The sequence below is a fragment of the Hippopotamus amphibius genome, chromosome 16, assembly GCF_030028045.1.
Source record: "Hippopotamus amphibius kiboko isolate mHipAmp2 chromosome 16, mHipAmp2.hap2, whole genome shotgun sequence".
Lineage (NCBI taxonomy): Eukaryota > Metazoa > Chordata > Mammalia > Artiodactyla > Hippopotamidae > Hippopotamus > Hippopotamus amphibius.
This window is the reverse complement of record NC_080201.1, coordinates 20,954,595-21,242,952: the sequence shown is the minus strand read 5'-3', so window position 1 is coordinate 21,242,952 and position 288,358 is coordinate 20,954,595. Positions and strand designations below refer to the sequence as shown.

The 288,358-nt window shown below is 41.2% G+C and overlaps 1 protein-coding gene across 4 annotated transcripts; it reads right to left on the bottom strand.

The window, feature by feature from the left end:
• Positions 1-72,032: 72,032 nt before the first annotated feature.
• Positions 72,033-208,812, bottom strand: CDH11 (cadherin 11). 4 transcript variants are annotated; one of them, XM_057711323.1, is made up of 13 exons: positions 208,638-208,812; positions 153,197-153,324; positions 116,678-117,076; positions 111,868-112,162; positions 108,900-109,019; positions 106,468-106,635; positions 103,372-103,559; positions 96,808-97,061; positions 90,632-90,768; positions 89,672-89,805; positions 89,326-89,443; positions 75,728-75,979; positions 72,033-73,361 (listed from the first exon to the last, which is right to left on the bottom strand). In XM_057711323.1, exons 3-13 carry the CDS (start codon positions 116,903-116,905, stop codon positions 72,865-72,867), a joined length of 2,391 nt encoding a protein of 796 aa, XP_057567306.1. In that variant the 5' UTR covers positions 116,906-117,076; positions 153,197-153,324; positions 208,638-208,812; the 3' UTR covers positions 72,033-72,864. The 4 variants fall into 4 exon arrangements, with proteins under 4 accessions (XP_057567306.1, XP_057567307.1, XP_057567308.1 ...); XM_057711324.1 differs by lacking the exons at positions 153,197-153,324; positions 208,638-208,812 and adding an exon at positions 139,701-139,779; XM_057711325.1 differs by lacking the exons at positions 153,197-153,324; positions 208,638-208,812 and adding an exon at positions 115,916-115,992 and having other exon boundaries at positions 116,678-116,812.
• Positions 208,813-288,358: the final 79,546 nt, after the last annotated feature.

Sequence of the window (288,358 nt, the reverse complement as noted above, 5' to 3'; positions counted from 1 at the left end):
ACATTTAGGTATATTTAGTGGGGGCCAAGGAGAAAGATCTTAAAATGTCTTCAGTGACATAGGAAAGAAGAAATAAATTTATAGTATATCATTAAATGTTATTATTAATCCAATGTTTGTAAAATGTACTGAGCTATATATAATGTATTTATTTTAAACTATTTCACCTCAACTCCGTTTATCTGGTTTTCCTATGATGTGTTTTGTTTTTTTTTTTAATTGTATTTATTTTTGGCTGCATTGGGTTTTCATTGCTGCATGCAGGCTTTCTCTAGTTGTGGCGAGCTGGGGCTACTCTCTGTTAAGGTGCACAGGCTTCTTATTGCGATGGCTTGCAGTGGCTTCTCTTGCTGCAGAGTACAGGCTCTAGGCATGCAGGCTCAGTAGTTGCATCACACAGGCTCCAGAGTGTCAGGCTTCAGTAGTTTGGCACAGGCTCAGTAGTTGTGGCTTGAGGGCTCTAGAGCACTGGCTCAGTAGTTGTGGCGCACTGGCTCAGTTGCTCCACGGCATGTGGGATCTTCCTGGGCTAGGGCTTGAACCCATGTCCCCTGAATTGGCAGGCAGGTTCTCAACCACCACGCCACCAGGGAAGTCCTCCTATAATGTTTTAAGTTCTGAGATTTATTCTCTCAGAGTTGCGAAGAGCTTCTTGACTGGTGTATTACTGCTGTAAGTCAAAGTTCCAGGAGCACAGCCCAGCACTCAGCTTTTGCTTACCCACAAAGCTCAAGTTCTGATAGTCTATTCCTTTATATTTGAATGCTTCTGGACGAGTCATTTCACCAGTTTATGCCTCTGTTTTGTCATGGTGATGATAGGAAGTAATTCTAATGCATGTAATAATGAAATATTTAAATGAATTAAACTTTGTTGCCTAGTACCTGGCATTGAATTTGGTATTATTTTTATTAATAATAATTTTATGTAATAATGCTTTTCCTATTTAAAATCATTGGTGACTGTATTAATTGAGATTTTTGTTTGTAAGTAATGGAAACAGAAGTTGAGCTTAAACAAGAAAGGTAGTTATTAGCTCCAATAATTGGGGAAGGTTGCAGGTATATATCAGTTGAGTCACAGGTGATACAAAGATGCTGTCATGCTCATCATCACCTTCATCACCCTACCATCCTCTCATGTTATTTTCCTCTCCCTCCTTTTCTCTCTCTCCCCACACCCTCTCCTACCTCTCTCCCCTCCCAATTCCCTTCCTCCATTACTTTTCTCTCTGTGTCTTTGCTTCTATTTTCCTATCAGTTTTGATTCTCTCCTGTTTCGGGTATGGTTTCTTCCGAGAGATGGGAAAGTGGTTTTTGCTAGCAACAACCCATATCCTACAGTTTATAATACAGAAGGAAAAGAAACCCTTGTATCCCCATAGTGGTTCCTAATTTCATGGAAGAAGCTGCTTGAGTCCAGTGGTCACCATTTGTATCCAACTCTGTGGACAGGCAAATGGTGTAAGACAATGTGCTTGTGAGAAGAAGCAGGCAGGATAATCCCTGGATGGGGTGGTCAGGCACAGCGCTCACTCGAACAGGACAGACACAGCAACAGAAACCCCCTGAGAGCACCTACTAGATGTAGCTGCTATTACTACTATTCTCCCTATGACCAATAAGAACGTCTACCCCTAACCATCTTTAATGGCCTAGGAGCAGCAACTTGTCCACCTCTCCTACACAGATCAATTAATATGAGCCTCCCACCCCAAATCCCCAAATATCTAGGCTTCGAGGAACCCCACATTACATTCAGCCACCACAAAGTTAGGAGGAGCCTGGGACACACTTCGTACTAATGTTTGATTGTCACCATGACCCCTACAGAGCATCACTCCTTAAGACTAATAGAATATCACTTTCTCTTTTTCTTCCATTTCCCTCTGCCTTGGCCACCATTGGAATTTCAGAAGCTTAACTATTATGATTTTCAATCTACATTAAAAAATTAAATGCAAGTGTTATGGTGGGAAAGTTATTTTTAAAATGCATCAGTGGCTCCCACGCAGTGGGACCTTAATAAATGTTTAATAATGGCTATATTAGTTTATTTCCTATAACTGTTTCTACCATTAAAATGCACTTCTACCTTCTGGAGGAAAATGGCAAGTGAGAAGGGTTAAGATTTTGAAAGAATATGCCATTAGGGTGGTACAAAGGACATTTTATTTTTCTAGCCAGAACAAATATCTCAGGGATTTGTACTTTTTATTTTCTTATTTAATCACACGTATGTTGTGTATGTAGAGACTGCAGAATTCATCCAGTGGCATCCAGTACTATTTTATTCCCATCTCTCCTAGCGTTGTGATTTTGGGATAATCCGTGAGCAAATCGGTTCACCAAGCATTTTCAGAGTGCCCCCAAGGAGACAGGGATGTGAGCAACACAGAGAGGGGAGTGTTGAGAGTTCCTGAGAGTTGAGAAGGAAAGATGTTTGTTGAATATAAAACAGGTTATAAAATTTTCTGATGTGATTATTGTGTGTGTGTGTGTGTGTGTGTGTGTTGTGTGTGTGTATTGGTTTTATAAAGGCTCACCTTTATACAACATACAGAAACCATGTTTTTTGAGACACACTAGCAAGCATCCATTCAAATTAATTAATGCTCCATATTATAAACTTAATCACTTGGTAAGAGCAACAAATTCTTCTACAAGGTATTAGATAACCCATTAAGTTCCTCGTTCCAAAATATCTAGCACACCACTGCACTCTTGTACTAGCCTTCACAGACAAGTAGTTGGCCAGCTTCTCTTTTTCTTGTTCTTATTTTTTTAAGTAGCAACATAACTGACATTCTGAAAAACAGTAAGTGCCAGGAATTATAAATGCCCAAAGAAACAAGGAAACCTGAAGAAATCTTTCACAGCCTATCAAACGTTATTTACCACCACCTATTCTTTCAGTTTTTTTTTTTTTTACACTAAACATGCATGAGTGATGTACCCTTCTGTTTCATCTTATATTATTGCAATCCCTAGGGAAACACACTTCCCACTTTACCGGCAATTAAACTTTTTGAGATACTATGCAGAAGACTTGAAACCAGACCTAATCTTCCAATAGGGAAGATCCTGTATTTGAGATGTTTGATGTGTTTGAAGAACCCCAAGTAGTTCTTTATATCTGGTGACATAGATATATATGTAGATAGCTGAGGCAAGAATGACAGACAGCAGCTGGTGTCAGGGGTTTTCCACATCATTTCATAATGTTAGCTACAGGTAAACAATAGAGGATTCTAAGCATTAATGTGATCCAGTATGTGTCTTAGAAAAATCACTCTGGTGATTAGACAGTGGACAAGATGGATTAGATAAGATTGCTTAGAGGGTGAAAAGAATGAATGTAGGAAGCTCGGTATGAAGAAATTTTGCAAAAGCCCAGACTAGACAGTAGTGGAGAAGACAGGGGATTTGAAACGTATCAAGGAACAACAGAGCATGTGGCTAGGGAATTCAAGCATGCTACAAAAACAACTGGGTGGATAGAGAGGACCTACATCTCTTGTTTTCCCATCTCCTATCAGGAATTCTTAAAGGTGGTGTAATCCCTGAGAAAACATATTCATGTGGAAGTTAAGAGAAGCCTACTAAAACCACAGTGTACATGGGAAACCATGCCACCCTCATTCTTATTAATGGCAAAAGATGGGACCTGACCATAGGTTTAAAACACACACACACAAAAAAAAAAAAAAAAAAAGAAAGAAGGAAGGAAGGAAGGAAGATTCTGCTTTATTGGGCAAGAAATGTTTAATTATTGGCCCAAATGAACTACTGCTTTAGATCGGGGTGTGTGAAAGTTACCTATATATTACACTTGTAGTCAAAAAGCCAGAACTTAATTTTGAGCAAAAGTTATGATACTTCTAGCCAAAACTTTACGTGGTGTAACTGTTATAGTATTTACATGGGTATACATGTTTAATCTTTGCAACAATTTTTTGAGGTGGATAGTATTACTGCCATTATTATTAGGGATAAAACCAACTAATTTCACATAAAAAATCTTCCATCAAAAAAATGGTCATGAGAATATACAATGGAGAAAAGACAGCCTCTTCAATAAATGGAGCTGGGAAAACTGGACAGCTATATGTAAAGGAATGAAATTAGAATACTCCCTAACACCATACACAAAATTAAACTCAAAATGGATTAAAGACCTAAATATAATGCCAGAAACTATAAAACTCTTAGAGGAAAACATAGGCAGAACACTCTATGACATAAATGACAGCAGGATCCTTTTTGACCCACCACCTAGAGTAATGGAAATAAAAGCAAAAAGAAACAAATGGGACCTAATGAAACTTAAAAAGTTTTTGCACAGCAAAGGAAACCATAAATAAGACTGAAAGACAACCCTCAGAATGAGAGAAAATATTTGCCAATGAAGCAACTGACAAAGGATTAATCTCCAAAATATACAAGCAGCTCATGCAGCTCAATGTGAAAAATACAAACAACCCCTTCCAAAAATGGGCGGAAGACCTAAATAGACATTTCTCCAAAGAAGAGATACAGATGGCCAACAAATACATGAAATGATGCTCAACATCACTAATCATTAGAGAAATGCAAGTCAAAGCCACAATGAGGTATCACCTCACACCGATCAGAATGGCCATCATCAAAAAATCTAGGAACAATAAATGCTGGAGAGGCTGTGGAGAAAAGGGAACCCTCCTGCACTGTTGGTGGGAATCTAACTTGATACAACCACTATGGAAAACAGTACGGAGGTTCCTTAAGAAACTAAAAATAGAACTACCATATGACCCAGCTATCCCACTACTGGACATATACCTTGAGAAAACCATAATTCAAAAAGACACATGTGCCACAGTGTTCATTGCAGCACTATTTACAATAGCCAGGACATGGAAGCACCCTAATGCCCATCAATAGATGAATGGATAAAGAAGATGTGGCACATATATACAATGGAATATTACTCAGCCATAAAAAAGAATTAAATTGAGTTATTTGTAGTGAGGTGGATGGACCTAGAGTCTGTCATGCAGAGTGAAGTCATAAAGAGAGAAACAAATATCATATGCTAACTCATATATATGGAATCTAAAAAAAGGTACTGATGAACCCAGTGGCAGAGGAAGAATAAAGACACACATGTAGAGAACAGACTTGTGGGCATGGGCTGTGGAGGGGAAGCTAGGACAAAGTGAGAGAGTAGCATTAACATATATACACCACCAAATGTAAAGTAGATGGTTAGTGGGAAGCTGTTGCATAATACAAAGAGATCAACTAGATGATTGGTGGTGATCTAGAGGGGTGGGATATGGAGGATAGGAGGGAGGCTCAACAGGGAGGGGATATGGGGATATGTGTATAAATACAGCTGATTCACTTCGTTATACAGTGGAAACTGGCACAACAGTGTAAAGCAATTATACTCCAATAAAGACCCGAAAAAAAAATGGTTGTGAAGGGATAATTTGTCATTGTAAACTCACACTTAGGGTATGACTAAAAATGAGTTTGCTAACCTTAGGAGTTGTGAGGGTGAAGGGGAAACAAAGTGAGAAGTGGGTGTTAATTTTATTTCTACTTCAGACTTCCAGTTTGAAAACAGTGATTCAAGAATTTGGGACCTTGGGTTTCTGATACGAGAAATTAAGAAATTATGCAAAATACTCATTAACATCATTTTTTATTTTTACAGTCCTATCATTTTTTTCTTCTAAATAGCAAGATATTTATGGACTAGTTTCTTATTATTAATGTTTCTAATAATTGGTCAGTGATTCTTTAGATTATAAATACCATATAAAGAATTTGGAAGGACTATATATATATACATTCCTATATGATATATATAATATATATATGATACATATAGGACTGTGTGTGTGTGTATACATATATAATATACGTGATAATTGAAAGCTGGCTGTTTACAAAACCATACAAAAGAGCATACCAAAGTCAAGAGCCAAAAGGGTGAAAACTCTATAATTTAATGAAACTGTATTTGCTAACACAGGCTAGCCATTTGTGAAACTCCCCACGTCTATCCTAATTTCACACTGCCCTGATAATGTGTAGCCCTCTGTTCCACTGAACCAAAATTTAGCCTCAGTATCCTTCTCAGCACAAGGCTTTAGTAGCTATTACTAACAAAGTAGAGTTTTGCCACATAAGATGAAATTTCATTTCCATCTAAAATGTACAGTATCTATCCTGTTGAAAATGTAACAAACATGCTGCCATAAAGGTGTCTCACTTAGGTATATCTGAAAGTGTAAATGTTTCTGCAAACTTTTAAGGAGAACAGCTGTCCCACACCATGAAGAAGAGCTTAGAAAATGGAGTATTTTCTTCAGTTCTCTCTCCAGATGTAACTCTTAACAGTCTTGATCCCGGACACTGTTAAAAGATGAAACCCTGAGATAGCTCTCTGCTGAGAAAATCTCATTCAGAGGCTGATGATCTATTTATAGGCTGGAGGAATTAATAACAATGTTACCTAGGCAGTAGGTGTTAGATTAAAAAAAGGAAGCCAGCATTCACTTTTCTTAATGGGTCAACAGACAGACTTTAGGACCCACAACCTGGCACATCTGGGCCTGCTGCCTCTCACACAGGCCCCATGACACATTGGAAAGTCAGGAAAAGAAGCATCACACCTTTATTTGTCTCTGAGCTCAGAAGAGGTAGTGTGGGGCCTGAAAAGAGCCTGGAAATTAAAGCCAGGTAAATAAGGATTCATCAGTTAGTTACGATGTTTATTACTGCCTCGTGGGGACTATATACAGGTGCTCCCCAGACCAGCAAAAATAAATCAAATGAGCTGGTGTCCTAAGAGGGAAGCTAAGCATACCTCCTTGAAGGGATCATGGTGTCCTGAAGCTCCCTGGACACCACGACTTGATAGTAGCGGTTGATAGGAATAAATTATCCAGAGTCAGAACACGTCCATCCAAAAGGTGGGAGGAAGTGGTCTGCCATGGAGACCTAGTAAAGAAGAGTCACAGAAACACGTGCTGGCAACGTGTAAAGATGTCGTGTAAAGACATCTAGATAAAGAGGGGCCTTAACTGGCAACTGCTTTTTTAAGATAGGGGAGGCGGGGGGAACAGCAATTCTAGAATTCAGTGGCCTTCTTCAAATACATTCAGATAACATCTTTAAAGGAAATGGGGATGTCCCCAAAGCCCTAAACTATCCTTATTTTTTTAAGTCCAACGGGTATATTTCAAAGTAGGAACTTTGAAACTAAAATATCTAATCATGAATAAAAGGCTACAGCTCACCTCTTGAAGAATTGCCCTGACTGGGTTGTTCTAGCAGTAAGAACAAATTCTTTTCATCAGTACTCTTGTCTAAAAGCCAACATTAAATGCTGAGGGGGGCAGGAGCACTTTGAATCCCAGGAGAAACTTTTCTGACTTTAATTTTTAATTAAGTCGTTTCTTGCCAGCAATAAAATAATTTTGGGAAAGGTCATCCACAAAAAAAAAAAAAAAAAAAAAAGTCATGATTTTAAGTTCAGCCCAGAGAATGAGAATAGGAAATGTTTAAAATCTTCTCTAATCTCCCACTTTTAAAGAGTGATGCAATGTTTAGTTGAAGGCAGTCAACATTTATCAAGTGCCTACTGTGTCCCAAATTCTGTGCCAGGGGTTTGACTTGCTACCATCTCAAAACACCCTTGAGGTTTGATCCTAACTTTATCCTGCTTTTTCAGGTGAGGGAACTAAATTTGAGTGACATTAAGTAATGTGTCCCTGATTATAGTCCTGAAAATGGGAAGATCTAAGACTTAAACCTCAGGTTTAGGAATTCAATACCCACTTTCTCAGGCATAACCCTTCTCAGTGAAAGAATACACAAAAGAAACTTGAAAAAACACAACACAAACACTTCACAATACGTACAGCCAGAATCTGATAGAAATTCAATCCCCTAAACAATTTCCTATGAGATATAACAATCAGTCCTGCCTCTTTTCTTAAATAGGAAACTGCAACCCATTGGTTCAATAGTATTCTTTTACTAATACTTGATTTATCTTTTTCTCAGTAAATTTATTGTGTTTGAGCACGTATGCATGTGTGAGTGTATAATGTTTGCTTCTAAAGCAAGAGGGCCTGATATTCTTCTTAGATGCCCGTTCAAATAAGCCATGGGGGAAAAATTATGAAGCAATGAATTCATGCATTCATGCATACATTCTTTTAATGTCAATAGTAGTGTGATCAGTTAACAAGGTAACACAGGTAAAATCTTTGTTTTGATTTGAAATGGAATTACATCTCTATTCTTTCAAAATACAAAGAAACTTCTTATTACTGTGGATGCCATTTTTAGATTTCTAAGTACATGGCAACCAATCATCCATTTATAAGGGAAGTTATTTTTTCACTGGGGGAGAACATCATTGCACACTAGAAACTTATAAATGAAATTCCAAAAGAAATCAAAATACTTATGGAATGTAGGGAAGAGGACTACATAATTATGTGATTATGGTGGTTTGGAGCACTCAGTAACCTGGTAAATGCTTAATATGTTAATAAGATCATCACTGTTTATACTCCAACAAGGTGAATTGCTTTGTGTGAATTGCTCTTATAAGCCAATCAGGATCACAATTATCCTTAGGAAATAAAATATAAGAGCAATGCCTGAGATGCCTATAGTGCATTCATATTTTTAAGAGACCACTGTTTCTTTAGTCCTCACAAAAACCCCAGGAATAGTGATATTTTTTCCTCTCCAGAGAAGAAAACAGAGGACCAGAGACTTTCACTGACTGCGTAGTTTGACTCTGATAGTCAGTGGAAGAGCTTTGACTTATGACACACTCATCTTCTAAGTCTAGAGCCATAACTTCATACCACAACTGCCCACAAAGGGCTCCAGTCCTTTGATCAGTTGACCTCCTGCTGGACCACAGTGCTGTTTATCACTCCTTCATTTAGTGAGCAGACGCATACGTGCCTGCTCTGTGCCCAGGACAGTGCTGTGCACTGGGAATGCTGCACTGAGCGAGCACTGTCACAGCAGATGAATATTAAGCAACACAAAGCCTGATTACAGAAAGATGGTCAGGTGAGAAGCTGACCAAAGGTTCAGAGAAGGTATGTCTAAGTAACAAATAAGTACAATTTAGTGGGGAGCTGAAGAGTGACCAGGCACTAACCAGACAACGTGTATGTAGTGTGCATGGGTCAGCGTGTTGTAGGCCACAGAGGCAGCAGGAGCCAAGGCTCTGTGATATGAGCTGAGGGAGGAGAGGGAGGTGGGGGTCAGACTGTAACAGGTCCTCTAAGCCATTAGGATTCACCCTATCTCTAAACATCAGTGGGAGGTGACTAAAGGGTTGTAAGAGCTTGGGCAGAGAGAGGGTGATGTGACTGCATGGTGGACAGGCAGTTGCCAGATGAGCCTTCCGAGTCAGGATCCTCTGAAGGTAGCAAATGATATCTCCACCTTATTCTCTACGGAAATAAGCAATGCCAGATCAAAAAATCAAACTTTTTTTTTTTCTTTTTTTTAAACAAGGACCTAACCTCACGGTACAAAAAGGCTGGGGTAAGGCCACAATACTTTTGTTAGTACCCAAATATTCAGGATGTTAAAGATTGCATGCAATTTCAGGAGTGGAAATTATCTGAGAAAAGCTTAAGTCATAGCCCTTCCCCTTACTGGCAAGGAAACCAAGGGTCAGGAAGTGAGTTATCAGAATTCACAGAACAGGTGAGAGTCAGGAGGGGAGTTTTCTCTGGCTGCCTTAGCATTTTCCATTTCTAGGAAGATGTGAGCAAATTTCCAGCGGGATTAATCTCACCTCTTCATTCTGCACTGTATGCAACCAAGATGATATGGTACCATTAGATAACAAAGAGTAACAGCTCTCAGTTGACTGGCAAATATCCATTTCAGAAGCAGTGAGTAAATTAAATGCAGGAGTCACGTACACATTTATGTATTTTCCATATCAGAAAATGACCTTGTTAACTGTCATCTTCCCACTGAAGCATTTCCCTCAGCATAACATATATTGAATTTATGGATACAAGGTATAAATATAGTCACTAGCCATTCATTCAGCCAGCATCTATTAATCACTTGTGTGCAAAGCACCGTAATTCAATTAAATTCAATTCACTTTTATAAGTATTTGGAAGGCAGCAAAAGGAAAGAGCACCAGATGCAATTTTGAATCATGGTTTCAATACTTCCTGTGTGTAACGTTAGGTGAAACATACAACCTCTGCAAGTCTCAGTTTCCTCATCAGGAAAAGGAGGATAATAAATAATGACCTCATTGTGTACAGAAACAAGTAAATGAAGTCATAATGCAGCTAGTCCCTGGCACATGAGTGCTTAACACATGTTTCCTAAATGCACAAATGACAGGAACACTCTGATTTTTCACTTTTCTTTTGATGATTCTCTGTTTCTGCACAGACACTTTGGTATTTTTCTGCTTAGGGACCTGCTTAAAGCAGAATCCACCTATTCCTTGGGTGCAGCAAAATGAACTCATTACTATAAAATCACCTCAAGGATTATGAAGTGGAATTGGAAGGCTGGGCTCTGTTTTGCCAGGTGCTGAAACACCATCCCAAACAGGGAGGAAATACCACTCCTTTCTCAGACACTGAGAGATTCTTCTAGACCACCATAAAATGAAATTGACTAGAAGCCTGTTTTGAATTCCTTCCTGCCACTCTGTGGTTTGGCCCACAAATGAACTGCTAACTGGCTGCTCAGGGCCCTGGACTGTTCTGTGAACCCAGAACTCAGCTCAGCTGGGGAAGCAGCAATGTCTAATTACATTAGTCTTGAGTGCCAAGGACAGGATGGCAGAATTCATGAACTGCTGGGAGAACCATTTGTGTATCATATTTCTTTGACTATGTGGCTGTTTTCTCTGTGTGTCAGTTTCTGATTAGAGTTTGGTATGTGCCTAACAGTGCTCACCTTTGAAATGGGGGAGATGGCTCATATTTGAAAAATGTGTTTCCATTTGATCAAATAGGCAATCTCTTTATGTGTTTAAATATGAATTCTACAGATTGTGGTATACACACACACACACACACAAATATAAGTATGTACTTATACTGCACTTTTTAAAATATATAGGTGGATATAATTAAAAAGATGTGTGTTTCAGTATCAGTTGAATTTGGAATTGATGCTAAACTCAATCTCTTGGCAGCTCCATGACCTTGAGCAAGTTACTTTGCCTCTCTGGGCAGAGCCAGGATGAAGGTGGTGTCAAAGAGGCACCTAAGGTGTAGAATGTAAGTAGGCACACGTGACCCTGAGAGTCTGCTTAAAATTTGCACCCCAGGAGTCTTACTTGCCTCACCATCATGCTGGCCCTGCCTTGGAGCTTCAGAATCTTAAGAATCAAGACATTTAAAGCACCTACTGCACTACTCAGCACAGACAGCTAGTAAATGGTGGCCTTTAACCAGAAACAGTCACGTAAATGAGAGCGAGTGAGCCTGGTGCAGCCAGAACCACATCCATATGTTATACCAGGCTGTCTTCCACTCTAGGGCAGGGTGGGAGTCCGTGACCACCCAGGGGTCCACCAGAAAGCAGCTACTGATGACATGGCAGGGATGTTGAGAATCAGATTAAATAGCAACATTTGGGGTTTCTGGGGCAGTCCTGGTAACCCAGTCCACCCACACTCCTCAGGGAGCCACTGAACTAAAGCAAAGGAATACCAAAGTAGCATTTGGAATACTTTTCCTGCTCTTTAAGTTAATTTTAGGGAACAAATAAAATATAGAAAAATAAAACAAAACCAACATTCCGTAGCAGAGTCACTGTTCATTTCTGAGGTAGATTTTTCCTCTATTTTGCACACCCAAGAAGTTTGGGTTGCATTCCATATAACGATTTGTTTTTTGTTTCTCACTTAAGATTGCATCACAACTATGACTCCATGTCATTGAATGTTTTTACACTGTAATTGTTAATGCCTGAAAAGAAGGCCATTTCGTAGATGTAGCATGACCAATGAATTTTACGTTGTTGAGTTTTGAATTTAGATCTGAAACACATAATATTTTGATGAATATCTTGTCCTCATTTATCAGTCCACATGTTTGTTTATGCATTAATATTTGTCAATGGAATTATTCATCAAATGCCATGAACATTTTTAAGGATTCTGTTGCACATTGCCAAATGTCTTTCCAGGAAAGTTGTACCAATTTACATTACCCACAGCTGGTGCTACAATGTGTCACAAGAGGACATTTGCACTGTTCCATGCTTGGCAGTTGAGGGAACAGACTGGGTGTTAAGCTATTTAGCCAGGGACAAACCTTCTCCTGCCTGTGATGGCTCTTCTCCACTCAGCTACCAGCATGTTTTCTTAGCCTCTCAACTTATGTTCCATCCCCACGGCTATAATCCCTGTGGATCTGACTGCAAAGCAGAGCATTCTTCATAGCTTTGGTTCGCTGTTCTTCTGCAGAAGCTAACTACGGGGTCAAAGAGTGAGTAGGCTGTGCTGGGCACAAAACAAGCGGAAAGGTGCTGCAGAAAATTGACCTTATGTGCGAAGGTACAGCTGGATAAGACAATAAGAAGTTTCCAGGAATTAGTTACATATGTGACAAAACATTCTGCATATCAAAGAGTTTTGAGAGAAAAGGGACCTAAAGGTTGATCTGATTCCTTTATTTAAATTATTATTTACTAAGCACAAGGTATTCTACTTTTTAAATTCTTATTGAAGTCTTATAACATGGACATGTTATTATTCTCATATTAGATGAGAAAATAGGTTTGAAGAAGTTCAGAGAAGTTCAGTTCCCCCCCCCCACCCCCCACGCACACACCCAGAACAATCAGCTAGTGAACCACTAACCTTGGATTCAAACCAGCCTGACCCCTGTGAGCATCCTCCTTGTCTCCAAACGCACTTTGGCACCAGGCAAGCTAATTTGGATAGTTGGACATAGCAAGTAAATATTTTTAATCCTTCCAATCTCGACATTGTTTTCAAGTGGTTTAGTTGGTCCAACTCTCTCTGAAAATAATAACTGGTAACTCAGTGTTTTTGCTCTTCCAGGCATTTTTTGAAAACATTACTTCTAAGAAGTCATTTAAACCTCAAACATTCCCTCAAGGTAGGTACCGTTGTTATTCTCATCTTACAGTGAGGAGGCAGAGGCCCACAAAGGTTAAGAAATTGGTCTGTGGCTGTGCAGTGATTTCATGGGATAATTGAGTTTCTCACCCAGATCTTCATAATTATGTCCTGCTCCAGAGGTGTTCCTGGCAGCACCTTACACCCCATTGTGGAACCAGTGGTGGAATCCACAAGAGCCACCTAGACTGCATTGGTAGCATGAAAACAAGGTGAAACCCCATAGGCTGGTGGTTTTAGACCTGGGACTTATCAGAGTTTATCAAATAAGAGTAAGAGGGCAACCCAAACTTCTTGGGTGTGCTGCCTCTATGTCACTTGCATCTAAAATATATTCAAAATTACCAATCTCAGTGGTTTCCTGTGCTGGATTTCACAAGTCTGACCTTTAGACACATAACACTGTCTGCATGTTATGCCCTACACCTGGCCTCTATTAGAGTGAGCACATGCTCAACATTAATTGCCTGAATAACTCCAACCGAAGAATGGCAGATGAATTTAAGCAGCCAACCATCCAACAAAGAAATTTCCATTAATATTCACGGAACTTAAAGTGCGGTAGAGCAAAGATTCAAATTGATGGTTTTAATCTGGTGGTGAATACATCCCTACACTTCTTGGCAGGGTGCTGGGGCAGGTGGGGACAATTCTTTCATGCAACCAAAATATAGCAATTTCCTGTGCTCTGGTGTGGACACAGCCAGGTTCCATCTGCAACATGACCTTCCGATTCAGGTAAAAAGGTTTTAACTCCTTTAAAGACCTGGGTATATCCACATGCTGCTGCAACATTTGAATGGGAAAGTAAAAAAATGTGGTGCTTTTTCCAGATATTTTTTCCTGGTTGAGCATATAGATGTTTCAATATCTTCAAGTATTTGGTACCAAATAGCAAAAGAAAAATCCAGGTGATAGATTACATTTTTGCCTTTACATCTACACAATTTTGGGGGGGCATATGAAATGGTGTGCTGCAGGGATCTATTTCTGGTCTGAATGAATAAACTAACCCATGAGTGTTTTGCTATTTTTTTCCAGCAAAGTAGAAAATAGCCACACACCACACAATCTCAGGGCTTGATATTATATCTCACCTTGCCATGAAAAAGCTAGGTATATTATTTGGCAGAAAGACTAGAGGTTATTTGTAGGGTGGGGGAAGGGAAGGGACAGTGTTATTTCTTCATAATGTGTAGAAGGACTTTTGAAATATTTGAGAAAAGGAACAGAGCATTTGGTAAGAATAAGGCTGAGGAGTCATACAGATCATCCATTTACTAGCTATGTGACATTAAGAAAATTGTAAAACCTCTCTGATCTTTGATTTAAGTGTCAGAGAGAGCAAAATTCTCTCAATAGCTGTTAAGACCAATGAGATAGCATATGTAAAGTCCCTAGGTAGCTTATATTGGCAGCTCAGTTTGTGACACTATTCTAAGCTCCTTATATAAATTAATTCACTTTAGCCACAAAATAACCCTATGAGATAGGAACTATTATTTTATAGATGAGGAAACTGAGTCTCAGAGAGGTCAAGAGAGTTGGTTTGTAAATGACAGAACTGGAATTTGATCCCAGGCAACTTGACCTTGAAATCAATGTTTTTAATCATTATACAATACTGTTTCTAATATACCATAAATGCTTTATAGATGCCTGCCATCTCAGGATTATCTGTTGCAGAGTTGGCCAAGTTCTCTGAACAAGTTCCTCACAATCAGAATGCTCACAGGTGTAATCCCTAATAGTGGCCCAAGAGGTTTCAGACTTGTGTTCTAAACTCAAGCATGATTCACCTGAACATGAGGGAAAATACAGTATAGAAGTAGAGAACATGGGCTTTGGAGTCTGGCTGTATTTAGGTCTAAAGCCCATTTTGCCACCTAGTAGCTGAGTGGCCCATGCAGAGGCTTAGCTTGCTTATCTGCTTGCTATGAGGACTAATTAGTACCATAAAAATAACACCGTAATTCAGCAATTATTACTAATTGTGATGATGGGGTCACAGTAGTGGTTGTAGAGTAGTAGTGATAATTATAGTTGCAATGGTGATCATAGTAGTGGTAGAAAAGTAGGTATATTAGGTTGCAAGGGCCACAGTAACAAAGTGCCATAGACTGGGTGGCTTTAACCACAGAAATTAATTTCCTCACAATTCTGGAGACTGTAGATGTCTGAGAGCAATGTGTTGGCAGGGTTGGTTTCTTCTGAGACCTCTCTCTGTGCTTTGCAGGTGGCCTTCTCTTCATGTCTTCTTTGTGTGTGTGTGTGTCCTAACCTCTTCTTATAAGGACACCAGTCCTGTTGGATTAGGGCCCATCCATATGACCTCAGTTTATCTTAATTACCTCTTTAATGACCCTTTCTCCAAATACAGTCACATTCTGAGGTACTGGAGGTTAGAACTGCAATATAGAAATTCTAGGGGGCACAATTCAACCCATAATAGCAGGTCTCACACAAACCAATTTCCTGTGAGTCAAGAGTCCTTCAGAATGCTTAACACGATGGAATTTAGGACACTTAACCTAAATGATTTAAGTAATGGTTCCAGTAAGACATTGGACCTGTAGTACTCAACCAAGAGAGCACCACAGAGTGTGTGTTTTAGTGGTGATGAGGATGAGGGGTTACTGGTATTTGAACTGGTGGGGGTCAGGGATGCAATGCAAGAACAGTCCTGCACAATGAAAAATTATCATACGCTCTGTGTGACTTTTGAAAGTCCAGCAGGTAGTCAGGTAGATTAAAACCTCTTTATAATCATATATGCCTAGATTCAAGTCCATTTTACCTATAAACACGTGGCATTTACCTCATTGCTTTAAAATGCACTGAATTTTTCAGAAATGCAACTACTGCATAAATTGTGGAAGGTAGATTGTTTAAATCTTACCAAGTCGATTATACTTTACTTAAAACAAAAATATTACAAAGTGTTATTTACTTTTTGGAAAATCATATTAGTTACAGAAATATCCCCTACTGGTGTTTATACTGCCAGTATAATACATCTGTTTCAGTCTACATTTTCGGCTGTCCCATTCATGGTGATTTTATGTGTGGATGTAGGTATCTTACTACTTCATTATATCTTCTTATAATGTCATGTCAGACATTATAACTTAACTTATGGAAAATAGTTATTAATATTATCACAGTAATACTTGTGTGAATTAGTTATTACTTTATTATAATCTATTATCTTTCATTTCTCTTCTGTATCATGATTAGGGCATTGCACTGATTTTATAAAAATTATGTATGTAGATAATTTATATTATTTATGAATTTCCTTTCAGGATGATAGAGGGAATATTTTAAAATATGTGTTATAAAAAAAGGCATTGGATCAATAGGATTTAAAATAGCTATAGTCATGAGTGCTACCAAGATTAGAAAGTCTACAGTGGCTAACGGACCCTAGAATTGAATCCAAACCATCAAAGCCAGAGGGGGAATCTGAGTCTAAGAAAGACCGAGTGACTTGTCAAGGTCACAGAGCAAGAATCAGAATGTTTGTAATGTGGAAATGTTGACTCTGAGCAGGGCTTCCGAGCAGGGTTTCCCCATACTAGCGTTCCTAGTAACCCATGAGCACATGTAAAGAGCCTTCGGGTTTGGGAAGGAAAGCTGAGTTTAACGTGCAAAGTTTGAGCACCCTAATATGTTGCTTCTATTGGCGGTTTTGTTTGTTCATGGCCTGAAATTAATTTCTTAAGTTTACTCATTCAGCTTAGAGCTCTATGAAGGAAGAAGATAAAACACAGTAATTAGCTTATTGCCCTGCAATTATTGAAAGCCTATGATGGCAGTCCCCATAGGAATCTTCCCTTTGTGTAACACTCTTGGAAGAAAATGTTACTTTATACATAGCTTAATTTTGCTTATTTTATGGCAAGCCACATGATTTGGCCACCAAACTGTGAGTTGGAACAGGGAGCAGCACCCTTCCCTTAGCTTTCGATGAGTGAACTGAGTCTCTTAGCTTCACCACAATCACCATGGCTTAGAGAAATATCTCAGTAAATTTAAGCCATTGATTGACAAAGCAAATGCCATCAAAATATGCAAAGACCCTTCAATACATAGATGATGAAATTCAGATTCTTTAGAATGGCATTTGAGCCCTGTGCTTAGGATTTCCCCATTGATTCAGGCTCACCTCCCATCCCATCTCCTCCAAACCAGGTCCAATCCAGCCACACAAACTACAGGAGATTCATTACTCAGCATGGTTTCCCATCTAAACTGTTTCCAGTGTGGGGTTTCCTGGTCTGCTCAATATTAAATTTACCCTCAATATTACCCTCAATATTAAAGACCCAGCTCAAGTGAGAAGCATTCTTATTTCACCACCTTTCCCCTTCCTGTTCCAATGTCTCCCACCATATCACTTGCTACTTTAGAGTGTCATTATTGATGAACCTATTTCCATGGGTCCCACCCAATCAAATAGTTTTTCAAAGGAAAATACTTTTCATATTTATCTTGTATTCCCAGAGTCGAGAACAGAGTTTGGGATGTTGCAGCTTGGTCCTGTTCAGTGAATAGAATAACTGATGAGTACCCAGCACAAAGTGTTCGGCCTCTTTATATTTTAGAGTGAGGAGGGAGAAGTGATAAAGAACTGGGAGCAGTTAATCAGTTACTGGTAGAATCTTGTGAAAAAAAAAAAAAAGTGGCATTTCCTTAAAAGATATAGGCTGGTAAGTCAACCTTGGTTGGGGTAAAAGTTTTTAAGTCTTGGGCAGAAGCCTTGAGTGGAGAATTCTGGTGAGGCCATTGTTCCTTTAACAATGGCTATGATGCTAGACTGGCCCTCCCTCTTACTGCCAAAGGCACCAACACAGCCAGAAGCGCTAAGAGGAGATGAACCCTCTCATGCACAGCTGGCAAGAGAAGAAACTGGTGCAAACTTTCTAGGGAGGAATTTGTATGTCTGTGTGTAGAAAATTTTATTAATAAAGATATGAACATATTCTTTCTAGAATTACTGGTATTAGAAACTAATGAAGAAATTAAATGTTTAAAAGCAGGGATGAATTCTAGTAAATTATGTAATATGTACATGATGAAATATTGTGAACCATTGAACACTTATTCCAAATAATAATCATACCAACCACACAGCTAGACAACTTTTAAACATTAGCCATTTTCATCCTATTATCAAATTTAAGATACAATCTTTATCATCCCCAGTTAGGTAAAGCTGGAATTGAAACCAGATGTGCCAGATGAAAAAGCCCATATTTTTCCCACTTTACTGAATTGTTTTAATACTTTCAATGACTTGGAAAAATGTTCAGGCTACAGTGTTACATGATTATAGACACATTGCATTAAGGCCATGAAGGAAAAATAGAAAGAAAAAAAAAAGAAGGAAATAATAAATTTTGTGATTTGGTTATGCACACCTTTTCTTTTTCTTTTCTTTTTTTGTTCTTCCTAGTTCTTCTATAGTGAGCAGGAATTACTTATAAAATGCAAATATTAAAATAATATAGGACAAGGAAACATTCCAGTTTTATTGTAGATACCAAGTAAGATGGCATTCACTTGTCATTTTCAGGCAGATCCTAGTGTACCTAACTGAGCAAAACTAGGCAAGAAAGAAACTTTACTATTGCTTATTCCCAGCCGGTCCTGCTGCATTTATAACAGCATCACAGAACCAAATAAAGCAGTGTGGGTCTGAAGGGATGGTGTGGTCAAGGTGACAGATGATCCAATCTGGTTGAAGGTAGTAGCAACCAAGAAAAGCCTTTAGATTTGGTGATTAGAAGGATTTTGGCAGCATGTGCCAAAGTCGGTGGGATATCAGGTCCAGAGCCAGACCACAGGGTGTGAAATGAGACAGAGAAATGAAGAAAATGTCAGCAGGTATATGCCACTTTCAATCAATGGGAGAGTGATAGCATGTCAATTGAAGTGTGCCCAAGTTTATATGAAGGTTGCCGATTATGATTCAACAATCATTTTGAATTTCTCGACTGCAGATATCCATACACATTTGACAGAAGGTAGAAATTGGTGTCAGTTGTTTCAAAAGAAAGGTCTAAGACTGAGCCATTTTGGATTGCCATCTTAATCCTCTGCTAATTTCTGGAATAGAATGAATTTTTTAGCCTTTCAACGGCTTCATCTTGAAAATGGGGTTGTCAGTGCAATAGGAGACTTGGTATGGATTAACTACTGATTTGAATCCTTGTGAACTAAACAATCTTGCTCCATGTAGCTTTCTAAGAAAAGAATACTACAGGAAAAGAAATTGCCATTAGCTCAGCCTGCCCCGGGAGAATTTAATGAAGAGAAGGAACCTGGGGAGAAAACAGCACTTTTTAGATACAACCTGGATACCTCATTTCCACCCGCTTTCCCATCCTCACTTGTCTAAGCAGGATCCCTTTTTTCTCCTGAGCCCAGTAAGGTTTGCCAATCTGCCTTCCTTTCTTTAAGAGGCCGCCTCCAATTTAACATATTTATTGGCATCCTCAAGTGAGCCTTCAACAGAACTGAGCCATTTAAGGGTTTGCCCTCATCTTATTATAAATTAGTTTTGAATATCTCTCAGTATGCACAACATTCCTCAGCTACCCAAGTTAGAACTCCTTATTAGACTAGGAAGAATTTGCGTTTTAATTAGTTTTACCTCTGGTGTACGAAGCCCACTGAGATTACTACACTTAGTAAAATTTAATTAACTTGACAAAAGATCCTAATTGTTTTCATGCCACTGGTCCTTTGCAGGGCTAAAATTAATGCCCTCCAAATTAAGCGGCCACCACAAAGCTTCATTCTGACTGCCCTATATTGAAAAAAGAAATCCAAATTACAATTCACAGGAAGTTTTTCTTTGTCAGACACCAGGATTTGGGTGCATAGGCAGAGATTTACAGACCCCTCAGGAAGCGCTGTCTAGGGGCAGGGATGGGAAGCGGCAGGGATGAGCTCCCCGCCAACACACACACTCTCACTCTCAGCTTCATTCTTGTGGAAAGCTTTGTGGAAATGAGATGAGGAACATATTGATTTGTTCAACTCCTCAAGGACTCAAGCAGACATAATATATCATGTGAATTAATAATGAAGGTTTATAAGTTAAAAACGCTGAATGAATAAATATTCATTCATTCATTCATTTATCATTCATTTACTCCTTTAATGTGCATTTCCCAAGTACCTTTGGGGTCAGGTGCTCACAATGGAATATCTGATCTTTAAGAACCCTGAGCCTTTGCAATGTCATTCCCAGTGTATAGCTTTGCTTTTCATCTACTCACTCAGGCTAATATTCTGTAGCCTTCAAGACCAGCAGCGCTTTTTGCTCACTCCTTTGTGTTCCTAAAGCATTTTGTCCTCCTATTATAATAATGCTAACTGCATTGGAAGGATATATCCTGACATCCTGTGCTCCTGCTGCTGGCTTTTTTTTGTTTGTGGCAACGTAGATTTTAACCTGGTCACTCTTGGACCTTGTACAAGAAAACCTTTGTATTTTGGTCTTCTCTTCAGAAGTGACAATAGCCTCTTGCTGGTGGAAGTTCTGAAAGATTGAATGATAGCATAATATAAAAAGGAATGGACAAGGTTTGGCATAGAGTTGATGTCGGTGTTTTTTTGTGAGTGTCACCCCTAAGAATCAAGTCAGTTTCCTCAACCCTGATGGAAGGCAACCTGACTATGGGAGGAAAGAAGGAAGATAACCGACTGAAAGAATCAACACTGAGACATGTAGAAAGGGAGAGGGAGGAGAAGAGACCTGCAGAGGAAGAGAGGGAGATGACAAAATTCCTGAAGTCACTGGAGACATTTGGCTCCAACCTCAGACTTTCTCATTATGTGAGAAAGTAAATACTCCTCACCCCTCCTCTCCCACCCTCCTCCTTCCCAAACCCCTCTCCCCTCGCCCTAGGTTAGTTTGAGTCAGATTTCTTTTACTTGCTACTGAAAGACTTTTTCTCCATTCCTTTGTACCTTCAACCCCTTTATCATGCCTTCTTTCAAATTATTTTTTTCAACAAGAACACGACCAGCTCCAAAGATGGGGCTGCCACCAGTGCACAGTTTTATGGGAAGGTAGGTCAAGTGCTGAGCGCCCAGGAGGGTGCCGCCCTTCAAACTGCCTCCAGGCTGTGTATATCCAGAGCACACCAGATGGGGCATTGTTTCAGGGGCTTCCTCGGAGCTTGCTGAAGTCTGACGGCGTCAGCCTTAGAGAATCTCAGCCTGCTTCAGCACCAAGGCCTTTATAAATTTGAAGGACAGCCAGAAATAAATGAAGACTCTTCCAAACCACTGAGCTTCAAACCACACTTGGGACTTACAGCTCAGAAAGGGGCTTTTTCCTTCTGAAGGAGATAGACCTTCTTGGCAGTTTCCCCCTGCAATGTAAAATTGAACTTTGGACCGCATTCTAAATGAAATGAAGTAATATTTATTACTCAAATACCATATGTTTCTGAGGTCAACCGTTAGCACAATATTTATGAACTTTGACAAGCACACATTTTAGCACAGGGGGAGAAATGCATATGTGATTGATATCCATAGCCAATCATATCTCTCTATCCATTAGCCATAGCCATAGCCATAGCCAATCTATATCTCCCCTCCTGCCCTAAACTTCCCAGAGATCAGATCTATAACATTTATGTTATTATAAAAAGCAATAATAATAATTGTCCCCAACCCTTGTTTAGTCTATCCACAGCTACTCTCACTCAACCAAACTTTAATGAGCACTTACTACGTGCTGCTGAAAGGTTCCAGGAAACAAAGATAAGGGAGACAAGTCCCTCCTCTCAGTCTATACAGAACCTAGTCTGCCCACTGTTTCATAGACACAGTTTGCACTTAAGCTTTTTCTTCTCCCTTCAGTACCCTCTGCTTCCTGATGTGTTTGTCCACATTCTTCCCGAACTTTACAATCTATGAAGTCATCTCTGATATAGCCAATGTGGAAATTGTTTCTTTTTTGATTTTTCATAGTTTATTAACTGTCTCTGCCTCTGTACATATAATATATTTGGTCATTTAGTAGTTATTTATGTGCATGTCATCTCTGCAAATCAGTGATTCTATCATATAAGTATAGACATACATTTATACATACGTGTATATATGCACATAATACACATAAGTGTGTATGCCTATGTGTACACCCTAGGTAGCACCGACTATAGTTACTGTGCTTAGTAACTGAGTCTGACAGATCGTAGGTGGTTAAAGTAATAAAAGAATGTTCAGTGACCATACAAAATACTGACTCGGAGTCCCCATTGAGTGTAGAAGCCTTCCCACTAAGAAATGCTCTTTAGAGAAAGTGATTCTCTGAGACTGTTGTATTTTCTAACAAAAATGCTGAGGTGTGTTTGCACTGGACAGAATGAATTTTTTCCCTCTGACTCAAGCATCTGTTTGAGGGGTAACATTACAAGTTCCTGTAATGACCACTGAAAAGGATGGTATTGATCTCTGAAATTGGCAGGTGCATGTCCTACAGATGGTATTCATTTAAGAAAATTACAAGGATCAGTCGCTCAAAGGTCATCAAGAGAGATGACAGGTTGTAATTTCAATATATGGCCTGCCACAAGCTAATGAAAAGGGAAAGGGCCCATTTGTCACCTCTGGGTGATAAATCTTCTCTGTGCCTGTTTATTAAACATAAAGTCATGCAAGCTCTTGGCAGCTGTGGCCTGGGCATCCTAATCTGAGAAATGGGGTAAGGTTTATTTTATGTATCAAAAGTACTGTCCAAAGGGAAAGAAGTGAAAGCAGCATTTGTTAAAGGGATGAAGCACGTGACAAACTTGGCAAAACACACTTTCACAAATGCTATCAAATCTCATACTCACAAAAGCCTCATAGGGCAAACAATGTCATTTCTGCTTTTCAGATGGAAAAACTGAAGTCCCCAAGATGGCAGGGCTTAGCACAGTCTCAGCAGCGAATTTATTCTGAGGCCCAGAATCTTAGCACTCAGGCTTATGGAGTGAAAACTCCTTAGGAGAGCGATTGTCACACAGACTGAGTTCCAGAAAGGTCATCTTGACCCCCAGCTGGATCTACCACTTTCCTTCTGGCTGACATTTGTTCTCTCAGCCTCAGTTCCCTCATCTATGAAGTGGGAATAAGATGTGTGAGAAAGGTATTGAAACACTGGAGGATTCTTGAAGCTTCTGCACATCACACTTTCAAATGTCAGAGCATTTTACTTATATGGTCAGATAGGGGAATATTTTTACTGTAAAGATGAGGGTAACACCACACATCGGAGAGGGGTTTTTTTGTTTTGTTTTGTTTTGAATTGACAAATCTTTTTTTTTAAGCTCTTTATTGGAATATAATTGCTTTACACTCTTGTACCAGTTTTTGAGGTACACCAAAGTGAATCAGCTGTATTTATTTATACATATATCCCCATATCCCCTCCCTCCCGCGACTCCTTCCACCCTCCCTGTCCTGGCCCTCTAAGGCATCACCCATCATCGAGTTGATCTCCCTTTGTTATACGGCAACTTCCCGCTAGCTATCTATTCTACAGTTGGTAGTGTATATATGTCTGTGCTACTCTCTCACTTCATCCCAGCTTCCCCTTCACACCACCCCCAACCCTGTGTCCTCGAGTCCATTCTCTGCATCTGCATCTTTATTCTTGCCCTGTCACTGGGTTCATCAGTACCATTTTTTTAGATTCCATATGTATGAGTTAGCATACGGTATTTGCTTTTATCTTTCTGGCTTATTTCACTCTGTATGACAGACTCTAGGTCTATCCACCTCATTACACATAGCTCCATCTCATCCTTTTTTATAGCTGAGTAACATTCCATTGTATATATATGCCACATCTTCTGTATCCATTCATTTGTTGATGGGCATTTCGGTTGCTTCCATGTCCTGGCTATTGTAAAGAGTGCTGCAATAAACATTATGGTACAAGTTTCTTTTGGGATTATGGTTTTCTTTGGGTATATGCCCAGGAGTGGGATGACTGGATCATATGGTAGTTCTATTTGTAGTTTTTTAAGGAACCTCCAAATTGTTTTCCTTAGTGCCTGTACCAACTTACAGTCCCACCAACAGTGCAGGAGAGTTCCCTTTTCTCCACACCCGCTCCAGACTTTGTGATGATGGCCATTCTGATTGGTGTGAGGTGATACCTCATTGTGGCTTTGACTTGCATTTCTCTGATGATGAGTGATGTTGAGCATCTTTTCATGTGTTTGTTGGCCATCTGTATGTCTTCTTTGGAGAAATGTCTATTTAGGTCTTTTGCCCATTTGTGGATTGGGTTATTTGCTTTTTTGGTATTAAGCTTCATGAGCTGCTTGTATATTTTGGAGGTTAATCCTTTGTCCGTTGTTTCATAGGCAATTATTTTTTCCCATTCTGAGGGTTGCCTTTTAGTCTTGTTTATGGTTTCTTTTGCTGTGCAAAAGCTTTTAAGTTTCATGAGGTCCCATTCGTTTATTCTTGATTTTATTTCCCTGATTCTAGGAGGTGGGTCCAAAAGGATTTTGCTTTCATGTATGTCATAGAGTGTTCTGCCTATGTTTTCCTCTAGGAGTTTGATAGTGTCTGGCCTTACATGTAGGTCTTTAATCCATTTGGAGTTTATTTTTGTGTATGGTGTTAGGAAGTGTTCTAATTTCATTCTTTTACATGTTGCTGTCCAATTTTCCCAGCACCACTTATTGAAGAGGCTGTCTTTTTTCCATTGTGTACTCATGCCTCCTTTGTCAAAGATAAGGTGCCCATATGTGTTTGGGCTTACTTCTGAGTTCTCTATTCTATTCCATTGATCGTCCTTTCTATTTTTGTGCCAGTACCATACTGTCTTGATCACTATGGCCTTGTAGTATAGTTTGAAGTCAGGAAGCCTGATTCCACCAACTCCATTTTTCCTTCTCAAGATTGCTTTGGCTATTCGGGGTCTTTTGCGTTTCCATACAAATCGTAAGATTTCTTGCTCTAGTTCTGTGAAAAATGCCATTGGTAATTTGATCGGGATTGCATTGAATCTGTAAATTGCTTTGGGTAGTACAGACATTTTCACGATGTTGATTCTTCCAATCCAGGAACATGGTATGTCCCTCCATCTGTTTGTGTCGTCTTTGATTTCTTTCATCAATGTCTTAAAGTTTTCTGCATACACATCTTTTGCCTCCTTAGGCAGGTGTATTCCTAGGTATTTGATTCTTTTTGTTGCAATGGTGAATGGGAGAGTTTCCTTAATTTCTCTTTCTGCTCTTCCGTTGTTAGTGTATAGGAATGCAAGAGATTTCTGTGCATTAATTTTGTATCCTGCTACTTTACTAAACTCATCAATGAGTGCTAGCAGTTTTCTGGTAGAGTCTTTAGGGTTTTCTATATATAATATCATCTCATCTGCAAAGAGTGACAATTTTACTTCTTCTTTTCCAATGTGGATTCCTTTGATTTCTTTTTCTTCTCTGATTGCTGTGGCTAACACTTCCAAAACTATTTTGAATAATACTGGTGAGAGTGGACACCCTTGTCTTGTTCCTGTTCTTAGAGGGAATTCTTCCAGTTTTTCCCCATTGAGAACGATGTTGGCTTTTGGTTTTTCATATATGGCTTTTATTATGTTGAGGTAATTTCCTTCTATGCTCATTTTCTAGAGAGCTTTTATCATAAATGGATGTTGAACTTTGTCAAAAGCTTTTTCTGCATCTATTGAGATGATCATATGGTTTTTATCCTTCAAGTTGTTGATATGATATATCATGTTGATTGATTTGCATATATTGAAGAATCCTTGCATCCCAGGGATAAACCCCACTTGATCATGGTGTATGATTTTTTTAATGTGCTGTTGGATTCTGTTAGCTGGTATTTTGTTGAGGATTTTTGCATCTATATTCATCAGTGATATTGGTCTGTAGTTTTCTTTCTTTGTGACATCTTTGCCTGGTTTTGGTATCAGGGTGATGGTAGCCTCGTAGAATGAGTTTGGGAGTGTTCCGCCTTCTGCAATATTTTGGAAGAGTTTGAGAAGAATAGGTGTTAACTCTTCTCGAAATGTTTGATAGAATTCACCCGTGAATCCATCTGGTCCTGGGCTTTTGTGTGTTGGGAGATTTTTAATCACTGCCTCAATTTCCGTACTTGTGATTGGTCTGTTCATGGTTTCTATTTCTTCCTAGTTCAGTCTTGGAAGATTGTATTTTTCTAAGAATGTATCCATTTCTTCCAGGTTATCCAGTTGATTGGCATATAGTTGCTTGTAGTAGTCTCTCATGATGTTTTGTATTTCTGAGGTGTCCATTGTTACTTCTCCTTTTTCATTTCTAATTCTGTTGATTTGCATCTTCTCCCTTTTTTTCTTGATGAGTCTGGCTAATGGTTTATCCATTTTGTTAATCTTCTCAAAGAACCAGCTTTTAGTTTTATTTATTTTTCTTATGGTTTCTTTCCTTTCTTTTTCATTTATTTCTGCTCTGATCTTTATGATTTCTTTCCTTCTGCTCACTTTGGGGTTTCTTTGTTCTTCTTTCTCTAGTAGTTTGAGGTGTAAGGTTAGGTTGTTTATTTGATCATTTTCTTGTTTCTTAAGGTAGGACTGTACTGCTATAAACTTCCCTCTTAGAACTGCTTTTGCTGCATCCCATAGGTTTTGGGTTGTTGTGTTTTCATTGTCATTTGTTTCTAGATATTTTTTGATTTCCTCTTTGATTTCTTTAGTGATTCCTTGGTTGTTTAAGAATGAATTGTTTAGCCTCCATGTGTTTGTATTTTTTGCAGTTTTTTTCCTGTAATTGATATCTAGTCTCATGGCATTGTGGTCTGAGAAGATGCTTGATATGATTTCAATTTTCTTGAATTTTCTGAGGTTTGATTTGTGACCCAAGATGTGATCTATCCTGGAAGATGTTCCGTGTGCACTTGAGAAGAAAGTGTAGTCTGTCGTTTTTGGATGGAATGTCCTATAAATATCAATGAAGTCGAGATGGTCTAATGTGTCATTTAAAGCTTGTGTGTCTTTATTTATTTTCTGTTTGGATGATCTGTCCATTGATGTAAGTGGGGTGTTCAAGTCTCCCACTATAATTGTGTTACTGTCGATGTCCCCTTTTATAGCTGTTAGCATTTGCCTTATGTATTGAGGTGCTCCTATATTGGGGGCATAGATATTTACCATTGTGATATGTTCTTCTTGAATGGATCCCTTGATCATTATGTAGTGTCCTTCCTTGTCTCTTTTAATAGTCTTTACCTTAAAGTCTAATTTGTCTGATATGAGTATTGCTACTCCAGCTTTCTTTTGACTTCCATTTGCATGGAATATCTTTTTCCATCCCTTTCCTTTCAGTCTATATGTATCCCTTGGTCTGAAGTGGGTTTCTTGTAGGCAGCATATAGAAGGGTCTTGTTTTTGTATCCATTCAGCCAGTCTGTGTCTTCTGGTTGAAACATTTAATCCATTTACATTTAAAGTGATTATTGACATGTGTGTTCCAGTGACCATTTTCTGAATTGTTTTGGGTTTGTATTTGTAGGTGTTTTCCTTTTCTTGTGTTTCCTACTTCGAGAAGTTCCTTTAGCACTTGTTGTAAGGCTGGTTTGGTGGTGCTGAATTCTCTTCACTTTTGCTTGTCTGGAAAGCTTTTGATTTCTCTGTTGAATCTGAATGAGATTCTTGCTGGGTAGAGTATTCTTGGCTGTAGGTTTCTCTCTTTCAGGACTTTCAGTATATCCTGCCATTCCCTTCTGGCCAGCAGAGTTTCTGTAGAAAGGTCAGCTGTTATCCTGATGGGTTTTCCCTTATATGTTGTTTGTTGCTTTTCTCTTGCTGCTTTTAATATTTTTTCTTTGTGTTTAATTGTTGTTAGTTTGATTAATATGTGTCTTGGAGAATTTCTCCTTGGGTTTATTCTGTATGGGACTCTCTGTGCTTCTTGGACTTGGTTCATTATTTCCTTTCCCATGTTGGGGAAGTTTTCCACTAGAACCTCTTCAAATATTTTCTCAGACCCTTTCTTGTTTTCTTCTTCTTCTGGGATGCCTATAATTCGAATGTTGGTACGCTTAATGTTATCACTGAGGTCTCTGAGACTGTCTTCTATTCTTTTTATTCTTTTTTCTTTTTCCTGCTCTGTGGCAGTTATTTCCCCCATTCTATCTTCCAACTCACTTATTCGTTCTTCTGCCTCAGTCATTCTGCTGGTTATAGCATCTAGAGTATTTTTAATTTCGGTTATTTTGTTATCCATTGCTGTTTGTTTTTCTGAGTTCTTATGAACTGTTTCTTGTACTTTCTCTATTTTGTTATTGAGATTTTGTATCATTTTTACTATCATTACTCTAAATTCTTTTTCAGGCATTTTTCCTATTTCCTCCTCATTTATTTGGTCTTGTGGGTTTTTTTCCTGCTCCTTTGCCTGCATGGTGTTTCTTTGTTTCCTCATGGTTGTCCAAACTTTTGGGGTTGCTTGTCCTGGCGATAGAGGTGTTTATAGAAGACTGTCCAAGCCTCAGACTAATGTCCAAGTATTGGATTAAACGAATATTAAGTCCTGAACCAGCTCTCCGGTTCCCACGCTCCCGTTCCTGGACCCTCCATTCAGCCGCGGATCGATGTCTCGGTCCGGGAATGCTGAGCTGCGCTGCGGACCCTCCGTATGTTTCTCACTCCCTCCGCCGCTTCACCCTCTTTGAGCCGTTGTAGATGCCTCCCTACCGGCTATGTCGGGCTACCCGCAGTCCTTTCTGGTGTCCGAGGCCGTCTGCTGGTGTTCAGCTGGTTCTCTGTGGGAATTACTGCGTCCTTCCGTGCATTCCCAATGCATCTTGTAAATGCATCATCCAACTCTGCCTCTGTCTTCACATAGTGTTTTCCCCTCTATATGTTTATCCGTATTTTTTGTTTTTTAAGGAACCTCCGTACTGTTTTCCATAGTGGCTGTATCAATTTACATTCCCATCAACAGCGCCGAAAAGTTCCCTTTTCTTCGCACGAGAGAGGGTTTTTAAAAAATTTTATTTTGTTATTCACGTATCTAACTCATTTATGATCCAGTTCAGTAACTTTAACATCAGCACTGGGAATGTAACCCTTCCTCCATCTCATGGAGATAGCAGAATTCATTTTGGATTCTTGGTTTCCCCCAAAATCCATGCTTAGTGTCCCTTCCCTTCCACTCACTATGAAATATACAGGCAAATCCCAGATCTGATCCTTGAGAAGGTTAGAACAAGAAAGGGAGATAGTATAAATATATAGATACAGATATAGATATGAATATTAATCACATACACATTCCTCCCCTTGTGCAAAAATGTGTGCTTTTTAAAGTTCCTAAGAACACAGAGCTACATGCCTCCTGCATCAAAACCCTTAAGATTTAGGTAAAAAGAAACCAATCTCCCTCCCCAAGGGTGTGCTGATGGCAGCAGTAAATTGTCTGGGGCTTTAGAACATTAAAAAGATGGCAGATAAGAGATAAGACACTGGGAGATAAGACACTGGGAGATGCTTTGGAGGAGGGGGAGAAGAAGGAAGTAACACATTGGGCCCTTGCTTTGTGGCAGGCCCTGTGCCAAGCATGTGGTACACAGTACATGGTTGATGTGTCCAGACAACATGAGGCAGCTCTATGATTTTGCAAACGAGGCCACTGAAGCACAGAGAGAGTAAGATTTTCTCCAAGTGCATGACTGGAAAGATGGGAACCCAGGCTATCTGACATCACTGATGTGCATCTTGGGCTGCAGATTTCTTCTTGGGAAGGGGATGCCCTTGCACTCCAGAACTTGGCCCAAGCAGACTGCACTGGTTTTTAATTCCTTGGAGATTTGAGAAGTGACCAAAGACAATAACCAATTACACTCGAGTCTGCTGATAAGATGAGAGGTGGGCATGGGGCATAGGCTGAATTCCTTGGGTGTGCATTTCTGGGCAGAGAGCCTAGAAGGAGGTGAGGCTAAGGCCCCTTTGCTGCAATGTAGGAGGGGAAATGGGCTCTGCATCAGGCCTTGTACTGTAGCTCCCCGCTTCTGGGGCCAGTGCCACAGACATTGCCCTAGGAGAAAGGCAATGCCAAAAAAAGGCTTTCTCCTCTGGTCTCCTCTGTTGTTTCTGGATCCTCCACCACTTTTGATCCCTTTGGCCACACTGGGAAGTCCCACTCTAGTAACAACCTATGAAGGTTATTGCTCACCTTCCCTTCCCCGCCTTTGCCCTCTGTATTAGCCCTCTTGCATTTTTAAGATACTAAAATATTGTATGTCACAGCGTTTTCTTTAAATGATACATTTACGGCAGCAAAATTGGAACAGCCTTCGAAGCACATTCTTTGAGATGAACCCTGATGTGATGTATTACAACATTTAAAGCAGGAATTCCACACACAGAGAACTCATTGGGACCTGAAATAATTAGATACATATGAAAAAGAGCAGTAATGGGAAGGGCAGGCCCCTTTCTGACCTTTGCTTCCCACAGTCAATACTAATCTTGTTCTTTTTAAATGACACCCACAGCTCTTGCCTAATGAAAATTTTCCCACCAGGAGCTTCTGTCAGGAGAAGAATGCACCAGAATGCTGCATGTGTCCACATCTGAGTACACACAGGGGTGTATTAGCAAATCTGAAAGAGGGACAAGCCTTCATGATAGCACATGCTTCTTTTCCAAAGCTGATGGTAGCTATGCCATGTGAGATGAACACAATTTGTGTTTCTCTCAAGGGCAGTAAAAATCATGGCAAGTTGGCCTAAAGAATATGATTCTTTGGCTCTGATTTAATAATATGGGGGCAACTTCAGAGGCATATTTCTAAATTGCCCTTTTAATTTATTTTAATACATTAGTCAGACATGGGAAGGGAGTGGACATAATTACCACGCTTTTTGGGAGATCATACACTGTTCACCAGTTGACACTTCAAAATAAAGGTGGCCCTCCAGAGCAAATTATGGTTTCTTAATTTTGTGCTATTGCATTTTAAGTCACCTTTGAGATTTTGTAATAACCTATAATTGATTGTTTTAGTGAATTGCATCTTAATTGAAAAGTATAATGTCTAAAAGCTATTTTAATTAGCAGTTATACCGGCATTTAGCTGCTGCAGACCCAAAGAAAATAAAGAAATGAATGAATAAGTACATAAATGGTTTGCCAGCTCTGTTCTATTTCAGAACACAGAGCTGTGAACTGGGGCTCCAAGGGTAGTTACAGAAGGACTAAAATTGGCACTTCTTATGACTTAAATTTCAGTCCAGGAAAAAGAGGCTGATTTTTCACCCAAGCCATCATACCCTACTGAATTTCCTTCAGTCACTTACCCAACTGTTGTTTCAAAAATCAGGTCTTCTGGACAAGACGAATTTTAGATTTAGAATCATGGATATTCTTTACAAAGAATTAAAGGAGTATGCTTCACAAGGGATTTTTCCTGTATCATCTGGGAGTGGGGGTGGGGGTGGGGGTGGTGCCATGAAAACCTATAAAACTAATACTTCAACGTCTACTTTTAAAAAATCTGATTTCCTTCAATACAGCAATATTGAGTGGTCAGAAGTCACTCAACTCTACATTAAAGTATGTGTATTTACCACATGTAAACTATGCTGCAATTTAAAAAACACAAGCATTAGGAATACAAAAGCCCAATTAACCTAGATTCCTGGCCTGCTTGGCAAGTTTCATGTGGCATCTACGGATTAAGAGAGCCACTCATTGCTAGTGAGGAAACAAAGCTAAAGGTTTTGTGCCACTGCATGTTTACAAAGATGATTATTATATAGTACCTTCTCTATTTGTGGCATGCATTTTTTAATGAACCGAACAGAAATGTCTCACATTTTTGGAAAAAAATTGGGAAACCTTTGCAAAGCCAAGGGACATGAAATTGTGCAACTTTAAGCCTTGGGGGAACAAAAAAGAAAAAAATAGAAAAAAGAGAGAGGGGTGGGAGTATAAGCTGAACCAGTTTATAATATATTTAACCAGCTAATTACGCTGTTAGCCCACAATGGCAAATTTCTCTCCCAGTACCGCTTAGCTATTCCTCGTTCGTGGCACTAATTTTCTTCCAATTTGCCACTGTTTCATAAAGTTTTGTCAATCATAAGCATTTTTTTTAGAAGATTGAAATGGCAAGTTAATGGTTTACTCTAAAAGAGACAAACACCGGGAGAAAAACAGCTGCAGCATTTAAACATCGATGGAGAATGTCAGTGTAATGAAGGAGCAAGCATGCAATTAAAGGGAAGGAAGAGCTCGCGGAATGAAATTCTAATGTGGGGAGTTCTCTAATTTGTAAGTCTATTGAGAATTGTTTAAACATGTTCCCTTTGATCAGTAAGAATCCTGGTGGCCATTTGCATTCCCTCCGAATGTCCCCAAACTGGTATCTGCAAGCTTAGCAAAGTTGGAACACCAGTGAAGTCGAGGCAAACCCAGAACATCCATGTGTGTGCTGTTCCTGCAAAACTTTGAACTCAAGAGCAAAAATGGCGTGAATCTTAACAATGGTAAATTGAAAAGATACAAGAAAATTAAAAGTGTCTTAGAAGAAAAAATATATGTATCTTAGAAGAATTCTAGTCTAGAATTTCCACGTTTTCTTTTTATTTTTTTCTTTGAAATCTAGAGAAGGATGGAGTGGAATATGAAAGCTGAACGCCAATATTTGTCTCTGCATTAGGCAGCTTGGCATATCTGAAATAGATTTGGGGAGAAGGATGTGTCTGCCACAAAGCATTTGCCACAAAAGTCTTTCCTTGCACTTAACTCTTTTTGTTTATTCTGAATGCTTTCAGTTATCAAGTCTGTTACTGAATGCTTAAGTTATCAAATAAAAGACCTCCTCTGGTACATGCTGCATATTTTTCTTTTAAATGATTTATTTTTCCTTAACCCACACAACATTTTTAAACCTTTCTCATTCTTCCCATCATTTAATGGTGTGTGTGTGTGTGTGTGTGTGTGTGTGTGTGTGTGTGTGTTCTTACTAACAATTTTCTTCTTAAATTTGCTATATTCTGCTATGATCTCTTGCTGCACTTTTGGTCTACTATTTGAACCCGCCTGAGTTCCACTGTCATTAGCTGCCTTGGATAAAAACCTTGCCCTTGTTTTGCTCCTATCTTTTCACATCTCTTTGAAGGGACTTTTCCTGGTTTGTTAATCAGATAATAAATTTGCCCAAGTACTAGTTACAATAATGTCCATTCACCTCCTCTTTGGAAGTGGGTAAGGAAGAGACTTATCAGATAGCTAGGTAAAGGTTCAGTTGGGCAAGACCAAAACTGCTATAAATACTGAAACCTGATGACCGGGGGGCTCCAGGGACCCTCTCATCACAAGTGGGAAGCGAAGGGAGAATGTGGTATGCTTTGCCTCAGAGAGCTGGGACCTCCAGCTCTGTCCTCTGTGTTGGCATAGCAACAGCAAAGCTCGTTCTCTGTGATGGGGGGTACTTGGGAACTCGGGGCTATGGGTAATTCCTGATTTGTTTAGAAACTTCAAAACTAAAAGATTATCAGATGAGCAGAAATTTCCCACCAACTACAGAAGTGTGAATGAAAAAACTCTTATCTGCCATTTTACAGCTGGGAAAACTGAGGAGCGATGCATCTAAATGACTACGCTTCTACTACACATTACATTATATATGCATACATTCATATTAATACAAGCAAGCAAAACCTTTTCCTTCTGACAATACATCCTACGCCAGTCCCTGCGCAAAGTGCTGGGGTAAAGGGATAGAAAGGCATGACCATGGCCCTCAGGTTAGTGGAGGAAACAGTCATTAGAAACTAATTTAATGGGGGAATTGGTTTTGTTTTGGCCAGTGTGGGGAAGGTAGTTTATATTGATCTTCAAATTTACATGGTTAAATTGTTTTTTCATTTTGTGGAAAAACGCATGCTCATTCATAACCATGGCATCACACCACGCGTGCTGCTCCCTGCGCAGCCTGTATCACTGGACAGCTCAAAGCAGGCGGAGCGGTTTTCCAAAGTCAAAATAGACTTCCTCTGTGTTTTGAATGGCTGCATAGTACTTCATTGCATGAATGAACCGTTTCCCCTAGTTTTCAGTTCTTCTCTTTAAGTCATAATACAGTATTCCTGATGTGTGTGTGTGTGTGTGTTATTTACTGGCTGCACTGGATCTTCACTGCTGCGCTCCGGCTTTCTCTAGTTGCAGCTAGCAGGGGCTACTCTTCGTTGCGGTGCACGGGCTTCTCTTTGCCGTGGCTTCTCTTGTTGAGGAGCACAGGCTTCTAGGCGCACAGACTTCAGTAGCTGCGGCACATGGGCTCAGTAGTTGTGGCTCGAGGGCTCTACAGCATAGGGTTAGTAGTTGTGGCGCACTGGCTTGGTTGCTCCGAGGCATGTGGGATCCTCCTGGACCAGGGCTCGAACCTTTGTCCCCTGCATTGGCAGGCGGATTCTTAACCACTGCACCACCAGAGAAGTCCCATAATGTTCCTGTTTATATCAGACTTTAGATATGGTTCTTTGTGATTTTATTGTATGCTTTGGAAGCACGTCAGACAAAACGTTTGAGAGCATTTTGTAAGCAATGAACGCAATGCAAACTGTTATTTTCCTGTTTCTTTACTATATCAGGAATAGACTTGTATTTTGCTTCACATAAATGGTGATCAGATCCTGGTTCTACCAACCAAAAGGGGATTTTTGTCTCTTTTCTTTTTCTCTTTCTGAAACAGGAGCTCCTCATTTTTAAAATAGGGATACCTACCTCTCAGTGTTCTTCCAAGGATTAAGGATGTCAATTCAGTTTAAATGTTTGTAATGTAAGACTTCCAGTACCTGTTAGGGGTTTTCATTGCTGCCACTGCTCCACTCTGAGCTCTCCTTACCTCTATTACAATTTACTCATACTTGGACTCACTGCATCTAACCAGGCTCCCCGCACTGTAGATAGACTTGAAATGCTCATAAGTACCTTGTGTGCATGAATTCAACTAGTCTTCCAACAACCCATAGGTGGGTACCATGATTCCTGCCACCTTACAGGCAAGGAGGCTCAGAGAAATTAAGTAAATTATCTAAGATCATTCTGTCTATAGGTAGTTCTCTAGGGTGGTATACAAACTAGGAGAAGGAAAAATTATAGTTGACACTGAGGAGATAGGCAAAATCCATATAACATAAAGCACCTTGTGCATTGCAATATGGAACAAAGAGCTCACTCCACTACAACAGCAGATAATAGGATCCAAGTAGGAGAAATCATCTCTGAGGGGCCAGTATGTAACACAGGAGTGGTATGGGGTGCCTGAGACTCATGGCCATGTCACCACGTCTTGAACTGGGCTGACAACAGTGATAGTTTTACTTATTATTTATTAAAAATATTATATACAAGTCATTGTTAGAATTGGAGATAGAATCAAGATTGAATACAGGACTGATCAGGACTGCAAAGCTCACCACCTTTCTGAATTATCCCTACATGAATAGGACCACATTTGTGACTCGAAAACAGAAATGCCCAATGTGATCTCTTTGATTAGACACACCAGCAAGAGAAGAGAAGAAACCAAACTCCTGGTCATTCCTGTTACCCACATTTGAATTCACAGACGTTTTCCAAAAAGGAGAAAAAAAAATTTTCTCTTCCAAATGTATCCTTTGACTCAGAACTCTTTAAGAAAGACAAATGCTGATATAATCCAGTCATATGTATCTGAGTAGCTTGATATGTCGTAAAGGAAAGACTGTATATTATGATGGACAGCAGCATGTGGAGGAAAATTCCATTGCCACGTGATGACTTCTGCTTTGATAATACATTAAAACCCAATAAGAAATCTCTAAGGAGTGTGGTTTGATGGGTTGGAGTAGAGGGAAGCCCAGCATAAATACCCATTTATGTATGAGATCACACACCAAAGAGTTGTTTTCACTAAGACTGAAATGGCTGGCCAGGAGCCCATCTGACAGCAGGATGGCGTAGACCCTCCATAATGCATGTGTGTGAGTAGGGATGATATCTCAAGGGGACCCGCGTAATAATGATGCAGATGTAGTTTCCGAGAAGGGTGTTACTACCTTATCCTGGAGAAAGCCCAAGTTACAGAAACCCAGTTTTCCCACTTTGCCCACACTCACTATCATCAAAAAATGCCTTCATGTTTGATTGCGTTGAAAATGAGCTGGTTAGAGCTGGAGTAAAAATTTTATAAATTATTCTGGTTTCTTTTATGATGTATACAAGTTGGCAGAAAGCATTCCATTCATCTGAAATTGCTTCCTTAAAAGAATATTCTAAACCAAATCAAAAGGATCATCTTACCCCAGTGTGGAATGGGGGACCTTGCAGTCCTGTTATTCTTCACCCAGTACTACCTGTGCCTGACACTGGAGGTCATCTTTGCTGAGAAGATCCAAAAAGAGAAGTTAAAATTCAGTTATAAATTCATCCATTCAACAATTTGAGTACATCCTCTGTATAACAACTAGGCTAAGAACTGGGGATACAAAGATGATTGAGACCTTGTTTGTATTCTCAGGAAATGGAAAGACTCATACATCAACAGTTACAATGCAATGTGATTAGTTCTATAGCATGTGTGTTTGTGCACATAATCTGGTAAGAATGATAAAGTTTATCTTAAAATGCAAAGGATGAAAGGAGATGGGATTACTCACAGACCATGGAGTCACTGAGGCTTTGGCTAGAATGAACCAAACTTCAGTAGATGAAGACAAGGATACTCAATGGAAGTATTTTAGGGCAGATAAAAGGCAGGTATATGTCACAAAACAGCTAGCAATTTTGAGAACATTCTTTGCTTTAAAATATCATGCTTCCTGATAATAGAAAAAGCTTCACAAAAATAGCATCTGCTTCTCAAGTTGTTGTAAAGATACAAGGAAACTTGCATAAGACCCAAGCAGAGTGGCTAGTGTATAGTGTGTGACCACTATGACTTTCTTTACCTACTTACCCAGGATCCCTCAACCTATTAGGCTATCTGGCCACATGGTGAAACTAAGCCCATAAGAGGGGATCTTTATCCAGAGAGAGCTAAGTTCTTTAGTGTCTTCCAACCCCTCTGACATTCTAAGTTGTAGAAATCAAATTCTACCAACAATAATCCCTTTCAACTTTGCAGTTTAGACCTAATTATGTCACCAGCTCACCATGTCCACCACTGACAATTAGTGGGCTTCAAAAACTGCTCTTCCTAAATATGTGACCCCTTTCTACTTCTTCTCTATACAACAGTTCCATAAGTTCAGTTCCTATGAAATAGCTCACCTTTCTATCAAATTTATAAAATGAATAGACCCTTTAGTTGAAAAAAATCATCTGTGGTTTTTCTCCTTATGATAGTTATCTTAATAATAAATCAGTACTTACAGTCTGCTAAAAACTTTTAATTCTGGTTTGACCTCTATAGCTCTGCATCTGAATTAATGAATACCTCATTAATAAAATGGAATTAATAATACCTATTGCTTCCAAAAGTTCAACACTGATAAATATCGATGGATCATACAATAATTTCAATAGATCCTTGAGACCGGATCTATTGGTAGTTATCTAACAGACTTCAAAGCCTGTACTCAAGCATCGTGTGGCTCCAGATCCCAAAGCCTTCTCCAATAACTTGCCTATTCTCTGGTTGGCTCCTCCCATAGCATCCTGGCATGTGTAAGGTACTCATGACATCTGCACTTGTATCACATATTCAGGGGAATGATACAGTTTAACAGAGAGAGAGAAAAAGAGATAGACTAACAGAAAGAGACAGTGAGAAAAAGAGGTAGAGGGTAGGGGGACTTGGGGATTTGAAGATGTCCTCACTCTCTACCAGTATAGTGAGAATGCTGGTATTTCATTAGAAAAGTTCTTCTCACACTTAAGAACTCTCCAATCATAAAAAGTAGGCAACTTACCTCTCTACTCAGAACAATACAGCTACTTAAGTTTGCAGATAACTTTTCTAAACCACTTTAGAAACATGAAGAATTAGGTATCTGACCCCATAGACCTACTTTTGGACTTCTTTGAGGAATGGAAGCAAAAACAGTGTTCTACATTACAGAAAATCTGCATCCCCTAATGGGGCCCTTGGTCAAGATTCTATGAAGAAAACATCTGCCATCATTGTAAGAGATTTGAGCCTAAAATGTGGAATATTGATTCTAAAATATTATGGGGAGAAAGCTGAGACATGTCAAAAGGGCATAAGAAACTTCTAACATCTTAGATTTTGAAAGGTCCTTAAAAAATCACATGGCTTTACACCATAACCTTGAATCCTCTGTTATTGTTAAGACAGTTATCCAACATTTTCTGAAAACCTCCAGGTATAGGAAATCCCATTATCTGCCAAGACAGTGCATTTGATTTTTTTCTAACATTGTTACAAGTTCTTGCCCCTATTTAGGTGAATTTTGCCTCTCCAGTTTCAACCTCACCCAGAATGAGTATGGCCCTTCTTGATCATGACACACGTTCAGTAAGACAAAGTAGGCATCATCCTCCTTCCCACACTCCCCAGAGTATTCTCTGAAGTGAGATGGCTGTGTCTCAACTGTTTCTGGGAGAAGAGATTCATTGCAGAATGAATGGGAGAAGTGGTCAGGAAATGAACTGAAAAGAGTAGTTCTTCAACACATCTTAAAGGAAGAGAAAGAGATCCCAGGTCTTTTGCAATTGTTTGGATGGAGAAGCAGCTCAGGTTCCTAATATTATTTCTCAGTCCAGAACTGGTGTTACATTTGGGGTGGTTTCCGTTATAGGCATGTAATCATGAGAGGAAATGGGCATTATTCAGAGGAACCACCGTGCTGATACAGATAATGTTCCTCCAGCAAGCGCATGCACTTAAACTCCTTTCTTCCTGCACCTTTCTGGTCTTCCACACATAAATGTTTAATTCTCCATTTTGCCATCAATCAGCTCACTGCTCTGGGAAGGGTCTGTGGATAAAAGCCGCTGGGTGAGGTCTGCCTAGACCTCCAGATGCACTCAAGGCACCAAGAGCTTCTAAAGAGCTGATGTCAGTATGAGGCCCTTGATTAATGATACCCTGGGACATTCTGACTCCCCTGTAGGGATGGGAGAGATAAGAGCCTAGACAAGGCTGCCAGAAAGCCCCGCTTCAGAGGAGTGAGTTCAAGGTCAAAAACATCGGCAAGTCCACCGCAAAACCCAAGGCCAGAGTTTCCTCTGGGGCAGCGTGTTTGCCTGAAAAGGCCAGGAAGAGAGCAAAAGGTCATCCTATGGCACTCAGAGGCAAACAAGAGACAAGACAGATGGAGTTAAAGGGGAGAGCAGAGACGAGGAAAACTGCACAGATAAGCGAGGCAGAAGGAGGCTGGGGATTTGTTCCGGAATGCATGATTTCATTTATCAGAGGAAGGACTGTTTTGTGTCACCAGCCTTTGGGTCTGCTCACTTGGGGAGAAGGGGTCATCTGCTCAATGCAGGAACACCTCAAATTATAGGACTTTTTATTTTTTTATTTTTTGGGGGGTACACCAAGTTCAATCATCTGTTTTTATACACATATCCCCGTATTCCCTCCCTTCCTTGACTCCCTCCCCCTCGAGTCCCCCCCACCCTCCCCACCCCACCCCAATCAGAGCCCTTCTCTCCATGCTGCCTGAGCCTAGGGCTCTAAGTTTTCAAGAGCTGGAAACAGTATTCTCCCTGGTATGTGTCCTCACCAAAGAAGACCCCTCTGGTCTCTCACTTAAAGAGAACATCTCAGACCAGGAACAGTGCTATCACAGACAGACTCAAGGCAGGATCCACTCCCAGAAGAGGAGGAACAAGAATGTTGTCTCCTTGATCATCTCCTGAATATTCACCCCCTGCTGGCCCCACCCCACCCCAATCAGAGCCCTTCTCTCCGTGCTGCCTGAGCCTAGGGCTTTTTCCCTCTCAGCGTGGGTTATCACAGTGGGCCTCCGGTTGGCTCCATGGCATCTGTCCTAGTATCTTCAAGCGAGTCTCTACAATTAGTGATCCTCAGGGTACGTGGCGGGGGGAGGTGGGGAGAGAAGGTTAGCATCAGTGAGTAGTCTTTAAAAAGAACAGTTTAAAAATATATATGTGGGTACGTGTGTATGCACACATGCATGTGCACATGAACACATAGATGTGTATAAACACACGTGTGTGTAGATTATATTAGAGATGTGTGTTGATATAGATATATAGAGAATAGTATCTATCCATCTAGCTGCCTAACTATCCCTTGAATGCAGCCTGTGACTTTAGACCCTTTTTGCCGTAATTCTTAGACGTCTAGGGGGAAAAGAAAGGTAAAAAAAAAAAAGGTCCTAATCATAGGATTTCTTAAAGGTCCCTCCTTAGCTATCAGTTTCAACAACGTTTTGTCTGTTTGAGATTACGTATTGTCAGAGGGAGAAGAAGTTGGCCCTTAAGTTTATTGTCAGAGGACTGGAACTCAAAGCAATGTCCATTCATTCATTCATTCATCATTCAGTAATTATTTAAGTACAGATTAGGCACTGCATGAGAAGCTGAAGTTACAATGATCAAAACAATTTAGTATCTGCCCGAGAGGCTCAAAGCTTATTAGAAGAGACAGGCAAGTAGAGGGGCAGATTTCAATACAGTGGGATAATTTTGGTAGCAGAAAGGTACTCAATACTTATTATCCACCCCCCAAAAAACAGAACATACTATCTTGTATATGCCAAATAAGATATGGAAAGGCAAAGATTGATATTAGGATGTGGTTTTGCTCAAAGAAAACAGGCACTTAAAAAAATTATAGCAGCAGATAGTTTAAACCAAACAGCCAAATGTGTCTAGATCTTGCTTTTGAATAATTCTTTTATTTTCGGCTGAGTAGTCACCATCCCAGCTAAGCCTCCCTCAGTGCTAGACAATCTTGTGAAGGTAGCAAAGTTAGCTACAATTTTGAGTGTTCTCAACTCCCTGATCAAAGACCAAGAGACAATAAGAAAACTTCTCAAGAAGACACAGGGGGTGATATAAAAGCTTAAGGGAACAAGTATTTAATTTTTTAGTGTACCATTGATCCCCACTGCACGGGTAGGTGGTGAGGGCACTCTGATACATCCCGTGGGAGAAACGACACAGACCACAGCCAAGCCATCCTGTGATGCTGCTGCTTCTGGCTTGAGAAGAACCCCTGGCTCCTGCCCCCACAGGGTGAAAGTGTGGGTAGGAAGGCAGGTGGTATCTTCACACAAGAGGAAGATGCCAGTGAATTCCTCATGGCACTCTAAATCTGCTAGGATTTGGAGAGAAAAGATGGTGAAAAGCCAGATGAATCAGAATCATGATAAGAAGAAATAGCTGAAACAGAAGGCTTAGTTTCATGATCTATAAATGGTGACAATAATACACACCTCTTGCCAACCAGGTGCAAAGGTGAAAGGATGATGTTTATAAAGCCTAGCATCACCTACTGCGAAGAACTGAAGTTTAATAACTGGTAGCCCAGTGTTCTCTCTGTGAGGATGCTGTCTTAGTCTGTCTGTCTTAAATGGTCTTGATGACTTTCTCCCCTATTCACCCTCAATGAGTCCTGGAGGCCCAGACTCATTCCTTCTGACTCACCTTGTCTGACAGAAGCAGAAGACACCCCCGTTCTTCCCATCCCAGCCTCTCCTCCCCTAGAATTGGGAACCAGCTAAGAGAGGAGGAGCCCTGATCCCTGGGGAGTTCTAGGGGAAGCTGAGCCAACACCTACACAGCTACCAGACAGGAAGCACAGCAGACAAGCTTTCTCTTCCCAGGGGACTGCGGCTCACCAGCAAAAGGGATTCCAAGGCAGGAGATGCAGAGCCACGAATCAGATACTTGGCTGCCTTAGGCATCCTTACTGCCTTGCGGTATACTTAGATACTTGTCACTCCTTCCAAAGGTATAACTGAGAGCCTTCTGCTTTTGTTGTCATTACGAATACAGAGTCTGAAGATTCTGGTGGCAACACAGCAATGGAAATGAGAAATTAAGATTTTGAAAAGCAACATGGTTTGCTTGGGAGAAGCACAGACACGCTGAACATAAAAGAAAAAAACACATTGGCCAGTAAGCCTGTAGTCTCAGGTTCCCTGCAATCAAATACATGAAAATTTTAAAAATATAATTTGACTATCTGTTTGGCAAATATGAATGAATGAATGAACGGATAAGAGACATAATACTCAGTGCCAGTAAGAGTTTTGGAAACTGGAACCTTCGTGTATAGGAACAAAACCTAGTACCACCTTACTTGTTAATGACACATTTGACAAATGTTTAAATGTGCTCTGTGCCTATCATCCCTAGGAATTTATGCTAAATGAATCATTGGATAAATATCCTGAAGAAGAAAGAACTCTTTCTTCTTTACTCTCACATTCTGCTTCCAGGACATTTCGGACACGGCTGGTCACTAAATGTGTGGGGGGTGTCCCATACCAAATAACTCTCAGCAGGTGTCCTACAGTTTCCCTCAGATTGGACACCACCTGGAGCTAGCATCAGATCCCACAGTTCCAGGGCTCAGTCCCACAAGACTGCCCCCACTGGAGACGCCAGTCGCAAGTCCCGGTTGTCACCTGTGTTTCTGATCCACTGGCTATTAATCAGAGTTTCCCACAAACCCCTTCTCAGGTTTGATAATTTGCTAGCATAACTCACAGCACTCAGGAAAACAGTTTACTTACTAAATTATGGATTCATTATAAAAGGGTACAACTCAGGAACAGCCAGAGGAAGAGGTGAAAGGGCAAGGTATGTGGGAAGGGACACAGAGCTTCCATGCTCTCTCTGGATATGTCACCCTCCAAGCACCTCCACGTGTTCACCAACCTTAAAGCTCTCTGAACCCGTACATAAGGGACTTATATGAAGGCCTCATTGTGCATTGTATGTATGTTTAAGTACCATTGGCCATCCGTGACTGAATCAGTCTCCAGCCCCCTCCCCTCTCAGAAGGTCTGGACTGGACTAAAAGTTCCAAACCTTTAATCACCTGATTGGTTCCCCCGGCAACCAGCCCCCATCCTGTAGTTATCTAGGGGCTTTACAAAAATCACCTCGTTATATAAACTCGGGTATCCTTGAAAGGGGATTGTTATGTATAACAGTAAGCACCCATTTCACCTTTCTGGATCTGAAGTTATTTCAGGAATCCAGGACTAAAACCAAATAATAGAACAAAAGATGCCCTATCACTCTAATCACTTATTTACCTGCTACAAAATGACAGAGATTATGCTAAGGAATTTACATGCTTTATCTCATTTAAGCTTCACAACTTCTCTGAGGGCAGGTATGGTTAAATATTACTATTATAATTCACATGGAACTGTATACAAGCCAGGCAACTTCCTTATCCCTCTTCACGCAATTAAAAATTTTTTAACTAGAAAAATCTAGGGGAACTTCCTAGGTGGCTCAGTGGTTGGGAATCCGCCTGCCAATGCAGGGGACAAGGGTTCAGGCCCTGCTCTGGGAGGATCCCGCATGCCACGGAGCCACTAAGCCCATGCGCCACAACCATAAAGCCTGTGCTCTCGAGCCTGTGAGCCACAACTATTGAGCCCACGTGCCGCAACAATTGAAGCTCATGCACTTAGAGCCTGTGGTCTACAACAAGAGAAGCCACTACAATGAGGAGCCCACGCACCACAATGAAGAGTAGCCCCCGCTCGCAGCAACTAGAGAAAGCCTGTGTGGAGCAACGAAGACCCAATGCAGCCAATAAATAAATAAATTAATTAAAAAAAAAAATCTAGGGACCTCCCTGGTGGTCCAGTGGGTAAGACTCCACGCTCCCAATGCAGGGGGCCCAGGTTTGATCCCTGGTTGGAGAACTAGATCCCCTGTTCATGCCACAACTAAGAGTTTGCGTGCCTCAACTAAGAAGTCTGTATGCTGTAACTGAAGATCCTGTGTACCCCAACTAAGACCCAGTGCAGCCTAAATAAATAAATAAATAAAAATCTAGCAAACAAAAAATTAGAAACAATTCAAATGATATCTTAGGATTTTTTATTAATACGGGAAAAACAAAAAATACAGGATTTGATAGGAAAACATAGCATTAAAACTTCATACATAGTATAATCTTAACTGTAAAAAATTCATACAAACTCATGCATAAGGAGAGTGGGGAAGAAATCCAGCAAAAATGTGTAGTTGTTTCTTTGAGCTGTGAATTAAGGTGGTGTTGAGTTTTATGTTCATGTTCCTTTAAAACCTCAATGTGAACTTGAATTAATTTTATAATAAGAACAGTTTATAACCGTAAGTCATATACTCAGATAAAATATTAATTTTGAGTATAAACACAAGTATGTAAATAAATACATTAAATATATAAGTAAATACAGTAATAAATGTTTTCTCTTACTCAATTTTACTGAGGCCTGAGGTAGTCTGGTTTTGTCTCTATTCTTGTTAGGATAGAAACAAAAAAAAAGAAAAAAAAAGAAAAAAGAAAAGGAAAGAAACAGAAAACTATGTATTCCTGGAATGCTATAAGAGGGCTGATGTTAAAATGCTTTTCTGACATAAAGATCTTAATCTTGTCTCTGCATTATAATCACTTGGTGAACTTTAATGGTTACAGAAGCCTGGTCTTCTGCCCCAAGAAATTCTGGTGGAGTGTGGGACCCAGGAATCAGTATTTTTTTTTTAACTTTCCTAGTTGCTACTGGTGTGTAGCCATGGCTGAAAATCATTAGACTGTATCCTTTAAATTCCAAAGGCTCTTTCCAAAAACTGTGGCAAGCATTTTAGAATGTAGGTGTTGGAAATGCTTCCCCCCACTCCCCCATACACATATAGGTAGCTTACTTGAGTATATGTGTATGACCTAAGCTTACTTCTAAACTGGACACTCCTGTAAATTTTCTTCTGTCTTCACTTTCTTTTCAAGCTTCAGACAATGCTCCAAAGGATATCTTGAGATTTTAGAATTTTTTTGTCCTTTACACCATACTCTTTTTAATTTTATTTTATTGATATATAATTGATACATAACATTGTATAAGTTTAAGGTGTGCAGTGTGTTGATTTGATACATTTATGTACTGTAGTATGATTAGCACGTTAGCGAACACCTCCATCGTGTCGAATACTTATCATTGCATTTTATGGTGAGAACATTTAAGATCCAGTCTCTTAGCAACTTTGAAGTATATAATACAGTATTGTTGACCATAATCACAATGCTCTGCATTAGAGCTATAGAACTTATTCATCTTCTAATAGCACTTTTTATACCCTTTGGTCAACATCTCCCCAGTTCCCCCACCCCCAGCCCCTGGAAACCACCATTCTACTCTCTGTTTCTTCAAGGTTAGCTTTTTTAGATTCTGCATATAAGTTGTATCATGCAATATTTGTCCTTCTTTGTCTGACTTATCTCACTTAGCATAGTGTCCTCAAGGTCTATCCATGTCATAAATGGCAGGATTTCCGCCTTTCTCATGGTTGAATAATAGCCCATTGCATACATATGTGTGTGTATGTATATATGTGTATATGTGTGTGTGTGTATATATATATTTCGCATCTTCTTTGTTCATTTATCCATTGACAAACATTTAGGTGGTTTCCTTATCTTGGCTATTGTAAATAACGCTGTAATAAACATAGGGGTGAAAATATATTATTGATATCCTGTTTTATTATCTTTGGGATTACTGGATTACATGGTAATTCTACTTTTAATTTTACAGGGAACCTCCATACTGTTTTTCATAGTGTCTGAACTGATTTACATTCCTAGTAACAATGCACAAGGGTTCTCTTTTCTTCACATCTCGACAACACTACGTATTATCTCATATCTTCTTGATGATAGTCATTCTGACAGATATGAGGTTATAGCTCATTGGGGTTTTGACGTGCATTTCCCTGATGATTAGTGATGTTCCTGTTGGCCATTTGTATGTCTTCTTTGGGAAACTGTCTATTCAGTTTTCTCTGCCCATTTTTTAATCAGATTGTTTATTTTTTGTCATTGAGTTGTATGAGTTCTTTATATATTTTGGATATCAACCCTTTATCAGACAGATTGTTTGCCATTGAATAACTTCCCTAATATTAATTCTTTGGTTATTGCTTTCAAAGGGCTTGAATATTTTCATGACTCTGGATGTTTTGTATGTTAATGTCTAAAAGGTTTCTATCAATTTTCATTGTCCCCGCATAGCACAATAATTTGCTGTTCACCATGAAAGTAAAATGCCAAATTATTCCATTTTTCTGTTTTTGATTATACAGCAAATGAAAACATTCCATCTGTATCCTCATTTCTGATTACAGTTTGTTTTTTCTTACTTGATAATTTTTCTGTACTAATATATTTTATAATCTGAGATTGTTTTATTAACAGTATATGTAAATTTTACAGGTATTTTAGATATCATCACCTTTACTGATGATTTTAGCCTTTTTTTTTTTTCTAAATCTGAGGTTACAATTTTTGTTTTACTTTACTGCAGAGAACGTTTTCATTTTATGGAAGATAAAACTGTTGGATTTTTCCTTTAAGATTATATTACTTCAAATGTATAAGTATTTTCTCATAAAGTATTGATTTTATTTTCATTCTCTGTGCTTAGATTATATGTAAGTCCTTTATCCATTAGGATTTTATACTAATATATAGATGCAAAGGATTTATTGAAGTTTTCATTCCCTCAAGAATTAGCTAATTTTACAAACATCATTTATAAAATGGTCCTTTCCCTCCAGTTATACAATGCTATGTTGAAGTCGTATGGGTACCTACACATACAGGTTTTCCCTTCTGTCTCATTGATCCATTTGTCTGTTTTTGTATAAGCACCATGCTGTGTTATGCTTTGCTGCTGTATAATATAGTTTCATACCCCAAAGAGCTAGCATCTGCTAATTCATTAAGCCATTATTTGGCATATATTTGCCCAAACATATCTTAATAATTTTACTTTGTTGCGGGGCATTTCCTTCTGATGTTTTATTTAGGATTAGATTAAATATATGATATGCATTAACTTATGGACTGAAGACATGCTAAGCAAATGGCTTTTTTGAACACTTAGTGAAATTTCCTAATACTCACAGCTGCCCATTAGGAATCAAATAAAAAAAGGTGATTACCTTGTGTCTCTACTGAGGATGTAATTTTGATGCTGCTCCCTTGGGACTGAATTTCTTACCTCCCAGAGTTCTGGGTATGAGTGTTATGGAGAAAAATATCCTGAGATTTTCTTTTCTACTTTCTGACAGCAACATTAAACAAACAGGGCAATAGCAAATCAATGACTGGCATTGGGTTTAGATTTCACCTGCAAACAAAGCATGCAGAGCCACACTGAGCTTGGGTGCATAATCTTGCCTCATAACAAGAAAAGGGTCGAGGCAATTACTCAGTGCAGTCACGTCGGGGTGCCAGCCTTTTTCCTTGCTCAGTTCAAATATTATTGCTTTTCAATGTCAGCATATCACCATTGTAAGCATGTGTACTTATTAAAACTTCTTCTTCCTGAGACATTTCAGGTGGACACCTTGGAGCAGGGTATGTATTTAAAATGTTAGTCACATCTCCAGGAGCAGCAAAGCATGGGTTGGAGCTGAATTGTCTAGGAGAGAACCGAATTTAGTGAAGGTCCTGCCATAGGCGTGCAGTGTTTGGCCTGTTCAGTTCTCATGAGCTCTCTATGGGGGCGGGATGTTTCTAAATTCCCATGCTACAGGTGATAAAATTAAGTTTCAGACTCTGGGGATCGAAGTGAACCTTAAAGTATACCCAAGCCACTGCCCCGTCCATTCCTTGCTCACTGGCGTCTTTAATATTTCACTAACATTGCAGAAAAGTCTTGCTGAATACACATGTCTGGACACCAGGGATACCCGAGGATATGAGCTCATGCCTCTTTCTCCAAAGGGGGATCAGCCATTCTGGTCTGACCTTTTAAAAACAAACAAACAAACAAACAAAACAACACTCGATATCAGACTATATCCAGTTTCCTGACCCTTTCTGACTTTAGGCTCTATTTGTGTCTTCTAAAGTCAAGCAGAAAAATTCCTATCTCTCTGTTCAGATATGACTCAAAGGCATCTCAGGGACCAATCATTCCCACTGAGTGACAAACGCAGCATTTATAAGACAGAGAAACTGGTACCTGTTCTGATATCCTCACTGTTAGGAACTCAAAGTGCCCTGTCTCTTTTTCGAAAAACCACATCCTTCATTCTAGGAGTATCGAGGAAAACTGATTCCCCACAAGTGTCAAGGCTTTCACCAAAAAAACCCCTGGACTTCACCTTGAGCCCAGGTAAAGCTGTGTCCTCAATATCCATTTCTAAGATCTCTGCGTTCCAGGAACATATCACCTTTCCTCTTCCTAGAAAGTAGAGGGAAGCCAGAATTTTACATTATTATTCTTTGCTCCTTTGAAACCTCTCAGGTGATAGCTTTTCAATGTCTTGTTTGATCCACCCTGGAGTCGCTCAGAGAATGTATGGGTGACTTGTCCCTTGGCCGATCTTCCTGAAACCTCATTTCTCTTGGCTCTGCTTCAGAGAGGAGCTGGAGACCAAGCCATTCCAGGTTATGCCCTCTAACGAGGGCCTGGAATAACAGCATCAGGGTAGGGGATTTGATGTCAGGAATGATCAACATCCAATCAGTATGAAATTATTTTCTGACTCCAGCTGACCACTCAGTTTTCTTTGCAGCTGCAACTTCATTAAGTGGAGAAGTGAGTTTCCAACAAGAAAAGGTCAACATTTCCATTCGGGCATTCAAACATCTCCAAGATGGGTTTGAGGCTTTAGTGTTCTATTGATTCAGCCATCCCCATGCAGAGCACAGAACTTTGCCGGGAATAGATGGGCTGTGTCAATCAAAGCTCACCAGTGGGGCTGTTTATTTTCCCTTTGATTCACAGGGCTATCAAATATTGAAGTTGAAAGGGACCAAGGTAATTCTACTTTGGTATAAATGTGCAAATGGAACTTTACTTTCACAGCTGGTATATGACTGAAACTAAATTTCATGAAGAACACTTTGAAGTGACAAGGTTTTCTCCTGCATGCATTTGATCTATGTTTAGCAAATATCCACTAAATATAAAAAGTCTAAAGCAGGCATCTCCAGAGGAGACACTGAATCTGTCTAAAAGAAACTATCATAATTAAATGACATAGAAATATAAATCACTGTTGATCAGGGAAGAGGCAGTCTTTGATTTGGAATATAACAGAGATTGGTGGCATTTGTACACGCAGAGATGAAGGATGCTCTCCTGATGGAAGGAATAGTAGTAGTTTACCTAAATGATATTAACAATGATAGCAACTTCTCTAACGTTATATTTTTTGTGTATTTTTATGGCATTTAGTTGCATCCTATAATGCTTTTATTTATAAAAGCTATTTTTATATTACACATGTAAGTTTCTTCTCTCGACAGTGTAAGCTATACGATAGTTGTTTATCAATTTTTTTATGAACCCTGTATTTTGGGAGCTTTTTTCTTTTTTCCAGTTTTCTCCTTCTAATCTCCCTAAGGTGGGATTTGCACTCTTAGTGAATCACCTCCACTTCCTCCTCCAACACACACACTTAAACGATTCAGTTTTTCTGGTACCTTGGAAATTCTTTGTTCTCCAAGTTTGCCTTTCTTTCCATTCCTAGCTAACTCACTTTAATTTCAAACGTATTTAATTAGCAGCGAATGCATCAGATCAACACTAAAGAAAGTAATTCAATCACTTATAATCATATCCCCCCAGCCAAAGGCTATTTGTAAACCTTCTAATAAAGTGCCTGCCCTTTATTTTGTAAGTGTGTTCAGATCTCCGGCATCTTTGCATCTCCAGGACCTTGGCTAATTGATTTCATAGGTTTTTATGTTTTACTTTTTTTTTGGTAAAGAGAAAGATCAATCTCCCTCTTTAAGCTTTTTTATTCTTTTCTCCTTTGAACTTTTCTTGATAGATGTCCAGATTCTGACCTTCCTGAACCAGAATTTAGTACCTATGTTTAATATAAATTATATATGTCATCTCTTGAAAAATGTATGAATAACCATTGACTATATAGGGTAACTGAGAAATTACTAAGTCTGCATATGCGAAAGTTCTGTAGCAGGAGGAAGAGAAAAGCCTGAGCAGAGTAAGTCATCTTGTCCCTGTGGTGTTGTTATGTGACACAAGTTAGAATGGACACAGCTCCTTCTACCCTATGTGTTTGGAAACTGGCCATGCAGAATGCAATCACAAACTTAACTTGACTGGTCCCCAAGGTGATGCTTCAGGTGTGCTTAGGAGCAGGTCCTTTGGCCTCTTCTGTACCTCCTCGTTTAGCTGCCCTCAGCTCACTCTCTGGCAGTGACCCTGAAGAAGTCTCCATTTGCCTGGGAAAAGCTGTGCATTGATGGTTACTCTGTGCATGCCCCCACTCTGTGTTCCTCTACCTTCCTGTTCTCTGGTCTCAGGATAAGCCCCTTCCCTAGGATCCACATAGTTCTGCAGAGATGGCCAGCAAGGTGCATGAAGGTTATGCTGAAGACCTGATTACAGCAGAAAGAAGTACTGCCTATTCGTCCCCTCCTTGGGACACACTGAATGCCTCTACAGAAATGAGATTTCGTCACCCTGGTTCTTTCCTACTCAAGATGACTTCCTCCCAGGGTGATTGATAGCTGGAGTCCCCATTCCCTTTAAGAAACACTCTCCCCACCTCCGTCCTCAACATCCTCTATAGGAGACCCCCACGAGACCCTATCACAGTACACAGACACCAGCACATTTCTCAAGATATGAGTTACTCAATCTCTTATGTCTCCACATGTGGGATGATCTCAGCCTATACCAGTTCTCTTTAGTCTCTCCTCCCCAAAGTCTTCAGAAAATCTTGATGCCAGTAGATTCCTCATCATGACCAAAGAGGGAGCCAACCTTGCACGATAAACTGATTCGCTAACTTCATCCTGTCTCTCCATAGTTATCTGCAGCTCATCTCTCTCCTTGAGGCCACTCTTTTCACATTCCTGTGGACTTTGGACATAGAAATTAAATTCATGAATCATTGTCTGGGTACCTGTGATGAACTTGAACTTGGGTCAGCACTGTGATTAGAACTAATTTTAAGAAGAGAGGTCAGAGGAAAGGTTCTGAAGGAGTATCTGTGAAAGGAGGTGTAACCTATTTTGGCTCGAGTATGTGAGAGGATGTCATGGAGGTGATATCACAGAAGCTGGCTCTTGAATAAAGGTGATTATCCAAGAACAAGCGCCCACTTATTATTCAGGTATGTGCCAGGAATAGTCTCTATTTGTGCATCAGTCATATGATGACATTTCCTCTCATCTCTTGGGTGATACCCAGCAGCTCATTCCATTAATTCTTACCTAGAGACTCTGGCATACTCTCTCTGTGTCTTAATATTTATCTTTCTAAGAACTCCCATACACTGCATGGAAATGTAAATTGATGCGGAAGTCTTGCAAAGCAATTTGGCATTAATGGATCAAGAGTCTTAAAAATGTTCCTACAGGGTTATTATGAGCCAGCAATTCCACTTCCAGAAATCCATCCAAATGAAATAACCTAAGACACAGGGGAAAATAAACATGCCTAAATATATTTGCAGAAATATGTTTATCACACCATAGTTTCCCATTCTGTTGATATAATAAAAAACCTAAATAGGTAATGAAAGAAATTATTAAATGATAACACATCCGTATGATGGACTGTTATGCAGCCATTAAAATGGTGCTTATGGAAAATTGGTAACATAAAAAATACAGATGATATATTGTTAGGAGAAAGGTGCAGAAATGCGCATGCAATATGATCATGACCACATAAAACTTGCATCTGAAATAGGCTAGAAGCAAAAGATATAGAGTGGGGGAAAGGAAAAGGACTGAAATGTTGACAGCTGGATTCTGTGTGTATTGTTCTTAACTTTTCTTTCTACTCTACTGAATATTCTAAGTACTCTTGAATGGATAGGCATCTCTTTTTTTTTAATGTATAATACTTGCAGTCGATTTTCAAAAGGCACCTTTTCATCAAAAAGTTTCTCTTGTCCTTGCCAGGGCGATGTTTTGTGCACAAGCTCACAGCCCAGATGTCTCCATTTGCCTCCCTTCATTATCAGACTTGTGTGCTCATAAATTTCACATTTGAGGCTTCTCAGCCCACACACACAACATCAGACACAGAGGCCGACTCGCTCCCTCTCTGGTCAGGGTCATTTCCACCCAGCCCACCCACAGAGTACAGAGAGTCTGGCTACTTTAATATACAATCAACATACATATTTCTGTAACTTGTCTGGTCGTTCCTGACCCCTGCATTGTGCTAAAAAGAAAGTTCTAACTTGTTTGATACAAACTTTGGTCTTGATTCAGCTGTTTCTCCTATCTGCCTCTCTCCTTTGGCATGAGTTTGGTGTCCCACACGTGTCAATGTCAGCTCTTTTTGGATGGTCTCTGAACCTGGCACTGCAAGCCTCCTGTTATCTTAGCAAAGTTTTGCTGTAAGATTTCCATAAACACCTAGAATTCGTGTTTTTCAATGCCAGTGCATTCTTCCCACATTGGATGGACTCTTTCTCACATTTTGTGATGACATACTCATCGTTGCCCCAAATCTTCCACTGCCTATAGCTCTCATATACCCCTGATCATCCAACCTGAGATTTAGTCCAGGTAAGGAAGCAGGACTGCCTAGTAGCCTCCTTCAAAGTTTGGTCTGCTGCTGAAACATACATAATCTGATGCTGGTCACTTTCTTGTCACTTCCTCTCTACCTTTCCTTTTTCCAGAAGAACTATAGCATGGGCAATTTTGCTGTGTATAATTAATCAATAAACAGACAGTATTGAGTGCCTGCCACTTGAAAAGTATAGTGCCAGCTCCATGGGAAAGTTAGGGAAAGAAAAATGGGTATCCTTGCCCTCAGAGATTGAATAGTCTAGTGAGGGACATAAGATATGTTTGGTTAGCATCTAAACCTAAGACATAGCAAGTAAGCGATGCAGAGCAAGGAAGGAAGGAAGGGTACTAATATTTATTAAGCCTCTCTCATAAGCTAAGCACATACAAATCCGCTACAGAGAAATAAAGCCAAAGATTTGAAAGAAGTCAATAAATACTCAAAACTGTATTTATTTTCATAGAAAGAGCAGAAAGATAAATGAAAACTCAGTGTGTGAGGGAAGGGGTGAATTTGGAGCAGAATTTCAAAAACCCAAGCTTAAGAGAGAGACGTTTGTTTAGATAAAATTAAAGTAATGAAGTAAGCAAATAGAGATCTTGTGTAGAAAAACATTCACTCATTCTCTGATTTGGTATATTATACACTTGTTGTGGGAAGAAAATAATTCCAAGACTTCTAAAATGGTGGAGTAAGGAGGTTGGTGGACCCTTTCCCTAGCAAAAAGAAAAACAATTTTAACTGGTGGAAATTATAAAAAATAAAACAAAACAAAAACAGATTACTTAAGGTATCTGGAAATGGTCTCAAGGACATACTCACCTGAAGAAATACGTATTCAAGAAAATTTAGCAAATTTCAACATGGAAAGCAAGAGTCTGAGGCATCTGAGGCAGGACTTGCTCCTTTTCCCCCCTAGGCCCATGTTACAAAAACTCTACGCTGGGCACTCTACTCTGGACTGTAGAAAAGAGAGGCTCCTCCTTCCCCAGCTCACATGTGGGATTACTGGTCCACCTGGGAGGGGCAGGCTGCCTGTGGTTTTTATCCCCCACCCCTATGTCTCAGAGGCTCTATTCTCTATTTCAGTCAATAGGCTAAAAGGTGTGAGGCTCTTTTCCCTCCATCCATCCCTCACTCCTGGGGGGAAAGAATGCTTTCAGCCCCACCCCTCCATCAATTCCTCCCCACCACTTCTGCCACAGTTCATTCATAGAGAGGAGGTTCTGTGCTGGGAGGAGCAAATTGAGAAGACCATGGACTTCTGCTTCCACACAGTGCCAATAATGGAGCATTGGTATCACTCTTGGAAAAGTGGGTCCCGCCTCCTGTTCTGTGCAGTGCCCAGGGCAAAGGCAGGTCGTAAGGACAAGAGCTCCACACTCTGCTTCCTTACCTATGAATGCTATGGTCTGAATGTTTGTGCTTCCCCCAAATTCATATGTTACAATAGAGTCCTTGCCCTCAAAGATGATGACTTTAGTAAGTGGGGCCTTTGGGAGGTACTTAAGTCACGAGAGTATACAAGAGGCTCCAGAGAGATGCCTACCCCCTTCCACCATGTGAGAACACAGGGAGAACACAAGGTGCTGGCTATGAAGCAGGAAGATGGTCTTCATCCACCATGCTGGCACCCAGATCTTAGACTCTCAGCCTCCAGAACTGCGAGAAATAAATGTTGTTGTTGATAAGATACCCACTCTGTTTTGTTATAGCTGCCCGAAAGGACTAAGACAACAGGTATTGTGGAAAACAAAGGAGGTCTTGGTGGAGAACAGTTAAGAGGAAGCTGGTAGATCCATTGTAGAAACAAAATGGCAGAGCCAACAGAAGTTTAATAGAGAGAACCAAGGAAACAAAAGAATGTAGGCAGAACATTCTCTGACATAAATCGTAGCAAGGTTTTCTTAGGTAAGTCTCCCAAGGCAATAGAAAGAAAAGCAAAAATAAACAAATGGGACCTAATCAAGCTTACAAGCTTTTGCACAACAAAGGAAACCATAAACAACACAAGAAGACAACCTACACAATGAGAGAAAATATTTGCAAACTACGAGAACGACAAGGGATTAATTTCCAAAATATACAGACAACTCATACAGCTCAATTAAAAAAAAAAGAAGAAGAAACCCAAACAACCCAGTCAAAAAAGACGGGCAGAAGATCTAAATAGACATTTCTCCAAAGAAGACATACAGATGGCCAACAGGCATATGAAAAGATACTCAACAATGTGTATTATTAGAGAAATGCAAATCAAAACTGCAGTGAGGTACCACCTCACATCATAATGGGCATCATTAAAAAATCTATGAATGATAAATGCTGGAGAGGGTGTGAAGAAAAGGGAACCCTCCTACACTGTTGCTGGGAATGTATATTGGTACAGCCACTATGGAGAACCGTATGGAGGTTCCTTAAAAAGTTAAAAATAGAGTTACCATATGATCCAGCGATCCCACTCCTGGGAATACATCCAGAGAAAACTCTAATTCGAAAAGACACGTGCACCCCAGTGTTCATAGCAGCACTATTTACGATAGCCAAGACATGGAAGCAACCTAAGACAGAATCTATTTAGCTGGGATAATCACTTCAATAGTTTGTTTCATCATACAGGTTTCTGGACTTCAGAATTCAGCTGTGTCCTCTCCTCTGGAACTATTCAGTATTGATAAGGCTTTAAAAATCCTTCTCTGGTCACAAAGCAAAGTCCCCAGCCCTACCAGAAAATTTTATTTTCTTAAATTTAAGTAAAGTAGCAACTAACATGTGAGAACATAAGCACTGATTGGAAAACTCTCCTTTCGGCCCACACCAGGAATGAGCAGGACTGCTTGAGGCAAATCTGCTAGCCTGGCTTGGAACTGCACAAACAGATGATGGAAATATACAGCTTTATGAACAGATGCAGTAACCTTTCTGCACCCCCCACAAATGCCAGATGGGCCTAAAAGTGATGAATATGGACATATCAGGAAAATGTCCCTTCTCACACTCAAACTGAAGGAGCGCTCCCTAATCACCAGAGGTTTGGCAGCAACATCTTCAGCTGCCCAATTCCCCTATTCGAGCGTTTAAGCGAATTCCTCTCCAAGAAGTGTTGGCCTATCTGTTGCTTAGACTACGAAGCAGATGGAGTGTAGTTTACAGTTCAATCAGGAATCCAAATTAAAGTCATTGGCTTGTTCTTAATGGGATTAATGGGAGTTGATGAATACATCCTGGCAGCCTGAGAAGCTGCCTGGTTTGGGCATTAAGCCCACCCTATGTTAAGTACACATAGGTGTGCCAAGTGGCTAGGTCCCCACCTTCTGGGATTTCGGATCAGGACCAGGAAGCCTGCTGGGAGGATGGCACAGGATGAAGATGCTCTTGTTTATTAAGGCCCCAAAGTTTGTATCCTATACTTTTTTTTCTTCCATTTCTTTTATTGAGGTATAAGTTATATGCAGTAAAATTCACACTTAAGAGCAGAGTTCTGCTAGTCTTAACAAATATAGACAGTCACATAACTACCACTATAATTAAGATGCAGAAAATTCCCCCACCTCTCTTTGCGGTGGACTTCTCCCCCACCCCCAACTCTTGGCAAACACTGGTCTGCTTACTGCTGCTATAGTTTTGTCTTTGTAAAAAGGTCATATAATTGGAAGCGTGCAGTATGTAGCCTTTGAAGCTGGCTTCTTTCACCAAGCATAAATGCTTTTGAAATACATCTGTGTTGTTAACTGTATCAATAGTTCGTTCTTTTTATTGGATGTACCACAGTTTATCCATTCCCAGTTGTTTTTATTTCACTTGGTTAAATACCACAGAGTAGATATATACCTCACTTTATGAAAAATTGCTAAAAGGTTTTCCAAATCGGTTGTAATATTTTGCACACAACCATCAAGGTATGAGAATTCCAGTTGGTCTGCGTTACTCACCAACACTTGATATTTTTTGTTGTTGTTTTTGTCTGTTTGTTTTCTGTTACCAATTCTGAGAGGTGTCTAGTGGTGGTTTTCATCGTGGCTTCAATTTGCATTTCCTTAATGACTGATATGTTAAGCATCTTTTCATGTGTTTATTTGCCATTCATACATCTTCTTTCGTTTAAAATTTTAAAAAAGCTAGATTTTCTTCAAATGGGCCATATCAAAATATTCATTGCAGCATTGAGAAGTAGAGGTGTTTAGATCTACCCACACCCAACCCTAACGTTCCTGAGCTTGGTAAGAGTATTCAGAAATGGAAAAAATAAATAAATGAAGGACCCTCAGATTTTAGGTTTAAATCCCTGACAAAGTATATAAGCAATACCCATAATCAGTGATTCTATAGTGTCTCCTTAAATACCACTGGTAATGGGAGCTTATTATTTTCCAAAGACATAAATTCCATAGTCCTTCCTTACACTGAGAATAACTTTTTAAATTATTACTCCCACCCACTATCCTACCTGAAGGAAACCTAACCCCACCCCACAGGATAATCCCTGGGATTATTGTCAGTCTTAAACACGTCCAGACAGATCTATTGCCTAGACTACCAGGACTGTACCTTTGGCCTTTATCCTTGTGAAATGGTTTGAAGATCCTTTATTACTTAGATGTCAGTTTGTTAGTGCTTTTTGATGACTGGAGTTTTCACATCTAGAAATGATTCTATAGTTGGGATGTGACCCGGCAATAGACAAACATCTATTATCTCCCCCTTTATTCTGTTCAACAAATAAAGGACTGTACCTAGGAAATACAATGAGTATTAAGAGAAGACATTAATGCCTTACTGAAAGCTCTGAGCGAGTTGGCTAGGATAACGCCCGCAGTAAACTCTAGTCAGAGCTTCTGTCTGTTCAACTTGCCCAACTTGTCCTCCTTCCTCTTGTAGCCCTTTTCTCCAAGCAGTCTGTTCCATACAGTACAGTTGAGGCTGTCTCTCTTCCTACCCACTCCCCTTTAACAACATATCAGAAGCACTTGCCATGTCACCATGCTCCTTAGTCATTTTATAATCATCCCTTTTGATAGCTAGCTATTAATCCATTGAGAGACTCCGCCATCATTCCTTAGGTCCCATCACATTGCTGGACACTAGTTTGCTTCTGATACCACTGACCACTCTTGTGAATATACACATGCATGTATTTTTCCACATGTGGGTGATCCCCCTCTGTAGATTTTCAGAGGCAGAATGACTGCTCCTGTGACATTTTGGCTTATGATACAGATTGCCAAATTGATTTTCCAAAGTAGTATACTAATTCACACTTCTGCCATCAAAACACGAATGAGTTTGTTTCTCTGAATCCTTGCCAGGACAAGCATTATAATTTTAGTTGTTTTTATTTGTTTTTATCTTGGTTTCATTGAAATACAGCAGTTGAAATGCTACTTTAGTATATATTTGTTGGATTACTTGTCTGTGACGATATATACATGATTTTTCTGGGTTGCTGCTAGTCAGTGCAGTTACTCTTTTGTAGTTTGTTCATAATCTTTACTCCTCTATCTATGAGTACATTATTGACTTTTTGGAGCCATCCGGATGTTAAAGATAGGATCCCATTACCTGCCGTACTTCACGTACATATTTTCCTGTCTCTCTCTTTGCCATTGTAGTTCAGTTGTCTTTGTTCCAGCTGTTCCCATTGCTTGAAATACTCGTACCCCAGATGTCTGTGTGATTAGTTGCTCCTCCCACTTCAGGGCTGTTCTCAAATACTAGCTTCTCACTGAGGACTTCTCTGGCTAGACGGTATAAAATTTGAGTAACTTCTCGTCCACTTGACAATTCTGTTACACTTTCACTGGCTTTTTTTTTTTTATCCTTACCACATTTCACTACACAACTATATATAACTTTAACTTTAATTATAATTATAACTATATATATTGTATTATGTATTACTGATTTTGTGCTTACAATCTGTCCTCTCCCATCACCAGAATGAAATAGCAGAATACTTTTGCTAAATATTAATCAAACCTGATTCTCCTTATATTCTCTGCCCCACTCTATTCTATTAAAGAAAAAAGAAAAAAAGCTGCCGAAATTTTTTGAGCTTCTAGCCTCAAGGATATTTGCCCTGGAGAAAGCAGACATAGCCTGAAGTCAAATAGTTTTTCAAACTGTTTTATAAAAGATTAAACCCAATGAAGAAATAATAACAGTGAGAGGGGAGACGTTTAAGTTTCCACCTCCACTCTCAACTAAGACAAAAAGGTGTGATGTCCATGTTACTGGGCTGACCCACAAGACCCACAAGATGTCTTCTGAGATTACATGGAGGTAGAGATCAAAGAGCTTTCCTTCATTTTCCAGGAGGTTCCCGGATTCCAGTGCAACCCTGAATAGGAATTTGAGGGGTAATAAAGGCTGGGGTGGGATTCCTCCAGTTTGGCAGAATAAACATGCCCCTGGAGATTAAATAGACTTAAAAGCAAAAAGGACAGTGGTATTTTTTGCAGTACCAAGGTTGTGATCTGAGATACAAAATCTATACAATTTCCCTAGTTGGTCACAGCTCAACTCACCTAGAACAGAATGCATCAAACCAAAGCAACAGAATTTGGCACACCCAGTGGGATGTTTTGCCCACTGACAGCTGGCCTGAGAGGGGCTTTTTCATCCAAATGTGCCAGGCTTGACTGGGAACCTGAAGAAAATATTTTAATGGGATATAAAGTAAGATAGGCAGCCAATGGTGATTTCCAAGAAACTGTGTCTGGGACTTTCTCCTGGCAGGATCAAGGTCATGCCCTGGTCAATAGCAATGGCCACAGGAGTCTCGGACCTACTGTTGCTTGTTTTTCAAATCTCCATTTCCTTAATGGGGAGTCCTGTGTGTTGTGCGATGATTTACCTCAGACGGTTCTGTCACTGTCAGTCACACTCTGCAGCACACAGATCTCCATCTGCTGTATCTTTACTGCTCGTGGACAGGGGACTGCTTGCAGAGGGGTAACATTCACTTTGGTTCCGTGTACCTCGTACCTTCCAGAGTAGCTCAGAACTTTGTACGGTAGACCAGAAGCATCCATATCACCTAGGAACTTGTTAAAATGTATAATCTCAGGCTCCATTCCAGACCTCCTGAGTCAGTTTTCAACAAGATCCCAAGCTGGTTCACATGCACCTTCAATTGTGAGATGTGTTGGCCTAGACTAGTCACTGGAGAAGGCTTCTCAGCCCTCAGGATGCATTCATTAGAATCCCAGGGGTGAGGAACTGCCCCTGAGGCACTGGCCTTGGGTACAAAATGTAAAGGAGCTCTGAATTCAATTATCAAGATAAAATTTAATGGAAACTTTTTTTGAAAGTCAAAATTAATGCAAAAAATACATGATGAAGAAAATCTCAACTCTTTAAATAAAGGCAGAATTGGTATTACTAATTTTTCCTTTTTCTTCTGGCTCCAATATTGCTAGATAAGACACTGCTTAAAAAAATACAGATGTACCATCCTATTCTGAATCAATTAGTTCGGAATGAGAGCAAGACATTATTGTTGTGGAAGAAGAAAATTTCCCCTTCTAGGTTCTTCTGGCTGGTCAAAGAATTAAACTGACATGAGACAAACTAACAGGAGAAAATCAAACAAAATGTAATAACATGTATATGTGGGAGAGACCCAGGAAAACTGAGTAACCTGCCAAAATGGCTGAAACCCTCATCCTTAAACACTGTCTTTAGCTAAAGACAAAAGAGGATGTTGGGGCTAGTGGTTTGGTCCTTCAGTGGGGAAGAAGGCAGTTCATGTGGAGATGGAAAAGCAGATGTTTGGTAAACAAATGTTTGCTGGGCCCTGCAGAGACAGTGGGACACAGAGAGGAATTTTAACAAAGAGGCTCTGCTAGGTTCCTCTGGTCTACACACCTAGTTCATACTATAGTTATCTGTGGTGATGGCTCCCTCCCTTCTTTTAGATGGTTAGGGAGTAGGCCAAAGTTTCTTCCTGAGGCTTTTGGGCCTTAAAAATAATGAGTCTATATTGATTCTTATACCAAAGAGATATAGTTTGGGTTAGCAAATTTTGCTCCCCTACATTATCAAGAACAGCAACAACATCAGATAGCTTCAGCAGCTACCCACACGTGGACAATCTTGTTTGAGCTATATACCTTACTATTCCCCACCCCATCCCCAGCCCCAATTTATATGAGGTAAATTTCACACATCACTTTATATATATATATATATATATATAGGTATTGCAAAAAGAAAAACTCTAAAAGTCAAATCACACTAGTAATAACATAATGTCAAATTATCATCAAATATGAAATAATATTAAATATCCAGTCAGTGTCCTAGTGTCCAAATTTGAGTCTTTTTTTCTTTTTTTTCAGCTTTTTTTTTTTTTTTTTTTGCATTTTTTTCATTGTTAGCATAAGGATCCAAGTAAGTTGGAATAAGGATCCAAGATATTTTGTTTGGTTGCTATATTCCCTAAGTCTTATTTAATCTCGGGTTTCTCCTCTATCATTTTTTGTTACTATTGAATATTTAGTATTTGGAGAAATTAAGCCATTTGTCCTACCAATTTTCCTATCAAGTTATATGCTATGTCAGTACTTAATTACCACCTGAACATCCTCACTAGAACTTACTTCACATGAAGACAAGCACTTGGTCTATTTTGCTACTGTTGTTTTCCCTGGGCAGGGATGAGTGTCCAGCTTATAATAAACTGTTTAATAAATATTTGCTAATTTAATGAACATGTAAGTGGGGCTTCATCCATGTGATATAATATTATTTAAGTAATGTAATTTAAGTAAGGGTTTAAAAGACTTTTTTGATATCAAATACTGCTCTTATGTTAAGTGAAACAAAACATCAAAGTGTATAAACAATGTAAACCCAGTATTCTTTTTTTTTTTAAATTTTCAGCATTTCTGTATCCTGGAGAAGAGGGTTAAAATTACTTTTTAGAAATCAGTCTTAAAATTTAAGCTTGCAAAGAGGAGAGAAGTTGATATGTTAGAGTATTTCTTTAAGATTAATGAGTTTGAGTCTCAGGTCTTGTCCCTCTTCTTTCCCTCTTACAATAGGCTTTCTTCAGTTGTGGGAAAAGTCTCTATGGGCCACTGAAAACCTATTACACTATCAACATACTGTAAAATTATTGGTAGGATGACCATACAAATTATTATCCATAATGGGCCATTTTGGAGAATGAAAGAGGCACTCTTAAAAAAATTGCTCTAGAACCACAAACAAAAACTGGGGCTGTCTTGGGGAGAACTAGCATACCCACAAGAAATAGCCTGCTAGTACTTGTTTCTAATAAACAAACAAACAAAAAGTATGGCTATGTGATATTTGGATCTTTGGGACTTCAATTATCTTTCTGGAAAGTTTAAAAAAAAAATCCCACATAATGAGTGGTATCTAGAATATATTCTATTCCATTTGGAGTTTTATCCATAATGCTGAAGAATTGAAAGAGAAGGACTATGAATATTAAATGGGTCTAATTTCTAGAACAGAGCAGGCTGCCAATAAATTGCCCATTTGATATTTGAGGGTGGGAATCACGTGCATGTTGCATACATTATAGGTAAGAGCAGGTGTTTAACATTTAGCAGAATGACTAGCAACTACTTTACTTCCTTTTCTACCAACCAGTCCAGGTTTAACAATACCTCATAGTTTAAACAAAAATCTATCTCATTAACTAAGAAGCCACTTCATGGCAAACCTCTCCACATCCTTGTGGGTTATTAGAATGGGATTTTGAAGCTTTCTTTCATTTGAACATTGGGGACCTGAGCAGAGATAGCCAGAAGAGCTCTTTGTGCACTCACATAGGGCTGTATTCATTTCATCTAGTCTCTTCTTTAGCACTGGGGATGCCTAGCTTTTCGGTGCTCTTTTTGGATGCTGGAAAAGCTAGAGGGAAAACCCTCATAAGTAGTTAACAATTGCTGAGCAGTCACTGCTCTGAGTATCTGAAATGCCTGTATTCAAGGAGTGAATGCAGTCACACTATGTATTCTCTGATCCTCATTTGGTTGACAGCAGCATTGCTATGAATAATTAGAACTGAAAGAAGAAGTTGAGTGAAGTCTCACTTGATTAAAACTATACATTGAAAACCTAGGGTTGATGCTTATTGTTCCTCATTCATTAGTTCAACAATTATTTATTGAGCTCTTGTATGTGTCAGGCACTGTTCTAGATGCTGTGTGTACAGAGATGAACACAAAACCACTGTTTTCATGGAATTTTCATCACAGGCAGGAGACACAAACAATAAACAATACATAGGTGTCAATTATAATGTCAGGGAGTGCTAATTGCAGTGAATGAAAAAATGAGATAAGGAGCTTGGAAAGGGACTCAGAGAGAAGGGATGTTATTTTATATAAGTTGGTCAAGGGAGGCCTTTCAGAGAAGGTGACATTTATGTAGAGCAATGGTGGATAAAAGGAGAAAGTCAGTGTATCAGGGCAGGAAGAAACTGACTGAATGGCCAGTAACTCTGGATTTCAGGTTTCCTAGAACCAAAAGTAAGGTCACAGCAGGAGATCCGTATTTTCTTTCCAGATCCTCTTCTTGATCCTCGGATTCTTGAAGCTAGGTAACTTAACTTTTAGGACCTCGGTTCTTTCATCCAAATTGGCCTGGTTGGATATCATCAGTGTTGTCCCATCTCTCCAGATATCACCGAATTCAACATCACCCTTCTCCCCCCACCTTCTGCCCAGTAACTATTTAAATAATATACATGTATCTTTAAAGAGCTCATTTTTTTGTCTAAACAGATGTATTTTTAAAGGTTTCTTCATCCAGTTCCAATGGGGGGTTGAATTTCCCCACCAAGAAGTAATCACTGGACACAAACTGGGTATCCTACAAGTCTGTTCAATTTTGACACTATTCTGGAGATGATGTTGTTCCTACAAGACTATTGCCCCTCCTCCTGCCCTATTTCAGATGCCAATCACAAGTCCAAGTTGTCACCTGTACTTCCCACTGATTGGCTTTAGATCTGTAGTTCCAACAACCCCTTCCTTGGGTTTGATTAATTTGCTAGAGAAGTTCACGGAACTCAGAGAAACATTTTACTTACTAGATAACAGGTTTATTATAAAAGGATGTAACTCAGGAACAACCATATGGAAGAGGTGCATAGGGCAGGGGGAGGGGCATGGAGCTTCCATGCTCTCTAGGTACACCACTCTCCCCAGATCTCACGTGTTCACCAGTCTGGAAGCTCTCGGAACCCTCTGCTTTTGGGTTTATGGAGACTTCATTACATAGGTATGATTGATGAAATCATTGGCAGTGAAATCATTGGTGGTTGATTCAAACTCCAGCCTCCATCCCTTCCCTGCATGGTCAGCAACCAGACCCCATATCCTTAGGTGTGTTCAAAAGGTCACCTAATTAACATAACAAAAGATACCTCTATCTCTCTACACTTAGGGAATTCTAATGGTTTTAGGAGCTCTGTGCCAGAAATGGGAGGGAGACCAAATATATATTTCTTATTGTAAATCACGATGTCACAATTTTAAAAGAAAACATTGTATTATTGCTGTGAGTGAAAAACTCTCCACGGTATGGAAGGTAACTGCACAAATATATATGTGGAAAGAAAACCAGGTTATTAAATTCTAGCTTGACATTTGCCACTGAGGACTTTAGGCTTGAGGTTTTATCTCCTTTTCTAAAAAGGGATTTGCATTGTTTAGACAGCCCCAAACTAGGCCTTATCCCATCAGAACGAGCAATATGTTTTACCAACACCCCTAATGGGCCAACAATTGTTTACTGGACATCTACAGCACAGCAGGCTCTGGTCTAGGCTTGGAGATACATGGAGAAAAATATAAAGTCTTTGTTTCCCAAAGGGCTTGCAGTCTAGACCGTAAATAGATTTATTGAAAATAAAGCAACGAAAAGAGAAAAAAAGTGATATATGTATTCTTGTTAAAGAAAAAATTATTCATGACACCTATTAAAGACTGTAAGGCACACTTTCTTCAAGTTGGGCTACTATGTGAGGTCTTGCAGTAGGGGAGAGATCAAACTCAATTCCAATAGGACAAGTGGAGATTTGTATCCAAGGAGCAGGTGGGGTAGGGGGTGGTCAGTGGTTAGAACATTGCTAAGAGAAAACCTCAGCAGTAAGGGGGAATCTTGGTAGACCAACCCTACAGAATTCTTGCTGAAGGCAGGTCATAGTGATTAGGGTATGGAGGGTGGAAAATTTTCCCTAAACAGATTTAGCAAGATTCTTGCTCAAACTGGATTCTACAAAGACAAAGAAGTCTAAGTTTGGGCCTAATCCAGCAGCTGGGTCAGAGAAGCCTGCTTAAAGTTTAGTCAAAGGTGAGAGTCTTCGACGTTCTGCAAAGAATGACAGGAAGGCAATAGGGAATAGAAGGACACTTTAGATTGGGTGGTTTGGGAAAGATCCAGCTAGGGAGGAAGTGGATTCCAATCAGTGGGAGAATTGTGTATATATTATCAGTTTAGTAATTTAAAAGAGGACACTATTCTCTCTTTAGTATTGTTAGTGCCATATAAACTTTTTCTTCCAACCACCAGAGAGATGCAGAAATGCACATTCCAAACGTGGAAAACAGTGGACCAGGAGAATCAAGGTTCCTCATAGCCTAGACCTAAAAGTCACTATAGTTGACCCTTGGCATTGGTGGGTTCTACATTCGCAGATTCAACCAAAGGCAGATGGGAAAAATTTTTTTTTTTAAATTCCAGAAAGCTCCAAAAAGTAAAAGTTGAATTTGTTGCAGGCCAGCAACTATTTACATAGTATTTACATTGTATTTACAAGTATTTACATAACATTGACATTGTGTTGGGTATTATAAGTAATCCAGAGATAATGTAAAGTAGATGGGAGGATGTGCTTAGGTTATAAGCAAATACTGTGCCAGTTTATATAAGGGACTTGAGTATCTGCAGCAAAGTTGAGAGGCAAGTCTGGGAGAACCCCTGGGGCCACAGTCCTTATATAGCAAAATGCAGTATCCATCTCTTAGAAGCAGTTTAAAGCCTGCCCTGAGGCTTCTGGATCAAAGTCTTCAAAAGAGAAGCCAAATCTCCCTTGACTTTACTTTTGGATCTGAAGTTATCTCTTGCAGATGCTAGAAAGATCTGGTTTATGGTAAGAAACAGCCCAAATAACAGCAAAAACAACAATAAAATCATTCATTTGTACAGCAAGTTATACATTTAGTTATTTTCCTATTCTAGGTCAATCTTTCCTAGAATTCTTGGAGGAATGCCAGACAGAGATTACATATCCCCACTGTATAAAGAAAATGAGACCCACAGACATTAAGTGGACTTTCCAGGGCTAACAAGTCACACAGATTATCAGATGGCACTTCAGTGATCTGCTCAGTGCATCCGGGCCCAATTTGATCTGACTGTGTGTTGGGTGAATATCCAGTCATGTCAAATCTGAATCCAAAGCATTATAGTGGTACTATCAAAACATGGGGGTGGGGCAGTGAGGGAGGATACCGAGAGGAATTCTCACATATACATTTGCAGTAGTTTAAAACGTTATAATACCTAGACCACAAAATGAAGAATTTATTTTCCTTTACCCTTTCATTCCTATATTCCTGCCCCAGATATTTACTCAGCACCTATTCTGTGCTAGGAATCCAAAGAGAACAAACAAACAAACAAACAAACAAGAAAAGGTGATTGCCCCACTGATCTAGTTTGCTAGGTCACCATCATCAAACTGACCACCTCTTTATTAATTTATAAGAGAAAGTAGTTTGAAAATTATATTTTCAAGCACTACTGTTTCATTCACATCCCAGTTAGTGTTTGGAAAAAAATGAGGAAGAAAATTACCTTAGCATAAAATAATTTCCAATTTCCTGAGTGCTAAATAAAGTAAAAATTGTGGTTAAATTAAATTCATCAAGATTGTTATTTTAAAAAGGGTATTCTGATGAAATGATATGTCTTCAAATCTAAATATTTTCAGAGTTATGTCTATTAAAAAGGAGTCCCATTGTTTGAACAAATGAGCAAAAATATATAAAATATGAAATTCCCTGTATTAAATATGTCAAAGTTTGTGCAGTTCTTGAGAAGCTCAAATTATATGTATCACTTGATACAGTTTCTATCCAATTAGCTGCAATTCATAATCATGTGAATTTATTTACTGTCTTCTAATGGAACATTTAAAAGCTATTTTACCTGGTGCTTTGCCGATATTGTTATACGTTGTAGTCAGACAGGTGAATTCATTGATCAGATAATTAGCCTTATTAAAAAAAAAAATGTTCCTTTTGGTGGTAGGAGACTGTCGATCCGTTCTCTGCCTGTCCTAAACTATGGTGTGCCAAGCTATGTTCTATTGTTGGCTCAGGAGAGAAAGATGAGAGAGTGAATTGATTTTGAAGAGAAAAAGGGAGGCATAAGGAAATGAAATTCTTCCCTTACATTGTTCTGAGACCTGGGATTAGGAAAAGGTTATTGACACTAACAATATAATTGCTACCTTATTTTAAGGCTTTGCTCTGTTCCAGGAACTGTTAGTGGCTCTAGAAACATGAACTCATTTATTCTTTACCACCACTGGCCCTTTTATTTGCATTGCACATTTGTGGAAAATGAAGTTCAGAGAGGTCAAGGTACCTGGCTGAAGTCACACAGCTAATACGTGTTGGAGCCAGGCTTTACACGCGGTGGTGCATTGAGTGCCACACCCAACAAAGGGCAGTATATTGTTTTTACTCTTGAGCTGAAGATTTGAGGTTCTTGAGGTTTGAGCCTTAGACTAGTGTTGCCTCTGTGAGCCTGTGGGAGGTGACCATGTGCCGGCCATCAGCTGATTAAAGTGGCAGAGCACTGTAAAATCACACGCAAAAATGTATTAACACACCTTGAATGAAGAAAGAAGAAGGCCCTTTTAAGAAGAGAGTAGCCTCTAATCATAAAAATGATTAGCTGAGTTATTCTGCAAGATGAAAATTCAATTCTTATTCCCAGTCTACTGGGGCCCGACAAAGGCTCCAGACATTGACTTTTTCCCCCCACATAATTTGAGTGCAATGAAGAAGATAAAATATCAAACTTCTCTGTGAAACATATCATAAACAGCTATGACATGCCTAATCAGTTTCTTTTATATTTGGTTTTCAGCAGTCATATTGTAGAAAGACTGTAAACCCTAGCAGAAAAAATTCACAACCCTGCCTCATGCATCACTTTGGCCTTGGAAGGCAGGCTGGGCATTCAGAGGTGTGACTAGATCCTATGGTCCAGCTCTGTGGTGAATGGCAGCTCGAAAGAGTGTGCATCGCAAGTTCTTAGTGCCAAACCTGAGCCAAGTCACTGATTATGAGGAATGGTCACCACTGTTAGCTCTTTAAATTTAAAGGATAAAACCATTGACCAAGGCGGGAGAAACGGGACCTATTCCCAGCCAGCTTTGACAATCACCTCCTGTGTATGTGTTGGAGCGACACTTAGCATCTCTGGTCTAGTAAGGTAGGGACTGTAGCACCTACTTTGGCTTCTCATAGGAATGAGATGTGTGTCATGTATCTAGTACACGTTCTCCCACGTAGTACGGGCTCAAAAAAAGCCTCATTGATTGAAGAAAAGAATTAGTGCATTAATTAATATTCCCTTCTCATTTTTCAAAGGATTTGACATACAAGGATAAGGTTTATGCTCACTAATTATCCTTATTAATAAAACTAAAGTCAGCATTACTCTTCAACACCAGAGGGACTTACATTACCATCAAAATACTCCTTTAAAGTTGGGAGAGAGCAGTGAAACCCAATTAGAAATATAGTCACTCCTGACACTTAACCACCTGATGACGCTTATGCCACATGCCCAGCCCCACTTCTGTAGTGAGCTAAGTGGCAAATCCATATTTCTGATTACCCAATTCCATCTAGTTGCCACACAAGCACCTCCAATTTAAAAATCCAACCCAAACTTAATTCAACTTCTTCCTCCCCAAACCATTTCTCTGTTTGGATTCACAATCCCAGATACTAAGATCATAATCCACTCAATTTCTCAGGTAAGGAAGCTTAATGTCACCGGCATTCTCTAATCAGTCATCAAGTCCTGATCAGTTTGCCTTATCTGTGTACCATCATTCATTCCAGTACTGATTGATATGTTTCAGACAAAATGCAAAGATGACAAGACCCCTGCCCTCTTGGGGCTTACTTTCTTGGGATGGTCAGACCCACAGACATAGAAAAAGCCAACAAGCAAAATAAGTTTGTACAGAGTTGTAATGGATACAGAGGAAACCAATAGACGGTGAGCTACTTTAGATGGGAAAAGGGGCACATTTTGTCTGGATGAGGAAATAATAGATCGCCAGGGTGATTGGATCACAGTGCACTGACAGGAGAATGGAATAAGATGAAGTTGGAGAGATTTGCAGGATGCTGGTCATGTAAAGCAATGAAATAAGGGGCTTGCTATATATTTAAGACTTTGGGAAGCCAGTGAAGAGGTTTAAGTCATGGAGTCATATAGTCCATATGAGTTGGGTGTTCATATCCCTCTGGCTTCTTTGTGAAGAAGAAGTTGGGATCAGGAGATTGGCTGTTTTCATCCTCCAGGCCAGAGATGATGATGGGCTAGACCAGGCTGATGGCAGTGCAGAAGCAGTGATGCCTTGTCTCTTTTCCATCACCAATTCACTGAGTTATTTTAAGATACTTATAGTACCTTTTGAATTTTATAAAAACCCTCCTGACATGCCTCTAGGTTTATATGCTCATAATCTGTCCTCCACGCTGACTGCCAGATAGATTTGGCCACTCTTCTGCTCAGAGATCCCAACTCACCCCCCACCCCTATTGTCCAATAGAGACTCTCAAAAATAATGAAGGATGTTGCATAATTTCTCAGGAGCAATTTCAAAGACTATTGACCAGGTCCCACCCAATATATAGGGGTTTACTCTCTGGGCAACTTGATCCCACCCAATACACAGAGGTTTACTCTCTGGGCAACGTGAATGTGTATTTTTTAATAAGTTCTCCGAGTGATGTAGATAATCTGCTCTCTTATTCTCCCCATCATGCCAGAAACACTGGCCTCTAAAATGAAACTTAGCTAAACACAACATCTGTCCAGAATGGCCATGATGGGCCTGTCCTCCATTCAAGATCAACATCTCACCACGTGCTGTTATGTCTTTTATTTATTTTCTTCCCTCAAACCTGAAGGAGAGGAAATAGCCTGATGCATTGTCTGGGGAGGTTGGTGGGCACAGAGGTGAATAGGTGATTACAGGGCAGCAAGATGGATATTTGGGAACAGGGTTGGAAAGACTGAAAGATATCAAGGAAGCAAGATTCATTCTGCATCCTTAAGAAACTAGCACAGTGTCTACAAAGTAAGATTTTGATTAGCGAATGAAGGAGTGAATGAATGATGAATGAAATAATACCTACTATTGGAAGGACAAGAAGAACAAAGCAGAGTCCTTTCTTTAGCTGAATCTATGTCATAATGCAGCGATTACTTTATATTGAAATAAGGAAGAACCACTTAAACTAAGATTGCTTTTAAGGCAGTATGTTCCAAATGAAAAAGACTCCACTAGTCGGGAAAGACATTTTATTTCCAAGCTTCTAAGAGGGTTCTATAAACAATAGAGGCTTAAAGTAAAAAAAAAAGAGAAGATAAAAAAAAGAAAAAGAAAAACAAGTATTTTTAACTATTGAAAAGTAGACAGACTTTAAAAAAAAAAAAACATCAAAAATGTGAAAATATAATTGTCAAATCTAATCCAAATACATTCTTAGAAAAAAGGATCATCCACGGTGACAGGGTTACTCACAGCTGTATACTTGTTTAAGTGCTATTCATTTTCCTTCTGAGTTATTTCTTCACTTCAAATTCAATTGGATATCTGTGCAAATCTAGCAAAATATTCTTTGGATTACAAAAACTATATAAAAAATGAACAAAACCTGCAATTATGGAAGTATTGAGTGTGCAATCCTTCACTGAAATGAAAGATTCCAAAGTGACATTGTCCACAGAATTTATTCCATTGAAGTGTTCAGACAATTTGATTTAAATGCAAAGTAATAGGGAAGTGAGCACTTCATCAAAACATTTCTCTTTGTATGCATTTTGACTGAGTCATAAAAATAGTATGTAGCAGGATATCAAGAAATTGCCGGAAACAAATTCCCACCATAAAGTTTTAAAAAACAGAAGATAATCTAAAAATCATCTGCAATACAAGAGAAAGCATGTGCCCTGTGTCTAGGGGAAAGAGGAAAAGCACTTACAGCATAGTATGACCTGTGTGTTCTTTCCCCCGAGTATTGCTATGTTTTGACCTTTGGCCCTACGGAGCAGGTGAAGTATCCTTCACAGAAGTCCCAACCTCCATCCAGGCAGCAAGATGGGACTGCAGGAGACTGCAGGCATACTCACAGATCAGATGGCATTGACCCTCAGAATCCATTGTGGTCCCTGCCTTCATTCTGAGCTTATGGGCCCAAAGCATATTTTAAAACAAAGTGTTGGAAATGAATTGCTCTTTCTTTGATCAGATTTTATAATGCCACATTGTTTTGAGGAGTTAAAATTATAAAAGGAAAAATAAGTAGTTTCAACTGTCAGAGTCGTTATGAGAGCCTGGCAAGATCAAAGTAAGGAAAAACAGAATAACATTGGCCGTCTGATCTGATAACTACATATGGCAAACATATTTTTGACTCTTCACCTTCCTAACCCGCAAATGCTCGGTATGGGGCATAAAATCTACATCTTGAACTTTAGAGTTCTGACAGTTTCATTCCCTCATGGATTTGTTTCTCATAACCATCAAATTACTGATATACAAGATAAATGCATATTATATAACAAGTATTGCAAAATCGTAGACTGACCTAGATCGTTAGCATCCTTCTTTTATAGAAGATGTGTGTGAAGAGAAGCCGGGAGGCTAACACCGAGAATGTACAAAAAGCTTTACACAATGTTACAGAATCTTGCCTGAAAAAACATTTGTAAAACATATTTGATTTTAAATAAACAATAAAAGCAGCAGACTACAACAGATCATAAATAGGGTTATTAAAAGACCACAAATATCTTAAATTAGAATTATAAATGGGTCATTAGAAATACTTAATTTTTTTCAATGTTAAGAATCAAACCCAGGATTAAAAAAGAATCTTTTTTTATTTCAAAGGTTGCTTCTTATATTGAAGCTCATATTAAAGCAACAGTACAATGTTCATAAAATATAAGTGTGATGCTGTAACATTTCTTACATGTCAGAATACTGATATTTGTATGTATACTAAAATAAGAACTTTAAAATTGTACAAATAGATACATTAAAAATGACATAGAAATAGGGCGCCTCTCACTGAAACAAGACAGTTATATCTGGCACGTATTAGTTTAAGATGAAAGTAGAAGCAAAAAGATTTACAAGAATCAGCAGTAACAAGATTGATGCTCAAGAGACATAATTGTACATTGTATTGTACATACATTGTATGGGTTTAAGCTGGCTGAATATTATATATTTCAAGTTTAAAAATGCACTACATATAGAGTGTCCATAGTTTAAGGCGAAATTACAGCTCAGAACTGTTGTCCTTTCTAATTTTGTGGAAGCTTCTTTGACAAATTTAAAAAAAAAAAAAGAAGAAAAAAAGACTTAGATGTTCATAACACATAAACAATGTCCCTTCGTTGTGAGTTCACCGTGAGCCTTCCCCTTCTCTTAAATATTTTGTATGCCAAGTGGTTTTTCTCTAGCCAAGTTGATACACAACTTCAATATTTGCTTTTTTGCGAGAAAAGGTACTTCACAGTATTTACCACTTTGATGTCCTTGCAGTTTTATTAAATGGATCCTCTCCGTAAAACTTTGCTTGTTTTAAATGAGCCTTTCCTTGATTTAAAAAAATACCTGTTTACATATCTTCTAGATTCTTCAGAACGCCAGACACAGTTCTTAAGGCCAAATTTATATCGTTATTGTTAAGAGTCGTCATCAAAAGTGTCTTTGGAACCGTACAAGTCTGCTAGTTTCTTAAATCGAGGTCCCCAGTTCTGTAGGTAGTCATAGTCCAAGTCTGAATCTGTGGTGGCCGACTCTAAGGAGCTCAGGGACCCGGCCACCGAGCCCCTGCCTTCGTAACCATAGATTTGGATGGAGTCATAAGGAGGGGCGGTCGGGTCATTATCCGCCTCCTGTATTCTCGTGTTGATGAAGTCATCCACATCCACACTGTTGGGTGCTGGCCGGAGCCCAGGCCTAGGCATGTACTGATACTCGGGTTTTATGTCTTTGCGAGGGATAAATCCATTGATACCATCAGGGTTCTGGAGGGTGGCGATATCAAAGGCTTCCGTGTCTTCTTCCCCACCCCCCTCATCATCATAGGTAATGATGTTCTCACGGACATCTTCTTCCTCGAAGACAATGAGTGGTTCTTTCTTTTGCCTTCTCAGAGTCACAAACAATACTACGATAACTACAGGGAAATACAAAAAAGAAAGGAAGTATAGGTTAAGTCCAGTCTTCCTGGATTCTCTTTCCAGGGAAACTCTGCTTACCTTAAAGCCTGGTTGTACACATGCCTCAGAACTGGGACCAGTCTGTGAAATGAGAGCTCTACCTGGAATCCCCAAAGGTGTGCAAAGCTGCCCTCCACCTGGCTCTTCCTCTGCAAAATGCTGCCAGGAAAATATTATATCCAAACAAACTGGCAAGTTGGAACTATTTTGAGCTTTTTACAAATGAATCTGACACTATTTGGAAGTCATATTCCGAAGAATTAGGAAGATTCTAAATATGTGTGCCCGTCTGCAGCCTCTTAAAAGTGGGTTATGTCTGTTTCTTTTTGCAACGGAAGACAGCTGTCTCTCCAAAGTTTACAAATGAGGACATTCAGAGACTTGAGGTCCTAACTTTTCTATAGGAGGTGCTGAGCCCCTGCCCAGAGTTCTGAGGTGGGGTCTGCATTGACCCTACTCTACCTTTATAAGAAATCTTATCATAAGCATGGCTAAACTCTCTTCAGACCACTGCATAGATGAGGGGTAGTTTATAAAGACTCCCTCAAGAGACAAATAACAAATCTTCTCTATTTGAACACCGGGAAGTAGTGTCAGCTGAAACTCCAGATGAAACCACTGTAACGGCCTCTTCCCTGAAAGAGGGGATTCTACTCAGCTCAGGGCATCTAGGATGAGTGAGCAAAATTGCTTATAAGGAAAGCTCTGACACTGTATCATTTTCGATCAATCCCCCCACCTCCCCACAAGAGGCTTCTACAATGTTCCATTGGAACACTCTCCCGCACCCTCAGCAAGATTGAAGAAAATGTTTGTGGCTGAATCTGGCAAGTGACTTGAGTGCCCCTCTGGGGCCACCATCACTCTGAGATGCAGGGAAGGAGGGTTTGCGCCTGCCCAGATTCTGAATGGCTTCCAGTGCTCACCAGGCAGTGTCTTTCCCCTGTGCCTTGTTCTTAACACCTTCACCAGGACCACTCTTTCTCACTTTCTTTGCTTGGCTGACTATCTTTCATCACAAAAAATCCTTCCTGATATCACATTCTGATACCAGACGGGGCTGTTGGTATCCACTCTATGTCCCCACCTGGCCATCACCATGCCACCTGTCACACTATTCACACGTCTGCCTCCCCGACTAGGTTATGAACTTCTCAGAGCTTTTCTGTTTTCTGCTACCTCTTGTTGGACTATCCACCCAGCCCCTTCCCCCAGCTGGAAAACTCTTTCAGCATCCAATAAGTATGTTACATCCTCCAGGAAGATGTCTTTGACCTTCCCAGTCAAGGTCAGGCACCTTCTACTCTTGTGCCCCCACCACCTTTGGTTCATGTGCCTATCACCGTGCTCACCATGTGCCTCTGTAGTTTATCTGCCCATACCTTTTTCCTCAATAAACTATGAACTTTTTGATCACTGAGATCTTGTATGATTCTTCTCTTTATCCCCCAGGGCTGAACACAGGGCCTGGTACGGTACCCAGAAAACACTCATTAACTATTGGTTGAACTGAACTTGCCTGCTCTTCCCTATGTATCGGGGGCACATTAATTGATTCAGTGAAGAACCAACCATCATGGAACAAATATAAATTTGATGTAGACATACTCAGATTTAAATCCTAATTTTTTTGTCATGCACGAGTTCTGAGACTTTGGGACAACTGATCTAACCTTCCTGAGGCCCGGCAGTGGTAGATGTCACCTGCATCAGCACATTCCTGCTATTACAGAGAAAATGACAGATGGGACGAAGTGCAGAAGAGGGGCACCTAACTCAGCAGGCAAGTGCAGGAAAAGCTTCTCCGGGGTCTCCACGAGCTGAGGCATGCCCCCAGATGTTACATATGACATTTAGAGGAGGATCCCAGATCTAGCTTCAGCCAGGCCAATCTTCATCCAGTTCCTTGAGTCCTTCATAGTCTGTCTTTGATATCATGATTATTCTTTCAACCTCTAACTCTTCTCATTCTTCTTGTAAGGCAAACCATTGCTCATATACTAGGTCTCTGCCTAAATTCCTCTCCTGCAAAATCTTCTCTGTCGTTGGACCCCATCCCCTGCTGATGCGCCACATGTCCTCTGCTGTGCAGTGCTGTGATGTCCAGCAGTGTGCTCATCACAGCCTTCCCCCAACTCTGCTCTAATGCTTAAGTTGTCTGCTCCCCCAAACAAACCCTAAAATGCATGAGCAGGCCCCTCTTTCTTGTCTCGAACTGCACCCACTATATATAACACAATGCCCAGTAACTTGAGAAATGTGTTTCAAGGATACGCATCTGGTTGAAAGGCCCTTTCTTCAGGTGACCGGGGATATCCCTTACCCAGGAGAATGACGATGCAGGCGAGGATGGCGATCAGCGCCCCTGTGCTCAGGCCGGCGTTCAGGATGTAGGCCTCCGCGTTGCAGGACAGCAGCGCCCCGTTCACGTCACACCCGCAGACCTTGATGGTGAGGGTGTTGGTGCTGCTCATGGGCGGGATTCCACCATCACTGATCACGACGGGCAGCAGGTACAGGTCCTGCTTCTGCCGACTGAACCCTCCACGCCGGGCGTACACCCCTGCGGTGTTGTCTGTTGGAAGAGGGGGAACGTGGTGTACTCTCAGAGCACGACCACGGAATCACAGCCTTCGCAGTTTTTGCATTCGGTTTGGCTGATCTGAGTGTGTTCTTCTCAGCACCAAGGCTAACAACCAGAATCCTCCTCACTTGTTCTTTAACCTAGGCATCTAGAGAAGCCACAGTCATTTGGCATAACAAGGATCCCTGAGTTTTGTCCCATCTCGAAACAAAAACTCAGAAATTGGCTCTCTTTTATTTCGTTGATGTGAATGCCTTCCGTGGCTGGGTAACGACCCCATTTTCTGTTTGGGTGTTGCCCTTCTCCTCAAATACAAGAAAGTGTGGGTTTCAATCACACCCTCTGTGTTAGTATAGGATACAATTAAATATGTAGGCAAGTGTGAGAAAAAACACACAAACCGCTTCTTTTTCATGTTTGCATTTTCTCTACTTCATGACAAGCCTTTGGCCAGTTTTTGTTTGTTAGTTTTTTGAGAGATTTGTAATCCACCCTCAAATCTTGCCCAAGGTATGAATCCACTCATAATTCCTAAAGGAAAATATTGTCTTCAACAAGGAAATATTTTATAAACCCAGCAGCAGGTTTACAGTTTCTCTGAAATTCAAGCACCATCAGCCACCCAGTTACACATGCCACTTCTGCTGAAAACGATGAAGCTTTCCCTGTTGCCCAGATAACACAGCCCACGTCTACATGGTGGATCACTAGATAGTTCCCCGATCTAGATATTGCCTTGCCTCCCAGGCTCATGCCTGCACACCCCAGTTCAGCTTGCCATGCAGAGCTCACATCTGTTCCCCAACACAACACACCATTTGTATGCCTTGACTTTGACCCTTTCTTTGCTTTAATACCCCCCAAAAGCCTTTCCTTTGTTCATGACAAGTGAGCTTTTCAAGCCTCAGAACTGAATCCAAAAGTCACCTTCAGGGAGCCCTTTCTAGTCCTCTCCCCTCATCTCCTTTGTGACCCATCCCTCTATACATTCCTAGAGAAATCAGCCTCCCACACTTCTGTCATTATTTGTTGGCATAACTACTTGGGTCTCTCTTAGACTGTGAACTTCTAGAGAATAGGGGCTTTTATCTGATTCATCTCAGTCTCTCCAGTGCTGGACACCCAGCTGACATTCAATAAATATTTGTTGAACAAATGTCGTAACTGCGTTCTGGGAAAAGTTTCACCCAAGTTCCAGATGTTGGTTTTCATGTATTTCTCAATCGTTTGTAACCTATTCCCCCAAATGCTTCCTCATCATGTTTTCTGCATATCTTTACTAGCCAAAAAGATTTTTTCCAGGCCATATGCTCTGCGCTTGGAAAACACTGTTATAAAACAGTGCAAGTTTTGAATATACTCCATCAAATTACACACACACACACACACACACACACACACCCTCAGTATGGCATGCCTTTTTTTATGAGTTAGGAATCAGTAATTTATAGCAATAAGACTGTTATGACCAACATGGTGGCCCAATAGCCAGCATGCTTTGAAAGGATTGACAGTACCATGAATTAGCTCTTGTGGTAGCAGAAATTATCTTAGAATCTAAAAATTGAATTCATATACTTTAGCTTAAAGGAAATGTAATACATTCTCTATGAGATTTTATATATATACATATATATATATATAAATGGCAGATTCAGTCTTATTTAGGACTGAGCAGATATTCTGAGTATTGCAGAAGGTAAGGTGTGTGTACCTGCTGGCTTTAGGCAAGACCTATTCATGACAGATTCTCTGCCCTTTGCTGCCAGTCTCAGTCAAAACAGGGCAGAAGAGTTAGCCCTCATTTCTATACCTTCTGAAGTTTGTGTGATTAGCATATATTGTTCTTATCACTGAAGAAAAATTATATGTACTATTAAAAATCATGAAAAAATAAAAATAAGCTGGTCAAATAGAATGTTGACTGAACATTCAGTTTCCTAACTATTCTTTGATGTTCTAGTCTATAACATTGTTCTATGCTTAACAAATATAAAAAAATCACATATCTACATAATTACTTCAAATGTGATTTTTTCCTTCTCATAAATTTCCTTTCAATTCAAGTAAGACTTTCACAAATTAAATGTTAAGATATTTACCACATTTTAATGACCTGAAATGTCACAAATGCCATCATAAATAAAAATGAATATGAAAAATTTACAACGAAAAGCAAATTAATTGCTTGGTCAAATATACCTCTCTAATGCGAATGACATCCCCAAGAGGGCATTCACTTAGTTTATCTATTGAGTCCCACTCTGTTACCCATGGTGTAGCTTGGAGGGAATGTGACCTGAGTGTTTTTATTTTTTCAAATCCGTGGAAGCCATAATTTAAAATCTGTTTTTCAGCGTGCCATCCATGCAAGACTGTACCTCCAGATCATAGCAGGCTGGCTTATACATGAAGGTAATTGAAAATCAAACACTAATGGAAAACATGTATCTGAGCAGGACACCAGCCTGTGAATTCAAGATGTTTCATATTCTGAACAGCTGAGTCCTCTCAGACACACTGAAACTACCAAATGAAAGCTCATCAAAGTACCCAGCTGACTGAACCATTTACTGTCTCTGAGTGATTCATCAGTAGAGTCTCGAGAACTTTTAAAAAAATGTCTTCTAGTCAAACATGTTTCACATATGGATTTTAAGATTAGTTTGAGAGGTGGAAAATAAATGGACTGGAGGTCTCTTCCTGGGCATATACTAAATACATACTCTAGAATGAGTCACTTGTCCTGTCAGAGCCTCACTTGTTCATCTTTAAAATGAGGACACTGGTTTATGTCAAGCATGCCTCACGGGGTTGTTACTGGAACCAAATAATGTAATAAAAGCCCATGGTCGTCCTCTGGGCTGTGCTTCCAGAGGGCTCGGGAATCCTTCTATCAGAAAACTTAGCACCAGTATTGAGATTTTTCAGCGCTGGTGAACTGGTGAAAGGTAGATATGGTTAGACAGGAAATGTGTCTAGCCTAGTTTGGCACTTTTAGGCGGTTGCTGTGGCTTGAATGCATAAAATATTCGCCCTCTAGATCTAAGTGGCCCCAGCACCAATCGAAGGATGAGCTTTTATTGGGGGAGGGCCATATCAGAGGAGACACTGCCATGTCCTGCGATGGTCTCTCTTGCGGTCCACTCTGATCACTGATCTTTTGCTAACAAAAAGAGCCACTATGGGCAGGGACTCCGCGAAAAACAACTCTAGAAAAACAAATGGAAACAGAAACAAACTAACAATGATAATAAAACCCCTCTAGGAAATCAATTTTGCATCCTAAGTTTGGCTACAGGTTCTCTCCTCTAGACTATTTTAATTAGCCAGATACTCCCTATCTGCCTTTGAGAGGGTCCCCTCACTTTGAACATACATATTTCTGAGGTTTGTGGGTGACCCAAGAAAAAATAAGAGCTTCTGTGAGGACATAGTTTCAGGGATGTGTCATATTGGCTCCATGGTTAATAAGATGAGGCAGAAAACGACAAATTTTGTATCAATTTTTAAGTTTCCATCAAGAGGTTTCTCAGATCCTTCTCCTTTATAAAGCTTCCAAAGAGCAAATTTCTCAGTATTGGGGGTCAGACAGACCTGTTCTACATATTAATTGTCTGACTTTTAGACATGTTAGGTAAATGTCTTGAGTTGCTATATTCTCATCCAGGAAATTAATAATTTTTAGGGTTGAGTTTGATTCCATTCATAAAGGTACTTAGCACAGTGCCAGGCTGTTGGAGATGCTCAGTAAATATTAATTCTTTTTTGGAACTCTCCTCTTTGTGCAGTAGACTAATGAGGAAGAGAATATATATTGGCAAAGAGAGGAAAGTGAATTCTTGGAAATGTCATCGCAGCTTTGAATGCAATTGCCTACACAGAAGGGATCATCATCCAGAGGTAGGAAGATAGTTCACTGCTCTTCAATCCTGGATAATATATTTCCCATGGTAAGAAAATGTTTTGAAGCACCTCGGTGTTTCATCCTGACACCCAGCGTTCTCCTCCCTGGCCAGAAATACGGAAGCAGTACCTCTTTTTTCCCCCACTTAGGCAAAAATTTGCAAATGAGGCCATCGATTACTAGTATATATTATGTACAAATTTATGTCTATGTTCTGGACTCCTAATCATATACCGTTTATATCTGCACACTTTGTCATTACACTAACAAAGTGTAAAAGTTCCTGATAATGATGGTCTCCATGGTACCAGTTTGGAGATGCAAATGTAAGGGCTATGATGATGATGTCACCCAAGGGAGGGATATATACAACTGATATCAAAAGGGAAATTTATGATAGGGAGCAGCTTTTGATACATAGACTGCACTGGGTGCCAACCTTGTATTAGCCAAAAAAAACAATGGGAACAGGGCAAAATGGGCAGTATATGGGCATAGCCCCTGCATATTAACAACTTGAAAAGAGGAAACACTGCAGCAAAGGTTAGTACTTTCTGCTCTCACTGTGATGTCAGGAGAGAGGCTTGGCCTAACGTGACAGAATGTTGCCCCAGTAGCTTTTCCTAAAGAGCATCTTAAGATGCTCTTCCTTACCACTTATTTTCCTCTGTCCCTCTCTGCTCCAAAGCTAAAAATTCCCCCACTGATCAACTTGATCAGAGATACTTTAGCCTGTGAAGATAGGCGCTGTCTGCATCAGAGTGAAGGTCATCTGTTGAGACTGTTAAAGATCTGGAGAATCTAGGCCAAGCCTTGCTCTTATTTAATTCACTTCTGACCTAAGTCTACCTACTTTACCCTTTCTGCTCAAGCCTCAGAGACAAAGTAGATCTATCTACCACATTAAAAGCTTTCATGCACTCGAAGACGGTTATGTGGTCACTAACACAATAATCATTATTTGATTACTTTCCTCTGGGCCCTCTCTACTTTCCTTAGAAATGTGGCAATAGCTCTATCAGGACAATGAAACAAACAAAATATACATATAGTGTGTGTCTTAGTGGAGTTTCAAGCTTTAATAATTTCAGAAGTTCACATGCTATACAGTTACAAAAGACATCACTGAAAAGGCTAGTTACTTAGGTTTTTAAATACTCATTTAGATTTGTGATTTTTGAAAAATTAATTTTAATTTTTGATGCCTGTATGTGCCACCTTGAATCTGAGGGAGGGACTGGAATAACAGAAATTTCAAATAACATTTTTAAAGTTTGTAGCATTAATTTTCTGATATAACTAATGCTTAAAGGTGAGCTTAGTAGCTTGCATGTATATCTTTTCCTGTCTTTCTAAACACCATCTGAGCCACCTATCTACCTGTAGTCACCACTCATATTTCAAATTCACAGTCTAGGGTAACTGTTTGAATGTCTGTCCTTTCCACAGGACAGCAAGCTCCTTGAAGGCAAGAAACTTGCTCACTCATCTTTGTTCAGTCAGCAATATTTTGAGTATTAGAGGAATAAACAGTTGAAGGATGTTTCTTTCACTACCTCTCAGCATTATCTGGCTTTTCCACAGAGTAAGATTTTACTGTCTTATTAGCTTGCCATCAATTTCCAGACTCCATCTTCTCCTGCTTCGTACTTTTGAACCCAACTTGATCAACACTGCCTCTATCTATATTATGGATTTTGTCCCTGGTAAATATCTTCATTTCTTTGTCTGATTATTCTTTTCTTATTGTTTAGGGTGAGTCAGACTCAACTAAGTAACATTTATTGAGCTGCCAATATGTGTAAACCTTATTCCTTGTTACTTGTGCCTACCTTATCTCAAAGAATTTTTAAACTATGTGCAGAAAGTATAATTACCTTTATTTTATATGAAAAGAAATTAAGAAACAAAGAGGGAAGCAATTAATCACAATAACATGGAAAATACAAACAAAACTAGGATTCAAACTCTTCTAGGTTTCACTATATATTTTACGAGTGCACAGCAGACCCTAGAATCCTGATATTACTACATGCCAATTACATTGGTTCTTTTTTTTTTAACCAAATTTCCCCAACATGGTTAGTAAATTAGTTGGCCCCGATCACACCCTATAGCTAAATCCAGATAGACTCAGGTCCCGGATAAAAGAACTGCTCTTAGAAACCTAAGAATTTTATGTCAGAGAGACCTACAAAGAATTAAGGGCACTCATTCAACACCTCTCTTCCCATAGCATTTCCAGAAGCACACACACACCTTCAAAAACAAACCAATATGCAAGGGGCAAAAAGAAATCAATTATTTTCTCAATATTTTGGAATGAAGGAAATGCTACAATTAGGTAAATTCTGTGCGCTAACCTTAAAATCTTAATGCAGAAAATTGTTTGATCCAAGACTCTGATGGCTGTAAAGTCTCCCCTCCAAGTAAAGGAGCTACATACTACAAGTTGGGGGGGGGGGGAATCATGATTTTTAATTAACACCTTTGATACTGAGGGATCGGCAAAATATGAAATGCAACAAATAACACTGTGGAATAATTGCCTATGCGCGTGTGCTATGCGCGTGTGCTATGTGCGTGTGTGTGGGAGGCATCTAAGTGTGCACTGTTTGTTGGCATCAATAGACTTTTCATTGTTATAGCTTATCACATCCCTTAGCATCAACTCTCTCTCCACTTTTGTTAGAGGATAATTTTCTCCTTGGTGATAGGGAGGGAGAAAGGAATATATTTCTTGGTTTAAGACAAGGAAAACTACCAAGGAATTCAGCGGGATATAAACGTTTAGGGTCTTTCAGTGAGTTGAGAAATCCCAAGGGTAGTTAAGTCAGTGACCAGAGGGAATCTTGAGAGAATAATCTGTCTGATCCACTAAGAAGACCTCTTTCTCTTTCTGGTGGGTTGAGGAGGGGGTGGGTTTCCAGATAAATTGTGTTCTGTGTTGGACAAACTGCAGCAAGGAATTTCAGGCAGAAAAGAGAACATAATTATTTATACAGCGAAAATGACAGGGCATTAAAAGCCATCTGCCATTTTGATCTGCCAACAGAGCATCTTCCACATTGAAGCAATTAAGGGGGGAGAAAGTTCCACAGAAATCTGTTTGGCTATCTTTAAATTATAAAAGTGAAAAACCAGAAGCATATTTGGATGCTTTCTGCTGCTGCTCATCAAAAAAAGAACTGTCCTTAGTGTAGACCGAAAAGGCGGGGGGCGGGGGGAGGGGAGGGGGAGAGGAAAGATTGAAAGATGTTTGCCAATTGGTCTAATCAGGGTGAATGTGTTTTGGCTATCTTTCCTTACCCAGCCAAACCTGCTTTCCATACAAACTCTTTTTTGTTCTCTCTCTCTTTTTTTTTTTTAGCAGTTCAAACTTAACTCTGAATGTATCATGTATCAGAGCTCATTTGATCTACAACCTGGCCAACATTAGATAATATATTTGCAAAATAAATACATTTGAAAGTCATCTCTTCCTGGATCCAAACCGTAGATGTCCAATATAACTTTGTGGAAAAATAAATAATGAAAGGATGAATGGATGGGAGGGGTAGGTGATGTGGTATTGGCTCGTTCAGAACATTCCAACATCAAAAGATGGGTTGTCTTTTTTGAGCCTGAAGCTTATCTAATAACATAATCATTTTTCGACAGTAATAACTAATCCCTGAAATGTCTGAAGCACATTACATGTCTTTCTATCTTTTCTTTCACTTTAATTCATGCATTCGGCCAACCCACTTTTCCTAAGTTTGGGGATACTGCCCCCACAGAGCACATATTAATAATAGGAGACAGACAGGGACACATATGCTTAGAACACAGAGTGATAAGAAAAGTAGGAGAGGTTTGTGCAGTATCCCTGGAGCACAGAGGAGGTAGCATCCAAGACAGGCTGGGGGTGCCCAGCAAAGCTTCACCTAAGAGACCTCATTTATGGTGAGACTTGAAAGAGGAGGTATAACAGGTGGTGGAAGGTACGTTTTCCACAGAACAAAAACATGGGCATATGAGATCATGGCATATTTGGGAAACTAAAGGTGGTTTGAAGTTTCTGGAGCCTACATTTTAAGGCAGCAAGAGAAAGGAGATAATGGACACAAAGTTTATGGGAGGTAGATCATATCATGTCTTGCTCACTAGGCTATAAAGTTTCAGTTAAATCCACAGGAAATGGAGACCCATAGAAGAATTTGAAGAAGAAAGACAGTATCAGTAAGGGGTGGGTTAAGTGGGGGCAAGAGTAGAGTCAGCCTGTTTGGAGGCCACCGTGATAGTTACAGCTCCTCCGTAGGTAGGTCATGAATAGCCACTATCAAAGTTAGCTGTGCTTTCACAATATAAGTAGCTTTGCTGCGTGTGCATGTGCTTTCGGGCATTTCCTGACGTGCGGGACTATGTCTTAGTCACTGCTAGAGCCAACATTTAATCTTTAACCCTTGCTCTTTCTTCTATATTGTACCATTGTTTAGAATAAGAGGTTTGGAACTTTAAAATATGAGGTTCATTATCAGGATATGTCAATTTAATTTATCAAATCATTAGGTCAAGGGTCAAAGTCATACTATCTTCTTGTTAGAATCCAAAAATTGTGATTAAAAATTGAACATCCATTTTTTTAAAATAAAATGATAATGGAAAGGAAACTTCCTAAAACACACACACACCATAACACAAATCTTAATTTTAATCTAACAGCCAACATTATGCTTAATAATGAAACTCTAGAAGTAATATCCCCACTAAAGTAACCAGTAAAGCCATTATTATTGGTATTATTTAATATATAAAGCTCAAATCTATGCAATTTGTAAAAAAAAAAAAAAACCCAAATATTAAAAAAAAGAATGACGCAAATTGTCATTATTTAATTGTTATGTAGTTGTCTTCCTAGAAAACCTAAGAAAGTAAGCTTAGAAGTAATATCACTTTAGAACAATGTCCAATAATAAAGAAACTAAAATAGCTATAGTTTATACTAAAAATTGTCACTTATAAAATAAACATAATTTAAAAATATACTCATAACAGTATCCAAAATATAAAGTAGCTAGCCATAAACTTAATAAGAATTGCATAGAACAAAAATGAAGGAAACTATAAAACATTCCTGATGGTAATAAAAGGAGAACTGATTCAGTGGAAAGTCAGATCATGCTTCTGGATAGGAAGAATATTTTAAAATTCTTAGTTGTTAAATTAATTTGTAAATTTAAGGTAAACGCAATAAAATTCATGATGATACTTATCAGGCACTTGAAAAATAATTCTAAATTATATCTGGAGGAACAAAGAAACCAAAATTTAAAAAAGAGTAATAAAATGAAAATAATGTGGACAAAGCCCCTGTCAGATTTTAAAATACACATTATACGTGTGCAGCCATTAAAGAAAAATATGATACTATCATGAGAGAAAATAGAATAGGGAGAGGTGATAGTGCAAAGAGAATCTAACAGTATGTAATATAGGTGAAAATAAGGATGGCGTTACAGAGCAATTGGAAATGACCATTTCTTAAATGATATTTAGGAAATGGCCTACAAAGGGAGCCTGTGTATTTATTTAATGTGGATAAACAGTTGAAATGGGAAACATGATGTATAAGAAGATAAGCTAGGTGAATATTGACGTTAATTTTGCATGAAGAAAGTCTTGCTAAGAATAATATTAAACAGAAAAACTGATACAAAAAGAACAACATCTGCACTTTAGAACACAGCATAATCAAGACTGAAAGGACATTGAAACATTGGGGAAATCTATGCAATAGGTATGATAAGTCACAGGTTAACAGCATTAAAACATGAAGAGACTTTTATAAGTCAATTGCAAATTGGTGAATATAGAATTCAAAAAATGGGTAAAGGACATGAGTAGTCAATTTATAAAGCAAAAACAGAATCAATACTTACTTTAAAAATCCTAACTTTACTAGTCATGAAAGGAATTGAAAATTTTAAATGTGATATGTGATTATAATTCACTTATCAATTTGTGAATCATTTAAAAAGAACAATAGTATCTAGAGTTGGTCTGACTGTGAGGAAATGGGAGCTTAACTATTTTACAGATGCTATTATAAATTGGTATAATATTTCTGATAGGCAATTTGTCAATTAAGTATCAAAAGCTTCTGATACAGTAATTCCACTCTAGGAATCCATCCTAAATGAATAATTAGATATTTGGCAAAGGTGTGTGAAAACAATGTACTTACACAACAGTAGTCAACTGATATCACAAACCCTTATTATGAAGTTAGGAGGATATTTAGGGAAAAAAATGTTGACATAAATATACTGATGCTGAAAAATGCATATCATGTATTATTATGTAGGGAAAAAGCAGACATTATTTTATGGTTGCCTTTTTTAAAGATCAAAATATATGCCAAGAAAAAGTCTGGAAGGCTATAAAAATTAGCAGTGATTATTTCTGGATAGTATATTATCAAGTCATTTTATTATTTCTAATTTTATTTCTGCTTGTTTGTATTTTTTAATTTTTCTACAAGGAATATGCATTAATTATGCAGTAGAAGAAAATTATAAAATTCTTGGTAAATATATTTTACAACAATTACCATGGCTGTGATTAAAATTATACTTGAAGTATAGTTTCTCCTTTTCTATTCACACTTTCCCTGGAATACTAGATTGATGAATTGAATTTTAGATTTTTTTTTCTCCTGAAAATTGTTGTTATTTGATTATGGGCTAAACAAAGATTTTTTAAAAATAATTAATTAAAAAAGACACAAGTTCTATATTCATAATATATAAAGTGTTACTACACCAGACAGAACCCTTTAAACACTCAGACATTTTAGTTCAATTCACTAGAATGACCTTGGGCAAGTTCTCTGAATCTTCTGATGCTTCATTTTCTTTCCTCATCTAGCAAATGGGGATAAAAATATCCAAAATGCCTACTTCCTGGGGCTGTTTAGGAATTAAGTGGAACAATGGGCATTACAAGGTTTTATAATCCAGTGAAGAACCACATAAACGAGAGGGGCTATTCTCAGTTTTTTCTTTTTTTTTTTTTCTTTGCACTTTTCTTATTCATTACATGTTCCTTGTGTTCTTTAAAGATGCCATAAGTCTAATATTTTCAAAGTAAATGCATCTCAAAGCCTGGGTGGATCAGCTCTTCATCTCCTCAAACAGCACCACTCCTGATATTAATAGCCCAAGATGGACTCAAATGTTGAAGAGTTATCCAGTGTTCTAGTTTCCTGCTGCCTGCTGAGTTGCCTTTGAAGCTCGGGCTGTAGAATGGAGTAAGATAAAAATTAAATAAAAGGCTTGTGTGTATTAAAATGGCTTCCCCTCTTATATTTTTAAAGAGGCCGAATGCTTATGCCGAGTTTAGGCAAACGCAATCCTGATTATTTACGTGGTATAATGGAAGTAAACACTCAAGGAGAGAGAAATCTGATGCTTTTACTCAGCATGTTATAAACCATTATCTCATGTTTTCTATGGAAAACAGTCTCAGCCGGGAAATTTGGTAACTCAGTAGGCTATTAATAGGATGTGGAATGTGATTACTCTTTTTAGATTACTTCAATATGTAATTACTTTTAGGAGCTGGTAGAAAGAAACTGTATTAAATGATAATTATAGGACCGTATTTGCTTTAAGGTTTTGTAATAGCTTTAAACATGGGAGTTTTCATTAACTGTTTGCCATAGTTAATAAAGTCATTTTTCTTAAAAAGTAACAATTCCCTGCAAAAGTGGTAGCTCCACATAGGATTAGTTTCTTATAGGAAAGGGCAGAGGAAACAGACTGTGCAATAGGTTGGCTTCTCCATGGTAATATAATCTCCTTGAAAATATAGATGGCGTCCCCGAAGTATTGTGACAAAGTGAAATATTTATAAGTCCCTAGAGAACAATAGGTCTTAGTATATTTTCAGAGGGTTAACAGCAACTAAATATTATTGCACACATAAAAAGAAGACAAGGCAGGTGATGGAAGTGAAGCTGGCACAGTAAGAAAAGCCTTGAAACACTAGCTGTTTCAGGAGGTATCCAGCTATAAAACAGGGATATTGCCAGGAATACATCCAGGAGTTAGACCTCAAATGTAAATCGGGGATTATATGAACACACAGACATAGGGATCATAATGAAACGCCCAAATCAGTCCAAGAAATAATAATAAAGGATGTCAGACCATATCCCCCCAAATCCAAGGAGCATGGGAAATACTTCTCTGCTTTAATAATTTACCCAGTAGGACACAGTGGTTTAAGCTATAACCTCTAGCCTCTGAACGTCTGGGTTTAAGATCTAGGTTTTGCTCCCACATGACTGATTTACTTAATGGCCTGCCCCTCACTTTCCTCATCTTCAGAATGGGAATGATGATAATAATAATCTTTATCTATGATGCTGTTGAGAAAGTTAAATAGAGTATGGGAGAGAGCTTGGCATGGTGTTTAGAACATAGTCACTGGTATTTATAATCTTGATAACACTGATAATGGTGATGGGGAAAGTAGTATTACTTATTAGATTAATTTAAGATCCTATAAGCCTGATCTCAGTCATCAAGAAAGCAATATATCTATAAGCTCATGCATAGCTAGCATGTGTCTAATGAAAACGTGTTCAGAAGGACCATCTTTTATTCCTATGTCAAATCATGGCATTTGTCGTCCTGTTTTTACAGACTTGCATTGTCACAGGCTTATAGGAATAGGTGCAGACCAAAATAGTCTGGCCAGGAGTCAAGAAACTTATATTTTGATCTTGGCTCTGCTACACACTTTGTCAAGGGACTATACAACAAGAAGAGAAAACAACTGTTTCAAATAATTTGCAAGTTTAGAACCTCCTTGACTAATGAAATGAGGAGAAATCACATCAAATTTTGCCATGTGTACAGTGGAGAAACAATGCTTTGTTCATGCCCCTCAGGCAATAATTCTGCAACTACCTTTATGTGTCAAGCTCTGTACCCAACTATATTGCATTAAAATTATGCTGGGAAGGGAAGGCCAGCTGAAAGATTACATTGCCTTACAAAGTTGAACTAATCTCTTTTAATGCTTTACTTGATATCAGTATTCATAAAGCCATGCTTCCCCCTAAGGGTTTATCAACCTCTTAAGAAAAAAGATAAATGGAGTTGTTTGCATATTGACCCTGTAAGCTTCCCCAACTGGTTTTCCTACTGCTTCATGACTATCAAAGCCAAAAAAAAAAAAAAAGTAAAATAAAATTAGACTCACTTATTTCTATGCACCAAATGAGCCCACATCTCAACATAAAGGTGGCATTATTATTTCCTGTTTGTTCTTCAACACAAAGGCATTCTTAAGATTAGGGGAAATACTTGTGCTCTGCAACATAAAAGCCATGTATTTTCCATTGCTACTTCTCTGAATGTACAGGAATCTCGGTACAAACCTCTGTTGTCTCTGACTGTGAAATTTGGATTGTGAATGATTTCAGGGGGTAGACTGAAGATAAATCTTGGTCCATTGGCTGTGTCATCCTTGTCATCTGCACTAATTGTAACAATTGGCTGAAAGAGAAAGGTGGCCCATAAATAAATCATGCTGACATTGGCACATCACTTATTCAAAAATTCCTGGCTGGCCGAGAAGCCTGATTTTAATTAGAAAACGTAGCTCCAGAGCTAAACCAGGGCTCTGTAGCCTTCTCGGGCAATGGGAAGTATCTCCAGGTGATGCTCTCAAAAGCAAACTCTGGTTCCAAATGCTTGCTCATAGCCAGGGCAGGGCAGCGTTACCTGGTTAGAATGTGGCTTGGTCTGGTCACTCTCACAGATGAAGCCTTCGTAAGGGGCAGCAAACTTGGGAGCATTGTCATTGACATCAAGGACCCTAATGGCCACAGGGACTTTGGCTTCCTGATGCCGGTTATCTGAAAGGAGAGAATTCAGACAGTAAACATGTGCAGGGGAGGAATCTATACTGGTCCAAGGTTATTCTTGGGAAAGGGTGAGCTCCAGCCACTCATTCAGGCCCTGCAGGGAGAGACGCTGTTGGCACAAAAATCACCTAAACTCTAAGTATGGCAAGGCCAGTGTGAAGGGGATGGCCTAGAATAAAGGTCAACATTAGATCAGTACGAAATACACCACTTTTCCCTTTCTGCTGAGGTTTAATTCTAAATGCTTATAATAGAGCCTGGCCTCCCAGAGTGTAGTCCATAACAGCAGCTCTCATAGTGGGGTCCCCAGAGGAGCATCAAACAATTTGGGAATTTGTTGGAAATAAAAATCCTCAAACCCAACCCAAGACCTAGTTAGAGGCTCTGAGGTTGGGATCCAGATATCTTTGTTACAACAAGCCCTTCATGATAACCCACTGCATGATCAGGTTTGAGAACCTCTGGTCTACAGGTAAATAAGGACCCACAAATCTTGGCTCTAAGGAGTCTGCTGCTCTGGGTTTAAACAAAACTGAGGATAAAGTGGGGAATCTTTCAGTGCTGAGTTTCAAGCTGCTACGGGCTAGGCTATCAGCTCGTGTGCCCAGTTCTGCCAAAGAAAATGAAAACATCTCTATTTGCTTATGTCTTCCTAGATAGATGACCAAAAATGCATTTTAAAGATAGAAAAATATGTTTAAGACTAAAAAAAAATAATAGTTCTATATCAGCTGTCTGTTACTTTCCAGAATATATAGAGAGTCTGAAGGAATAATATTTGGTAAAATAGAATCAAAACCCTTAGGATACTACTTACGGATTTCTGCTGCAAAAACTGATATGTTGAGCCAGGCAGTTTCTTCTCTATCCAAAGGTTTCGTCGTTTTAATAAAACCATCCTCTGGATTAATAGTGAAAAACCTGTCCAGGTCAGTATGACGATCGATTGAATACCTAAGCAGAATGCAAATGAAGCAATTAGACTGAGACATTCCAAGCAGCTTAATACTTGAATATTTTCTCCATGCTATATTTAAAGCAACTTTTTCAATGAATTGCTTGAGCTAGGTTTCCTTTTTAATCAAATTTACTTTTCAAACTCCGTACATGAATCTTTTATAGAAATCATTTTGCCACATTGGAATTCTTTATTCAGGACAATGAATGAAAGAGCTGATTAGCATATTTGATTGAGAAACGGAATAACATGCTGCATATTTGATTGAGAAATGGAATAACATGCTGCATATTTCTTCATATTTACTACAATCACCCACCATCTGAATATTTATGAACCTGCACTTGGGAAGTGGGCTTGCCTTGATCCCAAGCTACTCAGAAAGTCACAGTGGATGGAACCTTTGCCAGATTTTTGCATATGAAATATTAAATAGTCTTAAGTTTACCTAAAGTTATCATCAAAGATCATTTACGGTCCTAAAAAATCAGTTTTCTCCTTACTTAAAGGAAAATGCTAACTATATTTTGAGTAAATTTATTCAATTCATTTGGTTTTAGGGGTTCCCAGGTAGCTTGGTTCTGAATTCCATTGTGAAATATACAAAGCAGGCTTGGCCATTCATTTGTAGAGCATTCTCCCCACACTTTAATAACTCCGGGCTGAGCCTAACAGCATCGTTGGAAGGTTTCAGCTACTCCTAGAAAATTTGCTTTTTTCTAACAAAAGACAAAATAATTTCCAGAATATTATGAGGCAAGATGAGGTAGAAGATGGGTCAAGAGGAATGGTCTTTATTGAGGTGCAGTAAGGTAAAATAACTTGCCCACAATAAAATTCTGGAGGCCTGGCTTTTTAATGTGTCAACAGTTGTCCCATGGCATCCATGGGGGATTGGATCCAGGACCCCTGAGGATACCAAAATCCATAGATGCTCAACTCTGTTGCATAAAATGGTGTAATATTTGCATGTAACCTACGCATATCCTCCTGTACACTTTAAGTCATCTCTAGGTTACTAAAACACTTAGTACAATGTAAATGCCATGTAAATAGTTGCTGGTGTGCCACAAATTCAAATTTTACTTTTCAGAACTTTCTGGACTTTTTTCCCCAAATATTTTGGACTTGCGGTTGGTTGAATCCATCAACACGGAGCCCATCAATGAAGACCCATAGACACAAAGGGCCAACTGTACATATGTCTGAAGGTATTCATCAAGGGCGGTAAAACCAAAGAATATTAGAGGTAGCAAAGACCATGAATATCAGAGTTTAACCTCTGCAGTTTACAAACTACGGGATTTGCCAATGGTCTATTATCTGGTTTCTGGGGGAGCCAATATTAGAACCCGGATCTTCCAATTCTAGATCATGTTTTTTTCCGAAAGGGGCAATGAGTATGGAGCAGCACTTCACAGTACAGAAAACATAAGCTCATCCATGATATGGAGGACTTCACAGCTCCCTATGGGAATGGAATGATGAGCCCCCTTCCCCCGTGAGGAAACAGAAGATAAACCATCACACACCTCATAAACGTCAGTAAAGACTCAGTGACTGAGCCCCCGGCAGAGCTCTACGTGCAAAGAAAGAAAAAATAATAGAGTATTTTGTCCCTGCCACCAGGGAGTTTACTATCTAGTTGACGTGACAAGACATGCTCACAGGAAGACAGATAATTAACAAAGCATTATTCTACAGAATTGAAGCACATGGATTTTGGTTTTGTAAAGTCCTAGGTACAAGTTCATGCTCCACTACATATATGCTGAGTGATACCGGAAAAGCCACTGAAGTTCTTTGAATCTCAGCTTACTTATCACTTAGACTAGAATATTAACAGTACCTAACTTGTAGGTTATCTGTGAGGATTACATGAAATAATAGATGCTGAAGACACATAGCCTAGTGCCTCACACGTAGTAAACAGAACAACAGATACAGCTGCTGTGGTTTTGTTGTCACTGTTGTCACTGCTGTTGCACACTGTGGATAGATCATGGAAGCTCTCAGTCTACAGAGTATGATTTTCATCCTATAGCCAGTGAAAAATCACGAAAGGCTTTTGATCAGAGAAACAAATAGACTAAATCGGACCATCAGGGTGATGAATACGATAGGGTGGGCAAGGTGGTCTGAGCTACTAAGAGTGGAGGAAGGAGCAGAGGAAACTTAAGGAGCTGATGTAGTTTTTAAGGGATGAGGTGATAAGAGAGTTAGGTATAGGAGAGACAGAGGAATGGAAGACTATGTCATAAAGACAGAACCAGGAGGACTCGGTTGATATTCGGAGATGTGTGGGAGGCTGGGAGAGTCCTAGGGAGTTTCCAGCCTGAGTGTCACAGAGAGGGAGACATTGAGAAATACAGAAACAAAGTGAACTTAGCAGGAAAGAGAGGTTGAAATTCCACAAGCGCTACGCTGCCACGCCAGAAGAGCAACGACTCAACTTTATTATAGGTTTTATAGAGTCACAAGAAGTACAGCCTCAGAAATACGTTTTTAATGAATGAGCCAGTGAAGTGAAGAGGAAGTGGATAAAAATGCACAGCAGACAGCAGAACAAGTACAGAATTAGAATCAGGGAGAAAGATCAGCCTAGAAGCAGAAAATTTAGAGCATTAACTCAGTTCAATCAGTAGCATGGATGGAAACTCTTATAGATAAGTGGACACAGAGAGAGAGAAAGTCCAAAGTCAAAAGTTGAGTCTCAGGGAGCCCCCAGTGCCTGGACTGGGATCGAAGACTGGTGAAGTCACCAGGTATGTCTGAGGCAAGAAGAGGTTACTGCCAATGAAGCTAAAAGGAAAGAGTATTTCAGGAAGGCAATGGCGAACGAAAAGGTCTCTAATGCTACAGTCTGAAAAGAAAGAGCTGCAAAAATTTCCAAGCAGCTTAAGAGTTTGGGTAACACTATAAGGCTCGACCTGTATGTCCAAGGACACAAATCCCCTTAAAGGTGAAAATAAGCACTCAGGAAAGTAGGTAGTCTGGCTAACTAAAAACATTTAAATGTTCTTCTATGAATTGTTTGGCAGTTCTAAGAAGAAGGACCTGAGTGGGTGAGGGGAGTTGGTTCAAGGGCGGTAGGGAGCACCTTCAAATAATTATAGACATGAAAAATGCCCCCATGCACAGAATAGCTTCCGTTGAAAATATGACCCAAATAACCAATCACAGATGTGGATCCTTGGAGATGATGAGGTGCCAAGGAAACGAGCAGCTGTTCCATGTGTTTGTACGTCATCACTCTTGTAAAAAGCTGCTAATGCACCTCAGTATTCTAGGCCAAGGCTAACTCTAATTTAAAGTTCACACCATGAACATTTTTCACTAGTTTAAATGTGTTACCAAGCTCCTCAGTCGTTGCGTCATGTATCTTCTTGCACAGAGAGCACCGTACTCAAACCTTCCTGGGAAATCTTTCCATGAGTGGCTGCTCGGCCAGAGTAAAAGGCTCAGGGTGGACTCAAGGCAGATCTGGACTAAGATGCAGTCTCCAATACCGACTGGTCATGGGACTTTGGGAACTCACGTCATCTCTTTGAGCTTCAGTATTTCCATCCCTTGGATCCTAAAGTAATCACAGCCTCAAGGGTATCTGAGGATTAACTTAAATAACTTAGTGCCGGGTTGTCTGGAGCCAAGAAGATGCTCAGTAAAGGGTAATTCCCTTCCTTTTTCCCAAAGGGGGCAACATTCAAAGACAGAAAGACACTTGAACTACATTTACATTTGGGACTTCCTTCTGCGCTGTCAGCATTTTCTTTGGTATTAATAGAAAAACTCCATTGTCTATGGCATTTCTTTTTCATACTCAGATCTATTTACTTTTCTTACCAGCTTTACTGAGGTATGATTGACAATAAAAAATTCTGTATTTAATGTGTACAACGTGATGTTTTAATGTAAGTATACCTTATAAGTTTAATATGTTACTTTGTGTAATGATTACCATGATCAAGCTAATTAACATATCCACTGCCTCACAGAGTTACCATTTGGTGGGGTGTGTGTGTGTGTGTGTGTGCGCGTGTGTGTGTGTGTGTGTGCGCATGCGCGCTAAGAACACTGAAGATCTACTCTCTTTGCAAATTTCAACTCTACAATACACTATTATTAACTATAGTTATGACCCATAGATATGACCCATATCTCCCCGTTTTCCCCACTCCCTAGCCCCTGGCAAGCACTGTTCTGTCAGTATGACATTTTTAGATTCCACTTATGAGTGATATGCTAAATATAGCATATTTCTGAGTCTGGCTTGTTTCATTTAGCACAGTATCCAAATTCCCATATGTTATCACCAATGGCAGGATTTTCTTTTTTCAGGCTAAATAATATTCTGTCATGTGTGTATATGTATACATATGTGTATATATCACAATTTCTTCATCCATTCATCTGTCAATGAACATTTAGATTGTTTCCATATCTTGGCTATTGTGAATAACGCTGCAATGAACATGGGAGTGCAGTTGTCTGTTCAAGATACAGCCGTTATGGAAAGCAGTATAGCAGTTTCTCAAAATGCAGATGGTGGCTGGATTTGTTCCGTGGGCTGTAGCATATTAACCTCTGGCCTAGACATACACATCCCTGGCCCTCTTTGAGTGTGCCAAGGACAACACAGTGTAAGCTGTCACTGTGATGTAGCATGCTGAGAGCTGTGCGGTGGAAGCGGCATCTGATCCATCTTAGGGTGCCCTGGAAGAATTCCTAGAGGAGGTGACACCTAAGTGGAGGCGGGAAAAATGAGTACCATGTAGTAAGCTGGAAAGGACAAGGAAGAGAGCTCCAACTAGAAGGAAGAACACACAAAGGTCAGGAATTAGTAGAGGACAGGACGTAGCCCAGTCTACCTGCAACTAAGAGTCTGATGAGAAGAGAAAGACATAAAGCGGGAGAGACCAGCAGGACACAGCAAAAATTGGGGTAGGAGGGGCTCAGAGAAAAGCCTTAAGCCAAGTAAGAAACTGAGATTATTTTGGAGTAAGGGACAATGGGAAACAATTTGATCATTGATTTTTGTTGTTGTTGTTGCTGTTTAACTGAAGTATGATGTGATGTTTGGATGTGCATTTTTTTTTTTTGGATGTGCATTTTAAAGCAATCAGTCTGGCTACAGGATGATGGACAGGTAGGTGGGAGTCTGCGGGCAGGGAGACCATGAGGAGACAGAGGAAGGAATCTAGGCAAGAAAGGAATTAGAGGAATGGCCATGGAAAAATAAACCCCAGCTAGAGTCTAGTCCGGGGCAGGTTTCAGGCAACTTTACATTTCTGCCCTATATAGACATGCCTTGAATCTATGTCTTAAGCCCCCTTCTCTGCCTCTTTCTCATCACCCTCTCAACTTCATCATTAACCTCATTGGTCATTAGCTCAGGTTGGGGGAGGGCAGGGTTCTGCATGGCTTTTCTAGCTTTCTTTTCTAAGTCACAAAAGTATATTTGTGGTAATAAAAGCACCCTAAATTTGAGGGGCACTTTGTTATCTCTTCAAAGTGCTTGTCAGAAAGACAGAGCTTGCTTTCTGAGCCTGCTGTTCACTGTCTATGTCTCTTTGGTTAAGTCACTTTGCCCTGCAGAGCCTAATTCCCTCTCAATTTAAGAGATAATAATTCCTACAAAATAACATTGAGGGGATAAATTGGATTATATATCTGACACCCCTAGTAAAGTAACTGGAGCATAGGAAGGTGTTCAATATATTAGAATGACTTATTATTTCACAATCATTTTTGATACTTCACCACAGTTTTCTGAGACAGACAGGTGAAGCTAAAGGTTACATCACCTAGTGCACACCGGGAAATCTGCTCCAGAAACTACAGAGCTTTGAACAAGTCTATCGAAAGAGCTGGTGCAGAGGTAGAGTAGAACTCAAGTCTTCTAAGTCTTCATTTTTACACTGAATGATATCTTGGACCCTTTTTGATACTGAAGGACCTGATTCCTGTAGGGTTTTCCTAAAATCTGCTGCCTCTGGAATTTCCCATCCAGGCTTTAAAAATAAATCTCTCTTTACCTTATTGGACTATTGGCAGCATCAGGGTCTTTGGCATGCACTCTCCCCACCACAGTGCCAGGGGCTGCATTTTCTTGGACTTCGTGGATATAACTCGGGGCCAAGAACATGGGGGGCTCGTCAGCATCTTCTACTGCAATCTTGACTGTCACGGTGTCTTTGAAAGGCCCATTGCTGATGAACTTCGGGTCGATGTGCACGTTGGCTGCTTCTACCTTCAAGCTGTATGCTCTTTTGGTTTCAAAATCTACAGGCTGGCAAGAAAGAAGAGAAGATTGACAACCAATTCCTTGAAAGAATAATGGAAAAGAAAGACCTGTTTGTTTTATAGGGCAGCGTGAATAGTTGCTCAAAGAGAGAAAATCAGTGTCTATTCAATATCCAATTACCTGAGCCATTTGGTCAGAAAATCAGACAAATCAATTGCTGAAACTTGGAATGTGCTTAATGGGTAATTCTAAGAGCACGACAGACACAGAAGGACCTAATCATCTAAAATGAACCACATTCTATGGACGCACTAAGGTTGCTCAATTCAGTCACTAAAATCATCTTTAAGGAAAGGAATTAAAACATTATAAAAATAAATTGTAGCCCATTCTGAAAAGTACTAAGACTTGGTAATAAAAATACTCAATGAATTTCAGTCAAAGAAAAGAGCAGTGTCTTGTTAGATGACTGCTCCCCTCTACACATACACACTTCTGGTTTAATCATATTGACAGTCTCATTTTTTAAGTTTCTGACCATGTAGCATTTCTCAAAGTCTGGAACCCTTACCAGTAGTGGCCCATAAGCTGCTGACTTAAGGTGGTTTATGGGTAATTTTGGTGGGTGGGTTTTTTCAATGACATTATCCTAATTATTGATACTATTATTCCTTTTCCAATTCTTCCATTCCCAAATACATCATGGACATCTCAGTATACTAACTTTTAACATACCTGTTATGCTTCCTAATCTCCCTTTTGAGAGACTATGATACAACTGTCTAGCTAGAATGTAATGACATCGTTTTGTTTTGACTGCATTCATTTTTAGGTTACTTCCTATTTATGGCAAGTGATATAGGACAATGTGAATACTTCCTTGTTAAAAGAATGCATACATGTAAAAAACTCCATTTAAAGAAAAACAATTATAAACAATATAGATTTTACACAGACGTGAGAAAATATTAAGAAGCAGCACTTGAATGGCTGTCATTATTAAGAACTTGGTAGTAAGCACTCCCTGATTCTGAAGGAGAGGAGGTTCTGTGTATCAGTCAGCAAAGGGTGAAAAGTAAAATCGTAGAAGAGAAACAAGCCTTCCTGCCTAGGAAACAGAACTTTCTAATTAGCACTTTGGATGATGCCGAACTCCCAAATGTTTGGACAGCGTTGGGTCTTTTAAGGCTAGCATCTGCCTGCCATGTTGTTGTCATCTGCCTGGTATTATTCTGAACGGGCATATAATCATAGGTCTTGGTCCTAACCTAATTCTACAGAACTCTAAACTGAGGATAACTCCAGTTTCAGGAAGGTTAAAAGCATTCAACACCCTTGACACTTTTCCCATCATCTTCCCACCCCCATCTCGCTAGAGTCAGCACTCCCTTTTCCTGAAGTAAAATCTGTCCCCAGCTGCTCCATCATTCCTGGACTCAGCAGCACCTTTGTCCTTCACTGGGTTACTGAGCAGCAGAATGGAATGATATTTGTAGGCTGAAGTTACAAAATTGCTGCAATTTCTCAAAAATCTTTGCAATTATTAGACAAAATCAAAACCATGAATATGATAGTTCTGAGACTAGGTAAGAAGAAATTTTCTGGTCTCAGAGAGCCTATTGGTTCTCCTGGAACAGAACGTTTTGAACTTGGCTTAGGCATATGCCTAAGGACCCAGAGCATTGTTTCCACTGGAAAGCCTTGTTGATGTCGAGGCCAGTATACTCATGCTGCAGTTTGACTGGTACTTTTTGAAACTCAAGCGAAGCTCCCCAGATCTTTGCAGATGTTTGTCTGGGATGCCCTTTCTTCGTGTGGTGAGATTTTACTGTCTTCTGGTGGTCATCCCAGACTTGTGAAGTCCTCCCCACCTCCCCCAGACAGATTTGTGTGGCCCCTTCATTGCCCATCTGCAGTCCCTCGTCCCCCACCCCTGCTAGGTGAGGAGCATCTCAAAGGACTGTACTGAATCTTGTTGATCTTTGCTGATCCCCAATGCCCCAAGTGATCACACGTACCAATCATTGTGACTGAATGGGAAACAGAGTTGATGGATGGACAACATTTAAGCATTTGCCTACAACTTATTCCCTGCCTCCTTCCAAAAGAGATGTAAGGTATTTTCCCATGTGAACATTTACATCCATGTTATGAGTAGTTGAAAAAAAGCTAAATGAGGCAACGTACTACATAAGCCATAAAAATCTCAATACCCCTGAGTTTACTAATCCCATTGCTAAAAATTCTCCCTGAGGGATTAATTCAACAGAAAACCCAAACAAACAATATTCAAATATGCATGATGTTGTTTAGATATCATAGAAGGGTTATATCTAATCATGGGAAACGTACACACAAAACACCAAATCCAACTGTGAGATTTTATTAAGGAAATAATGGTCCATCAATAGGATGGGATGTTATGTAGTCATTAAAAATGATTACGTATATTATATAACAGCATGTAAAATGTTTATGATGTGCCATTAAGTTAACGAGTCAGATCACCCTATGACTGCAACTGTGTTGAATGTTACACATCCACATTGTATACATATGGACAGAGACTATAAAGAAATAATCAGGCATAAAAGTGGCTTTATTAAAATTATTATCTAAAAAATATTTAAAATGCCTTTTAATGCTGGTCTCATACTGCTTTACAAGGAGTTTATTTGTTTGAAAGTAAATAGCTCAGAAACTGTGCTGGGATCTCTCAGTGATAACTGGGAGTCCCACTCGGTCAGAGGTGTTGCAGGGTTGGATTTTCCTCCCCAAGTCTACCAGCCACCTACCTGCAAGTTTCATCTTTATTTTGCACTGGTTCTTCTTCCGCTAACCACATAGAGATTGTCTCAATATCCTGAAGGGAGCTTCTCTCTCTCTCTTATGCACCATTATAACCCTGACACTTACTGTGTCTGACACAGAGTACTCAAGAAATATTTATTGCTTCCTAAGCTATTCAATAAATGAATGACTCCAACTCCTAAAATAACTCTTGAATTCTTCACCTTTACCTCTTCTGCCTTCTTCAGGTCTTTGCAATTTCTCCCTTGAATTCCAACAAGATTTTTTCAACTGGTCCCACTGTATCCATCTCAAACCTCAAGACTGAACTTGATTCAAGTTTCTTAAATGTGTCCTATTTCCATCAAGACCAGTCCTTCATGAGCTCATTTTCTCTGACCTTCCTCTCCTTATCTATCTGGTAAATTCCTACTCATCTATGAAGACTCAGCTCTAGAACTGCCCTGTGTAAGCAGTCATTCAAGACCCATGTTCATAGATCTTATCATCCTTTATCACAGTTGCTTCTCAAAAGGGGAGTGATTTTGCTGAACCTCACCCCAGGGATATCAGGCACTGTCTAGAGCTATTTTTATTATCACAGCCAGTGGGGCTGGGTGTGTGCTTACTGACATCTAGTGAGGAGAGGCCAGGAATGTTGCTCATCACCATACAATGCACAGAACTGCCTCCTACAACAAAGAATTCTCTGTCCTGAAACGTTAATAGCGTCAAAGCTGGGAAAACTCCCTCTATTTTAATTGTCTTCTCACTTAACTGTCCTGTTAAATTGTAACCAGGACTCTGTTTCTTCAATTTTAGATGTTCAGCCTCACACAAAGAGCCTGCCTGACAAATAATAACTCAATAACTCTTGGTAGAAAAAGGTTGATTGAACTAAGAAACAACTGAAAAAACTATATTAAAGAATATTTTTAAAAGACAAAAATATTTTCCTGGATCTCTATATCTTTTTGTATTGTTAAATCATATGTAATGATTTCTGTAAGGATCCATCATTTTACTCTGTTAAAAGTCACCTCTCAATATTTTTTTCCTGCTGGACAGTTGGAACTTTGTGCTATAAGTTTAAGCAAATGTTCTTTTACAAATGAAAGAACATCTTACTCTGTTTTAAACCTAAACATCAGTGCTTTATAGAAAATTATTCCTTTGCCTGGAATAAACACTTTGAATTGGGGGGAAATGTGCAAATTAATCATATGCAGAGAGCTCATTTGCAATGTGTTAGTTCCATGGGGTGATTTAAATGTTTCAGATTTTAGAGACACAGTGTGTGTTTATACCCTGAATACATTGAAAACAGGTGACAACCTTAGCATAACCAACTACCCAATTACTTGAACAGCAAAGGATGGGAGGCAGGAATCGCTGATGTCACTGCTCATATGTCAGTGTCAGGCAGGAGGGATAGTAATATTAATTAACAAAGCAAGCTGACAGCTCTATGCTACACACAATTCACACAGCTACTTTTCCAGAGGAGAAACCAGAGGCAATGATACCCGAGCCCCTTGTGGCTGGTGATTAGTCTTCTGTGGCTACACCATTCATCATCACTAATGTTGACTTTTCCAAGTATCCGAAGTTTACCCCAACTTCCATATTCTTTTATAACAGTCACCCCTACTTTCTCTTTGTTTGGGTCCCCTCATATTTCCCCCAAACCCAACAATGTTTCCATATGTCATGAAAAGTAGGCTTCCTAGAACGCCTCTCTCCCTGCTCTCTTTGCTGAAAGATTCCTCCCAGGAATCTCCCTCCACGCCATCCTTGCCTCCTCTCCATCTACTGGCCTCTTTATTGATTCTTCAAATTAATTTTTTTTATCAGTGTTCCAATCCAATCTTTTCCATCAACCAAGGAGCTTAATTTTCATGCTGCAAAACCAAGTTGAAAATGAATGCTTGATTAAAACCAAGGTAATCCCATCATCCACTTCAGATTTAATACTCCATATACTTTGATGATAGAGAGGTGTTGATTTCTCAAGTGGTAAATCAGGGAGGAAAACCGTTTTACAATGTACTGTAACTATTTCTTTACCTGAAAGTGAATCAAATCTGGCTCTCTTTTATAAACCCTTTCTGGTCCAGCTATTTCCAAAACGTCTTGAGTAGGAAAATGTTTCAGAATACACTAAGTTTGAACTTCATGTCTTTAAATTGCTATCTGTGTGATTACAACAGGGTCAAATTATTTAATCTGTCTGAGCCCCAATCTCCTCACAATTAAATTGAGGTATCATTGCCCACTGGGATAATACCATCTACTTTACATGATTTTTATCATATAAAATAAATGAATGCTTGTCAGAGGCTCAGGCTTTGTCTGGCCCATATTTAGTGTTGAGTAAATGTTAGATTTTTTTTAAAACAGAACAAGAACAAACAATAAACTCCTCTTTGTAGTGCATTAATCCCAGGGACACATTTTTAGCAACGATTTAGCCGACTGTGAGGGAAGGTTCATTATTACTGCTTCTCAGGTTCAATTTTGAGGGAAAATCAAGCAGAAGATTGGTTCAAGTTTCATAGAAGGCCCAGCAATGTAATGGACCTTGGACGTCTGAGACAGGAAAAGTTCCAAAGAGCTTATATTAACAGACTCAGCTTGGCAGAGCAAAAGAGGGAACTTCATGCATGCTCAGGGATACCTCTCCAAAATCTAGATTTATCTAGCCATCTTTCTTTCCATGGGGAAACTGCCAAGTCATACAAGAACTAACCAGCAATATCAGGGCAGGTATTATCACCCCCTCCCCTTTTATTTCTTCCAGTTTTATTGAGATATAGTTGACATACAGTACTGTATAAGTTTAAGGTATACAGCATAAAAATTTGACTTTCATACATCATGAAATTATTACCACAGTACATCTAGTGAGCATTCATCATGCCATATAGATATAAAAGAAAAAGAAAAAAATTCCTTTTGATGAGCACTCTAAGGATTTACTCTCTGAACAACTTTCATATATAACATACAGCAGTGTTAATTATATAATCACATTGTACATTACATCCCTAGTACTTATTCATCTTATAACTAGAAGTTTTTACCTTTTGACGGCCTTTATCCAACTTCCCCTCCCCCCACCCCCCACCTCTGGCAACCACACATCTTATCTCTTTTTCCATGAGTCTGTTTGTTTGCTTGTTTTTGAAGTATAACTGACCTACAATACCATGTCAGTTCCTGGTGCACAGCATAGTGATTCGATATTTCTATACATTTCAAAACGGTAAGCCTAGTTGTCATCTGTCACCATAGTAAGATATTATGTTATTATTGGCTATATTCCCCAAGTTGTATAAAAACTAACCATCATACCCAGGCAGGCATCACCAGCCCCTTCTGCCAGCTCCCTCTGGACTACAGTTCTGTTATCTCCCCAAAGCTCAGAGCTCAGCTGCAAAATCGGGTCCAGCCCTCAGTTGTCCATATTCTCATTTTTTTAGCCTCCAACTCCCTGTTTCCTGCAGCATAGCCTCAGAAAAGCAGGCCACACCGCTGACATACTTGATTCCTCACAGCAACTCACCTTTTTCAGTTTCACCACGCCCTCCTGTGTTTCATAGTCCGTCGTGATTTCAAACAATTCCATCCCATCTCCATCAACAATATTGTACGTGACTAAGCCATTTTCTCCAATGTCTGGGTCTTTAGCCTTCACTCGTCCCACTTCCTCCCCGGGGACAGCTGCTTCTGACACAGACATCTGGTATACGCCTAGAAGAAGACATCTATTTTTATTTTCCCTTTTATTTGGCAGCTGTAAGACTTTAGATTTCATTGAATCCCAATAAATTTCTCAAAGGGTTTGACATTGAACTTTCTATTGATTGAAAACATGAAAGAAGTGAATGGATAGGAGGAAGATCCCACATGGCTTGCTTGTCAAAGAAATGTTCTCTACAAAGGATGATGAAACAATATTGGGGTCCAGGATGGTAGGCTGGGGTCAAGTGCCACATGTGAGCAAGGAAAACAATGCCCAGTTACATTTCCCATCAGGAACTGATGGAGGGCCATGTATATCTTCACACATTCAAAAAAATCAAAACTTCTTTTCACATCTTTGAGATGGTCCATAAGTTAATTCTAAGGCTCACATATGGCACTGCCAGGTGCCCAGAACAAGAACACCCTTCTCAGTTTAAAAGCCTTCCATAGCTCCATATTTATTTTAAAATCAAATGCAAATTTCATCCTTCAAGGTCATGACCCTTCCAGCTCTATATTTGACTCTCTTCTTACTTCACCTCCTTCACCGTTTGATTAACTGATACCTTATATGGAAAGGTTTCTCCTGGTGCGACAATTCCATATAGATTTGTTTAATATGTATTGGGAACCTAATATATGCTGTGCACAGTCCTAGCCTTTGGAGACTCTGTAGTGAATGGAAGTTAAGCTTCTTCCCTCATTCTAAAGAGAAAAAAAAATCCACATGGATCCATACTCTGATATCATCGCTATGAAGGAGAAAAATAAAGTACAGTGAGAAACAGAAGGTAATGAAAGAGTATGTGTGACTGTGTATAAGTGTATGATTGTGTGTGAGTGTGTTTGTTCATGTGAGTGTGTGTGAATGTCCCCTGAAAGGACTGTGCCAGACAAATCATGTGAATATCTGGGGATTAAAACTATAAACAAAGCAAACAGCAAATTGCAAAAACCTTGATGCAGGAATGCAGGGAATACATACGGAACAGCAAGACCACAAGCCTTCTAGTGAGAGATAAGGGTATATACAGAGGCTGGGCCCCAACTGTGCACAAAGGGCATTGCAGGAGATGGAAGAGACTTCAGGCTTTCTTTAATCTTGGTGGGAAGCCACTGAAAGGTTTTCAGTAGAGAAGTGAGATTTGAGATCATCTTATTTGCATTATCACATTTCAGAAATCTTCTCTGAAACAACACAGAGAAGGAAGGGTTGGAAACCTGGCCTCTACCGCTGCCAAACTGAGTGGTCTTGGGCAAGTTACTTAAGCTCTTTAAGGTTTAGTTTCCCCTTATGTGGATTTAATCAGTTCTAATACTCTGTCTACATTTATCTATACTATTTGGCTGAATACTTTCAGTTCAGGCCCATATTCAACTTAAACACATCATACCCTCCTTGATAAAGGACAAGTGGGAGGTGGGAGTCTCTGTAGATAATTACCAATTTACATGAAGGTTTAGAAAAACCTGCTCTGAGTTGATTTTCTCTGTCTTATTCAAGTACACGGCTGTAAAACTGGTATCCTCACAGTAGTGATGTAACTTTACTCCCTGATTTTATGTGAGCAAGGGCATTAATCACTGCCTGCTAATAGTCCTGCACGGCCTTTTCCATCCAGCATACCAGACAATTTCAGAGTGTGGATAACGGAGGATTCAGCTCCTTAGAGTGCTCTATGAGGCTTAAGCTTGTTGGGGATGCTGAACCTTGTGCCTGACCAGGCAGAGCAGTCTTCATCTCTTTGGTGCCTTTATGAGAGCTGGCTGCTGCCCTGTAATCCTCTATCTCAGTATCTCCGTTGCATAGATTGTTGTCTTTGGATTCCTTTGAGTGACCATGGTGCCTTCCTGGGGCCATACTTGGTTGCCTTCCCTGTTCTCTCATTTGTAAAAAGTGCCATATCTCTGGCAATAAACTCACAGGCTCTACCAGCTCCTCTCCTAATCTAATGAAGACGCTTTCATGGTGAACCCCCTGTGAACTGGCAGCGCTGGCATCACGATGCTCATACCGTATCTCCGTCTATACTTATAATGTGTACCTAACCAGGTCTGTGTGCAAAATCTGGCTTTGCCATATCCTTCGGACAACTTACTGCACCTTTCGTGGAACCCAGTTTTATGTGTAAAATGGAGGCTCTGGTAGAGATCTGTAATAGGAGTAACTATTCGTTAAAGGATAGTAATTGTTGTAATTATGATTATTAATAATGACCTTTCAAATCACTTTTTCTTTTATTTCCTACTGCAAGCCTATCAGTTTTGTAGAAGGATCATAATCCCCTAGACACTATTGATAATAATGGCTAATATTTGTTGACAACTTATGCCAGATAACATTGTAAGATTTTACACTAGCTCATTTAGTTCTAACAACATCCTATTAATTGAGTCCTGTGGAAGACTGTATTTTGCAAAAATAGTCCAAACAATATCTCTCAGCCCACATGCTTTTCTTTCAACGCGACTTCAACAGTCATTCCCGTGAAAGGTGGGGTCTACAAGAACTCCGCTTACATCTGGGCAGTCTTGTGACTACAGTAGAAGTGAGGCTATGTGACTTCTGAAGCTAGGTCACAATACACATCCAGGTTAGAAATAAGAACAGTGAAACAGAGAAAGGTTAATTAATTACTACATCACATCATGAGTACCTAGCACAATACCTAGCAAAATGGATTTTCTGTTCCCAGGGTTGTGGAACATTTTATGTCTCTACTTTCTCCTACTACCTCTCCTCCCCTTAAGTTTTTTTGTTGTCATTGCTGTTGTCTTGTTTTTTGCAAGAATGATATAAAGAGCCTCCATTTTTCTAGATTTCTTCTGGAAAGCTGAGTACAGCGGGGACGGATCAGAGAATAGAGTTGGCTGTGGCACCATGGGAAAGTGAAAGCCAAGCCCACCTACTTACTCTGTGGAAACTTTGGTGGGTTGTCATTGACATCGGTCAGTGTGATCGTCACTTTGGTTGTCCCTGAGAGTCCACCCATGTGTCCACCCATGTCCTTGGCTTGGATCACCACGTGGTACTCCTCCTTGGCTTCCCTGTCCATGTTGGGAAGGGCTGTTCTGATGATACCTGGACAGGTGAGCAGGGACCATCACAGATATTCATTGATAACATTATAACAAAAAAAGATCTAGGCACAGGGGAAGCAAAGAAGAATAAAACAGCACCTGCCCTCACAGAACAGTCACTCCAGCATGATAATTATCATCAAAAGTAGCCATACTTGGAGCATCATATGGATATATTTTCTAGCAAATTGTCATAATTATTAATATAGTATTAAAATTTTATGTTTTATATGTCGTACTGTAAATGCAGGTCATAACCTCATCCATCCCAGGTATGACACTTAAAGATTCTAAACATGGATATACTTGAGGACCCACTGCACGCGCATCAGTAACATAAACCCATGCTTTTGGACTGCCAGCAGAATCTTTTGACTATCTAAGCCTGCATGCAATTCTTACAAACATTTCTATGGTCCATATTAAGTTAAAAGTAGAAGATGATATATTAAAATGTTAATATTCATTTTTTTAAAGTGTATACCAAATGGGTTAAAAATATACATTATATAAACACTATCTACTATCACCTATCACTGGAAAAAATGATACATTAATAATTGAATTCTACATGCTCTCTAGATATTAGCACATCATTGTTGTGGAAACCATGCTCACTTGAATCTTTGGGGAACATATTCAAGCTTTTCCTGTCTGTAGATACAGTAACACTTATACTGGAAATGTAAGAGAGTGCGGTGGAAGCTTTAAGCCCTTATCCTTTTCAGACCCTGATGTTTGTATGTTTCTCAGCAACATCCTTGAACTCACTGAGCCTCGTTTTTCTTGTCTGTTAAATAATTTGGAAGGTTCCAATTGGTGGTTCTTAACCATGCGTCCCTGAGACAATGAAAATTGCAACTGGAGTCCTTCCAGCAATCTTAACATCTCAAAAATCTAGATGAAATTCCCACATTTATCCTTGGTTAATCTAAAAATTAGTTGGAAAAATTAATTGGTAAATGCCTTCAATGAAATCATAGCAAGTAGCCCCATAAATTGTAATCTGGAGCAAAGAGGTTACAAATAAATGATTACATAGGTAAGTGGAAATTATATTCAGTAAGTGGGCAAACTATCTGATTGGCAGGCTATGTGTATACATATGAACATATATATATATTTGATAAATTTTAACTATAATAATAAATGTGGATAATTTGTAAACATCTTTCAAACACATGGGGGTATACTGTAGAAAAAAGAAAGGAGTTTGGGGCATAATATTGTGGACTAGCAGTTTCACAGGAGTTTAGTGTTTATTCTAATAAAAGGATCTTAGATTCAAATTTGGTACAAATGGAGTGAAACATTTTGGTGTGGGTTTTGGTTGTTATATTCGTTCACTCTTTAGGTTTGCTATTTGTTTTCTGTAAGGAATTTGCAGAGCCTCCTTTTTGGATGCTAATGCCTGTTGGGAATCTCTAAGCACAGTGGAGGAGGTTGGGGATGTGCTGCCTCCCAGACATAAATGAGCACCAATTTCCATCCCCACCACCCCCAACCCTGCAGAATAGTCTTCAAAACGAGCTTTGAGAGCTGCCAGTTTTTATAGCAGTCCTCCCTCAAGTCCTATGGTCTCTCTCTTGCTCTTTTTTCTTTTTCTTTTGGCTGTGTTGGGTCTTTGTTGATGCACGAGGGCTTCTCTCATTGTGGCAAGCGGGGGCTACTCTTCATTGTGGTACGCAGGCTACTCATAGCGGTGGCTTCTCTTGTTGTAGAGCATGGGCTCTAGGCATGCAGGCTTCAGTAGCTGGTAGCACACAGGCTTCAGTAGTTGTGGCACGTGGGCTCAGTAGTTGTGGTGCACGGGCTTAGTTGCTCTGCAGCATGTGGGATCTTCCTGGACCAGGGATCAAACCCATGTCCCCTGCATTGGCAGGCGGATTCTTAACCAACGCGCCATGAGGGAAGTCCCCCTATGGTCTCTTAATTTGGATCCACAGTTGAATTTTATGATAAAACATATTTTAAGATAAATTCTTAAGTTTAAGTTGAATTTTATGATGTGATTTTAAAAGAAAAGTTGCATTCTAAGATTACGTTATTACTGTGATATGGTTCAATACAGACAGAAGCAGTCATAAGTATGGTTCATTGGATGCTAACTATAGGCCAGGCATAAGCAGTGTCTAATCCTCACAATAGTCTTGTGAGGTGGCCCTTTTTATATTGTAGAAAACTGAGACTCAAATAGCTTTTAGTGAGCAGGCCTGGACTCCTTATTCATATTGTGTCACAAATCACAATGCCATTCTACGGTACCTGTCTGTGCTTCTACTGAAAAGTAGGGTTGTCCTTCCAGGATACTGTACACTAACTTGGCACTGTTTCCATAGGTGGGGTCATCTGCATCTGAAGCTGTCACCTGGATTACTGACGTTCCTTAAAAGTGAAATATAGTCATTAGCAACAGTCCCTCAGCTTTTCAAATTGTATTCTAGTTTGCAAAGTTTTGTCTTAAGATTAAAAACTGAGGAGAGCCCCCAAATTATTCAATGTGCTTTCATTTTCCGGGGTTGAGATGCAAAAATAACCAACCTCCCTCCCTCCCTTCCTTTTTGTTTAATTCCCACAGCTTAAAAATGAACTTTCTATATTCATAGCGCATTCTGCTACGCTTAGTAGTTAAAATAACAATATGAACATTATTGCAAAAACATTCTAAGACCCATGCAACTGGAATGTTCAGTATATCAAATAATTAAATAAAAATCTTCCCAAAGAGTATAATAAAGGATAATTAATGATGAATTGCTTTTCATGAAAGGACAGAGTGCAGTCTTCCATCTGTAGCAGAGCAATAAATACATCACTTTATTGTTGCTTTGCATGTAATAAAATGGCTGCTAATACTACGTTTTAATTAATTTATGGCTGTAAATATTGTACAGAATGTTGTTCCCTACGGGCAGGAACATTGCATCTTTCCACCTTTAATGGGTCTGGTAGTCACATAACAGAAACCATCAGTAGACATTCGGTGAGATTTAAGGCAAGCATTGGTGGGTCACGATGGAAGGAAACAGGAGAATCAAAGGAATATGGGGTTCTGTTTTTCCTAGAAAAAAAGCCTCTGTTCCTTGATGGTCACAGGTATCTGAGGGCATGAAATGCTGGGCTTTAGAAAGGGGTACAGAGATGCTCAAAGGAGAGAGCTGGTAATTACAGAATTCCTCTGTGTCAGGCATGTTTGGGGCATGTTCCACGTATTCTCCCCTCTGCTGGGTGTTTTTACACTCATTGTGCTTGTGACATACTGAGTATGACAGGTATGAAGTTTTGCCGTCTATCTTGCAAAGCGGGCTACTGCCAGAGTCAGGAGTCTAACCTCTACCCAGCAACCAACCAAACCCACGTTCTTTCCGTGACAGTTTCAGTAGAGGGGTCGGGTTCTACGTTGGAGGCAAAGGAGCCCTTTTACACAGCCTCTGACAGCTCTTTAATTTACAAGGTTGTCAGTGATTTTCATGTGGTATGAAAATAAATCTCACTTTTTTTCTTCTGTAATTCATTATTTCGTGCAAACAACTTTTTTTTTTTTTTTTTTGAGCTCTTCCCGCACAACTAGGCACTACTCTAAGTAGTGGAGATTTTATAAGGGAGTTAATAAGCTCTATTCTCTACCTTCATGGTAGAACTAGGGAAAGTATTATTTTTTATGCTTAATTTGCTTCGAGAAGTCCACTAAGTTCATTACGACTCTTTGTATTTTACATCTGTGTTATCTAACGCTCATCAGAGTTTACGTTATCCTCATTGTATAGATGACAAATGAAAACTGAGAAGGATATAAGACGTTGTCTGGGTTAACGTGGCTGGTCAGAGGCACAGCCATGATTCCAACCCAGTACTGTCTGACAGTGGACTCTACTCTCATAGGCCACGATGCACAGTCAGATGTTAATCCTCAAGCACCAAGCTGCCCTAAGATGTGGGGTCAATGAAAATTCACCTGGAGCATCCTTTTGGATGACTAGCCTTTTTCCCCGGCTCAGCTGCTGATGCTACTGTCCCCTACTTAATGATTTATTTGATGTCTGCTGTTTCTCATTAAAGTCTCCAGGTGAATGCTAAGAAACTAAAGAATTGTGCAGGCAAACGGAATAAAAGAAGGCAGGAAAGGCTCAACTGGGTTTTCATGAAGTATGAGAAGGGTCTGACTTTAGCTGGAGAAGGAGAAGGGGACCCTTTTTTTTTAGGATCACAAGTTCTATATGCAAAATGGAAGGAGCTTAGAGTTTTAGAGTCCCTTCCGTTACCTAACTTTCTTGAGCAAATGGATTCCCAATCTCGGTGCTTGGTTTTCTCACCTGTAAAATGGCCCTGGTGATCCTTACGTACATGGGAACTTTAAACCTCTGATTCACAGAACCATACTCACTCCCTGATCAGAACAGCCCTGATCACTGTCTGAAAAACAAACCCTTCTTAATACGAGGCATGCTTCTCAAAAGATCACAACTACATGCATTCTCTAAAGCCAAAGAAAATTTATTGCCAGGAGAAGATAGCTAGTTGAAAAAATCTTTCACAGAATTGTCCTCTAACAATGTGATGTGTCTTTATGCATGATAAAAGACATAGCTGCTTCTGAATTATTCTAACAGATGGTGACATAGTGTCATGGTTAGGTGTACATTCTGGATCCACTTCATAGCTCAGACGACCTTGAATAAATTAATTAACCTGTTTCTAGCTTGGGTTTCTCATCTGCAAAATATGTCAAGCAGTCATTGCAAAGATTAAATGCAACAGTGTATGTAAATCATTAATTAGTACAGTGCCTACATGCTACAAATACTGCCACTATCACTTACTGAATACCAACATGCACTAGTGACCAGATGTATATCATTTCTAATCCTGCATGACTGGAAATTTTTATTCCCATTTTACAGAGGAGAAACTCAGGCTAAGAGAACAGAGGCAGCTGATTTCAAGTCACAGTGTTAACAGGCTCCAGGGCCAGGATGACTTGGATTTGATCACAGTTTGCCTACTCTTCCACACCTCCTCATATTCTGTAAGCTTGGAGTTTAAAATCTCAGGGCGATTGAAACTATCTGGAACTTCAGCTACATATATGAAATTTCCTTTTTTGTTATTTTGCCATAGGAGATACAGCATCAATTCTGCTTCCTGATTTGGGAGAATGGGCACCAGCCTGCCCACCCACAGAGACAGCAGGCCTGAAGGTGGAGCGGGTCCACCCTCCCCAGCCCTTACGCACCCACGTTGGACCTCTCAGGCACGTTGGCGTGATAGGTCTCGTGTAAGAACTCAGGAGGGTTGTCATTAATGTCCTGGACCTTGACGATGAATTCCGACGGCGGCTCCAGGGGCCGGTTGGTGTCCCTGTCCACCGCCTGAGCCATCAGCGTGTACTGGGCTCTCTCCTCTCGGTCCAGTGTCTTGGTGGCATGAATGTTCCCTGATTTGTCATCAATCACAAAAATGGTTCCGGCTCCTTCACCTGAGAGAATGTATTTAATGTTCCCATCACCAGAGTCAATATCGGAATGAAGCTAGGAAAAGAGAAATTGAGATTTGTAATTCCATGACGGGTGCACTGGGGAGGTAGAGACACACTTACATGCTGTTGGCTACAATACATCGTACACACACACACACACACACACACACACACACAGAGAGGAGACATTCTCACCCCGTTTTACAAATGAAGAAATGCAATCTTAGAGAAGATAATTGTCTTGGCCAAGGTCACAGTGCTGAGGAGCAGTGAAGCCAGGATGCAAACATTTTTAAATTTTAAGATTCGTGCTCTCCCTCCCCCCTCTCATTACATATGCACACATATAAAATATATATATATAAAATATACCATAGTAGAGTTATTTTGAAAGAAATATATGCATATGATAGAAAATAAAAGACACACATTTGTGCAATAGGTAAAGCTTATAAGTTCTGATTCCCATTCCTTCATTTGCCCTGCTTAGAGACAGCTCTTGTTACCAGTTTCTTATGCATCCTCTAAGATGTATTCTATGTGTATGCGAGAATATCTATGCACATACACATGCTCTGGTTTATTTTTACACAATAAAGTGCACAGTGCACTGTTTTCCTACCACAGTAAATTCAGAGGACCCTTCCACATTGGTACAAATAGATCGACCTCATCCATTGTATGAATGTTATTATAATTTCAGTCCTCTTCCAAAGGACACTAAGGTTCCAAAGGCTACCAGGCTTTTGTTACCACAAACAAGTCATTGATCAGAGTTTCTGGAAGAGCTGCTGGGTGGCACAGGAAGGATGAGGACCTCGGGATGGACCTGCCTGGGGAAGCCCCCATTCTCATCATAAGCGTGGGGTGGGTGAGGCAGATTGATATATATGCAGCTTCTTAGACTGCATAGAAGGGCTGTATCCTTGGGATCTCCCCCTCCTTTGACAAAGCCCACAGAAATGATGGAACTTGCCTAAATCCACACGTGGCAGGGCCAGGAAGTCATCCAGGTCTCCTAACTACCCACCTGTGCCTTCTGCCTTGACTCTGCTCTATGTTTTGTAACATGGAACTCCCCCAAAGTCCACATCCAATTTTCCTGTAGCAATAAACTCTTTATTGTACCTTGCTGTCCAACCTCAAGTTCTGCAGCTGTCATCTTAATCTGAGTTCCTCTGCCCTCATTTTACCCTTTGTGGGAAAAGATAAGCATTACTTTCACCATTCTCACAGGCTTCAAGAGTAGCCAAGTGGATAAAAAGCCCTTGGTTCTACCTACTACCTAAGAAAACCTAGTATAAACTAAAAAGATTCAAATGACATTAATAATGATAATACTTATTACTTATAATTCTTATTGTCTTTTTATTATCATAATGCCATTTTAATATTATTAATGTAAATTTAATTATTATTTTTATGAAACCAAGACCTAGAAAGCTTCCCCAGAATCACAAAGCAGGATTGAACACATTGCTTTTTAAATTGTTTTGTATTGTTTCAATTTCCCCCAAAATATCTAATTGATTTTCAGTGCCTCAGTGAAACACCAAATATTTCAGCTCAGAGGGATAGCTGTAGGCACAGATTACATTCTGATTTTAGTCTATAGTGCTTCTCAGGAAGAAAGCGTACTTTCTTTCAGAACTTATTATTCATAACAAGCTATGTGTCGTCATGAAATTATGGCTACACATTTCTTGTGACTAAGACAGTTTGTGAGTAATATACAAAGCTATTTGAACATATGAAGCCCCAAGGGATGACCCAAATTGCCCCAGTCTTTATACAAGTTTCTATAATGAGGGCAGGATCCCTGCCCCCATTCCTCTGGCTCCCACCCCCATTCCACCCCCAATAATCGTTTATATTTATTTTCCCTGCCTCAGACCTGGCAAACGTCAGGGGCTCAGCCGTGTGAATGTGGAACAGGAAATCAATGTAACACTCGCTTTAATGGGAGCGTCTAGACAAGGAATGTTTCTAGGGACCTTCATATATCATATATGAATTCAGCAAGACTCTTGGGACTTAAACAAATTTCATGATCAACCAAATAGCTGAAAAAATTTAAATATACTGCTCATTATTTTTATCTTGTTTTCAGAGTTCAAAGTTGGATACAAATTCCTTTTTGTCCCCTCTCCAACAAAGATGATCCATACAACCAACAACGATATTTCTTAGTTTCCTATTTATTAGTTTCAACATGAAAATGAATGGTTCACATTCAGTGCTATCGAGGGATCAGTTGCTGCAGTGGACACAGCCAATTCCTAACTCCCAAGACTGATGGCATCCCCTCTGCAGAGCACAGGATGGTGCAGACTGTACGTCCTGCAGGAAATCTAAAAGTCCATGGTTTGCCAAATTCTGCTTTTTCAGAGCACCTTAAATCATTCAACCTTGAATGTTGTCAAATCAAAGGTTTTTAGGGAAGAAGTCACCTAGCCTAATCCTCCTATTCATGGGGAACTACAGACCAGCGTTGTCTCAAAAGGGATTTCCATAGGATCCAACCACTTCATTTCTTTTTACCCCCATCCAGTCTGACATCAGGCTTATTCTCATGTACCTAGATTTTCCCCCCTCTTCCATCTGCTGCCTTTTAGTAGGCATGACACCTGCTTGCTCCACAGAGACGCTGAAATGGCCCTCTAGGTCCTGTCTCTTCTGCACTCCCCCACCCTAACACACACACTGTTCCCCCCGGAGAAAGTCCCCGTGGCAGAGGTTCTATTTTCTCAGAACAATTCACGCAGCGTTCTCTATATTGTTCAAGCCACACAGCTCCTGCCGTGGCTCAAATCTCTTCTTCCTCTCCGGGCACAGAGCCCATCTCCTCGATGGCAGGAATTTTATGTGCCAGTTATTTCCCTGTGCTCCATTTCTCAAGGATACTTCTACTTTGGGTGTAGTCTTTCCATTTTGGATATAAATGATGAAATTGCTCCGGTACATCTCTTCAAAAAGGCACTTTTCCAACCTTAATGATATTATTGAGACGCTAATGTGAACCTCCTCCAAAGATGTCAATGTGGAATGCTGTTCTTACATTAAGTAGCAACTAAGATAACTTCCTCAGCATCTATGAGGCTCAGAAACCAGCACACCACAAATATGCTCGTGTCCCTTTGCCCCTTCACTGAATAACTCCTACTCATCTTTCAGGTCACAAGTTACTACCATTGTCTCCATGAAACTTCCCTTCATCCCTCCCAAACTTTACCATGTAAATTCATATTCACCTCTAGTGAATTTCTTCATCATTCTACTCCTCACTTTAGTTTCTTTTTAATTGCTTAGATAAGTGTCTCTTTTTCCACTAGTCCCTGAACTAGTCCCTATAAGGCCAGGGACTATTTTACCCTAGTTTACCATTTGCCTTGCTCTGCACTTTCCCATAGCAGGTTTTCTGCTCTTATGTGTATGAACACCTATCTCCTTGCCGTGAATGTCAGTGTCCTCTGAAAGATGCCTGTATGTTTTACCATAAGGGATAGCGGGCAGGCAGTTTTTCAAACATATTTTGTTATTGTTTTTTTAATTTTGGCTGTGCTGCGTGGCTTGCAGGATCTCAGTTCCCCCACCAGGGATTGAACCTGGCCCTCCTCAGTGAAAGCACTGAATCCTAACCACTACACCACCAAGGAACTCTCTTAAACATATTTTGGACTCTCTTTCTACCCTTGCATTTTCTGGAGGGGGTACACAGAGAATGTAGGATTTCTCAGTAGTACTAGGACTCAAGCCTTCTGAAACAGGTTTTGCCATCCCTAAGCCAAAGTGGATAAAATCGCACCTATTCTTATGACACATCCATTCATCTTGTCAAATATTCACAGAGGCTTCCCCAAAGCCGGGCTTTGGTACCAGGACCTGGGGATACAAAAACGATGCTGTTCCTGATGTAAAATAGCTTAGCGTCTAGTGAGGGAGATAGATGAATACATAGATGTGTGTATTACAGAAAGGAAAGCTCTGATGAAAAGAGTTCAGAGATTATAAGAACATAGCAGCTGCATAACACAGGGAGATCAACTCAATGATTGGTGATGACTTAGAGGGGTGGGATAGGGTGGGAAGGAGTCCCGGGAGGGAGGGGATATGGGGATATATGTATAAATAAAGCGGATTCACTTTGTTGTACAGCAGAAACTGGCACAACAGTGTAAAGCAATTATATTCCAATAAAGAGCTTAAAAAAAAAAGAGGATGGCATCCAAGTTGGGGTTTGGATGTGGTCGGAGAAATGCCCCCAGTTGGAGAATGGTTAAATAAGAAATTATCATTTCTATTCAGTGGACTCCTAGTAGCCATTAAAAAAGAGAGTTTTTAGGGCCTAATATCAAGTGGAAAACACAAGTGTTCTTAACGTGGATAAGTCTATGAACTGAAAAACAAAAGGCTGGAAGGGTGTACGAACCATGATTTTTGCAGTTTTGTTTTGTTTTAACTGATGGCCAGACCACGGCTATTTCGCCCATTGGACTTCTGTTTTGACCATACTCTAGTATAGGGTGGTGGAGAGTGAGAAGGAGAGGTGGAGTGACAGCAGTCTTACCCTGCCCACGAGCACGGGGTCAGGCCCGGTGTACTCCTCTATCACGAAGAACTGGTTCCAGACCCAGCCTCTCTTGGAGCGCTGCAGCACCTGGCCCTCCTTGCCCTTCTCATGGTGCCCGTGGAACGAGGGTCGCAGGTGGCTCCTCCGCTCGGTGGCGAGGACCTGGCTGTGGCACAGCACGCCCAGGCACACCAGGGCGGCTTGTAAACAGTAGTTCTCCTTCATTTTTGGTTACGTGGTAGGCACAGGCGAATGCGGCTGTCACCCCTCCCACCGGCCGTGCGGCGGCTTGGCCAACGGCGGCTCCCACACGCGTCACGCAGACCTTCCTGGGACTGAAATGTCTCTCCTCGCTGTGCACATCACGTCAGCACTGCCCACTTCCCCGGCTGGCCCCTGCGGGTAGAAAGGAGGGTCAGGTTAGTCACAGGCTCCATCCCCACTTCATTTCCATTCCATTCTGTAAACACTGACCCACGCTGGACCCTGTGAGGGCTTTGCCAGTGAAAAATAGTTCCTGCTCTCTGGACCTTTACCACACCGTGGGTAAGATAAGCACATACAACGAAGAAACCCTCAAGGTCTCTATGAGGATAAAATGTGTGCGCTGTGGAATCCAGCTCCCCAGGTCTGAGTGTCAGCTTTACTACTTACTCACCCTGGGTGTGGGGTATGCAGACACTGAGCTCAGCTTGCTCATTTATGAAATGGGCACGCAAATCGTGCTCACTGCGAGATCTACCCAGGGATACACGAGTAATACCCCAAAGTCTCTTAGCACAAGGCCTAGTACGCAATCAGCACCTTATATTTATCTGTCATTATTAATGACCATAATTGTGCTTGGGTATGTTTTTGTAATAGGGAAACATAGGGCATTATGGGCGTCCGGGAGAGGAACACATAAGTGATGGGGATTGAGGCTGGAGATGGCAGAGAGTGGGGACCGTTAAGGAAGACTTCCTGGAGGATGGGATGGAGGGGCACAACCCTCAGATGAGTTACTGTGATAAGAAGGGAATGGATGGGATGTCCAGGCAGAAGGACCAGCATGCCCCAAAGCCCAGAGCTGGTCACAAGCACAGCACATCCCAAGACTGTTCAGCTTACTGGATGGTATAAGGAAGGAGGAAGCCAGCAATGAATCCTTCTAGATATGGGAGGTCAGGGCAGACCCTGAGATGGTCACCAATGGCCACTAAAACATTTGCCAGTGAAACAATAGGTCAAATTCTCATTGTTGGATCAATACAGTGTCAATTCAATAAGCAAGATTTGTTCTTGTCTGGTTGAGTGTCCACCCAAGAAGCTGAAGATCCTACCTTAACCTGACAGTCTTTCTAAGGATACTTTATAAGCTCTTTCCAACAAGGAAAAGCAAAATAAAACAGCATTCCCCAACAACTGGTCCAAAGGTCTTGTTCCTGACACCGAGCCATAACTCAACTACTCATCAATAGTAAGGATGAGCTGCTAATGCCTTTCCATGCCTCTTGTGGTTTCTCACCTGCAGTCACTCCAGTCCTCTCTCCAGCCCTCTGGTTCTTCTCTCTGGTCCTTAACTCCTGCCTCAGGTTTCTGGGCTTCTTCCTGGGACTTAATCTTTCTGGTGCTAGAAACTTAATTCTCCCCTAAGGAACTTCCAGCGCTCATTCTCCTGCCTTAGGATCCCACACCTCCTTCTGGACAATCATCCTCTACCTTTGGAGCACCTCTCAGACACAAGTTGGAGCCCTAGTTCCCAGAACCAGATGGTCCTCACTATCGTGAGGCACTCAGAAAAATGCTGGGCATGGAGGATGACACTTCATTTCAGAACCAGTGGGTCTGAATGAAATTGGTGACATTCTTTTTTTTTTTTTTTTTATTGAGTGGTATAGCTGATTTGCAATGTTGTGTTAGTTTCAGGTGTACAGCAAAGTGATTCAGTTATATATATGTATAATATGCATATATACATATATATATTCTTTTTCAGATTCTTTTCCCTTATAGGCTATTATAATATATTGGGTATAGCTCCCTGTGCTATAGAATAGGTCCTTGTTGGTTATCTATTTTATATACAGTGTGTACAGGTTAATCCCAAACTCCCACCATTTCCCCTTTGCTAACCATAAGTTTGTTTTCTATGTCTGTGGGCCTATTTATGTTTTGTAAATAAGTTCATTTGTATCATTTTTTTTTAAGATTCCACATATAAATGATATATGATATTTGTCTTTCTCTGTCTGGCTTACTTCACTTAGTATGATAATCTGTAGGTCCATCAATGTTGCTGCCAATGGCATTATTTCATTCTTTTTTATGGTTGAGTAATATTCATTCATACACACACACACACACACACACACACACCCCCCACATCTTCTTTATCCATTCCTCTGCTGATGGACATGTAGGTTACTTCCATACTTCCATGTCTTGGCTATTGTAAATACTGCTGCGATGAACACTGGGGTGCATGTATCTTTTCAAATTATGGTTTTCTCTGGATATATGCCCAGAAGTGGGACTGCAGGATCATATGGTGCCTCTATTTTTAGTTTTTTAAGGAACTTCCATACCCTTCTTCATAGTGGCTGTACCAGTGAAAATTTTTGAGATTCTTGAATATTGTAGGAATAAAAACCATCATCTAATTCTTTGTTATCTGATTTGGACGAAGTGCTTGGAGGGGGAAGAAGGGAACAGGAAGGAGAGAGTATGCATCTTGGCAGAGTGGAATGTACCTAGATGTGGAAGTTGGATAGACCTGAATTGGAATACCACTTCTATATATTTCAATCAGGGTGGCCTTGGGCACGTCAGTCAGGCACTCTGAGCATCTGAACAAGGGGATGACAAGAATTGGTGCACACATGCAGGGCTGAAGACAGAGCGGGAACTGGGCACACACTGGGTCTCTTCCTCTCTTTCTAGAGTGCCACAGTCCAAGCCTGCAGGCCTCACTCAGCAGAAGGAAGTGCTCTTGCCTTGCAGGTGGAGATGCCCAGAAGACAGGGGCGAGGTGCTCTCTCCTCCTAAGAGAGGAATTGAGGAATAAGAATTACATGGAGATACCACAGCCATCTGGCCTTAGAGGTCTCAAAAATAAGGGAACTGGTGGCATTCTAATTTGTTGTTGCAAAACCCCTTCCTTTCTGAGGCTCTTTGATTTCACCAACCCAAGCCTTTCTGCTCCTTTGTAATTTTGCAAAATGGTATCTGGGGATGCCACAGATGTGCAGTCAGTTCAGGTGTCCATTACTGCCCTCAGTAAGTACCATACTATGATGTTTTATGTAAGTCCCTTTTCAAGGAATAGGGAGTTTAGTGTTTGTTGTAGACAGACTCCGGGATGTGAAAGGCTGTGTGGAAGAAAGAGAAGGATTCAAAAGGCAGTGTCATCACTTAACAGCTTCACCCTGAGACCCGGGCATATTAATACTACATCAAATACTGTTTCTTGCAAGGCAAACTGATTGCATGGAAAGAGCACAGGGAGGGACCAGGAGGAGTTAGATCCTACAGTGAGGCAATGTGAAGCCATAGGAAGATGCCTGAATTTAAGTCAGAAAGCCAAAGACATGATTAAGAATCTGCCACTTAGCTTGTGCTGCGACCTCCTTAGCTTCCCTTTCGGCGGCTCTGCCTCATTCTCTGTGAAGTGGAGCCATTGGGTTACATTTTCTACACGTGGTTTCCAGGTTCATGTTCTTGTTTGGAGTTCTGGTGAGAGATTTTGGGGGCACTTCTGATTCATACACCATCTCCTTACTAGACTGGTTGCCTCTTAAAGGTTGGGATGATATCTTATTCACAATTGGATGGCCAATGTCTGCAACTCAAAGCAGGACACCAGTAAAAGCTGAATGTATGATTTGAATCCCATACTTGAAGTTCAAACTTGATATTGCTACAATAGAATCTCAAGAAGAAGAAATAGAAAAGAAAAAGCATATGGTGCAACACGATCTCTGCCCATTTTACACCATGCCAAGTATTAAGTGTTCATTCACGTGGTGATAAATTATTCTTGCATATAAACTGTGAAGTGTATTTGAAAGAAAGGGTTTAATTAAAGTTGATATTTCTGCACCTCTTTTTTCTGGCTGCCATTTTGCTGTAAAGCACAATTATTTCTGACACTAAATGTGTTGAAACTAGATGACAACTTTTTTTTCTTTATAAAAAAAATTCTAGCTTGATACTAATGAATTTAAGAGTTTCCACATGACCAATAAGCAATAAATTTCACCCTTTGTTGAAAATATGAAAGTATCTATTTTCTTCAGTTGGAAAGAATAGCAAAATCGACTTGCTTTTAAAAGTAATTTCTTGAAACCATTATTTATAAGTGCTTATATGACTGTATGTACTATATAAAGTCATTTTAATGGTTAATCTCAGGTATGTTAAGATGAATTTTAAGACATTATTTTTAACTCAATTTCAGAATGAAAATTTACTTAGCAAAAGCTTTTTCTAGCCATTGCTCTAAACACTTTACAAATAGTAACTCATCTGTTAATTTCTATAACAAACTTATGAATAGGTACTTTGAATATTCTTAAAAGATGGAAGCTGAGGCCTGGATAGATTAAGCAACTTGTGCAACGTTATGCTTCAGATAAATCATAGCGCTGCATCTGAGCCCATGACATTTTGCTCTAGAGTCTGTATGCTTAACCAGTGAGCACTACCAACTATCACCATTTGTTGGTTTCTGAGGTTCATAAGATAATGATATGGACACTGTGATAAAAACAGTAACCTAGATGCCACTTGCAGTCAACCAATATGAGAACTTGGTATATACTTATAATATGACTATGATGAAAATGTTAGTAACAGTTAACATCTGTCCAGTGTTATTGTCTGCCTAACATTCTTCTAAGTGCTTTCAGTGAGTTGAGTCATAAATTTTCACAGTAACTCTACACAGTAGTAGTATTGTAAGCCCCATTTTACAGATAAGTAGTCTGAGGCATAGCAAGATTAAGTAACTTGCTCATAGTTACAGAGCCAGCAAGTGGAGGGGCTGAGATATAAACACTGGATGCTTGGTTCCAAGACCTGCATTGTTATCCCCTACAATCCCGTGTGATACTGCCTCTCTAAGAGAAGGCTGCAGGTCAAATATGGACACGTATCATAAGACAATAGTGTTATGATGAAAATAACTTAAGTTTTGGTGGCACTTTGGGGGGGGGGGTAATACTTTAACTAAAATATTAAAACCAAACCAGAAAGAGGAAGATAAAGCATTTTATAGCAGTGATCAAAGTGAAGATGAACAGGAGGTAATTACATCGGTTCATCAACAACACAGTACAACCAGGTCCTTGAACAGCACCAGTACACAAAAGTAAATCTTTGCTTTTTATTTTTAAACACCCTGTTTCAGAATTCCTAAATGTATACATTAAAAAAGATGTGTTCAGAAAGATTACTATTATTTAGAAATGCTTCTAAAATCTAGAGATCTGGTTGATGTATGCAGTGGTACAGAGTTTACAGGAATCTCGCATGAAAATTAACAGGAGACTGCCCTCCTAAGAAGACCCTGACGTTGGTAACAACGGGAAATATATCAATGTTCTAATTGGTTTTAATAAAGACCCCAAGGCAGTTCTTGAACAATCCCTTCCATTAAAGCACTTTTTAGGAGTATGCCAGAATGTCTAAGCATTGAGGTTCCACTAAAACATATAGGAGGACTTTATTTTATGATGGGAGCATATTGCTTGGAAGGAAGAATAAATGTTGTTGAAAGTCACAGGAGTAATAACATGACAGGAAAATGGATTTGCAAAACCACCAGCTGTAAGTGAAAGGCTCGCCCCTCTATCTTGAGAGCAGATAGCCCGTCATAAGCTACTGCGCCTTGAGCATAAAACTCTCTCGCTGTGCTTGCTTTTGTCTCCATAAAAGAAAATGACATATACGGGTGTTTAAGTATATTTGGACTCCTGCTGGAAATTGTTATCGGGTTGAGAAAGAAAGACGAAAGCGCTTAGCAAAAAGCAAGTGGCTTTGGTTTTTTAGCTTTCTCCTCTCCCACAGAGCTGGAAGGATCAGACAGGCTGACCTGTTCTTTTCATTTCCAAAGAGTTAATTTACAGTGAAAGACAGGTTATCGTTACATTAAGAATATTACCGAGCCCACCAGAACTCAAAACCTTATTCTGCAAGTGCACTGTCTTCTTGTCAGGAGCTCAGGGGGCTCTGGTCCCCACTGCAACAAACACAGCTTTGTAACCAATCGGATTCCATTATGCAAATTAATTCAAGCATATTTTATTCCCCGTTCAGATCTCATCGCTCAGCACTGAGCTGGTCTCTAGTTTCAAATCAAATCACAGGAATTATGCCATGTCTGTGGAAATCACAGAGAATGGGGAGAGGAAGTATTACAAGAACTGTTAAGTCACATTTCTTCCCCTATTTCTACACTTGGAGCAAAGCATAAGCTTGCGGTAATAATCACTTCTGCTCAGGTACAAAACACAGCAGCAGAGATTGCAAAACAGGCATTGTATATGTTACTCCTCTCTGATACCAAATTCAACTGTTAAAGTAGGTAGCAAAGAGGGGCCCTTATCAATGACCATGATGTTCTTTAAGGGCAAGTGGAATGTTTAAAACTGCTCCAATGTAAGTTTGATTCTCTGTTTCTAGAGAAATAGAGAACCACAAGAGTGTCAGCGTTGGAAGTGAAAAGATCACTTCCTGCCTGGTGTTGGGAAGGCCTGGGTCCAAATCCTAGCTCCACAATTTATGGGCTATGTAAAATTAGCTAGTGATAGTTGAAATTATCCTTAATGAGGTGCTTGATTTTTCTAGTGGTGGGCAATATACTTAGGGCTTAGTATACACCATTTAATTGTATTTTCACCACAACTGTATGTAAATATCACCCACGATATTACCTACAAGGAAAGGAGGCTCTGAGTGATTAAGTAAATCACTCAATGGTACACTCTGAAACACTGGCAAAGTTGCAATTCACATTCAAATTCATGTGACTGCAAAACCCATGCTTTGGCTTTACCTGGCTCCTAAACAGAAAGCGTCCATGTTCCTGATCTTCAACACAAGGAGATGCAAGACCCATCTCCAAGGATGGTCTGAACTCCATATTGTATTTGACATTGAAAAGGATCTTTGTTCGGTGTGAATTTCATTTATTTTAAGTATGTACAATCAGCCTTTATATTCTTTAGGCTCTTATGGCCACAGAGTATCATAGAAATCCAACTTAAGTCCCCAGACTCCAAACATATAGACTCATTCACTGATTATTTACCTTTTCAAGTAATTAAATCATCTTCAAATGATAAGATGACTAAACACAATGTGTGCAGTGAAGAGCTTATTGTTTTTGCTCTACTCAATCCTTAAGATAGTCTTTTTCTCACTGTAATATTTTTAAATGTTAATCATTACGATGAATAAAATATGTCAACACATACAGGAAATACCATTGTCAGCAGTGTCATCTTAGGCTATGAATAAACACCCTATATGAATGTGTGGAAAGAGAGAGATCTTATTTTCCATTTTTCTTTTGCATGAGTGAAAGTACCTGAGGGAAGATTAGGGCAAAAATGGTAGTGATAAACAGATGCTCAACATAATGTAACGTGGCACCAAAGGCCTATATGTAAATATCTCTTTGTCTCAGTGCAGTGAATATCTATAAAGGTTTCTTTATTTGCTGGTTCCTTCATTCAGTAGTAACTTTTCACAGTGCCAGACCTGGCTTGGATCCTGGAGATACAGAGGCTACAACGCCTCTCTGATCTGTAGACTCTACTCAAACAATGGTGAGATAGTTGCCTAAGCAGATAAGTGACGGTACCATGTGCTAAGTGCAAACAGGACTGGGTACAAGAACTCAGAGGAATCAGTGACCACATCTCTGCAGAGGAATTTATAACATATCACTCCTGCCTTCTGGTACTTGCCTACTCCAGCCTCTTCCAAGTGAATACTTATATTAACAATCTACATCTGGAGCTTCTGCTCTCACCCAGAGCCATGGCTGATTGAACCACATGTAGTTCAGTGATAACTAAACCATAAACCAACCACTTGTTGTTTCAAATTGTGTAACCTGGTTCAAAATGATAACCTGGGTGAATCATATTCACTGCAGAACTTGAATGAATGAAAATAGGACCATTTCCCAGTTAGTAAGGTGGCTGAAACAGAAAGGTTATGAGGCACTTGGGAGATGGAGTAGCCACAAAGTGACATCCTATGGCCAGTGTTTCAATGAAATCAAGGTATGAGCAAGTCAGTTAGAAACCAAACAGAAACAAACATGGCCTCTGTCCCTGAGCCGTGTAAACAGCAGAACGCATGGCCCTGTTCTCTGAAGATCTTGGCAATAAAGGACTGTCCTCTAGCTGTTGTCTCCATGGGACCCAGCCCTACCGATATCTGTTTTTGAATTTCTATGAGGTTGTTTGCACTGCCCTCCCTATGCATTGGATGACAATAAGCCCCCACGTACGTGAGCTAACTTGAGTGTCTTCTTTTATCATCAAACAGCAAACCTAGTAAACTATGAATACAGTAATCCAGAGGAAAAGTTAGGTGGTTTTTCCCCTGGTCAAGGGTGAAGTACTGTAGCTGTGGAGATCCTTTGTTCAGATGTAGAAAATGCCTATTTCTTTTCTGAATTTCTCAGGCAGTAGGGAGATCTCTAGAACAAAAGTCAAGACACTTGTGTTGTAGCAAAGGTTCTGACACTGAACAGTTGTGTAACCTTAGAAAAGACATTTCTTCCTTTGGGACTATGTTTATCCTTCTATAAAATAGAAGACTGGCAATAGCCTATTAAGGAGCTGTCTATAGGAGCCTGTGAGTCTGTGCTGGGCCAAGACAGAGCAACTTTCCCTGGATGGAGAGAGATGAAAATTCATTTAGAAGGTCTGAGTCCTGCTGCACTGGCAGGGCTGCTCCACACACAACTCCAGGAGGTCCCACTTACGTCAGATATAATGTGAACGATGTCCTCTAGGACTAGGCAATGCAAGACCTGCTAATGTGACAGGTATTGAAACCCAGCATTAGGAATCAGGACTTCACCCGATGGACAGTGGGAATCCGTTAAGGTCTCTGGTCAGGAGATTGGTGGAGTCCAAGATGTCAGGGGTATACAGGATAAACCAACGTGAGAAATGGCAGTTCTGACAAAATGGTGGAGAGCATGGGCTCAGGAGTCAAATGGGTTAGAGGATTACAGCTCAAGAGTTACTACTCACTAGGTGTGTGACTCAACCTCCGTGAGTCTCCGCACTGCAATACTGAAAATGTGAAAAACACTAGGACCAGTCTTAACAGGGGAGCTCTAAAATTTAACAAGATGATGCATGAAGAGAACTTCGTGAAATATGTGACATGGGTTGGCCCACAGCAGGTGATAAAGAGGATAAATTAGGAGTTTTGTTCCTTCAACAAGAATACATAAATATGTACTATGAGCCCGAGGCGCATGAATATGACATATAATATACATACAACATGCAACAGGTACAAGCTTTACAAAGGGCTCCAGGAGGATGTCCATTAAGAAGATATAAACAAAATGATACTTATAACAGGGATTGCTAAATGCAATGATACCAATATATGAGTCCAGGGAGACTCCTGGAGTCATTGCAATAGTTCAGGTGAGAGGTATTATGGTTCTGAACTAGAAAAATAAGCCTCATGTGGAGGAAAGGGGGCCTTTCTAGCAACCACGCAGATGTGAAGGGCCTTAGGAACTGGACAGACTTGACAGAGGATGAGACGGCAGTCCGAGGGGAGTGAGAAGACAGTGGTGCGACTGCTGGCCTCAACAGAAGAAGAGACTGGCTCGGGGATGAAGCACGTGAGTTTGCTTTTAAACATATGAAGCTTGTAGAGCCAATGGACTCATGCTCAAGTGAAAAGCTCAGAATACGTTTGGTTCCCAAGTTCTTCCAGGAGTAGGTATTGTCAATGTCAGCATTTCTGTTTCAAATTTGAACATTTTGTGGTATTAATCAATCCTAGAATCTCAGAACTGGGAGAAATCCTAGCTTTGATTTTTCCACTATTAGTCCTACTTCAACAGACAAATGAGAAAACTGAGATACAGAAAAGAGATAACTTGCAAAATAAAAGATAACCTGAACAAAACCTAAAGTCCTCACTGTACAGAGGGAAAACACAGGGGGAGGAGCAAGTATCGACAGTGAAAGAGAATTTTTGTAGCATCTACTCTGCCCTTTCCCCACAAAACCTGTCTTAAAAGCAGTCTTCCTTTTCAAACGATTTCTATGGAAACAGCCAGTCCAGGTTCTATCAGGGAACAGACATTCAGAAATAAGGACCTGGGAGCTCTCTGAAGATGATCAGTGGAAACTGTAAGAGGAAAAACAATCTACACATTCTCACTAGAATGTGACATCCTGCAGAGAACCACTTTCCACAAAGTCTGTTTTTTAAAGCATAAACAATGAAAGAAGGAATTATCCCAAGGTGGTCTTAATAACTGACAAGGGCTTGATGTGGTTTTTTGAAATAATTACTAAGGCGAGGAGAGAGAGTGCCTCCAATCACCACCTCCGAGAGCCTCTGGAATTCTGAGAAGGCCAGCCTGTGACCCCTATCCACCGTGGTCCGCGTGCATCCATCCGGCTTAATCAGCCACTGAACAGGAGTGAGGAGCGCAGAGAGTCAAGCTGCTTCCAATTATTGGAAACCTGATTTTTACCTGAGTGTGGGTGGGCTGTTCTGGAGGTCTGTTTCTAATAGGCCTCCCCAAATTATGCTATCATGTTAAGAGTAGACTAAACTCTGCCATATTTTTAAATGGCTTTTTTTTGTACCTGTAAGGGTTACGTACTCCACAGAGGGCCCCCTCCTTGTTTTCAGAAAGCAGCCACCAACAATAGCTTCATAATGATCGCATTGTGGTTTCAAAGAATCCAATCTTTAAAGCCCAGTTCTTTCCTTTCAAATGCATTAATGTCATTTATCAAAAGTAAGGGGATTTTTTGGAAAAAAGTTGAGCATAAAAGAAAAGTAATGGGATACAGCAAACTAGTCAAGTGCCTTGTACATGTGCAGAGCATTTTCTGAAGCATAAGCCAAACACTCTCAGACAGGCAGGACTTTCAAAGGCAACGTTAAGTGTCTTTTGTGGGTCTCAGATAATACGGTTCACTTAATTAGATTTTCTATAATCCCAGGTTAATCCTATTGTGAATTACAGAGTTCACTTGCCTGGCAAAAACATCTACTACTACAAATGCATTTCTGGAAAAAATACATACTTTACTTATAATTCATTACCAGAGTCATTATCACAAGGAGACCCACTTCACCCTTTCCCTCTGCCAGGTAGAAGGGACCATTTCCATTCCTTTGGATCACACTGTCCTTTTAAGCAATTTAATAGGGGCACTTTTAACCCTAGTTATGTCTTCCTTTTCCCTAGGATAAAGTTTCCTAAGATTTGGGAACATAGCTAACTTCTCACTGAGTTCCTTTCCCCTGACTACAGTGATGTATATGCTGACATGGGCTCTGTCCCTCATGGAGCTTAACATTTAGACTAGTGTTTCTAGAATCTGACTGCATATTAGAATTAACCGGGGGAGGGGGGGCAGCTATCTTAAAAATCTCATTGCCAAGGCCTTACTCTAAACCAATAAAAGCAAAGAAACCAAGATTCAGTACTTTTGAAGTTCCCTGGGTGGTTCCAGTGTACATTCAAGGTGAGAACCACTGGTCTAGAGCTATACTATCCAATATGGTAGCAACCTAGACATGTAGTTTTTTAAATTTAAATTCATTCAAGTTAAATAAATTTAAAATTTACTTCCTCCACGTGCTAGTCCCATTTCAAGTGCTCATTGGTGATTTCAATCATCCAAACAAAAAAAGTTCGGTTATTCGTCCTTGTTGACGTTGGGCACTAAAACATCCTCATCTGAAGCAGAAACGTCTGTTCAGTGAATGAAGGCAGACGGAGAACACTATTCTAGGCATTCCAAGACCTGCCGTGAACTCATTGCTTACGTCCAGTCATCTAGACCTCAGTTTTCCTATCTATGAACTAAAGGGCTGGGTGAGACAGTAGCTCGCCATGTGACATTAGCAGGATGCCTGGAAAAATCAAGAGCTAGGGCTACAACGGGTGGGGGATGGTCCGCCCAACGGGCCCCATACTCCACAGCAAACAGCACGTACAGCTAGACCGGGCGAAATAGTTCCTTGAAAAGCAGTTCAGCTGCATCAGAAAAACTAAAGGAAAAAAGAAACCACTTCTGAGATCTTGTTACCTAACAGACTTGCTGTCTCAGTCCAGTGGCGGTTAGTAAATTCCTGCTTCAGTGCCCATAATCTGGTTTAGGGAGGAGGTCCAGGCTCAGGAAACTGTGGGACCACTGACAACCGACAACTCACTTCACCTCTCTGAATCTGTTTTCTCTTATGAAAAGAAGGGTGAATGATGCGTGGCCTCCCTGGCTCCCAAGTTAATTTGAGGGTCAAATAAGATAATGGTTTGGGAAGCTCTTTGTAAAAGCATAATGTGGGCTACACAGGTGAGGAGAAGCATGATGAAATACTGACAGCAGTGGCAACTTCCATTTCTTTGTGTAATTTTTAAGGTTTTGGCTTTTAACCTTTCGTGGTGTGGAGTGTAGATAAATGTAAATGACCTATTATTGTTACAGAAAGGAGATGTGATTTCATTCCTTTTCTCTGACAGAGATATAAAATCTGCCAGATGCTGCAAATGTACATGGGCATCCTTTTTGTTTGCCCCAGGACCCAAGGGGATTCTGTAGTGGTGACCTGCCTAGGGGATGGTGTGTGTGTTGGGGAGAGGGGGATGGCTGATTCCAGCAAGGAAAGTTGTGACAATGTATTAGGGCCCCAGACTCAATAGGGATATAGGCCAGAAATCCCTCTGCAGAGACCAAGGGTCTTTCAGTTATCCTTGATATGGGATGAGAACAGAGCAATCATGAGGCGTGTGGACAAAGCTGCCAGGTACCTGTCAAATGAGAGGGCTGGCTCTCCTGACCGGATGAGTTCCGGGAGGCCACCTTGGCAAATCCCTCATTCTCCATTCAGCCTCCATTTGAAAACAGCGCCGTTCATGGGGAAGTGGGGGGTGGCGAACTGTTAGTTATCTACAAACTAGCTTCTGTTTCTTTGAGCACCTCCTAGGTGCTTTGCATAGATTCTTTATAGGGTCTCTCCATCCAGCATCTTTGAGAGTTTTGTATTATTGCCTCCTTTGTCCAGATAAGGAAACAAGGGCTAGGGGCACTTCACTTTCAGAGCATTTGGGTTAGTTGGCACCTGAAATGAAATTTGAAGCCATATATGGTCCATTCGGAAGCTCTTATCTTTCCACCTTTGATGATGAACTTCTCTGTAATTCTCCTCTGAAGGTCTTAATTTTTCCTTCTAGGGATGCTTAGAGCTCAGCGAGATCTTATTCCACATAGCAACCATTTAACAAATATTTGTAGGGTTTCTGCAGTAGTTAAATGCTGCAAACTCAGGTGAAACATATTCTTTGCTCTCAAGGAACTCAAATTACTAGCATTTTTAGAGAGTGGGTATTCCCTCCAAGAGTCTTGCAATTAATTCTCCACATCAAACAACACCAGTCCCTTAACATTTCCTTAGAGGAATTGCCCCAACCCTTCCCCAGATGTTCTCCAGCCTGCCCCACTCTTCCAAACAGTCCCTGAAGGAATGAATCATGATTTCCAAACCTCTTTCTCACAACATTTTCCACTTTAGAACAAAATTTTTCTCTACATCCTTCACTGCCTCAGCCTCAAAGAAGGTGCTAATGAGTAATAAGATGCAAGTGGCGCAGAGAACTGTAGGAAGGCAGCCAGACAATAAATATCTTCCAACAAAAGGAACCAGCCCAACGTGAGACAGCTCTGTGAGATCTCATGGGCTGATCATCATTGAGAAGATTAGGTATGTCACTCACGGAAGGAGGGATTATGGCTTGATGGAGGCAAGTCTCACACATCAAAGGTTCATCCAAGGGCATCCAAAGTGAGGCCCAGAAGTATTCCTGCCTCTCTGACAGGAAGACTACCAGTTTCTTCAATACCCACACTGCAAAGGAGATTCAATCCTGTTTTTAACAGCAAATGGAAAGGAGATGATAATAACCCCCCCCTTTTTTTTTACAAAATTAAATCAACAAACAAAAACAAATATAAAACTTTAATCAGTGTATAGAGCGCCAAGGTGACAGTGCAATGGAATATATCCACAGGCACACATGATGTCTCTCCAGGGGAAGCATGTGCAGCAGGGGATGGGTTCTGCCCTTGCTTTCGATAATCTTACATCCTTTAACCAGTAACCTCGTTCCAAAAATATTTTATCAGAAGGGCAAACTTGCAATCCATGGTACTGCTGGTAACATAGAACAGGCTTTCCAGCATCACCCAGTAAGGGGACCAGAGCTGCCCCAATCACACAAGGAGCAGATGAAGACGGAATAACAAAGTAGTTATTGTATAAGTCATGAACTTTATCATCAAGGACTTACTTAGCCTTCTGGCAAGGCATCCATGACAGGGATGCCCACTCTTGCATCTCAAGGATGGCTGCCCACAGGGCCACAGAAACATGGCTTGGTCTCCTCATTCAGTCTGTTCCTGCTTCTGAATCCATCCATGACACTGGGTATCCCAGGCTGGGGCCCTGCATCCCCAAGGTCTATGTTCCCATCTTCTATCTCTTCTATGCATAGACATTTTAAGATCTAAACTCAGCAACCAGATGGCCACCAGAACTCACAGGGTGGGGGTGGGGGTAGGGGTGGGGAGGAGATTCAGAATTTGAAAGCTAGTCAATTTGACAAATATACACATTCAGAAAATACAACAACCCCAGATTGTCAGCTCATTAAAATGAACAGTAAAGATGAACATTCAGAGAGGTCAAAATATACTCAGGATGGCACAGCCACTTCATCAGCAAAGGAGATGGACCAAATCTGGAAACAGATGTTAGGATTTTGAAAAGTAAAAGGAGAAGGACAGTACTGTAGCCTCTTTCTTATTCTTCCTCCAAAGCGATGCTCCCCACATCACAAGTTGATGCCTTGTTTCCTGGGAAACCCACTACCTAGTCCTCACCATGACTGTTGCTCTGCTGATAAGCGCAGCTGGGCTGCCTGAGGCTTTGAGGTTCTACCCAGGCCATGCCAGGTTTTTCTCTCTGGGGTCTGCCCCTGCCTCTGGCATTTTACTTCTTGGGGTCTCCCTTCTATCTGGTCAGAGAAGACAGGAAAGGATGCTGCCTCCTGCCTGATCTGCTGTGTATCTCTGGCAATGACGGTGCTTCTACCCCAGATGCATACTCTTTGGACCAACCCAGAGCAACGACTCTGGGATGCTGGGATCTTAGTATTTTCTACTGCATTAGAGTTGTTCTAGCTAACTGCACCCACCACACACGCACGCACACACACACACACACACCCACCCCTGTGTCTCACCTTCCTGCCTTTCCCCACCCTGCAGCTGAGATGTCCAAACAGGCCCTATGGTGGAGTCTTTGCACCTTGCTGCTGGGTCATGCTTTTACCCTGCAGGGAATGAACTGAACCCTCAGCTGCTACATAATTTAAATCCTTGTCTTATGTAAGTATTTCACCAGCTTGCACACCCTGTTACAGGTGCCCAGCCTTCAGTGCTTCGGTAAGCATTAAGATCTTCTTACTGAGCTGAGCTCCCTGTGCTCTAAGCAGGTTCCCGCTAGCTATTTGTTATACGCATGGTAGTGTATATATGTCAATCCCAATCTCCCAATTCATCCCACCCCACCTTCCCCATCATGTCCACATGTCCGTTCTCTACATCTTTGTCTCTATTCCTGCCCTGCAAATAGGTTCATCTGTACCATTTTTCTAGATACCACATATATGCATTAGTATACGATATTTGTTTTTCTGACTTACTTCCCCCTGTATGACAGACTCTAGCTCCATCCACATCTCTACAAATGACCCAATTCCGTTCCTTTTTATGGCTGAGTAATATTCCACTGTATATATGTACCACATCATCTTTATCCATTCATCTGTTGATGGACATTTAGGTTGCTTCCATGTCCTGGCTATTGTAAACAGTGCTGCAGTGAACACTGGGGTGCATGTGTCTTTTTAATTATGGTTTTCTCTGGGTATATGTACAACGGAAACTAACACAACATCGTAGAGCCACTATACCCCAATTAAAAAAAAAAAGAGCTTCCTATTGAAGAGGAAAGGGTTCAGTGTTACACAGGATGCATTCCGGCAACTGTTTCCACATGAAAGAGGGAGCGGCTTTTCAGATTGTATCAAGATTGAAAAGTGACTCTTTGCTCACATCCTGTCAAGTGACACTTATACTTTCCAGAAATCCTTGGAGATGACTGATAGTGGCTTCTCTTATAAGAATTGACTCATCTGTGTGAAATAAAAACTTTTGTGTACAATGAAAACAGAACAAAACAAAAAACCCCAAAAGTCAAAATGAAACAAACAAAAAAAGTGACTCACCATAAAGTGAGCAGAGTATAGGTTTCTTGAGCTGAGGGGAGTGGGGGTGGGGGATGGAGGTTTCACCCTGAGAAAACTCAGAATGAAACACCAGTGATATCTAAACCAAAGTCCAGAAGAAAATTGTTCCTGGGGTCATAAGAAAAAGCAAGCAGACATCTTGTGGAACATATTTAAAAGAAGCAACGTCTCCTTCAAATCATTACAAGTCACAAACTTGGCATTGAGATAGCACTTTGAGAAGGTAGATGAGAAAAGATACATTTTTTTCCCCCTGGGAAGACCTTAATACAAAGATGTACTTTTTTTTTTTTTTCCCAGTGAAGCCATCTTGAAACAAGAAAGCAAGATAAAGAGGAGAAATTCATATTATAGCAGAATAGTGACAATTCTTTCACTTATAACTGGTTAAATAATTTTAAATCAGTTTCTTAGTGAGCATGGAGAATTGGAATTTATTTTGGAGACAACTAGACATCATGTATACTGGCTAAATGGATGGCTTCAGAGTAAACTGCCCATATTCTAGTGTATGGCTCTGGTTATCCTCAGTACAGTTCCTTTTGTTACTTTCTCAATATCCTACACAACGGAAAACAACAGCATTTTTTCTAAGAAAGAACCTGGCCTAAATGGGCACACATCAGGCTTTTGCAGTCAAGCTTGTCGTGTGCTAAACTGACAAGACTATGTTGCAATTTCCCTTGATAAAACTGTTTTAATATGGTTCACTTATCTTGAGTTGGGTTGCGTGTTGAACCAACTCTTACTTTGCTAAGATGGGGCAGATTTCTAGGAATAATCATCACAAACTTGCAAAAAGCACTTTGTGTTAGAGTAGAAAAATTTCCACTCCCAATCATATGAGTTAGGAATGAATACTGGTTTGGGACACACAAAGCCTGAATGTTTCCAACCCTATCATGCCTGATGTCAAGCCTGTCGGATCATAATGGGCAGGTCATTAATTTTAGTGGAAAGTAGAGGTGCTAGACTTAACAAATGAAAATACAGGACATCCAAATAAATTTGAGTTTCAAAGAAACAACAATTATTTTTAGTACAAGTATGTCTTATGCAATTTGGGGGGGCGTATTTACACTAAAACTTTTTTTGTTGTTTATCTGAAATTCAAATTTAACTTGTAGTCCTCTATTTTGTCTGACAAAGTGGAAAAATTTGCACAAATAAAGAACTGGATTAGGGAAGCCAATCTTCAAGCTTCGAATTATTTTTATCCCAATTCCCAGAATCATTTTGTCTTCAAATATCTTCTCTGTGAACTCAGAATGCTCGTCTATTTCCCCACAGAAGCAACATCACTGGGCAGAAGAGATTACATTTGGGGAAATGTTGACAATTTGGGAACTTTTAAAAGCAGTGCAACTGAGGTCAGAGAAAACCAAGGAAGGATTTTAGATTTCTCAGGAGAAGGTAGAATAGGCTGTTGGATATTGACAGGTGACCTACAATATAAAATGCCTAAGGATGAAAGGATTATCTATAGTGCTAATTGATTGAGGAATTAGGAATAATGTTCTCTTTCATCCTCTGACTTGACACTGGTTCTGAGAAAACAACCAATACCCAAGTCTGAGAGTCAGGATCATTTATATTAGGAGCATGTACCAAGCTGGATTAGCAGGCAACTTCCAAGGTCATTTCAGAAGGCAGCATTCACGGATCTTTATTCACACACACAGACACACAAATTAATAACAATGCATTTGCTAAACATGCCCTCAGCATGAACTGGGAATCTGGTGTTGAGTTAAACAGAAGTAATAACAAGAGGATGTTGTCATGGTCCTCAAGTTACCGACTGTCTCATGGTGGTGGTGGCAGGTTGGACAGCAGCCTAGAAAATTAGGAAATAGAATGTGGAAGGTGCTTTGCTGGGGAAATGAGAGAGCTAAAAGAGCTCATAGGAGACGCACAGAAATGAGGGCACAAAGATGTGGTTGGTCAGGGAAGACTTACTTGATAAACCAGAATTAAGTCTTGAAATATATGAATGAATCAGATGTTCAGGGTCGAACCAGCAGGAGCAAACATCTAAGGCCTGAAGTTAGATGCTGTGTTCAGATGACAACGGGAATGTGGCACTGTGAAAGCACAGGCACTGCTCAAGAGGAGGAAGTGGGTGAGGCAGGAAAGGTAGGCACAAGGCAGACCACAAGCAGAAATAATAAATAATAATTATAATACTAATAGCGTTTACTCTTTGGCCAATGCAGGTGAAGGAAATGCTTGGATTCATACCTATACTGCAGCATGCAAAGATGGAAAGTCGGCAGCAAGTCAGTTAACCATGCAGAAGCAGCCAAATGTCCATCACTGCGTCTCTCCTCTGTCAAAATAAATGGGTGTCTGCTTCAGTTACTCATTTTCCATCTGGATGTGTTAAGACCTTAGAACTCAGAAGCAGCAGAGCGCCTAACACTCAGATTGAAGGTGAGTGTGTTACAGTTATGGCTGTGGGGGAGAAACAAAACCAAAAACCAACCACCTCTGTTCCACCTTCAAGGGTTGGTGGATGGAGAAAGGGACAAAGAACAAAGGGAAAGGGAGATAATGTTGTATTGCATGCCTACAATGTCAGATCTTGAGCTAGAAGCATGAATGATACTTAAACTCCTTACAGTCTTGTGATGTAGGGATAATTATTCCTACTTGACAGATGAGATGAAGAATCAAAGAACTTAAGCTCCCAAAGTTCTGACACCAGATAAAATGACATAACCTAAATTTGACCCCAGCCGCAGGAAGTAAGCTCAAATACACGTGCCAAGCGTTCTCCAAATCCTCAACAAAATCAGCCAAAGGAAAGTGGCTCATGATATAACAGAGGTGGCGCCTATGCAAAGAAGGAAATTAATTTCATTCTGATTTCCCCTGATCTGTACTGCATGTACCAAATCAGAGCCCTCTTTGCAAAATTAAGGGCATTAGTTATCTTTCTATTCAGTCGGAGTGGCATTATACTTGCATGCAGACATTCCTAGGTAAGCGGAGGAATATCAAGTTTTTACAAAATCATTCATCAAGAGGTGAGACCTAACCCTGATTAGCGTTTCAATAAGAAGCCTAAGACTAAATAGAGACTAAGCACACGATCACAGTGGCAATTAGGCATCTTCTAGACAGCCAAGCTTTTCCTCAGACCAATCGACTTGGAGCAAATGAGAATTTTTTCCCCTATCTCTCTCTCTTCTTTTTTTTTTTCTCCTGCTGTGAAATGAACTGCCTTAAATAACTGATGAGGTGACAGCAAGCCTGTTAAAGAAAACATTTGCCCATTAAGTGAGGCTTAATTAAACAGAGCACAGACTAATCGTTCTTCCATCTAATAAGCGGTACACCGTGGTTAAAATCATCCTATTTGCAGTGCTTGGTCTGGGAAGCCTGTGATGACACTCTACCAGTAAACTAGGGGAAAACACACACAGAGACTTTAAGAAATCACATGCCACTTTGCAAAGCAATGGCTGAACTGGAGATGTGCACATGCAAATGAAGTTAATCAAATATTAATATTTGTCTCCAGTTATTCTCTCTTTTGATTTACTCAGAACGATGAAGCTACATTCATTTATCCCCTTAGATGAGCCATTTGGAATTACTGATAAAAGGCTTAGCTATAGGACTGGAGGGTCTAGTGATTGAAATTCTCCGAGTGCACCACCAGTGCTCCATGACGATGGGGGTCATATGTGTTTTGTTCATTGTCTTATCTCCAGTGGGTAGCTTGATATTGCACACATGGGAAGCTTTAATGAATACTTGTTGAGTCTGTGAGAAAAAGACTTACAGTGGACTCATTTGTATATAAGTGATAATCCTAGAAATGAGCTTGGATGGTATTATAGCCTGAATTGTGTTTCCCTAAAAGATGCTGAACTCCTAACTCCCGGTACCTTTGAAGGTGACCTTACTTGCAAACAGGGTCTTTGCAAGTGATGAAGTTAAGATGATGAATAACTCTTTAGGGTAGACTCTCATCCAATATGACTATTGTCCTTATTAATAAAGGGGACATTTGGATACTGGGAAACATCATCTATAAGTCAAAAACTTCCTGAAGCTTGGAGGAAGGCAGGACGCCGATTCTCCCTTATAGCCCTCAAGAAGAAACCCACTCTGCCAACACCTTGATTTTGGACTTCTGGCCTCCCAAACTGTAAGACAATAAATTTCTACTGTTTAAGCCACCCAGTTTGGGGTACCTGGTTACTATGGCAACCCAGGGATACTGACACAGAAAGGGAAGGGCAGAGTGCAGGCTGAGCAGGACTGGAAAAGAGCCCATTGTAATGTCATCAGTTCTTCCCAGTCACCCACCCGCTGTGAGCCATGGGCACTGCTGTGGCCAAGAGCACGGGTTTAAATCCTACCTCTGCTTGTCCTCATCATGTGGCTTCAACTGAAGAACAGGGGAACAGTATAGCATGTTTCTCCTTGGGTGGTTGTGAGCATTAAATGAGATAATTCTTGTGACGTGCTGGACACTGAATGTGGCATGTAGTAAGTGCTCAATAAACACTATTTCTTATCCTTGTCAGCATTAAAGCCTCAGCCCCTAGAACTTAATAGTGTTGAGGTCAATTTTACATTTCTCTGGTTTGTCACTGAATCAGTGTGCACATGGCTGTGTCTGGACTGTCCAAATGGAGCTGCCTGGTAACGTAGGGTCCTTGGAGCCCAGGTGGGCCCCTCACCGTTGGAGGGATGTGGCCAAGAATTCAGGCTGATCACACTGGCTTCAATAGGTGGTCTTCTGCTCTATATTGCACCCCACCCCAGTGCACACACACACCGATTTATCAGTAGGAGGCCCTGGAATCTGCAAAGGCCTGGCCATGTTGGAACTGACCTCGGAGGCCTGAACATCAGCAGGACCAGCCAGGCGCTGGGCTGCTGAGTGAGGGTGGCTGTGGCTTCCGTGAGGCTGCTGGGAGCCCAGGTGATGGCGAGGGCTCCAACTCTGACTCGCGTTTCCGTGGCAATCCTCAGGTGAAAGACAGCATGCCTGTCAATCCGAGGGCAAGGGCGCTGCAGTGAGGGAGGTTTCTAGGTCCTCCAGATACCACACGAGGTAGTATGTCCAGAGCTTTGTGATTGTTGTCTTATTTACTCTTCACAGCAACTGGATGAGGTGACAATTTTACTATCTTTACTTTACAGATTAGGAAAGTGAGGTTCAGAATTCCTTTGGTAATTCTGGGCAAAGTCACGAAGCACATCAGTGGCTGGTATTCAACCCCGGTGTAATCATAGAGCCGTCCCAGCTAACCATTACGCTCCACTGCCTGCTGGCATCTGAAGCACTGTCCCTGCTAGAACGTGGCTCTCAGTGGTCAATATTTAAGCCAGATTGAAGACTGCAGTATCAAATCCATCAGCTGATAGTTTATAGTCACATACTTAAAAAGGCATAAGTGCTTTTTGAATACCAGTAGTACTTGTCCTTACTTTTCTGCATTGTTTATGAGATGCCTAGGGTAGAGCAATCACAATAATAATTCATACTTTATAGCACTTTGTAATTTACAAAGGACTTTCACACACATTAGCTCATGTTACGCATCAGCCAACAAAAGTAACCGTTATTATTATCTTTGCTTTATTGATGGAGAATAAAAGAATAAGTCAGACTCTTTAATGTTCAGAGATACTAGTGAAGGGGAAAGCTGCTCTCTGAAAGTAGGGCTTAGGCTGAAAATCCTGCTCCAAGAAAGGAAAACATTTCCTTGAGGGAGAGCAGAGTTCCCCAGATCAGCTCCCATTTGGCCATCCTCGCATCCGGAAGGACACAGCTGATTAACAGCAGCCAGCGATGAGGGGGCTCGCAGTCACGGGGTGCTTATTGCGCGACAAGTACTGCGCCCAGCACTCTGCGCACTTTATTCTGTTAATCTGCACACGGCTCTGTGGGTTTTTGCTGCTGTTATCCCCATTTTATAGGTGAAAAATTGAAACTCTGAGAGGTTAAATAACTCACCGAAGGTCACACAACTAATACCACCCCTGAGCATCTGATCTCAGAGGTTCCACTTTGAACAATTTGACTTTAAGGATTGCCCAATTAGCACAGCCTATCTCAAAGAGAGAAAAAAAAAAAAAAACTATGTAGTATCTGTTTTCTTTTTTTCCACCCCCAGAGCCTCCTGACTTTCACTGCATCTTGCGCCAGGTCAGATTCAAGGCTTGATTTGTGTTTGATTCAAGGCTTGGCTTCATTCTGCTCAGGACTCTTAGAGGCACTGGATCCGACAGTGCACCTGCTTGGAAGGTGCCTGCTGTGTTCCTCCTCTGTAGAGACTGTGGTTTTCAATTAAAGAGATTAATTTTGTGCAAACACCTGAATCCATGCATCCAAATATCCTGCTGGAGGCAGCTTCTGAGTCACAGAAGACATGCAGGCCCGTCTCATCAGAGTCACAAGTCACTACTCACCATAACCCACGTTAAGTGGCCGCACCTCCTCTCGGTCTGCACCTATCTTGTCTCTGCGTGACTCTGACGGGCTTCTTAGATTCTCCCAAGACAGTGCTCTTGCCACTTCTAAAACGATTCAAAACACAGATCCCCTGAAAAAGTCCCAGAGATCGCTGGTGAGGACGGTGCCACAGACAATGAGTGTCCGGCTCCCAATGGGAGGTGAACTCTGAAGGCAAGAGGGATCACTGGCATGCTAGGGTCTCAACTTGTTTGCAAACACCCATCACTTGACTTGCCTGAAATAACTCAGAAAAGAGGGATTTGAGATGGGAAGACAGAGGGCTGAAAAGGAGATGCTAGGGCAGATGGAGATTTTTTCACAAGAATTTTGGGTAAAAGAGGAAATGATGAAATGAACTATACTGTGGCCTTGGCTTTCTGTCCACTAGGGAGGGAGAGTGGAGACATTCAAGGGGCTTACCGAGTCACTTCACGGCGGCCTGTGTTGTGTATCAGAGAAAGTCAGATTGCCCAGGCTGATGCAGGCTCGCTGCTATAGCTAAGAAGCTCTGTTTTGGATTTGAAGTATTAATTCAACTTCCTTCTTCTCGAATCACTTACCAGCTGTGAGGCATCAGCAAATTAGTCAATCTTTCTAATGCTCTGTTTTCTCATTTGAAAATGGAGATAAAATGCTCCCCAGCCCAGGGCAAAGTGGTGGGAATTAAATAATACAAAGACAGCATCCCTATGTGTCTCACACATTGTAGCCTTCTTCCTCTTCCTACGTTTTTCCTCTTCAATCCTGGATCCATGAACGTTGTATCTTCTAAATAGAACAAGTCAGTCCCCACCTTAAGCTTGGAAGCCTGAGCTCAGATCCTCACTTGTCAGGGATCCACTCATTACAGAAAGCACCAGCCTGCTGTCTACATCATCACATGGCCCAGCCTGAGCTGAAAGCACCCACAGTTAAGAACCCTGACAAAGGCTCACGGAAAGCAGGAGAAGATGATAGCTGTTTCCATTGTTGTTGTTTTGCAATGGGCCATTTTCCCTGAGAAGCCAATAAATATACCTTAACACCAACTTGCACTTGTTTTGGTTCACCTGTGATCATTTCTTATAGTTCATAGATTTTCAACAGAAGAACCTCTGAACCCCAGAGCCCCAGAGTCAAGTCCCTTCCCCTAACCTCTGTTTACAAGTAAGAAAGCTGAAGCTTAGAAAAAAAGTGAAACTTGGCCAGGCTAACACTGTTGGAGGGAGCATTATTCAAACAGAACCATCTCTGCAGACCGGCTTCCTTCCAGGGCTAAGATGAGTAGGAGCCACTCTGCCACTGCCAAACAAGGCCACTGTTCCTGCCAGTGCACAGAGCTGGGCAGTTACAACTGTGGCAATCCCTAGCTGTCTCCTGGAGATGTGCAAGCAAATGCCATTCTCAGTGATTCTCAGAGGTGAATGAACATTTACTGAGTTACTACCATGTGCTGGGAACTGTGCTAGGTATTTTACATGCATTATCTCATTTGATCCTTGCAACTGTCCTAATGAGCACGAACAATGCCCTAGCACAAAGTTGTCCATGTACTAATTCCTAGAACCTATAAACGTATTAAATTGTAAGGCAAAGAGGACTTTGTGGATGTGATTAAATTAAGGGTCTTGAAATGGGCAGATTCTGGATTATTCAGGTGGAGTCAATGTAATCCCAGGGTCCTTGTAAAAGGAAGGCAGGAGGGACAGAGAGAGAGAAAGAATGGATGAGAGGAGCAGAGGATGAGGTGATGAGCTTTGGCGACAGAAGAAGAGGTCATAAGCTGAGGAACGCAGGAGACCCCTAGAATGTGAAAAAGACAAGAAATAAAATTCTTCCCTAGGACCTCCAGAAGGAACAGAGCCCTGTGGATAACTTGATTTTAGCCTGTGGGACCCATTTTGGGTTGCTGATCTCCAGAACTGTAAGATAATAAAGTTGTGTTGTTTTAAAGCCACTAGGTTTGTGGCAGTTTGTTACAGCAGCAACCACAAAGTAATATACCCATTTAACAGATGAGAAAGCTGAAGCTTCATGGGGTTAAAGCACTTAGCAGAAGTCACACGTAGCTGGTTCACAAGGAAGCTGAGATGATGCACAGAGAGGGACCCCATAGCTCCTGCTCCTCTGTGCTGAGCTATATTGCGCTGGGGAAGGAAAAGGAAAGTACAGTTTCACAATTTAAAACATGCAAGTTCTTCTTCAACCCTGGGAGATCGTCAAGACAGTCACCGTTTCCTGCTCCAGTGTAAACAAAAGCAAAAAACCCATAAACACAAGAGAGTCACTGTTTTGTTCAAAGTCACAGTTAGAGGAAGATCTGAAATTCCAACCCAGGTCACTTTGCATGACACCACTCCTGCTCCATGCATTGTGCTTCTTCTGTATTTTGTGGGGCACTTTAATTGGTGCCACCCTCCTGCGAAGAGGAGCACCCTGTCTATGGAAACCAGGATGTGGGGCCAGCAGAGCCCAGGGGATGCTGTGCCTGTTGCCACCTTCACTGGCTAACAGTCAGGCCATCTCAAGAGGATGCTGACCCTTGAGGGTAAGCCTGCATGCACGTGCTGTACAAACCTGGCTATGACTGGGATTCTGTCATTCACTGCAGACTTCTGTCTACGGACCCGAATTTGAAAACACCTGTGTATAGGGTACTGTAGGGACTCACGCACTGCCATCACCATCACCCTGAGTCCTATTCAGGACGCCCTCTCGAGGTGACAGGCATTGTTCTAAGTGCCTTAGAGGTAATACCTCCATCAACTGACACAAAATCCCTATAGAGTAAATGCTGATTATTGGGCAATTACAATAGTCACCCCACTGTTGACCACATTTGACAGATTAGCAAAGAGAATCACAGGGCAGTCATTTTCCAGCAAGAAACAAGACTAGAACCCAGGCATTCCCACCCCTGAGTCAGGCCACCAGTCCAGACCCTTCAAGGAGGGGAAAAAAGCAAACACTCTGAAATAGGCAGGGGTATGTTTCAGGAAGTATTAATCTTTTATTGTTATTATTTTTTTATTCTTTTAACTTCTTTAAAAGCTAAGAAAACTGTAATGAAATTGGGAAAGAGGATGTCTGCTGCTTGAGCAAGACTCCCATTTCCTAAATCTCAGCTCCTTTTTACGCTGCAAAGATCTAATTTTATTTATGCTTCCTGAATGCAGCCAAACAGTGGGGACTGCCGGGATTTGGGCTCTGGTGGGAGATCGCAAACAGAGCTTTTGTTTTGATCTCACTGCTTAGGTTAATGCATCATGATTCCTCCACAGGCTGTTTCCCAGGATGCTGTTATTCCACTGTCTGCTGGGGAAGAAAATGTCCCCATGAAAATAAATGAAATGCAGCAGTACTTACAAATCCTGAGTCAGATTTCCATCCTGTCCAACAGGATGAGAATTTGACCCATTATTTACACTAGTAAGCTGAGAATGACATCAAAAGCTCTCTTATGAACTGCAGGGGAGACAATGGTTTGAGTGACTTTAATCTAGGCATGTGCTTTACAATAGAAATGTGTATCCGCTCCTTCAACAGAGGAGAAGAGAAACAGCACTGACTTCTATATTTAACGGACAGGACACCCAATTCCAAGTCTTGTTTCTAAATGTCTGTGGATCCCACATCTCTGTGGTTTCACTTAGAAACTCTGCTTGCACTGGAGAATGCATATAAAGGTCCAGGGAGAGACAGAGCCCTAAGTGGAGGTGGAAACACCCTGAATGCCTGCAGAAGAAAATTCAGCGTTCTTCATGGAACCTGGAAAGCAGACATGATCTCCTTTTTTCCAGTCCTTTTTCTCCCAAGACACACCCCACCTCCAAAGATGCAGGCACATTCATACTGATCACTCCTCACAGGGGTGCCGTAAAAACAGACGAGAGGAGAAAAGAGGCGAGGGTGCTCTGTATAGGGAAGTCACTGTTATTGTTGTCATTTGTGTCATTGCTGTATTCTGGGATCTGCGTGTTGTGGGAAGCATCTGAGCCCTGGAGCTAGAGGTGAAGGACTAGAGGTGAAGTCCCAGCCCCACTATTCACTGTGGCTTCATAGGCAAAGCAGGAGATGATCTGACTCTTCATTTCCTCACCTTAAAATGGGTATGTGCTTCTTTCCTATCAATGTTAGTCTGCCCCATCCCTTTTTTCTATTGAAACTAAGCCTAATTCTCTGAATATACAGTAAGATTTACTGTAATTTAGCACTTAAAAAAAATCAGCTTTCTTAAGATATAATCCACATAAAGTCCACCCTTTTAAAGTGCACGATTCAGTGTTTTTAGTAAATCTGCAAACTCGTGCATGAATCCACTGCTATCTAATTCTCGAACATTTTCATCAATTCCCCAAAACAAACTCATAGCCATTAGCAGGTACTGTATTTAGAATACAGTTTACTAATCAACATCCTGTTCTTCTTCAAGGTCTAAGAAATCTTCTCCTAAGTCCACACTGAATTACTCCTAGACATACAGTCAGCACCAAAGTGTCAGACATTTGATGTACACCCCTCTGGGGCTTCCAAATTGACAGCTGAAATCTTCCCAGCCTTTCCAAATAGATGGTACACTCTTGGAGTGCAAAGGCCGTATTGCCTGCATTTTCTTTCCCCCAGCATCTCAGCTCAGGGCTGAACACACAAGTAGGCGCCCGGTAAATGCCTGGCTCCTGACCGACTGGCCAATCACCGTTTCTTCCGAAGACCAGCACGTTTGTCATCTGTCTGCTTCTCTGAATGCCAGTGCCTCCACAAGCTGTCATGTTCCACGATTATTCTCCCCAAAGCATGTGCTGTTAATTTTTCATCTTAATGAACTGTCCAGTTGAGTTTAGCAAAGGGAATAGTGATAGAGGCCCAATAAAAATGGCTTATGTCTTGCTGTTGTCAGAAACCTTCTCCCCACAACACTGGCACATAATTGAAATAAAATATCTCAATGGCTACAAACATCATTTGTCAAGAATAAAGTGGAGTTTAAGTGCTATTTCAAAAATTCATACTAACGGGCTTCATAAACACGGATTATTGGAACGTTCCTCCAATTGGTATCTGCTCAAGCATTTAAGTGCAGGGCTATTATTCTCTGTGTTTGCTTGAGTGAAACCACTTTGGGTACCAAGCTACACGTCAGCCCCAATTTTCCAGAGTATTACAGAAGCACATTCTTTCCTGGCAGGAGAAGGGTCAGGCAAGCCAGAGCAGGCCCGAAAGGCCTGTGTTAATGCACAGATGCACACTCGGGAAAGCCATTATGCAGCTGTTGGCATCCCTAGAGTGGGGTGCTCCAGGAACCGATGCCACTCAAATCTGAATGATGGCCCAGGAGGAACTCAGAGTGAGTGAAAGAGAGAGCATGCTAGACAGAGAATAAGGAATAGAGAGAGAGAAAGAGAGATGTCTGAAGATTCTGAGCAACCCAGCAGCATGGAGGAGCCCACGCTCCAGCCCTTGGCCCCACATGATTTTCTAAGACCAGCAACCAACCGTTGTGTTGCTGTCGACCCGTAAGAGAAACATTTAAGAGTTAGGTATTGCCTTAGTCATTCATTCAAGAAATATCTACTGAGCTACCTACTAGCATGAACCACATTGCTGCTGATGTTGAGGATACAGGGATGAGCAAGGCAGACCACATTTCTGAACCTTGGGGATATTAGACTCTCATGGGGGAAACAGATAATAAAAAAAGGAAACCATCAAAAAGAATAGGCATGATATTCACACATTATGATGACTCTTGTGAAGGATAAGACAGTGATGAAATATTGAATAACTGAGCGGTGGTTGTGGCTTTACAGGTTGTGATGTCAGGAAGGGCCCTAAATGATGAAGAGCCAGGCACGTGAAGGCACCGAGACTGAGGGAACAGAAAGTGCCAAGCCCCTGAGGCTTCTCCATTAGGCAGAAGTATTGTGCCTGAGGTCCATAATACTTTGAGGGGGTCACAGGACTGTTTCAGTTTCTTTTAAGGTCAGAAGGAAAACTGACCTTTGAGAGTAAGGACTGTATTCATCTTCATACCAAAGCAACCATAAAATATAATATTTAATCTTTTTAATAGAAAAAGGAGCTCATAAAGGCAAAGATGCCCAGGGCCCACAAAGACATATCAAGATCCCCGAGGAATCAAGGCACTCAGGAGTCAGGAACCCTACCCAGAAGAGAGGCTCCTCCTCAGCATCCTTAGACAAACGGAGACTGAGAAGGAATGCCGATGCAAGAGGATGGAGTGTTGAGCATCATGAGGTGTAGAGATGCCCAGCAATACGCTGTGGATGCAGGGTTAACTGGGAGGAGGGACTGGGGGCTTCAGGAGATGAGGGGCGGTGGGGACTGAATCATGGTAGTCGTAGGAGCCAGGAGGAGGAGCCTGCAGTTTATCCACAAACTTCTGAAGCTTGGGGTTTTAGACTGAAGGAACTTGATACAATTTAGACTTTATAAAAATCTATCCTGCTGCAGCTGGGTGGAGAAGGATTGGGAAGAGATCAGGGAGCTGGATATGCTTCCATGAACCTGGTCACCAGCTACCCTGGCCTTTCCCATGTGAGCACAGGCTGCTCCCTGCCACTGTGGGGTCCAGCGCCAACCCTGGACAAGAGTGCAACTACGCAAGCGACAAAGGCTTTTTCTTTGCCCAGAACATGATGTAAACGGTTTAGGGGCAATGAATAACAACTTTCCTGGGTCCATTTTTCAAGTGGAAATTCTGAAGAAAGATTGGGAATGTTGAGAGGTCAAAAATAGCATCTGTTATGGACAGAAATGTGATACTTAAGGAAAATTGCTAGACATTCATTTAGAGAGGTTCCTTCTCACTAGCCCTTGCAAGTACGTGGCCAAACTTTCAAACATTCATTTTCTTCAAAAAAAAAAAAAAACACACATTATAAGAATTGTTGCTATGGAAACCTAACATCATTTCAAATGATGCTTAGATTCTAAAATTCAGAGCCTCTTGAAAAGATGAACTCACTGGCCCATGCACAATTTTCCTAAAGCTTCCAAATGGAGGCATTTGGCAGGTGTCTGGTTACAGCCTTCTAGAGCCTCAGCAGACACAATTAATTGGTGACAGATTTTAGTATGTCTTGTTACCCTTCCTTCTCTGCTCTCTCAAACTGCCTTGAGCTCTGAATCCCCCAAAGGGCACAGGGTAATTTGGGTTAGTAGCCTCCAGAGGAAATGGTGAGTCTCTGGCTTAGAAATCACATGGGGCTGGGAGGGCTGATGGGCAATGGCCTGATTTTGTCCTGAAACATTCCGGGAGCAGCTAAGCCTTCCTGTTGGACCCAAATGAAGGAGACAGGTAGACTTAGAAGGGGGTCAGGGGAGCCCCCCTCACTGGCATATGAGTTCCATGAGAACAGGAACTGCAGTAATTTTAGTAACAGGTGAACGTGTGGATTTAGCACAGTGGAAGCAGTCAGTAAATGTGTTTGACATATGAATAAATCAATTACTGAATGGCCAGGAAGTCATTCCCTGGAGATTCCACCCCACCACTCTCAGGTTCACCTCCTTCCTTCAGTCCAGATATGTCTATCACCCTGTAGGCATTGAGCACCCAGCCTGCAAAGAGCATGCATAAGTCTTAGCACAAAGCATGAAAGAATGTCACAGTATCTTTCAGGAATTATTTGATGAGTGAATGAGTGAATACCTGAAAACAATCCTCCTGGGCCCAGAACACTCGCCAGCAAAACCATATCACACTGTCTTCTTGGGTTACTTCCTGCTTGTCACAGTATTCAAAGTCCCTCTCGCGCTGAGTACAGACTATTCCCTGCTGTGTGATGCACGGAGGAAACGCACAGATAAACGAGCAGTGCTCAAGTGCTTTGATCTTTAAAAGGAGGGAATCCTATACCAGCCTTTGAGATGCTGTGCTGACTCTGACAAGCAGAACAGAAAAGTCACACTATCTAAATGGCTGGTTGTCGGAAATGAAGTGATTAGATTTCAACAAACTGTCTGTTCCCACCCTGGGCCACTGGGTCCAGAAGGCAAGTGTGCAGAGAGTGCGATCACTTGCACAAGATGCCCGTACTTGATGAGAAAGGGAAAGATCCTTTCCCAAAGATGAGCATCAAGTGGGTAGCAAGTGGCCCAAAGAGGGGCCCCTCCCGCCGTCTCCATCCTGGGGTGCATTTGCTGCTTCTGGCATCTCAGGGAAACTGACACAGAGAGGAACGTGTTCTTGGTTTCAAGTATATCTTGGTTATCTTACTAAATAAGTGCTGGGGAAAAGAGAGGAAGCTCACCTAAGTGTCTGAAACTGACATCCAAGCTGTACCTCAATGTGGACGTGGAATACGTTAAACTTGTGTGTGGAATACGGGCAAAAATGATTTAAAAAAATCAGTGACTGTAGATGAAGGATTTATAAGAATTAATTGTACTATTTGTGCAGCTTTTCTATAGGTTTGAAATGTTTTAAAAATTAAAGTTTAAAATCAGAGAACAAACAACAAACACAAAGGAGAAAACTTAATAAAGTTTTCTTTTTAAAGTCAAGGTATAGAGCAGTGTACATATGAGTGTTTATAGTTGGATACCACCTGCGTACACAGATGTGGAGGAAGCAAGTACACGGGTGTGTAGTTGTAGCTTCATAACTGCCTGGAATCTCTCTGGATGGTCGCAGAGAAAACTGAAAATAGTAGTTACCTCCAGGGAAGGAAACTGAAGGACTAGAAGATAGGGGTTGAAGGATACTGAATTTTCTATAGACCTTGTAACTGTCTTATCTATTTATATAAACAAACAAACAAACAAACCACCTCCTCATGAAAATTCTGGCTCAAGAACCTCTGCACTGTTCTCTTTGCTTGAAAAATCCTTCCCAGTTTTCTCCTGGTAAATTCTGACTCACGTTTCACATCTAAACCCGAAGGTCACCTCCTCACTGAAGCCTTCCCCGATTCCCTCTATCAGAGTCAGTCCCTCTGTGCTCCTACAAACCCACGAAGCTGCCTCTAAGAAGCTCTATGCCATGGTTATTTTCTGCTGGCCTGGCTCCTTCACAAGAAGGGGTGCTCTTTAAAGATGTGACTTTGGTACAGTTGTTGTGTTGACACGTGTGCATTTGGTTCACTGTTGTATGGGCAGCTAGCCCTAAAATAGGAATGGTTCTCAAGAGATGATCGATGAGTGAACACATCCGGAATTCTTTTTACCTCTCCCCATGGGTTACCTCTCACTCAGTGCATACATTCAGCTGCACACTGCCGCATTAGCCAGAGGCACCTAGGTCTGTCTCCTTTATAATCCACATGGAGATTTAGGATATGACCACCAAAAGAACTATAATATAACCGCCCACCAACTTGGATAAGACCGGAAGGCAAGATACCAAAGAACAGGAAGGGACAAACTGGAGGTGCTACGGTACTGTACTGGGGCATGGAAGCCCCCGCTCTACACATCGTTCATCCTGTGGCCCTTGGGAAGTTCATTCACCTCTCTGAACTCCAGTGTCCTCATCATAAAAGAATCAGGACGACAGCACACACCAAAGCGTTGGTGACATCAAACAAGACAATGAACATAAAGCACATAGCGGTGTCTGCACAGGGGCATCATATTAAACATCAGCTCTCACTATTCTGATCAGGAGGCTCTCTGCACTTTGTTCACCCTTCGTTCAATAAAGCAAGATCAGAGAACCACAACTTGGGTTAACGTTTGCCCTTTGGTACTGATTCTGGCAAAGGCAGGATATTTACACTGCCTGGCACATGAGAGCTTCCTGTAACCCTTGGTTGACTGCATTAGTGTCAGTCACATTGCACACACTGAAGATCTGCAAAGAAGTCAGCATGTGAACCGAGTGTCTGTTTATGATTCTCATGGCACCAGCTACAGACAGATACTTGGCCTCTTTCTCCACAGTGGCCTACATCCCAAAATAGGAAGTGTGCCTTCACAGACAGACCCCGCAGGGAAGGGGGGTTCGGAGGCAGGCTGCCAACATTTCAAACTGTCAGGGACAATGCAGAGCCCGGTGGCTGCTCCAGCACAGGTGAGCTGCCCCCCCAAGCGACTTTTTGGGATTGTTTCTTATGCAAATGAAAGATAACTGGGTGACCTGGGGGGAGCAGCCCCTGCTGATGAGCAGCCAGGAGGGTCTCGACGCGTCCACACTTTCCATGAGCGTAAGAGCAAATACTTTTCACTTCAAGACATTCGAACCTGTGCCCCAGTGCCCTGCTAAAAGCTCAGGGAGGGAGCAGGTCCAGAAAGCTCTGGCCTGTAGCTCCTCAGGTCATTCCTCCCCTGCTCAGAGGAGGTGCCTAAGTAAGACACATGTACCAGGAATTGAAGTTCAAGTGGGTTTCCCTAGAAGTCAACTGGAGAGCTGATCCTGTAAGTCCAAACCACTTCACCCCACCGTTTGTTAAAAGTCTTTCTTTCTACCTCCCCATTCCCCTCTTTTCCCTTCCCACTAGAATTTTGAGTGCTTTATACAGAGCTCCTTGACTGTAAGCTCCTTGAAGAAAGGTAAAGAGCCTTTCATCCCTGCCTATACCCCAGCACATCATAGGCACTTTGTTCAAGAAACGCTGCCATCCTGAACGGGCTGGGGATCGAGAATCTGAGTCTTGAGCCAAAGTGGTAGGTGAGTTTCATTTTGTTCTTTCAAAACCTTATAGTATGATCATGAGCAAGTCCGTTCCTCCCTCTAGACCAAAAAAAAAAAAAAAAAAAATCCTCTAAAACAAGAAGATTATTCTGAAAGATCAAAGGACTGTTCCATCTGTACCATGCTGTGTTTTTTTTAAGGGTGCCACAAACATTAGAATAGTTTACCTTCTTCTCCTTGGAATAAAAGCTATGCCGAACTCTTCGAAACAGGCTGTTTTTAATTTCTAAGTGGAAAAAACATCTAAATGATTTCCTAGAAGAGAAATTAAATTGAAGTACTTTCTATTTAACTTCTGACTCTGTTTCATTGATACCTCATTCTAATTGTCCCTATTATCTAGAAAAGTAGGAAATATCAGTTGCACGTCCTATTGAAGAATTCAAAGGGCCGATGAAATGAAGAGGCCCATTTGGCTTGGCAGAAATGAGATGATCATCATTCACAGGCATTTCCACAGGAGGGATGTGTTTCCTCTGCTGAGCCAGGCCTCCAAGCAAATGAGTTCAAAACATGCTAATATGAGAGGAGTCGGCCACATAATTTCCAAATCATATTGGTACATTTGCAGGGACGTGCGGCTCTGCTTCCACTAAGAGTGTTTTCATTCACTGGTTTATTCCCATGACAGACATTGACCAGAACATGGAAGAAAGAGTTGAACGGGGCTCCCCAGATTGAAATTTTGTCCCAGAATAGACCCATATTAAAATATGAGTGTAAAACACCTGGAAAATCACCAAAGATTTACACGTCCCAGTCACAGGGGCTGATCATCTAAGTAAAAATAGCTTGCGTGGGCTGCAGGAAAAGTCTCCAGCCTTACTTGGGGGAAATGTTTTTTGTTCATAATGGACCAGGTTAATTCGTGGGGAAGACAAAAGAGAGGAGTAGTCAAAGGTAAAAGCTCTAGCTAAAGTCAGACTTCTAAGGATAAAAACGTCCAGGGATAAAAGTATGGCAGTATAGCCATGGGCAAGTTATTTATCTTTTGTAACACTCAGTTTTCTCATTTGTAAAATCTTGGATATTAATAGTATCTATCACAGTAGGTTTTTGCAAGGATTAAGGGAGGCGATACCCTTAAAGACCTTATGTGCCTGACTCAATACCTGACAGCACTCAATACCTGTTAGCTGCCAACATTGTGACGTTTTTCTCTGTAACATCAGGTCCCCTTCCACATCTTCTATTCGAACTGTACTTCTATTTGAACTATACATATATACCACATATGTTTAGTAAATATTTATTGAGAACCCACTTTGGGCTAGAATCAGTGCTTGCAACTGGGAGCCTGGAAGTCCCAAAATAAGGCCAATCCTCAAGAACCTCTAAGTCTAGCTGGGAAGACAGACAACTAAACAGACAATTACAACCCAAGGTAGGAATCACAATAAATGGTGTAATTGCAATGGCTAAAGCCTAGGAGACACCCATAGCTCAGTCTTAAGTGATCAGAAAGAACTCCTTAGAGTCAGTGAGGTCCAATTGAAGGTATAAAATGAGTAAAAGTTAGCTTGTAAGGAGAGGGAGATTACCAGGCATTGGGGAAATAAAGGTTGTGCCTTATAGTAGACCCTAGAGTGGACGTGTACAGTGAGGGTATGCAGAGAGCAGCTGAGAGTGAGTTTGGACAGTGGAACAGTGGTCCCATCAATGAAGGGTCCTAGAAGCTTGCAAAGGAGTTCAGATCTCTAACACGGAAAGGATTAAGTAGCAAAGTAACATAATATCTGGATTTAGGGACACTGTTCCAGAATATGTATGAAAGACGCATCATGCTGAAGCTGATGGGGGTGGGGGTAAAAATGTTTCAGAGATAAGCAGAGAGTAAATCGACAGGAATCAATTGCTGTTGGAGGGAAGGGGTTGGGAGGTATATGGGATCCCTCCCATGTTTCAGATCTGAGTGAATTTTGATGCTATTGCTGAAATGTGGCACACAGGACAAGGTGAAGGTTTAGAGGAGAAAATCATGACTTGTATCCGGCCTCTGCATTTAAGGCACTTGGGGGACACTCACGTGGAGATGAGCCACCGATACATGGACGGATGGGTCTAGGACCCTAAAGTGTGGAAAGTCATGCTGGTACAATTAATTCTTAAAATTTTATCTGAATATTTGGATATCCTATAAAAATAGCTCCAGTTACCACTGAACTGATAAAGGAGGTAAATGTATCTGTAACATCCTAAAACGTAAGGACTGTTAGAGACTCTGGGTCCAACCACCCTTGTGGCCCAGAGAAAATCTCCTTAACCTAGGGGCACACAGACAATGAACGGCACAGCCAGGTCTTGGAGTTGAAGTCATCCTCCTGGCTTATGATCTAGTGCTCTGTCTTTTGAGATCTCAAAGGTTCAGCCTCCTAGCAATCTCTTTTCCTTGTGAGTTGTAGGTCACCTTGTACATATTTAGATAATTCTTTTCAAAAGAAGAAAAGGAGATAAAGAACAACATGACAGTTGTTTTAGTCAGTTTATCCAGCTAAGTTTTTGCTATGGAATTATAATGCTCTTTAGTTCCTTCTTTCTCCTCTGAACCTTCTATAGTCAAAAACAAAACAAACCAAACCAAACCAAAAAACTATCATCCTTCTACAGGTACATAATAGGTACTCCATGAAGGTAACCCAATAACTATAGTGAATAATCACATTCCTCAAAGCCTGGGCCTACTTCCCTATCAGATTCTCTTCTGGATTTGTGAAGTTCAAACCACGGCAGGTTTGTGCAATGGGCCTGGAAGCCATCATTTCCATCTCCACAAATATAGTAACATTTGAAACACTTGGTGACGCTGGTCCATCTTACCTTTTTCACCCATTGGATACTTGCTGCCAATTTCTATAACACAGAACTCCACCCATCTGATTGGTCATTCAACAAATGGCAACAGGAATGGTCGTCAGGAGGCCACTGAGCCGAAAATACAGTGATTTCTGCAAAAGTGAAAGGATCATTAGTAACCTAGAGGTGATGTGAATCAATAAAGTGATACAGTCCTCGACACTGGGGGTACACAGTTGCATACCACATGCTTTTCTCAGACAAGAACAGTCCAGGTGCAAAGAGAGAGATGGAAACAAATTATCACAATTGTGTGCAGAGAGATGGAAACAAATTATCACAATTGTGTGCAGAGAGATGGAAACAAATTATCACAATTGTGTGCAAAGTGGGAAAACCTTGTCATGGATTTAGAGGTACCACAGGATGGTTTGATGGACCATGTGTGCATTTGGTAAAAGCAGTCATACCTCCAACTTCTTGTAATATGCTATGTACTTTATAAGCATCTGCTCCAGCACTAACAATAAACCTGTAGGGGAGATGGGAAGTCTTAGAGCCAGTTGCTGACAGAATCCACATTCTACTGGCGTCCGAAGCAAGTCCCTTCCCTCATAAAGGGAGAGCACTGTTCTGGTGCTGTCAAATCCTGGTGGAATGACAGACTCAAGGGCAAAGAGTGACAGTGGTGGCGGTTGTGCTAGGAGATGTCATCCCCATGCTAGCAGAGCAGAGCACCGGGCTGACAGAGCTGCAATTCTTTATCAAGACTACATCCCTCTTCACCCCCCTCCTGCTCTACACCACATTCTGGAGTTTCTGTGTGGGGGCTGTTCTCTGCCTGGATTCGAGTCTGATTCATCTTCATATCTCCCGAAGTGTCTAACACTTTTCCTAAGCCCAAAGCAGCTGTTCAGTGTATATTTGCTGAATGAATGAAGAGAGGAATGTGGAATGAACAGCTGTTGTCTTCCAAAACCAAGGCACTGAACCAAGGAAGGTGCCGCTGGCATAGCTTCCCCAACGCAACAGCATAAAGAAATTCTTGAATGTCCTTCCTCTCTAGAGCTTCTGTCTTCTAGGATCAACCCAGGCTGCATTAAGGGCTTAAACAGTTTCTTACTTTGTTATTATCCTTCATTTTTCCCGAATCCACTTTTCCTCGACTCATCTTGGTTCCACTTAACAGCCCCTCACACACAACGCCCTCTCCAAAACAAACAAGGATGACAACAACACGAAAAATCCTCTGGTGAAAGACTGAGGATGAACTGTACATCTACTAAAATCTGTTCATGGCATCTTGATTTGGTGACTGTAGCAAGAACAGGGAAACTGTCCTAATGTGTGCTGTTTCCAGGATGTCAAGGATAGAGTAGTGCTGGGATTATTCTCAGATACACACAGACTTATGAAGAAAAAACCACAGGGGACAGCTCATACAACATGTAACTGATGAGGAAGGACCCAACTTGCAGCCATGTCGTAGCCAGTCTCCAGCAGCCCTCGCCCAATGAATCACAGGCCCAGACATCCATGCCCCTGTGTGGTCCCCTTCCATGCGACTCTGAGTTGCCCCTAAGTAATCAGTGAAACACAGCAAAAGTGATACTATGTGATTTCAGAAGCTGAGTCATAAAAGCCTCGTAACCTGTCTTGTGTTCTTGGAAAGCTTGCTCTGGGAGAAGTCAGGGGCCATATCTGAAGTCTGAATGCTCTAGACCTCCATGCTGTGAGGAAGTTCCAGCTAGGCATATGGAGAAGCTCTACAGATAGCGATAGAGATGCCCAGCCATCTCTAGCTGTTCCAGGCATCCAAGCTGAAGAGCCAGATAGTGAGTGAAGATGCCGTCTCGGATGTCCAGCTCACTCAAACCTTCGTGTGAGTCCAGCCATCTGCCTACACAGCATGAGAGACCCCAAGTAACAACTGCCCAGATGAGTTCACTCATCTTACTCAACTGTGAGGTAATGATAAATAGTTGTTATAAGACACTAAATTTGGGGGTGGTATGTTATGCAGACATGGATAAATAGACGACCATAAACATGGATGGAACTGGCATTTGTTGCAGCCCTTACCAGTGTATTCTCTTAAATGCATATGTCCAATCTGGGTATCATGTACCCATCGGGGTATCTCACCCCACCACCCAAAAAGGTCAGACTCTTGCTCAAGGTGTACAGCCTGTAATACTCAAGGTGGGATCAGAATAAATCAGTGCAGACTTTATAGCCTGTGTTTCTTCTGTTTTTCTTCTCCAGTCTCCAATCTGTTCATGATACAGCTGTATCTGTGGCCAATGTGTTTTTAAAAGTTAACTTCTCAAATCTATAAAAACGAATTGAACTCCCCCTTTGCCTTGCATTCTTTACCTCCCTGCAAAATATCTCATATAAAACTCCTTCCACCAAAAGCCTGCACTGACAATTAAGAGTCATGGAAGGAAAGCAACAAACAAACAAACAAAACAACAACAACAAAACCAGGTGAATTGTCTATGAATTGTGATCACTGCAAACATTTGAGGAAGAGGGGCTCTGGGCTCTGTGGACAATGTTGGCATACAACGATACTGTTTCTTAGGGAAAAAAAATGAACAGAAGAAATCTAAGTTGTTTTTGTGCTTTCAACAGAGTTGATGGGAAAAGAGAGTTACTTAGGTCTGAGAGGGCTGGACGGGTGTACTGCAGATGTTCTCTTTCTGCACTGGTGTTCTTAGTTGGAATGTTCATCTTCCCTCTTCTCTCCTCCCTCCCCCTGACAGCTAGTGACTCCCCTAGACCTGGAATCATGTGTTCCCTTTTGAGACAGGAAAGTACAACCTGGCACTGCTGCACCCACTCCGACCTACTCTCAGGGCGTCTTCCCTTCCCTTCCCTAAGGCCTGCATGTCATCCCTGGCCCTCTTCAAGTGCGGGGCCAGTGCCCTCCACCAGCCCCTTCCACTGCCGTACTCGGCCACCCACAGTACCAAGCCTCTTAGAGGCACAGGCACTCCAGGCCATATGACAGTTCAGAGAGACTGAGAAATCAGGAAAAAGAACACCATGAAGCCAAGGGTGTAAAGCAGGATGGAGAAAATACTTGGCAAGCATATCAAAATCAAGGAGGAAATTCAGGGATGGATGGGGAGGCGATCGTGGCCGATTTCTTTTGCTGAGCTCTGATTGTATTGAAGGCTTGGTACACACAGGGCCACATCCTTCCCTTTGACCCACGAGTCATGCTGCCATCCTTCTTTTAGGATTGATTTCTGCTCCAAATCAAATACCCTGGCTTACAGCTCTCCACGTGTGGGTCTTCTTCTAGAACGTGGGCTCAGCCAGGCCAGGTGTGTGCCAGGATCGTTGTCCACAGCACACCCCCAACAAAAACAACAGCATGCGGTGCGGTTGGGGAGGGTAAGGGCTGAACGTGTGCGTGAGTTAGATTAACACAGTCCGCACCCCACGTACTCGGTCCGTGCACGCTTCAGGATTCTCAGGCCACTTACTGTGTGTATAGGTGTGACACAGCGGTGATGGGTGTAAAAGGGAAAGAACTGCCATTGAGTGGAGGAGAGTAGCCCAAGGAGAGAGTGACAGCTCCATTTTACAGGTGAAAAAACTGAGGCTAGGTGGTAAATACCCAAATGCATAGAGCAAGGAAGCAGCAGACCAAATCACTAAAAAAATCCACTCCTTTCCCGCTAGCTTTAAGAACCCACAATGAGACCTACCTCCCAGGGTAAACCATGCCTATTCCTCGGAGATGTGATCACATACTTCCTACTTTTTGGTAAAACAACACAATAGGGAATTTGAGATAGTTTGGTATGGAGTTGAGTAATACAAACTATGATTAAATACATGACTACTAAACCATAAAATATCAGGTTTCTGAAACTTTTATTGGGCAACAAAGTCAAGCAAAGGCCATATACTTTTCTGTTGGTCTAGAAATACCAAGTTGTTTTGTTGATGTTGCTGTGTGTTTTTCTTGCTCTGTAGGCAGGAGAAGGGGCACAGGCAGTAAAGCCTGGGGAGCCCTGCAGGTGGGGGCTTCTTCCTTTTATGGGTGTCACATGTTCCTGACATTGCTGAAGGAATGAATAAACTCAATTAATACTCACCACCGGGTGTTTTTCTTTCCTGTTATCGCCCAAGTTCCAAAACCATATGGTGAGGCATATTTTGTAAGATAAGTTTGTAGATCACAATTTTTTTTTTTTTTTTTTAATGAGGGAAGAAGTAAGCTATTAAATGTGAGGGGACAGGACTTAAGATCCAGGCTTTGCCTCTTCCAAGTTAATTTGACTTTGGCAAGAACTCTTTGAACTTCAGTTTCTTCACTATAAAATGGGGATGTTAATGACTCTTTTGTAGAATCACTGTAAAGAAGAGTGATAATAAATGCATGACCTCACTTACAGTAGGCACTCAATGATTAGTAGCTGTGATTATGAAAAGGTATAGGTTGTGCTTTTTCAGTTATGCATGATTAAAAAATTAGTTTTAACTTTTATTGTATATTTACTATTCACAAAGCCCTATACTAGATGGATAAGCTTTCAAATAATGATTAATAATCATATATTTGCATATATTAATGTATACTCATGGAATATATAATTAATATTCATCTATAAGCATTTTCCACACCATGCCTTTTCAGATGAGGAAACTGAGTTTTCAAAGGAGTTCAGGGATCCCTCAAAGTACAATGGCTCAGCTTAGACCTCTGCTCCCACAGGACTTTAAGGGCTGAGAGCTGCCCACAGCTCAGGGCTCCCTGCAGAATCTCGAAGGCCAGCTACTCACTGCTTGTGCAGGGGTGACGCCCAACATCTAGCTGTAATTACAAGAAAACATCCATAAAGAGTTCCTGGGCTCCAAATGGATTTGACACAGTGGCCCTTTAAATCAAACTCTTAACACGATTATCTTTATTTCTCTTTAGTAGTTTTTCTAAGTAAGCCATGCCTTTAGAGCCACCTAATACAAAGTGACAACCTTCGCCGTTTTCCAAAGCGCCGATGGACTGGCGTAGAGAGGGTCCATTGTCACCATGGTAATTACCGCACAATACCTGACGGCCAATGGACAGTCAGGAGGCGCAGGCAGCAGCTGAATCCGGCATTGTCCGGGCCCGATAAAAAGATTAGAAGCCCTGAAAAGCCGGGGAGCGGGATCTCACAGCTCTTTCGCTGGGCCCTGAAAGGCCCATTGTGCTGTCACCATAAATTCTGGGTTCCCCGGGCACTTGACAACTGAAGCCAGGGACAATAGAATTCTTGTGTCCAACAAAACACTCCTTGTCCAATGTCAGTCTTATCAGCCGCATTTACAAATGTCTTTCGTTGTACCCAAATAATTCCCTATTAGAAGGGCTATTGGGAGCAGAACTAAATAAATATTCACAGCCTTTGTAATATCTTTGGGAAATGAATAAACAAACAGTCATCTAGCATATGAGCAAACCTCCTGCTCCTCTACATTTTATCCCTATTTCTCACCCAAATGATGGAGTTTCACTTTCTCCCCTTTAACATATCAACGATTGTGCTAGAGAGCTCCGGTCTTATTTGTCGCCCACTACATACCCCCATCGTATATAGCCTTGGTGCTTCTGCATGCATTTTTCTTTTAATTAATCTTCCCAACAGCACTGGGCGGGGCTTGTTTTATTCCATTCCTACCTCCTAAAAGAGAAGGGAATGAAACCTCAGAGAAGTCAAATAACTTGCCCAGGATAACAAAGCTGATTAGCAACAGAATGGGAATTCAAATCTAGATTTCCCTTGCACCCAAGGACTGCCCTCCCACTTTGCCAGGATGATTTCTCTACTGAATAAAAAAGGAATACAACATCAGAAAAGGGTGAAAAGCTAAACAGAAACAGAGAATGGACTGGAGGACACGGGGTTGGGGGGGCAGGGGGTGAAGGGGAAGCTGGGACGAAGTGAGAGAGTAGCATAGACATAGATACACTACCAACGGTAAAATAGATAGCTAGTGGGAAGTTGCTGCATAACACAGGCAGATCAACTGGATGATGGGTGATGCCTTAGAGGGCCAGGATGGGGAGGGTGGGAGGGAGTTGCGGGAGAGAGGGGAGATGGGGATATATGTATAAATATAGCTGATTCACTTTGGTGTACCTCAAAAGCTGGTACAAGAGCATAAAACAATTATATTCCGATAAAGAGCTTAAAAAAATCACACACACACAGGCACACACACAAGTTTATTTATATTGTTGTAGAACCTGGGAACACAAAATAGAAGGAAAATAAAAAGCCTTTCTCCAAGAGAGTATATTTTATGTTTGCCCTAAAACAGCAGCAATTTTACTTTTTATTTATTTATTTTTTGGGTGGGGGAGCAGGGTCGGGTAAGGAGGAGGTGGGAAGCAAATGAAAATAAATATAACCCAGCTTCAGGATAATTTCTGGGATGTCCATTGGGTCAGTTGGAAAAGTTTTAGAAAGAATTGCTGGCATAAACAAAGCAAGTAAGGCACACACAATCATCCCTGTTTCAGAACAGTATTTACCTCTTCTGTAGTTTATTTAGCTTATTTGTCTCCTTGTTGTGAATGAACAAATATCTCAACATTTGACAGTAATGCACATGACAAAAGAGAAACTTCCTTCTTGGTAGAAGCCACCTACTAGAAGGACAGCCATCTTTACATAAAGAATTCAAGAATATTTAAACTCTAAATGGTTCCCTACCAGGTCAGGAAATGTCTGCACTGGTCGACAGAGCTGATGCATTTCTCCCTGGTCTGTCCTGTCCTCACCTCCTGCCCAGGTAAGACCTGCTATTCCCTGAGCCCGGCAGGCTATACACCTCTGCTCCTCCCTGCACGTAATGTTCCCTCAGCTGAATTCTCCTCCCATTCACTGTTGGTATGACTGTGGTGGAACTTTCCTCTACTCCCTGCTGTGGACTCCGAGGGCTTTCAGAGTCCCTCAGTACTCCATATTACGTCTTGATTTCTCCCACGGGGAGAGTTCTTTGTCATTATGGATGTCTGACCCTTCCAAAATTGCATCCAAGGAAGCTTTGAGCTCCTTGAAGACAGAAATCACATCTTATGCTCATTTTTGTCTGGCCTGGGTCAGCCTGCTAACCCTCTAAAGGGCTTGACCTAGTGGAGAAATAGAGAAATGGTAAGGGTAAAACAGAGAACCACCATAAAACTGTATTTTTAAAATTTTAAAACACTGAAAATCTATTGCCTTTTTATCTACTTAATATCAAATGACAGATAAAATTCGTCATTTTTTCAAAGGACTATAATAATGTACTCACTTGGCCCATATTATCCAGCCTTGATAGAAGCAATGCGGAACTGTCCGGTTTGTTTTCTAAAATAGTTAAGATCAGTAAAATAGACTACCATTTTGTAAGCAATTGGCTATTAACAAGACTGGGTAACCAAAAGGTACTTCCTGAGTGACTGACAGTAAATCCATGTGTTTGTACGAGCACTGAGTTTGAAAAAGTGTGATCGATATTTCCCAAACACTTCTGACGCCAAGTGAAGCATTTAATCATCTCTGAGGACTCAAGGGCATGATTATAGTCACGTACACATGATGCTAACTCTTTCAGCTCTTCAGCACCCTCCAGGAGCTGGGTGTCATGTAGACACAACTTAATCCAAACAGGTAAAACAATTTCTAACATGTATTGAGAGTTTGCAGTGTGCTAGGTCCTGGGCTAAGTACTTTCCTATACCATACAGTTTAATCCTATAACAATCCAATACATCAGGTACTGTGATTCTATTTCATAACTAGGAAACTGAAGCACAGAAATGCTGAATAAAGTTGCCCCCGTTCACAAAGCGACCTAAACAGCAAAACCAGGATTTGGACACAGGCAGTTTGAATCTATAGTAATTCATCCACCAGCTACACTCAACTACTTTCTCCAGACATAAATTAGGGCACTAATTTAGGGAAATAGTCCAATGGCTTAAAAAAAAAAAATCAAAGACTGCATCACTTTACCAGGCCAGAGAGAGAGAGAGAGAGAGGGAGCAGACATGGATGAAGCACCACCCGCAAATGAAATGATGAACAGCAAAGACCTATATGACCCAAGGCCTGAAACAGTATCTCTCATGTTTCATCAAATCTGAGACACTTCCAAGAAACCAAGCAACAACCAAGAAAGCCACTTACTTGCAATTCTCCATATTCACAAAGTCAGAGAAGTATTTACACACACACACACACACACACACACACACACACACACACTGCAGAGTTTCTGCTGTGTGCTAGAAATAGTCACAGTCTCCTACTATCTTCTCATAGTAAAAAGAGTAAGCTGCACTGGCCATAGCAATGAGACTGATTTATGATATAATAGGAGAGGGTTCTCTCTGAGGCCAATACACTCAGAAAGAAACAAAAGAAGGCTTCTCGAAATTAAGTGGGACTGTCCTTTTGCAATGTGAAATTAAGTTAAGAAAAAGAAAATGTTGTTTTGTTATTTCTCTCTTCTTAGCCACTTACACTGAAAATACAAGCTGTACAAATTCAAATTTTCTACAAGCTCCACAAGGGCAAGAAGCATGAATGTTTTCTTGCTTGTTGTAAATCAGGTGGACAGAGGCACAAACTAATGCTCCCAAACAAACGATCCAGAAATAAAGAGTCCCTAACACCAAATCCCACCTGTGCACAGGTGCCGAGGTAGGCCCACTATGGGTGGTGACTTGTAATTTTCTTCAGGAACAAATATGAATTTGGCCGCAGAGAGGCTGATGCAAGCCAGCAAGCAAGTCTAGCAGGCACTCTGCATCCTTACCACACTTCATTAAGTACGCTGGATTCATTCAGGGTCAGCAGTGGAAGAGGGCCTTTAAAATGTTTCAGCTATAGTTTGCTGCACTTTATTGGTGGAATAATATTCTTCACTTCTGTGCACCAATTCTGACATTCTTAAAGATCTTGGGAAAATTCATGTGCCAATATCAAGAATCTAAGACCCTCACAGGAAGCTTTATCTAGGCTGTTCCCCCTGGACTCCCCTCCCAGGCAGATGTACACACACACACACACACACACACACACACACACACACACACACACACACCATCATCCATTTCTTTATTTTCATCTTTTAAAAAATTCTTCAAATGATTACAAGTGAAGCCCACTTTCACCAACTCCATTGATAAGAACTAAAAATGAAGAGAAAAATGGCATTGTTCACAGTTGTGTAGAGTTGGGTCATCTTATTAGACTGGGTTTGGATCATTAGTGAAAGTGACAGGCAAATGGTCCTATTTGTATCAAATCAGAGGTTCTGTGAGGTCTTCCCCTGCGATGTCCACTTATTACATTTCTATCTAAAGGTTTCAGTCAAGAAAACCAGGCTGGATTTTGAAATAGGTTTTCTTTATGCCTTCTGGGCTTTGATATCTAAAGCTGTCTGATACTGTAAGTGTATAAGTTATACACACATACTATTAACATGTTGATCACTTATTTCTTAAAACATTTAAACCACATTCCTTATCCAGAAACTTATACAAAAAATTTGGACCCTGGGGACCAGGCTGGACTTGATGGTCAATAAGGTTCTTTCCTATTCTGAGTCTACAAAATTCTGTAATTGAAATAATCAGTTCCCCAACTAAGAGCAGCCCAACTCCTTCCAGCAGAGCTCTGACCACAGTTGGGAAAATACTGACTTAGAAATCTCTAGGATCTTTCCCTCTCTAATAGTCATTATGAGCCTGTGATTTCATGGGGCAAACCCGGTACCACAATGAAGCCATCTTTAAGAGGACACTGCATGTGCAGACCATGAGGGTAAGCAAAGTCTTCCTTTAGCTCTTGGGATGATGTGTAAACACAGCCAGGTTTCACAGTCCCTGACAAGGTGGTCTGGTTACCTCGGGGAAAGCCAGAAGACCCTGCCCAGGAGCTAAACCAAGTGGGCGTCTCACCTAGCAAGCAGCAAGAGAGTGGGGGCCACGCTGTGGATTAGACAGACCCTGGCAGGAAGCGCAGGCTCTGATGGGGTGTGAACTCAGAGTCCTGAATGTTCCCAATTTAGGGCTTGACTCCTCACCAGCTCCATGACTTAGCTCCTTACCTGTAAAACAGGCACCACAACACCCCACAGAGTCCCTGGTGGTGAGGACAAATGGGATAATACATGCAAATTATAATCCTGTTTCTGGCACAAATTAATTGTTCACTAAATATTAGTCAACATCCTCATGATAAAAAAACATCACTTTTCTGTTACAGAGACTCTATATAAAGACATACAAACTACAATCTGTCATACATAGTGAAGTAAGTCAGAAAGAGAAGGACAAATATTGTATGCTAACTCACATATACGGAATCTAAAAATGGTACTGATGAACTCAGTGACAAGAACAAGGATGTAGATACAGAGAATGGACTGGAGAACTCGAGGTATGGGAGGGGGCGGGGGATGAAGGGGAAACTGAGACAAAGCGAGAGAGTAGCACAGACATATATATACTACCAACTGTAAAATAGTCAGTGGGAAGTTATTGTATAACAAAGGGAGTCCAACTCGAGGATGGAAGATGCCTTAGAGGACTGGGGCGGGGAGGGTGGGGGGGACTTGGGGGGGGGGAGTCAAGGAAGGGAGGGAATACGGGGATATGTGTATAAAAACAGATGATTGAACCTGGTGTACCCCCCCCCCAAAAAAAAAAAAAAAGACATACAAAAAGGTAGCACAATGCCTGACACAATACGGGGCCAGCAAATTACTACTATTATTATTGGCATTAAATGACAGGGAATCAGGAAGCAGAGAAGTACCTCTTCAATTACCTTTCAATCCTGATTTAAGCGAAGGGAATGTCTCCATTTACAGTGATTCCTGAACAAATCTCTTTTAACAGAAACGGCAGTCTCAGGCTCAGAGTAAACTCAACTACATTGTTTCCTTTTAATTTTATCTATTTGGGGGTTACCTTCTATTTATAACAAGAGGTACTAGTTTGCCATCAATGATACAGTTTTCTTCAAAAATATTGAAGAGAAGCAGAATGAGTCGAAAGGAAATATTAAGTAAATAGCAATGTGGGCAGCACCCAGATACTGTGAAGACATGAATGACTGAAAGAGGGGGACACTGATCCGCCTCACTGCAGTTATTTTACAGCAGGACTGACCAAGGCCCCGAGTGGGAAGCGGGTAAGGAGCAGTGCCCGCAGAGACCCTGCCCCAGGCATCCCACGGTTTCTCTGCAGGATCCTCATCAATACCAGGTGTCAGGTCATGTGTGTGCTGGGAAAGACCTTGGTTCTCTTCCACCTGGTGGTGGAGGTGAGAGTACAGTCTGGAAATCTTCAGGAATCTAGGTCTTCCTGGAGAAGAAACTAGGTTGAAAACTCACTGGGCACAGAATCCACCCTGTGTCTCTCTATAATTCATGTCATGCATTTAACACACACCACATTTTATTCCAAAGGGAATGTAAGGCTGCCTGCAAAGAGGCATACAGCACAGAAAACATATAGTATTGCTTTACATAATAAAAGTGAGAAAAGGGGAAATGACAGCATAAAATAATCTGAATGACGGTTCACATGCAGAGCTCTGGCTAAGACGTCATACACTTGCCAGGGCTGCGTCGCGCAAAGGGACGGGCATACACCATCAGGTACAGGACCGCGTGCCCATGAAAGGAGAACTGGTCCTCAGTTAGATCAGAGCCATTCCAGATGCTGATGCCGGACAGTTATTTATCCCATTGGTTCTGACAGAGATGACCCTGCCTTAGGCAACGAGCTGTATCCTGAGAGTAAAGATAATGGAACTAGAATTATTTGGCAGCTTAGAGCAGCGCCGGCGTGCGGAGGACACTCTGCGTCTCTAACAGGCAAGGGAAGGAAGGGGCTGGGGGAGGATGCAGGCACCATCTTTCTCCTAGGAGGACAGGAGAGCCAGCGCACCCTCCACACGCTGCAACACACTCTGCGCCATGAGCCTGCTCGTGCCGCTCCTGATTTCAAAGCACCCAGTGTCTCCTTCGGTTGGCCCCTTCTGTTTTTAACAACAAGCAAGCCTGCTTTGCTCTAGGTCCCCTGCTTAAATGGATCACCACATTAATTTGAAAATGGAGAAACGTAAAACAAAGAGGCTGTGTTAACGTACCCAAGTCTCAGAGCTCGTAGGGCTTCAAACCCAGGCCATCTGACTCCTGGGCTTCCGTACTCACCCCAGCCTGAGCCCCAGGGAAGGTTCTGCACTAGCGAACTCAGCAGCCCTCAGCCTCACTTGGGGCAGCTCCTTCCAGGAACTGATCGTTTTTTCCTCAACTTACCACGTGATCTCACTCTTGCCTACCTTCCCCACCGCGTTTGCCTTGCCCAGAATGCACTTTTGTCTTTTCATCTTTATAAACTTCTCCTTGTCTTCTAAGGCCCTAACAAAATGATTACCTCCTGATAATTCACCTTCCTTTCCCAACTTTACACACACACACACACAGAGCTCATCACAGCATCATCCCTACCAACCATTCAACCTGTGTACCAGTGTTTCTTAAGTATCTCCTATGTGTCAAATCCTGCTCAAGACGCTAGAGTACAAATATCAGGGCTATTATTCCTGCAGAGCTTTCATCCAGTGGTAGATTTAGGAAGTGAACAGAAAAATAAATAGCAAACAATTAGTGATGAATGACACAGAAAATTTTAAGTGGTTAATGAAACAGAATGGATCATGTCTTTTTTTTTTTTTTAGGACCCCTATAAATCAGTTGTGATGCTCCATCAGTATTTGATGGAATGAGAGGCAGTACCTACTGCTTACAATCTTTATCAGCCATTCTGGCCTTAAGTCCCAGGATACTTCGTTGTTTTAGGGAATCATCACGTGTGCCTGCCACCCCCAATCCCTGTGAGCTTATGAAGAGCAGAAGCTCTGTCGTCTGCATCACTTACAGCTCCTACGGCATCCACTGCGTAATTATCTGCATTTGTTACAAACCTTAAACACAGAGACGCAGACTTGAAGTTTGAGGGACAGCACAAATCACAGGATGTAAGAGCCAAATGGAAACTCAGCGGTGATCTAATCTAGTGATTCTATTAATTGTGTTGCGCAGAGACTGGGTAATTCCCAGATACCCCAAAGGCTACTGCAGCGGCTATGGTGGGTGAGGGCAGTGTGGGTGGAGGGTTCTGGGATCCCCACATCTTCCCCCTTTCTTCTGTTTAATCCGCAGGGGCTCTGTTTTGTCGGTTTTATACATAGAAGGGTCGGGAGTAAGATTTTATACACAAAAATCTGCATGAAATTCACAGACTCAAGAGGGAAAAAATGGAAATAATGAATCCAGGAGTTAAATGACTCCTTGGAATTTTTGCAGAACTTCATGCTGAATGGATGTGCATATTTCGATATGGACAGATGTATACAACAACAGACAGATGACTAGGCAGAGAGAGAACACATATGTGTTACGTATTACATAGGAAGTGGGAGTGGGTACAAGGGAGTGCAGAGAGCAGGGTCTTACAACAGTAATGGGACGTGCACTCAAGGGAGGCAGAGGGCTTCCCAGCCCCACTGTTCCCTCACTAGAACGCTGCCTTCTCTACAGCTCTCACCATTCACTCTTTCATTCTTTCTTTCACTTATTCAGTAATTACATATTGAGTAGTTCTATGTGCCAGTTTCTTCGCAGAGATAAACACATAGAATTGGGAGGCAAGTTAAGGTGAGACAGAAAGGAAGGGGCAGGGAGGGAGTATGGAAGGAAGGATGGAAGGAAGGATGGATATGATAACTGCAAGGTGAGTGGGGGTCCTGAGATGCCCTGCCTTCTGTCTCATCGCCAACACATAGGGACCAATTGCTTATCTAAAGCAAATGCAGAGTTACAAGAGGAGGCAGGAGAGTGAGAATAATGAAGAGAGCTCCCCAAACAAGACACGACGGAAGGAAAGGAAAGGAGAGTGGCAGCATGCTTGGATCTAATAGACTGTCTATTTTTAGTGGCCTAAGGAAGGTCCTCTCCAGTGACCTTGCTGAATTACGATGCAAACAGAATTAATGAAAGCTCTCACAACCTTCTCTTCCAGGTCAGTTCATCACCAGATCACTGCTGCAGTCACATCCCCTAAAACCTCCTTCAAGGACTAATCCTAACAGGTTTGACCTGAACGTGAGCAGATGGATTTACTTCAACTGTTTTCTGCCTAATTGTTTTTTCTGAAGAAGTTGAAAGATCAGGTTAGCGTTCCTAAGTATTTAGCTTTCAATGTTTATTGCTTTGGTTGTTTTGCCTGCCAGTTAAATGCTACCCATTTTCAGAAATGAGGAAAATGCTGCTGGCAATCAGGAAAGATGCTTGCTTTTAAAGGCATCTTAATTATCTAACTTATTAAAAACAGAAAAAGGACCAAAAAATTCTGATATTGACCAATTCTAGGCTTCTCTATGCATGTTTCAAGTGTTCTTTTTTTTCATTAAGTTAACAGTAAATGAGCTTTAACAAGCTGACTGATATGGAATAACTGACTTGAAGTACAGGACCTTTTAGGTATTGCAAATCTTTTCTAATCCCATTTTATTTTACCCAGATTCCCAATAAGAACTATATCTTTCTATTCACATAAAGCCAAAATTGCCTTGTTGTAATAGGACAATTTTAAAGTAAGACACAGTACATATCCTGCATGAAATAGCAGTCCTTCCCCAAAGCTGGAATTATGTGAATTGTAAAGCAATGTGGAAGAACATGTTGGAATATTTCAACGTGGTTCATTATAAAACACAGTCTTTACTCCAATTATGATGATGTAAAAATATTCCTCACTAAGTTAGTATTGAAAGGAAGGAGAAAAACAAGGACAATTTATAAGTCAGAGTGAAGGAACTGTGGGTGGTTTTTTTCCTCTATTCTTCCTCATTTCTCATATAATTTTTTAAAATATTATCTGTCCTAGACACAAATTTGTAATTTTATAGTATCATCATGCAACTCAAAGTGTCTCTCTTGCAAGGAAGATATGTGAGCTGGCCACACCCAAAGTGAACTAGTGGTCTGATAACTGAGAGCTCTCCATCAATTTCCCGTACACTCCCCACCCTCCAAAATAAAACCCCTGTTTTATCAAGAGATACCAAAAGAGCCAGCCAATTTATTCCAAAATAGAAACAGGAAAACAATGGACAGTACTAAATGACTGAATCATCGAAGTGTCAAATTAAATATTGATACCATCAATTTGATTCTAAAGTACACTGTGGTATGGGAGAATCCAAGCAGGAGATCAGCAACTACCAAAAAGATAGCACAAGAGGATCATCCCTGGAGGCCCTCCTTCATTTCATGTAGTTCATTCATCCAGCACACACCTGCTGACCACCTAGGATGGATGTGGGGCTGTGCTGGAGACTGGGGACAAACGGATGGACAAAATTAGACCTTGCTCTTAATGAGCTTGCATCATCATCTAATTTTGGCTACTCTAACCTCAAGCCTGGATAGAATTACCCAGAAGATCTCTTGAGATATGCCACCTAGCCCAGAATAAATTAGCCAGTAACAAGGAAATGTGCTGTGATCAACACAACTGACCTGCACATCAGGGGTGCTGACTTCAGACTCAGACTCTGATGCTGTGTGACCATGGGAAAGCCCCTCCGCTACTCATTTTCCCCATCTAAACAGTCAGGAGATAAGTAAGTTGAATGCCTTAGGAAGCGTGAAGCTTCGTTTATTCTATGAGGCAACAGACTCATTTGTACTTAGGGTTTTCAGAGATTTCAAACCAAACTATAAACAGGGACTTCAAACAATCAGGTATTATATATCTGAAAGTTGCAAAGAGAGTAGATCTTAAAAGTTCTCATCACAAGAACAAAAATTTGCAACTATTTGAGGTGACGTTAATTAAGTGTGGTAATCATTTTTGCAATGTGTACGTATATCAAATCATCATATTGTACACCTTGGACAAGTACAGTCTTACATGTCAATTATATCTCAGTAAAACTGGGGGGGGGACCCTAAACCAGAAGCAATAGAACATGGAGGAAACATGGGGCTTTCTCCTGCCCACAGAAGCAAACACCTATCCAGTAGGAAAGAGAAGGGAGGGATTTAGGGAGTTGGTGACTGTAATATCCACAGGAAGGTTTTAGAGTATTACAATCCTGAGTTCAAATCCTCTGCTTTGTAATGAACTGTGTGACTTGGTGCAAATGACTCAACACTAACTCTGTCCGTTTCCTCATGTGAAAAGCGCTGTCTCTAATGCCTAACTCGCCGGGTCGCTCTGAGCAGGAAAGGAGACGGTATACTCGCCGCATTCAGCACCACTCCAAACACACAGAGGGGACTTCATAAATTCATCCAAATTAAAATGATGAGTTAACAATAATACTATAGATTGGAAACACACCCTAAGGCTGAATCTTGTTCACTGTTCTATCCCCAGCACCTGGCATAGGTCAGCCATATAGAAGGTGCTCGGTAAATAAATAAATGTTACCTCTGATTAACTCGTGCTGATTGGAAACTTTGATTGGCAATTATGTATATATGATTAATTAAAAATGAGAACACAGATTGGTTATTACTTCGTAAAGGCAGTTTGTTGGGGGGAAGTTACTTTCAATCTGCAAGATAAAATGCTGCTGAAAAGGTCACAAACACGGGGATATGCCACAAAACCAGCCTCCCACGTGGCTTCTGAGATCAGCAGAGGCAGACGCCGAAGGCATGAGTCAGGGCCCAGCAATGCGGCAGCAGGGACCCGTTGGAAGCATGTGCTATCCCAGTAACTGTCCCGAATGAGCTCTTCATTCATTGAACAAACAGTTCAAAAGGTCCTTTGAGTAACTCCATGGTGCCCTTTGGCAGAAGAGAGGCAAACAGAGCTGACACCCAGAGCAGAAAATGTGAGCACCCGTGGTCGAGAGAAAGTGCCCCAAGTAGAAAATGAAAGGATATGGACGCAGGGAAACCAGCAAGGCTGTTAACTATCCTCCGATACAAAGCAACGGGACTGCTGTCCAAAAGCAAAGTCCCAACATAGCAAAAGGAAAACGCCAGCCTTCATACAGGCAGCTGCACAACACACACGCGTGCACACACACACTCAAATGTACATGCATTCACACACATGCATACATACATGTATCCACATGCACAAATACACACCCCAAGGAAGCAGAAAGGACTCTAACATAAGAGTCCACTTTGAATTGCAGTGAACCAGCCGTTATAATCCATTTATTATGATGAGCAAGGGGGAACGCAGCGGCTCCCTGTAAGTAGGTCAGGCACCAATTGGTAGTCAACTCCACAGGCCCGGGAAGATTTAATGAGGAGGAGACCAGACAAAGACAGTGATGGAAAGAGTGCCCCAAGTGCATGTCCCCAGGCACCACAATCTGGCAACAGGGCCCAGCCCACGCCAGTTCTCTCATAGTTGGGCCACAACAAACTTTTGGGAACTCCTAACATAGGATCAACAGTCCAGGCTGAGCTTTGAGCAACGCCCAAGCCAGAATTAAAAACAAACCCTGAATCAGATGGAGGTCCAGACGCAAGTAGCAGGTACAGAAATAGTGCACAGAGAACAGAGAGGTACGGAGGGGACAGCTGCAACAGCACAGGCAGGCCATAAATAAAGCCGCACTAAGCCCGTGTCCACAAAAGCCAGTTCCCTTTGCTGGGATCTCTGTGCCATCATCCCCGTCCCTCGCCCGGGCTGGCCAGGGTCACTGGCACCTGCACGAGGGCTGGCGGATGGAGAGGCCAGGCATGTTAAATCCAGTGCCTACTCACTCCACCATCACAAAGGTCACCGAGCAGCAGCTGGCCACCTAGAGTCTTCCTGGAGAGGCAGGATCTGGCAATGACAGTGCCATCTTCAAGGCACCTTCCCTCTTCAATCTTAGGGTACCTCCCGTGGGGACACCAAAGGCTGCAGGGCCGTGAGAGGGTTTGTACTGGACAGGCCGGAGCAGCGGCCTCCCAGGACAGCCAGAGAGGTGGCCGCGATCCCTGGCACTGCTGGCAGCCCTGTGAATGAGCCACTGTGGTGAGACACACACCCACTGCTCATGAGTCCCACACAGGCACCAGCCGGAGAGGCAAGAGCAGGGGCTGCGGCGGAAGCAAAGACGGGGCTGGGGCAGGGCCGCGTGGGGCCTGTAGGTGCTGCCAGCATAGCAGGGAGGACCCTGAAATATGTGTCTTCCCTCCAACTAAAAAGCATCTTCTCCCTGCCCCCTTCCCAGCTTAATTAAAAAGAAAATGGCAGTCACAATTTTATGGACATTTTAAAAAGGCAACTGCTATCATCTATTACTCTCATTTCATTGTTTTAAAGAGCATTTTAACATAAAAAATGTAACATGGGACAGATTTTTCAGAATAAAAAGACACTTGGCAACCTAATACTTGCACACTGAAGGAAAAAAGAAGCGTGCATAAATTTGCTTTAGAAGTTTGAATACCATGTGAATTCATTTTCCACTATTTTATTTGTAGATTTGTAAAGTAGTAAAGAGAGCAGACTCTGGAGCAAGTTGCCTGGATCTGAATTCGACCTCCTCTAGTTACTGCTAACTGGACAACCTCAGACAAGTTACCTAACCTCTGTATCCCTCCATCTCTTCATCTCTAAAGTGGAGATAAAAACGGTACCTCCCTCATAGGGTTCTTGTAAAAATTAGATGAGTTCATTCATGTAAGGCACTTAGCACACAGCAAGCCCTCGATAAACGTTACCTGCTTACTTCGATCATTACCCTATCGTCAGCGTGATCTACGTACAGCAGTCGAACCGAACTTGGAGCTTAAATGTCCAGGTTATAATGGTACATTCTCTGTGTATAATCACAGCTATGGAAAATCCAATAACATAGAGGTATGCAGACCAAAATAGAAATAACTCAATGCAATTTCACTTGCTGAAAATTCAGAATATCTAGAGAAAACAAGACATCGAAGCTCCCAGACCTTCTCGAGTGTCTTCTCCCGCCCTCTCTCCCAAGGATCCAGAAAGAAGACTGCAGATGTCCAGGTACCTTGACATTTTTAAAAAATAATATTAGAATCTTGCACTAAATATTGCTCATGTAGATCACTGCATTTTGGGCCACTCACATTTTAGACCCTATTGCGTGACTCACCCACCTCCCCCTGGCCCTGGCCTTGGCTGGGAGGCACTGGGCAAATCACCTGGGGACATTAGTAAAATGCAGATTCTGCTCCAGCAGGTGTGGGGGAGGGGGCTCAGGCCCTGCAGCTCTCCTAAGAGCCCAGGTGACGGCTCTGATGCTGAGGCTTGGGACACTGGGGAGAGGAAGTAAACACCTGAGCTTCATCTTGGTATGTCTCTTTGATGTTGAGGTTGTTTTCACACAACTTGGAAATTCTTTCATTATTCATGGGCACTGCTGTTGTTAAATCTGCAGCTAAGTCCTTGGACCCAGAGGGAGGGAATGTTCGTTGTTTTGTTTTGATCTAAATCAAACAAATAGAATAAAGCAAATACCCATTGACTCCTGGTGACTGCCCTTTGGGGAGTTCATTTAACTTTCTGTTTCCCTTGTTCCTCTGCCTGGCTGTGGAAGCAGGGACAGGAATGTCACAGAGGACAGGATGGGACTGTGCATCAGTCAGCACTGCAAAAACACCCAGGCTCCAAAGGGAACAAGTTGCTGATGAGAGTAATGAAGCAGCACTAGTTCAACATACCCGAATTGAACTGTCTTTTACTGCCCTTCAATAAAATTCCAGGGAGGAGCAAGAACACAGGTGCTTTGGACTCAGCAAGCTAGGGTTCAGAAGACTGTTCCTTCACATGCTAGCTGTGTGACCTCAGGCATATGACTTAACCTCTCTGAACCTTCTTTTTTTATTTGGAATGTGATCTTAATGGTGTCCACCTTACAGGATTGTTGCTGTGAGATGATTCACATAGATTTATGTACGATACATGAAAAATAACGTTACTTTTCCTGAAGTCCAAAAAAAGCACCTAAGCAGGTGAGCATTAATAAGAAGCTGCCATGGATGTATCCTTGTGCATAATTTTCACCTCTATTTCCAAGTCCAAGCCTTTCTCAGAATGTGTGTGTTCAAAATAGTATTTTTCTGTATAAATCCTTCTTAATTGTTATACAGAATAATGCAAAACTTACTATGGTGATATTAAAGCATCTTCCATCCTTGGGTGGAAGAAATGGTTAATTTTTTTTTTTATTAAAATGCATGTAACTGGAAATATCCTTTCAAAAGGAAGAAAGCACCCCTACACACATACACACACACAAACACACAGTTTACTGCTCTGCTCCCTTGCGCCCCACACCCTCTAGCACAGAGCACTGTGTCCTACACATGGTGGATTCTGGCAAACATGAGCAGACTGATTTCACAGAAGGAAAAGCTTGTGTGCCTGGTGATCTGCTCATCTCTCCACCATTTGGGGTGTGTACTGCCAGACTGGCCTGCCAGCCTCACTAGACTAAAAGGATGGAGAAAAGAGGACTGGAAGAAATGGCTGTCAGCCATGCCTTAATTTTCACCGAGGTCTGGAACAGAATATCAGACAAGCTTGCTTGTCTCTGAATAAGACATAGCAAGTCAGGCCAAGGATTATTAAGAATCCACGTGTGACAGTGGCCATTCAGACAACACTGTCCAAAAGCCCTTACCCACTCTGTGTGTGTTGGGGGGACTCTTAACACCCTACTTATGGGACCATCTGTGCCCCCGCCCATGTAAACAAGCCCCTCGGCTCTCATTCAAGCATTGCTGCAAATTCCCCTCTTCTGGACACTACTGCTCCAGGCTGTGGGCCACTGCAAAGAACCTTTCTTCCTTCAGGGATTTCGCTGTCTAAACAGGATTTATGATGATCCTTTGGCAAGGATCTTTGAATCACTGGCTTTCACAGTATAGCCAAAAGAGTATTTCAGGAGAATCTACCTCTAACAAGCAACACAGCCCTGCAGATTAATCTTTTTTGATGAAACAGGCACATCCCAATGCTCCCAGGATACTGTCCCTGGACAAGGTGCTACTGCAAAGCCGGAGTAGACCATGTGGCATTGAATGGACCAGCTGTGTCCCAAATAGCTGTGTGACCTTGAGGCAGCTGTTTAACCTTTCTGAGCAAGTGGTCTCATCTATAACATGGAAATGATTAGGGGACTGCCATGAAGGTTAAATTGTTGCTGTGAGAAATTCATATACATGTACTTTTGTGTGACACATGAACAATGACACTACCGTTCCCAAAGTCCAAAAAAAAAAGCACCCAAGAAGTTGAACATTAATAAGAAGCTCCACGGATATACACTTGTTTGTAATTTTCCCCTGTTGTCATCGAGCACCTGGTTTACCCCACACTTGGGTTTATGGTGGGGCTCAGTACACATTACCTAATATTTTTGGTAAAGGAGGTGTGCCAAGAAAGAAGGGGCATTGACTGACTGCCTGGAGCTCTGCCTTTGAGAAAGGCTGTGAGTCCCTGGTCCCAGGCAGCATGAGATTCGTATCCCTGTGCCCCCGAGAGTTTGCCAACAAGCTACCTTTCCCCTGGAGGTGCAGTAACCGTGTCTTAGCTAGAGGAGCACAAATCCTGCCTCACCACTCCAGCACTTGTTAACCTCAAATTTCGTTTGTACCAATTCTAGACAACATTTTTTGATTTATCTCCTACAAACCCCTCTTCCAATTCCTGCATCCCAGCTTGAAAGGCATGGGTGTCTTTGCTTGTTCTTTTCTGTTTTACAGAGTGATGCCAACAGACCGAAAAAGGAAACCCTCCTTCTCTGGGGCTCACGAAGCTGCTTTTCCACCTGGAGAAGCCATCAATAACCTCCATCAACGGCTCACAGCCTGAAAAAATGGAGGATGGGAGGAGGAAAAAAAAAAACAGTGACAAGAATAGCTCCCTCTGATCCAGCCATACTGGGAGAGGGTGGTAATTCTGCTCCTGCAGACATCTGGAAAGAGAGCTCTGGTCAACCTCATTTTTTAAGGGGCAACTAAGACTCAAGAGAGTCTAATCAATCTCCAACAGGCAAGTAGGGAGTATCCGTAGCATAAATGGGACCCAGACCTGCCTGACTGCACATTCCGTACACTTTCCATAACACCTCGTTCTTTCTAAGTGGAAAAAATATCCCGTAGGCTCTTATTCCTCAGCAAACACTCTATGCAAAGGTCACGAAGAAGTAAAGACACCGGCAGGTGTAACTTCTGACTCTACCACTCCAACATATGAGCACCTGAAAATCACTTAATCTCTTTAAATGTCAGTTTTCTCATCTGAGGAAAAAAATGGGTATAAGCATCTTTATTGATGATTACACAGGGGTAAAATGAGATAATGGAGCAAAGAGCCTGGCACGATCCTTTCTTGGCTCCAGAAGAAATTTTTTTTTTTTCCATAAGGCGCCTGTGACAGAGAAGTGAAAAATTAATGTAAAGAGGATAATTAATAACAATGAAACTGAAGCTATTGCATAGGCTAATTAAACATGCAGTACTCAAATGCAAAAACACAATGGCAACTGAGAAAAGAAAGGAAAATAAAATTAGCAAGTGCTACATCTCACCCACACAGTATCCTAACAAGCTTCTTGCAGTCAAGACAATGAAAAAGTGAATTATGAGGTACCTTAAAAGGGACTGTACAGGTTTTCACAATCAACACCATATGCCCAAAGGAGGAAATCCTTTAAATTAAATATTAAGTCATTACACAGCTATAGAACTCAACAATATCAAGTTTCCCAAATATTTGATGGGATAGATAAAACAGCCTTAACATGACATAGTTCACTATTCTCTTCATCTTCAAGACTTTGCAGCATCTTACCTCTTCCTATCAAGGATGAAGCCGACTCTTCTCAAATGTTTTCGCTTCGATTTATGTTAGCCAGAAATGCATCTGTACGTTGTCTGTGTGCCTAGCACCCGCGTTCACATCATTCACAGATTTGGAAACACAGAGACATTTAGTTCAAGTGTTTCTGAAGCAGAAGGTGGCAATTACGTTGATCCTCTGATTCTTGGACTATAATCACTTGCTTGAGAAAACCCCACCCCACCTGCAGGAGGTACATTATCACTGAAAGCAAATTATGACATCAACTGTTCATTCCCTTCCATATCTATATCTAGATATAAATGTAGATATATATTCTGACAATACATAAAAGTCAAAGAAATCTCCCCAGCACTGAGAGTGAAATCAAGAGAGCTAAATCTGTGATGGTGTTTGTCTACAAGACTTTACAGTTTCTTGCCCTCACTCCGCTGTTTCCACGTGTAGAAAAACCACAGATCCCTACGAGGGAGTAAATATGCATGCATTTATTGAACTCAAAACTTCTGCCTTCTGCTTGAGACATGTGATACATCAGTGTTCCTGGTGGCAGCAGGAGCGTCTACTATATTAGCAGGGATAGAATATCTTCAGTATTAGCATCAGCAAAAACACCACAGTTGTGCCTTGGTATTTGAGGGGGATTGATTCCAGGACCCCCACCTGCGGATACAAAAATCCGTGGATGCTCAAGTCCCTTATGTAAAATGGTGCAGTATTTGCATGTAATCTACATACATCCTTCTATATACTTGATTATTTTTTTAAATATTTTAAAAATTTTCTTTCTTTCTTTGGCTGCGTCGGGTCTTAGTTGTGACACGCAGGCTCTCTAGTTGAGGCACACGAACGAGCTCAGTAGTTGTGGCGTTCAGGCTTAGTTGCCCTGCAGCATTTGAGGAGTCTTAGTTCCCCGACCAGGCATCAAACCTGCGTCCCCTGCATTGGAAGGTGGATTCTTTACCACTGGACCACCAGGGAAGTCCTTATAATTTAAATCATCTCTACACTACTTATAAAACCCAATATAATGTAAATGCTATGTAAATAGTTGTAAATACAATGTAAATGCTATGTAAATAGTTGCTGGCATACAGCAAATTCAAATTTTGTTTTCTGGAACTCTCTGGAATTTTTTTCCAAATATTTTTGATCTGCAATTGTTTGAATGCATGGATGCAGAACCCATGGACACAGAGGGTTGACTGTGCTTCGTATTATGCTGTCACCCTAATAAAGGCATAAAGAGTCCCTAAAGGAAACCATGGACTCTCCCATTGAAATACAGTTGTAAAAAATCCCCTGTCACCCTGGAAGAAACAGATATTTTCTTCCAGAACTTCCCAGAAACTCTATAGGATGGTGTTATCAATCTCAAAATGTAAAGAATTCTAATCTAATAGACATTTTGATGAACAAGCCTTCAAGCATTTATCAGGTGCTGCTTCTTGCTGGACTTCTTGCTGGACTCACGAGAGATCATGAGGTAGGGAGAGTATCTGCTGTCGACTGCAGTACAATAGAGCCAATCAAAATGGTGGACGACTTTGTCTATCAGAGTAGGATGTTATTTGCCAGATCAAGACCCAGAACATCCCAAAGGGAGCCTGAGTGTTTTTTTTTTTTTCTGTATTCTCCAAATACAGAAAAATAAATAAAGGCATCATGTCACTCAAAAACTTCACTCTGAATATATTCTGAAATAAAACTTGTTGATTTCAAATAGCTGTATAGTTTACTATTGTGTTCTGAAATCAACTTGTGTTGAAAACGTAGATGTGACTTGTAGTGTGAACACAGAATGGGTTCAAGGAAATGTCATGCAAAGTCCATGCAGCATTCCTGAGAGGGTGGGGAGCAAAGGAGAGAGAGTGCTGACGACCCGCTGTGGTCCACGCACTGCGCCCAGGTGCTGCTTCCCATTTCAGTGGAGTTCACCTAACAGGCTCTCCCCTTCCCACTTGGATCAGGTCCCACTCAGAGGCTGCAGACAGGAGATCCCCACCCACTGGAGGAAACCACAGGGCTGCTTGTCCACCCACATCCTTTTCAAGAAGGTTCAGCTTCCTGGGCTCTGCCAGCTTCAATCCCTTCCAGTGGCACCCTGACATCTGGCCACGTTCCCAGCTCCACTGAGCTCTGTCTGCCCAGGTGACAACTAGGAAACTCACCCTTTAACAGGTAATAGCTGTGTAGAAAGGAAGAGGCAGGGACACAGGCCTCACCCAGGGTGCTATGCTGCCAATAGGACTGCGTAGACCAGTGAGCTCCTCATCAAAACAGGGGGAACAGCTGGTAAGAAACAAGTGCCAGGCAGTGTCTGAGCACTAGTGAGGGGCATGCAGACCACACCACTGGACAGGCACAGAAGCCAGACTGGACCTGACAATCCACTCTTCCGCAACATCCACACCCAAATCATGGCTCTGCTCTTTCTTGCCTCAACCCTAATGTGAAATGAAAAGCCCAGATTCAACTAAATCTCAGGAAAAAGAGGCCCTCTGGGGGTGGAGGAGGAGTATTTGATAATAAGCTTCTAGCATCATCTTCTTATATCCATTCATTTATTCATTCATTCATCCATCCACTCATTCAAAGCTTAACACCCAATTAAAGGCAGGATACACAGTAGGTAATAGAATGGATTTCGGCAGCAGGAAGGTCTGAGTTTAGTCTAGAGTCAACCCACTATTAGCTTGGAAGTTTCGGACAGGCCACTTAACCACTGTAAACCTCATTTTCTTCACCTGCCACACAGGACAGGGGCACTGCAGGGGGATCAAATGTGAAGACACACAGGGGCACAGGTAGTAGAGCAGGGCCCATTGTACGTGCTCCTTAAACAGGAGATAACGTTTTTAATAGGAAAGAACACCATACATGTGTATTGAATGTTTCCCATGAGCATTGTTCCAAATGACTTGATCCTTAAAAACAGCTCTGTGAGAGCTTACTTTTTCTGTTTTGACTCGCAAGACACTGAAGCCCCCAAACTTTGAGTGTCTCACTTGAACTACTCAGTGGCTACTTTTCAGATTTGGAGTTTGGGTCCAGGTTTGTCTCGCTGCCAAGCCTGTGCTCTTTCCAAGGTACCAGGCTGCCCGGTTCAAATCCAGGCAGTGAGATGAAGGAAGAGTGAGAGACTGTCTTTCCGCACTTCCTAGTGGTTACGACATGGGAACCAGTCATAACCAATGATCATGCCCAACATGGTAAGTTTCATACTGTGCCTGAGCGGCACAGGAGCACTGGCTGACCCTACCAGGTGAGGCCAGGGTGTCACACTGGTCCTGATGCATTTGATAAGTTGGGTCTTAAAAGCTGAGAAGAGTGTGTCTAAATGGCAAGAATGGTAAAGTCTGGCTGTTAGGTGAGAGACATCCCAGGAGAAATGGAAAACTTGTATCATAACTTTCCCACTCAAACCGTACTCGTACCCAAATTGTAGCTGAGGCAGGCGTCTCTTTACACAGGTGTTCTCACACATCCATGGCAAGGGGATGGTGGAACTGGCATATCCACCTCCTGCAACCCCTTATAAAGGATCTAGGCACTGGCATCAGTGGTGGCTACCATCACGAAAAGAGAAATGACGGACATTATGTGCCTCCGGGAGAAGTACACCCCACCACCTAGGAAGTAGTCTTCACAATGAATAAGATAAATACAAAAATTGAATCTGAATCCGATTAAGATGCTCATCCAAGATCCAATTTTCAGAAGATTAAGAGGACTGAGGGAAACTCTACAGCAATAGTTCTCAGCTGGAGGCAGTCTTAGCCCTAAGGTACATTTGGCAGTATCTGGAGACATTTTTGGTTGTCACAACTGGCAAGGAGATGCTACTGGCATCTAGTGAGTAGAACCCAGGGATGCTACTAAACATCCTATACAGCACAGGACAGCCCCCACAAGGAAAAATTATCCTGCTCAAAATACCAATAATGCTGAGGCTGAGAAACCCTGTATTATAGAATTATTCCATTTCTTCAGTGACAGGGAGTGATGGAAGCACTTACAGATTCAAATAAACAGGAAAGGACTACCTAAAGATAAAAAAAGAAAAACAGGCAAAACTAAATTATAGTGTCTGGGGATGCACACGTTGGCAACGAGAAGGTGACCACCATACACGTCAAAAAAGTGGTCAAGCTTATGCAGAGGGAACGTCCTGCATGTTTCTCTCCCCTCACAGGGACGGTAGTTTAGAGGGGCTCACCTCGGAACAACACACCATGTAGCTGCACAACTGTCTGTGCGTTTTCTCTATTATATCTAACAAGAACAGAGTTCTAAAGTATATTAACAACAAAATAAAAAGCCTTTCTTTTCTTACTTTGGCTAGGAGTTAATTAGCTTATAGCCACCGACTTAAAAAAAAAAAAAGTATCACTGATTCATCCAAGTGCATAATTTCTTTTTCCATGTTGCCCACAGGTACTTAAGTTGTTTCTAACCTTGCCCACCCCTGTCGCTTACTTCTAGAGAATACCAGCCAAAGTCACACCGAGTGTTAAAGCAGCAACCGGAGTAATTAAGCACAGGTGCCCTGAGGTCAGATAACCTAAATTGTCACTCCGTTCTATGGTAGTCAGTTTACCCAAGCTCTCTGACTTGGGTTCCTCCTTTGTAAAACGAGGTAACTTTGCCTTCCTCGTGGGGCTGCTGGGAGTATCAGACAAAGAATTTTGCTCATGATAATAAGCATACTTATCATAAACAATATTATCATAAACATAATACAATATCTAGATTATTTTAAGGTAAGAATATTGTATAGGAGGGGATTCAGAAAATAGCTCCTTTTGTAAAATTTAGCTCTTGATCAACTGCACACGTGTGTATTCAGCAAGTGCTGAACACGTGCTGAAATCGGTCCTGGAGGCTGGGAACGCAGACAAGTCCAGTCTCTGTGCTCACATCTTTTGTAGGCGGACCTGAGGTTCTCTTGCTGAGTAGATTCACTCAGTTCCATTTTATTACTGAAACTCACCACTTTTAGGCACTACAATCACTTCCAGTTTAAAATGAGGGAACTAAAGGTCAGAAAACGGCAATGCATATCCATTCTTACAGGTCTTCCAACGTGCTGGGCGCTGGCTGATTACAGGGCCCTCAGCAAAGCCCTTTCCACTCCCTGCCTCAGTTAATGCTCAGAATCGCCATGTGAAAGAAAGGAACTCTCATTATATCTTTTTCAGATATGAAAAGTAAGTCTGCCACATAATCTTGAGTGTTCCCAAAAACTGCACAGCTGGTACATGTCAATACCAAGATTCAACTGAACCAGCTTCCACTCAGGATCCTGTCTCCTAATGTAAAACCCAACGGGTCTAGTCAGACTAGCTGGAGGCTGCTTTTAAGAGACCAAACTGTTCCCTTCCTGGTAGAACCGCTACCTGTTTTAAAGGCATCATTTGCCTATGACATTGGTTCTAAAATCTCCTGGATCTTTAAGTCCATGAGCTTCTCTAAAAGGAATCATGGCCTGAAGGAAAGCACTGTCTCATCCTTTACAGAAATCAGAAAGGTGAACACCTTGCGTAAATGAAGCCATGCAGCTAGCGCTGAGAGACTGGGAATCTATACTGTAGACCAGTGGTTCTCACACTTTACAAATCATCAGGACCACCTGATGACTTCTTCAAATCACTCGAAGTGTTTATGGCTCAGAAAACTAGCGGGTGGATCACCCCAAATGCATTTCTAACACAGCCCCAGGTGGTATAGATGCTGCTGGCCCAGGGAGCACATTCTGAAAGTCAAGTCTGAGACTCATTTCTGTAGATCTGGAACATCAGAATGTATATTCCTCCTTTCTGAGTACCCATGTGCCACTGTCAAGAAAGCCGTCATGAGATAAAGAATGGGATGGTAGGGGTGGATGCTTTCTCAAAATGGACAAGAGCCAATGCAGCACTTCTCAAACTTTACAGAGCCTCACCATCACCTAGAGACTTGTTATACATGGAGCTTCTCAGAACCCACCCCCCATGCAGCCACACAAGGCCTGGCTTAGGGTCCCAGAAGCTTCTTTGAAACAAGGTCCCTAGGAATATGGAAGCAAACGGTGTGCGGACCACCTCTTATGAAACCCTTGGAAAACAAAGGCAAGTCCCAGAGCTTGTAAGGAAATAGGTCCTAAGACCCTTTGCTCTGAAGGCCGGGGTTTGGCCTAGAGATTGGGCAACCCACAGAACTGTATGCTCTTAACTATTCCACAACAGAGAGTAAGAGAAAGTCCATTTAATTTTGTGTGTGTGTGTGTGGAAACATCTAAGTCAAATATTCGACGTTAGGACCTTCAGAGTGAATTTTAAATGAGAAAAAATGATATCATTTGAGATGAAAGGAAACTCTAGACCAGCACACTCTGGAATCTTTCAGTCGAGAGCAGGCTTCAGAATTAGGTGTGAATTGGAAATGTCCCAGAAGATAGGTAAGGGGTAATCAGAGCTATTACATTTTGCACCTGACACAGGATCACTTCCTCCAACAATGACAGCAGCACAGCCTGAGCAAGTTCAATGTCTTCATCGCTTTCCCTTCCTTTCAGAATCCAGGGAATTTAGTAAAATTCTTCATGCCTTCCCCTAGGAATTATGAAGTGTCAGCTACCATAGAGACTCTGCAAGTGGCTTTGTATAAGAAATGTTTGCAGCAATTCAGAGGACTGTGTAATTGAGTTAACAAGCTGCAGGAAACACGTTTACATCCTGGACTGGAACCAATGGCCTGACCATGAGAAGGTATCAAGCAGCAAGGGTTGGCTTATTAGTGCCAATCATTCACCACGTGCTGCTGCAGTGAGCAAATTCTGAATTCCAGGCTCTTTAAACTTTGATTACAGTTGATACAAATGATGGAAATTAAAAACCCGACTGTTGGCTAAATGTAAAAGGGAGAATTTATGTACATTGATTGCATTAGGTGAATTGTTTGTGATGTAACATGTTCCACGTGATAGCTCAGGGCTGATACACTATTGCTATGATGGAGAAAGTGAAATGATAATGGATTTTTCCAATCCTGTTTAATTGGGCTCTCCTCACAGGTAAGGACTATCTTTGGACTATAGCTGAATCTATTGTAAAGTATGCCAAATGTGGTCATCCTTTGATATCACCAGGATGCCTCTGTATAACTAACTTTGATCTTTTAAAATTCCCTTTTCCTAATTTTTAACAGTAATTCATTTTCATGGAAGAATATTTTGAAAGTGCAGAGATTTAAAACAAATTCAAGTTAACTGAATAAATAAACAAATGACTGCAAAATGAACTACTGATAATCTTATCACCCAATGATAACCATTATTAGTTACCCTCCGGGTATATTACCCTCTAACTATTTTAACCATGCTTTTAAAATTTACTTTTTTAAGTACAGATTGTGGTTTGTATGCAATTTTTATTATGCATCTTCTGATAAAACTATACCACATTTTCCCATATTAATTTTCCATATTATTAAAAATATCTTCATAAATCTAACAAATGACTTAAATCAAAGTTGTATGAATGAACTGTTACTATTTAAAGATTTCCTCTAAGGGCTAGTCATTTAGCATGTTTTCACTTTTGACTCCAATAAAAAAAAATATGATGAGCAATTTTTAACAGCTTTATTGAGGTATAATTTACATACCGTAAGAAATCACCTGGAAGAACATTTTTTTTGTGACTCAATCTGTGTATTTCAGAGTTTTCCTAAGGCTAGATATCCAGAAGTAAAACAATTAAGACAAAGGGTTGGTACGTGTTTAGGCTCAAGAAAAACTTTGCCAAAGGCCCTCCAGTATTGATTTATATACTCCCATCAGCAAAGTATTAGAGGGTTCATCGCATTCCACCCTGGTCAGCATCAGAGTTGTAGTATTATTTAAGGTCCTGTCACTTTTAATGAAAAAGTCAAGATGTCACCATACAGTTCAAAAATGGAAACTGCAGTTAGGAACTTTCATTTTCACTTTTGATGCACTTCGCATTTGTCCTTCCACCCTGCTTAAAGGTAACATGGTATTCACATGGGCTTCCCTTATTGAACTTCTTGGTAATAATTAAGGTTGAGTGACAATATGAGTAAGTTGCATGCAACCCAAATAACAGCCTTACCTAAACAAAGAGACATAAACGCCAACTCTGGGTTCCCAGGCATGAGCTATATTACCCTTGCTAAGGATTTAACCTCTCAGCATCATTTTCCTTAACACTAGAAAAAGAGTTGAAAGAGAAGATGATCAAACGAAAGTTGCAGATACTTAACCAGACAACTAATACATCTCCGGGTCACTGTCTGAGACAAGGGGTTTCATTTTTAAGAAGGTATGTTACGTTTATCTAATAGATACCTAGAATCAAATTCTTTAGGAAGGTCATAGTTTGCTTTCAAAGAAGTGTCTGTCTGGGTGTGGCAAACAATTTAATAACACTCTGTGTTTGAAGAACACAAAATGATTTCTAAATGTTCTTCTACCCTCTAGTTCCAATAGCCCTCCTAAAAACTTGTTCTTACAAACTATCAAAGAATGGCAAAATAACTAATTATGCCTGAATTACTCTCATGACTTATTCCATTCTCTTGAGGCATACTGTGATTTAAAAAAATGAAGGATTTGTAACTGTTAGTTATCAGCACTTCATGTAACTTTTGATTCAAGTAAGAAATAGCATTTCAGCTCTATGTATTCATTATGCCACTAAATTGCAAAGGAAAGAAGCCAATTCTAATGAATTGTAACCATAGTTTCTTTTGCGTATTACATATTAGAAGTGGGTAGCACTTTAAATTATGGTACACAAAACAGCATATAATTAATTCTGAATAAAAGATAATGTATTCTTGCTAAATACGAGTTATTTTAAAATCTCTTAATGAAGAACTAAGCATATGCTGTGCTGCACTGTGAAAATGTTTAGCATATGTCGTTAGAGCCAACATTTTGCATTTATTATTATATTTATTTTCAATAATAATATATTATTTTAAGTGAACACAAAAAAACGTAATCACTAACATTCCAAATGTGGAAAATATATGCAAATTACAGGAAACTTTTTGGCTCCCCAGAAGTTGTCACTAAATAACTTTTTGATGGCATGGTGCGATTGCAATTTGCAATAGAATGAGAAAAATGGAAAAGACTGTTACTTTTAAATCACAGAACATATGCACAATGAATTTTAAAATTCAGATATGGAGATAAACATTTCTATTCTGAAAACTGACATGTTCTGAGTTTTCATGGAATAGCAATGCTTAAATCTAGACCTTAAGTTCTATCTGATTTAGTATGGGGTTTATAACTTGCTTTTCTGACATTGTGCTTCTGGTTTTAAAAGGGTGTATCCTGAAGGTTCTATACTCTTACGATACTGCATTGAGCTTCTAACTGAGCGTGATCCCTAGTCTTCATTCTGCCTCTAAATACCATGATCATTACCAATACCTCTACAAACACTACCACCATCACCACCAACGCTGAATCTTGGGCCATATCCTTCCCGGCCTTACTCTCCACATCTGTACCATGGTGATGCCTAATGTCCCTATAAACTAGCCACATGACCATAGGCAAACCACCCCTCATCTTTAAGCCTTAGTGCTCTCAGCTATAAAATGGCTGTGCTAAGGTCCTTTTTATTTTCAATAGATCAGCCCTTTTCCTCAGCTTTTCCTGAGTGCCAACAGAAACACACAATAAAAGCAGATTTTCTAAACTCACATATGCTTTCTACACTTGCTTCATTTGAATTTGGAGAGAGAAAAAAAATGTGGACAGTAGAAATGAACTGTGATATCGCAAAAGCTCAGAATTAAAAACAAAACGTAAAGTTTATTTTTAAATTCAACGTTCAGCTTCTGTCCAGAGGAATAATGACTAATTCATCAGAAAAAGACTGAACTAGAAGGAACCACTATTCCATTCTTCTCCAAATACCCCAGGTTTGGAGTTACTTTCTATGTGTTTCTTTCTCAACTGTAAATGTGTAGTAATGAAAAATTAAAAAATGATAGAATTTTAAAAGGAAATAAAATAATTCATCATACCCTCCCTACATGATTGCCACTGGTATTTCAGAATGATTCTTTTCCACCCTCCGGTGCATGTGTGTAGAAAGTCGAAATCACACTGAACAGTTAATTCAGTGGCTTACTTCGCACCCCCTAACATTTGATTCTAAGCATATGTCCATGTAACTACATCTTCTTTGTGAATATTGCCAGTGACAATTACAGACCACTATAAAAATATATCATAATTTATTTAACTTATCTCCTCTTGTTAGATATTTAAGCATGCTTTTCTGTTTTTCTTTTGTTGTTGCTGTGGCCATGATGAATATTTTGTGCATCTAATTTTTCAACATTTCAAGCCACTTCTTCAGTATTAAGTCCCCCAAAATGTGAGATGAATATTGTAAAATCTCAGCAGAAATAATACCATTACTTCAAAGTAACATTGATGGTTTATTTTTTTTTCACCTAAACACTCATCCTTAGTGTTTTCTGTGAACTGTTTGGATCATACCTCAGCAAACCAGCACTGTTCCCAACATCCCTGAGTATCCCATATCCCTTCCCACCACCCCTGTTACAGTGGAAAAGAGATATTTCTATATACCTCTTCTCCCTCTGGACTAGGCTTTTCTGCAGGAAGATTCTAGATGATTAAACATCCTAGCCTCCGTTTCCTGCTTAAAGGCAGGCACACAGTAGGTGCTCAATAAACATTCACTGAATAGATTAATGCATCTTGAAAATTATTTATGGAGCCCCATCCCTGTCCCAGAGCTATAAATGCATCTCCTGCTCAAGAGGTAAAGATCTTCTCTGTTTATTTTCCTTTATTTATATCCTGGCACATTCCACAAAGAATTTAGGGCAGGAGACCTCTCTCTAAATCAGTTCTGTCATCTAATGCTATTGCTGAGATGAATTTGCAAAGGACAAAGCTATTCTTTCAGATGTCATTTTAACTGTTTAGTTTGCAAGGATGAAGAGGCTCTCCTGGCTAGAATGAACCATTTCACCTTTCTTCTATTACGTGACCCTGCTTACGTGCTTTATGACAACTACCCCAATCTGAGAGGGTCCTATCATGGATGCCCTGCCTCTTCCAACAGAAGTCTCATAGAGGGCAGGGTCTATCTGGTTCACTCACATAGCTCCATCCTGTAGAACTGTCATTAGTACATGGTAGACTCTCAGACCTGGAAAGGTTCTTACAGGTCACCAAGTTTGTTTATTTATTTATTTATTTATATCTATCTATCTAGACTATGTCAGGTTTAGTTGCAGCAGGAGGGATCTTCATTGCAGCATCTGGACTCTTAGTTGTGGCATGCGGGATCTAGCTCCCTGACCAGGGATTCAACCTGGGCCTCCTGCATTGGGAGCTCAGAGTCTTACCCATTGGACCACCAGGGAAGTCCCAGAGGTCACCAGTTTAGCTCCATTATTTAAAAGAAAACAATATGTAAACAGATGCCCCAAGAGGGAAAGTTAACTAAATGTATAACTAAAAAAAGGCAGAATCTGGATGAGAATCTAGAATTCCTGACTCCCCAGGGCAGTGTTCTTCCATAGCTTCTTGGTGATGCTACCTCCAAGCCCGGAGCAGAGAAAGGAGGTCCTCACTCACAGAACATACTGAAACTACCAATTTATTTATATCCTCCTCCTCCAGACTAATAGCACTTTGAGGAAAGAGACTATGATAGTTTTACCTGTGTGCCTAGTACCTCGCACTGTGACTATTACCTAGTAGGTAGATATTTGTGTATAAATGGATGCTTGCTAAAATAGCTTCTGTGTGCATGTGTGTGTGTGTTTGCATACATACATACATATATCTATGCATATATGTGTCTATGTTGCCTTCCACTGCACAAGCCTCTCTCAAGAGAATCTGAATCTCACCAGAACCTACGAGGCAGTGTATTATTATCTCTCATGCAGTTCAGTCACAGACGCATTCACATGGCTCTTACATAGCACAGCTAGGCTTTGAGTCCAGGTTGGCCTCACTCCCAGCTCTGTCCAATCTGCTGCATTGCCTCTCAGTGTGACATTCATAGTGAGTTTCAAGACAGAATCACAACTCATTGGTTGTACACAAAGATGTCTCCAAACACAAAGACATGAGCTCTAGATAACTGGGTATGGCCAACCATATTCTCACACTGTTAAGAGAAATACCATATTTTACATTCCTTCGCACTCATTATACGAGGGTGAGTCAAAAGTTATCCGCACTCGGGTTATATTAAAACTTCTGTTGGCTGCACTGTCTTATCAGTGCTTTCCGTTCAAGGCTACGGTCTCCGCAGTCACAGCTGTGCAGGTGTGAACGTGTTACATCAGTTCATTTGTAACTGCGGTGCAAGCAAAAATGAATGCCCCATGTGTGATTTGCACAAAAGAAGAGCAGCATGCAGATTCGTTTTTTGTGGTCTGAGGGTGTGCATATCTGCACACTTCTGCCCACACTGTCGACACTGCAAAAATTTCATTTTGGGGTGTTAAAGCATCCTCCCTATAGTCCTGATCTTGCTCCATTGGACTTTCACCTGTTTGGTCCCCTGAAAGCAGCCCTACAAAGATGAAGATTCACCTCTGATGAAGAAGTGAAGACAGCGGTGCATTCATGACTTGCAGCTCAGCCTAAAACAGTTTTTAATGAGGGAATATGAAAGCTTGTGGACAGATGGATAAAGTGTATTGAAAAGCAAGATTATGTTGAAAAAATGATGTATTTGTCTTTTCTAAAAGTTAATTAAAATAAATTCTACAGCCAGAGGGCAGATAATTTTTGACTCACCCTCATAGGTTTTGATAACTATACTACACCATCTAAAATACAGTTTTTAGGGGAAAAAAATGTAGTTACTATATGTGATGGTCAGTTTCATGTATCAACTTGGCTAGGTTATTGTCTCCAGTTACACAAACACTAATCGAGGTGTTGCTGTAAAGGTACTTTGTTGATGTAATTAAAGTCTAGGATCAATTTTCTTTAAGTAAGGAAGCTTATCCTAGATAATCTGGGTGGGCTTGATTCAACCAGTTGAAAGGCCCTAAGAGGAGAGTGGAGGCTTCTTTAATGAAGAGGGAATTCTACCTGCGACTGCAGTGCCCACTCACACCCTACAGCTCCCATCTGCCCTTCCTGCCCACCTGCCCTGCTGATTTCAGACATGCTTCTCCACTCCTCACAATAGCTTAAGCCAATTCCTCTCAATAAATCTCTTAATATATGTATATCCTATTGATTGTGTTTCCCTCACAGAATCCTGGATGAGGCACTATGCGTACATCAATATTTATAAGTGGGAAACTACAGAAAATTTCAGGCTCAAAGAAATGGAAGGGGTTATACAATCTCCTGACAGCAGTCAGGGACACATTTCAACTCCCCTGAATCACCATTGTCTCCTTACCTGGATCCAAAGGTCGAATTTCAAAGTCCTTAAAAAACCTAAGAGACAGTGAATTTAAGGAAGCTGGATTAAGGGGGCAATCAGGGTATCTCCACCGGAATGGCATTTATTGGTGATATCCAAGATGGGTAGGCAATCGCTATGTTTACTGTCCTCTGAGAAAACAATTCCCTGTTCTCCCACTAATACTTAACACGTCTTACGGAGGCAGAAGTTCAGATTTAATGTAAATCTTTCTTCCTGAGAGGCACATTTAGTTGCTTTTTTTTTTTTAATACTGTCAGAAGTGAAAATCTAATAACTTTCTCCCTCAAAGCAATCCCTCAAATATGCGTGGGCTATATTCTTCCAGGCAGCATCTCAAAGCTTCTTTTCATTACTCAGAGGAACTATATTCTAATAAATGTATCCATTTCAACCATTTACTTACACAAACTTGTTCTACGCATTCATCCACCTCTCAGAACCCCCAAGAGATGCATACCACCCCCCTAATATATCATTGCTAAGACAGACCATCCCTGGCACCAAGGCAGTGAACGCCCACGAGGAGACATGGGCATGAACACACATGCTGTGCCCAAGAGGCCCAGATTCTGCTCATGGCTGAGCCCTGGCCTCACCTGTATTTCTGGTCAAGTTCCTTTCCCTCTCTGGGGCTGTCCTTCAACATGAGGGGACCCACCTCTCAGGACAAATATTGGGATTCCATGTCATCATTTATGAAAAATGTTAGCTGTGACATTGATATCCTGTCCTCCTTTTCTCCCTCCCTCCATCCCTCCCTTCCTTCCTTTTCACTTTCCTTCTTTTTTTCTATTTCCCTTCTTCCTTCCTTCTTCTCCTCTACTCATCACTTTGTAGGTCCCCATTAATTGTAAATAACATTACAATCACCTTCCTTGTTCTCATCAGCTGTACTCCTCCGCTGGGATGGGCAGAGGGAGTAGCTATCATTCTCAAATGTCGGTCACTTCCTCACACTTCGCATTGCCATGTTTTAAGGATCACACTCATCACTACTGAAAAAGTATTTGTTCATTTGTTTATATTTATTTGTCTTTTCCCTCCAAGTAAAATTTAAGATCCATAAGAGTCGAAACTATGTCTATCTTGTCTACCCTTTTATCTCTAGCCTGTATCATGAATACTTGCTAAATGTATAACTTGAGGATGACACATTTTTAATGTAATGTATCTTGCTTTGTTCTCACAGGAGGCCCACACTGCAAGGTCTGAAGCTTGTGTCAACCTTAGCTCACTCATACTTCTGGACGCCATGATTATCTCTGGCTGTAGGTAAGAAGGACTCTGTCTTGGCCCTCCCTTTTCTATGGATCCCTGTGTTAGACCCAGCTTTGGGGTGGAGACTTGGGAAAGCTGAAATGGAGCTGATAAGAGTTAAAGAAGGGGGTTCTGGAAGCTGTGGTTCAAAAGGTGCCAAGACCGACATGCAGCCATGAGCCCATCTCCTGTGCCCCCTGGTCTCCCTCTGTCCAGGTCTTACACAAGCACGTTCACACAGGTGTGTACCCACATGGCCCAAGCACCACACAGCATCTCCCTAGCGTTCGTATTTTATACGTCCCATTGAAACTCTCTGCCCTTCACATGAATCTGATTTCCTGGACAAATGTGGCACTGGAAGCAGCTGGGTTCACCGAGTTATCACATCTTCTTGGTTCGCTTTGGATCTTTCTATCTGCAACCTGTTCAGGGCTTATTTAGGATGTAAATACTTATTTTAAAGGATAGTGTGTCAAATGTGAATAGCACAACCTTAAGTGAGACAAAGTAAGAGAAAGTGTTATAAATTCACCAATGCCTGGGGTTAACAGAATTATTATGCTTATATTATTAGTGTTCATCATCGTGGCATCACCATCATCATCAAGTGGTTACAGTATTTTAGGAAGAGTCCTGGAAAGGGAGACAAAATTTGTGAAATCTAAATTCTGGTTTTTTTTGGCTGTGCCACGCGGCTTGTGCGATCTTAGTTCCCCAACCAGGATTGAACCCATATCCCCTGCAGTGGAAGTATGGAATCCTCACCACTGGACCACCAAGGAATTCCTAGTGAAATCTAAATTCAAGTTCTGCATCTCGCCAGCTGCATGATGATAAGCACGTTACACAATCTGAGCCTTAAGTTTCTTTGTCTGAAAAATAAGGGTGAAAGTACAGCATTGTTTTGACAATAAAATAAGATCACATAATAATGTGTCTTACAGAGTATCCCCCTTACCAATAGTTGTTTAAAAAATTTTTGTTGTATAAATTGTCCTTTGAAAAGTTAAGCTCTGCTCTATCTACACAGTATCCACTAGCTACAAGTGGCTACCGAGCTCTTAAAATGTGTCTAGTTCCAACTGAGATGTGTTTTATGTGTATAATACACACTAGATTTCAAAGACTTAGTATGAAAAAAAGAATGAGAAATATCACCTCAATCATTTTATATTAATTACACATCATAATATTTTAGATATATTGGCTTAAATAAAATGCATTGTCATATTTCCTTTTTACTTTTTTAATTGGGCTACTAGAATTATCACATATTTCCTTTTTACTTTTTTAATTGGACTACTAGAAAATTTTAAATTACATATGTTGCTCACATTGGTGGCTTGCGTTACATGTCTACTGGACAGTATTGGCTTAGAGAGCTATCATCCTGATGTTTCAATTATAGACATACAAAAGCTCAAAAACAAAGGATTTGGTGGAGGAAATTGAGTTCTTAACATCCTCAGAGCTATGCAAATATGATTCATGCTGAGAAAGAGAGCATTATTTATGTCAATTTTTTAAAAAGTACAGCATGAAACCTTCATAAGCAATGGAAAACTAGTCCTCATCAAATCCAGATGAGAGTTTGGTGCAGAAGAGGAAAGCAATAGCTTAGTAAACTTCAGTAGAGGAAACAGAAAGGAACAAATGAATCTGGAGCCCTTGAACTTGGATACAACATCCACAGTGTCACTTGCCTTATAACCCAGGGCAAGAGTGTCTAAACTCACTGCACCTCCACTGCCTCTCTGCAGAACAGAATTAACTATGCACTTCTCAGTTACAGGTTATTAGCTAACATTTACTAGGTACTCAGATCTTTGTAGATGCCATTGTCACCCCAATGGTGCAGATGAGAAAACTGATACAAAAAAGGATAAGTTATATACACATGGCCACACAGCTGAAAAATGGTGGCAGTGAAATCTCAACCTTCTTAGTCTGAACCTCCTTCATAGTGAGCTTTTAATCACTGCTCTATACTCAGATCAGACTTTCCCTGTTGTCCTGAGAACTGACAAAGATAATGGACTTAAAGAACATTATCAAGATCATCAAGGAAGGGTACACATTTTTGTTGTTGTGAAGGCACAACAGAGCATTGGGAGGACATCAAAGTCAAATCACTCTGTGCCCCATTAGCTCAAAAGAGAGACCCGAAAAGATGAGGAGGAACCTATGCTGACTTTGGAAACTCAGAAGTATTAGCAATGTCCTCGATCCTGCAAAAGTTATTGAATGCGTTGGCGAAATAATATTCAAAAGTTAGCCTATGAAATACGAAGCCGAAAGACTTCTGGCCTCACAGATAATAGATTTAAAATCTGTTTTTACATTTTCAGTATAATGAGTGACAGAGGTCTTCCCACTTCTTTCCCAAACCACATTGCATCCCCAGGCTCACCTTTGTAGACAGCATCAAGTTACAATGTCTTCAAGGTCAAGCATAAATTTCATAGAAATTGAACTATTGAATATTTACATAAAGGGTTGTTTCGTTTTGTCTTGTTTTTGTAAGAGGCCCAGCAGGGCACTGGGAATGAGGCCCAGGGAGAGCCAAATACAGTGGGAGATGAGGGAATATTCCTAGCTGGGATAAGCTGTTGCCAGGAATGGCACCTAGGAGTTTCCCAGGGGGTGTAACTGGGTCCAGCCTGGTGGTTGACCTCCATCTACACACCCACCCAACACAAATGTCCCCTCACAAAGTAACAGTCACATTTCAGTAACTAGCCAACATGGCACCTATGCAAGAGCCATGATTATTTCTGACAAACTCATTTCTTGTTCAATTCGATATGAAAATTAAAGTTGTATTAGCACAATTTCTCACATTTGAGAGCATGTGAATGGCATTTTCAATGCTCTCCTGTAGCAAGCCCAACTGAGCCCTGAAAGGAGGTACAACAAAGCAGGTAAGGTTACTGTTTCCAAAACAGCTCCCTTTGCATCCAAATCAGCCCCCCTCTGGGAGGCATGATCAGTGGGCCTGACTGATACAATCAATGTAATTTTCTCAGAGGAAGAAAACCATCTTCAGAAAAAAATGTTAATGGAATCATTTCCCATGCAAATGTAAAAACAGGGGAAGCAATACGAGAAATAGTATCAATGTTTTCAACATTAAGCAAAGACAGGCTATCTTTGAAGAGAGATGTATTTCCATAAATTTAATCAATTCACATTCTTACCCACAAGCTTTTCTTACTTGCTTTGTTTTTATAACCATTAATTTAAATCAGTTAGGGGACAGGTTCTGGAGGCTCTTTGCCAGAGCTGAGAACTAAGTTCTGAGTTCCCAAAAGCCTACCACCTCTTTGGCTTTCATTGTCCAAATGAAAATCCGAAGTCCAGGAGCTGAGTTAAGAGGAAAATAACACAGGTATTCTCTGGGTCAAGAATGGGTGACTGAATCTTCTTTTTGGACCTTTTAAACAGAGCTCAGCTGTTCTTCCAGATTCCTCCCATGGGGAGGCAATTTTCCACTGGAACCTTCTTCTACAAAAGAGGAAATAAATCCAGACAAGGGAAGTGAGTTCCCTCTTGTCCCAAGGTGAGTTGATTAACAAATCAGGGATGAGGAAACGGATGGATCAAGGGGAACACAGAAGAAAATGCTTCAAGAATATGAGAGCAGATAAAGAAATACAAAGCACAGAGTCCCTGTGGACGTCGTCTCTTCGAACAAGACTTTGCCAGGTTGGTGTCTGCAGTCGCGTTTGTGTTGCAGTCCTAGTGTGGAGTGTCAAATCTGATGCCTCTTCGTATCCAATGCAGATGATTCTTTGACCTCTCAGGGACCTGGGTCCTTGTGAATATGCACCAGAGCAGCCACCTTCCCTACAGAAAGTGGAGAGTGTCCACTGAAGGAGAAAGACTGGGTTTACATGTCTTCTCTAAACACCCCCTAGAAACGCACTGTGAACCCCGGGTGCCAAATAAATACTCTGATGTGACACTCTCAGTGGCATCTTCCCTTCATCTATGCCAGGGCTAGACAGGAACCAAAATATCAAGAGAGAACATGGATCGTGGAATCACAGTTTCTTTTTTGATTGACATCTTTTGAAATATTTAAGTTGTATGAGTATATGACAGAAAACATACTATTTGGTATCATCTTTAAATCATCCTGGGTGGGGAGAAAGCCAAGAATCCAGCGACTTGGGATGCATTAGAAGAGTCACCGGAAAAGCCTTCTGGTTCTTTCAGGTCCTGAGTTCAAATCCTTTGCAACTCTCTATCAATGTGACATTGGGGTTTCTATTTATGGGGTTTATTGGGAAGATGCAAAGAGATAATCTCTGGAAGGCTCGGCCCCAGGCATTCAGTAAGCACTTCACAAAATATCCATTCCCATTACTCATCGACAATCAGTAGTAGAAAGCCTCATGAATCTATCCTGGAAGCCTCTTAAGTCTGTCTTGCTGCAACAGAGCAGTGAAGAACGTAAAATCTCTCTGTTCAAACCCCTGACTGTCCACTTACCAGCTACATAACACTGGGGAAAGTTGTTTAACTACCCTGTCTTGGTTTCCATGTTTTATATATGCAGATAATTATAGCTTCCCCCCATTAAGGTTGTAGTGAGGATGGATTGAGATAATTTATGGAAAGTGCTGAGCACTGTGTGTGCACACAGTAAATGCTCGGTACACATCAGCGATTATAATAACACTGCCCCCTAGTCCCGATTTAGAGTCTCTGCCCCTTTCAGTCAGTTCTTCTCAGTGCTGGTCCGGAAATCATTTAATAACGCGTTGAACACATCACTCCCCTGCTCTAAACTCGCGACGTCTCCCTAGGACCTGGGGAATGGAGTCCAAAGCCCTAAATCTGACATGCAACATACTTCACCAAGAGTCCCCAACTCACCACCCTGCATGCACACTCTGCCTACTCTCACCAGCAGGCAAACCAAAGCTGTGCATAGACATCCCGGTGTTCTTGCCTGCACAGCTCCTTCTCCAGAATGCTGAGATGTGATGGTCAGAAGGCACCATGCCAAGTGATTTGTGGAAGAAGATTTGAGAGCCAGACCATTTTAGAGCTGGAAAGGACCCAAAAGGCCACTTTACAGATGAGGAAACTGAGGTTAATTGGCTTGCCCAAGGCCACACAGCTATTTATCAGAAAGCCAGGGTTTCACTAGGCTGGTCTGCCTAGAAGGAGGGAATCACAGGGCAGCCTATTAAGGAAAATTTGTCAGCAATTGGCTTGCAGACTTGCTGATGGGTGATCTTTCTCCATTCATGAGAAATGAGACAGAAGTTAAGCACCCAATAAGAAAAGAAGAGGAGGCATGTCTCTCTGTGAGTGAAAACTGGGTCCCTCTCTGGCTTGCAATGCGGGGCATGGGAGGAGGGGGTTGATAGGGAGAGGGCAGCTGAAATGATTCCGCAGGAGCCATCCCTCACTTCAAAGACATGTCCTCTCAGGCTGCATTAGTCTCCTGACTAATGCTCCCAAATGCGCTGTGCAGATTTGCTGAAGTTGAAGATTCTCTGCGAGGTTTGCAGGAGGAACAGTGGTAAATAAAGCACAAGAATCGCCAATGCATTACTTCAAAGGCGAGTGTGCCCAGTTCCAACTGCTAAATTGTAACTTTTACTCTAAGATAACAATACTAATAGACACTTCATTTATACAGTGCTTCTTAAGTTCCCAAGAATAATAATAAAAATGAAAACAACACTTTATACTACAGCTGTGTCTATATATGAAGTATACAGTGGAGTGAGTTCAAGAGCAAGCTCCCTTCGCTATTGGGAAATTTTAGGGCAAAGTGTTGTGAACTGGAATTGTTTACGTAAAGGATGCCTGATTTTCAATTTGGATTTGGAATTTAGACACATTGTTGCTGCTATTGTCAAAGAAATATTTAATAAAATCTTTAAATATGTTGTTAAATATTTAAAACCTTTAAATATACATCCTTTAAAAAGTCAGACAATGAAAAGATGATACCTATTGATGTAGCTGCCCAACCAGCCTCAACTGTATTTGGTTAGCCATTCTTGGTCTGTGCTCTGGATTTGTGTCCATGGTGACCCGTCAGGGAGTACCACATAGAAGCTGAAATGCATGGCTCCAAGAGTTCTGTGCAGCTTGGTGATGTCTGGGTTAGGTCTGGGCAAGGGGTGCCATCAACCACAAAATCAAAACCATTCAATAGTTTTAACTACCTGGCCCAGTAGACAGGCTAGCACGTCTCAGCAGCTTTGAAACCGAGCTTGCCCTGAAGGCTCCACTCTCTGGGAGGATGATGCTGATTCCTTTCAACAGTGGGTCAGGCTGTCCTGGGATGATAAGGGGCCAACTACAAAGGAAGCTTTCCTCTGTCTTTCCTTGCTGCCCCAATTCGCCCTGCTTTAAGCACTGACAACTTCCACTTGATCATCCAATCCTTGGGCCAAGAGGCCAGGATGCTGGGAGGGTGTGGGAGCTGTCCCCTCCAGAAGCTGGGATGTGGTGAAGTCATTTGCCTATTCTTAAGGGGGCATCCTTTGTGCTCCCATCAATGCCTGGAGTGCTCCTACGTTCCATCCTGCCTTCTCCAAGATGTTTGGCTCTACCTTCATAACACTGCTTTCTATCTGGCTGCCTTTAGATTAGGAATACAATTTGGACTCTTGTCCCCGAATCTGGTCTCAGTTTTCTCTGGATAATATTTTTGGGAATTTTGCATTGGCTCCAGAGCCAGCATCCACGGGCCACTTTCCCATACAACCTGCCCTATTCTTTCCAAGAGACCATTTGCCATCCACATGCCCTAGCCGTCATGCTGTCCACATAGCTGCCTGTGGAAATCCCACTTCATCCCCTGAGCCATATATTACTAGGTTTCTGCTCAGGTCCCGACATCCTGCCCAATTCTTGCTCAACCCAAATTGGGCCATTCAGTGTTTAATAAAGGCTTTCTCTGCTCTATCCTCATACCTTAACATCTAACTATCTATCAACATTCTGTTAAGTATTTGAGAGAAACTCAAAAGCCAGATACCCCACTCAGTATTGCAGTGGATAAGTTTTCTTACAACAGTCTTGCAGGGATATGCAGGGAAACTAAGCCTTTGGGCTTTCTTAGTTCAAAGCAATAGATACAGACCCTGGGTAACACAGTGCTTGCAGGAAGACTAGAGACGCTGGGTCAGAAAACGGCCAGGAACGTCAGGAGCCTGGGCAGTCAGAACCACAGAGCAGATCCTGCCACAGAGCCAGGCGGGTGAGGGCACTGCGGCTGCCCCCACTGCCCAGGGGCAGCGACAGTTTGCTCTACCACCCTGATCACCCCTGGAACTTGGAGGATGCTGTGGCCACTGCCACAATGGCCAGAGTGAGTTCTTCACGGCCAGTGACTGCGCATACGTGTGCACGTGCTGGCACACACGAGCATAAGATACCGAATCCAAATTTAAAACACACTGGGAAGTCGTCCGTGTTTTAGCTTCCAGGAGAGCTAGGGAGGCAACTCTAGGGCCCTTCAAGCCTGTGGCGTAGAAGGAGGGCTCTCCTTCCGTAGAGAATCTGATTGTGGGTTCGTCTCCAAACACAGGAAGGGGGTTTGGGTGCTATGCAGCCAAACACACACACACACAAGCAAAAAAAAAAAAAAAAAAAAAAAAGGCAATTATGTGTTACAAGAAATGAGCAACATGAAGAATACTGTATTCCAGCGTGTGGAATCCCTCAAAAGGAGTGTCTTCTGTGGTTTAACAAGATCCTGTCCCTGCTTCTGTTTTTGTGGTTGCTGTTTCATTGTTAGTAAGAAAGGTAGGTGTCTGGGTAGACACACCTATTGCATGGGGCTGGAAGGGATGACAGATATTCTGGACAACAGACTAAAGGTTTAAATTTAAAAACATGTTGGGAGGCTGGATGGATGGACCCAGACTACTGATATGAAATATAACGGAGACAATGATATCAGCAACCTCATTCCATGCACTCTTTAAACACTTTTATGTATTAATATCATTTAATATCAGAACCTGGTGTGACAGATGAGGACACTGAAAAACAGATATAGTGACCTGCACAGCCGGGAAGCAGCAGGGCCAAGCTTTGAAACAGGGCAGCCTGACTCCCTAATACCACTGAAGGTGCCTTATCATGTCTTATGTGCACAGGGACAGGTGGGGAAATGTGACTTAATAGCAGCACATAAGGAAAAACAAATAAACAAATAAACTGTGGCGCATAAGTCCTCTGGGTGATGTGGCTGGCAATAAAAGCGAATGTAATGTAGCCTCGGGCTGCAATAAAAGAAGTGTGTAGAAGGGAGTTGATAGTCTATAGAGCCTAGCTGCCTCTAGATTTCTGTCTTCAGCCCTTCCCTCCGAGGAGGGCTGGAGCAGAAAATGAATTGGGTGTTCGTTCTGGAGATGTAAAGATCAGGGAGAAGGCATCCTGGAAGACAAAATTCAGATACTGAATAACTGCAACGGGGAGAACGAATTGTATCTATTCTGCATGAAATCAAAGGCTCGTTCCGAAGAATACAACCTCTAGGGACACAGAGTTTGGCTCAACCTAAGGAAGTATTTCTGAAAGTGAAAGTTCCTAATGCCTTGCTGGTTTGTGTTCAGAGGTAATGGGTACCATATGACTAGTGATGCTCCAGCCATCACTAGCACCTGGCAGCCAGGAATGGAGCACCTGGTGGCATAATGTGTTAATCTAGGTGGCCTCTAGGGTCCCCTCCTATCATGTAGGAGTGCAATGATTTTTTTCCTTCCCCAAACCATCCTTGATCACTGAACTACATGTAGCTTTTCCTTCCCATGGTCTTCTTTGTTTATACTTCCTTTGCAGCACTGACTGTATGCAGCCTTGAGGTTTTATAGACAAACCTAGTATGTTCTGCACCAGTGATATTGTCAACTCTCTGAGGGAAGGCCCTGTGATTTGACCATTTCAGTGTGCCCAGCCCAGGCCTTTCATTAAAGTACAGGACAAAGAAATGAGTTTGAGATGGAGTTCAAATCAAACCCTGCCAGAGGGCCCTGTGAAAGCTTAGGGGTGGCAAGGTGAGGACCATTCTTACTCTGCTATTTCTGGAAACGTGGAGATATTAGATATCTGTAAAATAGGACAGAGCTGAGGGTGAAGTAAAATTGTACATATTGCAAAACATTATCAAATGACACTGGATTAACTGACCATGACCTCCAAACAGTAGAGATTCATGCAAAGCCCCATATTTAGATGTTACAGTTTAACTGCCAAATGATATTATAGGAAGACTCTTTTTATATATGTATACTTGAACTAATGACATGTTTAAATAAGAATCAGACCACAGGTATATTGACTCTTAAAAAATATACAAAGGCTTTTGCTTTTAGATAGTGGTAAGAGATTGGGTTAAGAGCCCAGACCACCCAGTTCTTGTTCCATCTGCTCCTAAATTACCATGTGGTCTTAGGCAAGTCATGGTTCTTCTTTGGGTCCCTGGACCCTTATGACTAAAAGAAGGGCGACTGGAATAGCTGATAGTTCAGTTAATGACTTCAGACATCAGATTCCTGAGAGTTCTACTTGGTAAAGTGGGACGTCCAGTCCTCGTTACAGGAAGTAGGAGGTCCAATCACTGTACAGTGGTTAGACTGCAACAGAGACTCTGATTTAAGATGGCACATGTTAATGGGGACAGTGACAAAAGGGAGTGGATGTAGACGGGAGAGACGAGGATGGTGAGAGGTCTCTAAGCTGTATCTCACCAGATTAGCCGAAGCACTGAATAGCAGAGCACCCTGACACAGGGGTTAAGTTTGGCATTGGATACCTGAGTTTGAATCCCAGCTTTGCCAATTACCAGCTGTGGAAGACAGAGAATGTCTGGGTCTCTCCCTCTGTGAGATGCCAGCAATCATCTTACCAGCTCATATGCTTGCTGTGGATAAGTCTCATATTATATAATGTTCTTAGCACCATGCCTGAAACTAGCTAAGTGCTCAATAAATGCTGGGTTTTAACTGTTATCAGATGCCATTTTCAAATCTTTGTAGGGCTGTCAGGAGGAGGAAAAAGTGATGGGGGGGGGGCAGGGGCAAAGTAACTACTGGGAGAAAGTTACAGCAGAGGGGTATTTTAGCTCCTCATGTAATGGGACATTTTAATGAAGAGAGTTAATGAGTCACCTCTCCTGTCATGGGTTTCCTGAGAAGTGGTTAGCAGGCTGTCATCAGGACATTTAAGAAGCTGCAGGATTAGTGACAAGCAGAAAACGTGCTGAGAGGAGAGTTAGACCGTAAGATCTCAGAGGCTCCTTTTATGGACAAGATTTGGGATCTTGCAGGGGCACTGGGTCGAGCCGTCAGTTCAGTTCTCTGACCAGCTGCTCTTCTCCTGGAAGCTGAGGAGGCCCAGGAGTGCAACACACATCACACACAGCAGGAAACTGCTGCGCATGTGGAGTCAGAACAGGCCTGGACACCCAGCTTTGCTTCCTGCAGCCTGGTGAGCTCAGACAAGTGTCTTGAATTCTCCTGGGGGCCATTTCCCCCACTAGTGAAGTGGAGATGACAGTACCCTCCTCACTCACAGGGTGACTGCATAGAATAAAGGAGGTCGTGGGTGCAGCACCTGGCACACAGTAGCATCTTGAGAAGTTGGCTCTCTTCCCTGCCCTTTTCCAGGCAAACACAGGCAGAGCCTTGCTTCCACTGTGCAGTGCACTCAGGAGGGAATGCAGGAGGGCCTGGCGTAGGAACAGATGACACAGAAGGCTGCAGATGGGACACAGCAGGACAACCTGGAAGGTCCAGGAGGCTTGGAAAGCCCAGCCTGACTGTGATACTGGGTGTGAAACAGTCATAATACCATTAAGGGCTGCGTGGGGGTAAGGGTTCCTGTTATTTTTAACGCGATGCCAAATCACTGTGCTTTTGCCTGGGCTGGAGGAAGATCACAGACAAGGCAAGAGCTTCTTCAAGCTGTGGTCTTTCCACAAGTCAGATTGTCACTGCTCACTCTCCTGTAAACCCCAAACTACATTTACCTGAAAAACAAACAGGAATATTCTGGAAGTGGTGACGATTTATCAAGAGACTAATTATCATTTAAGCTAGTCTGGGATAGTAATGAGTCTCTTTTAAAGGGAAGCAAAAGCAACCCTTGTGATGAATATCTCAACATCACATGCTTACCAACCTTCCCAGTAAGATATTACTTCAGGGCAACTTTCCACAGCAACCCATATGTAAAAACGAGCAGGGAGAAAATGCAAACGTAGGAAGGAGGTAGGCACTTATCAAAAGCTGTAATTATCTCTAAAATCTCAACTGCCTCTTGAATATTTTAAACGGAAGAGGGATGGATCACTTAAACTTACGAAATAATTTTTTTTTAAAGGCAGGTACTAATAAACAATTCATCACTAATTGGGAGAGGCCTCAAGCCAAAGGGAAAGTTTAGTGCAGGATTTGGGCCTAATAACAGTGAGGAAGAACTTCCACCTGCTACTATTAGCCTATAAAATTGAAACCCAGGTCTCTTTCTGAGAGGATGGCAAGGCCCGAGCAGGTACTGAGTACTCGCCATGAACCAGGCATTGCACCAATCTTCAGGTTATGTTACAACAGTCCTCAGACATGGGTATTATGATGAGCTCCATTTTTACAGATAAGGTAGCTGAGTCTCGGAGAATTTAGGGAGCTCATTCTTGGTTACCACTTTGTAAGCAGTGGAGCTGGAATCGAGAAGAATCAAACTGCTGGGCAGGGCTGGAAGGCAGGTGAGTCAGGTGGGGCTCTGTCCTTGGGCACAAAATACAAGGGCACACCAAAACACTCAGTAATCGAGATAAATAATATTTTAAGGAAATATTTAAAAACAGGATCACTGGGAAAAATGCACGGTGAGCAAAATATCAACATTTTAAATACAGACAGGATCTCACTCTGCTTGTGAATATCTTAGCCTTACTCTCCTCACCCTGATCTTGGCCCTACCACTCGGCAATACTGCCCCTAAGTCTGAATCAGTGGTCCAGGCCTCGGGGATGATGGAAACAGGCCTGAGCGTTCAACATGTGATCATCAGTAACACATACCCAGAGATCATGGTGGGGGTGAATGCACCGTAATTAGATATGGTATGTCTATCCCTGCCTTCATCCATGCTTGTTCTTACTGAGAATAAAACAGCATCCCTGGCATGGATGCTCTAACGGTTTGCTCTCACTGGTGGAGCCTAGCAGTGGCTGAAAAGAGGTCTCTGTGTGTCTTACACTAAATCCAGGTGGGACCCCACTGCTGTGGTTGCTATGTTAGGTGATCATCGTGGTGGGGAAGATGCTGCATCCAAAGCCATTTTCCTCAAGAAAAGTGAACGTGGAAAAGTAATCTTAATTTGTGAAAGCATGCCAGTGCAGAGGACCATGTCAGGAGGATTTCTGGCAAATAAGGAGGTTCATAGAGTAAATGAAGGTTTTTCTTCAACTGGAATAACTAGGAAAATTTGAGAAAAAGGCAGTGCTTATTCACAATATCCTTTGAGAAGTATTCAGTGCCAGAAGGCTATAGAATAAGGCTCTGGCCACTGTTTACTGTGGCCTGTAAAGCTGTTTATGCCAACTTTCTGGATTCAGCACCTCACATGGTCTAAATGAGTAGAAAGAGAGAGGAATGGAGAGAGAGACACCAGTCCTCGGCCTGCCATCATTAGTCTCTCCCACACTCTTTTTCTTCCCCCTCCTCTTTCTTCCTTTCCTCTCTTCTTCCCTCCCAAACTCCCATCTCATTTAACATCCAGTGTACTAGGTTCTCTGCCTTAGCAGAAACCTTGACCATAGAGACTCTGAGAACAATGCTTCATCTCAATAAGCATCTCAGAACTCTGCAACTGTCTGACGACTAATTAAACCAAATAACAGTGAAATTTTGCCTCCAGTTCTAACTAACGTGCATTATTCACAAGCACTTAGAATCTAAAAGTGTCTTGGTTTTTAAAGTTAAATAAACTGTCCGGTGGTAAGTGAGCTTTGGTTTATAAAACACTTTGTCTTACTTTCCACTGAGTTACTTAATATTCCCTCCCATAATCCATTTGCATTGATTCCTCCTTCATCAACTGCCCATGCATTCCAACACACTCAGAGCTGCAAAGAACTCCGTTGCTGCTTCACCAGGCAGGCAACTGTACTCAGTTAAAAAAAAAAAAAAGGAAAAAAAGAAAGATACAAATAAGAATCCACTTACGACAGTACTTATTTTTTAAATAGAGCTTTCCTCTTAATTATAATACAGCATTAGCTTTTTGTTTCATTCTTCTTCTGAATTTCATAATGACACTCACATGGTAACAAATATAAATTTGTGCGGCCTGGAATATGCAATTTAATCATAAGCAGTAATTTCCATATCACTGAGGAGGAAAAGAAAGTCAAATGATTAAACTCCAGTGCATGAGGACCACTCTTGAATTAAATTTTACTCTCTGCTAAAGTTAGGTTTTGTACAGCAACATCAAGGATGGTTTAAAGGTAACAGTAAAACATTTACTGTTATATTAAAACTCCATGCCCCAAAGTGTTTACCAAAGATCAAACTGCTATTCTTTTTTGCAAATTAAAAATGTCTCGCAGATGTCTTCAAAACCTCTTGAAAGAATAGGCAATGATATCATAGCAATCTCACTAATATGTCTCTTCTTTTTTCATTCCCTTCCCCCTCGAAGGAGTCTGAAATGATGCTTTTTTGGAGGGGAAGAAGAAAAAAAAAAGCCTGAAAATCCTCCAGATCACTGCCTCGGTGAGAACTGACCTTGTTTATCATCCAGCCCAGCCCCCACCCATCTCCTGCTCAGACAATCTCAAGATTCAGATTTTGCAACTTTATAGTAAACTCCAAGGTAGGAAGAAGAGAGTGAAGGTAACGGGATTCACCGACTAGAAAGATGTTAGTCCTGACAAACTGCTCAAGCAGTAGCCTGAGCCACAGCTAGATTGAATTCGGTCTCTCCTGAGAGGTCCAGACAAGGCTGGTGTTAACAAAACTGCTTTTCATGGTGCCCTCAAAAGCAGATGGGCTCCATGCACAAAGCTGGAGAAGGGTGCCATTGCCCTCTAGTGGCCAGAAGTGCAATCTTCCGCGAAGGAGCCCATTTCCAGAGATGTACAAGGCTCTCAATGTCAGGGTAAAATTATAGCAGAAAGATGTCTAATTATCCTCCTCGAGTGTTTTCTTTAGTCCTTCTTTGCCCATAAAGGAGGCTGTGGATGGCTATCATAGTAATGCTGATGGAAAAGCTCATTCTTACTCCTACTGGTGCACCAGAATTTGTCCAACTTTTCCAGCTTTTATATTTTTACCAGACCTGTTGATGTTTTCCCCCTAATCCCTTAAATAACACACACACACACACACACACACAGACACACACACACACACACACACAGAGACCAAAGATATTTACATATTTCAGGGGCAATAACTTTGGACTGGAAAGGCTGACAGCTACAATGTTTGGTAAATCTAGAACAGGAGTTCTTGACAAATCAGGTAACTTTTTATGAAACAATGACCAACTGTATAAGGAGGAAAAACATCCCAAACACACTTCAATCCCTTAAATCATTGGCTGGTGAATTTACACAATGCTGAGATTTTCTAGGGAAAAAAAAAACTTAGGAATTTATAGTTATTCTGCACATTTGATGACAGTTCAAGAAAAAAGGTTTGCTACCTACTTTCAAACTCTATAGACCACTGATTTATCATTACTATTTAATAATAAGGTATTCCTATGATCAAAGGGTAAAAAGTCAATACTGAAAATAAACTTAAATGAAATGATCATGTTTCTGGAACATCTGACTATATAAATGTGTAGAAAATGAAGGCAGACTAAAATCAGATTTGCAGATCTCCTTTAGATGATTCCGAAAATAGCTTTGCATATCACAGATCAAAGTTTACGTGAACTGTCAACTTCATAAGGCACAGACATTCACAGGCAAGGTTCTGAGACACACTATGCTCATGGGAGTGTAGCTCTGGCATTGTAAATCAAGCCTTGAGGTCAAAGTCATGGCGTTTCCCATATGAGGGTCCCCAAACCAGCATCTTTACAAAACAGCCATGTAATTCTATTCAAAGTGGAAGAAAAACCATGAATTATGAAGACAAGTGCATCAAAGGAGCATGAAATTGATCTGTATTCCCCAAAATCATGGCACAGCTCTCCAACCCTGCACCCCCCCCCCCACGAACAAACAAACACACATCCACAGCCACAGCCACCACTGCAAAGAGGAAACAAGAGTTCTGGGTCATTAAAAAAAACAACAAAAAAACAGGTGTAACTTTTTAAAAAATTCTCAAATTAACAAAAGATTGCATCTTAATTGAAAACAGAATTTAGGTTTCTAGTAATTTTACTGTCTGGTGTTCCGATAAGCAGGCTGAGCATAATGAAAGTTCTGAAGTGCTATCAAGATGGTCCACTGCTTCAATTAGAGCTATTTCAAAAGCCCATTTTTCTAGGAAGCAATAAGCTCAGTTTGAGTAAATCTACATGTCTGGGCCTCAACAGATTATCCTATCTCAGTCCTTTCAATGTAGCTCTTCATTTTCATTTTCCCTCCCCCCAGGTGTAGGGAGGGTGATTTTTTTTTTCCTAACAGTGTAATAAAATGACCAGCTTATGCAGACTCTGAAATAACAAGGAAAATAATGATAGTAATCATAGTTATTAATAATAAAGTCTGGCTGCATTTTAAATGTATTAATTTGCAATGTTTCAAAAGCAAGATATAAAGATAATTCTCACTCAAGGGAAGTTTCCTGGCCTCTCAGATGCCCTTCCCTGGTCTGTACTTGAAAACTACTCACATTCCTTTGTACTAGGCAGGATTTCAGTCTTGCACAGAGGATTGAATTCTAGGGCCCAATGGCCAACTCTAAAACTTTGAATCAGAGCCCATGACTAAGAACTTTAGTGACCAGGAGCTTTAGTGTCCCTCTGGCATTGGCCCTAACCCTCTGTCTCTTTGTTTTGCAACTTTTATTCCTTTGTTCTACTGGAAGAAGACCATGCTCCCTGCAGCTGGGGTTGGGCAGTGAGTGGTCCCTTCTAATGTCTGCATCTCTGTATTTGTAGGAAAAATAATTCCAGGATTAATGAAATGAAGGTCAGCTTCTTCTCTTCTCTCTCATCGTATTAGGCTCTAGTTCTCAAGAGCCCAGAATGGCAAATGTGCTGATGCGAGGCTGGAGGATCCTCGCTCCTGAGAACACTTCTACATCCCTGTCCCCAGGAAATCCAGACATCCCGCAAAACCATCGATGTCTGCTGCAAGCCCAAGTGATAAAGAAATCGATCCATCCTCTCACCAGATTAATTATCGTGGCTTCCCTGTGATTAAACCGAAAACTCACTCTGCCTCATATTAAACCGATAGGAATGATCGGAAGAGGAAACAAGGAAAGATTTCAGAGCCATCGGAAGAAGATTTCTTTAGAGGGAAACGGGAGGGAAGACTTTAAAGGCAGATGTATACCTTCATGCAGCAGGATTTTAGAAACAACCTTGCACCCCACCCCTTAGGGACGACCCGTCGTCATGCAGGGATGGCATTATTAAATAATTAAACATGCAATTTCTTAATAGCAGTGCCATGGCCCGTGAAATTCCTGCTGCATTATCAGCAAAAGCAACAGGGCTTTCTTTTTTCTAGCATTTAGAAAACCTTTCACCCGGGAGGAGGCGTGCGGCCACCCCCCGCCCCCCCCCCCCCCCCCCCCGAGAAAGCAAGGAGCAAGGCCTTGTCAAGAAAGGGATGCAGAAGCGCGACCCAGGGGCCTCCCTGATCTCACTTTCCCCGGGGACTCTTTTCTTCACAGCACGAGGCGGGCCTCCTACAGCTGTACCCGGGTGTAGGGGGAGAGGGGTGCTCTCCTCGCCGCCCCCCACATCCTGCAGGTTTCTCCACGCTCCTCACCCACGGCTCCCGTTCCGGGGCAAAGATGAGAGAGGGAGGCCGTGCGCGCGGAGCTGGAGAGGCTCGGCGCGCTCCGGAAGGAGGCGCAGGCTGCGGGGAAGGCTTGCTTCGCAAAGTTAACGTTGACCCGGGTAGGCTCCGCCAAGCCCCAGCCAGAGCCGAGCCCGAGTCTGAGCCGCTCACGGATCACCCGCTGAGCTGGCGGAAGCTGACAAACGGCCCCCGGAGCCCCCGAAGATACTCCGGCTTGAGGGCTGGAGCGCACACCGCAGTCGGCAGCCCCAGAGCCGCAGTCAGCGGACCCAAACCCACGCTATAAAAGTGCGGGGGGAATCGCCGACCCGAGCTGGGTTCCTTCCGTTTTCCGGGGCTTCCCCGGCGGTCTCGGTGGAGGAACTGAGTCCCCGGGAGCGCTCGGCGGGGATCGCGGAGGAAGGGGTAGGGACCCTGCAGAGCGCGGTCCTGTCGCCGCTTTCGGAAAGAGGCGCAGCGCGGGCGGGCAAGCGGGCACCGTGCCGGGGGGGTCGACTTTCCCCGGAGACCTGACCGGGGACAGTCGGCGTGTGCGGAGCGCAGTTCTGCAGCCTCTAGCTCCAGCCTGGTGCAAAGACCCTCTCGCGCGGCCTCGGCTCAGACCCCGTTAAGACGCCGGAGCTGGGGGAGAGATTGGAGCGCACATCTGGCGCCTCTACCCCCTAAATTGCCCGCGCCCACAGCTGGCTCCCTTCTTCCTTTTTGATTTTTAAACAGATCTTCTCTTACCTCCGCCCTCTCCCTGGTTCTGCTTTGCATTAGTGAGACCTTCTCGAGTCAGTCCTCCTCCGTCCCCAAACATTCTCATCTAGAGCCCCCCCTCCCTCCCCAAAAAGCCCATCCAGGCGAGAGGAAGGCACTGGCGGCGCGCCTCACCTGGGGCCCTGGAGGGTGGGCGCGAGGTGCGGGCCGTTGGTCCCTGGCGCAGGGCGAGCGCAGCGGTGTCAGCCCCGGCCCCAGTCCGGGTCCCATTCACAAGTCGGCGGCGGCTGCGAGCGGCCCCCGCGGCATCTGCTCGCGACGCTCCCCTCGGCTGGCGGCGGCCGCGGAATGAGCCGCTGAGCGCGCTAGTGGCAGGAATGAGAAACCGGGGGGAGGTGGCGCGGGGTGGGGGGGGGGAGAGGAGGAGGAGGGAGGCCGCCGCTGGGAGGAAAGGAAAGGGCGGGGGGCGGAGAGGAGCCGAGGCCGCAGGACGCGGCGGGCTGGGCCTCGCAGAGGCTGCGGGGGCCGGCCCGTCCGCGCCCCTCCCCCCAGGGGCCCGCGGGATGTCAGCCCCGGGATTCGTGGCCGCCCCCTCGTCCCCCGCCCTGGGGCGCCGCACTCCAGCTCCCCTGGGGCTCAGACGGAGTCTGGAGCGACTGAAGTTGGGCTCCAGGGACGCACAGCCAATCAGGGAGGGCGGCAGAGGGAAGCTGGGGAGGGCTCCGGAGCCCCTCATTCCTCCTTCGTCCAAATCCGCTCCAGCTGGTCAGGCTGGGCCCTTGGCCCAGGAGGCCTGGGTGGTGGGTAGTGGGAAAGCATTGGGCAAGTGGGGGAGGCAATCGGGAATTGTTCTGCCTCACCCCACCACCCCACGTTCCAAAGATCCCTCCACGTCGGCGGCTTCTGCCCTGCCCCCTCTCCCTTGCGAAGTCTGCTCGGGGCGCCGGTGGTGAAATCTGGGGGAGGGAGACTTTGGACTTGGGAAGAGCCACGTCCCTCTTCTCTCCCAGTTCTCCCTCCCCACACCCATCCCCAATGCCTAGTGTGCGGAAAAGGGGGTGTCGGAGTCGCTTAGCCATGGTCGGCCGGCCCCCGCCCCAGGCAGGTACAGTGGCCCCCGCACGTAGCGTCACTTGTTGCCTCAGGCCCTGTCGCCGCACCCCCGCCCCGCTCGGTGGAGAGCGGGGTTCTGCGGGAGACCGGGCCTGAGGGCGCAGTGCCCGCATCCTCCCCCGGGTCCCTCCCTGTACCCATCCAGGAGGACTCGTTGTTGGAGAGGGCCCCGGGCCTGCTTCCTGCCCTCGCGGAGTAGCCAAGAGAAAAGGCTGGTGGGGCCTGGGCTTCGGGATCACGCCAGGGACTGGGCGGGGCGCTCGTGCTTCGGGGAGCGGGGTCGGGACCCGCACACAGCGCGTCCCTGGGGTGGAGGGGGGAAAACTGTGACCTGGTGTGGACCCCTGGCCGGAGCAAGTTCCTCGGGTGGGAGGTAGCGGGAAAAGCAGAGGCAGAGGGAAGATAAAGCAGCAAACGGATAGCGGGGAAAAGGAATCCCAGGAGGGACGGGGATGAGGATGGAAAAGGGGTGATGGGCCCGCAAAGCAGGGGAAGGAGGACGCGGAGGGAAAGCTGGGAGCCAGGGGCGGAGAGGGGCCGGGGAATTAAAATGAAAAGAGGTCTCAGAAGGAACAGAAAGCCTAGGAGAGCGCGCGAACGGGGAACGGACTGGAGTGATGGGAGAGGAGTGGGGGCGGCCAAATCCCGCCCTCGGGCTCCTTGCCAGGGCGCCGGAGTCCGCGCGGCACGCAGAGCCCTCGCGTTCGCACGCGGCGCCCGGCTGCGCGCGGGGGCGGTGGGCGGGACGGGGCCATCCGGGTACCACGCCCCCGCCCCCCGGGCGCCCGCGGGCTTCAGCGCGATTCCGGGATCCCGGAGGCGCCGGCCGCCGCCCCCGCCCGCCCGCGTCCTGAGCGGAGCCGCCGTGTTTTTCGCCCGCCGTGTGCCGGTTCCTCAGCCGGGGGCGGGGTGCGCCGAGTTTCCCGCTGCTCATTTCCCTCGCTCTTCAGTGCGCCCCCACCCCCTTTCCCTCCCCAAAGCCGCAGGGAGACAGGCCTCTGGTACCTGGGTACCCCCACCCTCGCCGCACACGTGCCGGTGCGAGGCCCGCGCGAGGCCGAGGACGCGGCGCGCTTTCCCGGAGAGCGCAGCGAGTGCCTGTCTCTTCTCCCTCCACAGGTTGGTCCCTGACCCGGCTGAGCCCCTTCCACCTCTGCCTGCCTCCCCTCTCAACCTCTCTGGTCCTGTCTTTTCATCTGCCACTTCTGTCTGCTCTAAGCCCTAAAACTTTCAGTGTGTCCTAGGTCCCCTCCCTCTAACGGGGCATAGCATGGTGATGAGGTGCTCTGAGCTCCACGGTTCCACTTACACATGAAGTTACACAGGAGAGGAGGGAAGAGGGCCCCACTCGCCCTCGGAGATTCTCGGATTTTGCTCTTGTTTGCCTACTAACGCTTGTCTGAATTTTTCTCATGCTTTCCACGTAAGTGGAAGTGGGAGCAGGAGGGGAACGTGAAGGCCTCGTCAGGCTAATTGCACGTACAAAAATGTCGGGGATCTGTGATGATTAGGAGGTCTCTTGATTCCTGAAAAAAGTTTCGTTAATTCCATTTTGGAGGCAAGTCCAAGAACGAGCCTCGTCACATATGACCAGACGTTATCCGGAATGTGTCCTTTGTGGTGTTTGGTTCAGAATTTGTCAAGGGATATAGCAGTTTGTTGGTGGTGGTGGGTTTTTTTGTTGTTTTTTTGTTTTGTTTTTTGTTGTTGTTGTTTTAGATAATCCCTTTTGTGAATGATAGCATCAGCGGATTTTTATAAGTATGTTAAAAATTGCTTGGTAGATTTCCACTGACATTGCATACCTGAATCAGATGGACCCCAGTGTATAGCAGCAGTCAGTATTCCTTTGCACCACCCAGCAGTTTTATGCCTGGGAGTCTACTTAAGACAGCTGGAAACTTAAGTCCACACAGACACACCTACCTGAATGTTCATAGCGGTGTTAGTCGTTGTAGCCAAACACTGAAAGCAATTAAACTGTCCATCAGCTGGTGAGTGGATAAACAATTGTGGTATATCCATATAAAGGAATAGTATTCAGCGTTGAAAAGAAAAGAAATACTAATGCATGTTACAACATGAATGAACCTTAAAACATGCTAAAAGCCGGATGCAAAAACTACATATTTTCTGATTCCATTTATATAAAGGATTCAAAAAAGGCAAATTTAAGAGACAGAAAGCACATCAGTGATTGTCCAGGCTAAGGGAATGAATAGGAACTGATGGTGAATGGACATGAAGGAGCTGTGCTGGGTGATGAAAATGTTCTAAAATTGGATAATGATTCATACATCTATACATTTACTAAAATTCATTGAAATATCACCAAAAAGAAAGGCAAAAATTGCCAGGGGGAAAACTTTTTGCAAAGCAGTTTTGTAGAGAGAGAAATGTTAAAAAAAAAAAAAAAGAGTCTAGTTCTTATGGAAAGATAACCATACTTCTATTCATCAAGTTCTATTTTGGCGACTGCTTTGGAGAGTCTTACAAGTGTTAAAGCAAGTTAATTCCCCCCTTTCACTCTTCTAAGTGATTAATTCCTAGGAACTAGAGTTAGGCATTCCAGTTCGTGACATTTTAAACACACCTACACATAGACATAGTACAAAGTGCACATTTCTGAGGGGATTTTTTTATGACTATGTTAGGATCTGTCTTAGAAATCCATATCAAGCACTTGGGTGGAGTATTGTGTGATTGCACTTTGGATTAAAAAAGGAAAAGAGAGAGAGAAAAAAAAAAGAACCCATGACAGTTTAAATTAAAAGATTCAGTTCATCCAGGCAGCCAAAAGTTTGGGTATTTACCTTAACTTGCCTCACCTTTCCTTCACCTTATTCTTCAAGGGAGGAAGCTGGGGTTCATGGCTGCTCTGGAGGCAGGATTAAACAGTCCCCTCTGTTTCCTGACTCTTCCAATCCAGACAGAGATGAGGCTCAAATAGGCTTTTTCTTGTCTTTGTCCTTGTCAGCAAGAGGCTGATAATTTCCTGTTGGTTCCTTCTTCAAAGGTACCAGGCTCTCATCCCTTTGATGTGTCTGTCCTCAGACTCTGAAGATAGCCAGGCCCTGCTGAGTCAGTTCCTTGTTTTCACTTAGAAGCCCCAGGCTACCCCAGGCCTTCTCAAAGCTTCCTGCTCTAGAGGTATCCTTTGGTAAATGGTATAAAAAGTGAGGTAAGATCCAAATAGGGAGATGGTTTTTATCACACTGTGGTAGGCTCCCATCATGCCTTCCCTATGCAGAGGGAGAACATTGAGAAAGGCTGAACAGGTACGCCTTTTCTGAACCAGACATTTCAGATGGAGAGTCCCACAGCTGAGGCCACAGAGATAAGTGGGGAGACCACGGGCCTCTGATCTGAATCTGATTACTGGTTCTGCTGCTTACTAGAAAAGACATTAATCTCTTAAATTCAGTTTCCAGTTCTCTAAAATGGAGCTTTTTATCTGTGCTTAGATGGTTGCAAGGATTAAATGTGCCCACATAACCTAGAGCAGTAAGCACTGTGCTTAAAGCAGAGGCTCAATAAATGAAAGTTATTAATTACTGTTATTAATTACGAGGTCTGATTATTACACCTTAAATCACCTGAGCAAGAAAGGAATCATGTTACAGTTATAAATTATAATAATGATGGAGATTAATCTTATCATAAATGATATTAGTAATAAAACTTCTGGTCAAGAATATTTTAGCAGTTCAAAATTTACTGACACTGGAAGAAGGCTTGTCATTGATAATATAGAATTAGATGTGCCAACCTTGGGGGCAGGGGCTCTGGATTCATGTCCTAGGTCTGCAAATTCACTGAATTGCCTTGGGTAAGTAGTTTTCTTTGAGCTGTAAAGGAGAGCTTACCCAACATAAGTTCAGAGGAGGATCCTTCCAGAGCTGAAATTCTGGAGTTTTTTAAGTCAGCCTCTTTATTAAAATGAAAACGTCTCTTAGATGCAATTCCTCTTTCTGCCACTAGGAGCAGTCCGCCAATCATCTCAGGCTAACCCCTAACTTCAGGCATCCCCTGTCTCTCAAACATACCCACTGTAACTCTATCTGTAGCTTTTCTTTGTCTTTCCCTCTCACCTAGATTATAATTTCCCCAAGGGAAGGGATGCTACCTTTTTGGGTTTTGTCTGAATCTCTAGCACCTGGTGCATTAGAAGTCCAATCAATATATTTAATTAGTTGATAATGTTCATTAAGAAATATTTTTGTTAAATTAAGGGCAGTGTATCAGTCAGATATCACCACAATGATAGTAGAGTGTGAATGACCCCAGCACTCAGTGGCTTAAAGTAACAATTATTACTCTCATACATCTGTGGTTTGGCTGCGGTTGCCTGGTCCAGGCCGGGCTGAGCTGGGGCAACTCCGCTCAGCTTCCTGTATTTCTCATCTTCTTCCTGGGGGCTCGCTCAGGCACATTCTCATGATTAGGGCAACTGCAGAAGACGTCAAGCAGAAATATGCATGGTGTCTTGAGATATAGGCTTAGAACTGGAAGCTATCTTTTCTATCTCATTTTGTTGGCCAAAGCACGCCATATGGCCAGATTGAAAGTTAAGGGGTGGAGAAATATAATCTGCTGTTTTTAGTAGAAGAAACTTCGGAAGTTGCATGGCAAAGGGTCTGAATACAAAGAAGGGTAAAGAATTGGTGGCATTAATGCACTCTCCCACAAGCAGAAACAGATTTCCATTGTGCCACCATTATGGGTCCTCTCCGGTTGTGAGGTCCCGAGGGTTATATACTATATCATGAATACAATATTCTAGAGCATTAAGGAAGACAGAAAATCAGAAGGCGATTTCAGTGTCATACCAAATTGTTGTAACCAAGCCCTTCCTTTACTGTGAGGTTCAAGTTGAAAAGGAAGCAAGCAGAAATAATATTGTAATAATATTAATCACCAACTTATATAGAAAACTAGAAATTCTCAAAACATTGCTTCAAAGTGTGTATTATTATCCTTATTTTACAGATGAGAGAATTGAGACAAGGAAATTATATGCACGGCTCAATATAAATACCACTGGTAAGTACTGGAGCTGGAACTCCAACCTATGTATGTTTGACTTGCAAGTCGTCCCACTGGCTTGGAGAAGCTTATGGAGCAGATGATAGTCTGGATATGTTTGGGGGTGTGTGGGGAAGAGCGAGAAGGCAGAGGGCATCATCCGATCCCTAGGCACAGTGCCTGGAACACAGTAGGTGCCCCAGAAAATTTTCGTGGAACGGTAAAAGATGAAAGGGTGAAAGGAAGTAAGGGAGAGACGAAGAGAAGTTCATTGGAAGTGGAGAAAGTAAGACAAGAAGGAGAATATGAGAGAAATGATATAAGTGTGTTGATCAGTTTGGAAGCCATGCCGTTCCCTGATGGGCAGGAGTCGGTGGATTCCGAGGGTGCGTCATCCCCTGCCCCTGCTGGTGCTGAGGACGGTTTCCTCCTGCCTGCCTGCATTCCGCAGCCCAGAGGGTGCAGCGTGAGCCAGCCCCTGACTTTCTCGCTCATCTTCCAATCTCTCCCTTGGTCACTCAAGCCACACCTATTTTCTTGTTGTTGTTCAAATGCAAGTGTACTCCACATTCAGGCATTTGCATTCGCTCCGCCCTCTGCCTGAAGCACCTGCCTCCTTCTCAAGGTTTGCTCCCTCATTTTGCCCGTTTAACCAAGGATTTACCTGGCTCTCTTACCAGCAGGAGTGCCCATTGGACACTCTAATCCCCTGTAGTCTGCCACTTTCTATTCCTTTTGACTGCTTTATTCTTGTTTATAACATATATTTACTTGATATTGTATTACATATTTTAATTTACCTGTTTTTATTGGTCATCTTGTTCCACCAGGATACAAACTTCAAGGGGGCAAAGTACATCATCTCTCTCGTTCACTCCTGTATCTTGAGCATCTTATACTGTGCCAGGCATATGGTAAGCACTCAGTAAATATTTGCAGAATGAATACATGAATAATACATGCATGAAAAATGCTAACCGAATGAATGAATCCCTAAACCAAGAGCAGATGAATCATCTGCTTGAATCTAAGCGTGGTGCGAGTGTCCCTTGTTTACAAAGTGAATTTAATGATGCCAGTTATTCACACTACAAGATGATTCTTCACTTTCCCAAAGGTTTTATTCAAAAGCTAGGTTAAAAATAGCTACCTCGTTTAGTGCTTTTAAAAATATAATCCAGTTTACAAAATGGTGGTGTGCAGACAACTCTTCTAGAACATATGAGTTTCTTAAAATGAATTACAGGTATGCATAATGACAGTTCTGATCCTGATCTCTAATTCCAGTTTGTTGTATGGACAAAGAGATTGGCTTATTGAAACACCTCACAGAGGGCTATTTCACTGTTCGTATGTGCATACATTTACGTTACTTTTTGAACTTGTGAATAGGTGCATTTAAGTGTGTTTGTGCTCATGGAGAACCATTGGAAGTGTTTTCGAGATTGGTACCAGCTTGCTTTGCAAACAGTGTACAGTTTAGACTACAGGATTTGAGAGCCCTGTGTTCCAGTTTTCATGAACGTTGAAACTTCTTTGACTATCAGTGCTGAGAAGGAGAAGGCAGAAATGATCCCTAGCCAATGGAGAAGCCCTAAAAAAATCTTTCTTTAGCATCTTCACTTAAGATAGATGAACTTACACAGCATGGGCTGTGAATATTTCAGTGTTGTATCTAGTTGTTGTGTGTGTTTCATTTTCCCTATTCAGTTGCCTCTTTGGTGGCTGAGAGATAATACTGATATTTCCATAGAGGTAGGTCAAAATGGAATGCAATATTTTACACAGGTGGCTCAAGAGCTTTCTTCTTGGAAACAGAAAAGTCTCTCTATTCTGATTGACAATCATTTTAATTCTGAGTCTTAAGCTGTGATTGATTCCCCATTGCAAGGAGTATTGTTCTGGGCATGGGTAGAATTAAAGAATAATACTTTTGATAGCTATTCATTGAATGCCTATAGTACTTTAATTTCAGTTTTTACAACTGTTCTACAGAGTAAGTATTCTTATGCCCATTTTATAGGTAAGGACAGGGAAGCTCAGAAAATTGAACAGCTTACTCAAAGTGAAATAGTTTGCTAATAAATGAATAATTAAATGTGATTTAATTGCTCAGAGTCTACAAGGGAATATAACTGGGAACTAATTTATATGGGAGAGGTGGTAAGGAGAGGTGAGTGGAGGCCTCCTTAAAGGTATTCTTTTTAAGCTGAGAATTAAAATATGCAGATGGGCTAGTTAGGATAAGTGTAGGGAGAGAACATCCATGGAGGGAATAGACTATGTAAGGGAACTGATGGAACTTGGAGCTTTTGAAGACCTAAAAAATATTTACAAGACTGATGCTTAATGACCTTTGAGGAAATACAGAGACAGATAGCCCAGGGCTCTGTAGGACAAGGAAAGAATCCTGAATTGTACCCCATATGCAATGGGCAGTTGTTGAATGTTCTTTCTTAAGCAGAAGTGATCTGATCACACTTGTTGACAAAGAGCATTATGGCTGCAAGTGGGTGAGAGCAAGAATGCATGCATGGATCTTTTCAGATTAATGTTCTCATTTTCTTTGGATAAATACCGAAGAGTGGAACTGCTGGATCATATGGTAGTTCTACGTTTAATATTTTGAGGAACCTCCATACTGTTTTCCATAGTGGCTGCACCAATTTACACTCCCACCAACCGTGCACAAAGGTTCCCTTTTCTGCACATCCTTGCCAACACTTTTTATGTCTTACCTTTTTATTGATAGTCTCTGACAGAGGTGAGGTGATATCTCATTTGCATTCCTCTGCTGATTAGTGATGTTGAGCATCTTTTCACGTGCACCCCAATGTTCACAGCAGCATTATTTACAGTAGCCAAGATATAGAAGCAAACTAAATGTCCGTCAGTAGATAAATGGATAAAGAAGATGTGGAATACACACACACACACACACACACACAATGGAATATTAACTGTGAACAATAATGAAATTTTGCCACTTGCAGTGTGGATGGTCCTGGAGGTTGTTATGCTTTGTGAAATAAGTCAGACAGAGAAAGACAAGCACTGTATGTTTTCACTTATGTATGGAATCTAAAAAATAAAGCAAACAAACATAAAACAAACAGATTCACAGATACAGAAAACAAACTAATGGTTATCCATGGGGGAAGGGGTCAGGGAAGGGGCAAGGTAGAGGAAGGGGATTTAGAAGTACAAACTATTAGGTATAAATTAAATAAGATACCAGGACAAAGTGTACCACATAGCAAATATAGCCCATATTTTATAGTAACTTTATATGGAATATAATCTATAAAAACATTGAATCAACTATGTTGTATACCTGAAACTGGTATAATATTGTAAGTCAACTATGCTTCAGTACAAAAAAAAAAAAAAGAACAGATGCATGCAGATTGTTGTGGTTTACTTGGAGAGGGGCTGCTGGCTGAGACTAAGGCCATGGGAGCAAAGAAGGGTGCAAATTCTAGGTATGTTTTGGATTAGAAGCAGGACTTTATGTTAAATTGGTTGTGGCAGGTGAGAGAAATCCCAGGGATCATCCTCATGGGTCTGACTCAAGCATTTGGATAAAGGTGCTTATTATTGACTAGGAAAAGCCTGGAGAATGACCAGGTGTGTGAGTTTGGGAACAGGTGTAGGAGGTAAGGTTCCCCAACCTGCAGTTTTATGGAACCATTTGGGCAGTAGGCTGCTTTCCTTTCCTGTGCCCACAAACATCCTCCTAGGTCAGGAAGGCAGTGTCACCTGATGTTTTATTAGTTAAAAAGAGAAATCCCTCAGCTCTGAGCAGACGCTGACTTTGGACAAAAACTTACCTCGCTCCAAGCCACTTCTTGTCTAAAATGAGGAGTTTGGTCGAAAGACTTATACATTTCTGTTTCCCTCTAAAAGCCTGTGATTACTGATTATGTTCACTCCAGGCACAGTTTTTCAAAAGTATGTCCAAAGGATACATTTATATTGATTCTGTGTCACTTGGAGTCCTGTCCTGAGACACATGAAATAGGACACGGAGCAGTCATAACAGCCAGAAGACACATGGGGCATTCAGTTTACCCCAGAGCTCAGTGCGAAGGTCAGCCAGGCCCCCTGACGTTGCCACTTGGGGCCGTTTGTCAAGAATTCCTTGCTGTTCATGGCCTCCAAGGTTTTTACCTGTTCACTTTCCTACCTAAAGTGTCCAAACCATTGCTTATCCTATTTTCTCCTCCTCTGCTTCTGTCGGGAGGGAGCAGAATTGCATGACAGACAATGGACTTGGATGTCGAGCCGCCCAAGTTCAGATTCTGGTTATGGCCCTTACTTGCTGTCGGCAAATGCTTTACCTCTGTGATCCTCATTTTCCACATCTGTAAAATGGTGATAACATCTGTACCTCCTTCAGAGAATTGTAAGTTAAAAAGGTGGTCCATCACAGTGCCTAGAATATAGTAAGTACTCAGTGAATGTTTTTCCCCCTGCTCCCCTCACATCTCACCCCTACTTCTCATTAACTTTCATTTCTCAAAATTGAGCTAAAGCATGAAACTTTTCAGAAAAAAAAATATTTCCTGACCCTTCCCTTTCCACAGAGTCTTGCTACAGTGTATTATCCCCTACGCGTGTCTGTGCCACCACTGTTGCTTTGTGGAAGACATCTAAAAACCAATAGTTATTGGTACTTCATCACTGTCTCTCAAGCATACAGGCATTTGGTAGGTGTTCAATAAATGTTTGCTAATGTTTACTGCCAAAGAGGATGTTTAAAGAAAGCATCCTTGAAGAAAGATGATGTGACCAAAGAGGAGGGAAAAAAAATCACATATATCATGTCACCTCCTCCAAAGAGATTTTGGTATAAAATGTGAAGGGAAAATAGAGTAAAAGTAAAATCCATTAACTGGCCCAAACTGCATTAGTAGTTCTCTGCTATGTGACATATAGTCATCATTTAGTCTTTAGTACAAGCAATTCTTGATTGACTAAGAAATGTTTATCAGAAGAAGCAGAATTTATCATGTGTTTTTACAGTCTGATTTGCTCTGCTCCTGTAGCTTTGCTTATATCCATGGAAGGGGAAAATGCACCCAGACAGTCTGATTTCTTTGTCATTTAAGTCATAGAAGCAGATGTTGGAAGATGTGCTATAAAATAATCAATCATCAGATAAAACTGTTTTGGATGTGGCAGATGTATAACATGAAGTAAAACTATTTTTCCAGCTAAAAGTTTGTATATTTACAAAAGATTCTGGTGGAACAAATAGAGATTTAGCCAGACCAACACTTGTAAGGAGGTTTGATTTCAAAGCAGAAAGGCAGCTGAAAATAGCAGCCAGTCCTTTCCGGCCCTTTCCTCCTAGCCCTATTTCTCACCCTCATGCCCAGCACCCAGTGATTGCTTTTCCACGATAAACATCTTTTTCTTTCCTTTTGTTAACAGCGTGTCTTCTAGAATACTTATATATTTTATTTGGCCAATGTCTGTCTTAAATATCCTGTTATAAGTGAGCAGCAGTAGCAACAGCAGCATCCTAAGCAGTTCCTAGAAGGGCGGTGCCTTCCCTATATTATTGCTGAGTATAATTACACTCATCTTACTGATGAAGAAACTGTAATGCCGGCTGATAAGCTATCTGTCCACGTTGGTACAGCTTAGATATTGTGGAGCTTGGGTGTTTCGCTAGAGCTTTCTCATTCCAGTACGCACTGGTATTTCTCAGATGTAAACCGACAAGCATTCAGTCTGCTGGAGTAATAACATCCTATAAACTGGACATTAAACATTTATTTATAATGCATCTATATCCTGAAGCCAAATGCATGGAAACCTGTTCATCTCTGGCCATGTTCAGATGCCCATAGCATCATCCTCTTTGCATATATTCCTTTCCCTGCTTAGAACAAGTTTGCCCCTTCATGCTGTAGCTAATTCCAGTTTATTCTTTGAAAATTTCTTCCTCAGGTGTCCTGTCTCCCAGAAATATTTTTCTGATAGCTCATGGCCTTCTTCCTCTCCCCTGCTGCCAGTATGAACTTCGTATCCTTCCTTTGTGTTCTGTGCACCCCACCATGTGCCTAATTCCAAAGATCCTTCTCGACTTACAATGGGGTTATGTCCCCATAAACCCATCGTAACTTGAAAACAGTGTTAAGTTGAAAATGCATTTAATAACCTAACCTACAGAACATCATAACTGAGCCCTAGCCTACCTTAAATGTGCTCAGAACACTTACGTTAGCCTGCAGTTGGGTAAAATGATTTAACAAAAAGCTTATTTGATAATAAAGTGTTGAATAGCTCATGTAATTTATTGAATACAGTGCTGAAAGTGAAAAACAGAATGGTTGTCTGGGTACATATGGTTGTAAGTGTATTGGTCATTTACCCTTGTTTTCGGGTGGCTGACTGGGAGCTGTGGCTGGCTGCTCTGGCCAGCATCATGAGGGACTATCAGACCATTTATCACTAGCCCCAGAAAAGATCAAAATTCAAATTTCCAACTACAATTTCTACTGAATATGCGTCACTTTCACACCATTGTAACATTGAAAAATCATAAGTCAGGGACAGTGTATGGTACTTGACCCATCATTAAAACAAAATTTCTCCCAGGGCTCTTATTTCTTTAAGGGCAGAGGCCGTATTTTATACATAATTTAAGGATACATATTCCCAAGTATATGCATATCACTAGAACCTGTCACAGACCTTGACAGATAGACTATATCAATGCATGTGAGGATAAAATAAGAGTAGGTAGCATGATATTCACCTGACCTATGTGAACAGTTTTCATGTAGACTCATTTAAATCTCCTAACATGCATGTGAGATTAAAACTGTTAACAAGGGTAGTTTCTAGCAGGAGAGGGAGAAAGAGCAAGAAATATATACATATATGCATATACAGCTTACCTGTGCAAACACACACACATCACACATCTAGATGTTTTACTTGATCCCCCACTTGATAAGTTTCAACACAAAGAGATTGACAGCTTATTTAGCCATATCAGTAAATACACAGGGCAGATCACAGGTGGTTCTCTGCCCTCTGTATTCTGCCATAGACTGTGTTAGAGTTTTCAGGCCTGGGTGACACTCAGGACATTGAAGAGCCCAGAATGCAAACCACATGGAGAAATGATCTGAGGATGTATCATTTGGAGAAGGGAATGCTCCAGGGGCACACGATCACTTTGTTCGAATATCTAAAGCACTGTCATGAAGAAGAGTGATTGGATTCATCTTGGCTGGCCCCGGGGGGTACAAAACTGGGACTAATGGATGGAAAATTCAGGGAGGAGACAGAATGCTGCTCAGTCTAAGGAAAGGTATCTGGCCCGAAGGGTCTCTGCCACGAGATCTTTTGCTCCTGAGAACAGAGGCTTTGGTTCATGTCGGGCACAGGAACTCAGACTGTCCATCTGACAGGCGTTGTCATATTTCACAGGGGGCTCCTGCTCTGGGTAGGAGAAGATATTACAGGACCACCGTGATCTCATCTAAATATAAATTTTAACAGAAATTATTAAAAGTCTGGTTTGAGTACCATATGCCTCAGACAGAATTTTATTTCTGCTAATGGTAAAACTACTACTATTACCACCACCACCACTACTATGATTACTGTTAAGTGTCACAGGATAGGTGCTATTTGCAGGGTAGCTACTGTGTAAGAGGTACTATTCCCTCGGCTAGACAGTTTGCATGTTGCATGCACTGTCATTTAACTTGCACAGCAATCCTCACTGCTCGATGCTCTCAACCCCACTTTGCAGTTGTGGGGAACTGAGGCTCTGGGAGGTGAAACAGTCTGCTCCTGGATGGCCACATAGTAACACTCAAGCCTCTGTATGTCTCACCACAAAATTAGTTACCTCTCTGTTTTACAGAGAGGGTGGGGGAGAAGAAAAGAGAGGAAAGAAAAGGCAAGGAGAGGAGAGGAAATCAAAGGAGAGGAACATCATATGATCCTAGGCTTAAATCAGATTTATTTTGGGAAAAGGTGATACTCTGTTCCTGAAATGTTCTAATTTCCTGAGTATCTAGGTATACCTTGCTGGTTGTGTAAACTGCAATTATCAAAGACAGATTTGTTTGTTTGATTCTTTCTATGGTGAATCCACTTAATTTTGTGGCCACTGCATCCTTCATAGGAAGAGCTGCCTCACAATTGCATGAGACCAGGTCAGTTTACGTGTATAACTCACACACATCTTCTCCAAAGGAGAAATCAAAAGGGACCTAGGTAGGGGAAGTGGAAGAGCTTGAATAGGAATTGGAAAATCAAAAATGGTGAGATTTGGGGATATTATCAGTACATTAAAAGTAAGAAAATTAGGGCTTCCTAGGTGGCACAGTGGTTAAGAATCCTCCTGCCAGTGCAGGGGACACGGGTTCGATCCCTGTTCCTGGAAGATACCACATGCCGCGGAGCAACGAAGCCCGTATGCCACAACTATCGAGCCTGCGCTCTAGAGCCTGTGAGCCACAACTATTGAGCCCATGTGCCGCAATTACTGAAGCCCACACGCCTAGAGCCCGTGCTCCACAACAAGAGAAGCCACGGCAATGAGAAGCCTGCGCACCACAATGAAGAGTAGCCCCCACTCACCGCAACTAAAGAAATCCCGCGCACAGCAGAAAAGACCCAACACAGCCAATAAAATAAATAAATAAATAAATAAATAAATAAATAAATAAAAGCTAATGTTTAAAAAAAAAGGTAAGAAAATTAAACAGATATCTGAAAACTAATAATTCTAAGCAATTTTAATAATCTTTTCCCCTAATGGACTTAACCCAAGTTGAATGAACTGATTCAGAGAAATATGCCAGCCTCAGTGGAATAATATATGGAAACATATAAGAAGTACTCTTGTTCTTTTTTCCCCACATATGATGTTCTCTTTATTGTCATGCATTCTCCAGTCATCCTTCAAGACCTGCCACCCCTGCGAAGTCTTTATTCACTTCTCTGATTGCTGGGGTTCTCTCTCAAGCTGCTGCATCACAAAATTGGATTCAGGATCATGTGCTGTCTTGTACTACTGGATTTTTTTCCCCTCTTAATGTCTGCTTTCCTTTTCCATGCAAGTGGGAAGAGATGAACATAGCAAGTTGCAGTATCACTAGGGAAATGCCAACTGGAGGTCCTCAAGTGACTTTCCACGGTAATCTACCTTTGAAGAATACACTGAGTCTGGACAACACAGAAGGTCACAATCTCATTGTAAGGCAATGAAGAAACTTCATTCACCAGAATTTCTACTAGGAGGAACCTCATATGTGTTTTGAAGAAATAAATAATACATGGTGTGGATGGTGAGCAGCAAGAAGACACGCAATAGAGAAAAGTGGCTCCCGAGTTGCCTTCTCAAGGACGCGGTAGCTCTAGGAGAATATTTTGCTGTGACTGAGCACCTTGAATGGTGAGAGATGAAGAATTGGGAGTCAGAGTCTAACTTGTACTGGGGTGCTGCATGACATCACTTCAGGTGGTACCGCTGGCATCAAAGCTAGGAGGTGACTGTGGAGCAGAGGAATGTCTAATGGAGATTTTTTCCCATATAGATGCTATATAAGTCCTCTTCTTTATTTTCTGGGCACCTTCAGTCAGTTGATCATGTTTGATAATGCTTTTATGACACTGAAATGTTTTGGAGGATGGGATATTAAAAAGGAACTGAGGATTTAAGTTGATATCAGTGAGAAAGAAGACTTTGCCTGCAGCTTATAAACTAAAGTTGGAGGGGACATTTCGATTACACATAACAATGGGATACTGATATCAAACTTTTAAGGTTCTTAAGAGGATTAAACAAAACGAAAATGTAAACTATATGGAAGTAGTAAATACTCAACATGTCCTTACTATCTTCTTATGGGAAAGCCAACTTATATCCACTATGCATAAGAAACTAAACATGTTAGTGGAGTTGATAACAATGAGAAGTCTAAGAAGGGTGTGTGGGGACTTCCCTGGGGGTGCAGTGGTTAAGAATCCGCCTGCCAATGTAGGGGACATGGGTTCGAGCCTTATCTGAGAAGATCCCACATGCTGCAGAGTAGCTAAGCCCGTGCACCACAGCTACTGAGCCTGTGCTCTAGAGCCCGAGAGACAGAACTTGTGAGCCCATGCACTGCAACTACTGAAGCCCGTGTGCTTAGAGCCAGTGCTCTGCAACAAGAGAAGCTGCTGCAATGAGAAAACTGCACACCACAACGAAGAGTAGCCACCGCTCACCACAACTAGAGAAAGTTCATGTGCAGCAATGAAGACCCAATGCAGCCCAATAAATAAATAAGTTAATTAATTAATTAATTAAGTAATTAAATTTAAAAAGAAGTGTGTGTAGTGTGTGTGTTGGGAATTGCATGAGAAGACCTGTTCTAATTAGGTGTGGGGGAGCCTCGCAAATGAAGAAGGAGAGCACAGAGCACAGGGGTGATCTAGGTTGTCAGTACTTCAGACTCATAGCTTGCGCGTAGGATCAGCCCTGTCAAAGGGGAGAGAGGTCCACTTGGGTGTGTCTGGTCTCTGTTTCACCTGCCAGGCCTTTCTGGCACACATTCTAAGTCTGTCTTTATCATTTCCTGCTCTTCTCTTTTTTGATAGCCACACTTTTCGTCAAATATGTTAATATAAGCAATTCTGCTACAGCCAAATCTTTCTCTTCCCCAAGAGTCATTTATCTCTTTGTGATGATTGTACTTTTCATTTATTCTGTTTTAAGGGTTTGAGTCTTGAGCTTGTTGGGTTTGTTGTTGCTACTGTTTTGAGTTCTGGAGACAGGAGACTGGCAGTTTATCAAAACCCCAACTCTGGGTGACATTCCCAATGTGAAGTGTAGGTTTCTCAGGAAAGGAATCTTGCCGTCCTCATTGTCTCCATCCCCAGAATTTCCAGCACAGAACAAGGCACAGGAGAGAAGCCCAGTAAATACTCAGATATTTCCTGGGGTCTGCTTGAAGGAAGAGTCTATATGCCATTTCACACATTTCCTACCACAAAACCTTTTTACCTTATTCTTGAAGTCTATTATTGTTAAGTGCATTTTCTTGTGTTCCAGTAAATTAAAATTTGTAGCAACTTAATCTGTCTCTCTCCAAACACATTTGTAATGCTTGGTATTCTTTATCCTTTTGTTCTCTCGGTGTCATATATCATTATACTACATAGCATTTCTTAAAGAGAAAACCTACTGAAATTTTTTTTTTAAATCCTTTATTAGTATGGCCTGTAGCATTTAAAGCTTGAAATTAGAATTAAGGATTGTGCGTTTTGATGCAGGCGACCATATAGATATGTTAACATTGTGGCGTGGTTTTTCTTTGCAGGCACAAAGTTGTCATTAGGAAATATAATACTCATTTCTTGCTTGATTAATTATACCAGAGGCATAACAAAATATATATTGTGTGTTGGAGCATGCACTATTTGTAGAATTGTAAGTTACGGGTAAGCTGAGGTATGAGTCCAAAACATTCTATAAGACACTCACAGAGTAAGTATGAAATTTGCTTTTTGAAATACTTTTGATAAAGAGAATTTATGCACTTAAAACATGAAGAAATACATCTTGGGAGAACACAATTCACAATCTAACATATAGTCTGAGCTGTCCTCCCAGCTTCTCAAATCTACCATGGCTTTCAATATGTGTAACTTTGGAGGATATTCTGATAATGACACGTGAGAAGTAATACGTAACACATAATATAAATGTAATAATAGTAAAACGCTACTAATTTCTAATAATAGCCAGACTTCCAAAAACTGCCAGACGTCAGGCTAAGTATTCATCATGGTTATCTGATTTAATCCTCACTCCTCTGCCTAGTAGGTACTGGTTTATTATTATTATTATAAAACTTTAATTCAGTGAGATGCACATATATTAGCTGTATAACTTCATAAGTTTTGGCAAATGTGTATATTTGTGTATCTGATACTCTAATCAAGAAAGGATATGTGTGATGTAGAGAACAAACATATGGACGCCAAGTGGGAAAAGCAGGGGGCATTGGGAGGGGATGAATTGGGAGATTGGGATTGCCATATATACATTACTAATAAGAAGAAAATATCAAATTGTACCCTTTAAATATATGCAGTTTATTGTAAAAAAAAAAAAGAAAAGAAAATAGCAATGGCATGTATTTAAAGTCATTTATGATTCTTGGAAAAAAAAAATGTATATGTGTCAATGCGACTCTCTCCCTTCGCCCCAGCTTCCCCTTCCCCTCCATGTCCTCACGTCCATTCTCTACATCTGCATCTTTATCCTTGCCCTGCTACTGGGTAAAATAGATGGCTATTGGGAAGCTGCTACATAGCACAGGGAGATTAATTCAGTGTTTGGTGATGACCTAGAGTGATGTGGTAGAGAGGATGGGAGGGAGGCTCAAGAGGGAGGGGATATGGGGATATATATGTATAAATACAGCTGATTCACTTTGTGCAGCAGAAACCGGCACGACATTGTAAAGCAATTATACTCCAATAAAGACCTAAAGAAAAAAGAAAAAGGAAGGAATATTTCCATCACCCCAGAAGTAGTTGCTGTTTTTAGCTCTGAGAAAAAGTGGGCTCAGTAGAGTTAAATACTTTGCCCAATGTATAGACCAGTAATAAGTAGCAAAGTTGGTAGCCAAACCCATGCTCTTCATTGTACTGTGCCAGAACACCCAAGGCTTAGCTCCAGCATATGTGGATTTGTGTGTGTGTGTGTGTGTGTGTGTGTGTGTGTGTGTTTTAATCTTGGTAGAGTTTGAGAGGAAGCAGGAAGCTGACATCTAACAGTATTTTTAAAACTGCTAATCATTAGACTATCCTAGCTGTGTGAAGACAGAGATTCATGTTCCATCCTAGGAAATTTGATTTTGTAGACTGATGTGTGGGCCTGTAATCTGTATTTTTTGTATGCTCCCCTAGATGATCCTGACACCATGTGTTTACCAGGATAGGCTATGTAGTGCTGTGCTAACAATTTAAACATGAGCTATCAGAAACTTGTCACGTTAAATTTTATTCTTACTCAACAAATCCACTGCTTAGATGACTCTCTAAAGAAGATGTCCTTTTTTATTTTTTATTTTATCTTTTCAAGCTTTATTGAAATATAATTGACACATAACATTGTGTAATTTTAAGGTGTACAACATGATTATTTGATTCACCTGTGTATTGCAGTGCGATTATCACCGCAGGTTAGCTAACACCTCCATCATGTCACGTAACTAATTTCCGTTTCTTTTTTGTGTGGTGAGAACATTTAAGATATATTCACTGAGCAACTTTCAAGTATATAATACAGTATTATTAACTCTAATCACCGTGCTGTACAGTAGACCCGCAGAACTGATTCATCTTTTAAATGGAAGTTTGTTCCCTTTGACCCCCATCTCCCCCAGTCCCTGATAACTACCATTCCACTTTCCATTTCTGTGAATTTGACATTTTTAGATTCCAAGAGGATGTAGAAAAAAGGAAACCCTTGTGCACTGTTGGTGGGAATGTAAGTTGGTACAGCCGCTTTGGAAACAAGTACGGAAGTTCCTCAAAAAGTTAACAATAGAACTACCATATGATCCAGCAATCCCACTTCTGGGTACATATCCAAAGGAAATGAAAACAGAATCTTAAAGAGAAATCTGCATTCCCACGTTAATTACAGCATGATTTACAATAGCCAGGATATGGAAACAACTTAAGTGTCCATCAGTAGATAGATGGATAAAGATGTGGGATGTACATACAATGCAATATTATTCAGAAGGTGTCGTCTTTGCAGCAACATCCGAGTTACCCCATCTTTGGCTCTGCCATTTATATTCTTGCAGGAGGCAAAGAGAAGAGCTGAAGGGTCATGCTTTAGTAGTTCTTAATTCTTTGCTAAATCCCATGGTCGGAACTTGCCCCATGGCCTTCTTGGAAGGGAGCTGAGAAACGTGGAGGGGGATATAGGTTTTGGGAGGAGAGTGAATGTCTTTGCCACAGTCAGGTTTTGAGAATCGTTTGCCTATAAGTTTCTTTCCTCCTCTGAAAGTTTGTGCCTATGATGTAGTATGGCTAGATTAAATATTCCGTCTCCTTAGGAAGTAGTAGCCTTACTGTGACAGCTCCACTGTGGTATGGGATGCTGGTTCCTGTTTTCCCTTTGACTATTATGCGCCTGAAAAAAATGTGAACCTGTCGTGTTTGTTGCTGACAGTCCTGCCACCAGTTTCCTTTGCTGCTCTTTAATTCTTTCAAGATAGCGTTATTTAAGTTGTTCCCAGCCAGAACGGGCTATATTCCCGGCTAGATGCCAACGTAATGCCTGCTGATACTTAGCAAAGGTTTTAAGGGTCTAGCCTCTAGAGATTATGAGGCGAATTGAGTCAGACTGCCTAGCTTCTGCTCCAAGCTCCGTCGTTTACTAGGTATGTGAGTTAGGTAAGTGACTTAACCTCACTGAACCTAATTTCCTCTTAAGTAAAATGAGGGTAATTATAGTTTCTACCTCATGGGACCGTCATATGTATGAAAAATGATAGTCCACATAAGTGCTTAGCACAGGAGCTGGCGCTTGGAGAGCGACTAATAAACTTTGTCTGCTGTTTATGATGGGATGTCTTTAAGACCGCTGATACGCCAATATCTAATAAAAAGAAACTCCTCTGCATTGTCTCACCCAGAGAAATGGGTTTCGCCGTTACTACGCTGAGAGAGACGCCTTTCCCTGTGCCTTCAGATTAATCAATTTCAATTCATTTCCTTACCTTCTTGTAAAGCCAGCTTTGACCCTGTCTTTCAACTTTAAATGATGATTTTATGAAATTCAAAATGAAATTAGCAAAATGATACTTTTCTATCAATGAAACGACTATCAGCCAGAAAAGGGTTGTGAACAATAACTCCTGTTTCTGCTGCTCTCTCCTACATGAAGCTGTGTGTTATCTCACAACAGGAGGATGTTAAATCATGCAACGTAAACTTCCTGTCCCCCAGAGTAGCAAGTGAGCTATTTTCATCTTTCTGTTGTGATACCATTTTTTAGGTTGTGTCAGCATGCCTGTTACCAATTTACCTTTTCACAAGCTGTGTGCATTTTCTTCGAGTTTACTGAGAACTCTTCCCCAAGATTGTCTAGGCATTTCTCTGGATGTCCAAGTTGGACTTGTGCTTGAAAATCTGCTTTCTTGTTCAAATACGAATATAGTGCAGGCTCCACTTACCTATATATTGGCACATAAATATATAGTAGCGCATTAGGCACTTCCTAGACTTTCTCAAGTAATACCTGTTTAGCTGTGTTTACCTGATCACGTACGAAGCCAATTTGGCCATGAAAAATTTATTTTCACAAAAAGGGGTGTTTCAAAAAACGATATATTTGGCAGGATCATGGGCAAGACTGATGATGGCTTAAAGTATGGAACTTGGTCTGTTTCTCAGATTTAGAAAGATAATAATAAAGAAGCCGTTGCTTGCTCTGATCTGATTTTATAAAGCCAATGGGGACCATAAATGTATAACTCTCATCTGTTTGACATGTGGCTAGGGTGAGGAAAGGGAGGCTCTTGTCATAGGTGTCACACCACTTATGGGGGAACAAAAAAAGCTCAGTAATCCAGATAATATTTTAATGTAGCATTAAAAAAACATAATGGCAAAATTCCATGGTGAACAACATGGCAAATTTTAAATAAAGGCAGGATCAATATTACTTTTTTTTTTTTTCTTTTGCTTTTGGTGCTAACATCGCTCTGTACTGTACCGTGACTGTTATTTTCTTTACTTAAAATTTTGATGTTTTGTCTGTCGTGGACTTTTTGCATGAATTTTGGTATTTTATAAGGGTGCACTGAAATACTATGGGCCTTGATTGATGGGTTTTTTCAGCCCTTTCGACTTTATGCCCAAGGCAAGTGCCTCATCACCTCACTATACTACCAGCTCCAGTGTTTGATCCCTGCCCAAACGCACCTTGGGATGGAACAGCAAACTCATTTTATTTTGTGTTGCACAAAGGTCCTGCACAAAGCCAACATGAAGAAGGGATGGCACGCCCGTGTCCACAGCAGCATTGATAACAATAGGCAGAAGGTGAAAGCAACCCACATGTCCATCAGCTGATGAATGGATAAGCAGAATGTCATATATACACACAATGAAACATTATTCAGCTTTAAAAAGGAAGGGAATTCTGACACATCCTGTAACACAGAGGATACTCGGGCATATTATACTAAGCAAAATAGTCACAAAAAAAGACAAATACTGTGTGATTTAACTTCTGTGCAGTATCAAGAGCAGTCAAACTTGTAGAAACAGAAGCTAAGAATGGTAATTGCTGGGACTGGGAGGAAGAGAAACTGGAAGTGGTTGTTTAATGGGTATAGAGTTTCAGTTTTGCAAGATGAAAAAGTTCTGGAGATTGATTGAACAGCAATATGAATATACTTAACACTACTGATCTGTGCATCTAAAAATGGTTAAGATGGTAAATTTAATATGTGTATTTTATCACAATTGAACACTTAAACAAAAGAAGAAGAAATGGCAAAGGTCAGGGACAGAGAAGCACAGCACATCATCAGAAGTGGAACTTAAGAGTGGAGACCAGGAGCCTCGATGCCAGGGAGGAGAGAAAACAGAGGTTGGGCGAGTGGCCTGGGTCAACACCAGCCGCAGGGCTTCTCTCTGTCGTTGGAAACAGGAACATCAAAAATGGGACTGAAACACGTTCACTTCAGGTGTCCGTTCTGACTCTTCTTCTTCTTTGGCTACTGTCTTGGGAATAAAAGACTTGAAATATAAGATATATTTTGATTTGGGATCCTGTCTGTTAATGTGCACCTTCTCAGTCCTGATGGACTGGCCAGGATGTGCAGCACATTTTGGATGCTTTTATAGAAAAGCTAAGACTGATTTTTCTAATAACTCTTTCATCTGCAGCATCTAGTTTTTCCATTAGGAAAACTAAAATAGCTTGTGGAATTGCTTTTTGTCCTTCTGCAATAACAGACACTGCAGTGAGCTCCTCGCTTTGGGATATATGTAGAATATGATGTAGATACAATGAGAAAAAAAAAAATCTCTCTTCACTTCACACCCTTTTGGCAGAAGGACATTTTTTGACATCTCCTTCATGTTTCCAGGTCAGAGAACATCTTCCCTTGTGTGAACAGAAAAGAGATAATTTATAACAACATATGCTGAAATAATGGACTGTGATCTCTTTGAGGGCAAGTAGCATCTATAAATAATTTTAATAACTCACAAAGAGCCTTGGACATACCTAGCATGGCTTTTTTTGTTTTGTTTTTTTCATCTGTTTTACATTTTTTTTCACCTGGATAGGCTAGCTGCTGCTTTTTGTTGTTGTTGAAGTGGGGAGACACTCTAGATGTTTCTTTTATTGTTGGGGTGGGTTGTCAGGATAGGCTAAGATTAAACTGTGATAATAAATGCCCCCAATCCTAGTGACTCAGAAAATGGGGATTCTGCTTTCTCAGATGCTGTGTGTCCATTGAGGGTCAACTATGGCTCTGCCCTCTGTCATCTTTACTCTGGGATCCAGGCTAATAGAGCACTCTTCCTTTGGTTGTCATGACCTAGGGTACAACAAGGCATGAGTGACCAAGCTTCTGCTCAGAAGTGATACATCACTTTGTCCACATTTCACTGGTCAAAGCAATTCACATGGTCCTTAGGGTTTAACAGGGTAGGTCTGCATAATCCTCCTTTAGGGAGGACCCCTGCAGCAACAAAAACAACAAACTGGAATGATTGGCAAAAAAGAATAATGTATAGGTGGTTGAACAAAGGGAAAGAGAGTTAATATCTTTACAATTTTCTAAGAACTTTATATGCTGTTCTCATTCAGTTGTCATTCAGACTTGACCACAACCATATGAGTTCCTGCTGTTGTTCTTGTAGGTGAGGAAGCTGAGTTCAGGCTGACTCAGCAACCTGCCTAAGGTCACAGAGTTAGAATGTGTTAGAGCTGGTGTTTGAATCTATTCCCTACTAACTCAAAGGCCATGCTCTGCCCAAGACAATGTAGTGATGCCCACACTCGTGTGTGGACAAAGTGAGGCCTAAAACCCTACTGTGAAAACCATTTTTTTCAATAATGCAACCCAATATGAATACTCATATTAATTGATTAGGCAGGTGGAAAGCATGGCATGTAAAGATTGGTGGAAAAGATTAAGTTCTGGAAGCAGAGTGGTACTAAAAACAGGAAAGTTACTCCACGTCATGCATTTTCCACATGAAAAAGCATGTGAACCTCACTGACCATCAGAATAAGGGTGATCCAACTCTTTTAAGAAAACTAATTTTAAAAAATCACTGTATTTCTGGAACATTGGAACATAGGACTAAATCATGTATTTCTAGAAGTGGCTAGGAGTGGAGAATTAATAAGAATAGATTCATTAATAATACAAGAAAAGAGTTTACCAAGGCTATACATTCATATCAGCATAAAGTCAAGGCTGGCCAAGGAAGCCCAATGTTGGAGTACAAGTAGGTTTAACCCTTCTGGAAGGGTATATAAACAGTCTTTAAAATCTCAGAGAACTCATCACCCTCCCAACCCATTCTGTTTTCACCCAATCCTAAGGACATTATTTGAAATAGTAAAAAGTTATTTGGTACAAATGCTTACTATCCTTAATGAGAAGAGTGATATAAAAAATGGAAAGAACTTAAATGTGCAGAAATGGGCAGATGGATAAGTAAAATCTGACTCATCTCTTTGAAGAAGGGTTACCACACCATTGAAAGACATTTATAAAAAGTTTAATGTGTGAAGATGATTTGGTTTTCATGTTAAGTGAAACAATTAGAACATAAAATGGAGTATGTATAAGATATCCACTCTATAAGACAAAAGAATAGAAAAACAAAGGTATATGTATACGTAGGAAGAGATGACGGAAATATACACAAATTCTAAGTCTACTCACATGTGATGTTAGTATTTGTGTATATCGTCTGCATGACTATAGATGATTAGTACATTTATTTATTTTCCAGTGGGCATTTATGGAGAGGTTGTGACATTGGAGACACAGTTCCAGGCACAGTAGTGAATAAAGTCGACCAAACTGCTGTCTCATGCTGCTTATGTTATAATGAGGGGAGGGCATATGAGAAATAAGCAAACATATAGTATGTTAGTTGATGGAACTCCTTTGGAGAAAAGGAAATTGGTTAAGGGAATAGCGTGCCATTGGTGTTATTTTATATGTGTTGGTCATGGAAGACCTCTTAGAAAAGAAGATGTTTGAGTAGAAGTCTGAAGGAAGTGGGGTGGCTATCCAGGTAGGTAACTGGAGACAAGCATTCAGGCAGAGAGAACCCCAGATGCAAAGGCCCTGGGGGTAGTTGGAGTCTTCAAGGAAAAAAGGAAGCAAACGTGGCTTGAAAGAAGTGAGGGAGGGGGAAAGTAGTAGGAGAGGAGGTTAGAAGGGTGGTGGTTGGTGGTGGGGGAGTCATGAGACAATTTTCAGGACTTGTAGACAGTTTTCAGGACTTTGGCTTTTTTACTGGAAGATAAGCATTTGGCAGATTCTGAGTTAAGGTGCAGCATGCCTCAGTCTTAAAAGGGTCGTTCTGGCTGCTGTGAGGGGAAGAGAATGGGAGTAGGGTAGGCAAAAACGGAATCAGCTAAGAAATTAGCAGCTTAGACTTGAAAATCACAGCAGGGAACATGAAGAATGATTGGATTTAAAATATTTCAGAGATGAATCTGACAGTGTTGGTTTATGAATTGGAAATGGGGTATGAGGAGAGAAGAGGACTCAGTCATGACACTCAGGTTTGCGCACTGAGATACAGATAGATAAAGATGGTAAGATAAAGTTGCCATTTACCAAGAGAAAACTGTAGAAGGAACTGACTTGGGGATGGGACGGAAAGAAATCAGGAATTTGGCTTGGGATGGAATAACTTTGAGATGTTTAATCAAATAAGCAGATAAACACGAGTTCAACATTCAGAGGGTTGAATGAGATAACCTAGGTATTAAGTAGAGTTAGATAAAAAAAGAGGACTCATCCCTGGGATTCTTCACTATTTAAAGTGGGGGGTAATAAGGGAAAACAAAAAGGAAACTGACAAGTGATGACTAGTGATGTAAGAAGAGAACCGAGTGGTAGCCCAGAAGCCAAGTTATAAATTTATTTATTAAACTTTTTTTATTGAAGTATAGTTGATTTACAAGATTGTGTTAGTTTCAGGTATACAGCAAAGTGATTTAGTTATACATATACATATGTCAATTCCTTTTTTTTTCTTTTCCCATAGAGGTTATTACAGAAGATTGAGTATAGTTCCCTGTGCTATACAGTAGGTCCTTGTTGGTTTTCTGTTTTATATATGGTAGTGTGTGTATGTTAATCCCAAACTCCTAATCTATCCCTCCTCCCCTTTCCCCTTTGGTAACCATAAGTTTGTTCTCTGTGTCTTTGGGTCTGTTTCTATTTTGTATATAAGTAAGTTCACTTGTATCTTTTTTTTAGGTTCCACATATGTGATATCATATGATATTTGTCTTTCTCTGTCTGACTTAATTCACCTAATATGATAATCTCTGGGTCCTTTCATGTTGCTGAAAATGGCATTATTCTATTCTTTTTTATGGCTGAACACTATTCCATCACATATATACGTACCACATCTTCTTTATCCATTCATCTGTTGATGCACGTTTAGGTTGCTTCCATGTCCTGGCTATTGTGAATAGTGCTGCAGTGAACATTGGAGTGCATCTTTTCAAATTATGATTTTCTCTAAAACCAAGTTATGTATTTAAAGATGAAGGGAGTTTATGTCAATTGCTGCTGATGTGATAAATGCAGAGGAGTTTAATAAATGACTGTTGTATTTGGTAACAAATAATTGACAGGAGTGGTTCCAGGGGAGTGGTCACATTAAAAACTTACTTGGAATGGGTACAAGGAAGCGGGGCAGGAAGGGGAGAAGTCAGAACAGTGGCTGTACATCTTGTTCTAGGAGTTCTTCTGTAATGGGGAACAGAACTGTTAGGCAGTAGTTTAAGGAGGTTCTGGAATAAAGGGAGAGCTTTTGGTCTGGTGACGGTACAGTTAATACAGGGAAACATGATAATGCAAAAGAAGAGAGAAGATAACAGCCAAAGAGAGATCATTGGCTAGGTCAGAGAGGGCCCAGGGCATATTGGAGAAATTGGCCTGCACAGCATGGTGAGTTCACGCTTCACTATCTGCAAAGACACACCTTTGCAGATAGTGACAGAGACTTTGGTATAAAAGGTGAAACTTCTTTTCTGAATATAGCTTCTAGTTTCTCAGTGAATCAAGAGAAATTACGTTCTTAAGTCACATAGCAATAAATCACAGAACCCCCTGGATCCCAGATTCCAAACTATATTCTTTCCATGACACCACAATGGTATTACCTATCCTTCTTCAGGGTAAGGAACTAAAACTTATCTGCATTTTAGACATCCTCATTTAGCATTCCTGTGCTAAAGAGGGGTCTTCATTCAATTACCAAGCTCATATTGGAACCATTTTTATTGGCCAGGGGCATCCATTGAACTTTTCCACTTATACAGTAGTAATCCCTTAGCTGATTTCCTGCAGTTTCCAAAGCTCAAGAATAATAATAATAATAATAACCTATTCTCCATAGCAAGATTAAGAGGTCAGTATTAGTAACATCACTTTGCACATCTGTAAGTTAAGGCTCAGCAGGGTTAAGAAACTTCATCATCATTTTACCTTTCACTCCTAGAATGGTTCATAAGACTCACCAAATATTTGGTGGATGAGAGGAGATCGCTCGTCTTGTGAATTTCATTACTTAGCTGGCTTTCAGCTGAGTTGCAACCAACAGAGAACCCATCTGAAAGTGGCTTAAATGATACTACTGCTATTTCAAGTCCAAGACAGTTTAATTCAATGACTCAACATCATCCCAGTGGGTCCGGTTTCCAACAGCTTCACATTTTGCCACCCTGAATTTAGCTTAATTTAGCCAAATAAGGCAGCCTGGCACATGCAGCTGGCACTCTCTAGGGGCTGAACTAAGGGAACATTTCTGTCTTGTGTCTCTTTAAGATCAAAGAAAGCTTTTCCAGCAGCTCTCCCAGTAGGCTCCAGTAGGCTGTGGTGGTTTTTTTTCTATTTTATTCCTTGTTATATCCCAGTTACCCAGAACACTGTCTAGTTTGTGGTAGAAAATCAATGCTCCAGGAATAAATAAGTAAATCATAATCCTTATTTTCAAGAAGCTCCCTGTTTACTGGGACAGGCACACAAACCAATCAAACAGATGACCAGCCAACTGACAAACCCAGCAGCCATCCAACCACCCACCAAATGGGTCCTGTTGCTGGAGACTTAAGAACATCCTGCACAGCTCAGCTACCTGAGATCCCCTTCCAGCTTCATCAGTTCAGCCCTATGTTTCAGGGGGGATTATTAAACTCTAATCCTCAGTTTTCCCATCAGTGAATGGGTTTTTTGAGGAATTAGGTAATCTCTGTAAAATCCTTGACACAGTGCGTGACATAGATTAAGTGCTCCAACACGTGTGCAGTCTTATTATATGTAAATATAAAAACGAGCTCGATTCTGTGGGGGCAGAGATGAGCTCTGCTGGGTAGTTCAGGAAAACAGGAGGGTATGAACCTAAAACTCAGGTGCTTTGTAGAAATGTATGCCTCATTTTAAAAAGGGTGAGAGTGGTCCCTTAGAACATTTTCGTATAGGGAGACACATCATTATTTGTCTTTATCTCTGATCATCAATCCATGTTAAGCTTGGAGTGATTAGTATAGGAACAGAATCACTTCCCAGTTGCTAAAGAACTGATGAGTGGAATATGCCTAAAGAAGCACATTTAGATTTATTTTCTGCTACAATTTTCCTCTTGTTTCACATGCTAGGAGGCAAAAACAGGGAAGTTCAGAATTATAATTCAACATAATGTTATGTAATCAAATATAACCAAGTTACTTTTGTCATCACATATTATGTAGGTGATTTCTGTAATATCACATTTTCTATATCATCATAATGTCTTTTTTTTTGCTTTCAAAGTAGAGGGTGTGATTCTTTCTTCTGCTTAGTTGTACATGCATAATATAGAGACTATTAGACCATGATTTGCACAGAGTAGGTGCACAAAGAGCATTAGAGTTCAAAACTATAAACTGCCATGGTAATTTGTTTTTGCCAATAATATGCAACTTGTGTCAAGGGAAGGAAAAAAACGCACACATTATTTCGCTTAATAACAATTATCTAGGAAATGTTGAGTCGTTATTATTCTGTATTAGTTCTACTTGCCTTCATGTTAAATGGATGAAAGCCGAATTAAAAGGTGAAATTTGGGCTATTTCCTTAAAAAAATGTGATTTCTCAGTCTTTAAATACATTTCCTTAGCCTGTGTTTTCATCTAGGCAACTTCACTACTTTAATGTTATATAAAATTAAATTTGTTCTTTGGTTCGTTACAGTGCTTAGCAACTTAATAAGTTTATAAATCATAATTAACTACCACTCTCTGTTCTGTTACTCTTTTGAATTGCCTTCTTTTTGACTTTTTTGTTTTTTTCTTTTCCCATGTAATTTGCCACATGTGTACTTTATTTCATAGATGGGTAGACCTCATTTTCAAGGGGTGGTGGGTTGGCTTCGCTGGAAATGTGTGACCATGTCATGAGTGATACCCATGTGAGTGTGCAGGTGCATGTGCTTGCACACGTGGGTGAACATACATGTGTACATAAATGGTTAATTGACTTCCAGGGAGCATCATTGTTTTAAAGATTCTCCTCTGCTTTGCTGGGTGCAGTTTCTGTAATGTTGATTCCAGAATTCCATCCGGGACTTCTTAGTTCTGTACAATAAAAGGAAGTCAAATAAAGTATAACGAATTTTCAGACCGTTCCACAAAGCTTTAAAATGTTCAAAGAGAGAGTCAGAAGGCCTCAGTCGTTAGGATTCTACTTAGGGAATGTGGGTGAGCTTCATTAGAATGCAAACCACGGCAGGCAGAAAGGATCCCTGCCACTGCCTCTTCGTTGTATCACATCACACAGATCTTCCCCAGTGGCTTGTCTAGAAGGAGCTCTGATGTTAGCAAGGATGGGTGCAGGGGCAAGTGATCATGGTGAACAGGTGCTGGGCCGGAGTGTACTCAAATATCTGCAAGTCCTCCCTCTTCCTCTGGCACACCCCACCCTCCCAAGCATTCTCGTCCACCTGTATGCCGACTTATACACATGCTTGCCCATGTTGTTCTTCTACCTAAGACATTTATATTTTTTTCCCTAAATCTCTGCCTTTCTCTCTTCTGGTCATTACAGGTCTGCTTTTATTATATTTTTTTATTTCCTTCTTATTGAAATCATGTAAGTTTTATACTGACACCAGAACAATTTAACAGTGATTTATGTTGTGCAATATATGTATTTGATCTCAAGCAGTCTTTACAGTTCTCTCCTGTTTTCCACAAGTATTGTTTTTCCTTCTGTAAGACGTGAGGACAGATGCTGCTTATGTCTTCTGGCCGTTTCTCCACTCTCAAGTGTATGGTGATGAATGGTTGATACATCTTACACTCATTTCTTGGATTATTTTGCAACCTTCTATGAGGCATGCCCATTGCATGAGGATTGATGCCACTATAAATCCACAGTATCTAGCACTTTCTTCACCCCTGAGTTGCTGACAGGTACATCTCCCACCTCTGGATGTCCAGGCCAGGTCAGCACCTGAAGCAGCTCCATTAGTGTCCGCATTCACAGATCAGGATCGTTTAAGAAAATACGCTCTGATGACCCTTTTGACCCTCAGGGAACTCTACCAGACTTTAGCTTCCACCTTTGTTCTCTGGTCTAGTATACTTGGTTTCCATCCTAATAGCTCCACATGCAGATAATGATCTTCAGAGATACCCTTACAATTGAGAATTGCCTTGAGTGCTGTCCCATACTTTCCTACTCCATATTTGCCTTAAGATGCTGGACCCCTTGTCTACATATCATAAAATGGGTCTATAATTTAAGCCCTTATGATACCAATCATGAAAATGATTCCAAAATAAAATTTTATGTGAAGCAGGAGCAAGTCAGCATTCTAGACTGGAAGGAACTCTAGATAAATGTTGTTATAGATGAGAGGGAAAGAACACAAATCCAAGACGTCTCAAGAAACTCCTTTCTTCTGAAGCAGTCAGTTATGCTAGCACTGATGCAGACAGTACTGGGTTATATGGTTTGCCTCTCTCACAAACCTTGATTGTGAAATATTAAATATGTCCCTTTCTTTGAGATTTAATTTTCACATTTTTTAAAAAAGGAAGTGTGTTGTCTCTGTTGTTGTTTTAATATTTACTAGCTCTTACATTACACGGAGGACCTGCTATGTTACACTTCTAAGGTGTCATAGAAGAGGGGAGAGAGTTTGTCAGCATGTCTATAATCTACCACACTACAACTCAGGATTGATGTGAGAGAGTTAGAGAAAATGAGGTATAAAATGCTTAAAAATAGTAGATATTTAGTAAAGTTTTAGGTCTTATCACACACAGGTGTTTAATTTATCTGTATTAATATATCAAATTAAAAGTCTGCATAATACATTCAGTATCTATTTTTTACTATATTGATTTTTGAAAAGCAATAAAACCTTCCCTCCAGAGGCTGGATAGAGAAGATAACTTCTTTGAAATCTGTATTAGTCAGGTAGCTTACATTATGTTATGCTAAGGAGGTGCCCTCAAATCTCAATAATTTCCAACCAAGGATTATTCTCATCCACTTTACATGACCATCCTATGTTGGATGTGGCCTGCACTGTGCCACTTTTATGCCAGAACTCAAGCTGAAAGAAAAGTTTCCGTCGGAAATCTTGCCAGTCTTATGCCAGAAGGGGCCATGCATGTTAGGACCACAGATGATGTATAGGTTTCTGCTTAAACATAAACATGTCATTTCCACTCACATTGCACACCCATGCAAGTCACATGGCCAAACCAGAAGGTAGTGAAGCCAAAGTATTTAACCCTTGGCAAGGGAGACACAGTAGATATTTCAGAGTTCTGTATTGAAGAAAGTAAACCACGTACAGACATCCACTAGATGAAAAGCATTTGGTACAAAATACCAAATCACTGGTCCTTACCCTGTCATTAATTTGCTGTGCAATCCTAAACAGTCCACTTAATCTTTCTACAAATGAGGACATTTTAAAATTTAAAGTAGAATACTAGCTTCTTTGCTAACTTTCTGGAATTGATAGTAGGAAGAGATCAGGTAATGAAAGTGTCAAAATGTTTTACAAAGCAAGCAAAACCTGAGTAAAATTCCAGTGGGATCCAGGTATCAGATGCCCCTGTGTTTATTCGCCCCGCAGATTAGGCATTGTCTTAGACAGGGAGACCCGCTATACTGTCGCCCGGCAATATCTGTAACGTGGAGCAAGAAAGTAAGTGAAGATTTGCTTCCTTTTGGAAGGGTTCTAATTCACAGTATTGATTTCGAAGAGATGTCCAAATATTAAAAAGGATACCACTTTAAATGTAAAGGAATTCTGCTCTTTCTTGATCAGTCTTCAGATATGGATGTGAACTGGACGTATTCTAGAAGAGAAATCTGAGATCAAGGTGTGTCCACAGGGCCATGCTCTCTCTGAAGGTGCAGGAGAAGGATCGACTGTAGCCCTTTCTCCTAGATTCTGACAGCTCCCTGACTTGTGGCAGCGTTCCAGTCTTTACATGGTGTTTTCCCTGTGTGCATTTTCTATCTCTGTGTTTGAAATTTCTTCTTTTTTTATAAGGACATCAGTCATATTGCATTAGCGCCCACCCTAATGAACTCATCTTAACTAATTATATCTACAATGACCCTGTTTCCAAATGAGGTGACATCCTGAGGTACTGAGGGTTAGGATGTCAATATATGAATTTCTGGGAAAACAATTCAAATCATAACAAAGCCTAACTTAATTTACTGTGTGATTTTAATTAAATCATTTCGCTCTTCTGTCCTTCAACACTGGTTTCTTAAACTTGACATCTCTGCCAGAAAATGTCTGGACGCACCCTCCATTTCAAGTTTCTAAGATTTTGAGATACCAGACTCAGTTAATCTCATAGAGGATAAAACCAACCTAGGTGTCCCCCAAGTATGTGACCTGCTGATTTAAGAATCCACAAGAGCTATTGTTTTCTCTCAAGAGCCTCTGACCGAGGGGGAGAATCATAAAATAACCAAGTTGAGAGACACTTTCATGATCACCTCGAGGAAACCACCTTCCTTGTCAAATGGTTTTCTTGCCTTTGCATAAATACTTCCCGTAGCAGGAAACACATTAGCTCTAAGGCTGTCTTTTTGTTTTGTTTTTTTTTTTTTTTTTTTGCTTGCAGCAGGTCTTAGTTGTGGCAGATGGGCTCCTTAGTTGTGGCACGCGACCTCTTAGTTGCCTCACACCTGTGGGGTCTAGTTCCCTGACCAGGGATCAAACCCCGGCCCCCTGCATTGGGAGCATGGCGTCTTAACCACCACCAGGGAAGTCCCTAAGGCCGTCTTCTTTATGTTGTGATACCTTGGGCTGATCAGACATTCTTTCTAAAGTTGGACCAGTTGCTCTCACACACAGTTTCAAATTTAATTTTTTGTGACTAGGTTGAGCTAATGTCATCTGCTTAGATCCAGTGTCAGTCCCCTTCCCTGCTGATGATCCTTATTTTTGACATCCTCAAGTGTCAAAAATAAATATTTAAAGCTACAGTATCCAGGGAGAGAAGATAGCTTGGATGTTCCTTGTTCTTTTTCCTTCTGTCTACCTTCCAAGTTCCTCAGCTCTCAGTCTAAACCAAACCAAAGCAAAAATAGTGACCCGGCCTATTCAGTATCTGAACTCATTGAACCAAGAGGGAAGCCACAGTTAGGATATTCTATCCGGTAAACATAAGCTGTGGCATTTTTACTGTTTCAGTTGAAGTAATTTAAAGAGAAAATTACCTTTGCACTACATTTAGGAGGACGTATTATGACATGCTTAGAACATTAATATGTGTGGATTTCTATCAAGTAATTATTCAAACCCACACATTCACGAAAAAAAATAGGAAGAAATAGAAAGATTCTTGCTAGAAATTTACATACACAAATTTGAAAAGTTCATTTCCAATCTCAGCTGTGATTTGTTACACCCACATTTTGATCATTTGAATTATGTATTAAACACATACTTTAAAAATAGTTGTCACTATAATACGCTTTACAAAACAATGTGTTATGTTTCTTGCTGGAATTCATTATTAATATATATTTATAGGACACATTCAAATGTAGCAAGAAATGTAGATGCATTTATTGGTAACAAATGAAATTAATGAAGCATCTATGAATGAGATTTTAATTTACTGTTACCTGAAACTTAATAAAACCTTAAAATCTGATTTATAAATTCATCAGGATGCTAAAAAAATGAGATTTTTTTTTTAAGGCTAGAAGAGAAGGAAAATTAACGTATTTCTACTTTTCTGCTAGCACAAAGCACAGTTTACTAAGGACTTCAATATGAATATGACATTGGGGTGACCTACAAAATAAAAGCAGTCAGAATCTAGCCTAGGCAGCCTACCAGCAAAATTATACACACACACACACACACACACACACACATGAAATTATATATTATATACACACATACACACACACACACACACACACACGAAATTGACTATGATGGCTTTAAGGCAGCACACAGAGGTGAGACAAAAGAGAGATTACCAGAGAATAAAAACACAGAGCACAAAGAATGTTAATTGCAGTATTATTTAAAACAGCATATTATAAAATCTCAATGAATCCTAATGAATCAGAGGATTTATTTGAGCCTAACAACGGCTAAGTACTTCTTAAAATGAAATCAACAGAGATTAGAAAAAGAAAAAAAAAATAAAGGGTCCATCTTGAGCTTAAAAGTCAGGGAACAAAGGAGCATTGCACTTAAGGTCAGCGGAGAACGTGAAAATTCATTCTGATTTCACCAACGTATTTAATTCTCTGGGTCTTTGCTTCCTAGTCAAGTCATTAGACTCCACCCTTGGCAGTATTTTCTCAGCCCCTAGCTCTGCCTTCTGTTATTTATTTCCCTTTCCACCACATAGAAACGGAGACTTAATAAAAGCATATTTTATTTCTTATCTGCTATTTTCAGGGTCTTGCCCTGATAATCATTACTTCTCTTTATTGCAAAAAAAAAAAAAAAAAACAAACTTTTTTAAAAGGCATGCATCTTGAATGACCATGTTTATGTGCTGGCTGTTCCATAAATGATAGCAGACTTCCCCTTAGGTCCTCCAGCTCTTCTCAGTGGATTAGGGACAAGGATGGATTGAGTGATTGATGGCCTTCATTGGTGAGTGAGGCTCCTTGTTTTAACTCCCTTAGGCCAGAGCTGAACAGCCTAAGCAAAGTGAAGGGTTGATAAATTACTTAAATATTTTTTTTCCCAAATTACCCTTGAAGCCCCGCAACCCTAAACAGGTCTGAGAACAGACGAAAAATGCTGATGTGATTCCAAGGAACTCAAATCAAGTTCATAGTCTTGCTACCCTCTGAAGCAGAATAGTGTTCTTCTTTACGATCTATGGAAAATACTCATGGTAATGACCATGAAACTTGGGATCAAGCCCAGGCTCCACTGTGAACCCCCATCACCTCTCTTTGCACCTTAGTTTCCTCACCTATGAAATGTGAATTTATTCTTTCGTTTAAGCACTGACAACTACATGACGACTGTGGTTGCCCTGCCTCCATGAATGAATGAATATATAAATATGAATAAACATCAGAGAGATTCAGCAGTTTTCCCCCAGGTTGTAACTGAGAACTGAGCAACTGAGCCAGAGTTCCAACACATTTTGGGGGGTTCTGATACATAAGACTGCCTCTGTGGGGATTTGGTCTAAGGGATGTTACAGCAAAAGGTTGGAAGTGAAAAGAGGAAGATCTTTGCCTGTCCAGGGCTTTATATTCCCTTCTCTGAATGTTTGCTTTTTCACGGTTCCTGGACCATTCCCTGTTTCACGGTGTCTGTACACACAGAATTTGTTTTCAATTTGTTTGTCCCGGTGCACCCTTCGCTGGCCCTCCAGTGACATCTTATCTCTGTTATCACTGCTGTTTCCTTGAACTCTCCTGACAAGGGATTTGATACAGATGGAACAAAAAGGGACAGACAAAATAGGAACAAAACCCCATCTCAAGGATTACCCATGGGAAGAAGATGGAACTCACTTCAGGTTGCCCTGGAGTTAGATTGTATTCATCTGTAATTTTTATTCCTATGTAACTAAACACAGAAACTTAAGCTTGGGACCCAGCTTGAGAAAAGCCATGAATTTCTGTATTTTTCCTCACCCCTTGCCAGATCTTCTTGTAATATCTTTACCTTGTGAATCAAGTAGGAGTCTCTCTCCCTTTTTACAGGAGACAGTGAATCCCAAAGCAAGAACAACCATCACAAAAATTACTACGAATGGTGTGTCCCCTTATACTGCATTGGCAAGGCTAAAGCATAAAGCATTCCACGTTGCTTAGGGTTATAATAGCTAGAGGATTGAGAGAGCTTGGATCCTTACTTGGAAAACCAAGACAACTATGGCAAATCTTTATCACATCTAGTTAAGAATATATCTCTAATGAATGAAAAATACCTCTAGTTCAGATATCTGTGATTTTTTTTTTCTTTAGATTTATCCAGCCCATCAAACTTTCTTTCTCTGAGTCCCCTACCTCCCGGAGTGACCTCACTCTTTACCCCACACCCAGTACCCTTAGTCAGCAGTCTGAGGGTCACCTTACCTTTACTGCATCCAACTGCCATCTCGGACCCCAGCGTTGCCCTCCCCCTGTTTATCCATATTGCTTCTCAAAGGGCCTCACGGGGCCAGTTTTAGCCATCCTCAGGCCTCCATGTTGACACCAGAATGGTCTCTTTAACATGTGACTCTTGCCATTTCCCTTGCTTGTTGGCAAACCTTCAGTGGGCCATTCACCTCCTTGCCATTCACCCGCCGGTACCCTCCAGTCCACAGTCAGGCTCCTGGAAGGGGCCTCCAAGCATAACGCTGCCTTTGCTCAGGCTAGTTCAGCTGTCAGGCACTTCTTCCCTGCCCTTGTCCACCCAGGAGGCCTTTCTTCATCTCTGCAACTTCATCTCGTGTCCTCTTGTGTAAGAGGTGGTGTGCGTTTGTGGGTTTAGCACATCAGATAAAGTTGAACATTTGAGAGTCCTCTCTGAGCTCTATCATGGCACCTCTGTCACCGCATTGAATTCATTTGTGTGAGATTTGGTTTCTTCCATTGCACTGTAATCTTCTTGGTGCAGGAATCATGTCTCGTCTAACTTTGTATCTTCCGTGGCCAACACAGGGTTTGATATTTAGAAGGTACCAAATAAATATGTGTGGAATAAATAAACAGAAGCACAATTCATTTTCCCAATTTCCTGTCATCTACCTCAGAACAACCCTTTCAGATACCCTAGAAAATTATTTTCATTGTCTCAGATTTTGCAGTAACTCAGACATCCTGTCTGTAACACTTATTAATCATAATAACTTTGAAATAATTTCTCTGTGCAAATATTCAGGGTCTCATCCATAACTAAGTGAAATACAGTCTAAAATAATCAATCATTATTTTCTAAACCAAACACCCTGTAATTAAGGAGTCTATCAGTGTGCCAACAACGTGTGGGACTGGAAATTAATTTTTTTTTGTTAAAGGACCTTAAAGATAATGTAATAGGGGCCCATTATGAAATGGATTAATAAATTGCTTGTCTCGTTTCACTTGTTCTTTTCTATTTAAATTCCATGGGAAAGTAGGAAAGTCGTTGAGTTTTATTCCTTTAACTATTTGACATAACGCACGCTTTTTTTTGAAATCCAGAGGAATCCTTATTCCTGCCATCATCCTGTTTACTTGCATTTGACTGTTAAATGAATGGAAGGAGGAAATGGACACCTGAACACTTCTGTCAGGTGATACAGATAGGTTATTTCATTTGGTTTTCTGCTGAGTTCGTCCACTCAGTGAATATGTATTGAGTTCCTTCTGTATGTCACACACACATTGCTGTTTCTCTTCTGAGGATGGTAAAAGCCGAGACCCAGAGAAGGGGTCTGAATTGACCCTGGGGTTCACAATTAGTGACTGGCAGCACCAGGATCAGAACCCAGGTCTGTCTGACTCCAGGGTCTAAGCCCATTATGTCAGCACCTTCGGTTGTTAAGCGTTTGATTCTAAGCCCCTTAATTTCCTGTTTGATGTCTTTTATCTGAGGCAGTCGAAGGCAAGTTGAAGAAGAGCCCAAAGAGGCCAATCTTCTAATGAAAAGATCCATTTGACATGTAACTAAAGCATTTCTGAGCTGTAACAGGACTTGGTGAGCATCTCTTCCAGCCCTTTAATTTGTAAGATTAATGGACATTGACTATCTTCTGCAGTCCATTCTCTTATTTATTTATCCAGCCAATATTCATGAAACACCTACTGTGTGAGAAACGGTGCTAAACACTTTTGTTAAAACACGAACAAGACAGATTTGCTCTTAAGCTCTTATGGAAGTCAGAATTTTGCTTAGAGTAATAGAATGAGAAGAAGTTAAACAGAAACTCTCTGAGCTGTTGCAAATGTAAGGGCTTATCTGATGATGTTACACTGATGTGTTATGTCGATCATTCTTTAGACAAATGCAAGATCCATTTGTAACTGAGATTTACATTAGGAAACTATACCTGTCCCAGAAATAACAGAAGAATAAAATGCAGCACCAGCTGGCATTCCATTAAGAGCAGTGGAACAGGGGAAATAAACAGCTTCCTTTCCTCAAGAAGTCCACCCTGCCTCAGCCTGTGTGGATCAGGTGCTTCCTTGTACGTGCCCATTAACACCCTGTATTTTCCCCTATGGAGGCACGCACCCACTCCCTTGTGGAGGGAAAGTGGAGTGTTTGTTGCCTCCCCTAGACTTCAAGCTTTCAGGGTCTGGAAGTATGTCTTGCTCATCAGGGCACATCGGGAACATACTACATCGTTCTCAGTACTCATTTGTTGACAAAACAGAAGAATGAATGAATGAGTAAATGAATGAATGAAAACATTTGACATACATTTTGGAGGGAAGCGAGTTTCCTTTGCCATGTTAAGTTACATAAAGGGAACCTTAATGAGAACATCAGCAAAAGCCAGAGATTTTCTGCATAGGGTGAGAAGAGCTCTGATACAAGAGAGTGGAATGCAGGTAAATGTGAAAAGAAACAGAGAGGACTACATAGAAGCACATCAGCAGAATGTGGGCAGCAGCAGGAGAAAAGTCCAGAAGAAACTTCGGTTGATACACGGGCCCCACGACAGTGGTTGTTAACAGGGTTGAATAGTTCCCCAGTGGATAGGGAATTAAAGGTTTATATCAGGAATACAATCGGCAACTCTTATGGGTTGTTTTACAGTGTTATACTTGAGATAATGATACAGTAAGCGGTACGTAGTTCTTATCCCAATAGTTTTTATCTGTTCAATCAATAAATATTTTAAAATTGTTTCCTACCTATTAAACACTGATACACAGCAGGTCTTATGGCTAATAATTTAGGTCATTTTAATTAAACATTTTGTCACTATTGTACATGCATGTGATTAAAGGAGTTTCTTTAGATATTGGTGGAGACTGGTATGTGTGTTGCCAGGACCCCAGGTCACAACTGGAGCCCAGATTGGACAAAACTAGTGAAGTCACCTTCCTTTTGGAATATTACCTTTGGGCAAAGCTAATATCTTGTCTGGCTGTGCCAGATGTTACCATTTCTCATTTAATCTTCACATCATTTCTCCCTACAACAGCCAGATTTATCTTCCAAAGCTCATTTGCATTTTAAAATCAAGGTTTTATTTCTGATTATAAAAGTGAGATGTGTTCACGGTAGAAAATTTTGAAAGCACAGAAAACTTCACGACTAAGAGAAAATCACCCTTTACATGTTTCTATTTCTAGGATTTTCCTATTTTTTAAAAAAATATACCAAATGTCTCCATATAGACCTTACTTTTTATTATTTACTACGTATTTTTACATATAAACATCATTCTTCAGTGGCTTTGTATAATAATGATACTAGGTGGTGAATAATAATGATACTGTGCTTTTATAGCTTTTCCTATTTAGCTGGAAATGAATCCACTGAAATTTACTAATTCTTTAATCCCCACAGCCAAGCTGTGAAATAGGTCCTTCATTTTTATTTTTTTTACAATTTGATATTTTTTATCAATCATCTATTTTATGCATATTAATGTATATATGGCAATCCCAGTCCTTCATTTTTGTTATGAAATTGTCTTCAGTGTACAGATAGGAGCACTGAGGCAATGAGAGGGTAAAGTTTCCCAAGGCCACACAACTTGTAAGGCTGTGGAGCCAGAGGAAGACTCCAGACAGCCTAGCTCAGAGCTTACACCTTAACCACTGGGATCCTCTGCCTACCACATGCAACAGTCTATGTTACCCTAGTGCTGTGTTAACTGGTTTTTTGTAAAGGTAGAATATGGGCATAGTTTTGAAAAATTACATTATTCTGTAACATAGGTAACACAAATCAGCAGTTTCTTGCCCAGACGTTCCCCAGCCTAAATCTTCTACCCAGGAACAGCTGCTTTCAAGTCCTTTGGTTGTCTTAGTCAAGTATTTACCTTCATATTTCTAAGTAATATGCCCAAGGTCATATTTTATTTTTCATTTTTACATACCGTCTAATGACCTTCTAGCGTGAAGATGAGATTCAGTTCTTTTATATCCACTTCTGCTGGTCAAACATTCCATCTTCCTCTCCCTTTTTATTTCTAAAAAGCTTTATATAATATTTCTTTCTCTCTCTCTCTCTCTCTCTCTCCATCCGTTTATCCATCCATCTATCCATCCATCTATTAATCTATTTTTTTTTCCATTTCGTTGAGCTGGCCAGTTTCCCCAGTAATGAATCCTCACATTTCCTGCAGTTCTAAGACTGCTCACCAGAATTCCAGGAGCCAAACAAGGAAAGGGGTTTGAGGTGAAGCTTCATCTTTCAGTCTGTAGACATTCACTTAATCTCCTTTTTTTTGGTACGTTGTCTCATTTAAACCTTCATCTGACCTCAGGACCTGCGGCTAGAGTTTCTGGTTCTCTTTCTCTAAGTATTAAATTCACAATCTCTACTGAAGTTGGGAAATGCTGGTGACCTGGTCCCACAGCATGGAGACCTGAGCATCCTAGCAACCTTATATAAAGACATTTAAGAAGCCCTCCTGAGTTCAGTCTTACAGCTTATTTTGCCTTCGAGCTTTTCTCGAAACAGACACAAAGTGGCCTGCCTTGGTTGGTGCCCCCAGCTATGTCCCTTCTACTAAGTCAGGGTTCACTTGTTCATCTGCTTTCTATGTTTTCATTTATTTTTTTCTTGGAGTTCCTCCTTTGTTCTCCTTGTGCTTTTAGACTTGGGTCCCTTTTATTCTTTTAGTGTCATTTTAGTGAATGCTTAGTAGGGATCAGAGACAAACCAATGTGTTGAGCCTGCCATGTAGAGGTAGAGCCTCTTGTTCCATTTTACAGATGAGGTGATTAAGGTATGGAGAGTTTGAAGAGCACTTAAGGTATAAAGTCAGTGAACTAATTTTTAATTTGTGAATTAGGAGCTTTTCCCAAGGGACTAGCTAACCTCGGTCCCCATTACTGCAGTGTTTCCTCTACCTTCCTTAGATCTAACCAGCCAAGTTCCAGGCTTTATTTATTAGTCTACTCTAAATGCTAAAGTCTAAAGACAAACATATGAGATTTCCAAAGCTTCATTCTCACCCCTCAAATGCGTCCTTATTTCCTTGAAATCCAAATAAATAAAATATTGTATATGAATGATGTAACAGCTTCAGGCCAGAGCTCCCTGTGATCCTGCTACAAATCTTGGGTTGTCTGTTTCCATGCTATGTCCCTATCCATACCTCAAAAACACATATATATCATCATTAATCTCTGAACTTATGAGTTGTGTTTTTATCTCAGGTTGATGGACAAATTCTGGGGTAAGTATGCATAAAGGGAGGGACCACCTGGTTGACCTGTAGTGATTTCTTTCTCCCATGGAAATATTTTGCAGACGTTCCCTCCTACCTATCTTATAACACAACATTGTCATGTGAACCACAGTGGGTACTTAAAAATAAGTTAATGGAAAAAAAATTGAGGTAATGCTGATGGTTGGAGTTAAGAAGGATCATATTGATTACTTTATTTGCATTTTTCCATTCCTAGGTTAGTCTTTCCTTATCAGCTTTTTTCCACAGCATTTTATTATAAAAATTTTCAAATATACAGCAAAGTTGAAAGAATTTTACAGTTAGCATCTACATACCAGCACCTAAATTCTATCATGTACATTTTACTTGTTTTGTAAATCACATGTCTATACATCTATCTATCCCTTTATCCATCATGGATCCATTTTTTACACATTTCCAAGTAAATGGTAGACACCTGTACACTTCCCCCAATTGCTTCAGTATGCACATTACTAACTAGAGTTAACATTTATTTACAGTATTTTTTCTTTAAGTATAATAGCTTATATACAATAAAATGCAAAACTCTGAATTGTATGTTCATTGAGATTTTATAAATGCCTTCCTTTCTTGGTCTTTTATTTTCTCTTGTGGTCCCTGCACTTATCTAATTCAATAGATGTCTATCAAATGCATCTTTTGTGCTAAACATCAATAATGACACATATTAATATGATGTATGCAAGACAGAGAAGACAGTGGCTGATTCTCACAGTGAAAATCTGGGAGTTAAGCAACAGGGAGAGAAGAGTTACAGACAACATTTGTCACTGAAGAAACCCATGAACAAAAACACGAAGCATAAGAAAACAGTGTGTGTGGGGGGGTGAAATTAGTTGTTTTTTATATCGTGAGCCTAGTGAATGTATGCATTGTGGTAGGGGGATGGGTAAGAGACATGATTTTTTTAAGTCCAAAATTCAGAACTACATGTGTTAAACAAATCAGCAATACATGAGGTGCTTCGTGCTGTAGCACTGAGCTTAGGAGAAAGCCTGCACTTCCTCATTTGGTCACCCCTGAACCCAAAATGACAATTTGACAACTCAGATTTCAGCCTGTTTTATTTCATTGGTAAACCGCTAAAATTCAGCTTTAATGTATGTTTGATGGCTGGCAGACTACAAATTCACTCCCCAAATGCCTTAATATAAATATGTTTGGGGAAAACAACTGAGTGATTATTCTAAATGTGAAAAGATCACTATGTAAAATGCTCCATTACTTAAATTGAACTGTAAATGAATTTGCTACAAACTGGTGAGAAAGGAGAAATGTGAAGTTTCAAGAAAAGGCTTAAAATAGTAAGAAAAAGAAAATAAACTCTCTTTAAATTTGTGAATTTATTACTTTGGATATGACAGGGTGCAAACCTCATCATCATTCATTCATTGACCCAACATGCTGTGTTGATGGATCCCTGAGAGAGGCTGTGTGTATGTCCCTGAGCCAGGCAACATTTTCTTGACTATCTGGTTCATTCTCTGACCTCTCTGCCACTGTCCTTATTCAGGATCTCATTTCAGGCAAAGCCCTCTACCTGGCCTTCCTGCATCATAACTGTCTATCCATTCTGAATGATTTGCTAAAGTGCAAATCTGTTCATTCATTCATTCATTCATTTAAAAAAAATAGTGAACATTTCACATACACCTTCTGTTCTCATCACGTCTTGGACCTTCTGTGGTGATGACTACCATATGGTACTGCTATGAAATGTATAAAAAACAAAAACAAACTTCTTAAAAGAAGAACTGAGTTTGGGGCACTTTTCATTAATCTTGAAGTCATAACTCATTCCACGCACAGAATAGGTGATCAATGAATTTTTCTTACCTTGAGTTCTGTTATTCAGGCAGTGAGTATTAAATTGGTACAGAGAACAAGACAGATTGTTGAAGACAGAGTTGTCTAGGGGAATTCTTTTGTATCAGGAAGGATGGATGAAACCAGAGTAGAGACTAAGAAATCACAGTTAGAACTGTGCATAGGCAAAGAAGCAGAGACAGACCTGAGCCTGGTACATTTGAAATCAGCAAGATTGATCCCCTTTGGCACTGGTGTACTGTATTTCCCTTCCTTCCTTCCTTCCTTCCTTCCTTCCTTCCTTCCTTCCTTCCTTCCATTCTTTCTTTCTTTCTTTCTTTTCCTTCCAGCCAAAGTTCCAGTTTGAACTTCATTCTTTCTCTTCTGATATAGCAACAGAATGAACAGAGGGAGGAATTTAAGACAAACTGGCCAGAGGGAACGCTTTTCCATCAAATATACCTATCCACTCATCCATAAATCCATCCATTTTCCTCAAATTTCCATCAAATTGCTTACCCAGGAAGTCAGCCTTATATGAAGCAACCTATTCCAAGCAGTCCATCCAAAAGAACAATGGAGACCTCTCAGGAGGGAGTGAAAATGATGTCTTCTGGTGAGAAGGTGAATTGAGAATGGGAGAATAAAATTAGCCAGGCAACAAAAGATTGGGGGAAAGAGGTCAGGTCAGGCAGAAAATGACTCTACCAGTGCCAATACAGTGAGCCTATTGAGGAATTTGTAGGTAGCTATAACTAGTACCAGATCATTCTCCATATAGTGAGAAAGACACAAGAATCCCAACCATCCTCTAAGACACCTCTGCCAACACAAAGCCTTCCTACTTTTCCTCTAGGCATTACTGATTTCCAGACACCATGCTTTACCTGGGAAGAGAATGCATCATTATAATGGGTCACCCAGGCCCATTATAGGAATAAAGAGCCGATTGTTCAGCTACTGAAAGTGCCACTGACTGGTAGCCCCCAGGCAGTCAGTCCCCTTCAGGAGGTGCCTTGGCTAAAGAGAACAGCCTTGCTCAACTAGGGCAGCCTGTATCCAAAGTCTAGTTGACACAGGGGTAAAGGCCCATCTCTGCACTACAACTGGAGACAATTCTAAAAGGCCATCCAGGTTTCAGAGCTCCTCATGAAGTCATTTGAATCCATTTTTGAGATCACACTGCCCTGACTTTTCTGTCTAGCCAATTCTGCTTCCTTCCCTATCCTTCCATAGGTGTTGATCCTAAGAATATTCCATAATAAAGTTCCTGCAACATTAATCTTCATCTCAGGGAACCAAGCCTGCAAGTGAAGTGAAGTGAAGACAGATAGGTGGGTTATCAAGGGAAGCTCAGACAGAAGCAGGTGATCTACTGAGACCCCATAGTCCTATCCTGCCCATGCAGGAGGCAATTCATGGTTCTCTGAGGCCATTATAGTGGAAGCCACACTAGGAAAGAGCTTCATTCATGGTTAATTCACAAGGCATGATCAAGGCAAGGGTGATTCCACCACATTGTTTTATCCAGTGTCTTCAGTTTACTGATGAGGAAACTCAAGTCCATAGGAAGTCCACTGATCAGGAAGGACAGTGTACCCTGCCATTGGCTTTATGGTCTTTCAAGGTATCTTTTTATTTCATGTGGAATAAGTAGGTAGGAGTTACTCCTAGGATGATAGAAACACGGGGGAGTCTGAGAATTGGGTAGCGCTGAAGTCTTCATGCTTTCATCTGTAGGGGATTAGCAAAGCCAGTTTTCCCTGTTTGGTGTCTTAGATTCTGTGACATTGGAAGTTAGCTAATTTTTTCCCACATATTTAAGTTTTATTCTATAACATACACTGTGATCTGCTACCCGCTTATCCATGTAGGCTCGCATCCGTGTGTTCATCCTTCCGCAACTCATTCTAGATGTGAAGGTGGGCAATGGCTTGAATTCACATCAGTCTCTTCCTGTTATCACATTATTTCCCATATGCTTTCCCCCTAACATAGGATATTAAAAGTTCTTTAGGTTATTTTATATAAGTTGCTAAAAGATATTAATAGAGACTAAACCCAGAGTTTCCAATCCAGAGGTTCTGACACCAGTAAACAAATGTATTAAACCAAAGACAGTATGAAGGTTCCTTAAAAAACTAAAGATAGAACTACCATATGACCCAGCAATCCCACTCTTGGGCATATACCCTAGAAAACCATAAGCCAAAAAGAAACATGTACCACAGTGTTCACTGCAGCACTATTTACAATAGCCAGGACATGGAAGCAACCTAAATGCCCATCAACAGATGAATAGATAAAGAAGAGGTGGCACATATATACAATGGAATATTACTCAGCCATAAAAAAGAATGAAATTGAGTTATTTGTAATGAGGTGGATGGACCTAGAGTCTGTCATGCAGAGCGAAGTAAGCCAGAAAGAGAAAAACAAATACTGTATGCTAACTCACATATATGGAATCTAAAAAAATGGTACTGATGAACCCAGTGACAGGGCAAGAATAAAGATGCAGATGTAGAGAACGGACTTGAGGACACGGGGGCGGTGGGGGTGGGGGAGGAGGAAGGGGAAGCTGGGACGAAGTGAGAGAGTAGCACTGACATATATACACTACCAACTGTAAACTAGATAGCTAATGGGAAGCTGCTGCATAACACAGGGAGACCAAGTCAGTGATGGGTGATGACTTAGAGGGATGGGATAGGGAAGGTGGGAAGGAGTCGTGGGAGGGAAGGGATATGGGGATATACGTATGAATGCAGCTGATTCACTTTGTTGTACGGCAAAAACTGCCACAACAGTGTAAAGCAATTATATTCCAATAAAGAGCTTAAACACACACACACACACAGACATGCAAAACAAACCAAAACAAAAAAAAGCAACCAAAGACATAGATATAAATAAGTAGTTTAAAAGAGAAGGGTTTGATTTTTTAAAATAGTGCAATTTTATATATACAGATGGAGGTAGAAGGTGGTACGTATTGTAAGTCATTTTTAATTTGGGGATAAAAATTGTAAACTTAGTTTAGTATCCACTGGAAGCTGATAATTGTTACTGAAGATAATGAAAATGTTATGGTGCTGTGAAATATTAAATAGAGAAGGCAAATATTGGAGATGAAAAGTCAGCTAAGGAGACTGTCACAAGTGTTCAGGAAAGAAGCCATGGGAAACTGCAGAGAAAATGGAAAGGGGAGAATGAATATTAAAGGTTGTTGAAATATTGAATTTAAAGGGGGTGGAATGGTTAAGTGAAAAGACTCTGGATTTTGATGTCTGGAAGATAGGGATTTATGATATAGATGTCTTACTTTTGTTTTGGTATGAACTTAACATCTAAATCACATTTTCCTTAAGGGAATGGATATATATATATATAACCTAATTCATATGGTAGGTACTAGTACCCTGTAAGTGCTATTTCTAATACCATAATTTGGGGAGAAGTGGTAGAACCACCTCCAGGTTTCTCAGATGATTGGGTTTGTGGAGGTGGTTTTTCCTGAAGTGAGGAAACCAAGAAGATGACCAGTGTCTTAGCTCAGGCTGCTCTAAAAAAACACCATAGTAGTCTTAAACAACAGATGTTTACTTCTCACAGTTCTGGAGGCAAGGAAGTTCTAGGTCAAGATGCTTGAAAATTCAGTGCTTGGTGAGGTCCCTCTTCCTGCTTGAAAGTGGCTGTTTCCCAGCTGTGTCCTTCCTCCCATGACAGAGAGAGTGAGAGTTTCGATCTCTCTTTCCTGTCTTAAAGGACACTAATCCCATCATGGGGACCCCACCCTCATGATCTCCTCTAAACCTAATTACTTCCCATAGGCCCCACCTCTGAATACCACCACATTGAGGGTTATGGCTTCAACATATGTGAATTTTAGGGGGACACAAACATTCAGTCCGTAACAATCAGGACTGGGAAATTACAATTCAGCCTTGGACAGGTTGTTTTGGAGTTGCTTTCACAATACCCAGATGGAGATGCCAGTTGTTGATTGGATACATGAGTGTGAATTAGGGCGGCAACATCTGACGAATGAGACAGATTTAGAAGATGTCCCATAGAGATAAATGAAACCAAGAAAATGGACACTGAGTGTGGGAAGGAAAATAAAAAGATGTATGTCCTGAATACTGAATGTCCTGAGAAAATAAATATTATAGTTTGGGAAACTGGATGGGAAGTTGCAGGAAAGGAATATCATGAGCCTTTAGGGATACGTTAATAGAACAGACAACATGAATCATGAAGAAAGGCACAGGTCACAGAAAGTGTATATAAAAAGAATGACGTGTAAGTGTGTGTGGTTGTATAGGGGTGTGGAGCTACGTACTGCATAGCAGAATTTCCAAAAGTGGTCTTATACGGAACGCCAGTCCCATGAATTAGCTCCCTGAAAGACAACTTATGTGAAAAGATACTTAGGGGATTGTTTCAAGCTTTGACAGATTCTTCAAAGTTCATCAAGTAAATCACCTAATTAAAGGCTCTCAGAAATTTAGCAGTAAAGCAAGTTGTTTTGCTTAACATTTTAGAAATGTATTTGAATAACAGACTCAGCCAACATTTTCCTACTCAAATACCTGTAATCAAATTAGTGTTCTTCAGGACAGAGTTTGGTGAATCTGGTTTGATCACCATATGATCAAATCCCTCTAAAAACTAAGAAAAGACCTCAGGGAAAATAATTAGAATGAATTCGTAGGAGGTTCAATGAGGTTGTGAGTGATAGAATCAATGAAAGAGAGGCAAGAGAGACAAATGTAGGCTCTTTTTTTATGGGAGGAAAAAAATGGGGATCATTTGTAGGCATCCTGTGCTCAAGGAAATGTTTATTTTATTACTTTTTATTTTGAAATAATCATTGACTAGCAAGAAGTTTAAAATAGTGTTTGGGAGGGAGGCATCTACGACGAGGGTGAAGCGGCGGAGCTGTGGCAGACGGGAGGGAGTGAGAAACATACGGAGGGTCCGCAGCGCAGCTCAGTGTTCCTGGACCGAGACGCCGATCCGCGGCTGAACGGAGGGTCCAGGAGCGGGAGCGTGGGAACTGGAGAGCTGGTTCAGGGGGAGAAACATTGTTGCCGGTAGGGTGACGGACCGAGAGGACAGGAGGGAGGAGGTCCGCAGAGGGGAGTGACCGTCTCTGAGAGCTGCCCGGCCATGATGGCGGCTGGAGGCTGCAGGCTCACGGGCGGGGGGGAGGAGCCGCATGCATAGCCTCTCTCTTTCGGCGCCTCTGCAACAGGCAGTGGAGAGGCGCCCTGCAGGCCACCTAAGGCGCTCAGGGATAACAAGCACCCTCAGGCGCTCGGGCGGGGCTAGGTTAAAACCCCTTGCAACACCAGCAGCAGGGAAGCTGCCGAGAGAAAAAAAAAAAAAAAAAACAACAACAGCAACCAAAAAAAAAAAAACGCGAGAGAGGCCCAACTCTAAGACTTTCTGTTTAAGCCTGAGCCACCAGCGTCCCTCTGCATCAGGCACCTCCAAGCCCGACTGAAACAACAGTGCGCCACTGCACACTCACTCCCAGGAGGAGCCACTATTGTACCCTCTCCCTCCCCACACACCGACAAAAAAACCCAAGGTGAGTAGAAGGACACTTACAGCTGAGACGCTAAGGAAACAGAAATAGTAGTATCAATACCTATTGAACTGGTCCATTCTGGGATCAGCTCTGGATTTTTTTTTTCTTTATTAAATACGATCTTAGCCCTAAGGGATCTACAAGTTTTATAACATAATTTTTTAATGATATTTTTTATTCTTTTTTTTTTCTTTTTGCCTTTTTATATACTTCTATATCTAGCTAAGTTTTTGGTAGTATGGACAATATATCTCTCATACTTTCCTTTCATCCCTATCTTTTATACATTTCTATTGCTTTTTATTTGCATATTTCCAACCACATTACGCTCTTCTGTTCCCCTTTATTCCAGCCATTTTAAGTTTATTTTATCTTAACATACTTATAAGCAACACTATCGGTCTGCTCAGACTCCTTGCTCTATTCTCCAGATGATGCACCGCCTTGGTATTTAATATTAGCCTTTTGTCTTTATCTTAGTTCTTAGTACAGTTGTCTAATTACACTCTGAGAATCTCCATTCTCTCTGGTGGTACTCTGGCTCTTTTCTATATTTGATCCTAGCTTACAAAATCTCCCTGGATTGATGTTTGTATGTGTAGGGTGTTATTTGTTTGTTTGTTTGCTTTTGCTTTTGTCTCTGATTTGTTCTGTTTCAGTTGTCAATTTCTGTTGGGTTTCTCTTTGAATATCTGATAGCACACTGGGGTTCTGTCCGGTCTTTCTAGAGCCTTATGTCCTAACGGATTCAGTAATTGTGTGTCTTATACATGTATGTGTTTCCTAGACTTAATATTCGTTTAATCCCATACTTGGACATTAGTCTGAGGCTTGGACAGTCTTCTATAAACACCTCTATCGCCAGGACAAGCAACCCCAAAAGTTTGGACAACCATGAGGAAACAAAGAAACACCATGCAGGCAAAGGAGCAGGAAAAAAACCCACAAGACCAAATAAATGAGGAGGAAATAGGAAAAATGCCTGAAAAAGAATTTAGAGTAATGATAGTAAAAATGATACAAAATCTCAATAACAAAATAGAGAAAGTACAAGAAACAGTTCATAAGAACTCAGAAAAACAAACAGCAATGGATAACAAAATAACTGAAATGAAAAATACTCTAGATGCTATAACCAGCAGAATGACTGAGGCAGAAGAACGAATAAGTGAGTTGGAAGATAGAATGGGGGAAATAACTGCCACAGAGCAGGAAAAAGAAAAAAGAATAAAAAGATTAGAAGACAGTCTCAGAGACCTCAGTGATAACATTAAGCGTACCAACATTCGAATTATAGGCATCCCAGAAGAAGAAGAAAACAAGAAAGGGTCTGAGAAAATATTTGAAGAGGTTCTAGTGGAAAACGTCCCCAACATGGGAAAGGAAATAATGAACCAAGTCCAAGAAGCACAGAGAGTCCCATACAGAATAAACCCAAGGAGAAATTCTCCAAGACACATATTAATCAAACTAACGACAATTCAACACAAAGAAAAAATATTAAAAGCAGCAAGAGAAAAGCAACAAACAACATATAAGGGAAAACCCATACGGATAAGAGCTGACCTCTCTAAAGAAACTCTGCTGGCCAGAAGGGAGTGGCAGGATATACTGAAAGTCCTGAAAGAGAGAAACCTACAGCCAAGAATACTCTACCCAGCAAGAATCTGATTCAGATTTGAGGGAGAAATCAAAAGCTTTCCAGACAAGCAAAAGTTAAGAGAATTCAGCACCACCAACCCAGCCTTACAACAAGTGCTAAAGGAACTTCTCTAAGTAGGACACACAAGAAAAGGAAAACACCTACAAATACAAACCCAAGACAATTCAGAAAATGGTAATTGGAACACACATGTCAATAATCACTTTAAATGTAAATGGATTAAATGCTCCAACCAAAAGACACAGACTGGCTGATTGGATACAAAAAGAAGACCCTTCTATATGCTGCCTACAAGAAACCCACTTCAGACCAAGGGATACATATAGACTGAAAGTAAAGGGATGGAAAAAGATATTCCATGCAAATGGAAGTCAAAAGAAAGCTGGAGTAGCAATACTCATATCAGACAAATTAGACTTGAAAGTAAAGACGATTAAAAGAGACAAGGAAGGATTATTTGGGAGAAAAGATGGCGGCGAAGTAGAGAGACGTGGAGTGCATCCCTCCCCACAGATGCATTGGGAATGCACGGAAGGACGCAGTAATTCTCACAGAGTACCAGCTGAACACCAGCAGATGGCCTCGGACACCAGATAGGACTGCGGGGAGCCCGCCATAGCCGGTAGGGAGGCATCTACGAGGGCTCAAAGAGGGTGAAGCGGCAGAGCTGTGGCAGACGGGAGGGAGTGAGAAACATTCGGAGGTTCCGCAGCTCAGCTCAGCGTTCCCAGACCAAGACATCGATCCGCGGCTGAACGGAGGGTCCAGGAGCGGGAGTGTGGGAACAGGAGAGCTGGTTCAGTGTGAGAAACATTGTTGCCGGTAGGGTGACGGACCAAGAGGACAGGAGGGAGGAGGCCCGCGGAGAGGAGTGCCCGTTCCTGAGAGCTGCCCGGCCATGATGGCGGCTGGAGGCTGCAGGCTCACGGGCGGCGGGGAGGAGCCGCACGCATAGCCTCTCTCTCTCTTTCAGCGCCTCTGCAACAGGCAGTGGAGAGATGCCCTGTGGGCCACCTAAGGCGCTCAGGGATAACAAGCACCCTCAGGCACTCGGGTGGGGCTAGATTAAAACCCCTTGCAACGCCAGCAGCAGGGAGGCTGCAGAGAGAAAGAAAAAAAAAAAGAAAAAAAACCCCTGAGAGAGGCCCAACTCTAAGACTTTCTGTTTACGCCTGAGCCACCGGCGCCCTCTGCAACAGGCACCTCCAAGCCTGACTGAGACATCATTGCGCCACTGCTCACTCCCTCCCAGGAGAAGGAGCCACTATTGTACCCTCTCCCTCCCCACACACCGACGCTTACAGACGAACAATAAAGGAACCTCTGCTGGTCACATAATAACGCAAAAAAACCCAAGGACAAGCAACCCCAAAAGTTTGGACAACCATGAGGAAACAAAGAAACACCATGCAGGCAAAGGAGCAGGAAAAAAACCCACAAGACCAAATAAATGAGGAGGAAATAGGAAAAATGCCTGAAAAAGAATTTAGAGTAATGATAGTAAAAATGATACAAAATCTCGATAACAAAATTGAGAAAGTACAAGAAACAGTTCGTAAGATCTCAGAAAAACAAACAGCAATGGATAACAAAATAACTGAAATGAAAAATACTCTAGATGCTATAACCAGCAGAATGACTGAGGCAGAAGAACGAATAAGTGAGTTGGAAGATAGAATGGGGGAAATAACTGCCACAGAGCAGGAAAAAGAAAAAAGAATAAAAAGATTAGAAGACAGTCTCAGAGACCTCAGTGATAACCTTAAACGTACCAATATTCGATTTATAGGCATCCCAGAAGAAGAAGAAAACAAGAAAGGGTCTGAGAAAATATTTGAAGAGGTTCTAGTGGAAAACGTCCCCAACATGGGAAAGGAAATAATTCACCAAGTCCAAGAAGCACAGAGAGTCCCATACAGAATAAACCCAAGGAGAAATACACCAAGACACATATTAATCAAACTAACGACAATTCAACACAAAGAAAAAATATTAAAAGCAGCAAGAGAAAAGCAACAAACAACATATAAGGGAAAACCCATACGGATAAGAGCTGACCTCTCTAAAGAAACTCTGCTGGCCAGAAGGGAGTGGCAGGATATACTGAAAGTCCTGAAAGAGAGAAACCTACAGCCAAGAATACTCTACCCAGCAAGAATCTGATTCAGATTTGAGGGAGAAATCAAAAGCTTTCCAGACAAGCAAAAGTTAAGAGAATTCAGCACCACCAACCCAGCCTTACAACAAGTGCTAAAGGAACTTCTCTAAGTAGGACACACAAGAAAAGGAAAACACCTACAAATACAAACCCAAGACAATTCAGAAAATGGTAATTGGAACACACATGTCAATAATCACTTTAAATGTAAATGGATTAAATGCTCCAACCAAAAGACACAGACTGGCTGAATGGATACAAAAACAAGACCCTTCTATATGCTGCCTACAAGAAACCCACTTCAGACCAAGGGATACATATAGACTGAAAGTAAAGGGATGGAAAAAGATATTCCATGCAAATGGAAGTCAAAAGAAAGCTGGAGTAGCAATACTCATATCAGACAAATTAGACTTGAAAGTAAAGACTGTTAAAAGAGACAAGGAAGGACACTACATAATGATCAAGGGATCCATTCAAGAAGAACATATCACAATGGTAAATATCTATGCCCCCAATATAGGAGCACCTCAATACATAAGGCAAATGCTGACAGCTATAAAAGGGGACATTGACAGTAACACAATAGTAGTGGGAGACTTGAACACCCCACTTACATCAATGGACAGATCATCCAAACAGAAAATAAAGACACACAAGCTTTAAATGACACATTAGACCATCTCGACTTAATTGATATTTATAGGACATTCCACCCAAAAACGACAGACTACACGTTCTTCTCAAGTGCACACAGAACATTTTCCAGGATAGATCACATCTTGGGTCACAAATCAAACCTCAGCAAATTCAAGAAAATTGAAATCCTATCAAGCATCTTCTCAGACCACAACGCCATGAGACTAGATATCAATTACAGGAAAAAAACGGCAAAAAATACAAACACATGGAGGCTAAACAATTCACTCTTAAACAACCAAGGAATCACTAAAGAAATCAAAGAGGAAATCAAAAAATATCTAGAAATAAATGACAACGAAAACACAACAACCCAAAACCTATGGGATGCAGCAAAAGCAGTTCTAAGAGGGAAGTTTATAGCAATACAGTCCTACCTTAAGAAACAAGAAAATGATCGAATAAACAACCTAACCTTACACCTCAAACAACTAGAGAAAGAAGAACAAAGAAACCCCAAAGGGAGCAGAAGGAAAGAAATCATAAAGATCAGAGCAGCAATAAATGAAAAAGAAAGGAAGGAAACCATAAGAAAAATAAATAAAACTAAAAGCTGGTTCTTTGAGAAGATTAACAAAATTGATAAACCATTAGCCAGACTCATCAAGAAAAAAAGGGAGAAGATGCAAATCAACAGAATTAGAAATGAAAAAGGAGAACTCACAACAGACACCTCAGAAATACAAAACATCATGAGAGACTACTACAAGCAACTATATGCCAATCAATTGGATAACCTGGAAGAAATGGATACATTCTTAGAAAAATACAATCTTCCAAGACTGAACCAGGAAGAAATAGAAACCATGAACAGACCAATCACAAGTACGGAAATTGAGGCAGTGATTAAAAATCTCCCAACACACAAAAGCCCAGGACCAGATGGGTTCACGGGCGAATTCTATCAAACATTTCGAGAAGAGTTAACACCTATCCTTCTCAAACTCTTCCAAAATATTGCAGAAGGCGGAGCACTCCCAAACTCATTCTACGAGGCTACCATCACCCTGATACCAAAACCAGGCAAAGATGTCACAAAAAAAGAAAACTATAGACCAATATCACTGATGAATATAGATGCAAAAATCCTCAACAAAATACTAGCTAACAGACTCCAACAGCACGTTAAAAAAATCATACACCATGATCAAGTGGGGTTTATCCCTGGGATGCAAGGATTCTTCAATATACGCAAATCAATCAACGTGATACATCATATCAACAACTTGAAGGATCAAAACCATATGATCATCTCAATAGATGCAGAAAAAGCTTTTGACAAAGTTCAACATCCATTTATGATAAAAGCTCTCCAGAAAATGGGCATAGAAGGAAATTACCTCAACATAATAAAAGCCATATATGAAAAACCAAAAGCCAACATCGTTCTCAATGGGGAAAAACTGGAAGAATTCCCTCTAAGAACAGGAACAAGACAAGGGTGTCCACTCTCACCAGTATTATTCAACATAGTTTTGGAAGTTTTAGCCACAGCAATCAGAGAAGAAAAAGAAATAAAAGGAATCCACATTGGAAAAGAAGAAGTAAAATTGTCACTCTTTGCAGATGAGATGATATTATATATAGAAAACCCTAAAGACTCTACCAGAAAACTGCTAGCACTAATTGATGAGTTTAGTAAAGTAGCAGGATACAAAATTAATGCACAGAAATCTCTTGCATTCCTATACACTAACAACGGAAGAGCAGAAAGAGAAATTAAGGAAACTCTCCCATTCACCATTGCAACCAAAAGAATACAGTACCTAGGAATACACCTGCCTAAGGAGGCAAAAGATCTGTATGCAGAAAACTTTAAGACATTGATGAAAGAAATCAAAGACGACACAAACAGATGGAGGGACATACCATGTTCCTGGATTGGAAGAATCAACATCGTGAAAATGTCTGTACTACCCAAAGCAATTTACAGATTCAATGCAATCCCGATCAAATGACCAATGGCATTTTTCACAGAACTAGAGCAAGAAATCTTACGATTTGTATGGAAACGCAAAAGACCCTGAATAGCCAAAGAAATCTTGAGAAGGAAAAATGGAGTTGGTGGAATCAGGCTTCCTGACTTCAAACTATACTACAAGGCCATAGTGATCAAGACAGTATGGTACTGACACGAAAACAGAAAGGAAGATCAATGGAATAGAATAGAGAACTCAGAAATAAGCCCAAACACATATGGGCACCTTATCTTTGACAAAGGAGGCACGAGTACACAATGGAAAAAAGACAGCCTCTTCAATAAGTGGTGCTGGGAAAATTGGACAGCAACATGTAAAAGAATGAAATTAGAACACTTCCTAACACCATACACAAAAGTAAACTCCAAATGGATTAAAGACCTACATGTAAGGCCAGACACTATCAAACTCCTAGAGGAAAACATAGGCAGAACACTCTATGACATACATCAAAGCAACATCCTTTTGGACCCACCTCCTAGAATCATGGAAATCAAATCAAGAATAAACAAATGGGACCTCATGAAACTTAAAAGCTTTTGCACAGCAAAGGAAACCATAAACAAGACTAAAAGGCAACCCTCAGAATGGGAAAAAATAATTGCCTATGAAACAACGGACAAAGGATTAACCTCCCAAATATACAAGCAGCTCATGAAGCTTCATACCAAAAAAGCAAATAACCCAATCCACAAATGGGCAGAAGACCTAAATAGACATTTCTCCAAAGAAGACATACAGATGGCCAACAAACACATGAAAAGATGCTCCACATCACTCATCATCAGAGAAATGCAAGTCAAAGCCACAATGAGGTATCACCTCACACCAATCAGAATGGCCATCATCACAAAATCTGGAAACCACAAATGTTGGAGCGGGTGTGGAGAAAAGGGAACTCTCCTGCACTGTTGGTGGGACTGTAAGTTGGTACAGCCACTATGGAAAACAATTTGGAGGTTCCTTAAAAAACTACAAATAGAACTACCATATGATCCAGTCATCCCACTACTGGGCATATACCCAAAGAAAACCATAATCCCAAAAGAAACTTGTACCATCATGTTTATTGCAGCACTCTTTACAATAGCCAGGACATGGAAGCAACCGAAATGCCCATCAACAAATGAATGGATACAGAAGATGTGGCATATATATACAATGGAATATTACTCAGTTATAAAAAGGGATGAGATGGAGCTATATGTCATGAGGTGGATAGAACTACAATCTGTCATACAGAGTGAAGTAAGTCAGAAAGAGAAGGACAAATATTGTATGCTAACTCACATATACGGAATCTAAAAATGGTACTGATGAACTCAGTGACAAGAACAAGAACGTAGATACAGAGAATGGACTGGAGAACACAAGGTATGGGAGGGGGCGGGGGGTGAAGGGGAAACTGAGACGAAGCGAGAGAGTAGCACGGACATATATATACTACCAACTGTAAAATAGCCAGTGGGAAGTTGTTGTATAATAAAGGGAGTTCAACTCGAGGATGCAAGATGCTTTAGAGGACTGGGGTGGGGAGGGTGGGGGCCACTCGAGGGGGGGGATTCAAGGGAGGGAGGGAATACGGGGATATGTGTATAAAAACAGATGATTGAACCTGGTTTACCCCCAAAAAATAATAAAATAAATAAATAAATAAATAAAATAGTGTTTGGGAAGTTCCTGTGTATCCTTTGCCCAGTTTCCGCCAGTGATGACATCTCTAACTATGTAAAATACTGTTATTAGGAAATTGTCATTGGTCCCATTCATAGGGCTTATTTAGGTTTTGCTAATTATATGCACTCATTTGTATGCATGCATAGTTATATACAATTTTATTTTGTCAACAATTTTGTCAATTTTATTACCATCACCACAATTAAATCAAGATGCAGAATTTTCTCCATCATCACAAGGCTTCTTTTATGCCATTATAGCTACACCCACAATTCCCCACCCCAGTTGTAAGACCTGGCAACTATGAACTGTTCTCTCTCTCTCCAATTTGGTTATTTAAAGAATGATGTATAAATGGAATTGTACAGTATTTAATGTTTTGAGATTGTCTTTTTTTCACTCAGCATAATTCCCTTGAGAGCCATTAAAGTTATGTGTATCAGTAGTTCATTTCTTTTTTATTGCTGCATAGTATTTAATGGCATAGATGTACCACAGGAGGCTTAAGGATTCACCTGTTGAAGAACATTTGGGTTGTTTATAGGTTTTGCCTGTTGTGAAAAAAACTTGTGTACAGATTTTTGTGTGAACATCAGTTTTCATTTCTTTAGGATAAATACCAGAGTGTGATTGCCAACTTGTATAATAGTTCCATATTCAGTTTTATAGGAAGCTGCCAAACTCTTTTCCAGAGTGGTGGTACTGTTTTACATTCCTGCCAGAAATGTATGAGTGGTTCAGTTGCTCTTCATTGTTGCCAGTATTTGGTGTTTTCTCTATTTTTCATTTTAGTCATTTTGACAGGCTTGTAATGATATCTCATCATGGCTTTAATTTGCATTTCCCTAATAGCTAATGACATTGAGCATCGTTTTATGTACTTATTTGCCATCAATATATCCTCTTTGGTGAAATATCTCTCCATGTCTTTTGAACATTTTCTAATTGAATACTTTCTGTTAGTTTTTTTTTCTCTTGAGTTTCCAGAGTTCTCTTTATATTCTAGAAATTAATCCTTTGCCAGATACGTGGTTTGCAGATATTTTCTCCTGGTCTGTAGCTTGTCTTTTCATCCCCTTATCAGGATCTTTCATAGGGCAGATTTAAAAATCTAGATGAGGTCCAATTTATTGTATTTTCCTTTTGTGGTTCATGCTTTTAGTGTCAAGTCTAAAGGTGTTTTGTCTAGCCCTAGATCCTAATCATTTCATCTTGTTTTTATTTTTTTCTAGAAGTTTTATAGTTTTACAATTTTAAGTTTGCAATTTAGTTTGAGTTAATTTTTGTACAAGTTTTGAGTTGAGTTTTAGGTCAAGATTCCTCCCCCCCCCCCCCCCCCCCGCCACCATAGATGTCCAATTGGTCCAGTATCATTTTTTGAAAAAGCTATCCTTTTGTGCCTTGTCAAAAGTCAGTTGGGTATATTTACATGGGCCTGTATTCTAGGGTCTCTATTCTGTCCATTGCTCTGTCTTTCTCTCTGCCAGTACCACACTGTCTCTATTACTGTAGCTATATGATAACCCTCAACATCAGGTAAAGTGACTCCTTTATTCTTCTTTTTGAAAATTGTTTTACTTGTTTTAAATCCTTTGCTTTTTCTTATAAATATTAGAGTAAGTTTGTCTATGTCTGCAAAGAAATCTTGCTGGGATTTTTGATAGGAATTGCATAGGAGGGACTTAGAGATAAATTTGGAGAGAATTGACCTCTTTGCTGTGTTGATTCTTCAAGGAAATACTTTTAAATATTGTCTTTTAAATAGGGAAGTTTCAGCAGTTTTAGAGTAAGGAATTAAAAAGGAGTATGTGTCATGTTGAAGTGGAGTCATTGAGGTAAAAGAGAGTTGAGAATCAGGGCTCAGATAGAAGGGCTCAACTGCAAACCTCAGACCCCACAACCAGCATAAACTGGAAGAAAGAGAACCCCAGCAAGTTAATTGATCAGCAGTGAGAAAGAGGAAGCCACACCTCTGACCTTGAAGGCAGTCCTCTAGATCCAGTGGGTGGTATAACTCCATCTGGAAAACCACATCCAGTTCTCACCTTCAACCCAGCAAGATGAGATGAGAATTACTCTGGGGACCCTTGTGAACCAGGCTCTGCAATAAGGAAGCAGCATCTCTAAGAGACAGAATGTTACAGAGAAAGAGAGGAAGCAACAGGGAAGCCTCCTAATCGAGGAATGAAAGCTTTGGGTGTGGCCTCAGGAACTGCTCCATATCCCTTCTTCTCTAGGATTCTGCCCGAAGCCCTCTCTGATTTAGGAGATTAGAACCATCTATGCTTGCATCTTTCCTGTCTTTCCTGCCCAAGTTGATCTCCCCCTAACCCTGAGTGATCACATGTCTGGTTTGACCTCTCCTCATTCTTGTAAATATTCTTCTTAACTAATGGTTCTTATCTATACTAACCCAGTCTTGCCCTACATGAGCTGCTTAGTTTGTTGGCTAAATTACTGATAGCTGGATAAGAATGCCTTCATTCATCAGAGTAATGTGCTGAAGAGTAATGTGCAGACATGACTGAAATAGTGAGATGCTGACCCATCCTTCAGGGGCCCTCTGTATCCATGGGTTCTGCATTAGCAGATTCGACCAACTGCGGATCAAAAATTCCAGAAAGTTCCAAAAAGTAAAACTTGAGTTTGCCACAGATAGGCAACTATTAACATAGAATTTACATTGTATTTACAACTATTTACATAGTATTTACATTGTATTAGGTATCATAAGTCATGTAGAGATGATTTAAAGTATATGGGAGGATGTGTCTAGGTTATTTGCCATTTTATATAAGGGACTTGAGCATCCGCAGATCCGTGGGGGTCCTGGAACCAATCCCCCACAGACACCGAGGGATGACCGTGTGTGCAGACTTTCTGCTGGGAACCCGTACTTTTATTGTTTTGTTTGTTTTTTCATTTATACCCTCTGCTCTATTTACATGCAAGTCATAACCCCCCAAATCCCATCCTAAATTATAGATTGGAGTCTCTTGCTACCTCTCTAATTTTTCCCTGATAGGTTTTTAAACACCAAGTGTTTCTCATCCATCTGATTTTCCGGGTTTCTTATGAGAAGTAAATTACTTGTTTTTAGTAGCACTTAAATGTCTCCATGTATCAGGAAACTCTGCTGTGAGCAGCCTCCAGTGCACAGGCTCAGCTGAGTTTGCAAGGGAGGCACTCTGGTATGTGCATCCCATTCTAGCACTCCACACCTTTGCAACCCTGGTCATTTCAAGTCTCTGAGACTCCATTTTCCCATCTGTAAAGTGCCAACAAAGAATACCTCCTTCATGGTATTGGATGGGGTTCATTAAGATGATATGATGGAAATATTCTGAAATTAGATAGTGGTGATGATTGCACAACATTGCGAGTGTTCTGGAAACCACTGCACTGTATATGCTTTAAAATGGTGAATTTCATGTTATGTGAATTTTATCTAAGTAAAGAAAAGTGTTTTTTGTTTGTTTGTTTTGTTTTTTTAAGTGCATATGGCAACACCACACACTCATAATGTATCAAGTATATCTTATTACCTTCTGATCTGGTGAAAATTTGCAGCTCCTGACAGAAACCTTGGGGCCTTTTGCTTTAGACCAAATAAAAAATCACTTGGAAGCAAGTCCTGTAATCCGTGGAAAGAACCAGTAGGGAAATAAACAGGACCAGTGCTGGAAGGACTTTCAGTATGTGCCGATCATCCCAACAGCCAGCCCTGCTCAGCCACTGAGGGTCCAGGGGCATCTTTGGCTTGGGTTTTCCCTGCCTTCTGCTCCCTTCCAGCCTCGTCCCTGTCCCTAGAGTTTTTCCTTCCGAGAGCACCTCCAGCAGGGCAGGTAGACGATGGCTTTCAGATCTTGGTCTCCAAAGAGCTTCAGAAGCAGCTGGAAGATTTCATGTGGTTGGTGATTGTTCACACTTAAACCCATTAAAGAAAAATAAAACTAAAGCGTGGGAGAGGAAGGGTCAGTGAGAATAAACATCTTCTCTGGAAGACATCCCACAGCTGTGCGCTGGTGCAGCACAGTGCCAAGATTTGGGAGCTTCAGAAATGTATAGCTGTGGGTAGGGAGACAAGCAAATGCCTACCTGTATGTCCCCACTCCTTCGTGGTGGCCACAACCCAAAAATTAGAGAGGAATTTCCTTACCATTCAGATTTGTCAAAGGAACTCCTTTCTAAGATGGAAAGTTACTAAAGCAAGTCTGAGTTTTGACTGTGGAAGCTGGAATTTGGACAACGTTTTGGGGTTTTAGGTCAGGAAGGTATGTGCCTGAGTCATGGTTCTAACACTTACTGATGACTGCAGTGAAATCACATGACCTCTCACGTCCTCAGTATCCCAGTCTGTGAAATGGGGTTTCATGAAGTTTACCGTGATGTTATCTTGAGAAGACGAGGGAGATTCTGAGTATGACGAACAGGATAGTGTCTGCCCCATAGCAGACCCACAGGAGTGATGGTCTTGTTGCCATAGTTCAGTCTCCCTACGTTCAGTCATCTTCTGCCACTTTGTATCACATAAGTGTTCGCAGACAGTAGACTTATTTCCAGTTGATGTTTATAGGCATTAGTAACCAAGACAGAGGGAGGGACACCTGGTATCTGGCAGGGAACCAGATAAAAATACTTGCCATTTAAAGTTTGCAAATAAACCTCTGTGGGATAATAACAATGGTAGTTATGTTGTTGTCAGTAGGAAGGTAGTTCTTCTCAATACTTGTCATACTGCCCAGGACTTTCCTTTTCAGAATAGGTTTGCCAATAGTGATTATAATGTACTCAAACGTAAGCCAGCGCCTGCCTCAGTGATTCCATCACCAGCTCCCTAGCATATATCTCTGCGCTCCACCTTGAAAAGATAGGTGGAATCCAAGGATTAAAACCACAGGGCATGATCACCTTCACTCCTACTCATCCTAACTTGGGGACAGTTGTGCAGGCTCAGCATTGCTCTGGAAAGAAAAATTCCCCCACCACAAAAAGGGGGAGTAAGTTGAGCTCTGATATTCAGGAATCATTCAGAAGGACCCCAAATCTTAGAAGAGGTACAGTTGAAAAGAGCTAGGTGAGATAGGGGAGAACTGCCAGGCCTAAAGGTCAAGGAGGCGGGAAGTGGTGAGGAATCACATGACAGGGAGCTGCTGAGCCCAAGTGAGATCCCAGGGATATGGTTGTGATAAACCACTCCTGAAGGGGTGAGTCCTTTTGGAAGGTCTTTATCCCCAGACATTGGGGCTCACAGAGTAACACTGTGAGCCTCGTATTGGACCCAGGGCATAAATCGAAATGTCCCCTCTCATGTCTCCATCCTCTAACTAGGACGTCAGCAATTAGGCAATGAGAACAACACCGTGTGCTCAGTTGGGGATGCAGAGAGATCCCTTGTGAATATGCTGCTTCCTTCCAAGGTTAAATGAAATGGACAATGTAACATATATTCTTCAAGATCTACAATACAGTCTAAAATTCAAAAGAACTTTCCAAGGTATTTAAATACCTGGGGTTAGATCTTGGCTCTACACTAACAGGGTGACTTTAGGCAAATAATCTCACCTTCCTGTGTTCTAAGTTACTCGTGTGTAATATGGGGTAATACTGCAAGCCCTTAATGATTTCGTGAAGAGTCAGTGAATGAATTAATCAATCCAGGCAAAGAGCAATGAGGCATTCAGTAAGTTATATAGACAAAGTGCCTCTCTTCCCATGTAAGTATATAGATGACTCCATTTTTAAAACCACTGCAGAATATTATATTTTATGGAGGGAGCATGGTTATTTAGCCACCCTTATATTTATGGATATTACTGCTACTTCCGTAAAACAAAGCTAAAATAATCACTCTTGTACTCATATCTTTATACCTTTAAGAAGATATTTCTGATTAATTCCTCAAAATGTAGCACACTTTATATCTATTATCCACTTGTTCTCTAATGGCTTTTTGAATCTTAGTAGGTGAATGGAAGTTGTCTAAGTGGAGAAAGATGTAGATGTGCTTGTGAGAGGAAAGATTGCCTTGAGGAAGATAATTTTTGGGGGGGGGTTGGGGGGTGGGGAGCTGCATTGGGTCTTCATTGTTGTGCACGGGCTTTCTCTAGCTGTGGCAAGTGGGGGCTGCTCTTCATTGTGGTGCGTGGGCTTCTCAGTGCGGTGGCTTCTCTTGTTGTGGAGCACAGGCTCTAGGAGCATGGGCTTTGGTAGTTGTGGTGCATGCGCTCTAGGGTGCACGGGCTTCTATAGTTGTGGCTGGTGGGCTGTACAGCGCAGGCTTAGTAGTTGTGGCACACGGGCTTAGTCGCTCTGAGGCATGTGGGATCTTCCCAGACGAGGGTTCAAACCCATGTTCCCTGCGTTAGCTGGCGTATTCTTAACCACTGCACCACCAGGGAAGTCCCTAAGAAGAGAATTTTTTGGATCCTAGAACCAGTGCATGTAAAAGTGTGCAGAACTACAAGAGTAAAGCAAGGCTTCACCCGGTATCTGAACCCGAGGATGGAGTATATGAGGCAGGCAGGGTCGAGGGGCAGGAAGGAGATCAAGAAAGAATCTAAACTTCATCGGCTCCCAGGTGCTAATGACTCATAAGCTCTTAAAGAGTTGTGCATTACCAAGGGATAAGGCTTCTGTACAGAGCAGCAGCTGTCCACTAGAGAAGGATTTCCCGAGGCATGATACACAAACCATGGATGCTGTGCAGAGCACAGGACAGTAAATATTACAAAGTGTAAATGTATAACTTTTCCAGTAGTCAGTCCGTGCAGTGACTTTATTGGTTATTTGTCTCTAACATCTATTAAAACTTACTGACCTCCCTTTAGATGACAGCCATCACCAAAGAGTAAGCATCAGGCTGAAAGTCTTCAGTTGCTAGCAGTATTTTAGTTTCATTGTATTTATTTGTACACAGCCTTCTACTTGTGGCAGTTGATATTGGTTTCCCACATATGAGAAAGGCATACACGTGCTTTTCAAATAGATTAAATGTGGAAGTCAGTTTTAATAATGGAATTTTGAGAAACACCCAGCTAGCCTGGGAGGAGTGTGGGAAATAGGCTTTGCTTAATTTCTCCTGCATCAGCCAACCCTGATGATTGCAACTATGGTTTTGCTGTTAAAATCATTGAGTATAGCTGACTCTATGCCTTGGTCTTATTCACATGATTCCAAAAATTAAATCAACGTAAAGCTCATGTGATTCTTGAGTTGGGTCATGGAGCTCATCACATGAAAGTGGTTTTCCTCAAACCCTCTCTCACCAATATACTCATGACGGTAACCGCAGTCTCCAGTGAATTCAGCTTGAGTTCTCGCCACGTATTTAAAAAGCCATTGCTGCCCTAGGAAGAAATAACTAGAGATGTCTTAATCATTGGTGTCCTATAAATCCAATTTGGGGATTAGTTTACCAAACTCAGAGTGTTTCACCCAACCTCAATAAAAAGGTTTAAAAATTCAAGTTTCTCAGTGCCCTTTGGAACATAAATCTAAGAATAGTTTTATTGCAACTACAGCACACTCCTAGCACAAACATGTGGCAGATGCTTGAAATTTGGAGATCAAATCCAAAATTTCGGAAGCACATCTTTTTCTGTATTTCAGGAAGGAGAAAGTAAGCCCAGAATTGGCCTAATATGAGTGGTTAATTTTTTTTTTCTGAATCGCATAAGTGGAACCACATATTTAGGAATTTTATATCCCATGTAGTATTTATAGGTTATCTGTGATTCCTTGAGATTTTGGAGATTTATAACTCTGTACTAGGCTTTCCAAGATATTTTTTTTCTTTTAAGTGCCAAAGAGGCTGAAATTTATCCTGGGAAACTGGTGGGGATTAGATATTTTTTAGGTCACAAGTTAAAAGATTCCTAATACTCGCAGACATTCTATGTCTAGGAATGTTTGTTAATTTGAGCCCCTTTCTCTCTCCATGTGTATCTTTAATCTCCCAACCAGCTGTCTCCCATAAAAAGATATTTCTGTTTTTAGTTACAAATCTGTTTAGAGATAAAACTCACTCATAAATACACAACCACATGCAAAGATTTTTTTTTCTGCTGACAGTATAGAAATAACTCCAGATGAAAAATATTAAGTTTGTTTAGAAATAGGAAATGCTTTCTGCTTCCCTTAATGGGGGCCCATGTTTTATAGATATTCAAGGTCTTTTCGTGTCTCTGTGTGAGCCTCTCTTGGAGCGCACAGTCTTCTGTTAACTTTATGGTTGTCCTTCAGATGGTCAAGGTTGTTGGGTGCATCCCTAAATGAGGAGTTAACTCCTTGCAAAGGCAAGTATTGGTCACCTAAGGAAAAGAAAGCAAGCTAAGAAATAGATCTGTCAATTGCTACAGATGTGCTTACTATTACCTAAAAGACTGATTCAGTGCCCTACTCTTACTTGCTTGTAGGTCACTCTCCCTGGGAAGCAGATGGGATCTTGTATTTTCTTTCTTCTTTTCCTATTACTTTACAACCCAAGTACTGTGTCTGCCACATAGTATTTGATCAGTGCTCAAGTACTATTTTTGTACTTGAGCTGTTAATTGCTGCTAATTGAATTATTATATCGTTAGATTATAAATTGTGCAAAAAAGAACAATATTTAGACATCGCTTCTTTCTCAGAGACTTAGAGCTTAGGATGCCATCTTTCCCACATATTCATCACTATTAAACTTAGTTAAAAAGGGAGTGTTCTGGTTCTTTCCTGGATTGGTTGTAATTGTTTGAGCAAGCTTCTTACAACTACACCCTGCTTCTTATTGAAGCTCACTCAATAAGAGCTGATACAGTTTATTACTACTACACACTGACCAATGTTAAATGAAACAGACCATTGGCTATATTTCATCAACCATGTAAAGTAGCTACTACTCCCAACTCCAATTCACAGATGAGAGAGTTGAGACTCAGAGAACTTAAATTACTCAAGTTCATAACACAGAGTCTAGGTTTATTTGTTTACAAATCATCAAATATTTCATTACATGAAGCTGCATCTTCTAAACAGAAGGATGGACCAAATACCTTCAAGTGAGCCCTTCTGTATATCAAACTGTGTGGTGGTCATTATACTCACTTTCTCTCATTCTAGTTCACTAAGGTCTGAAGAGATCAGTATTAATTACCCCTTGCAGAGTTAAGAAAATGGAGGCTGAGACAACGTATGTAAATTATCTAAGGATATGGAATCTGCTCATGGATGCCTGTTGAAGAGAACTCAGCATTTTGAGAAATGTTGTCTTTGGTTGAATTTTCAATGAAATAGCCCAGGCCCACTGAGAAGCCACATTTATCTATCTATTATCTGTCTCCTGTTATGGAATTATTTCATCAAGCACAAGTTCTCATCCTAATATTCAAAGATGCAACATGCCCTGAAGCATTGACCCTGTTTTTAAATATTTACATGTAGAGCTTCATGCTGCAGATTCAAACCACAAACGTCCTTCCAGAAATACAGCTGTTGCTTGCTGACCAGAAGGGCACCATCATGGTTGCAACAGAGATCACTCATTTTCCCTCTATTCCAATAAAGTTCTGTCTTCCAATCTGCTAATCTTCCAAGTGGCAAAACGCAAACCAAAACCTGGAGGGAACGGTATTTGTTTAGAGCTTTCTTCGTGATAACTTCTTTATCTACTCATACAGGTTAAGCTAGCAAACTGAAAACTTACTCTTTCCTCCATTTCTTCCTACATCCAGTTGATTTTTCCTGAGAATCATCCCCTCAATTTAATAACTATTATCTATCCTCACTGTAATTTCTCTATTTAAACTGTGTGTGTGTGTATGTGTGTTCGTGCATGGTCAGGAGGTGGTTAAGATGTTCGCATAAGAGAAAAATATATTTTACATTTATATAAATATAATATTATATACATATACTATGTATATTACATATATATAACTTAGGAATCTGGATTACTTCAACAGCTTCCTAACTGGTGTTTTGTTTTCTCGTGTCTACACTATCTTCTGTCCACCCTTCACAAAGCCTGACAGAGTGAGAGTGACATTTCATAAACATAATCTGATTGTGCCCACACCTCCATGTCTACCCTGCACGTGCTGATTTCTTGCGGCTTATGAGAGCAAGAAGAACTCTGAAACAGCATCCCTGCCAGTCCTTATTCTCCATTGCCACCCCATGAACCCAAAGGCTGCAGCTACACTGAGTTTCCAGATGCTTTCTGCATACCCCAGGTGATTTGTTGTCTCTGCACCTTTGCATATGCCATTGCCTCTCCTTGGATGCCCTTTTATGGACAGAATCAGATCCAAACTATGTCTCCTGATGCCAAGTGCGTACTGCTTGACTGTGGCGCTCCAAGCAATTTTAAAAATGGAAGATTCTGTTAAGAAATTCTCTGTGTGCTAATCAGAGTTTGGGGGCAGCCCAAGCCCATTTGCCATTTCCCGAGTTAGATGCTGCAAGTGAAAAATGAGCTGACAAACTTAAAACCCTTTGCAGAAACCACTGGGGAGAGGATCTGGCAGCTGAGCACGCCAGGTTAGTACCTGAGTTACAAGGTGTTCGTGAGCACCCTTGGCTGCAGGACTTCGCTGTGACCCAGAGCCTCTGAGGTGGGGCCCCAGGTGCCTTGCCCTGCCACCACCTGGCTCAGAGCAATAGGCAGCCTGATTTTTTTAGGCTCCGTCATCCACTAGGCCCTGGGGAGTCACTTTTTTTTCTATTTTAGTGTTTTAAAAAAAGCATCCACTGGGTCTTTCTCAAGGCAACAGAGGGAACAAGAACAAAGGCCGATAGCCCAGCTTAGCCTGACCTCAAATCTGCTTTGCTTCACAAATGAAAATTCCTGTGACATCACTTTGTGGTAGTATGTCAAGCTTTGAATTTCTTAAAATAATAGCTGATTCAAGTTGTGAGTCATGAAAGACAAAAAGCCTTTTTTATAGCATTTATTATACTTCATAACCTGGGCACTTTGCATATGTTATCTTATTTATCCATAATCTTTTAAAAACACATTTAATATTTCCAGTTGAGAAAACTGGTTGGAGGTGGTTAGAGAAGGTTTACATAATTTACTCCAGGATACATAGCTGGCCGTTGTCACAGGCAGGATTTGAACTCAGGCTGCTGTGATCCGTGTTCAACCCACATGCTTCCCACTGCACGAATCTTTGTGTCTTCGTTGCAGTTTCCTGTAACAAATTTGGAGGGGTGAAAGCTTTAGGCTTGCAGATCAGGGAGGCTGGAGTATGAGTAGTAAAATGATAATAGATGTGACCCTGGCTATCCCAAGATGCCCCAGGCCGCTTGTCTGAGGTTCAGGGTCCTCATCTAGGTTGGCTTGTAAAGCACAAGGTTTCACTCTTTAATGGAACCTACCCAAACTATCCTTGCCAGAGATTGAAATCTTAAACACACTGGTAATGTCCAAGTTTTCAAAGCTTTCTCCGAGAGAAACAATATTCTTGGGTTATGGCCTGGAGTATATAGAGTCAACTCTGGATTAAACCAAAGCATCAGCCATCAGCCATGTACCTGAAGACTATCACTTTCTGTCTACCCATCAGCACTGTGACATGCTCTGGAAGTCTTCCCCCGCCCACGCTGGGCACTGGATGAGAGGCAGGAGCCGAGAGGCTGATTACTAGGTTTGCCGTTGGGATGACATCAGTGCGTGTTTTGTTACTTTGGACTGACCAGCAGGTGTGGGTTACATGCAGCCCCCACCCCAGTGTGAGGATCAGAGATGCTTGTAATGATTCTGCGCAGTTGATTTCCTTGCAGCTTGTAGGTAACGCGGACTATGAGTTGCATAATTATTATTATTTTTTTCACATTGTGGCTAGAAAGAGCTAAATGTGAGATGAACTTTGTCAAGTGTATACAGTCTTATTTCACTAAAAGTAAATGGCTTGTCTCTGTTCCAAGTAGTGTGCTAGTGAAATGGTGGGTAATCATCAGTTAAATCCATTTTACCTGTAACCTGCCTTCACTAATCAAGGTCATTTTAAATATTGCTACAAAAAGACGTGCGTGTCCTCCAAGAAGCAGGTAGCCTAAATAATAAGATGATTGCCCAAGTTGTTTCCCAGGAACTTGGAGTCAGCTGTGTCTAGTTGGAGCTGAGCTGGCAGAGACTGGCGAGGACCACCAACCCTCTTTCTGAGCCTGCCAGTGTCCGCTGTGTGATCTTTTGATGTCAGAGGCCGAAAGCTCCAGCCTCAGGTTATGCTGAGCACCTGCATTTCTGAACGTGCAGAGGGCTGTGGCTTGGCTGCACCAGTGCAGAGTGATGATCACCACACCCTTTTCCAGCCACCTTTTCCCATGCTCCCCCTGTCTCAGACCGCACTGCTTCTTTGTGCTTTATCCCAGTAAGAGCCCCCCCGAGCCCCTTGCCTTCAGGGAGGCGGATCTAAGACTTGTTCTCCCATCTCCTTGCTTGGCTGCCTTGTGAATAAGCCCGCTCTTTGCTGCAGACTTTGGCATCTCAGTGTTTTGGCCTGCTGCACCTGGGGCTAAACAAACCTAGTTCAGTAACACTAGGACCTCAGGATAAATCGCTGCACGAAACCAAACACAGCTCCCATTCTCATGGGGCTTGAGTCTAGACGAGGAGAAAGACATTAATCCACATATCACACTCATGAGTGAATAGTTACCAATTGAGATGTGTTTTAGAGGAAAGGAATAGGCTTGTGTGGGAGTGTAGGACAAGAAAACTTGATTTAAATGCAGGGCTTCCCTGTGGAAATGACACGAGTTAACTAGGCAAAGAGGACATTGGAGCTAGAGGTAGGCAGGGGTTAGTGGTGAGAAGGAGCTGCATGTGTGGGTGGCTGTGGCAGAAGGAAGGGTGGCTCGCTTAAGAAACTGGGTGAAAGGGCATTGTAGAGGAGCTTAGAGGCTCAGGAGAGAATGTTGCTACACAGACCTAAAGAGGAAGGGAGATGCCAGAACTGCATGGTCGTGTAAGTCAGGGGAGATACTTTGTGCTGATCCAAAGAGTGCATGTTGTACTGGAAACTGTAAGAGCAGTGGGTCTCAAAACGTGGTCCTCAGACCACAGCTTCAGCATCACCGGGAAACCTGTGGGAAAGGCAACTTCTTCAACTCCACTCCAGACCTACTGAATGAAAAACTCAGGAGGAGGTGCCTAGCAGCCTGGGTTTTAAGAAGCTCGCCAGGAGAGTCTCACAGGTGCCACAGCTGGAGGAACCCTGCAGCTGAGTCAGTGGGGAGGCGTGGGGTCAGCATGATGAAGTCAGCGTCAGGAGAAGACCATGCAGGCTGATAGTGCTGGGGAGGCCCTGCGAGAGCCTCAGGGAGTCCTGGGGAGCAAGGATGGAGCGAGGATGGAGACATAGGCTCATACTTGGCTTCATGTTATGTGCCCTTGTTTCTCTGTTTCATTGTCTTCACCTACTTGCAATGTATGTTTCTCTTACATCTATAGTATTACATTTAAGAACTTTTCTTAATCTTTTTGAAGCATGGGCAATATATACAGCACACACTTTTTTTTTTTAATTCATAAAGGGAGGCATGTATTTGGGAATGAGCCCCTCTCACTTGAGGATACCAGCTCAGCCAGCAGGGTCATTTCAAGGGCAGGCTAGTAAGACAGTGGTCACTTACTGGATTTGCAAAACCTTTTCCCCCTCTCAAATTCAAGCTGCATGGCAATGGAACATACCATGGCCTTTCCAAACTAAATTATTAAATAAAAGTAAATGGCATGAAACTACAATTTCAAAAGTGGATTCTTTCCCGGTTTATTTCTGCTCTGGTTCATTTTAATGCAATGGGCTTTTCCCTTGATTTTAACCAGAATCCAGGATATAAAATGTTCTGAGTCCAGCATATTTCAGAAAATAAAACAGCCAATGGTGAGGAAGGAGATGAGGGGTTATGTGAAGTTTTATTGAAAGTGGTGCAGGTGCAGATGAGGCAGGGTTTTCAAGCTGGTTATGTTGAGGACACCTGTCCTACCTACTGATCCCTGAGCCCTGTCTTCAGATTTGTGAGTTTACTGGCTTATGATATGCCTCAGGCATAAGTCTTTTTAAAATCCCTCCGTCTGGTGGTTCTAATGTTGATCTAGGGTTGAGAACAACTGTACTACCAATACATCGGGAAAAGGCGGGACACAGAAATCTCTGAACATATTTGTAACTTGTTTGCAGAATTATCTGTTCAATAGCCTGGCAAATTTAGCATTACAGAGGCAAAGTCTTGAGCTGGAAATCAAAGCTCTGGTTTTAATACTGAGCTATTAAACTGTTCACATCAGAATGTCTTATGGCATGCCTAGTGCCTCTTTGGGCACCTGGAAATAACTTTATAAAAAATTGGTTTGGTTTTCTCAGTGAGGCTCACCTGTATCTGAGTCATCTGGGGATAGTTATTGAAGAAGTAAATATCTTGGACTCAACCTCAGAAGCATAGAAGCAGAATTTTTAGAAATGGAGGCTTCACCTGTACCCCACAAGTGCACAAATTGCCGCAGCCACCCTCTCATTCATTCATTCAGCAATATTTGTTCAGTGCCCATTGTGTCAGGAATTGCACTTGGTGCTGGACATACATGAATAAGTTAGGCTTGGTTCCTGCTTTCACAGATTTTTTAATCTAGTCTTTTGCCATTTTTCTCTTTCTCAGTTTCACAGTCTGCATGTAGGTACCTTTGTTTTGCCTACTTTCCATTAGCTTTAGAGTTCTTCATAGACTAGTTAGAACCCTTAGGTTTAATGGAGCTTCAGGCATATTAAAAATGTAATTACATTATTCACCAAATTCAAAGTGATTGGGTCTGTCAAATCCTTATTCACTCTTTCGCTTATAATTCACTTATTTTTTCACTTATGTATTAATCCATCCATCTACCCATCCATCCACCCACCCATCCATCCATCAGTGCCAACAAAGCCTTCATAATAAGATAAAAAGATAAAGTCATATTAATTTATTTGATTAATTTCCCATCGATTAAATAAATGAAATCAAGTGTGTTTTCCTCATTGCGAGGTTGTTACATTGGATCTGTCTGCATCGAATTTATATCTCTTGGATCTCATGTTACTTGACAACTTGATCATCACATTCCAGGGCCCAAAGTGCAAACCCCAACATGCCTGTTTATTTTGGTGAAAGTGTTGCGGGCCCCTGATGGAAATGTGCTGCTGAGAGCATCCGTTTCTGGGAAAACACAAGGTTCGCCTGCCATCTTCGGTGTGATTGACTTGCTCTTGCTTAATGACGATTCCACCATTCCTAACGACCTGTACCCTGCCCAGCTCTGCTAAGAATGTCCATTTCCTTGAAAACAAGGCTCAGTTTTTATTGCCACTTATGTCTCCTGACTCCTTCCCTTAATGATATCGGTCCTAATGAGGATTAAACGGTCTGACTCCTGGCAACGAGGACTGTAAGAACCGTAATGGTGCTGCAGCCATTTCATGCATGTCTTCGTTGCTAATGTTGCCATTTTTGTGACTGAGACACTTTTACAAAAGTGCAGTGTGCAACGTGGAGGGCTTTGTACAGTGAGCTTTCCATTGTGAGGGAGAAAAAGAGAGAGAGAGAGAGCTCAAACATACTTATGCTAGGTGTTTCATAGTTCACAGGGAACTTTTACACCTGTGGTCTGATTCGTAATAGCCAAGGGAGGAAAATGGAACGAGGTTGGGGGGTGGGGGGGGGGCATGTGTTCTCAGATAGCATGTGATTCTTGAGGGTCACATGAGAGAGAGAAATGGCAAAGCGGAAAATCCAGCTTACCTGGATGCAGGCGCACTGCTCTTTACAGCCTGGCCGTTCCGAGTGTGTGGTCCACGGCTCAGCGGCACTGACATCACCTGGGAGCTTGCTGGAAATGGGCACTCTCAATGCGCATTTCACATCCACTGATCTGAATCTATATTTTAACGAACAGGATCTGCAGGCCAGTCTTATCTGTGTGGGAATGTGAGAAGCATTGTGTTTAACATATAGCACTGTTTCCTACTCTGTGCCCTTGGAATGACCACGACGGATACTCATCCTTGAAAATTAGTGAAAAAAAGCCCGGCTATATCTCATCCTTAAGAAATGCTCTACTGTGTGGAAGATATTTTTTAAACAGAGACTTTAAACACTTTAAATGTATAATAATAGAGATTGAGTAAATTATGGCACCTCCATACAGAATTTTTGCTGCAATTGCAGTGTTTTAAATAAAAGTTTTTTTATAAGAGTAACTGCATATGTCTAAAATAGTTGGAAAAAAGTCCAAATTATATAAGTACATATAAAATAAATTTAAATTTATTGGAAATAAATAGGAAAATACTCGAGAGAAATACAAAATGATTGTAATCATTGTTATTTTTATAAAGTTTTCATTTTAGTCCAGTTTTAAATTTACCCAAATTTTGTTAAGATGGTATACCCCATACCCAATTTCCCTTAATGTGAACACTTTGCATTGGTGTGGTACATTTGTGGCAATTAACGAAGCAATATTGATACATTATTATTAACTAAAGTCCACATTTTATTCAGATTTCCTTATTTTTTTTTTTACCTAATGTCTTTTTTTTAAAATAAATTTATTTATTTATTTATTGGCTGTGTTGGGTCTTTGTTGCTGTACACGGGCTTTCTCTACTTGCGGCAAGCGAGGGCTACTCTTTGTTGTGGTACGTGGGCTTCTCATTGCGGTGGCCTCTCGTTGCAGAGCACAGGCTCTAGGCGCATGGGCTTCAGTAGTTGCGGCACATGGGCTCAGTAGTTGTGGCTCATGGGCTCTAAAGCGCAGGCTCAATAGTTGTGACACACGGCTTAGTAGATCCATGGCATGTGGTATCTTCCTGGGGCAGGGCTCAAACCCATGTCCCCTGCATTGGCAGGTGGATTCTTAACCACTGTGCCACCTAGGAAGCCCTACCTAATGTCTTTTATCTGTCCCAGGGTCACTAAGGATACAATATATTTAGTTACTGTTTCTCCTTAGGCTTCTCTTGGCCGTGACAGTTTTTCAGGATTTCCTTGTTTTTGATGATTTTAATATTTTTGAGAAGGCCTGTTCAGATGCTTTCTAAAATGTTCTTCAGTTGAAAACTGTCTGATGTTTTTCTCATGATTATACCAGTGTTATGTGTTTGCAGGAGGAAGGCTGCAGAGGGAAAGTACCATTTTCATCACATACTATCAAAACTATGTGTTTTCAAGATAGCATATCACTATTGATGTTAACTTTGGTCACCTGGCTGAAATAGTGTACACTAGGTTTCTCTACCATAAAGTTATTCTTTGCACCCTTCTTTCCATGGTGGAAGTCACTGTGCATAGATTACAGTAAAGGAGTAGGGAGTTATACCTCTGTGGGTGTGGGGTATCTATGTAAAAAATTTGGAATTCTTTTGCACGGGGAGATTTGTCTGTTTTCCCACATTGCATTATTTATCCAGTGACTGATTGGTATCAGTATGGACTCATCGATGTTTACTTCATACTCAGAATTTTAATCCAATATTATTTTGTTGCTCAAACTGTTTCAGCTTTGGTCATTGGGAGCTCTTTCAGTTGGTCCCGTGTCCCTTTGTCATACCCCCATTATAGATATTTATTTTTAGCGCTTTCTTACTTTCTGATGCTCCCAGTGCATCTTGAATATTTTATATCCCAGTCCTAGAATAATCCATTTTACCAAGAAGCGCTTTTTCCCTTCACTGGAGAAAGGTATCAGAAACCAAGATCTGGGAGCTTGGTGTCCTCACTGTCCCTGGGGTGTCATTTGTTTTAGGCCCTCAGCCAACAGAGCAGGGGAAAATGTGCATATATCCTAAAACTCTGCATATACATGTATCTATACATATTTCTCTGTATAACTTCCTGTGTCTGTATTAAGCTAAGCATGAATTCTCACTGATGTCTCCAGCTATAATCCATCACTTCATAGATCACTCTGGCCTCTTCCCTTTGCTTTTATGTAACCTCCCATCCAATAGTGAAAAACCTGACTGACATTTGCCACCATTTACTTAACTGTTCAATTCACACGTATAAAGGTATGAGGTCAATCAACCCTGCCCCATGAAAAATAGCTTTTTGGATGAGAGTACAGTGCTTATGTACAGCTCTTTTTACCTTTATCTTATAGACTCCACTTATTTTTTAAAAAAATTTATTTATTTGTTTTTGGCTGTGTTGGGTCTTCATTGCTGTGTGCAGCCTTTCTCTAGTTGTGGCAAGCAGGGTTCTCATTGCAGTGGCTTCTCTTGTTGCAGAGCAGAGGCTCTAGGCACCCGGGCTTCAGTAGTTGTGGCACATGGGCTCAGTAGTTGTGACCCTGAGACTCTAGAGCACAGGCTCAATAGTTGTGGCGTACAGGCTCAGTTGCTCTGCAGCATGTGGGGTCTTCCTGAACCAAGGATCGAACCCGTGTCCCCTGCATTGGCAGGTGGATTCTTAACCACTGTGCAACCAGGGAAGTCCCTCTACTCATTTTAAGTTACTTAGGTCACCTTCTATTTTTCTCCATCCCCTTCAAATGAGATTTTTTCATATATTTGTAAAATGGTCAGATTCTTTTATCACATTATGCATTTCATTCTGGGATCCCCTGAACTCCTAAGTGATATTTTAAAAATTTACATAGGCTAAGGTTCACTCTGTGCTGTAAAGTTCTCTTGGTTTTGACAAATGCAATGTCATATATCCACCATTACAGTATCACACAGAAGGATTTTACGACTTTAGAAAGTCTTGTTCTTCACCTACTCAACACTGTCCCTTTCACCCACACCCCTGGCAACCACAGATTTTGTATTTTCTCTCTGGTATTGCCTTTTACAAAATACTGTATAACTGGGCTCATACAGGATGTAGCCCTTTCAGAATGGCTTCTTTCACCTAGCAATATGTATTTAGATTTATCTCTGTACTTTTGTAGCTCTTTAGCTCATTTCCTTTTAATGCGGAATAATATTACATCATATGGATTTACCACAATTTATCCACTTATCTACTAAGGGACATACTGGTTTTGGGGAAATGACACACACTGTGGTTCCTAGTAATTTCTTTTTTACATGTGCATGGCCACAGTTTTTTGTATCTGTACATGCCTCATGATTTTTTGTTAAAATTAGCTGGACATTTGGAGTAAATGTGGCAATTCTAGAATTCAGACACTCCGCCTCCAATGGTTTGTTGTAGCTGCTTTGTTGTGGGTGGTGGTGGTTTGTTCTGTGACTTTCTAGACTGTTTTTGTAAATTCTGAATTATTTCTCATGTGTGCACACTGAAGTCTGTTTCGTTTGCTTCCTGGTCAGCTAGTGTTTTGACAGAGTGCCTTTAAACACCTAGAGCCACAGAAAGAAAAAAAAAAAAAGGAAAAGAAAGACAGAGACACATTGGCAGTCTTTGAAGAAGGGCTCTGTGCTGAGGCACTCCTTCAGTGCTTAGACAGTCCATTTGCAGCCCTGCCTCAGTCTTCACTCCATGCTGTGCAGAGTCTGAAGGTCAGCTAGAGGTGAAAGTTTAGGTCTTCTTGAGCTTTTTCTGAGCGTTGTTTCCAGCCCTGGACATTAGCTTGGCCTTCTTGATTACCTCATGTATGAGGACGTTTTTAAAAGCCCTTCCTCTCCCATGCATCTCTTTCCCCAGCCTTTTCCTTCCCAGGAATTTTGGGTTCTGCCCTCCTCCAGCAGCAGACCGTGCATTCTCACTTGCCTTTTAGTCCGCACAAGCCCAGTTCATCCTCCGTGTGCACTGCATCTTGTCTAAGGCCACACTTCCTTCTGTGACCAGAGCTGTTCACAGTGCCTTAGCCTACCCTTTCCATTTTCCACTTCTGGTAGGAGTTGACAGGTGCCACATTTATTACAGTACAGACCTTCTCATGCATCTGTTTTGGTACAACATAAGTTATAATGGAAAAATAAACCCTGGGGAGATCATGGAGCAAGTATCTTTTTTATTAGTTTAACACTTAGCTAAGTCTTAACCCTGTTTAGATATTTCCCACTTGATGCCATAGGGAAGCAATATATGCAAATATGTGATATTTCATCTGGTTGTTGAGGGGGCACCACCAGCTTCCTGCTGTGCTCTAAATTCCACTGCCAGCCCCCCACCCCCCGCCCGCTATCAGCACCTGGTTAACTTGTTACCCTACCCTCTGTGTGTCTGCTAACCTCACCACCTCCATTATAGCTTCTACCTTCTCCGCTATCTGGCAGTGATCCCTGACACCTCAGAGTCCCCAGTCAGGGTTTTGCTGACCTGTCTCTTTCTTTGCTGTATTTGTCTTGCCTTGAGTCACTGTTTTAGTGCTGAGGTGCTTTCACCATTTTCCCCCATGTCAGAGCTGCTCCTAGCCAGCTCCCAAGGCCACTATATTCAGAAATGTTGGCATCTTTGCTGGCCCATTTGCCTCTGCCGACATTATCATCAATGCCACTGCTTTCTCTCCCAAAGATGGTAGTGATGCTTCCATCTCAACCTTTGGAAAAAAATAAAAGTGTAGCCTCAGGAGGGATACTCCAGAAATGCCTGTCATTCCTTTCCTGTCATTCCTTCTCAGTGTCCTGGCTAGTAAAGAGAGCTTGGGAATCGCCATCTTTTTATTTCCACTTGAGGGCATTTATAGTGTCCCGTAACTAGAGTGGGGTTAGGGATAGGGTAAGAAATGTCACTTGAGCTTCCTTTTGTGTACTGGACCGAATCTTTTCTCTTTTATTTCTGCCTTGCTTAAGAGTGGGGATGGATTCAACTTCCAGGAGATTCCAGGCAAATGCTCTGTTGGTGCTCTTTCCAGAGATCGTGCACCCTTATTTCTTTTAACCTCTTAAAGGCCAGCCCCTAAAAGAAAGGAAGCCATCCCTGGCCCATGGGCATGGCCTCTGAAAACAGGCATAGATTTCTCTATGTGGACTGATTATTCCTGAATTGCTGAGTTAGTACTTATAAAATTGGTTGCAGTTTTTCTGTGATATCTGTATGTTCACCCTTGCTTTCCAAAAACCTGTTCTTCACACAGCAGTTAGAGTGATCCTTGAAAAATGTCAGATTACAAGGCTCCCCTCCTTAAACCCCTCCTTTAGCTCCCCCTTTCACTGCGAGGAAAAGCTAGTCTTCGTTTCCACCTGCAAAGTCCTGCAGAATGTTGTTCCCATCAACGCTGTGAAATTACCCCCTGCTGTTGTTTCTTTATTTTTTAGGATGGTAAAGGGCTTTATTGTTGTTTTTTTTTAATTAATTTTTATTGGAGTATAGCTGATTTACACTGTTGTGTTAGTTTCTGCTGTACAGCCAAGTGAATCAGTTGTACGTATACATATACCCACTCTTTTTTAGATTCTTTTCCCGCAGAGGCCATTACAGAATACTGAGTAGCGTTCCCTGGGCCACACAGTAGGTCCTTCTTAGTCATCTGTTTTATATATGGGAGTGTGTATTCATCAGTCCCAGTCTCTCAGTTTATCTCCCCTCTTCCCCCTTGATAACCACATCTGCTGTTGTTTCTTACATCCACTTCACTCCGTGTTGCTCCTTGATCGTGCTGAGTATGCCCTTACATTCAGCTTTTCTTTCTCCGTTTATCTACCTAGCTCATTCCTTCACTTCCTTTAGGTCTTTCCTCACATGCTTTCCTTCATACAGAAGCCTTCCATCACCACTGTGTATAAAATAGTGATGCCTCCTCTCCCTACCTCCAGCCTCGCACTCTCTTTCCAAGTTACCCTGATTTAACATTTTCCACAGCACTGATCATCATCTGATAGGCTACATGTTTCCTTCTTTCTTTCTTTTATTTATTTATTGGCTGCATTGGGTCTTTGTTGCTACACATGGGCTTTCTCTAGTTGCAGAGAGCCGGGGGCTACTCTTCATTTTGGTGCATGGGCTTCTCATTACAGTGGCTTCTCCTGTTGTGGAGCACAGGCTCTAGGCACGCAGGCTCAGTAGTTGTGGCGCATGGGCTTAGTTGCCCCGTGGCATGTGGGAGCTTCGCAGACCCGGGCTCGAACCCATGTCCCCTG

Excerpts from the sequence above, each read along its gene's own strand:
- CDH11 (XM_057711323.1), bottom strand. The coding sequence starts at position 116,905 with ATGAAGGAGAACTACTGTTTACAAGCCGCCCTGGTGTGCCTGGGCGTG. Across the intron at positions 89,806-90,631 it reads AGTTTTTGCAGCAGAAATCC|ATAACCGGCATCAGGAAGCC; the intron begins GTAAGTAGTATC and ends CTCTCCTTTCAG. Across the intron at positions 73,362-75,727 it reads CTGCATCGTCATTCTCCTGG|TTATCGTAGTATTGTTTGTG; the intron begins GTAAGGGATATC and ends ATTTCCCTGTAG.